Source organism: Pelophylax lessonae, assembly GCF_965119305.1.
Source record: "Pelophylax lessonae genome assembly, chromosome: 6".
Taxonomy (NCBI): domain Eukaryota; kingdom Metazoa; phylum Chordata; class Amphibia; order Anura; family Ranidae; genus Pelophylax; species Pelophylax lessonae.
Genome location: NC_138773.1, coordinates 108,832,202 through 109,120,559, shown reverse-complemented (window position 1 = coordinate 109,120,559; position 288,358 = coordinate 108,832,202). Strand labels below are relative to the sequence as shown.

The 288,358-nt window shown below is 44.2% G+C and overlaps 3 protein-coding genes across 5 annotated transcripts; 2 read left to right on the top strand and 1 right to left on the bottom strand.

Annotated features, from left to right (window-relative positions):
• Window positions 1–23,577: 23,577 nt before the first annotated feature.
• Window positions 23,578–123,796, top strand: POLR3E (RNA polymerase III subunit E). Of its 2 annotated transcripts, XM_082261288.1 has the most exons (21): window positions 23,578–23,689; window positions 27,216–27,316; window positions 30,814–30,864; window positions 33,463–33,540; window positions 33,674–33,789; window positions 36,415–36,497; window positions 45,209–45,316; window positions 45,507–45,556; window positions 65,256–65,375; window positions 67,892–67,977; window positions 70,668–70,712; window positions 70,985–71,076; window positions 74,360–74,480; window positions 76,791–76,872; window positions 80,994–81,053; window positions 84,622–84,779; window positions 90,733–90,797; window positions 93,607–94,097; window positions 118,294–118,371; window positions 121,673–121,798; window positions 123,506–123,796. In XM_082261288.1, the coding sequence occupies exons 2-21, from the start codon at window positions 27,281–27,283 to the stop codon at window positions 123,560–123,562; spliced, it is 2,103 nt and encodes a 700-aa protein (XP_082117414.1). In that variant the 5' UTR covers window positions 23,578–23,689; window positions 27,216–27,280; the 3' UTR covers window positions 123,563–123,796. The 2 variants fall into 2 exon arrangements, with proteins under 2 accessions (XP_082117414.1, XP_082117415.1); XM_082261289.1 differs by lacking the exons at window positions 23,578–23,689; window positions 27,216–27,316; window positions 30,814–30,864; window positions 33,463–33,540 and having other exon boundaries at window positions 33,735–33,789; window positions 45,507–45,530.
• Window positions 123,797–150,084: 26,288 nt separating this feature from the next.
• Window positions 150,085–187,828, bottom strand: CDR2 (cerebellar degeneration related protein 2). The gene is made up of 5 exons (XM_082261292.1): window positions 187,554–187,828; window positions 167,241–167,353; window positions 162,531–162,679; window positions 157,652–157,816; window positions 150,085–151,235 (listed from the first exon to the last, which is right to left on the bottom strand). The coding sequence occupies exons 1-5, from the start codon at window positions 187,630–187,632 to the stop codon at window positions 150,380–150,382; spliced, it is 1,362 nt and encodes a 453-aa protein (XP_082117418.1). The 5' UTR covers window positions 187,633–187,828; the 3' UTR covers window positions 150,085–150,379.
• A 93-nt stretch (window positions 187,829–187,921) lies between these two features.
• On the top strand, window positions 187,922–274,363 carry LOC309558248 (transmembrane protein 180-like). 2 transcript variants are annotated; one of them, XM_082261291.1, is made up of 7 exons: window positions 187,922–188,082; window positions 199,400–199,565; window positions 203,722–204,444; window positions 210,042–210,196; window positions 222,907–222,990; window positions 265,693–265,836; window positions 273,742–274,363. In XM_082261291.1, the coding sequence occupies exons 2-7, from the start codon at window positions 199,413–199,415 to the stop codon at window positions 273,869–273,871; spliced, it is 1,389 nt and encodes a 462-aa protein (XP_082117417.1). In that variant the 5' UTR covers window positions 187,922–188,082; window positions 199,400–199,412; the 3' UTR covers window positions 273,872–274,363. The 2 variants fall into 2 exon arrangements, with proteins under 2 accessions (XP_082117417.1, XP_082117416.1); XM_082261290.1 differs by having other exon boundaries at window positions 187,927–188,085.
• Window positions 274,364–288,358: the final 13,995 nt, after the last annotated feature.

Below are 288,358 nucleotides of genomic sequence, written 5' to 3'. Positions count from 1 at the left end.
CTAATATCTTTTAGGTGCTGATGAAAATTTAACAGAAAGTCTTTGGACTATTTAACTAATTATTATCGTGCATAGTTGATGTATTTTAACATTCATTAAAAAAAAGGCATAGTGATGTAATTTGACTTAAGAAAAGTATCTGCGGTCTATGCTAATACAAGAGATAATGATTTAAATTTTGGATATTTTGGGCTGTTCGCTTTGTATGCATGAAAGTCAGTGTGCTAATACATAATACGTCTATGGGACATGTTGTGCTTTTTGGTAACAACCTTTTCTGTCCCTTTTTTATATATTCTATATTTGCCTTATACTACAGACTTTTCTTGATTCTGGTTTTGGAGTAAGCTTAACAAAATGACTACTGGTAAATACAGCAAATATGTTCAGCAGCTTTTGTGAATAGCCATTTCTGTATATACAGACCTTCACTAAATCCCGTTAAGAGATTATAAAGCTATATTTTTATTTCAAATAAAAATAACATGTTATACAATGTTATACAATTATATTGCACAGAGCAGCCCCAAACCTACTCTTCTGGAGTCCTCCGCTGTCACCTTAAGGCTAATTCTCTTCTTTGAGTACCCCCATAGCAAGCCGAGAGTGGTGTCAGGTGTTTGGCAGGGGAGGCAAAGACAGTGGAAGTATTTTTGGTTACCTTAATGCATAGAATACATTTAACCACTTAAGCCCCGGAAGATTTTACCCCCATTCCGACCAGGGGGTATTTTGCGATTCGGCACTGCGAGACTTTAACGGACAATTGCGCGGTCGTGCGACGCTGTACCTAAACGAATTTGGCGTCCTTTTTTTCCCACAAACAGAGCTTTCTTTTGGTGGTATTTGATCACCTGTGCGATTTTTTGATCACGCGCTATAAACAAAAAAAGAGCGTCAATTTTGCAAAAATAACAATATTTTTCACATTTTTTTATATGAAATTCCCCCCCAAAAAAATGTAAAAATCAAAATTTTTTAACATTTTCGGCCAATTTGTTTTATGCTACCTATGTTTGGTAAAAAAAATCGCAAAAAGCGTATTTTGATTGGTTTGCGCAAAAGTTATCGCGTTTACTAACAAAGGGAAAGATTTTTGTCATTTTTGTTGTTTTTTTTTTTAACGCGTAATGGCGGCGATCTGCGATTTTTTTTTTGCGGTACTGCGACATTGCGGCGGACAGATCGGACCCTTGACTGACATTTTTGACACTTTTTGGGTTACCAGTGACATTTCTACAGTAATCAGTGCTATATATATGCACTGTTACTGTAAAAATACACTGGTAGTGAAGGGGTTAACTTTATTTGGGAGGGAGGGGCTGTGTGTGTCCCTAGGGGCGTGCTTTCTACTGTGATTGGCTGTGGCTTCAGCTGTAAGGACACTGATCAACGGATCTACATAGTAGATCCATGTGATCTGTGTCTTTGCAGCGAGGAGAATGACAGGCAGCTTGTTTACACAAGCTGCCTGACATTCCCCCTCTCCCCCGCCGATCGCCGAGTGACCGGCGGACATCGGGTCCGCTGGTCACACGCGCGGGGGGGTCCGTGACCACGCGGGAGCGGGAGCGCGCCTCCGGGGGCGCGCGCTCGCTCCCTAGACCCTCACAAGCAAGCAACGTAGCCCTACGTTAGTTTGCCTGTCAGGGGCTGACCGCCGACGTAGATAGTCGTGCGGCGGTCGGCAAGTGGTTAAAGTTCTTAAACCTTCTGCCACTTTAATACTATAGAACTGTGTAATTCCAGGAATATAACCAAATACACACGGGGATTAGAATAATGTAATTTTGGCACTTGCTAAACAATGGAAAACCAAGGATCCCAGGACACTGAAATGTTCCACCAATCTTTCATCCAGTACAATACTACATGGCAGTGAGGCTGTAATTGCATTGAAGGGGATTAGTGGGATTTTTTGTTTAATGCAAATACTCTTATATTGCAAGTTAAATCAATGAATGCACGCACAAGTAAAGCTAAGTGTTTTGTGTCTTTTCTAGGCCATACACTAGAAGAATTGCATTCAAAAACTTTAATTTCAGGAACTGTCATTCAGTTTTCATTAGTAGGGAAATATCAGTGTTTGCTTTTGGCCATAGAAATGAGAAAATTTGAAAGAGCAATTCTGGGAAACTTTTCTCCAACAAGCCCATTTTTAACTGTAAATGGAGTTTGCATTTGGGAAATTACATTTATTCCGAAAGCGAATGTTAAAGCAAACAAAATTTTAAAATACTTTTGAACAGCATTTAACAAGGCATTGAATGTACTCATGAGAATTTTCATACAAACATTGGCCCACTTTAGTATGTAATTACGCTCTGATATTTGCATACGGGCAGAAACTATTTCTGCACAGAAGAGTGTGGATCCTCCTAGTCCTGCCCTGTGTTCTCTCTTCTTTACTGCTGTATTTTTTAAACAATAAATTGCCAAGTAATGGCTTAAAAGAAGTAGGAGAGGAAGCATTGGGAAGGAGTCGCACTGCCCTATTATGTGCCCAGTTCTGGCAAAGTAGATGTACAAATTATTGCAATTTCATAGTGTTTGCATTAAAAAAAAAAAAAAAAACACGGTATTTTCACTTTTGCAGCCAACTTAATAACTTAATATCTGTGTTATATTTGTTACATGTCCCTATTCAAATAGCAAAAAAAAAAAAAAAAAAATGATGCTTACCTTTTAACATGCTCATCTGGAAGGTTAGGGAGGTTTAGATTGTATGTTAACAAGAACTGATCTCAGCCAGTCCCCAGCCAAGCTATAGGGACAGATCACGCAGAGCCAGCTGAGAAATGCTTGCAGTCAGTCATGACACCTTCAGCCGAGAAACAACTATATGGTAAGAGATATAAAAACAAATATATATATATATATATATATATATGTATATGCTGTGTAAATAGAACCACACAACAAACCTAAAGTTTTTTTTTTTTTTAATTTGTCTAAAAAAGTGGAAATATACTTTAAAGTGTGAGTTCACCTTTACAAAAAATCTGTAAAGTGAGCTTACATTGGACCCCCTTCCTCATATTCCCCCTGGTCCCATGACCTGGAGTCCCACAATCACCTGCTGTGGAACATTGGGTCGCCGCTTTACCAGTCCGGGGATTTGAAATCCCTTTGGCTTTCTCTCCTCTTCTATGGCGCTGACAGGACAGGCTAGGCGGGTTCTGATTGGTCATGTGAGAGGTACATGCAGAGAGGTACGTTTAGGAGATTAAGCCTTGAGGATTTAAAATCCCCGGACCGGTAAAGTGGTGATCCGATGTCTCACAGCGAGTGGACGCGGGACTCCAGGTTAGCGGGACGGGAGGGGGGGGGAAGGAGTCCAACGTAATTTCAGCTTACAGATTATCTGTAAAGGTGAACTTACCTTTAAGTAACTCTTGTGTGGATTTATTTCTTCTTGTGCCGCAGTTACTCTGCTCTGGTAAAAGAGTGGCTTTGAAATCTTGTGTTTTGACTTGTTCAGAAGGGTGTGATGCCCCATTCTTCAGATAGTTCTGACAAATGGATCTTGCACCTCTCAAATATCAAACTCTTGTTTCCTCTTAGTAAATGCTTGTGACTTTTAAAGCCCAAATCCAGGCAGAAAAAAATTATCTCTAGCAGTGGGGCTGAACCAACACTGCAAGGTTTAATTGCTTGCTTTGTCCAGGGGAGATAAGAAACCATTTTACTTACCTGATCCTTCATTCTCCCAGCAGACAGTGCCCCCCTCCCCCCCCCCCATGATCTGGCAGTGCACTGTTGCTCAGCATCATCATGTCCAGAGTAGGGCTTTGGATACTAACCTGGACTTGATGACATCAGGACCCTGGACCACTAGAGCACACAGGTGCAGGAACTGCGGGGAGGAACAGTTACGTTTATTTCCTTTTCCTGTTCCCCTAGACAGACATAACTGAGCAAATAACCCTTTCAGTATGGGCACAGCTTCACTGCAAACGATATAAATATATATATATTGTTTTTTTTTTTTTTTTGCCTTGAGTTGGCTAGGATCACTTGAACCAAGACTGTCCATAACTTTTACAAACTTAAACCTAGATTTAGGACTCTTGTTTTCCTGGACCCAACCCATACCCCGCCCAACATTTGGTCTAATGAAACCTAATGTGCTAAGCTCCATTCCTTCATGATCTGTTTAGAACTGGCCTACAAACAAAACTGAGATTTTCAGGAATTGTGCTTTTCTGTAGTTCAAATCTGTTTGTATGCATTTTTGCAGTTTATTGCTTGTTTTATTTCATATACTTAGAATTTAAGGTTGAATGTAATTGTCTACCTTTTAATTACACACACTTTATATTTTGTGCAGATGCTTAGTTTTTTATTATATCCAAGAGCACCTTTATTAATTGGTTTTGAAAATCCAAAATGTGATGGGTAGTTCCAAATGTAATGTTTACAATACAAAAAAAAACAAAAATATGCAATGTATTTGAAATCCTATAGGGATATTGCTAGCGATGCCTGTTTGGCAAAAACTGTGTTTGTTACAATGAGATGTATGTAAAAAATAAAATCAGAAAAACATGTCTACATTAAGTTTTAATGATAACAGAGCAGCTTGTTTGAGAGAATGTGCAAAATAACTTTTATGTGCAAAAAGCATGTAATATGAGTTTCTAACTCATTGTCTCAATGTTTTATTTTATTTTGTCAAATAAACAGTTATACTGTTTCATACTTGTACTTTTTGATGAACATGTGTGCTCCAGAATTTCCTTCTATGTGTAGCAAGGTTTCCAGGCCTGTGGCCTGATGTGGGTCTGCCATTGGTACCGGTACTTTCTCCAGCCCATGTGAGCCATGACCCTGGGTGTGACAACTGAAGCAGCGACAACTCCGGCATCTTTGTTTGTGGTTTTTATTTGGTTTAAAGGGGATGGTAGAAGGGAATGAGTGGGATACTCCTTGAGGCTTGAACTAATTACATATGGGACTTTGCTCTTGAAAAATGCCCGTTGGTGCTTCCTTGACGCCAGCCAATGCTCACTAACGCTGTATATAGCCTGTAGAACACGAAATTGCTGAATCCTCAACTATGAGTCCAAAAGATCCAGGCCTGAGAACTGTACAACTCCTGACACTATTGTGCTGTGGAAGTCACTGAATACTTTCCCCCGCTTTGGCTAGCTTGAGGTAGTATGAAATAGAACTCTGTATAGCTGTACTTGCAACTGACACACTCTGTACAATTCAGGGCCCAGATGCAGAGGCCCCCTTTCACTTGAACTCTTCAGGGTCCGCTAACTATGTACCCCCTCTGTAGCTTCAGGGTCCTCAACCTAGGTACCCCCTTTACAACTAGCTGGCACTGGATCCCAGAACCTCTTCCGGAGTGGTCCCCTCTAACTTCAGGCAGACCCCCAGGGGCAATCCGCAGTACTCACGACCTGTGTAGGCTTTCCTGGGACTGGACCCCTCTCTCTCTCTCCTCAGGCTCTCGGCACACCGGATCCCCCTCAGCTCACTCAGCATGCTCTGGACACTCAGGCGACACCCCGAGACATCCACCTTCCTCAGACAGGAGGAGAGACAGCCGCACTCTCCTTCCTGGGACTCTGCTCCCGCCAAAGACACCCTGTCACGCACTTCCCCCAAACGTATACCCACTCCCAGAATCCTTTGCAGCCTAATCTGCCTTCTGGGGTAGTTACAAGCCTGGATGTGTCCCCTGATTGGGCTTCCCACACTGCCCTAAGAGAAGCCACTCACAGGAGCCAGTGGGTATACTGCTCCCTTCAGCAGGCACATCTGGAAGCCCTGACACCCTACCTAACAAATCACAGCCCTGCTGTTAGGCAGACAAGGCCCACTATATCTTTACCTAGCACCTACCTGTAGGGTGCTACATATGTATTTACATTTACTATATTTTAGCAGCAATTGCAGTACATAAAACCAGTCATGCTTGTCTCTTCCCTACAGAAGCTAACAAGTTATTGTCCATAAGACTGTATACAAACCTATGCGAGTGTTAACACAGGTTTTATTTGATAGCTCATTAACTTTGAATGGGCCCTTAAAAACCCAATTCATTAAAAAAATGCGTACCTGGAATATTTTTGGTTGTCACAGAACACCCAAACATACAGTGCATTCTCACCTGTATATTGTGGTGTGCTTATACAGTATGTGCATCATAACACACCTAAATACATGCACATAGGTGTTAAATTGGTAGTAAAGACAGCAAAAAAAAGTTTAAAAATTAGCCCCCTACATATTTTAGTCTTAATGTACTAATAATCCCTGTATACAAGCACATTATGACAGACTTACCTGCAAACAGAGCCCTCCAGCCTAGCGTTGTCCCGGCTCCCTCGGCTCTTCCATCTTCACCCGGTCTTCCTTCCGGGTTACCTATCTTCAGCCGATTGAATGGCCGGGCCGTGGTGACGGCACTTCCGCGCATGTGCACAGGAGTTACATCGCCGTGGCACACAGAGTAGGCTTGCAAATATGTGAAAAGAAAGAAATTACTCCTGCGCTTTAGGGGTTGTCTTATGATTATTATGCTGAAAATGCGATTCAAAAAAAGACTCTAAAAAAGAACGAACAGAGGGCGCACCAGCCTAGCACATTATCTTTAAAACAATTTATTGTGAATAGAATAACATACACATTATACTCACAAAGCAAATGCGAAACACGGGCAAAAATGTACAATAAGGACCACCAAGAGTCTCCACTGGGCATCCTCCGCCGGTGCCATCGTGGTGGGATGTGGGCCTCCAAAAAAAGATATATATAAACAAACAAAAAGAGATCTCATGGTGCAGTTTATTCCAACTATTCAAAAGTTAAGAAAAGGTCCACCACCAAGAACCCCTGCTGTGACACACTATCCTATAATTAGATAGGCCGCTCACCAGAAATGTATAGATTTAGGTGGTGTATTCAAAAGGAGACCATCACCAGGATCCCTCGAAGATCAACACACACTGATAGTCAAACAAGCTGCTTACCAGACTCTGATGGGAAATACACAATTGTACGCAGGTAGTAACTCCCCTCCACGTCCGATAGCAGAAACACTCCAGAAATCAGGTCTCAAAGATGTAGAACAAACTCAAAACATAAAGGAATAAACATAGTGTGGTATGTTTGGACACCAGGATAACATCTAGTGAGAAACCACCACCAAGATCCCTGTGAGCTATAAGCAATCCTCTGTGGATGTGAATAAATGGGCTGCTTACCAGAGACACTTAATGTGTTAGCATGAATACAAGTCACAGGGGTCTCATATGAAGGGTGATCCAATATCCAGATGAACCAATCCACCAGAGGGGTTAACCACCGATAAATTTCAATACCCAAAAAGAGGAAAGAGGCTCATGGTGCAGTAAAAATAAAGTAACTCACATTTATTGTAGTCACTTACATATAAGACCAGTAAAAACAACAGGTGCACAAAGGAAAACCAAGGTGTAAAATAAAGACCAGGAACTGCAGGAAGGTCATCGACGCGTTTCGGCCAATCAGCTGTCGTCTAAGGTATCCTCCTACAGCATTGACACGCATTATATAATGCCAGCAATTAGGGACGCCTTAAACATATCCAACAGCTGTTAAGATCGTCTTCCCTCTGTGGTCACTGAAAATAGCTGCAGAGCAGAGACATAGCTCGTGTGTGAGGGGCGGGGGCCTTAACCTCAGCAGCCAATCAGGCAAAAGAAGGCAGAGGAATACACCACTATGGCCAGTCATGAGAGGGAGGGCGGGGTACTCGCTATCATCTATAATGTTATCAGAGAGGCGAAGGCATTGGCCGCAACAGCCAATCGTGCGAGAGGGGGGCAGAACTTCTCGCCGCAACCGCCAATCACAGCAAAAGAAGGCGGAGATGCTCACCATCAACTATGATGCTGTCAGTACGCCGCGCCCTGTCTCTCCGTGCGTGTCATCATCAGCCAATCTGCCACTACCAGTGAGGAAGAGAATGCGTACCACAGGCTGGAACCGATGGAGGCACACCCCTCTCTATATACATAACATCACCGGCCTTCCAGTGTCCCCAAGTGAGACGAAAGTGCACTTCCCGGGCTGGAACCGGTAGCAGCACATCCAACTCCACTCCAAAAGGGTACACCAGGGCCAATCGATGTACATATATGTATAGTGGCTACAAGAGCTAACGGTACCCTTAAAAGGCTGAACTGTACATATTTTTAAATCAAATTAATAAATAGTAATATGCTTTTAATAATGGTAATACGTTTTAAACATAAAAATCATAATTAAATAATATATAGGACCACAGAAAGAGGACACTAAAATGAAAATAATTACAGACAATTAAAAAAATTGAAATATAAAATAAATGGAAATAATGTAAAAAAAACCCTAGTGGTAAGAATATGAACCGCATGGCTTGATAATAGATCTAATTCATTCAATCAAGGGTATAATATGAAATGTAAAATAAAGTGTAAAATATAGTAATTCTAAAAATATCTACATAGATTCCAAAATCAAATAAATTCCAGAGAAACTCAAAAATACATCCCCCATCAGCCATTGTTAATGAAACCGTTTATGTCACAATCGATATTCAAATCGTAGGGGACATAGCTTTGAACATCAAAAATCCAACGGGTCTCCATTTTGGATATTTCACGTCGGATATTACTACCTCGCCATTGTGGAGTAAATCTGTCTATACCCACAAAAGATGTACCTGTAGGGTCTTTATCATGGCATTCTGCATAATGGCGGGACACACTGTGTTTCGGATATCCTTTTTTAATGTTGGCCACATGCTCCCCTAGTCTAACATGCAGAGCTCTTACAGTTCTCCCTATATATTGAAGTTAGCATGGACAGGTGAGCATGTAGACAATGTATTGGGATGTGCAGGTGATAAACAATCTAATCCCGAATTCCCTGGCCTTGGTGTTAGATTTAAAATAAGAGATTTTTCTGTCTCTAATCTTATTAATTTTGCAGATATTACAACGTCTACAGGGAAAGAAACTCTTTTGCTGCTGGAAATAAGAGCTCTTAGCCTTTGGGGCATCTAGAACATTAGGTGCGACAAAAAGTTGCAAAGGAGTGACTCCCCTAAAGATGACCTTGGGCTTAGATAGTAGATTAGGTCCCAATATTTTGTTGTTTCTAAGGACATCCCAGTGTTTAGAAATGATCTTTTTAACAGCGTTATGCTGACTAGAATAGGAAGTAACTAAGGAGAAATTATGATCCGAGGTGGTGTCGTTTTTAATCTTTGCAGTTAATAATTCACTCCTCTCCTTCATCCCAACTTCATTAATAACACACTCCAGGTTTTTAGCCTCATATCCTTTCTCCTCAAACTTGCTTTTCATAGTAACTACCTGTATTAAGAAATCCTCTCTGGAGGTACAGTTCCGTCTCAGCCTAAGAAACTGGCTCTTAGGTACCGACCTAAGCCAGGTAGGATGGTTGCAGCTATCTTTTCCAATAAACCTGTTACGATCTGTTGGTTTGAAGAAGGTTGAGGTGACAATAGAACCCTCTCTAATGTCGATGTTAAGATACAGAAAGTGGGGGCGTGGCTAGCCAGCAAGATGGCTGGCTGCATGTGATCGAAGCTCTGCAGGCCTCCACTCGAGCTCCATGCGGTGCACCTTGATACCCACCTTGATCCAGACATCCATGCGAGTATTGCGGCAGCTTGCGATACATACCGGGCAATATGAGTAAGGAGACAAGTAAGGAACGTCCTGCTACGGCAACAGAACGTTTGAAGGAGTTTGTGCGGACCGAGAAGCAGGAAGCAGGTCGGAGCCCACCAAACACACATAGTGGAGGAAGCAGCAGCAATACACAGAGCAACATGCCGGCGGAGAAACCAGCAAAACTCTCACTTGAACAGGTACATTCTCAACTTATGGCTGCTATAACTGCAAGTAATACTATGTTGACTGGTAAAATGGAGGAAATTAGAATGGATATTGGTTTAATACACCATGATCTGCAGGCTGTGAGAGAGCGGATGGCAGAGGCTGAAAAAAGATTATCCTCATTAGAGGATAATTACACTCCAGTGCCAAATCGTATATCAGCAGCTGAAAAGCAAGTAACATACCTTAATCAAAAAGTTGATGACTTAGAAAACCGATTAAGACGTAATAATATCAGATTTGTGGGCTTACCGGAGAGGGCTGAGGGGAAGAACCCTGGAGATTTTGTGGAGACATGGATTAAAACCCTATTTCCTGATACTACTTTCTCCACAGTATTTGCAGTAGAGAGAGCCCATAGAATTCCTGCAAAATCACCAGCCCCTGGAGCCCCTGCAAGACCTTTACTTGCACGATTTTTGAATTGTAAAGATCGGGATCTTATACTACGGAAAGCAAGACAAAAGGGCACCATTCAATATGAAAACGCACAAGTGTTTTTTTTTCCTGATTTTTCAATAGATCTACAAAAATTGAGAGCTACCTTTTTTGAAGTTAAAAAAAAATTAAGAGAACGACACATTAGCTACTCCATGGCATACCCTGCGAGGATGAGGGTGGAGGAAGATGGGAAAATATATTTCTTCAATACTCCAGAGAGTGTACAAGAATGGCTTTGTTTGAAAGTGAATGGAAAGAAGAATCTTGCTATTTTCCTTTTTGTTTTTCCTTGTAATGAAAACATTTTCTTTTTTCCTGGTGAAGGATACAAGAAAAAGGGGAATAAAAAAAAAAAAAAAGAAGCATGTGGATGATGAAATGACGAGGCAGGGGGGGGGGGGAGTGGGAGTTAAGGAACCATGCGTTTTTATTTTGTTTATATATTTTTTTTTTTTTTTTTGTGCTTTTTTTTTTTTTTTTTTGTGCGTTTTTTTTTTTTTTTTCCTTTTTGTTTTGTTTTTTTTTTTGTGCGTTTTTTTTTTTTTTTTTTTTCGGGGTTCCTCTTCCCCTATCTCCCTCCTCCCACCACTGATAATTCTTTGAGCCGTTTTTTTTTTTTTTTTTGATGGCTTAGCAAAATTCCTTTTTTATTTCTTAGAGAAAAACATGAAATTTTTCTGAGAGTAAGGTGGGAGCTTGAGTGGAGGATGCAGCTATATTGTCCTTGCATGCAAATGTTTGTATGCTCGGGCAATGTCCCATTGTTTTTTTTTTTTTTAGTAAGACCTATTGGTCAAAATCTTGCTATATGTGCATGATGATTTTTCTTTTTAAAAGAAAAATATATATTTTTTTTTTGGTAATTTTGTTTGTGATTTTTTTTTTCTTTTTCTCTTTTTTTTTCTTTTTCATATTTTTTCTTGTTACCTTTGAAGATCGCTGTGTCCTGGTGTGCCCAACTGACCTCAATAATTATATTGGTATAAAATATAAGGAGTACATTGCTATGGGGTATTATCATGATAAATGTCATAGATAGACGGTTAGATATATGGGATCCCTTTTGGGAAGTGAACCTACAGCTATATATAGAAAAAAAACCTCTAAGATGACTACAAAATGTGGGTTCCTATCATGGAATGTTAGGGGTCTAGGGACCCCCCAGAAGAGATCCCAGGTAATTACAAATATATTACAAACTAAAGCACAAATTATATGCCTGCAAGAGACACATCTGATCCCAGATACAACAAAACAATTGTGTAAACCCTGGATCCAATGGTCAATACACTTGAGCTATTCAACATATGCAAGGGGGGTTTCATTGCTTGTCCATAGGTCGGTACCATGGAAGTGCTTTCAAAAAAAGGTAGACCCTGAAGGGCAATATGTATTTGTACGAGCTCAAGTGTATGATATACCATTTGTTATTTTAGGTATATATAATCCACCACCTGCTACATTAAGTGTAATTAAAGAAGCCATGCTATTTGCAAGTTTATACCCAGAGGCATTAGTGCTATGCCTGGGAGACTTTAATCTTCTGTGGGACCCGCTGGTGGACAGGCATGGACCCCCCCTAAAAAGAACTTGAAGACCACTTATGTTTCGTGAGTTAGGGGAAGAATTTGGATGGAGAGATTTGTGGCGAATGCTTTATCCCCAGACCAGGGCTTATTCCTGGGCCATCCCAGGAAGGGGATGTCTGTTAAGAATAGATCTGGCGCTGGGAAATGATAAAATTATTTCTAGGGTTGTCTCTGTTGAATATTTGATTAGAGGAGTGTCTGATCACTCATCACTCCTGGTAAATATAGCAATAGAAATTGAGGGAATGAAGCAAAACTGGAAATTTCAGCCATATTGGTTATCACAGATTGGAACGCACGATCGTATACCTGAACAATTGCAGATATTTTTAGAAACGCATGGATCCCAAAGAGATTTGATCTTTTGGGATACCTTGAAAGCATATCTACGGTGGGGGGGCACTTAGATCAACAATATCATATATTAAAAGAGCCACCAGGCAGGAAACGGAAGATCTAGAAGAGCAATGTAGAGATATAGAAGCTGCGTTTTTGAAAACCCCAACTGAAATAAATAGGGAAAAATGGGAAATTACAGTAAGAAAATATACTACACATATAGCAGCAATAGCTAAATACAAACAATTTGAATATCAACAGAAGTACTTTGAACAAGGGAATACTTCAAGTCGTCTTTTAGCACATATGGCTAAGCAACAAAGTACAAGTTTAGTTATAACTAATATACAACGCCCTGACGGGGAATGCGTAAGGGATGTGGCTGGTATTATGTCATGCTTTCACTCGTTTTATACTGATATGTATGCCACCTCTCTTACGTATAATGCAGATGAAATTTCAACTTATCTGAGTGAAATACACTTTCCAGCCTTAACGACCGAGCAGGTTAAATCATTAGAGGAAAATCCAAGCGAGGAAGAAGTAAGAAGAGCAATAACAAGTCTAGCAATAGGAAAGGCTTCAGGACCAGACGGACTTCCGTTAGAAGTATATAGTAAATACGTGGATATTCTTGCCCCAGTGCTAGTTCAAGTATTTGATGCAGCTTTCAGGGTAAAAAGACTTCCTGAATCCATGTATTTAGCTACAGTAGTACTAATTCCAAAACCAGATAAAAATTTAACAGACTGTGCTTCATACCGACCCATATCATTATTAAATACAGACTACAAAATTCTTGCAAAAATTTTGGCCCATAGATTAAACAATGTAATACTTAATATACATCCAGATCAAACTGGATTTATGCCAGGAAAATCCACATCTATAAATCTTCGAAGAACACAACTTATAGCTCAGCTTAGAGATCAACTACCAGACTCAAGTGTCTTGGCCTCTCTTGATACAGCAAAGGCTTTTGATTCTATTGAATGGCCCTTTTTGCAGGCAGTGCTTAGGGCATTTGGATTTGGGGAGAAATTCTGTACTTGGGTGGAAATAATGTATCTAAATCCAACTTCTCAGCTGTTGGTAAATGGCTTTTTAACCAAGGCCATACAATTATATAGAGGCACCCGGCAGCGATGCCCTCTATCACCACTCTTATTTTCAGTAGCTATTGAATCTTTGGCACTTCGACTTCGGCAAACCCCTTCTGTACGGGGCATTACATTGGCAGAAAGGATAGATATAGTGGGATTATATGCTGATGATCTTGTTTTATATTTAAATGATGCACATGGATCATTGGAAGCAGCTATTCATATAATAGAACTATTTGGTTCTTATTCAGGCCTTAAAATTAATTGGCAAAAATCCTCTCTTATGCCATTGCAACCACAACTACTCACACTAAGCAAGGATTCAAGTTTATTAAAGGTAGTGTCCTCTTTCAAATACCTGGGAATAAATATTACAAGATTACCACAAGCAGCTTTACAGGCTAACCTTAATCCACTCATGACAACAATTAAAACTAAATTAGCTACTTGGGCTAAATTACCACTTTCAGTTGCAGGGAGAATAAATTTAATCAAGATGGTCTTATTACGGAAATGTTTATACATTTTTTCACATATGTCGGTTATAGTCCCTAAAACTATTTTTAAAAAAAATAGATGCCCTATTTACCACATTTATTTGGGGAAAGGGTAGAAATAGAATAAAGTTAACCACACTTCAGAGAGCTAAAACAGAAGCAGGTATGGCACTTCCTAATATATACAGATACTATCTCGCTGGACAACTTAAACATCTCACAGGATGGATAGTACCAGTAACACTACAGATGGTAGAATCACACCTGGCTCATGTTTTACAAATCGATAATTTACTTATAGCCCTAGAAGCACCTTTGAATAAATTAAAATATAAGCAAATACCAATGTTAACATTAGCTCGTACAATATGGAGAGAGGCAAAACGTATGGAGGGAAACACACAAATAAACATGGATCTCCCACTATGGCGAAACCCAATGTTTAATCAACTGAAACAATTGGTAGAGTATCAGTTCTGGGAACAAAAGGGGATATCAGTCCTTGCAGATGTATATGACATAACACATATGTACTCTTTTTCAGATATACAAATTAAATATGATATACCACATACCTCATTATATAGATACCTACAGTTGCGACATGCGTTACAAGCGCAATTTGGAGTTTTGGGACCTGGGATCTCTAGATATCCACAGTTAAGTGGATTCAAGTGAAGCCCCCTGTTGTTAAGAACTGGATAAGAGCGGTAAATCAGATTTTACCATTTGAAAAAGTATTGTATATGCATAGAGGATGCTCAACGAAATATAATAAAATTTGGGATAATTGGAGTCAATCAACATTAACCAATGGTTGAATATCAGGAGATAACTAAGAGGATATAGAGGGATGCACATAGTATGATGAGGAAATAAATCTATGAATGCAATGGAGCAAGGGGTTGGGGCACACCGGGACAACGGCGATCAATTAAGCTAAATGGGTATACCTTGGCATAAAGAGATTATGAATACTAAGTAAACAGATAATTATTTGGATATTGTATAATTTTTTTATTTTATATTGTTTTGTCCCTTTGTTGAAAGGACGTTTGGAATGTTCGTTTTTATGCACATATTGAAATAAAAAGAATTAAAAAAAATGATAGAGAAAGTGGATATGCGACTGTCTGGCCTCAAATTGGAGGTGCATCCCAAGGGTATTGTCATTAAGATATTACATAAAAGATGACAATGATGCCAAGTCACCATTCCAAAGGAGGAGGACGTCGTCTATGTACCTACCCCAGAAGATCAATTCAGATCTCCCGGCAGCATAGACAACGTCCTCCTCCCACTTGGCCTATAAATATGGTCTGAGTTGCGGCTCAGATCACATTACCTGCTGACAGGCGGGGGGGGGGCAATTATGACAGAGATGACCTCTGGGGTCTCTTCTGTTAAAAAAAAAACCCTGCCTGTCAGCGGATTTTAACAATTTGACTTCACTTCCACTTTAAGGGAATCAAACGGATCCCCCATCTGTCTGTTTTTAGTGGATCAGATGTAAGCAGGTGTAAACAGACACATATCCATTTGCATCCGCCACCCCATAGAGGCCAATGAATGGTCCAATCGGGTCTGCCTAAAAAACTGACAGGTGGACCAGATCAGTCTGCTCGTGTGAAAAGGGCCTAAGAGTTCAAGCTGAACTCCAGACAGATATGAAATACACAAATTGATGCAGCTCTGCATTTATTAAGCGATACAATTTTCTACTGTATATTTAATCATACCATACAAGACACAGAGGACTCACAGACCCTGGGTTATAGGCTGGTACATTTAGGTGATTGGGTCCTGGCAAGCTTTTGAGAAAAAGCCCCCTGGGCAACCCCACTATGAATCACCCATACCCCATTCTGTGAGTCCCACGTTTTTTTTTTTCCCACTTTCCTTTAGGTGATAAACCTCTTTTCCATTAAATAAAAAAATCACCCTTGGACTAAAGGCTAACCTCATCTTTTCCACAATATAGAAATTGTTGGCTAGAATAGTTTGCCACATCCCTAACATTCAATACAGCCATATGAATATTTTTGTGATGACTTGTTTATAAAAGGTTCAACCACTTCAGCCCCGGAAGGTTTTACCCCCTTAATGACCAGGCCATTTTTTGTGATTCGGCACTGCGTTATTTTAACGGAAATTTGCGCGGTCTTGCGACACTGTACCCAAAAAAATCAATGTCCTTTTTTTCCCCACAAATAGAGCTTTCTTTTGGTGGTATTTGACCACCTGTGCGATTTCTATTTTTTGCGCTATAAACAAAAAAAGAGCAACAATTCTGGAAGAAAAATAAATATTTTTCACTTTCTGCTATATAACATTCCCAAAAACAAAAATTTAAAAATCTAATTTTTTCATTATTTTAGGCCAATTTGTATTCTGCTACATATTTTTGGTAAACAAAATCCCAATAAGCATATTTTGATTGGTTTGCGCAAAAGTTATCGTGTCTACAAACTAGGGGGAAGATTTATGTCATTTTTTTTTTTAACTAGTAATGGTGGCGACTTGCTATTTTTAGCAGGACTGCGACATTGCGGCGGACAGAATTGAAATTTTTTACACTTTTAGGGTTGACCAGTGACATTACTACAGTAATCAGTGCTAAAAATACGCGCTGTTACTGTAATAATGACATTGGCAGGGAAGGGGTTAACCCAGGGGCGATCAAAGGGATAAGTGTGAGCCTAGGGGGTGTTTTCTAACTTTGGGGGAGATAGGCTTGTAAAATCAAAACAGAGACCTGTGATTCTATAAAGAAGGATCACAGGCGCTCTGTCCTCATTCCAGAGAGAACAACGGCCTGCTGTGTTTACAACAGCAGACTGCGGTTCTCTCTTCACGGGGACCGATTGCGGGTGCCCTGCAGCAATCACGACTGCTGGCTCTAAAGATCGGCTTCCCCACTGGCGATTGGGCATGTGTGCGCCCCCAGGATCGCTCCCATGGGAACCTGCCGACCTGCTGCCATGTAACTGCAGGCTACTGGTCGGCAATTGGTTAAAAACACTTGGCTGCATTTAGATCAGTAAAATAAGACACCTGAATGCCTTAACCACTTGCCGACCGCCGCAAGTACATATACTGTGGCGGTCAGCCCCTCACAGGCAAAGTGGCGTACCGGTACGTCACTAGCCTGTGAGGCTCTGGGGAGCGAGCGCGCGCCGCCGGATGTGGGCTCCTGCTCCTGCTCGGTCACGGACCCCCCCCCCCCCGCGCGTGTGCCCGGCGGATCCGATGTCTGCCGGGCACTCGCGATCGTCCGTTACACCGGGAGAAAGGCAGGCGGCTAATTTAAACAAGCCGCCTGTCATTCTCCCCTGTGTAAGAATAGTGATCATACGGTTCTGCTATGTAGGACCGTTGATCACTGTTCTTACACTTCAAGCCACAGCCAATCACAGTTAGAAGCACGCCCCTAGGGACACACTTAACCCCTCCCTCTCAATAAGTTAACCCCTTCACTGCCAGTGTCATTTTACAGTAACAATGCATATGTATAGCACTGATTACTGTAGTAATGTCACTGGTAACCCCAAAAGTGTCAAAAATGTCAGTCAAGGGTCCGATCTGTCCGCCGCAATGTCGCAGTCCCACAAAAAAAATCGCAGATCGCCGCCATTACGCGTTAAAAAAAAAACAACAAAAATGACAAAAATCTTTCCCTTAGTTAGTAAACGCAATAACTTTTGTGCAAACCAATCAAAATACGCTTATTGCGATTTTTTTTACCAAACATATGTAGCAGAAAACAAATTGGCCGAAAATGTTAAAAAATTTTGATTTTTACATTTTTTAGGGGGAATTTCATATAAAAAAATATTGTTATTTTTGCAAAATTGACGCTCTTTATTTGTTTATAGCGCATGATCAAAAAATCGCACAGGTGATCAAATACCACCAAAAGAAAGCTCTGTTTGTGGGAAAAAAAGGACGTCAAATTTGTTTAGGTACAGCGTCGCACGACCGCGCAATTGTCCGTTAAAATCACGCAGCGCCGAATCGCAAAATACCCCCTGGTCAGGAAGGGGGTAAAATCTTCTGGGGCTTAAGTGGTTAAAGACGTTGGTTTTAGGCGTCCCATGCAAGAGGTGATTGTATTAGCACAGATAGATATACACTCACCGGCCACTTTATTAGTTACATCTTGCTAGTACTGGGTTGGACCCCCTTTTGCCTTTAGAACTGCCTTAATTCTTTGTGGCATAGATTCAACAAGGTGTTTGGAGATTTTGGTCCATAGTGACATGATAGCATCACACAGTTGCTGCAGATTTGTCGGATGCACATCCATGATGCCAATCTCTCGTTCCACCACATCCCAAAGATGGTCTATTGGATTGAGATCTGGTGAGTGTGGAGGCCATTGAAGTACAGTGAACTCATTGTCATGTTCAAGAGACCAGTGGTGAGATGATTTGAGCTTTGTGACATGGTGCATTATCCTGCTGGAAGGAGCCATCAGAAGATGGGTACACTGTAGTCATAAAGGGATGGACATGGTCAGCAACAATACTCAGGTAAGCTGTGGCATATAAACGATGCCCAATTGGTACTAAGGGGCCCAAAGTGTGCCAAGAAAATATCCCCCACACCATTACACCACCAGCCGGAACTGTTGATACAAGGCAGGATGGATCTATGCTTTCATGTTGTTTACGCCGAATTCTGACCCTACCATCTAAATGTCACAGCTGAAATCGAGACTCATCAGACCAGGCAACATTTTTCCAATCTTCTATTGTCCAATTTTGGCAAGCCTGTGCAAATTGTAGCCTCAGTTTCCCGTTTTTAGCTGGAGTGGCACCCGATGTGGTCTTATGCTGCTGTAGCCCATCTGCTTCAAGGTTTGATGTGTTGTGTGTTCAAAGATGGTATTCTGCATACCTATTGCTGTTGCCTTTCTATCTTGAACCAGTTTGCCCATTCTTCTCTAACCTCTGACATCAACAAGGCATTTTCGTCCACACAACTGCCAATCACTGGATTTTTTCTCTTTTCGGACCATTCTCTGTAAACCCTAGGGATGGTTCTGCGTGAAAATGCCAGTAGATCAGCAGTTTTTTAAATACTCAGACCAGCTTGTCTGGCAACAACAACCATGCAACATTCAAAGTCACTTAAATCCCGTTTCTTCCCCATTCTGATGCTTGGTTTGAACTTCAGCAAGTCGTCTTCACCACGTCTAGATGCCTAAATGCATTGAGTTGCTGCCATGTGATTGGCTGGTTAGCAATTTCTTTTACCAAGCAATTTAAAGCGGTTGTAAACCGCTGGACGTTTTTTTTTTTCCTTTTTCTTACCCTGCAAGGCATTGTCATAATGTGCTAGTAAGCATCGCATACTAGCGCTTTATGTTAACGTACCTTAAAACGAAGCTCTTCCAGTGCCGAGATGTCAGAGCTGCAGATACTCCCATCTTCACCTGTCTTGCTTCCAGGTTTGCGGACTGCGGCTGTGACTTTCCGGAGCTGCAATGACATCATTTCTGCGCATCTGCACGGGAGCCATCATTTTCAGCACGGGGCTCTGAAGGAACGGCACGGGTGGCCAATCCTTCAGAGTGCATGCGCCAACGATGTCACTGGCTGCGTGTACAATAAAATCTCCTAAACGCTGCCCGTATACAAGATATTTACACTACCTATAGGTACGTCTTATCATAGGCTTACCTTTAGGTAAAAGTTAGCGATGGAAGTTTACTTCTTCTTTAACTACTTAACAACCGCCTGCCGCAGTTTTACTGTGGCAGGTAGCCCCTCCTGCGCGAACCTACGTAACTGTACATTGGTTGCGCGCCTGCAGCTAGGGGGCAAGTGTGCGCCCACGGCTGCGCGCTCCCGCCCCCACTCAGTAGCAGGGACTCCGATACACGGGGCACGCAGCTCCGACTGCCGCCTGACACCCGCGATCGCTCGCAGCTGCTGACCGTCCTTCTCTCTGGAATGATCACAGAGCTCCTGTGATCCTTCTATATAGAATCACAGGTCTCTGTGATCATTTCAAAAGCCCAACCCCCATACAGTTAGAATCACTCCCCTAGGCTCACATTTAACCCCTTGATCACCCACAGTATTAATCCCTTCCCTGCCAGTGTCATTATTACAGTAACAGTGCATATTGTTAGCACTGATTACTGTAGTAATGTCACTGGTCCCCCCAAAAGTGTAAATAATGTCAGTTAGGGGTCCGATCTGTCCGCCGCAATGTCGCAGTCCCGCTAAAATCCACAGATCGCCGCCATTACTAGTAAAAAAAAAAAAACAATAAAAATGACATAAATCTTTCCTGTAGTTAGTAGATGCGATAACCAATCAAAATACCCTTTTTGCGATTTGTTTAACCAAAAATATGTAGCAAACAACAAATTGGCCTAATACTGTATGTTAAAAAATGTAGATTTTTTATTTTTGGGGGGGAATGTTATATAGCAGAATGTGAAAAATATTGTTTTTTTTTTTTTTCAGAATTGTCGCTCTATTTTTGTTTATAGCGCAAAAAATAAAAACAGCAGAGGTGATCAAATACCACCAAAAGAAAGCTCTATTTGTGGGGAAAAAAGGACATCAATTTTATTTAGGTACAGTGTCGCACAAATGGGCAATTGTCAGTTAAAGTAATGCAGTGCCGAATCACAAAAAATGGCCTTGTCATTAACCACTTGCCGACCGCCGCAAGTACATATACTGCGGCGGTCAGCCCCTCACAGGCAAAGTGACGTATGGGTACGTCGCTAGCCTGTGAGGCTCTGGGAAGCGAGCGCGCGCCGCCGGAGGCGCGCTCCCGCGCGTCACGGACCCCCCGCGCGTGTGACCGGCGGACCCGATGTCCGCCGGTCACTCGGCGATCGTCGGTGGAGAGGGAGAAAGGCAGGTGGCTAGTGTAAACAAGTCGCCTGTCATTCTCCCCTGTGTAGGAATGGTGATCATACGGTTCTACTATGTAGGACCGTTGATCAGTGTTCCTACAGCTCAAGCCACAGCCAATCACAGTTAGAATCAAGTCCCTAGGGACACACATAGCCCCTCCCTCTCAAAAAAAGTTAACCCCTTCACTGCCAGTGCCATTTTACAGTAACGGTGCATATGTATAGCACTGATTACTGTAGAAATGTCACTGGTAACCCCAAAAGTGTCAAAAATGTCAGTTAAGGGTCCGATCTGTCCGCCGCAATGTCGCAGTCCCACAAAAAAAATCGCAGATCGCCGCCATTACGCGTTAAAAAAAAAAACAACAAAAATGACAAAAATCTTTCCCTTTGTTAGTAAACGAGATAACTCTTGCAATAAGTAAAATAAGAACTTCCGCGCTATGGATTAAGTGGATAGATAAGTGAATAATTAAGTGAAAAAAATGTGTGTATAAATAAATAAATAAAAAATATGTAATAAGTGTATGAAATATAAAATATATATATATATATAGATATATCTAAAAATAGGCTGCAGCCTCCCTGGATGATAGTCCGGAGACTATGCACTGGATATAAAAGGAATAGGGGTGATGGCGCTGCCTATATAATTTAGATATAATAAAAAGCTGTGATGCAAAGTGCCTTAAACTAAAAGCAATAATGTGTAATATTCAAACAATAATATATTTCATAAAAACTTCAATTAAGTGCAAGTGCAAGGTATAAAAGTGCCTGCAGAAAGATTGGAAAGTGACTGGTGCAATGATGTATGAGCAATAAATAATATTTAACATGCAATATTAATGTGCTAAAAAATATAATACTATATAAAGTGAGCTGTTCCACTAATACCACGTGTTGGTATGGGGAATAGAAAAGTGCCAACAGAGCAACAATAGAAAAAAGTTATTATTTTAAAAAATACAGCTTGCAATGTCCAATAAGAAAGATCCAGTAGAAAAGTCTATTTCATGTGCGGTGACTTCAAAAAGCAATAAAGTGACAACACTCGGAACAAACCGACACTCAGGTGGAAAGGTGACCCCGTGGTGGGTGGTAAGGTGCTGGGATTCCTTTGATAAAATTGCACACTTACCAGAGACACCCACCCCACACAGGGGTATAGAGCGGGTGTATTTATGGGTCTGGCGACCTAGCGGTATCCTCCTATCCCTGGTAGGAGGGCGTGTGCCGAGGATCAGGCTGGTCCTGGTGTGGATGTACCCTAGGATGGTCCCCTGTGTGTCTTCCTGCCTAGGTATATTCCGAGGGATCCACTCAGCTCCACTCCCGATATTTAAACCAGAGACACCCACCCCACACAGGGGTATAGAGCGGGTGTATTTATGGGTCTGGCGACCTAGCGGTATCCTCCTATCCCTGGGTGGAGGGCGTGTGCCGAGGATCAGGCTGGTCCTGGTGTGGATGTACCCTAGGATGGTCCCCTGTGTGCCTTCCTGCCTAGGTATATTCCGAGGGATCCACTCAGCTCCACTATTGCTAAACAATCCACTATTGCTCCACGATTTGCTGTAGGCCCGTCGCTGCTTACCCTTAGCCTGGCTGAAAATCTAAAATGGGGGAGTTCCGGCCTGTGATCTGGGCAACCTGTATACGGGAAAACGCTCCCAACCTGATAACTCTTGCGCAAACCAATCAAAATACGCTTTTTGCGATTTTTTTTACCAAACATATGTAGCATAAAACAAATTGGCCGAAAATGTTAAAAGATTTTGATTTTTACATTTTTTTGGGGAATTTCATATAAAAAAATGTGAAAAATATTATTTTTGCAAAATTGTCGCTCTTTTTTTGTTTATAGCGTATGATAAAAAAAATCGCACAGGTGATCAAATACCACCAAAAGAAAGCTCTGTTTGTGGGAAAAAATGGACGTCAAATTTGTTTAGGTACAGCGTCGCACGACCGCGCAATTGTCCGTTAAAGTCACGCAGCGCCAAATCGCAAAATACCCCCTGGTCAGGAAGGGGGTAAAATCTTCCGGGGCTTAAGTGGTTAAAGAGGAAGTAAGCCCTCCTCTGACACTTGTACCTATAGGTAAACCTATGATAAGACTTACCTATAGGTACTGTAAATATCTCCTAAACATGTACGGTTTAGGAGATATTTACCTTACATGCAGCCAGTGACATCACTGGCGAATGCGCTCTGAAGGAACGGCCGCTGGTGTCGTTCCTTCAGAGCCCCATGCTGTGACCGTCGGCGCGCGTGCACGGGAGTGACGTCACCGCGGCTCCGGCCAATCAGATGGCTGGATGCCGCGATCCTGGAAAACAGGCGACTGAACATGTCGCCCGTCATACAGGTAAGCGGGCGGCACGGCGGGGGCTCAGTCTAAGGTAAGTATTTCATAATGAGCTAGTATGTGATGCATACTAGCTCATTATGTGTTTCTATTTCAGGTTGAAAAAAAAATGTAATGGGTTTACAACCTCTTTAAGGGGGCAAATCCTTCCAGTCCAGAAGTGCTTAACAGGTATACCTAATAAAGTGGCAGGTGAGTGTATATACACACAGACACATTTAATGATCTATATAATGTATATATATACATACACACACATATCTAGATGCCCTATAACAAGGTAGCGTGGCCGAGCGGTCTAAGGCGCTGGATTAAGGCTCCAGTCTCTTCGGGGGCGTGGGTTCGAATCCCACCGCTGCCACAATTGTTTTTTAGTTTATTTTTCTTTCCTTACCACAAGGCAACAGCGCCATCTGCTGTTGCTGGCTTCAGTGAGCGCTGAGGATTGTGGGTAACAGCAGCCGCTCCCACGTGTCTGCATTACAAGCAGTATGGCTGCCGCCTGAACGCCGGAGAGGCCGCCGGTGACAGGAGCGGAGAGTTAGCGGGAGGACGGTGTGTCAGGTAGGTGCGGAGCGGTGAGGTGACCGGGGCAGTGATATACAGGTGGGGGGCTGAGGCGGTACGGTGCTGGCCGCTCCTGTGTGTAGGTGACAGCACCTATCTGTAGCAGGCCTGACAGTCAGCTTCCATCAGACGTGCTGGCAGTGTGCTCCCTCCGGTCTGTCAGTGTGGAATACACAGCGGGCATGTTGGGACCCTATGGAGATCTCAGGACACACACAGGCCGCAGAGGAACATAGGAGGCTCTGGGCACCACACACACCATACAATCAGCATTACATCTACCAACATGAGGACCTTCCTCTTCTATCCCATGGGAAGGCCTTTCCCTACATACAGGTGATTGTACAATCACATGGCGATGTGTGCTGAGGCTTACAGAGGAGGTTTAGCCCTCCGCTCACATATTGGCATCCAAGAACTTCTTGTGAGCGACAGGTGTACCGCCATTCTGTTACCGCGATTCTGTTTGCGCGATTTTACTGCGATTCGTCAGGCGAAAATCACAGCAAAATTGTGCCGCGCTTGGGGTTTAATTGAAAGTGACGGGAGTCCGGGATGCCAATATGTGAATAGAGCCTTAAAGCGGAGTTCCACCCAAAAATGAAACTTCCGCTTACTCCCCCAACCCCCCCTCAGGTGCTGCATTTGGCACTTTTCAGGGGGAGAGGGGGGAACGGTACCAGTTTTTTTGACAGGTACCCTTCCCCACTTCCAGGAGATGGTGCCGCGGTGCTGTTCCTCGGAAGTTTGGTCCCCTCCTCCCCCCGAGCCAATTTGAATGTGCAGCACGCTTTGCGCATTAGGGACCCGCCAGTAAAGCCGCAGGTTCCCTCACCGGCAATGGTGGCAGCACCCGACAGCCGATGGAAACATCGGCTACGGTGCCAACATCGCTGGACTCCAGGACAGGTAATGCCCCGTACACACGTTCCGATAATGGTACGATTAAAAACTCACTTTTGACTTGATCGCACGACAATCTGATCGTTAGTACGCAGCTTTCAACAGACGATCACGACAGTTCATCCAACAAAATCCGAAGGGACAAACAGGAAAACTTCTGTCATACGATAGCCCCACGAACGTCAGTCGTTTCATCAGTACACTATGCGTCCGCTAAAAATCGATCGACCATGACCGCGCATGATCAGAAACACTAAAATAGCGCGGAAAAAGCCTGGCTGCCATTGTTTTTGTTTCGCACCATCTGATACGTAACTAAGCAACCAGGGAGCTTTTCCCGAATCGTACAACAAAAATCATACGCTAAGTACGCATTGTTGAATTCGATGTTAGTATCATGCAACGAAATGCGAACGATAAGTCGTCCGATTATCTGAACGTGTGTACGGGGCATTAGTGTCCTAATATTAAAACTCAGCAGCTACAGTATTTGTACAGTATGTGTAGCTGCTGACTTTTAATTTTTGGAGGGGGAGGCTGGAACACCGCTTTAATATTAGGACACTTACCTGTCCAGGAATCCAGCAAAGTCTGCACCCCAGCCAATGTTTCCATCGGCTCCTGGGTTCCCTACTGCGCATGCGTGAAGCGTGCTGCGCTTTGTGAATGGCCCGGCAGCTGGGAAAGGAGGAGGGGATCTCACTGCAGCCAGGTCTCCCAAAAGTGGGGAAGGGTATCTGTCAAAAACAGGTGCCCCCCCACTACCAGGTGCCAAATGGCCCTGGAGGGGAGAGGAAGAAGATAAGCTTCCACTTTTAGGTGGAACTCTGCTTTATAGGAGTTGTAAAGACAGAAGATTTTTTTTATCCTAATGCATTTTATTCATTAAGATAAAAAGTCTTCTGTGTGTAGCAGCCTCCCCAGCACCCCCTAACACTTACCAGAGCCCCATCTCTGTCCATGATGTCCCTCAGCCATCCGGGACTCTACCTCTTGATTGGCTGAGACACAGCAGCAGCGCCATTGGCTCCCGCGGCTGTCAGCTAATCGGGAGACAGGGGGCGGGGCCGAACAGCAGCTCCATGTCTGAATGGACACACGGAGCTGCAACTGAGGTGCCCCCATAGCAGGCTGCTTGCTGTGGGGGCACTCATCAGGAGGGGCCAGGAGCGGGAACAAGGGACCTGAGAAGAGGATCCGGGCTGCCCTGTGCAAAAACCAACTGCAGAGGGAAGTATAACATTTTTGTTACTTTACAATCAATTTAACGTGTAAGTTCACCTTTACAGAAAATCTGTAAGGCGACCTTACACTGGACCCCCCTCAGCATCTACCCCCCTGGTCCCGCTGTACCAGACTGCCGCCACCCCCCCTGCTGTGGCACACCAAAAAGCCACTTTCCTCCTCTCCTTGTAGTTCTGACAGTATGGGATGGACAGATTCTGATTGGAAGTAGGGGGTGGAGAAGGAAAAGTGGAACTTCCGTTTAGAATTTTCCGGTGAAGTTGCACTATAAGGGCGGTTCACAATAGAACACAGTGCAGGAAGGCACTTTCCCGTGTATATGTCCCACATCATACATGAACATGGCTGCTATTAAATGTTATGGCACCCCAAACACATTTCACAAACGCAGCACCTTTGTGGCCACCAAGCCGCAGTAGTACTACAGTAGCATTGTGGTTTGGTGCTGCGTGGCTGGAAAAAGTATTGCTTGGAGCATAGTACTAATCAGGAAAAACGTATCGGTCACATATTAAAGAATCTAAATGAAAGGAACACTAATGCTGTGGGATTTTTAACTTCACATATTTATTGGATGAAATTACCTGTAGTACCTGTTTTTGGGGAAACAAAAAAATCCAAACCATAATAACACATGATAGACACATGATAGATAGATATATATATATATATATATATATAATCAACCAACCAACCCCCCCTCAGACCTATCAGTCATTAGTCTCTCCTGTATGGCTACATTCAGACGGCCGAATAGCAGCGTCCAGAGGCAGCTGCCAGCAAGAATCATTCGATTTTTAGCAGTGGTTGTAAACACTCCCTGTACACACTGTTTGCACACAGCTACAGCTGTCAGATTTGTTTACATGTTTATAGAGCTTCTTCCAAACCCTCCATACAGCAAATTTGCATCCAGGTTGGCATTTCTGCTGAGTTTTGGCTGCACATATTTTTCCACCTGAACGCAGCAACCTATCTGTGAGAGTGTAGCCTTAGATAAGTTGCACCAGTTGTTTGACCATAAAAAATAAAAAAAATCAGATAATGCTGGAGAATTGGCTGAAGATTTACTACCTCCACTAGATAAAATTGTATGTTCCAGTCAACTAGAACGTCTAACAATTGTGCCAATTCAGGTCTCTCAGGGGACATTGCGACTTGACAACTTTTTCCTGAGTTGTCACCTTTCTTATTTTACTTGGCATTGTGTGGGTTAACAGGATGAGCTTAGCAGTCCTAGGAACCTTTGTTGCTGGGTGTAGCCATTCATACAGCTGGTGATTGACAAGCACAGATCCTTGCCTTACAGCTTCTTATTACTGTAAGTCAAGACATTTGTGAACTTCTAATTGAATATTTTTGCTTTGTTCTATAGGAGATAAAACACATTTCTCCCTGGCACCCTGAAGAACGCAGGCTGTTGGTGTGTCCCCCTTTAGTATGGAAAATGAAGATGACGATCCAATTATACAAGAGGTAAAGTCAGTTATTGGAACTCTTAAGTTACTAGGTTAGAGGTTACTTTCATACGAAAATTCTTGTATGACAGAATTCAACTTCAGAAGTGATGTAATGTGTTGAATTGTTTTGTATGTGTTCTTTCGTTTCTGAGAATGCCTAGTCTTGTTCTTATGATTTTTTTCGAACGAAAACTGTACTAATTAAACGAAAATCGGACGTTGTGTTGACGTACGATAAAAATGTTATAGCTTGTACATCCAGTTTTTGTCGTCTGAAATTTGCGGCTGTTGAAAGCACTGTACTAACAATCAGATAATCGGCAGATCGTTTGTCAGACTAAATTTTACTTCCGAATTTCGTATCGTGTGTACGGGCCTTTAGTTACGAAGCCTGTCCTGCCTTCCAGCACCTGTAGCCAACCCACCTCTCTGACATTTATACACTAGCTCTCTTTCCTTGTCCCATCGATGGCAGTGGACTTGATTTACTAAAGAAGCCTGTGCACCTAAATGCCTACCCTCCTCCTCCTCTTGAGTCGCCAGATGCAGCAGACATGCACATAAAATCCAATGGGTTATCGATAATGTGTGTATTGGGGATGATGGTACATGAATTAGACTAAGGAGGTGGTCTAAAGGTGCATAGTCCTAGGACCATGGTGCACTAGTGCTCTTTTTTGCACACTGACTGTGCTGACCCTGGGCTAGATCTGTGAGTTTTCCATTGCTGTCATTGGACCCATGTGAAAGCCCTCACTTTGTCTGTTGTTACTGGGACAGGAATAATCGGCAAATCTCCAAAAATGGTGGTTAGTTCCACTTTGCTGCACATGCTGGTTAGGTGTGCTTTGGATGCATTGTGCAGCAGATTTGAATAGGAAAATGCAAGTTGGTAGACTAAAAATAGAGCGTGTAATGTTTTTTGTTAACACACAAGATCAAACCATAAAAACAGTTGTTTTGTGTTTGTAAATTGTATTTTTTGTTTGAGTGGGAAATGCAGGAATAGGTATGAATGAGCCATCCCTAATTTGTACAACTGAATTGAATTTATAATTTTTTATTTATATTTCAATAGGGTAATCTGATGGTACAATGCAATTAAATATTTCATGTGTAGTTGCACCCGAAGATGTCAATGACATCAATTTGGCATCCAACTGAAATATTTCTAAGATCATTAAGAATACATATATAGCGCTATCAATTTCCACAGCGCTTCACATATTATACAGTTACATCTGTTCCTACCCTCCAGGTGCTTACAGTCTAAGGTCCCTAACTTGCGTTCATATACTAGGGCCATTTTAGATAACCAAGGTAGTGTTTGACGTGTGTGAGAAAACCTGCACAGGTACAAGAACATGCAAACTTCGGACAGGTGGTGTCATGGTTGGGATTCAATGTCTCTAGGGCTGCTAGGTGGAACTGCTAACCACTCAGCCACTGTGCTGCCCTATTTGTTGACGGATTTGTTCGACCCACATTCAACCTGTTTCAGGCAGGTTTTGTACTCCTAGACTTATGGGAATACAGAACCTGCTTGGAGCAGACAAATGCCCCTTGACACAGGCCCTTATGCAGAGTGATGTAGGCCCCCTCACATGTACCCAGCAGATGGTTATTTCAGAGCAGCTTGAGAACACCTACAAAGCTGCCATATTCGAGGCCATAGTTGTACTGCTGTGGTTAAAATTGAGAAGCAGGTCAGGGTCTGCCATGGCATAGTCTGAAACCCCTAGTCAGCCTGGCACATTTGGAGTGCAAGAATACAGTTCTCCTGGTGCATGTGGAGTGCAATTAACAATAAATGGCACCACGAGTGCCAACAAGTTGTTGCCTGAATGCGTTATTTACCAGCACAGCCCACATGTAGGCCTTCATTGTCACTGAGCCCTTCTCCTCTGTTTGAAACAATGCTACTCATAGTCTCTTCAGTCTTCTGCTGTCAGAGTTTTGTTCCAGAGCAAATGGCTTGTTTGCAGAGGCAGTCAGTGGCAGAGATGGCCCTTGACACCCTCAATAAAACAGGATTGAAAGCAAAATGAAGCCAATTAAAGTCAGAGAGTTGAGTCATGTATAGTGAGCAGCACTATTCTAAACCCATTAATGGCTGGGGGATAGTAGGCTTTTAGTAGAGTCTCAGGTGACATGTTAGACCCTATTGTTATAGGATAATAGAATGGAGCAGCAATATAGTATGCAAATAATTTGCACAAGATGTAGAAACCTAAACATAGTTCATCAATTACATGTATAGTGGCTGTTTGTTTTTTTTTTTTTTTTCTTTCTAGCATTCGTAGGAAACCCTTTGCTTTTGGTCAGGACCTTTAATGGATACTTGTATTTGCATTCTAAAACCTGGTGCTGTCAGCTTTTACATCATTTGACATCAGTTTAGTCATAGTTTTGTGCATTTTCTAAATTTGGGACCGTTCCAGACATACAAAAAATAATTTGATCATCTAGCCCACACTGTTATTCCATTACCAGTATTGCATAAAGAAGTATTAGCAGCACTTAGAAGCAGTGTAGAGAGTGCCAATGTTCCGTTCCATAACACATAGCAGCCAAGGCTCGTAGATAAATGAAAGCTAATTCATTGCAATGGGTTACAGTGCTTATTAGTTTGCTTCCTAAAGTGGTTGTAAACCCTTACATGTACCCAATGAAGTGACTGGCCTCGGGTGATACACAGAGACAAAACAAATCCTATAAAAAATTGTACCTGTTTTATCTGCAGTCGTCACTTCCAGAATTTTTATAGCTTGTCTGAGCCTCCAGAAAGGAGAGGGTGGGGAGGGGGGCTGGGGTTACATTCTGCAGAGCTCAGTGACGTGAGCTCTGATTGCTGATTGAAGGGAAGGGACACCCCCCCCCCCCCTCCTTTCACACAACACACAGGAACAGACCTGGGTCTGTCGATCACATGCTGTGTGCTAGAGCTCCCTCTCCGTCACATTTTTTTTCTCTTGGTGTCAGGAAAACTTGTCAGAAGTGACTCATACTGATAGCAGAGGAACAAGACAGCAGACAGATTACACTTGGTGCTCTGGATTGAGTACACACTATAGAGCAGTGGTTCTCAGCTCCGGTCCTCAGGGCAAACTAACAGGCCAGATTTTAAGTATCACTTTGGGGAGATGCAGACTAGAATACTGCAATCACTGAGCAGCAAAATATATCATCTGTGATGTATTTCAGTTATCTTGCAAACCTGGCCTGTTGGTGGGTTCCGAGGCCCAGAGTTGAGAACCACTGTTATAGAGGGATATACTTTGTTCATATTTCATGTCTGATGTTTACAGCCACTTAAGGTACATGCACTTTTATCTCTTCCAACTGATAGATACAGCATATAAATGACATAGATCGTAAGCTGTTCGTACATGAATGTAAAATTGCATGGATTGAGGGTGTTTGCTTTTTATTTATGCATTTTGTTGTGGCATTGCTGAAGCAGTCCTTCCAGCACAATGCCTTTCTTCTAACTGATGCACTTCTTTTTTTAAGATTGATCTTTTCCTGGCCAAGAGCTTGGCAGAGAAGCTGTACTTATTCCAGGTATTGTAGTAAAATTGTCTTTTAAATTCTAAATTACTTTTATTATTTTGAACACACACAATCAGATTAAAGTTGTTTTTCTGCTGCCAGTTGTATAGTGTTTTTTCTGTCTCAGAAAAGCTGGTTGGGATGCTAAGGGCCAATTCGCACTATATGCGGTGACAGATGTTTTACCGCAGGGACACAGGAAACCATTGTTTCTTTTGTGTTTCATTCACACTGCAACACGGCCTAACTGCTGCATTTTATTTCAGTGAACCGGGCCGAATCGTGCAGTGTGACCGGACTTTGCCCGTGAATGAAGTATACCTCTTGTACACTTCAAATAAAGCTCGTACAAAACAAAGGAAGCCGTATGATGCGCTGAATTGCGCACCGCGCTGCCCCTAGCGCAGCTGGAAAAGCAGGGCGGCCGATGTGGTGAATCCCTCCTGCCACTCTGTGTTGCAGTGTGAATTGGCCCTAAATGTTCCACAGTTTGATATGTGGTGATTGCAGCTGTCTCGTTTATAAGAGAGATGTTGCTTGTGAAAAAGTTTCTAATCGATTTCCCCATCCACCATGAATGGAGGAAACTCCACTGCCTGCTTTTGTACTCGGGCAACCGAAAAGTGGTTACATCTGATTTCATACAGTCACTGCCCAGGGATTTTCCATCTGGCTCAGTCAATGTTTAAATTGACTTTTGTTGAGCTGAGTGATGCTGACAGGGCCACCCATGGCTCAGATTTCAGCTGATTCAGCAGGAATTGTCAAATTCTTAAGCCGTGTATGGGCAACTTTAGGCTGCTGACAAATAAGTTTGTGGACTAACTAAATTATAAAAAATCTAAAATTTTTCAACAGCATTTTCCTAGCATGCGCTCATTTATCATAATAGAGAAGTCTGAATTTCAAGTTATAGAAAAATGCTGCTTGTTACTATGTTATGCTGCATTTTAGTATGCATTTTGAACACTGCAAGGGTTAAAGTACTTTAAATTGCAAAATATAAACTGCTTCTGTATCTATCTATATCATTAGATATTATAATCTTTGGATATTTCACTTTCTGAAATGAGTTAATGCTAACTAGGAGGGTGTACTGTGATCACAAAATCAGCTCATGTTGTACTAGGAAACCATGCAATGTTCATTCGACAACCAAGGATATAGAAACCACCGCAATACCCTTAAGGACTTTGCAAAAGATGCCTGTACTATAACTGTAAAGTACTCATCTCATGAAAGAATTATGTATGCTTCCGTTGCTGACATTTTCTTTCAAAAATGGCGTTCCCTGACTAACATGCTTTGACTCCAGCTCTTACTGACCCGGAACAGGTGTAGAGATAAAGAATTCCAGACTTGTAGCACAAAGTATTTAAAGCCAGACACAGTCAGGCAACTAACTTTTTATTCAGTAATAGGTCAGCAGTTGGAGCAGCAGGAGTATTTCTCTCATGGCAAGGTGCATTTCAAAAGACAGCGACATCTATGTTTTAAAAATGTAAATATTGTAATAAACCTAGTACAATTATTAAATTGGCTATTTAAATTATATACCCCCCCCCCCATAAACTAGAACATGTTTAATATTAGGTCACTGACATCACGTGCGTCTCCTTCCCTTTTGAGAGTGTGCTGCTGTGGGGCAGTGATTGGTCCGGCTGCAGCTGATTGGACTGGCAGGGATGCGATCATGTAACCTCTTCTCATGGTTATGCTGAACTGGGTTTGGACAGAACATCTCATCCTTGTTGGTCAAGTGTGAAGCACCATGGCAGCACCATGGCAACTGCAGATCTAAAGAGAGGCTAAAGTGGCACTATCCTTGGGGGAGAGGAGTTACACTTTTAAAGGATAACCTCCCTTTTCGGGACATGTTTTCTGTTCCACCTGTGCTTAGGGTGGAACAGGTAGCATGTTTCAGCTTCTGTCTACTCTCCCTCTAATGCCCCTTCTACATGACAGTGCGCAGAAGTTCTTTTCCCTGCACCTGCTGTCACTTTTTGAACAGAATCTAGTTGTGCTTGGCTCTGCCCACATGTATGCATCGTTCATTCACAGTTTCCTGTGAATTAACAAACTACAAGTACTGTTTTCCACCGCGGCAGACAGAGTTGTAGTTTTAGTGGACTGCGGAGGCACGGATGAGTGCTCTTGTAGTCCACTGCCATGTCCTCCAGCTTTCAAACAGAAATCCCATACAGAGGTACGAACTGAAAGCCTGAGGACATTTCTGCAGGAGCCCACATGCACACATGATCTACTGATCGCGGGTGCAATGGTTCCCCAGGCTCCTACTGAGAAGAACAAATGGACTTTTTTCCTGCAAAAATATGGGCATCTATTAAGTTTTCCATAAAGGTGAGCTAATCCTTTAAGTTTTGTGCATAGTGTTTTGAAAAGTAGTGAGTCAAAGTGTGTGCAGGGAATCCTGTCTACAAATGCTATATTGTTCCTTTTAGTATCCGGTAAATGGTTTTCAAGTTTTTTGGAAAATCTTGACTGGCTAAAGGTTACATTTGAAAGATAATTTTTAACATAGCTCATGTTGCAGTAATATACATTTATATCTAGTTCAGATAAATCTGGAATTTATTCTTTTTTACTTAGTACCCAGTGCGGCCTGCGTCGATGACCTATGATGGCGTGCCACATCTGTCAGCAAGAATAAAGCCAAAGCAACAGAAGGTAGGACATATGTGATCTGTGAATCTATTTCTCAATACATCCTGCTGATTACTGCCATGCATGTATAGCCTTGTGAGAAATGCCATGTGCTGTAAAATAAAATATAACCAACTTTAAAAACATCACTTTACAGGTGGAGATGGATATGGCCATTAACACGATGAGTCCTAATTATTGCCGCAGCAAAGGAGAACAGATTGCCCTTAACGTTGATGGCACTAGCAATGATGAGACCAGTACCTATTCCTCGTAAGTGTTCAGCTGCCATATCTATGGGTTACCTCCTCCCCCCCCCCCCCCCCCAATGTTTCTGGTTTATAAATACTGCCACTATGTAAATTAAATTATTTTATAGAGACCATATTTCAGGAAATGTTATATTATGTAAATCTGCCAGTTTTTGGTGTCTTCTGTTAAAATTGCTGCTGCCCTGTTATGTTGCTGACTCAACACAAGACAGGAAAGTCTCTGTTTTTTTGTAACATTTATCAATTATTTACTTAGGGATGGGAGAAGGGAATGAGTAGGATACTCCTCTGGCTCAACTAGGTACAAATTGGGACACTTGAGAAAAAATGCAGCAAATTTCAGCACTGACCTGATGCCAGCTGTATGCCGACCAATGCTTGCTGGCGCTTGAAATCACTAACTTGCTTGCACTGTCCTGAAGACTGACTTCTGACACTCTGGTTGACACTGCTCCCTACAGTCCTTCCTGACTGAGGTAGCCTTTAGTAACACTGCTGCAATTTTCAACACTGTACACTGCATGCTTCCACTGGCACCCCCTTTCCTCTTCAGGGTCAACACTGGCACCCCCTTTCCTTTGCTCCTGCACCGGCTAACTAGCTCCCGGATCCCTCTGATCTTCTCCGGAGTGGTCCCCTCTCACTAGGCAGACCCCCAGGGGCAGTTTGCAGTACTCACGACCTGGAATGCTTTCCTGAAGCTCGTCTCCTCTCAGCTCCGCTGGTCCTCAGCACACCGGATCCTCTCTGCAGCTCAGCTCAGCCCTCTGTCCCCTCAGGCAAGCCGCCTGGGACACCCCATTCCTCTTGACAGGAGGAGAGACGGCCGCACTCTCCCTCCTGGGACTCTGCTTCCCGCCAAAGACGCTGCGTCACGTGCTCACCTCAAACTTATACCCACCCCCAGAATGCTGTGCGGCAGAATCTGCCTTTCCGGGGTAGATACAAGCCTGGGTGTGCCATTGGCTGGGTTTCCTCCACTGCTCAATGAGAACCCTCATTGAGCACAGTGGGGAAACTCCCCACTCTCAACAGCCACACCTTGGAACCATGACAGCCTAGCTGAAAATCATGGCCCTGCTGATAAGCAGACAAGGCCTACTACACTTTACCTAGCACCTACCTTGTAGGGTGCTACACACACACACACACACACACACACACACACATATATATATATATATATATACATTTTTTTTTTAGCAGAGACCCTAGAGAAAAAGATGGTGATCCTTGCTATTTTTTATGTCACACGGCATTTGCGTAGCGATTTTTTCAAATGCAAAAGTGAAAATGTCTTTGTCACTTCCTGTTCCTGGGGTCACAGAGCGAGGAACAATCTCTCTCTCTCATGCAGCTGGTCCCGCCAGTCGCATCGTTCCTGGGCTCCGGGAAGGGGAATGGGACCCCCCTTCTGCAGAAGTGATCAAATGGCTATTTAGCTACTCTAATGACTTCTACTACAAAGGGAATCACCGGCTGGGATGATGCCTGTAGGTGCAGACATCATCCCTATATAATGCAACCCAAGGACTTCCTCCTACATGCAGCAAGTAGTTAAAATAGTTTAAACGATGCAGCACTGAGTTGGAGCAGTCCTGTGGGGAAGCTGTGGGTGGGCAGCTGTGTCTGGCGGCGGCTGTATGAGACTCGTGTCCGTGCTCCGGGCCGGCATGGATGCTCCGAACGCGCACCCTTCCGGCTCCTCCTAACCGGATGCGTCATCATCGACTCGGAAGCCGGCCCGAAACACGGCCACGAGTCTCACACAGCCACCGCTGGACTGCGGGGGACAGCTGCCCACCACCAGCTTCCCCACAGGACTGCTCCAACTCCGTGCTGCATCGACTAGGATGGAAGCAGAAGAACCTTTTTCCCTCTCACACTGTTCTACTTTTACCTCAAAGTGAGTTCTTATGTTACCGCTATTTTAAGGAGTGCAGAACAAACTGTATTCCTGTGATCCACAGGAGATGTACAAACGAGCTTTGGCTGTACATCTCCTTTACAATTTTTTTACACCACATTTATTATGCACATACAGTTGTTAGAAACTCTGATTTATATGATTTTGTGTCATTTTGTTTCTCAGCTTTGAAGAACGGAGCCTTGAACCCTGGAAACGCTTAGGCTTTGTCTTCTGACTTTTTATTAAGATTAATAAACCCTTTCTGGAATTGCACTAACCTGTGATGCTCTCATCTTTTTTACACTTTGCTTTAAATCATTGGTTCTTAATGACTCATGTGTGGGATTCATTTGGGTATAAGGAGATGAGTTACTGCAATATTATAGGAAGCAGCAAAAAAAGATGGGCAGTTTTAAGCTGGACATAGATGATTCATTTTTTTTTTTTTTCACTCTGCCAGTATGTTGATAAAAAAAACAAACCAGATTCCTCCATCCACACAAACAATGTCAATGGAGGAAAGGTGACAGCCACACAAGGTTTAAAATTTTCCCTGCTGAACCAGTCGAACTTTGACCTGTCCATGGCTAGCTTTTGTCCTCAGTGTTCTGCAAGTAGTTAACTCTAAAACTGATGATGTAAAACTTCATTGATGTATTTTGTTTGAGTTTAGATTATAGTGTCCTAATGTGTGGGTTTTTTTTTTTTTTTCCCTAGGAAACTTATGGACAAACAAACATTCACATCCATACAAGCTGCAAGTAACGCAAATCGCTATGCAGCTGCATTCTATAGAAAAGGTAAATTATTGTCATGCTTAAAGTTTTTTTTATAGTTCTCTTCCAGCTTGAGGACAGCCATCCTTAACCACTTCCCATGAATCGACATAGCCCTACGTCTGCTCAGAGAAGTGGTTGTGCCGGGATGATGCCTGCAGCTTGAGGCCTCAACCCGGTACCAATTTTTTTGAGCTGGCACGTCCGCAGGCTGGATGGAGCCCCAAACAAAGCCGATTTCGGCTTTGATCGGGTCTCTGATGTAGTAACCCGGAAGCGCCGTGATGACGTCATAGCCGGGTTACTCAGCGGCTAAAGGCGCCGAATTTAAAAAAAACTGTCAGTATTCAAAAATGACGATTTCAGCATTCTGAATACATTAAAGTGCAGTGGAGGGGTCTGGGGTCTTTTAGACCCCCGAGCTTTCCATAAAGAGTACCTGTCACTGCCTATTACTGTCACAAGGGATGTTTACATTGCTTGTGACAGCAATAAAAAGTGATCAGATTTTTATTTTATTTTTTAAACTGTGCTGAAATGAAAAAAAAAAAATAGGAAAATTCTTTTCTCTTACGTCCTCCGACAGTCGCCGCCTCTTCATATTCGTCACTAATGGGGTTATTGACCTTTGCTCCGTAGGAGTAGCTAGGCAACAGAATATATTAATATCAAAGCTTTTAGCATATCCCACCCCCAGGGGGTGGTCCCCTCAGTCAATACCTCCCTGCTTCCTGCATACCAACTCAGTTTCAAATGCCTAGCTCAGGAGTATGCAGGCTGTTCCTGTGCTGGGGCTCTTAGTCTCAGACACTTTTCTCTTTTTTTGATTTTATTTGAAGTTTTTTTTTTCTCTTTCTTTTACTTAGCTGTTTATTTTCAGCGTTAGTTAGTTCTTCTGATGAAGATGATCGTGCGGCGCTGGGTCTCAGTCTGGCCACCCTGGATCCCAGGGCTCAGGGCCAGGGGCTTCCCAGCCTGCCATCGAGCGTTCAGCTTAGGTTTTGCCCTGGCACATTGAACGACCCATCCCTGTTCGCTGCAGGGATGCTATCGGTGAGGTGTCTACCTCACTGGACGCCATTGCGGTTTCGCACCGCAATTCCACTGCGTCAGGCTTGCGACACTCCCTGTCCTCAGTACTGCGGTTTGGTCGCTGGAGCAGGCTCCCCACGCCATCCGGACTGGTAAAGTGTAACTCTATGTGGGGACCTGTCTTTTTTGGGTGTCAGTCTGGGACTGTGTGACCCTGCATGTCTGTATGGCTGCTGTGTTCCCTGTCAGCTCCTGTGTGCACTTGCTGCCTGTGTGTGGGCTGTGAGGGGGGGGCTCTCCCGCTCTGCTGGGTGTCATATGCAGCAGTCAGATTTTCAGCATGCTGTGCGGCGATCGCTGCGGCGATCCGCCATTTTTCTGGGGCAAAAGTTATGGTGGCAGGTCCTGTGAGGTACTGCACAGCGTTTTTTGGCGCCAAACGCCGCCATTTTGAGCGGCCATCGATCACCACATGTCAGCGCCATGTTCTCTTTGCCCAGGGTTTTTTCCTCAGCCAGCGGCCATGTTTGTGTAGCCTTGCATAGGCTTCATAGGGGCGGTCAGTCTTGCATCACTTCCTTTTCCTCTGGGATAGCGATCGGTGCAGCAGCCTGTGTGAGCTCTCCAGGTTTTATATCTCCCTTTTTCATGTATTCCTTGCCCAGTTTCTTGTCCCTGTGGGGGTCAGTGTGTTCAGTGGGTGCGGTGGGCAGCGCTCGCCGCGATCTTAAAGGGGCAGTACCCTTTATTAATTACTTTGCTGGGGCATGGATTCTCAGGATTGCAAGTTTCCTCCCACCCTAGTGGGGGGCCAAGGGGCTGCTGCTTCCCCCGAGGGGGCTGATCTGGCTACTATTGTGGCTAACTTAGCTGCTCAGGTGCAGATGCTGGTGGCTGATCGATCCACAAAACGGCCCAGAGTGTCTATTTCCTCTGATTCAGAGGGCGATGGGGCTGCTATGGCTGGAGTGCCCTTCTCAGGGTCTCACTCATCCCTGGACCTTGTGGGGTCTGACGGGGAGGCTGAGGTGGAAGGGGTTGATGATTCTCCCCCTGGCTCGTCTGAAGAGCTTGCACTCATGGATGAGTTGGTTGCTTCTATCAAGCAAACGCTGCATTTGCAGGATGAACCATGTCCTCCTGCTTTGATGTCCTCTTATGGGGCGCAGAGGAAACGCAAAACATCGCAGGTTTTTCCTTGCTCTACGGAATTTCAGCGCGCGGTTGATGAGCAATGGCGCAATTTAAAAAAGCCTTTTGCTGTGCCGAGTAGGTTCAAGCTGCGTTATCCCTTTACACCGGCTACTGATGAGCGTTGGTGTGTACTGCCTCAGGTGGATCACGCGGTGGCGATTTTGAATAAATCAACTGCGATCCCTGCTGAGGATACCCCGGTGTTCCGGGACCCGACGGACAGGAGATTGGAATCTCTGGCCCGTCATGCCTATACGGTTGCTGGCTCTATGCTGAAGCCTATTTTTGCTTCCATTATGGCAGCCCAGGCTATTGTGGATTGGACGCAGGTGCTCAAGCGCACTCTGGTGGCTGACTCTGCCCCGCCGACAACTTTGGCTATGGTGGATCAGATTCATCAGGGTGTCATGTATTTGTGTGATGCGGACTTGGATTTAGTCCCTTTGGCTGCGCGTCTTTCTAGTGTGGCGGTCTTGAACCATCGCCTGATATGGCTGAAATGTTGGTCTGTTGACCAATCTTCTCGCAAGACTTTGGCTAATTTGCCCTACGCGGGATCTCGTCTTTTTGGCGAATCTTTGGATACTCTGATAAAGGGTATTTCTGGGGGTAAGAGCACTCTCTTGCCCCAATCTCACAAGAATAAGTTTGTTCGTGGTAAGAAGAATGCTTCGTTTAGGCCCTCTCAGGGGTCCTTTCGTGCCTTTCGGTCGGACTATAAGGGCAAGCCCTTCAAAGGCCATGGCTCCCAGAAGAAGCCGTGGGCGGGTAAGCAGAAGTCCGGCCAGTCCGGATCCGCTGCCCATAACAATGCGGCCTGAAGGGGCGCCCTCACCCTTTTCTGGGGTGGGGGGACGTTTGCTCGGTTTTCTTCAACCCTGGCTGGACCGCATTCGGGACAGGTGGGTTCAGGAAATCGTTCGATCTGGATACAAGATCGAGTTTCTCTCTCGGCCGGCGGGCAGATTTTTCCCCTCAAACCTTCAGCTGCCTCCGGAGCGCTTGCAGGATCTGCACCTGGCGGTGCGGGACCTGCGGGCCCAGGGAGTGGTGGTTCCGGTGCCTCATCGGGACAGATTTCGGGGGTTCTATTCCAATCTGTTCACTGTGCCCAGAAAGGAGGGCAAAGTACGTCCGATTCTGGACTTGAAAGCTCTGAACCGCTTTGTGCGGGTTCGCAAGTTTCGCATTGAATCCCTGCACTCGGTGGTGGCTGCCCTGGTTCCGGGGGAATTCATGGCCTCCATCGACTTGAAGGATGCGTACCTACACATCCACATTTTCGAGGGTCACCAGAGGTACCTTCGATTTGCCATTGCGGAGGATCATTATCAATTCGTGGCGTTACCCTTCGGTCTCGCTTCGGCTCCGCGGGTTTTCACCAAGGTGCTTGCGCCGGTTCTGGCCTTGTTGAGGGCCCTGGGCATTTCTGTCCTGGGGTATCTGGACGATATCCTGATTCGGTCCGCGACCAGTCAGGGCCTGGTGAACGACCTGTCCATCACGATGCAGACTCTGCAGGAATTCGGTTGGACGATAAATTTTCCAAAATCGACGTTGTGTCCGTCGGTTCGTCTTCCTTACCTGGGGATGATTCTGGACTCTGTTCAGGCGAAGGTCTTCCTGCCGGAAGACAAGCTTCGGACACTTCAGTGTGAAGTCAGGTCCCTCAGGGACAATCGGTGCTCGTCCCTCCGGACGTGTATGAGGTGTCTGGGGTTGATGGTTTCTGCCTTCGAGGCGATCCCCTTCGCCCAGTTTCACACGCGGGAGCTTCAAGCGGAGGTCCTGGCCAAGTGGGACGGGCGTCCGCAATCTCTGGATCTGCGGCTGTCGTTAAGCCATCTCACCCGAAGGGGTCTTTTGTGGTGGCTCCAGTCCCCGGTGGTGTCGGGGGGCAAGTACTTTCGTCCTTTGTCGTGGACGGTGATCACCACGGATGCCAGCCTGTCGGGCTGGGGTGGTGTTCTGGGTGTTCTGTCCGCACAGGGAACTTGGTCGGAGGAGGAATCCTCCCTTCCGATCAACATTCTGGAATTGCGAGCGATAAATCTGTCTTCTGCGTTGGACGGACAGGCTTCAGGGCCGTCCAGTTCGGGTGCAGACGGACAATGCCACAGCGGTGGCCTACATCAACCACCAAGGGGGCACCAGGAGTGCCCGGGCGGCTCGGGAAGTAGCCGAAATTCTATCGCACGTCCCGGCGATCTCTGCAGTTCACATTCCGCTGGTGGAAAACTGGCAGGCGGATTATCTGAGCCCCCAGACCCTGGACCAGGGGGAATGGTCCCTTCACCCGGATGTCTTCCAGATGTTGTGCGCGAAGTGGGGGTCCCCAGATGTGGACCTGTTCGCGTCTCATCTAAACCACAAGGTGGAAAGGTTCGTAGCAAGGACGCGCGATCCTCGGGCAGACGCCTCGGACGCGTTAGTGGCGCCCTGGCATCAGTATCGTCCGATGTATGCCTTTCCACCGATTCAGCTGCTGTCCAGGCACCTTCGCAGGTTGGCCTCGGAACCGCACACGGTGATTCTGGTGGCACCAGACTGGCCTCGCCGGTCTTGGTACGCAGACCTCGTGAATCTGGTGGTTGACGCTCCGTGGCGTCTGCCTCTTCGAGCAGACCTTCTGTCTCAAGGACCGATATTCCATCCTGCTTTACAGTCGCTGGCTTTAACGGCCTGGCTGTTGAAAGCCAGGTCCTGAAGGATAGAGGTCTCTCCCCTGAGGTCATTCCCACTTTGATCAAGGCCAGAAAGGCCTCTTCAGGGAAGATTTACTACCGTACTTGGAAGGCGTATTTTGCCTGGTGTGAGTCCAGGGGGTTTTCCCCTCGCTCATACTCGGTGTCGAGTGTTGGCTTTCCTTCAAACGGGCGTGGACCAGCGTTTGGCGTTGGCCACGATTAAGGGTCAGATTTCTGCGCTGGCCGTTCTTTTTCAACGTCCTGTGGTGTCTAACTCTTTGGTTAGCACCTTTGTTCAAGGGGTGCGACATTTGGTCCCTCCTAGGAGGGAGCCTTTACCTCCATGGGATTTGAACCTTGTTCTGTCCGTGTTGCAACATGCTCCTTTTGAAAATATCAGGGAGATCTCGTTGTCTTTGTTGTCCAAGAAGGTTGCCTTTTTAGTAGCGATCACTTCGGCTCGCAGGGTGTCGGAGCTGGCGGCCTTGTCCTGCAAGTCTCCGTATTTGGTGATTCACTTGGATAAGGTGGTCTTGCGACCTAACCCATCTTTTCTTCCGAAGAGAATCTCTGAATTTCACCTCAATGAGGACAAGGTCTTACCTTTGCTTTGCGTGAAGCCTAAGCATCCGAAGGAGGTGGCTTTACATTCCTTGGATGTTGTTAGGGCGATCAGGGTTTACCTGTCATCGACTAAATCCTTTCGCAAGTCGGATTCTCTCTTTGTCCTTCCTGAGGGACCTCGGAAGGGCATGGCGGCGTCGGCTTCTACCATCGCCAAATGGATCAGACAGACCATTGAGCAGGCCTATGCTTTGAGGGGGGAAGGTTCCTCCCGTGCCTGTGAAGGCGCACTCTACCAGATCTCTGAGTACGTCTTGGGCCTGTCATCATCGGGCTTCTGTGGCCCAGGTGTGTAAGGCGGCGACTTGGTCGTCCGTTCACACCTTCTCGAAATTTTACAAAGTGCATGTTCAGGCATCGGCAGATGCTTCTTTTGGCCGTAAAGTTCTTAGTGCGGCGGTGCCTTAGGGTCCCTTGTTTGGGCCCTTGGCTGTTGGGGTGTTTTTACCCCTGGGTTACTTGTTTTTTTCCTGGGTTGTTGCTCCTGTTGAGCACGTTTTCCTGTTGCCCAGTTGGTTCTCTTACTTTGGTAAGGTTCCTTTCTCTGATGTGGGTATTACGTTGCTTTAGGCGCGGCTGCTGTTTTCCCACCCCTCATGTCTACACTGCTTTGGGACGTCCCCATTAGTGACGAATATGAAGAGGCGGCGACTGTCGGAGGACGTAAGAGAAAACTGAATTTTTGTAAAATCTTACCTGTAAAATTCCTTTCTCGGAGTCCTCCGACAGTCGCCGCCCCCGCCCCTCTTTTGGGGTTTTGTTTATGTACTCTACTGCTATTCTACTGAAACTGAGTTGGTATGCAGGAAGGTATTGACTGAGGGGACCACCCCCTGGGGGTGGTATACGCTAAAAGCTTTGATATTAATATATTCTGTTGCCTAGCTACTCCTACGGAGCAAAGGTCAATAACCCCATTAGTGACGAATATGAAGAGGCAGCGACTGTCGGAGGACTCGGAGAAAGGAATTTTACAGGTAAGATTTTACAAAAATTCCGTTTTTTTTTTTTTTTTTTTTTTTTTTAAGCGCTCCTGTCGCCAATAGCTCGCGCACGAAAGAAAATGCATACATAAGTTGTGCCCACAAATGAAGCGCTGTTAAAACCACACATGTGAGGTATCGCCGCGATCGCCAGAGCGACAGCAGTAATCCTAAAAAAGAGCTACTCTGTAACTCTCTAAACTGGTAACCGTTAAAAAATGTTAAAGCCTCGCCTATGGAGATTTTTATGTACCGTAGTTTTCGCCATTTCGTGGGTGTGCGCATTTTTAAACCGTAACATGTTGGGTATCTGTTTACTCGGCGCGACATATTTCACAATATACAAAAAAAAAATGGGCTAACTTTACTGTTTAGTTTTTTAAATGCACTGAAATTTATTTTTATTTTTTTTAAATGGCCTTTGAAAGACCACTGCGCAAATACCGCGTGACAAAAATTATCGCAACAACCGCCATTTTATTTTCCAGAGTGTTTGCAAAAAAAAAAATGTATATTTTATCTTGTAAACAACGTGTCAGAAATGGGCTCGGTCCAGAAGTGGTTAAAGTGATTGTAAAGTCTTGTGGTTTTTTTTTTTTTTTTAAATAACAAACTTTGTATACTCGCCTCCTCTGTGCAGTTGGTTTTGCACAGAGCAGCCTAGATCCTCCTCTTCTCGGGTCCCACCCCAGCGCTCCTGGCTCCTCCCTCCTGTTGAGTGCCCCCACATGAAGCAGCTCTCTATGAGGGTCACCCGAGCCGAGTCACAGCTCCCTGTGTTCATTTAGACAAGGAGCCGCAACCCGGCCCCTCTCTCCCCTGATTGGCTGAATGATTTTGATTGACAGCATTGGGAGCCAATTGCGCCACGCTGCTGTCTCAGCCAATGAGGAGGGGACTCCCAGGCAGCTTAGACACTCCTGTAACATCACTGGATAAAGACGGGGTCAGGTAAGTATTAAGGGGGCTGATGGGACTGCTGCACACAGGTTTTTTTTTCTTAATGTATAGAATGCGTTAAGATAAACCTCCTGCCTTTAAAATCCCTTTAAAAACCCAGTTATAGGTAAAGAAACTGATATGCAGGTATTGCATTGCATTATCAAGCCTACATTTTCTGACTCTTTCTATATACTGCAGGTCTATTTGAGAACACTTGCTTAGAGGTGTGGCTGTTGCCTAGATATGCCAGCAATGCAACAAGGTCTAGAAAAGGTCTTGATGCAACATTTTTATTTAAAGAAAAAAGTATTTATTTTAGGAGAGCGGTATGGGCAAAGCCAAAGTGGGTCACAGGAGTATACATATTTGTGCTCTTCTGTGACTCAGAAACAGCTGACAGCATGTGCTGTAGTGTCCTCTGTGCCCTTTCACATCAACCGAAACTCCCTACTGTAGTGCCCTCTGCTCCTTTGTCCTCCCCCCCCCCCCCCCTAGCAGTGTCCTGTGCACCCGCCTCATATCACGCCCCCCCCCCCCGGCCAACACCCCTCCTGTAGTGTCTCTGCACCTCTGCTAGTGCAGTTAGTACAGCAATTAGTACAGTGTCAGTGTACAGTATTATCACTGGTCGCTAGCAACGTTAGTGTCCCTCCCAGCCAGTGTCTTTTAGCACCAGATTGCCTGCCACTCTATCACAGTTATACTATAAGTCGCTGATCACTGCCATTACAGTATAGTGTATACAGAATACATTTGGCCTAAGTTTATGAAGAATTTTTTATTTGTTTTTTGTATAACAGAAGGAATGCTGTGCTTTTTCTCAATTTCTGTCATTTTTCATTTATATAATAAAAAATAAAAAAACCCAGTGGTTATCAAATACCACCAAAAGAAAGCTCTATTTGTGTGAAATGATATAAATTTAATTTGCATCCATTGTTGCATGACTGCACAATTGACAGTGCTGAATAGCAAAAAAATGGCCTGGTCAGCAAGGGGGTAAAACCTTACAGAGGCCAAGTGTTTAAAAGCCTAGGATTTTGACTTATGATTAGCACCAGTCAATGTCTGGAACAGCATTTTCTTTGGGATGGGTAAATATTTCAGCTCTTATATTACTCTCTATCCATCCCAATAAGAGTGATAACCTAGTCTGTTAACATGTAGGTATAGTTCCACATTCAGGGTTTGATGAAAGACATGTTACAATAATGGATTAAGCTTTATTTTTGTCCATTTTTGATAGATTACATCTGTATGTTTCTCTGTGCAGGTGAAATTCACCTAACTCCTTTGTATGGGATTCTTCAATTACGTCCCAGTTTTACATATCTGGACAAAGCAGACACTAAATTCAAAGAGCGAGAAGCTGCAAATGATGGTAAGCTGTATTAATAATTGTGTGTTCTGCACTTAGGATTTTCTTAAATATGTGGAAATCTGGGGTCTGCCATAAATAAAACACTCCTGTCTGTAGTATGATTTCCCCTGGATTCATGGAACTTGCTAATTGCCATGGTATCCAAATCTAACATTGTTCTCATTGAAGCTCATATTTTTTTTTTCTTCAGCTGGAGATTCCTCACAAGATGAAGGTGAGGAGGACGTAAAGCAAGTTACTGTAAGTCTGGCATAGTGTTGGTCTTGTTGGTATTGGTCTCGTTTTGCACTATTCTTCATCTAATTGGTCTGACTTGCTAAGAGTACTGGTCACCATTAAGTTTACATACAGCATATCTTTGTTAAATGTATTTTTTTTATTGCTTTTCATTTTTTCACTCCTCATCATGTGGCATGTCTACTATGTAGTTATAAAGAGGGTTTGCGCTATCAGTTTGTACAATGCTGGAGTAAGATTATGGTTATTTCTTTTGTTCATTGACAGACACAGCTCCTGATCTTCATAACCTTTGGGTTATACTGCCCCTACAGGAGTAGGTCACTAGGCAGAAAAATCTATCTATGCCTATGGGCAGTTTCAGGGGATATAGTCTCTCTCCCTGCTATGGGTACTCAATTTTTTTCTGCCTAGTCAGGAGTAAGGACCTAGTTCCTTGCTGAGATCTTTGGTCCTGGCAAATTATTTTAGATAGATCTACATTCAACTGCTGGACTGGGCGACGGGCTGGATAACTAGATTCGGTGGTCACCCCAGTCTGGCCAGTGAGCATGCGCAGACCTCGGCTCCGCGCTAGGTCGGCTGCGAGAGAGCCCCACTGGACTGGGGCTGGCCTGCGAGTTAAAGCCTTGCGAGGATGCATATGACCAGATCTCGGCCTGAGTCGAAGCGTTCCTCCTGGCCGATAGACGCCCCCCCATTTTGATGGTGAAGGGGTTTTGTCTGGAGCAGTGCCCACCTGGTTCATGGTATGGTGAGTAGTTGTCCCCCCTTCTCCCCTTGGAGGGTTTTGGGGTGGACGTGGGCCCCTTCTTGGAACGGTCGGACCCCTGGGTTCCCCTCCTTCTTGTCAGGCACCCCCCTTTCATCGGTCTCCCATCCTACCCCCCCCCCCCCACTTATGCTGGGGCTGTTTGGGTGGTCTGGTCCACCACCTGGGTTGGGGACAGGGTGCGGTGCTGGCAATGGGGGCCGGGGGGGGGGGGGGGTGCACCGCCGGTGACCAGACGATTGGCTGTGCGGAAAGGGGGGCCTGGATCTGTCCTTGAGGCCTAGGGATCCCTCCTAGGTGCCGCGTGCGGCCGCCATTTTGCTGTAGCCTGTATGTTTCTATGCACGGTGGTCATATTTGTGTGGTCCGGCGGCCATTTTGCAGTGGTTTGCCATAGGAAATAGTAGCGGCCATGACAGTGGAGTCCTGCGGGCACCGATTTCAGCGGTGGGAGCCCCTTCTCATCCCCTGGTGCTAACCCCTGGATTTTTTCACTTCCCAATCGCAGTTTGTGGAGTGCAGACTATCCTGGTGGCTGCAGGTGCCTGTTTCTGTTCTGGGGAGTCTGGTGGGGTTCTCTCCCCCTCTGCTAAAGGATCCCTTAGTGTTTGTGCTTGGTGACCGGTTGGTGCTGCCAGCGCGGTGGGGGTTGTCCCTTTGCAGTGTTTTACGTTTTTGTGGGGTTCCCCTGGTGACTCATGGAGTCTTTAGAGAACATCTCCCCACCTGATCCCCTCTCTGAGGCTGCGGGGCCCTCCAGGTCCCAACCATCCATCAATGCACTGACGGCGGTCCTGAAGTCCTTTGTGTCCCGGGTGGAGGTGGTTTTTGGGCAATGGACTAACAAAAAGTGCCCCCGCCTTCCCCTGCCTCATCTGTTTCCCCCGATCCTGAATCTTATTCGGCCCCTGCAGACGTGGGTCACCCTGCTGGGTCTGCGACCACGCGCCCAGGAATCCTCAGATAGTGAGGATGATTCCTCCACATCTGCAACCGTGCACGAAAAGGGGCTGGTGAAACCACTGATTGTATGTGTGCGTGAGACCTTGAAGATAAGAGGACGCAGCTGCGACAGAGGCGCAGGTTCCCTTTTGCACTTAGAAGCCATCCAGAGCGGCAAAGGTGTTTCCTTTCCCCGCCTATTTTGACAAAATTGTCACTAAAGAGAGGGGGTGACCAAAGCGTCCCCTTGGGGTCCCTAAGCGATATACTAGGCATTACCCCTGTGAGGAGTCCCTTATTAAGAAGTGGATTATTCCACCTGTGGTGGTCCCTCCGGTTTCCAGATTGAACAAAGCAACCATGATTCTGGTTGAAGAGTCCCCGGCCTTTAAGGATTCGACTAACAGGAAGGCGGAGGCTGTTGCCCACAGTATGTACACTCTGGCTGGTTCGGCACTGAGACCGGTATTCACCATTGCCCTGGTGTCGCAAACTCTGACCGAGTGAGCTAAGCTTTTATGCCATGACCTGGAGAAAGAACAGCTCCCCCCAGCCTTTGCTGAGCTTGCAGACCGTCTGGTCCAGGGGCTGCAGTTTATCTGTGATGCCTCTTTGGATGCGGCTCCCCTAGTGGCTCAGCTCTGTTTCGGCAGTGGTCCTTTGGCGTGTCTTTTGGCATATAAGATCTATACTTTTAGTTAAGGTATATAAGTAATAAAACGCCGCAAACCTCCCCGCACTAATTTAACACAACTAGAGGATGATCAAATGAAATGGAATCAGTATACCAAGGTTTACTTCTTCTGAGAGATATTAACCACTTAAGCCCCGGAGGATTTGGCTGCTAAACGACCAGGGGGTATTTTGCGATTCGGCACTGCGTGACTTTAACGGACAATTGCACGGTCGTGCGACGCTGTACCTAAACTAATTTGACGTCCTTTTTTTCCCACAAATAGAGCTTTCTTTTGGTGGTATTTGATCACCTGTGCGCTTTTTTTCTTTTTGCGCTATAAACAAAAAAAGAGCGTAAATTTTGCAAAAATAACAATATTTCTCACATTTTTTTTATATGAAATTCCCCCCAAAAAAATGTAAAAATCAAAATTTTTTTAACATTTTCAGTCAATTTGTTTTATCCTACCTATGTTTGGTAAAAAAAATCGCAAAAAGCGTATTTTTATTGGTTTGCGCAAAAGTTATCGCGTTTACTAACAAAGGGAAAGATTTTTGTCATTTTTCTTGTTTTTTTTTTTAACGCGTAATGGCGGCGATCTGCGATTTTTTTTTTTTTTTTTTTTTTGCGGTACTGCGACATTGTGGCGGACAGATCGGACCCTTGACTGACATTTTTGACACTTTTGGGGTTACCAGTGACATTTCTACAGTAATCAGTGCTATACATATGCACTGTTAGTGTAAAAATACACTGGTAGTGAAGGGGTTAACTTTATTTGGGAGGGAGGGGCTGTGTGTGTCCCTAGGGGCGTGCTTTCTACTGTGATTGGCTGTGGCTTGAGCTGTAAGGACACTGATCAACAGTTCTACATAGTAGATCCGTCTGATCAGTGTTTTTACACCGAGGAGAATGACGGGTGGCTTGTTTACATAAGCCGCCTGACTTTCTCCCTCTCCCCCGACGATCGCTGAGTGACCGGCGGACATCGGGTCCGCCAGTCACACGCGCGCGGGGGGGGGGTCCGTGACCGCGCGGGCACGCGCTCGCTCCCCAGACCCTCCCAGGCTAGTGACGTTAATTAACGTCACTCTGCCTGGCCGGGGCTGACTGCCGCAGTAAATTTACTTGCGGCGCTCGGCAAGCGGTTAAAGGAACACTCTAACCACCATGACCACTTCAGTGATTTGAAGTGGTCATGGTGGTAGGAGTCAGAAACACTGCACATGCTGGGATATTTACAGTTGTGCTGGGGGCTAGTTGCACCCCTAGCACATATGACTTAGGCAGCCAGAAAATGTCATGTTCTTATTCATACATATATGAACAATGACATGACATATTATGACAAAACACAACTAGTTATTAAAAAACATATTGCAAAAATTTACACATGCTAATGCACATACCTTTTCTATTTATTTTGCAGACTACTGGCGGTTACTGCTGGCGCAGGTAATGCTGGTGGTTACTGCTGGCGGGTAATGCTGGTGGATATTGCTGGCCATGCGGGTACTGCTGGTCATGGCGTTGGGTACTGCTGGAGGAAGGAATCGACTGCAGTAGAGAACTGACCCTCTGCTTCCTGTATGGCTCCTGTCACAGGCGGAGTGCATTTCATATCGGCTGGATTCTGAATTTTCAAAGTCTGTTCTGGTTCCATCCACAAAACTGGACTATCTGGGTCTGACTCTGGACTCGGCCTTAGCCAGAGTGCTCCTTCCTTTGAACAAACTCCAGAAATTGCCTGCTGCAATTAATGTCCTGCTGTCATCCCTCCGGACTTGCATGCGGGTGCTGGGCCTAATGGTATCTACCTTCGAGGCGGTTCTGTTTTCACAAATCCATACGAGGTCCCTGCAAAGGGAGATTCTGACCAAATGGGACAAGACGCCACAGTCTCTGGACAAACAGATCCAGCTTAGTCGGGGAACGAAGGAGTCCCACCATGGCTCCGTTCTCTGGGGATTCGGCTTGGAAAATCCTTCCTCCCATTGTATTGGACAGTGGTCACCACGGATGCCAGCCTGTCTGGCTGGGGAGGCGTCCTCTGCAAAAATTCTGCTCAGGGATCTGGACACTGGAAGAGTCCAGACTACCAATCAATGTCTTGGAACTCTAAGCGATCAGATTGAATGCGCACTGGAAATCCCTAAAGACAATCCGTCCAATGGTCCAGGCACAGTCGAACAATGCCACAGCCGTGGCTTATGTCAATCTCCGGGGGGGACAGAAAAAGGGTCCTGGTGGCTCGGGTGGTAGCCGGCATTCTAAGGTGGGCAGAACGGTTTGTTCCAGCCCTCTCCGCCGTATACTTTCCTGGGGTGGAAAACTGGCGGGTGGATTTCCTCAGCCGGCAGGTGTTGGACCAAGGGGAGTGGTCCCTTCATCCGGAGTTGTTTCCTCAGTTGTGTCTCCGGTGGGGCATCCCCAAGGTGAATCTGTTGGCGTCTCAACAGAAAGGTACAGAGGTTTGTGGTTCGGTCACTGGATCCTCTGAAGGACGCCACAGATGCGCTGGTGGCCCCTTGGGGTCAGTATCATCTAATATACACCCTCCCTCCTCTCAAGCTTCTGCCAAGACTTCTACGCAGGATCAAGGCAGAAGGGAATCTGGTCATCTTAGTGGCCCCGGACTGGCCTTGCCGGGCTTGGTACGCCGATCTGGTGTGGCTGGTCGCCGATGTTCCTTGGAAGCTTCCTCTCAGGGAGGATCTGCTGTCCCAAGGACCGATCTATTGTGCTTTACAGTCGCTAGCTTCGACGGTTTGGCTGTTGGATAGAGGTGCTGTTGGATAGAGGTTTATCGGAGTCTGTGATTCCAACGCTGTTAAAAGCTAGAAAATCTACTTCTAGGAAGATCTACCATTGTACATGGAAGACGTTCATTGCGTGGTGTGAGTCTCTTGGGGTTCATCCTCGCTCCTTGTGGCTCGGATCTTGACCTTCCTTCAACAGGGGGTTGAACAGAAACAAGGGCCAGGTGTCAGCTTTGGCGGTGTTCTTCCAATTACCCTTGGCCACACACTCCCTGGTGCGTGCCTTTCTTCAGGGTGTCCGACATTTGGTTCCTCCAGTGCGGTCTCCGTTGTCGCCTTGGGACCTTAATTTGGTGCTTTCCGTCTTTCAGAAGCCCCCCTTTGAGAACCTTTGGGAGATTCCCTTACTTGCGCTGTCTGAAAAGGTGGCCTTTTTGGTTGCTATGACCTCTGCGCGCAGAGTGTCGGAACTGGCAGCGTTATCCTGTCATTCACCTTACTTGGTGATTCACAGAGATGAGTTGGTTCTTCACCCCTGTACATCGTTCCTTCCAAAGGTTGTCTAATTTTAATTTAAATGAAGACCTTTTGTTGCCTTCCCTGTGTCCCAGGCCGAAACTTCCAAAGGAAATTGCCTTGCATGCCTTGGATGTGGTCTGAGCAATTAGGGTGTACATGGCAGCTACGGAGTCTTTTAGGAAGTCAAGACTCCCTATTTGTGCTCACGGATAGGCCTCGGAAAGGGTTGTCCGCTTCCTCTTCGACCATTTCCAGATGGATCAGACAGCCAGTGATTCAGGCTTATTCCACCAAGGATCAGGTTCCTCTTTTCCCTGTCAAGGCGCTCTCTACTGGGAAGCTCAGTGCCTCATGGGCCTTCTGTCATCAGGAGTCAGTGACGCAGGTTTGCAAGGCGGCCACCTGGTCGTCGGTGCACACTTTCACAAAGTTCTATAAAGTGGATGTGTTGGCATCTGCAGATGCTTCTTTTGGCCACAAGGTTTTGCGGGCTGCTGTTTAGAGGACTTGATCCTCTTTGAGGGTGTTTTTTTCTTTCAGGTGGGCTTCAGTTGTTTTTGGTTGAGCTTTTGTTGCCTGGTTAGCTACTGTTTAGCCTTGGGAATTTTTTCTTTTCCCACCCTTCATGTTTAACACTGCTTTGGGACATCCCAATGGTTAAGAAGATCAGGAGCTGTGTCTGTCATTGAATGAAAGAGAAAATTGGATTTTTGACTTGCCATAAAATCTATTTCTCTGATGTTCATTGATGGACACAACACCCACCCCTCTGTGGAGTTGTAATTCTTTTGACACTGCTTGTAACAAAAACTGAGTACCTATAGCAGGGAGAGAGGGTATACCCCCTGGGACTGCCCATAGATGTAGACAGACTTTTTTTCAGCCTAGTGTCCTACTCCTGTAGGGGGCAGTATAACCCAATGGTTACTAAGATCAGGAGCTGTGTCCGTCAATGAACATAAGAGAAATGGATTTTACGGTAAGTCAAAAATCCCATTTTTACACTTACTGCTTGTTATTTTAGCTTATGTTCTGTGGAAAGGATATGAACAAGTGGAAATGTGTTTTGGTTAGTTTTTTTTTCTTTGTTTTTTATGCTTTAATGTAAAACACATTTGCTAATTTCCTTTTTTTTTAAACCCTAGTTGCTTGCCTGTAACACTCTTCCAAATGGCTTCAATAATATTGGGAGAATTGTAACTTTGGTGTAGCAAGTGGAGTCAGATTCCTGATCTGTATACTTGTTTGGGGTTAGTGACTCAAAAGTTATTGAAGTCATTGTAGCAGGTACACAGCCTGGCAGTTAGCATTTACAAAAAGGGTCTGCGTTGTATTTCTTTTAGTACATATTTTAGAACAGGAGGGCAATGTAACTTGGCACTGGAGAAATCTTTGAGGGCCAATTTACACTGACTTGCGCTAAAGTGTGTGGAAAATGCATGTTCATTTCCATCCATTTTAGTCGTGTTTTATAACACGCTGACATACATTTTGACATATGTTGACATGCATGTGCAGCGTTACTGCGCAAACTAAAAATAGTGTTCCTTTAATTTTTATCAGAATATAGCACCAATCAGTTAAACTGGGATATTGATCTAGTCAGTTAAGTAGTGGAGGGGGTTGTTATTCAGTTTTAGATGCTTTGGTGTTAATGAAATTAACGGGTGCACTGGATGGGCAACAATGAGACAACCCCCAAAACAGCAGTGGTGTTACAGGTGGTGGCCACTGAGAATTTTTTTCCCTACTGATTTAAACCATCAGCAGGACTGGTATCTGCTCCTTTTGTGAAAGGAGGAACAGGATGAGCACTGCCAGAGCCCTACAAAATGACCACCAGCAGGCCACTGGTGTGAATGTCTCCGACCTAACAATCAAACGGACTTCATGAGGGTGGCCTGAGGGCCCAACCTCCTCTAGTGGGCCCTGTGCTCCCTGACCAGCAACGTGGAGCTCGATTGGCATTTTACCATTGAACACCAGAATTGGCAGGTCCGCCACTGGTACCCTGTGCTTTTCACAGATAAGTGCAGGTTCACCCTGAGCGCATGTGACAGACGTAAAAAGGTCTGGAGAAGCCGTGAAAGTTATGCTGCCTGTAACATTGTTCAGCACGACTGGTTTGGGGGAGGATCAGAGATGGTCTGGGGAGGCATATCCGTGCAGGGACACACAGACCTCTACAGGCTAGACAATGGCACCCTGACTGCCATTAGAAATCGGGATGAAATCCTTGGACCAATTGCCAAACCGTACTCTGGTGCAGTGGGTCCTGGGTTCCTCCTGATGCACTATGTCCGGCCTTATGATGTGAGAGTATGCAGCCAGTTTCTGGAGGATGAAGGAATTGATACCATTGAATGGCCCACACGCTCACTTGACCTAAATCCAATAGAACACCTCTGGGACATTGTTTCGGTCCATCCGACGCTGCCAGGTTGCACCTCAGTCTCTTTAGGAGCTCAGTGATAACTTGGTCCAGGTCTGGGAGGAAATTCCTCAGGATACCATTCGTCTCATTAGGAGCATGCCCCGACGTCGTGCATGCATACAAGCACGTGGGGGGGGGGGGGGGGTAGATCATACAAACTACTAAGAACCATTTTGAGTTGCTGCAATGAAATTTCAGTAAAATTGACTAGCCTGCTGCATCATTTTTTCACTTTGATTTTCAGGGTGTCATTGAATACAACCCTCTGTAGGTTGATCATTTCCATCAAACAATGTGGCATCCTTTCCTTCCTAACACATTACCCGGTCCATATCAGTATAGATATCCAGCATGATATTTTTCCCTCATTGGGATCTGATGTGTTTTCAAAGTGTTCTTTTAATTTTTCTGAGCAGTGTATATACAGTATCTCACAAAAATGGGTACACAACATTTTTGTAAATATTTTAAATCTTGTGACAACAGTGAAGAAATTACGTTTTGCTACAATGTAAGGTAGTTATACAGTTTGTATAACAGTGTCAATTTGCTTTCCCCTTAAAATAACTCAATACACAGCCATTTATGTCTAAACTGCTGGCAACAAAAGTGAGTACACCTTTAAGTGAAAAATGTCCATGTTGGGCCCAATTAGCCATTTTCCCTCCCCGGTGTCATGTGACTCATTAGTGTTACAAGGTCTCAGGTGTGAATTGGGAAATTAGGTTTTATCGCTGTCTTACTGGTCACTGGAAGTTCAACATGGCACCTCATGGTAAAGAACTCTGAGGATCTGAAAAAAAAGAATTGTTGCTCTACATAAAGATGTCCTTTAGAAGATTGTCAAGACCCTGAAACTGAGCTGCAGTATGGTGGCCACGACCATATAGCGGTTTAATAGGACAGGTTCCACTCAGAACAGGCCTCGCTATGGTCGACCAAACTAGTTGAGTGCACGTGCTCAGCGTCATATCCAGAGGTTGTCCTGGCGAAATAGATGTATGAGTGCTGCTATCATTGCTGCAGAGGTTGAAGAGGTGAGGAGTCACCCTGTCAGTGCTCAGACCATACGCCACACACTACCTTTCTTCAGCAGGCTGCTAAGGGCAAGGAACCTCATTGTAGACGTGGGCCTTCCTTTTTGGCTCCTAATTTTTTTGTGTTTTTGTTTTTTTGTCCCTCAGGGTCGACTGACAAGGGCTCGAAGCCTTTCAGGGCCGCCTCTGGAGGATCCAAACGAACCTGGTCTGGCAAGCCGAGAGTGAGCTTCTCCAGACCCTGCAGCATGAAGGTGCAGTCTCACCCGTATCAGGGGTGGGGGAACGTCTTTACTGGTTTTCGGACCTGTGGACTTCCCTGGTACAAGACAAGTGGGCCTATAAAGTAGTGATCGACCAATATCGTTTTTTTATTGCTGATACCGATACAGATATTTTGGTCATCGCATATCGGTATCGGTCGATATCTGCCATTATTTTCGGACATTTAAAATTTTTTTTATTTAGCTATTTTTTTTACAGGTACTGTTGTGGAGGGATCTGTGGGTCTAAAAGACCTCCAAATCCCTTTTCTGCATTTAAAAACACTTAAAACGCCAAGTTTGGCTGTTTTGAATGCTGTCAGTTTTTTGAATGTGGCGCTGAGTACCTGGAAGGGATGTCATGAAATCCCTTCCTGGTTTTTACATGGAGACTCGATCAGAGCTGAATACGGCTTTGATCGGGTCTTCGGCGGCCGTGCAGGTAGAATGCCCGGGTCTCCCGGTGGGACGGGAGACCCAGGTGAGCCACGCGGGGGGGGGGGGGGGGGGCACACACACGTCCCCTCCCGCTCCTTGTAATGACAGCTGAGCGGCTTCTCCGCCACATCGGTTGTCATTACAAGACAGCCGACCGTCGCCTATGGACTTCGGTACCAGGGTGATGCCTCTCGCTGCAAGCATCACTCCGGTACAGCACTTTCCCGAAATATCGGCAATATCTGTACCCTCAGGGGCCGATTCCAATATATCAGGAAAAGTGCAGATCGGCCCTCGATATATCGGCTTTGCCGATAATCGGTTGATCCCTACCACAAAGTCATTCGGTCCGGCTACACGATCGAGTTTCGCTCTTGTCCCCCCGGCAACATTCTTTCCTTCTAACTTGCGCCTGTCCCTAAGACCTGTTACTTCAAGGGGTGATTGTCCCGGTTCCGACTTCGGAATGTTTTCAGGGTTTTTACTCAAACCTGTTTCCAGGAAGGAAGGCAAAGTGCGTCCAGCCCTGGACCTCAAGGCGCTGAACTGCTTTGTGTGGGTGCAGAAGTTCAGGATGGAGTCCATTCACACGGTGGTGGTGTCCCTGCGTCAGGGGGGTTTTCTCGCCTCAATCGACATCAAGTAAGCTTACCTGCACATTCCAATATGTGCCAGTCACCAGCCGATTTGCCTTCAGGGAGGAGCATTATCAGTTTGTGGCGTTACCCTTTGGTCTTGCCTCTGCTCCTCGGGTCTTCACAAAAGTGTTAGCCCTGGTGCTAGCTTTGCTATGCCAACCGGGGATCGCGATACTGGGCTACTTAGACAATCTCCTTCTGCTCTGGTGGAAAACCTGGAGATCCCATTATGACCTTTTGCGGGAGTTCGGCTGGATTCTGAATTTTTCAGAAGTCTACCCTGATTCCGTTCACAAAACTGGAATATCTGGGTCTGTCTCTGGACTCGGCCTTAGCCAGAGTGCTCCTTCTGGACAAACTCCAGAAATTGCAGCCGGCAATTCGTCTCCTGCTGTCCAACAGATGGTCATCCCTCTGGACTTGCATGCGGATGCTGGGCCTGATGGTGTCTACCTTTTGAGGTGGTTCCATTTGCACAGTTCCATACGAGGTCCCTGAAAAGGGAGATTCTGACCAAATGGGACAAGACTCCGCAGTCTCTGGAAAATCGGATCCTGCTGAGTCAGGGAACGAAGGAGTCCCTGATATGGTGGCTTCATTTCCTGGCGCTTCGGGTGGGCAAATCCTTCCTCCCCTTGTATTGGACAATGGTCACCATGGATGCCAGCCTGTCCGGCTGGGGAGGCGTCCTCGGCAAGCATTCTGCTCAGGAGATCTGGAAACTGGAAGAGTCCAGACTACCGATCAATGTCTTGGAACTCCGTGCGATCAGACTGTGTCTGAACCATTGGACGGATCATCTTCAGGGTTGTCCAGTGCGCATTCAGTCGGACAATGCTACAGTCGTGGCTTATGTCAGTCACCAAGGGGGCACAAAAAGTGTCCTGGCGGCTTTGGAGGTAGCCAGCATTCTAAGGTGGGCAGAACGGTTTGTTCCAGCCCGCTCCACCGTACACATTCCCGGGGTGGAAAACTGGTAGGCAGATTACCTCAGCCGGCAGACTTTGGACCAAGGGGATTGGTCCCTTCATCCGACAGCGTTTCATCAGTTGTCTCTCCATTGGAGCACCCCCGAGTTGGATCTGTTGGTGTCTCAGCTCAACAGAAAGGTGCAGAGGTTTGTGGCTCAGATCAAGGGATGCTGTGGTGGACGCCACAGACGCGCTGGTGGCCCCGTGGGCTCAGTATCGTCTGATTTACGCCTTCCCTTCTCTCAAGCTTCTGCCAAGACTTCTACGCAGGATCGAGGCAGAAGGGATTCTGGTCATCTTAGTGGCTCCTGACTGGCCTTGCTGGGCTTGGTACACCGATCTGGTGCGGCTGGTCGCCGACGTTCCTTGGAAGCTTCCTCTCAGGGAGGATCTGCTGTCCCAAGGACCGATCTATCCTGCTTTACAGTCGCTGGCTTTGACTGTTTGGCTGTTGAACGCCAGGTGCTGAAGGATATAGAATTATCTGAATCAGTGATTCCTACACTATTGAAAGCTAGAAAATCTACTTCTTGGAGGATCTACCATCGTATGTGGAAGACGTACATTGCGTGGTGTGAGTCTCTTGGGGTTCATCCTCACTCCTTTTTGATGGCTCGGATCTTGACCTCCTTTCAACGAGGGTGTTGAACAGAAATTTGGCCTTGAGTACCATCAAGGGCCAGGTGTCGGCTTTGTCTTCCAATGACCTTTGGCCACACACTCCCTGGTGCTTACCTTTCTTCAGGGTGTCAGAAATTTTGGTTCCTCCAGTGCGGTCTTCGTTGCCGCCTTGGGACCTCAATTTGGTGCTTTCGGTTCTCCAGAAGCCTCCCTTTGAGAACCTTCAGGAAATTTCCCCTGCTTACGCTGTCTCAGAAGGTGGCCTTTGTGGTGGCCATCACCTTTGCGCGCAGGGTGTCCGAACTGGCGAACTTATCCTGTCTTTCACTTTACCTGGTGATTCACAGAGATAAGGGGGTTCATCGCCCTGTCCGTCGTTCCTTCCAAAGATGTCTCTTATTTTTATTTGAATGAAGACATTGTGTTGCCTTCCCTGTTTCTCAGGCCTAAACATCCGAAGGAAATTGCCTTGCATGCTTTGGATGTGGTCAGGGAAATTAGGGTACCTGGCAGCTACGGAGTCTTTCAGGAAGTCCGACTCTTTGTGCTCATGGATGGGCCTCGTAAAGGGTTGTCCGCTTCCTCTGCGACCATTTCCAGATGGATCAGATACAGTGATTCAGGCCTATTCCATCAAGGGTCAGGTTCCTCCTTTCCCTGTTAAGGCACACTCTACTTGGGCGCTTAGTGCCTCCTGGTCTTTCCGTCATCAGGCATCAGTGACGCAGGTTTGCAAAGTGGCCACTTGGATGTCGGTGTACACTTTTTCAAGGTTTTATAAAGTGGATGTGTTTTAATCTGCGGATGCTTCTTTTGACCGCGAGGTTTTGCAGGCTGCTGTTGAGAGGACCTGATCCTCTTTGAGGGTGTATTTTTTCAGGTGGGCTCCAGTTGTTTTGGTTGAGCTCCTGTTGCCTGGTTGGCTACTTTTTAGCCTTGGGAATTGTTTTTGCTGTTCCAACCCCCCCATGTTTAACACTGCTTTAGAACATCCCAACAGTTATGAAGATCTGAAGCTGTGTCCATCAATGAACGAAAGAGAAAATGGGATTTTGTACTTACCATAAAATCCATTTCTCTGATGATCATTGACAGATACAGCACCCACCCCTCTGTGGAGTTGTAATTCTTCTGACACTGCTTGTAACTAAACTGAGTGCCTATAGCAGAGAGAGGGAATATACCCCCTGGGACTGCCTATGGGCGTAGCCAGACTTTTTTTTTTTCTGCCTAGTGTCCTACTCCTGTAGGGGGGCAGTATAAACCCAACGGGTATGAAGATCTGAAGCTGTGTCCATTAATGAACATTGGAGAAATGGATTTTAAGTCAAAAATCCATTTTTTTTTTTTTTTGTAGATTGGGCTCTTTAACCACTTTACCACCGGAGGATTTTCCTGCTAAAAGACCAGGGGTTATTTTGCGATTTTTTTACTGCGTGACTTTAACGGACAATCGCGCGGTCGTGCGACGCTGTACCTAAACGAATTTCACGTCCTTTTTTTCCCACAAACAGAGCTTTCTTTTGGTGGTATTTGATCACCTGTGCGATTTTTTTGATCACGCGCTATAAACAAAAAAAGAGCGTAATTTTTGCAAAAACAACAATATTTTTCACTTTTTTTTTATATGAAATTCCCCCAAAAAAAAATGTAAAAATCAAAATTTTTTAAAATTTTCGGCCAATTTGTTTTACGCTACCTATGTTTGGTAAAAAAAATCGCAAAAAGCGTATTTTGATTGGTTTGCGCAAAAGTTATCGCGTTTACTAACAAAGGGAAAGATTTTTGTCATTTTTGGTGTTTTTTTTTTTTAACGAGTAATGGCGGCGATCTGCGATTTTTTTTTTTGCGGTACTGCGACATTGCGGCGGACAGATCGGACCCTTGACTGACATTTTTGACACTTTTGGGGGTACCAGTGACATTACTGCAGTAATCAGTGCTATATATATATGCACTGTTACTGCAAAAATGACACTGGCAGGGAAGGGGTTAACAGTATTGGACAGGGAGGGGTTAAGTGTGTCCTAGGGGCGTGATTCTAACTGTGTAGGGACATGTCTACTAGTGTAAAAACAAAGATCAACAGTTCTACATAGTAGAACTGTTTGATCTTCACTTTTACACAGGGAGAACTGACAGGTGGCTTGTTTACACAAGCCGCTCTGTCTTTCTCCCGCTGTAGCGGCGATCGTAGTGTGACCGGCGGACATCGGGTCCGCCAGTCACACTCCCGCACTCCTCCGTGAACGAGCCGAGGCAGGCGCGCGCCTCGGCGGGCGCGCGCCCGCCCGCTATTGGCTCTGGAAGGAGTGACAGGCGAGCGACGTAGACCTACGTCACTCTGCCTGGCCGGGGCCGACTGCCGCAGTAAATATACTGTGCGCAGTCGGCAAGCGGTTAAAGTGTCAGTCCATACAACATTGATACTTCAATTTTTTGGTTAATTCTGTCAAATTACTGACTGTGATCTCACTGTTGGTCTGTATTGGCTGGCTTTTGATGGCATCGGACAGGTTTTGCAATCCCATATAAATTTATGGGAATGCAAAACCTGCTCAAAGCAGCTTAGGAGGCCAGCTGCAGGTCAAATGAACTATTCAAAATGATCTTAAACTGATGACATCAACACAAGCCATTAACCGTGAATACAGGACCCTGATTAGTATTGAGTATTTCACATAGCCCACCAATCATCTTCTAAAACTAAACATTACTTTCTCCATTGCCCTTTGAGGGACACAGGAAATTAGACGGTCACGGATATACTTTTGCCTATAGGAAGCTGGTACACTGGAAAACAGGAAGTGTAATCTGGGCCCCATGTAACCCTTCCTCTCCCCAGCTTGCCTCAGTTTTTTGCTAATGTCTTAGGAGGTTTGACCATTTTTCATCATCTCTGCAAAAAATAAAAAAAACTTTTTTGTTAGCCTTATACCTTTTTGTGGGTTTTTTCTCTTGGTGACTTCAAGATTCTTGTTAGACCAATAATATTTTTTCCTCCGTGTCTTCAAACAAGATTCTGACATCTCTGCCTTTTTTTAATCTCTACATAGCATATATCCAGATTGGTGTATCCTCAGCAAAAGCTTTGAATGCCATACCTGGACCTCTCTGTACTGGACAATTGCGAGGCTAGCCTGGAATGTGACCATCTTGAGTGTAGTGTGTTGGTTAGCTGCAGAGTGATGTATACATAAGTGTACATGTATGCAAACACACATATAATAAAACGTATACAGAGCAACAAGCTCTTCATGCATGATTATACTGTGGAGTCCTTCTTTAAAAAATGGATTACACCAAACCAACATATAAAAAGGAAAGAGGAGAGATAGAGATGCACAGCTCATTTATTGGAGAATTAAATAATAATGCATAAGAAGGAAAATGTGCAAGTGCATTACTGTCAATCATGCTGAAATATCGGAGTGGCACAGCTCCTTTATTGGAAGTACACAGCAGGCTAATCACACCAAGCAAGCAATACTGGGAGATGCTGAATGAAGGTAAGAAAGATCTGCTGCTCCAGGTGAGATGAGCGAGTCTGATGGAACCTCCACTTGAGTGCCAGCCCTGGAAAAAAAATAAGGAAAGCAGATGACTCCTAAGTATAAAAAACAAAACCATGATATAAAATATTTAAAATGTATAGCTACATAAAGGCCACAGTATAGACTCCTGGCCACACCATTTGTCCCATAGAAAAATGCCCCCTAAATGGGTGATGCCTGTAAAATTATGTCCATACAGATAAATTCACAGAATGTGCATGTAGGAAAAGTGGGGTCATGAGGACGATCGAAAACTTCATCACTTAATCGCCTCCCGCAATTACCCAAAATGCTTCATCTATGAAATCCATGCAAAGTAAAATGTAAAAAAGACCAAAGTGTAAAGATGGGGGGGAGGTTTCCCTAGACTCATAAAAGTGGCTAGCGTCCCACTCGAAATTGAGTCCTTGGGGAATACGGGTCTGGAGATGGACAGAACCTCCCTCTGGCATAATAGCCGAAAGGCATCACCGTCTCTTTTGGGGACCCTAACCTTGTCAATGACTTGAACCTGTTTTATCTCAACCATGGCATGTATTGAAATATTTTGCCACATTTGGTAGATAAACTCTTCTACACTATATAATAATTTTCCTGGAAGGGATTACAAAGACGCCTCGTTGTCCTGCCAACATATTGAATCCGGCATATGGCACAGGTAATTAGGTATACCACATAACTTGTACTGCAATTAAAGAATGAGCATATTTCAAATTCTTTGTTTTTTTATACTTGTGTCATCAGCTTTCCTTCATTATTTTTCTCCTCTTTCTTTTTTTATATGTTGGTTTGGTGTAATGCATCTTTTGAAGAAGGGATTCGCAGTATAATCATGCATGGAGAGCTTGTCACTCTGTATACGTTTTCTTTGTGTTTGCATACATGTACACATGTATACATCATTATTGTGTGTGTGTATGTATATGTATGTATATGTATGTGTGTGTGTGTATATATATATATATATATATATATATATATATATATATATATATATATATATATATATAATCTATCCCATTTTTTTGTTTTAATATGGATGCCCATCATTTGTACATGTACCTGGGTTTATTCTAGAACTTTATATTTACTGGAGGTTTTATTCAGAGAGGATTTGTTTTTATATGTTTGATTATTTGTTTGTCTTTCGTCCTGACATTGAATTAGTCACCTATTGTTAATTACCACCTCCTCAATATATGGGACTACTGGGGATGGGTCTATTTAAGATGTATCAGTGTGACATGTCTGTGTAATGATTAAGCACAGTTGCACTTTGTGAAACGCATCTACCTTGATTGGTTGTTGTGCCACCTTGGATATCTCAAAGGCATTTGGAACTCCAGTTATGTGCGGTGGTTTCTTCTTATCTTGATATTGTTTACGGAGTCGAATCGGGGATGGCACTCATATGGAGGTTCCATAAAACTCGCTCTTCTCACCTGGAGCAGCAGATCTTTCTTACCTCCACTTTGTCTTCAGGCCTATCATGCTAATGATATGGCCAAAGAACATCTAACTCAGTTACCCTTCAAGGGATGTGGTCTCTTTGGACCTTCTGTTGACAACCATTATTAGTAACACCACTGGTGTTCAGAGCATGCTGCTATCTCAACCCAGAAGATCTGTGGAAGGTGCAGAGTAACCCCAGTCTTCATCTACTTTAGCACTAGTATAGTGTAGACATTCAGACCCTGCCTCTCACTCAAGCTGTGGGACTTGAAGCTAGAGGTCATCCAACCTCTTCTCGTCCTTCATGAAGGTTGCCCCTCACATTTACATTTGGGCACTTTGTTCATTCTGCTGGGTCATTTGGTATTCTACCGTCCCCAGTAATTTGGGTGTTCAAGGTCCTCCCTGTAGCCTTCAGTCTAGAACTTTGAGTCAGGCATTTCCTTCAGCTGTCCTTCACTGTTGGTCAATGGGCCAATTCTGCTGTTACCCTGCCTAGTTAAGGACCTGACCCTTCAGTGTCCTCCAGCAGCACCAGTGCTTCTCACAGCACTGACCCTTATGTCCACCCTAGTGCTTTTTCTTGGCATCCCCACTGTGAAACACTCAGGAATTTCCTTGACTTCCTGTATTCTAAGCCCTTCTGTGGTCCTATCCTCTGCAGACCTTATCTGTATATGGCTTCCTATTTGTTCAGCTGTGGTCCCCTATGAGCTTAGGTTTTCAGCTTGGGCCCTCACTAAGTCTACTGCCTGTGGGCCTTTCAGACCTGTCAGATATTCCCCTGTCTACTCTTTGGGCTTTGTGGTGTGGTTGGGCTTATTTCCCGAAATATGATTTCTTCTCGTGAGAACTCTCAGCCCATTTCAGACTCTCCCTCTATGTATAAGAGCCTGTACTATGGATGAGGTTATTCAGATGCTCTCCTTGGTTCTAAACATCCAGAATGCAATCCTCAGGTCTTTGACCTAGTTCTATCCCCACACCCTGGGAGAGCTTCTCTCTGATGGGTCTATCCGGATGCATGGGACTTCATCGGATTCCCCAGATTCCTAAGCTCTGTTGGATATTGCCTGAGTGCTGCAAGACCTTGACCTCCAACAATGATTTTTTTCGAACTCTCCGTGTGACAGGTTGGTTGACCCGAGCCCTGTGCTGGATGGAGCAGTGTGTCCTCCTGACTGCGCCATCTCTTGCAGACAAGGCATTGCTTTCTGGATCCCCTCCAATGGTATCCACAAGGGTTAGAGCTTGGAACTTAAGTGCTTTCCTTTCCTGCTGCCAAGAAACTGTTAGTCTGGTGGGCTTCAAGGGACCTATTTACCAGGGAATATGTGCTACTTCTGCAGCTGAACTGCAGTCATTGGAGGAAGCCTCTTCAGATTCTTTCCTCATTCCTGTCCCCAATTAAGTGAACATTCTTAGTGGTGTGACTAAAGTTTCTCCCCGTGGTTTATCAGTGAGGATACTGTGCTGATCAGGGTAGAGTGGATGATTCTTAGAAAAATGCAACTGGAAGTGTTTAAGCCAGTTTGCAGTGTTTTCAGTCAAACATTGGAATACTCATGGGTGTTTTGGTTATAAGAAGTCCTGCTCATTCTGTTTCTGGTGTTCTTGTGCGCCAGTCTAGGGTTCCGTATACCTCATCACTATTTACCCTTTGTGTTGGAGCTGCCCTTTTTGTTTTTCTCCAGTCTTGGCGGTCACTTTTTCTACACTTTAAGATATTTTGTGGGGGCTCTAATAACTGTTATCTCACTGTGATTGGTAGTCTAAACAGATGTTCTTTTTCTCAGATCCTTCTTTTTGTTGTATTTGGCTGAGCCTTCTTTTGTTAAACAACTGGGCTTCACTTTTGAATTTGTCAAATTCTTTCTGTAAAACCTTTTTTCCTGGGGTTTGGCCCCGTACATTTTCCTGCTAACCACTACTTATCATTTGGGTAGTTTATTTTTTTTTTTTTCCACTTGTTTTTGGTGGATTGTTGGTCAGTTCCCCGGCCTCTTGTGGGTGGGGGCCCTTTGGTGCTTCAGGAAAAAAGCTCCCCTTGCCAGTGATTCTTTGTCCTGGCCTCGAGCACCAAGTTGATCCTCTGGCCTTCCCTTTGATCATGACAATTCCCCCTCTTGGAAGGGCTTCACCTCATCTAGATTTGATAAGGCATTGATCTTCAGATACCTCTGTAACACAGATGGTTTCCAGATTCCTTTGGGCTTGTCAGTAGCTGTTTCCCACCCCTCAGGTTGACTGCTGTTGGACATCCTGACTTTTTCTTAATTCAATGTACGATGGAGAAAATAAGATATTTTGTATTTTCTGAAAAAATGTTTGTTTTCTTCAAGTCAAATAATGGACACGGGTCCCACCTCTCAGGCATACTGTGTAGAGGATGTGTTATTTGGGGCTGGTTTTACAACTTTTTCTGTTTGCCAGCGTCCCAAACTTCTGAAGGCAGGAGTATAACTCTTGACTGTTGTAAATTACTGTCTCCCTCAATGGTCTTGGAGTAAAAATAATAGTAAGTAAATAAAAAAATCTTATTTTTGGTGCATTGAGCTTTTTAATGGTTGTTTTACAAGATAGGTCTTATTTAGCTTGTAAAATTCTGATCTATTCTAACACTTAGGTGCGGTTTTCACGTCCAGAGTCTGAGCAGGCAAAACAGAGGAGGGCACAGTCCTACGAGTTCTTGCAGAAAAAACAAGCTGAAGAATCCTGGGTGCATCTACATTACTGTGGAGTCAAGGTAGGTTAAGCCCTTACAGTATATGTAAAGTGAGCTGTGGCTGGGCAGTCTTTCAGTTTTACCAACAGGGCACATTGATTGCCATGAGACCGTATAATCATCAAGGTTATGATGAAAAAGAACTAAACCAATCAAAAAGTCTATACTGTAAACCATGCATAGCACAGGTAAAGCCTTCCTAAATCAACATATTCACGTTTCATTTCTCGACCTATCCAAAAAAAAGTAAGAGGATTATTCCTTTGGGCAGAACCATGCAAATCCATTCCTTCTAGCCCCTTTGGTCAAATGCACATCAAGAACCGCTATAGTGCAAATCCAAGCAAATGTATTATAGGGCCCTTTATTCCAAACTTCAGCTTTCTGGCTATTTCTCCTAAATCAGTACAGTGTCTAGAAGCCAAGGCTTCTATAGAGCAGGACTTTGGACCCAACAGGACAGTATAGGTATATGTTATAGTGAGAAGGGATTAAAGCAATGCAAAAGCCCCCACTCTAAACATAACAAACAGTAAAGCCTTCCAAGCTATTCCCATGTCTCATTCTGTTGCATAGCCAGTGAAAAATCAGGTTACTCTGAATAACAATATACTTTAGAAACCTAGGATTTAGTTGCACATGTTTGCAAAAGTGTGGAAGCTGCACTTCTTCAGCAGGGCCCTTGCGTGAAGTGAAGCCTTTTCTCTAACTCTAATGGACCTCTATCTTGGAGCATATATAGCAATGCATAATTTTAAGGGTGGTATGCCTGGGGGTAGCTCATTCCTCTTTAAAGGTTCAAGGGCACACCAAAAGCCCAGCACAGCTGAGACCCCTAGCGTGTCCCTGCAGCAAGTCCAGCAAACTAAACAAAAATGGCAAATGCTCCAATCAATTTGTAACTAGCTCTTAGTTGTACATGTAAGGCTTTTCACAAAACAAACACAATACAAAAATTTCCTGCACACTTCCCAAATACCCAGCAATGGAAAATACAATAGTTGCACACATTTGCAAATATGCTATATTACCAAAAGTATTGAAACGCCTACCTTTACAAGCACATGAACTTCAATGACATCCCAGTCTTAGTCCGTAGGGTTTAATATTAAGTTGGCCCACCTTTTGCAGCTAGAACAGCTTCAACTCTTCTAGGAAGGCTGTCCACAAGCTTTAGGAGTGTGTCTATGGGAATGTTTAACCATTCCTCCAGAAGCGCATTTGTGAGGTCAGGCACTGATGTTGAAAGAGAAGGCCTGGCTTGCAGTCTTCACTCTTAATTCATCCCAAAGGTGTTCTATCAGGTTGAGGTGAGGAACAGTTTGGGGATGGCCCCTTCCTGTTCCAACATGACTGCGCACCAGTGCACAAACCAAGGTCCATAAAGACCTGGATAAGCGAGTCTGGGGTGGAGGAACTTCACTGGTCTGAACAGAGTCCTGACCTCAACCTGATAGAACTCCTTTGGGATTAATTAGAGTGGAGACTGTGAGCCAGACCTTCTCGTCCAACATCAGTCCCTGACCTCACAAGTGCACTTCAGGAAGAAAGGTCAAACATTTCAAAAGACACACTCTTAAACCTTCTGGACAGTCTTCCCAGAAGAGTTGAAGCTGTTATAGCTGCAAAGAGTGGGCCAACCTAATATTGAACCCTATGGACTAAGACTGGGATGCCGTTAAAGTTCATGTGCGTGTAAAGGCAGACGTCCCAATACTTTTGGTAATATAGTGTTTGTTTAAGTCACACTGCCTCCTAAGGCCCCTCTATGTAGTGTGTTTCTTAACTCTAATTTCTAAGAGCTTCCATCTTGGAGCATATATAGCAATGAATAAATTGAGGGCTGCTCTAGAACCAGATAGAGGCTAGTCTCCGGTTTCAGTATATGTCATCAATCCTGCTGTATGGTTAGTTTACCTACATAGCATATCAGAAATGCCTTTGTTTTATCTATCTTTAGGATCTTATATACCATAAACGCCAATATTAGAGCAATGACAGTTATGCTCTCCACTGTCAGTGTTAAACTTCCCCATGTGAAGTGGAGCCTTTTCTGTGCACAAATTTCAGTACAGGGATGAGGGATGCTGCTGGCAGGGACAGGAGATTTTTTTTTTCTCCTCTCACTGCCCACAACACCTCCACTCCCAAAAGCCAGCCTACATTGTGTCCAGCAGACCCTCCTCACCTGACTGCCTCTGCTACATAGATTTTTATGGAGCTCTTTGACATCCCAGACCTAAAGAAAAGGAATTTCACTCTGCAGGAAAAAGGTAAATGACAAATTCCTGCTGGGCTATGCTTTTATAGGGGGATTTTTTGGGCTGTATTTAGAATGTACCTGGAGATCAGCATTAAAGTATAATTAAAGGCAGATGTGTTGCTACCAAGTTTAGCAAAACATACAATCATCAATATCTGCCATTTAAAGTAATTTATAAATTCTAAATGCATAGTAGATGCTTCTTAATTGATATCTGTATTTATGGCGTTCATGTAAAGTCTGACTTCAGTTTCTGTTTTTATGTTTTTAACAGGACAGTCGTTCTGAACATGAAAGGCAGTATTTGCTTTGCCAGAATCCAGGCATGACCGAAAACACTGAGCTGATAAAGTCCCCTAGGTAAATATCTATCTCTTTAAGAAAATAACAAAAAGAGGGGCGCACCGACCTAGTGCATTACCACTAAAAACATTTATTAAGATAGTAAAACGTATAAATTATACTCACAAAACAGGTGTGATTACACACATCAACATGATCAATAAGCAATCTCCAAGGTAGCCAAGGCACTGCGTGATGCTGGATGGCATGCAGTGTACCGCATGAAACTGCTATGGCTAGGTTGATGCGTTTTGAGGGCGAGCCCCCTTTCTAGGAGCCATGAAATGCTGCTGACAAATGTTTTTAGTGGTAATGCACTAGGTCGGGGCGCCCCTCTTTTTATTATTTTCTATTAGTTTGTTTTGGATACCCTTGATCCTGAGGTGGCAGCAAGACCACAAGCCATACCCATCCAAGTCCGTTGGAAGCATTTCTCTTCCTTCCATTATACTGCACTTGAGCGCAGGAGAATTGGTCTATACTTTGGAAATATTTCTTATTATCATATGTACAATGCAACACCCAATATTAACCTCCCCCCGTCCGCGCTACAGCCTATATACGGCTGCAGCGCGGACTCGAATTTTCGGGAGGCCGTTTTTAAACGGCCTCCCAGTGACACGCCCCCAGCGCGCTCCCGCGAGCGCGCTGCGGGGAAAATCTGTGTCGGCCGTGTCCCTTGGACACAGCCGATCACAGATCGTGGTGAATGGCCAATCACAGCGGCCATTCACCACGTGATCTGGCCGTCCAATGAGCGATGATCTCATATGTAAACATATGAGATCATCTCTCATCGCCGGCGCTCCTTCCTCACACGGAGCCTGCAGTGTGAGGAAGGAGGGGGAGCCGACAGCCGCTGGGGACACACAGCAATGTAATCAGGGCACCGATCACCAGTGCCCTGATTACTAAAAGGTAAAAACACACACACAGTGCCCACAGTGCCCGCCATCAGTGCCCCCCATCAATGCCCACAATCAGTGCCCATAGTGCTGCTAGTCAGTGCCCATCAGTGCCTGCTCATCTAGGCACTGATGAGCACTGACTGGCAGCACTATGGGCACTGAGTGTGGGCACTGATGGTGCTGCCCATCAGTGCCGCTCATCAGTGCCACCCGTCAGTGTCCAGTGCCATCCGCCAGTGCCCATCAGTGCCGCCTATCAGTGCCCATCAGTGCCGCCTCTCAGTGCCCAGCAGTGCCGCCTCTCAGTGCCCAGCAGTGCCGCCTCTCAGTGCCCAGCAGTGCCGCCTCTCAGTGCCCAGCAGTGCCGCCTATCAGTGCCCAGCAGTGCCGCCTATCAGTGCTCATCAGTGCCGCCTCTCAGTGCTCATCAGTGCGGCATATTAGTACCTCCTCATCAGTGCCCATAAGTGCCACCTCATCAGTGCCCATAAGTGCCACCTCATCAGTGCCCATCAGTGCAGCCTATCAGTGCCCATCAGTGCCGCCTCATCAGCGCACATCAGTGAAGGAGAAAAATTTATTTTCAAAATTTACTCGCAGAAAATAAGAAAAACTTTTTTTTTTTTTCAAAATTTTTTGTCTTTATTCTTTTTTTTTTGTAAAAAATAAAAAACCCAGAGATGATTAAATACCACCAAAAGAAAGCTCTATTTGTGTGAAAAAAATGATAAAAATTTCATTTGTGTACAGTGTAGCATGACCGCGCAATTGTCATTCAAAGTGTGACAGCGCTGAAAGCTGAAAATTGGCCTGGATGGGAAGGGTGTTTAAGTGCACAGAAGGCAAGTGGTTAAAGAGGGCCTGTTATGTTAAAATGATAAATTTGTTGTTGCATTGAAAATATATAGTTTAGTGCTTTTCTTCCTCCAAAAAATCAAACTGTGATCAAATAAGATGAAGACTAAAAATATTACACCCTGCAAATTCTACTTATACAATGCATCAATTACAAATCATTCACACATAAAAAATCGTGTGCATCAAACCTCAAAATATAGATATCAACTAAATGAAAAAATGTGGTGTGTAAATATACTGTAGGTGCTTAAAGTCCAACCACCTATGTGAATCTTCACAAAAATCATTCCTCCCTCCAGTGGGAAAATCACACCATCCCCGAGTGTCCCCTTTCAAACCCACCAAATGCTCACTAAGTGTGCCCTAGCCTTCTTAGATGGACCCCATACACACACGGTCAGTTTTTTCTTTTCACACCACAGTATATAGATGGAAAAGTCAGCCTCTCCTCCAGTAAAAGGTTAATAGGTAGGAAGTTGGCCTGCATCAAGCAGTTTTGGGTTTGGGAATGCAAATCCTGCTTGATGTGAACAAAAGCCTATGGACACACAGGCCCTTACAGTTGCTGACTTTCCAGCTGCCTAAAAGATAATTTGTGTTACCTGGTGGTGTGTAGCACTATCATATAACAGAGCCTTTTAGTTTAATGCTACAATGGTTACTGCAGAAGACAGCAGGCTATCAACATGAATACAGGCAGTTGACCAGAAAGCAACTGTCAAATCTCAGGGAGGCATCTTGGGTCTCGTAGTTATCCATATATTTCTATAATGCAATCTCCTAAAACGAGTTCACTATATCTATCAACAGTATGTCTGCAGAGTTAAAAAAAAAATGGGATAGTTGCAGTATGAAGGGGTTTAGTTACAGTGCCTGTATAAAAATGGTTATAAAGTATTTGCAAGGGAATGTAACCATGTCTTCATTTTTCCTTTGCTTTAGTGAATACCTTCAAATGTTGATGCCTCCCAGTGTGGAAGAAGAAACGTAAGCATTTTTTGTTTTTGCAAGATTTGTTGTTTTGCAATCATTTCAAACAATAGAAATAATTAAAAAAGGGCATTGCTTTATGTGCATTTACTAGGGATAATCTTCCTGTTCATTACAAAGACTTCAATGAAAACCTGGCTGGCTCTCTCTCTTTTTTTTTTTTTTTTTTTATGTTTTCATTTGTTGCATAACGGTAATGGCATCAGATATACACTAATGAAATGTAAATAACATTCTTGCTGAAAGTGATCATGTAATTTCCCCTACAGAGAGAAGCCTGTTGCACCTAGTAATGTCTTATCTATGGCTCAGCTGAGGACTCTGCCACTGGCTGACCAGATCAAGATTCTGATGAAAAACGGTACATACAGGGCGGGGATTTTACATATCAGAGATCGTTCTAAATGTAAAGCCGCAGAAAAGAGTATTGTACAGAGAAAGCGCTGTTCGTATTTTTTACTTTTTGTGTATGAATATTTTATTAAGTTTCATATTTCCATTTTTTTTTTTTATTGATAAAGATATAAAACTTTGACACAGTAAACAAAATGCTCAACATGAGCGTAGGGAACAATGAGGTACAGTACAAAAGTAAAATTCCAAGACAGCAAATGTGCAGCAATCTACATCATTACACACCTGATATACATGTTCCGTAATATATAGACTTAGGGCTCTTTCACACGGGCGATTCGATCAGATCCGCCTGTCAGTTTTTTAGGCAGATCTGATCGGATCCTCCATGCAGCTCTATGGGGCAGCGGATGTCAGCGGAGACACCTCCGCTGACACCCGCTGCCATCCGTATCCGATCCTGTCCATGAAATCTGGACGGATGGAAACCCTTTTTTTCCATCCGTTCGGGGATCGGATGAGAGCAGACAGGAGGTCCGCTCATCCGATCCCCCATAGAGAGCAGCGGGAGCTGTGACACCTCCCTCTCCGCACTGCAAGCGGAGACGGAGCTGTATTCCGCCGGCTCATCGGGGATCAGCGGATCGATCCCCGCTGAGCAGCACGTATCCGCCTACGGAGGCAGACTGTTTGAAAGAGCCCATAGAGTTATGAAGGCTAAGAAGAAACAGAACAAACATACATATTGACAATTGAGCAAGAACAGATTTGTGGCATTGTTACTCAATACCCTTAGCAATTTTTTTTTTCAGGTGTTAGTTACGGTAAGAGGAGAGAAACACCACGCATCCCAAACCTTATTCTACTTGGGCAATCACTATGTTCAAAAATGAGTTTTTCATAAGGCAACACTTGATTTACCAATTATAGCCACATATGTATGGAGGGAGGTGTGGGTTGGATACTTTTAAACGCTACAGCCTTACACGCTAAGAATAATGTTTTCATTAACATAATTTAAGTATGTCTCGGCCACTGTTCTTCATCTAAAACCCCCAAAAAACATAGTGGGGTGCACGGAACCATGACAGATAGGACTGCAGACAGTACATCCGTTACCCACTGCCATTACCTTGCTATGACCGGACACAGCCACATAACATGTGCAAAGTCCGCCCGCGAACAAGTACACAGAGTTGCATGTAGCGGTAGGCAAGCGATGGATTGTATGCAGTCTAACTGGGGTCAGATATGATTGATGCAACATATTTAGGTGAATTAATTTATTAACAGCCGGGGATACAAATAGATGAGAGGAGCGAGCCTCTTCCCAATCCACGTTGGACAAATTAGGGATGAGTTGTTGCCATAATGGGATATGTCGCTTACCCAGCACGGTCGTAGGTGCCTCCACTGCTACCAACACATGTTAAAGTACATAAGTGAGATAGGACTTGTCGGTACCAGCCAGTTGGTCAAATGGCACAGTTGCCCAGCCATTAGTAATATAAATTCAGCTGCGCCATTCCTGCTTCAACCCTAGATAGAAAATAGAAAGTTTGAGTTTTCGTCTGTTAGTAGCCCAAATAAAAGAAACAAATGTATCCAGGGTTTTAAAAAAGGATTTAGGCACTGAGATAGGCATATGAGATGTCACATATAAACATTTAGGTAAAAGAATCATATTTATGAGGTTAATTCTGCCTGCCACAGACAAGGGGAGCCATGGCCCAGACATTGTTTAGTTTTAATCATCTGGATTAAGGGGTCCAAATTTGCCTTTAAAGCGTCCAAGGGGGATAATGTAATAATAATCCCCAAGTATTTGAACGAGGACACTACCTGTAGGGGCTTGGCGAGTTACCACAGGGTAGGGCCTGAGAGGAAAAATGCATCAACGCCGATTTCTGCCAATTTTGAGGCCTGAATAGGTGCCAAATCCATCAATTATTTGCATTTCTGCTCCTAATGAGGTGGATGTGTCCCGCATATACAGAATAAGGTCATCTGCATATAGACCTATATCAGCCCTTTCACCCTTAGTGGTGATGCCCTTCAAGAGGAAGTAAACCCTCCTCAGGAAGTTGTACCTATAGGTAAGCCTATATTAAGGCTTACCTATAGGTACTGTAAATATCTCCTAAACATGCACCGTTTAGGAGATATTTACCTTTAATGCAGCCAGTGACGTCACTGGCGCATGCGCTCTGAAGGAACGGCAGATCGTGCCGTTCCTTCAGAGCCCCGTGCCGTGACCGTCGGCTCCCGCGCGCGTGCGCGGGACTGACGTCACCGCGGCTCCGGCCAATCAGATGGCCGGATGCCGCGATCCCGGAAGACGGGCGACTATACATGTCGCCCGTCATACAGGTAAGCGGACGGCACGGCGGGGGCTCGTTCTAAGGTAAGTATTTCATAATGAGCTACTATGCGATGCATACTAGCTCATTATGTGTTTCTCTTTCAGGATGTAAAGAAGAGAAAATTTTTTTTTCTCGGTTTACAACCTCTTTCAGGAGAGGAGATTGCTGAAATCTCAGTGCTAGGGTCTCAATAGCTACTGCAAATAATAAAGGGGACAGAGGACATTCTTGTCTGGTACCCCTGTAAAGTTGTATGATGGGGATAATAAACCATTGACTAAAAGATGGGACGTGGGATCCCTAATAAAGAATAGAGACCCATTTTTGAAAGTTAGTGCCAAAGCCAAAGGAACGCAAGCATAAGAAATGGCCACTCTATCGAGTCAAAGGCTTTTGTAGTGTCTAACGAAGCCAATGCCTAAGATTCGGGCAAAAGTTCTTTAAGCTGTACTATAATTTGTGTTCTACGGTTATTGATGTTGACTTTCCTGGCATAAAGCCAGTTTGGTCTGGATGAATTATACTAAGAATTACTGCATTAAGTCACTTAGCCAAGATTTTCACAAGAATTTTATAGTCTGTTCAATAGAGAAATTGGACGATAAGACGCACAGTCAGCTAGCTGGGTCCTTATCAGGTTTAGGTATAAGGACCACAGTGGCCGAGTATATGGTTGGTGGCAATCTCCTCCTCCTGGAAAGCGAAATTTGGAAAGGGCTAAGCAATTAGAGCAACCAATCAGAATGCATTTTGTAATAGTTTGGCATGAGGAAAGCGATGCGTGACTGGTTACTGCAATTAGCTCTTTGACAATGCACAAAATATTTAGTAAAGCCAAAAGGCTCTGTATTCTACATACAGGTAAAATATGTGGATGTATTTGAACAGCAATAACATGTTCCACTATTCTTTTTACTATCAATACAGTTAAGGTGATACCTTTTGCAAATCTTATGGGCCTAATGGCAGCAGGAACAGAATCCATTACAGTTCTTCGATGTATACAGCAGGTGGCGTTGTTGGTCCAAGGGAACTGGGTTGTTAAAAGGTAAATTGATTTTTTCTGTTTAATGGACTTTGCCTGAAAATGTTCTGGATATCTTCTTAGGGACTTGTTTACTAAAAATGGTGAATTGAACATTGTATGTCAGTCTTTGAACAGTAAATTACTTTGTGTGCGTACAGCTGTCCAAACAGGCTTACCTTTCTCAGCACAGAATGGCACACCTGTATCCCACTTGACATTGTGTATTTTTTTGTAGTGCAGTCCGTTTCCCAGTTTATGTGCTAGTTGTTGGTTTACTTGTACAAAATAGGGCACAAATGCTGAAAAACTGTTTCATAATTGTTGGACTCTGTCTGAGACTGTGAAGTAGCCACTACTCATGCAAGTGTGTTGAACCATGTTTTTTTGAATGGGGTGAATGAGACTAACTGTACATCAAGGACATCACAGTTCACATTGGGGAAAATGGGAACCTTAGTCTTTAATTGGCATTCTCTGTCTGCATCTTACTGCAAATATGATTTGTCCTAGAGCTAAAATACCAAAGCTAACTAAAACTACACGAAAAAAGCAAGGAATCAAGGATAGTTTTCCTGTGGCCTGTACACCTAAAGCACCCCTTTTTTTGTTATGTTTACAGAGACCGCTTCCAAATGTTACATAGTTACATAGTAGTTGAGGTTGAATAAAGACAATAGTCCATCCAGTTCAACCTGTGTAGGTGTGTGTGGACGTATTCATTTCCCATACCCCTGAATGTTTTGATCCTTGAGATCTACGGCCAAGAGTCTTTTAAACGTAGCCATACTCCCCGCAGTTACCACCATTTGTGGAAGAGAGTTCCACAATCTTATTGCCCTTACTGTAAAAAAAAACTAAATGCATTGAATGGCCTCGTGTTCTCATGCATTCCTTGCGACTGAATAGTTTTTTTTCTATGCTGAGATCACCATTGAGGTATTTGTAAATTGGTATCATGTCCCCTCTCAGGCGTCTCTTCTCCAGGGAGAATAAATCAAGCGCTTCTAAGCGCTCTTCGTAATTAGGGTCCTCTTATCCCCTAATAAGTTTAGTTGCCCTTCTCTGGACTCTCTCCAGCTCCAACGCATCCCTTCTGAGGACTGGCGACCAGAACTGGACAGAATACTCCAGATGCAGTCGGACCAGTGTTTTATAAAGTGGCATGATTATAGTTTTATCTCTGGAATACATCCCCTTCCTTATGCATGCCAATATTCTGCCGGTTTTGGCAGCTGCAGCTTGACATTGCATGCTATTGCTAAGTCTATCTTCTACTAAGACCCCCAGATCTTTCTACATTTTTAATACCCCCAGAGGTTCCCCCCTACCGTGTATTCTGCTTTTATGTTATTAGCCCCTAAGTGCAATACCTTGCACTTATCCACATTAGACCTCTTTTGCCATGTATTTGCCCACTCTGGTATTTTGTAAACTGTTCAGTGATTAAAACCCCACCGGTTCATAATCGTTAAGCAGATACCTCTCTGATTTGTCTTCTGAGACCCATTTACTGTTTGTTCACGTTCTGCAGACTTGCATCTTATACTTCCTTGAGAAAGTGAAGGCGATAGTGTCAATCACCGTGTGCATGTAAAAGACACCTGTCCTTAGTGTGACGGTAATGAGTTTTGGCGTACATCCCTGGACAGAGATGAGGGCCTTACTACTAACTTTTGACAAAAAAAATCTATATGTGCACATCAGTAACAGCCATGTTAGGCTGCACAATTTGGGATAAGAGTTGTGTATTTTTTTTTTTTTTACGGTCTTCCTTAAAGCGGAGTTCCACCCAAAAGTGAAACTAACGCTCATTAACCCCCCCCCCCCTCTGGTGCCACATTTGGCAACTTTCAGGGGGGGGGGGGAAACGGGTACCTGTTTTTGACAGGTACCCATTCCCCACTTCTGGGAGACTGCGCTGTCCCTCAGAAGTTTGGCCCCCCTCCTCTTTCCCCCCACTGCTGAGCTAATCCAAATGCACAGCGTGCTTTGCGCATTAGGGACCCTCCCGTGAAGCCGTAAGGCTTCACTGTCATGTTCCCTTACCGGCAATGGCGGCGGCAGCACCCGACAGCCGATGGAAACATCGGCTGCTGTGCCGACATCGCTGGACTCCAGGACAGGTAAGTGTCCTAATAATAAAAGTCAGCAGCTACAGTATGTGTAGCTGCTGACTTTTAATTTTTGGAGAGGGAGGCTGGAACACCGCTCTAATGTGTTCTCTTCACCTATTAAACAAAAGAAATGTATAATTTTTGGGTGTAGAACTGTTGTTGTATGAGCTGTGCCACAATGTGTTTAAAGAATTTTTCTTTTTCCTTTCCTGTCCAGTGATGTGTTGTATCCAAAGGAATCATCAAGCCCGCACAGTGGGGTTCCAGCAGAAGTTCTATGTCGGGGAAGAGATTATGTTGTAAGTGTTCATTATAAGCAGTGCCAGGCTTTACTATTATCAGTGTGCGCAGGACAAAAGCTTGTGTGTCCAGATTGCTGCTTATATTTTCAGGTTTGGAACTGATGCTACAGTTGCACTGCTGCTTTCCTTGTTGCTCTGCCAAGTGCAGCCATCATTTTTTGCTGTTGATATACAGGTCCGTCTCAAAAAATTAGCATATTGTGATAAAGTTCATTATTTTCTGTAATGTACTGATAAACATTAGACTTTCATATATTTTAGATTCATTACACACAACTGAAGTAGTGCAAGCCTTTTATTGTTTTAATATTGATGATTTTGGCATACAGCTCATGAAAAACCAAAATTCCTATCTCAAAAAATTAGCATATCATGAAAAGGTTCTCTAAACGAGCTATTAACCTAATCATCTGAATCAACTAATTAACTCTTAACACCTGCAAAAGATTCCTGAGGCTTTTAAAAACTCATTACTCAAAACCGCAATCATGGGTAAGACTGCCGACCTGACTGCTGTCCAGAAGGCCATCATTGACACCCTCAAGCAAGAGGGTAAGACACAGAAATTTCTGAACAAATAGGCTGTTCCCAGAGTGCTGTATCAAGGCACCTCAGTGGGAAGTCTGTGGGAAGGAAAAAGTGCGGCAGAAAACGCTGCACAATGAGAAGAGGTGACCGGACCCTGAGGAAGATTGTGGAGAAGGACTGATTCCAGACCTTGGGGGACCTGCGGAAGCAGTGGACTGAGTCTGGAGTAGAAACATCTAGAGCAGTGGTTCTTAACCTTGTTGGAGGTACTGAACCCCACCAGTTTCATATGCGCATTCACCGAACCCTTCTTAATTGGAAAAATAAAATGTGATTTTTTTCAAATTCAAAACATAGGTATATATTATTTTAGGTATATATTTATACATAGGTGCACAAAATGAACAAAACCATTGAGAACAAAGAACAAAACCATTAAAACATGATTTTCACACAAAAACAAAAACATAATAATGAATATTTACTGCAAATTAGTGTGACTTCTGCTGTTGTCTTTCAGAGACCAGTTCAGAAATGCGCAGCTTTATTATCTTGGCAAGTGCCACTCTCATGTCATTTTCGCAACAAAGTCTGTTCCTTTTCTTTGTTTTTATGTCCAGCATACCCCCTTGCAGCAGGCCAGGGTGAGGAGAGGTCCCCCATATAGATCCCCCCTTACAGCAGGCCAGGGTGAGGTCCCCCATATAGATCCCCCCTTACAGTAGGCCAGGGTGAGGTGAGGTCCGAGGTCCCCCATATAGATCCCCCTTACAGCAGGCCAGGGTGAGGTGAGGTCCGGACCCTGGCCTGCTGTAGGGGGGATCTATATGGGGGACCCCAGAGTGACCTAAACTCACCCTGGCCTGCTGTAGGGGGGATCTATATGGAGGGACCTCACCCTGGCCTACTGTAAGGGGGATCTATATGGGGGATCATGTCCCCCATATAGATCCCCCCTTACAGCAGGCCAAGGTGAGGTGAGGTCCCGTCCCCCATTTAGATCTCCCCCCCCCTTACAGCAGGCCAGGTTCCCCATAAAATAGATCCCCTTTACATAGTCTTCTCAGTGTTCTCACACAGTCAGTCAGACAGTCAGTCACTAGACTAGTACAGCCAGTACTAATCCAGTCCTATCTCTTTTTTCACCTGTGTCCCGACTCCCGATCACAGGCTAGGTTTTCCTCCTGCAGGCTGCAGCACCACTGTCACCACTGGCTCTCTGGCCTCTCTTCTGCGGCTGCCTGGCCTGGTGGTTCTCTCCCACGCTGCGCTGAGCGGCCGCTGCACGGGTTTGTCCCCCACCACTCCACAGCGAGCGACGCCGGCTCCGGCTGGATCGGATTCGGCCGGGAGCCGAGCTGCACAGCCAGCAGTGAGAGTGAGCCAGGGGCAGAGAGAGCTGCGAGTGCGAGCAGACTCAGTGGGTGGCGGCGGCCAGCCTATCATGACAGAGTGAGTGACATGACACTGCAGAGCAGATGCGCCCCCCCCCCCCCCCAAGATGTTGCGCCTGGTGCGGCCGCCCCCCCCTGCACCCCCCACGCTACGCCACTGGATGTTATGTATTTCCATGATGGCGCAGAGCGGGAGCGGAAGGATATGCCCGAAACTGCAGAAATAGTCCCTGACAGCGAAGTGGTACTAGCGGAGGGTGTGCCGAACCCTCGAGACTGACCCACCGAACCCCTGGGGTTCGATCGAACCCAGGTTAAGAACCACTGATCTAGAGCCACCATGTACAGGCGTGTGCAGGAAATGGGCTACAGGTGCCGCATTCCCCAGGTCAAGCCACTTTTGAACCAGAAACAGCGGCAGAAGCGCCTGACCTGGGCTACAGAGAAGCAGCACTGGACTGTTGCTCAGTGGTCCAAAGTACTTTTTTCGGATGAAAGCAAATTTTGCATGTTTTTCGGAAATCAAGGTGCCAGAGTCTGGAGGAAGACTGGGGAGAGGGAAATGCCAAAATGCCTGAAGTCCAGTGTCAAGTACCCACAGTCAGTGATGGTCTGGGGTGCCATGTCAGCTGCTGGTGTTGGTCCACTGTGTTTTATCAAGGGCAGAGTCAATGCAGCTAGCTATCAGGAGATTTTGGAGCACTTCATGCTTCCATCTGCTGAAAAGCTTTATGGAGATGAAGATTTCATTTTTCAGCATGACCTGGCACCTGCTCACAGTGCCAAAACCACTGGTAAATGGTTTACTGACCATGGTATTACTGTGCTCAATTGGCCTGCCAACTCTCCTGACCTGAACCCCATAGAGAATCTGTGGGATGTTGTGAAGAGAAAGTTGAGAGACGCAAGACCCAACACTCTGGATGAGCTCAAGGCCGCTATCGAAGCATCCTGGGCCTCCATAACACCTCAGCATTGCCACAGGCTGATTGCCTCCATGCCACGCCGCATTGAAGCAGTCATTTCTGCAAAAGGATTCCCGACCAAGTATTGAGTGCATAACTGAACATAATTATTTGAAGGTTGACTTTTTTTGTATTAACACTTTTTTTTTATTGGTCGGATTAAATATGCTAATTTTTTGAGATAGGAATTTTGGTTTTTCATGAGCTGTATGCCAAAATCATCAATAATAAAACAATAAAAGGCTTGCACTACTTCAGTTGTGTGTAATGAATCTAAAATATATGAAAGTCTAATGTTTATCAGTACATTACAGAAAATAATGAACTTTATCACAATATGCAAATTCTTTGAGAAGGACCTGTATGTGGTATGGGCTTAGACAAGCGTGTTTTTTTCCCCACTTAGGTACTGAAACCCCAGCACAGTCTATTCTAGTTTTTCTCAACTCCGGTCCTCAGGGCACACTAACAGGCCAGATTTTAAGTATTCCCTTGGGGAGATGCAGACTAGAATACTGCAATCATTGAGCAGAAAATTATATCGCCTGTGATGTATTTCAGTTTTCTTGCAAACCTGCCCTGTTAGTGTGCCCTGAGGACCGGAGTTGAGAAACACTGGTCTATTCAAAAGTTAGAGGAGGTTTACTAAAGGCTGAAAGCTCTTGGCTATCAATTTGATAGCTCAAACTTATGTTTTGATATGTCATTAGCATAGCATTGCATTTTATGGAACACTTCTGCGTTACAAAAATGTTACCTGTGTTACAAGGTAGTAATGCCTTGTACCTGAGTTTTGTAACTCAGAAATGTGTGTTGCAAGCAGACCTCATCCAGTGTTGGATTGCTGTTATAAATGTTGAAGTATCTCTGCAGTGCTCCAGAAACCTTAAGCAGTCCAACGTAATGTATGGACTTTTAAGAACAATGAGCATAAGAACAGTGGAAAGTTCAGATAGTCTCTGAGGCACCTTCATTACATTGTGGAGTGCTGTGCCTAGTGGAAAACCAGAGGCTGCTTGTAAACACAATGGAGCCACATTGAAGTCGGTAGTCACAATCCGCTATCCACCGCAAAGATTTCTAACATTTTATAAAAATGTGTGTAAAGTGTTGCTTTTGACGGGTGGAAGAACTATACCTTTTTTTAGTTTCAGAAACATCCTAAACAATATGTGTAACACATCCAGAAAGTATAACCAAAACTGTTTTTCATATTTATATTATTTTGTAGATGTGGAAGTTCACTCAGGACCGGTGGGTGGTAAGGAAAGAGGTGGCTGCTGTGACAAAGGTAAGAATTCACAATGCTCCTGTCCCTGTAAAAGCAGTCAAAAATCACCTAATGCAAGGAAGCAGTCAGTGCTAATGCCTTCTAAACGATAAAATGCTTTTCTTTCTTTCAGTAAAAAAAAAAAAAAAAAAAAAAAAAAAAAAACAGAAAAGATACATAAGCTGCTAAATTGTATATACACGTTTTTAAAAAAATAAAGCCAGCTTGGTTCGGTTCTCAGTGCGGTGTGCGGATTTTTGTCTGATTGTGAGAGGGACATTGGTTTAGGTGGATTTGTACACACTGTGGCAGTTTATAGGTTAAATTCGACTTTTGATTTTCGGGGGATGGGGGGGGGGTCTTGGAAGCTGGAGCCTTCGCTAAATCTAATTGCTAATTACCCACTCTTAATCTTATTCATAAAGTTTGGAACAAGGCTAAGCAGCTCCAGCAAGTTACTGGTTTTACAGTGTTGTTAAATGACTACATAACTTCATTCACTTTAAAGGAACACGAATGCTGGGAAAGGGATGTGGGCCTTTTGATTGAAGATCAGTGGTAAGAGGCCTTACAGGCAGTACCTCAATGCTTGCTTAATGTGTCTCAGTCCTAAGAGCTCATTTCACCCGTCAGGCTGCATAAAATGGGTATATTGGATTCCTCTACATGTGGTAAATGCCTTAGGGACAATAAGGACTTAATTCATTTAATCTGGAGATGTCTGAAATTGCATCGTTATTGGGTGGAAGTGGTGGGCACCATAAATAGGGTGTTCGAGATTTCCTTAACATTAGATCCTAGGCCTTGCCTTTTGGGCATCTTGGATAACCTCCAGTTACAGGCCCATACAAGAGAAGCAGTTGCTAATGCTCTTTTCCAGGCCTGTAGAGTTCTGCTCAGACACTGGAAGTCCAAGGATCCCCATTCCCATAAAGAATGGTTACAATGTATGGAAGAAACCCTGAGACTGGAGAAGTAGATCTACCAGCACAGTGGCAGACCCCACAGGTTTGATAGCTTGTGGGGCCCATGGCTGGACACACCATGTCTTGAACCCACTGGAGTTGGTGTTGGATAGATTACTAATTGGTCAAGGATAATTCATCTACTTAAATGCTTTCTTGAAATGGGTTTACTATTGTTTAAACCGCACTATGAGTGCTTCAACTGTTTTTAAGGTGACAACAGAGATACTTTTTTTTTTTTTTTTGTACATGACATATGTGATGCTATGTAATGGATGTTTTTGGCTATTGTGTATGTTGTCTTGGAAACTTTGTGTTTTATTCTACTGATATGTTTTCTGTTATTTCTTTTAGTTTTTGAATAAAATCTTTTTCTGATTTATAAAAAATAAAAAACATTTTTTGTAAAATATGCAATTATGTTTGTAAATCAGGGCAGAAATACTGCTTATGTATAATATATGGTGCCTCTGTTCTGTGCTTTGCAATGCTTTACACAATGGTTGTGCGTCCTTCTCACAATGCTAGACTGAGTTAGCAGACTCGTTGAAAAGAATGCACTCCCTGTGTGCTGAATATCTTTTTTCAGTAAAGTGATTGTCCTGAGCCCTCTAGTGACTAATCTACAAATCTTTAGACAGTATAACAACATTTTGGAAGAGCAAATTTTTAAAACTGAGTCAAATAATTAATTTTAAGGTAAACATATGTATTAACTCCAATGCACACATTAAAATACACTAAACTTTACATTAGTGTGATGGGATTTCTCGTTGACTAGTAGAAAGGCAGGCAAGGAACTTTTACTTCTGTTGGACAGGCATGCTGGAAAATCAGCATCTGGCAGCCAGTGTGTTCAGGGAGGAGGAGAAAGGGGGGGGGGTTTGTCCCCCTGTCAGAATACAAAGGCACAGCGAGGAAGATCACCCTAAGGGCTCTTCACACGGGCGTTCCGATCAGATCCGCCTGTCAGTTTTTTAGGCGTATCTGATCGGATGCCCCATTCAGCCCTATGGAGCAGCGGATGTCAGCGGTGACATGTCCGCTGCCATCCGCATCCGATCCTGTCCGTGAAATCCGGACGGATGGAAACCCTATTTTCCATCCGTCCTGGGGATCGGTTCGGATGAGAGTGGACAGGCGGTCCGCTCTCATCCGATTCCCCATAGAGAGCAGCGGGGCTCGACACCTCCCTCTCCGCACGGATCCGCCGGCTCAGCGGGGATCGGTGGATCGATCCCCGCTGAGCAGAGCAAGGTCCGCAACGGAATGCGGACCATGTTAAAGGGGCCTAACATTGCTTGTTGTTGTAGAATCTTTTTTTTTCTCAGGTACAGTTACCTGGCAACCTGTTAGTCAGTGATACCAAATTCAGAAAAACAATACATATGTAGCTACATAGGGAGACCAGTCAGTTTTAAGAAGTTTGAGCCAGAATGATCTGAATTTTATTTTTCCGCGTTTCAGATTAAATACACAACATGACGTATATAAGATAGGTTGTATCAAAAATATTGTTTGACCAATCAAAGGTTAGTAGAAACTACAGCAAGCTCAGAGTTAATAGTCTTGTGATTGTAGTTTTTTTTCAAGGGGTCGCCATCAAAGATATTTATGTCTTGCGCTTACTTTGCATACAGCCATATGGGTGCTTTTCAGACAGGTTCCCCAATTGTAGATCAAAATTTCAGCAGTCATCAGATTTATTTATGGCTTTTTGCACGTGTGCATGTAAAATAAATAGACTCAGATTAATACTCTCATTAAGAAATCCATTTTGTTCTAAGCAGCCATCTTGCCACCTCATTTGTGTTAGTATGGCAATCGTGTTTTTTTTTTTCCTTCAGCCCGCTGGGTTGATTGGAGAAAAAAAAAAAAAAACGTATTACCCTAAACACACTATTTGTCCTAGGGTTACAAGATTACATTCAGTCACTGTACTGTATTTATCTGTATTTATTGAAACCCTGTAACAAGATGTAAGTATGTTAGCACTGCAGAATACCCCCCTTCCACTTGCAAAAGATACCTTGATACCTTTAAGGTACTATACTTTAGTAAGCAGTCACATTTCAGATAACTGTAAAGGCCAGTTATACCTAGTTTTAGATTAGGTAGAGAGGGATTAGAACCTGTCAGATTTTATTGTTGTTTGTGCCTCTGTTTTGAGAGATTCGCTCTCTTTATTTGCCTTTTTACCACTTTTACTGAAAGAAGATCCCAAATTTTGGGTTGACACCACAAAAGGTATAGAGGGGAAATATTTAAATAGGGACACTACAGTGATCCTGGTGACAACCAAGGATTCCCTCATTTTGGGTGATTTTCTATTGTTTCCTGTTTTGACTGTGGGGCACAGGAAGTGAAAGAAAATTGCCACAGTGGAACGCAGATGGTAAAAAAAAAAAAAACCCTGACATCAAATATTACTCCCCTTACTCTATCCCAAAAAAAGTTTTTTGCCTTTAGTTCTACTGAAGGGGAAAGATTTTTGTTTGCTATACTAGAATAATTCAGTTCTCACAAGCTATTGGCTCTTTGGGGCATTAAGTGCTCAGAGCCCTGAAAAGCAAAACCGTTACACGAGTGTAAAAAAAAAAAAAAAAATTTAACTTTTTTTGCAGCTTTGCCAAGAAGATGTGAAGGAATTCCTGGATCATATGGCCAGCCCAAGAGTCAACAAAGGCTGGGAATTCATGTTGCCTTACGATGAGGATTTTATAAAGAAGCACCCAGATGTGGTTCAAAGGCAGACAATGCTGTGGAAGGGAATACAAGCCAAGTATGTACTACAGAAGCATTCTGCTTTAATAATAATTCACTGATACAAAGTGATGTATTGCTTGCAGATGTCCCTATGAAAATATCTTTTAGGAAAACATGTTTTGACAGACATTTGTAGGCTACAATGGCTAACTTGCTTATGAAAATGTTGCTTGACTTGCTGCTACGCTGATCTTCTGAATTACTAACTTGGAACAAGTATGCAGGGAAGTCAGAACGCTTATTCTGCGTGATCGATCTGGGTCAGTAACTCAATATTAAGGTCATTGAGATTAACATAGTCTGGAAAGAGCTGACCTTTCATTATACAGTAGGTTTCTTTATTAGACCAAAGCGGTTTCAAATATTAGTGTGTAGAATTTTTACAAGGGTTTCCACTTTACACCATATTTAAATATTGAATCCATGCTCTGAAAGACTAGTGTCATTTGTCCATGTTTCCCTTGCTGCTTAGTGGTGCTGTGACAATTTTTTTTCTTTTTTTTTTTTTTTTCACTGGTTGTTGGCGCTTGTCTGTACTAATATAATTATACTTTTCTGTGAATATGATCTTACTGGACAATCAGGCAGGACCATTTATAAGCAGTGTGTTCTTAAGTGTTCAGTAATAAGGTCAATGAAGCTAGCCATACATGTCTTTTTCACACTGTACTGATTTCCCCATCCATTTAAGCAAGGTGGATGGATGAATCCTCTTCGCTGTGTTATTGTATGCTAACGGGGGCACCTCTGCTGTCAGAAAACACTGATCAGTGATACAGCCAATTGGCTGCAGCACTGATCAAGCAAAAAGTTTCCAACAAGCCCATTTGTGAGAAGTTAATCATTAGATTGACTTCTCATGAACGGTAACAGCCACAAATGAATGAAAATGTTGCTGGTCCCTTCTAAACCAGATGAGTTTTGATCCATCTATGGCCAGGTTTAGATTCTTCCCTGCATGACATATCAGCACAATAGAAGAAAACTGAAAGCCATAATGTCTCTGTGCTTGATGATCATCCTAAAGCATTCTTGCCTCTTCTGTCTCTGATCCCAAGTGCTCCTCCTGAATGTGTGCGTATATGTATGTATATGTGTATATGTATGTATGTGTATGTATGTATGTATATATATATATATATATATATATATATATATATGTATATATATGTATGTGTGTGTGTGTGTATATGTAATGTGTATATATCTGTGTACAGTGCCTTGCGAAAGTATTCAGCCCCCTTGAACTTTGCAACCTTTTGCCACATTTCAGGCTTCAAACATAAAGATATAAAACTGTAATTGTTTGTGAAGAATCAACAAGTGGGACACAATCATGAAGTGGAACGAAATTTATTGGATATTTCAAACTTTGTTAACAAATAAAAAACTGAAAAATTGGGCGTGCAAAATTATTCAGCCCCTTTACTTTCAGTCCAGCAAACTCTCTCCAGAAGTTCAGTGAGGATCTCTGAATGATCCAATGTTGACCTAAATGACTAATGATGATAAATAGAATCCACCTGTGTGTAATCAAGTCTCCGTATAAATGCACCTGCACTGTGATAGTCTCAGAGGTCCGTTTAAAGTGCAGAAAGCCTCATGAAGAACAAGGAACACACCAGGCAGGTCTGAGATACTGTTGTGGAGAAGTTTAAAGCCAGGTTTGGATACAAAAAGATTTCCCAAGCTTTAAACATCCCAAGGAGCACTGTGCAAGTGATAATTATGAAATGGAAGGAGTATCAGACCACTGCAAATCTACGAAGACTTGGCCGTCTCTCTAAACTTTCAGCTCATACAAGGAGAAGACTGATCAAAGATGCAGCCAAGAGGCCCATGATCACTCTGGATGAACTGCAGGGATCTACAGCTGAGGTGGGAGACTCTGTCCATAGGACAACAATCAGTCGTACACTGCACAAATCTGGCCTTTATGGAAGAGTGGCAAGAAGAAAGCCATTTCTTAAAGATATCCATAAAAAGTGTCGTTTAAAGTTTGCCACAAGCCACCTGGGAGACGCACCAAACATGTGAAAGAAGGTGCTCTGGTCAGATGAAACCAAAATCAAACTTTTTTTCAACAATGCAAAATGTTATGTTTGGCGTAAAAGCAACACAACTCATCACCCTGAACACCCTGAACACACCATCCGCACTGTCAAACATGGTGGTGGCAGCATCATGGTTTGGGCCTGCTTTTCTTCAGCAGAGACAGGGAAGATGGTTAAAATTGATGGGAAGATGGATGGAGCCAAATACAGGACCATTCTGGAAGAAAACCTGATGGAGTCTGCAAAAGACCTGAGACTGGGACGGAGATTTGTCTTCCAACAAGACAATGATCCAAAACATAAAGCAAAATCTACAATGGAATGGTTCACAAATAAAACATATCCAGGTGTTAGAATGGCCAAGTCAAATTCCAGACCTGAATCCAATCGAGAATCTGTGGAAAGAACTGAAAACTGCTGTTCACAAACGCTCTCCATCCAACCTCACTGAGCTCGAGCTATTTTGCAGGGAGGAATGGGCAAAAATTTGTCTCTCGATGTGCAAAACTGATAGAGACATACCCCAAGTGACTTATAGCTGTAATCGCAGCAAAAGGTGGCGCTACAAAGTATTAAGGGGGCTGAATAATTTTGCACAGCCAATTTTTCAGTTTTTTATTTGTTAACAAAGTTTGAAATATCCAAAAAAATTTCATTCCACTTCATGATTGTGTCCCACTTGTTGATTCTTCACAAAAAATTACAGTTTCATATCTTTGAAGCCTGAAATGTGGCAAAAGGTCGCAAAGTTCAAGGGGGCCGAATACTTTCGCAAGGCACTGTATCTAGCACATTTTTCCCCATTGTGATCTGATGTGTTTTCAAAGTGTTCCTTTTTTTTTTTTTTTGAGGTGTGTGTGTGTATATGTATATATGTGTGTGTATATATATATATATATATATATATATATATATATATAATGTATGTATATGTGTGCGTGTGTGTGCATCTACAGTGCTCTGCATAAATGGGTACACCCCAACAGATATGTCAGAAGTCCTTTACGTTGCTTTCAGAATCAACATTTTCTACGGGGCACTATATTACAAAATACTCCCACAAATGCGGGCGATGCAACCAAGATTTGTTAACTTGCACACACAAAGTATTTTTCCTAACAAATTCATTCAAGACCATGTTGCAAAAATGAATACACCCCAATGAAAGTCATAGCAGCAAAGCTAAATTTTAGACATCAAAATCCTAATTACCAAGAATTAAACTACAGATGAGTCTAATTGAGTCTTGCAGACAGCTGATAATAAAAGGGTGTTACTTCTACTAACAAAAACCCCTTCCCATTTCATGATGTCAGAAATGGTACTACATGGAAGAGAAATGTCACAAGGCCTGAGAAGGAAAGTTTATTTCTTTACACAGGAAAGGTGAAGGCTACAACAGCAAAGCTTTACTTATCAGTCAGAATACTGTAGCAAAAGTGATACAAAAATTTTACAAAGATGGAACTAAAACCATCTCACTGAGACGTCCAGGCCGTCCACAGCCACCTCGACAGGAGCGTCTTCTGATAAGGATTGAAGAAAATCTCTATACAAGTTCACTGCAGTTAGCTAAAGAAGTAGAAAGCCAAACTGTGTTGATTGTTTCCCATAACACAATATGGCGTACTCTGCAGAGGAGTGGCATGCATTGATGTCGTCCATGAAGGAAGCCTCTCCTACAGCCCATACAAAAAAAATGGCCGTCTAGAATTTGCCAGGGCCCATGCTGAAAAATACGACCACTGGGACTCTGTACTCTGGAGTGATGAAACCAAGATACATTTTTTTTGGAAACTGGTGGCTTCAAAACTGTATGGCGTTGCCAAAGTGAGGAGTACAATGAAAATGCATGATGCCTACAGTGAAACATGGTGGTGGCAGTGTCCTGTGGGGCTGCATGAGTGCAGCTGGTGTAGGGGAGCTGCATTTTATTGATGGTATCATGAATTCACAGATGTACTGCTCTCTATTGGGCGGCACAGTGGTGTAGCGGTTAGCACTTTCACCTAGCAGCAAGAGGGTCGCTGATTCGAATCCCAACCACGCCATTACCTGCCTGGAGTTTGCATGTTCTCCCTGTGCCTGCGTGGGTTCCTCCGGGTACTCCGGTTTCCTCCCACACTCCAAAGACATGCTGGTAGGTTAATTGGATCCTGTATAAAAAAATTGGCCCTACTGTGTATGTATGTGAGTTAGGGACCTTAGATTGTAAGCTCCTCGAGGGCAGGGACTGGTGTGAATGTACAATGTATATGTAAAGCACTGCGTAAATTGACAGCGCTATACAAGTACCTGAAATAAATAATAAAATAAATATTGAAAGAGAAAATGCTACCATCACTCCGTAGCCTTGGTCACCTTCCACTTTTCTAACTTGACAATGATCTAAAACACACGTGTCCACGCATTTCTGAAGAACAGGGTGAAAGTGATTTAGTGGCCAAGTATGTCTCCTGATCTGAACCTAATCAAACACCTATGGGAAATTCTGAAAAGATGAGCGTCACTCCCCATCCAGCATCCAGGCTCTAAAAGAAGTTTGTTCATGAAGAATGGAAAAAGATAGATGTTGCAACATGTCGCCAACTTGTTCATTCCATGCCTAGACTTGCTGCTGTCCTTACAAATCATGGAGGTCATACAAAATACTAGATGGAGTAGTTTTTTTGTTGTGGGGTGTATTCATTTTTGCATCAACTAATTTGAGTAAAACTGAAGATTTTGTAATCGAAGTTATATTCTTAACCTTGTGTTCATGTAATGAGATTAACAAATGTTCTATAAAAATCAACTTTGTTAAAATTTTGGAAATCGTTGTTCTGTTTATTGAGATATTGATTAAAATCTTACATTTCAAAAGGGGTGTACTCATTTATGCTAAACACTGTACATTTGAACCTTAACATGGAAGTAAAGCTTCCTCTGTAACTTGTACCTATAGGTAAGCCTATGATCAGGCTTACCTAGAGGTACTGTAAATATCTCCTAAACATGCATTGTTTAGGAGATATTTACTTTGAATGCAGCCAGTGACATCACTGACACATGCGCTCTGAAGTAACGGCCGCCTGTGCCATTCCTTCAGAGCTCTGTGTGGTGAACAGGGGCTCCATCGCACTTGGAGTGATGTCATCGCGGCTCCAGCCAGTCAGATGGCCGGTGGACACAAACCCAGAAGGAAGACCGGTGAACATGTCGGCAGTGTTCGGGCGTCGCTGCGGGGGCCTCGTACTAATGTAAGTATTTCATAATGAGCTAGTATGCGATGCATACTAGCTCATTATGCCTTTGTCTTGGCTTTCAGGTTTTTTTTTATTTCATTTTTTGGAGGTTTACAACCTTTTAATGTGTTTGACATAGTGGAAGTATACAGGACTGCAAAATGTTCTTGCTGACCCAGCATATTCTTGAAAAACGTGAACTCTGAAGCAGAGTATTTCAAAGACTATGTATATGAAAGCCATGTTATATCCAACGTGGCTTTCAATTTAATGAGGTATTTGTTTTTATAAAGTTTTCTTTCTAACAATAACCAGCTTTTTTCCCCTCTAAAATCATGAATAAGCAATGAACTAAGATCTATTGACTGAATTCCTTGGCTTACACTTGCAGTGTTTATCAGATTAAAAAGGAATTTTTCTCAAATCCTACTAAAGCAGATTTGGCAAACTAAGTACCTGGTCAATGAAAAGCATTTGGTAATTTTTTGTTTAATTGGCCATTTTGTGTTTTAAAATATGTTTTTCTTCAAGAACACCATTGCTAGTGATAAACAGACCATGCTGAACTCCATACATTTTTTTGTAGCATAGTGAGCATCAACTGTTGTAACGTTTGCATTAAGGTTTCATCATTACAAACCAGGTAGGATATTACTTGCATGTTCTTATTGTTCAAAATTTCCTTTTATAGGCTTGAAAAGGTTTTCAACTTGTCAAAGGAAGGTACGATGCCTAAAAAGACAGATGCATCTTCAGGTAAATTTAGAAAAATTATTGACATATGACTCATGGCAGCCAAAATAACTGTTTTGGGTAATTTTGGCAGCTTGAGTTCTCCATTCAACCCACCTGCTTTGAACATGTTCTGTTTAATTATTCTTTTTGTTTACATTACTGTAAGTGGAAGGGGGGGGGGAGGCTGTCAAAAGGCAACAGTTCCTGAAACAATGAGTCGGTGGATTATTTAGTCCAGTGGTCTCCAAACTGCTACCTGGGGGCCAGATGCATCCTTTTGCTTAACGTTATCCAGGCCTTATGGCATTATTCCTGCCACAAACGTCAACAATGTGGCACAATTCCTCCCATTGACACCAACTATAGGGCATAATTCCTCCCATTGACACCAACTATTTCTCCCCGCAATACCAATGATGTTGAGTTTTCTACTCCCACTGGTTACAGTCCGGTCCCTATAAAGTCTGAAGGATAGTTAACTGGCCCTTTGTTTAGAAAGTTTGGAGACCCCTGATTTAGTCCATCAGTATCCACCCATAACTTAAAAGATCTGTTTTGAATTGACTGATTATAGTAAGGCATATGGAACTTATGATGACTGTCATACAAGATATTATTTTCCCCATGAACTGATATTCACGAGTCAAACGAACATGCTTTTTGGTGGCTGATTATTAAAGTATCACCAAAACTTTATCTGTGATCCACAATGTCCTGATAGATACACATATTTTATTATGGTCTATTATTGGCTTATTATTATTATTGGCTTCCCTTTATTTTTTGTTTGTGCCTCCATGTTATTCAGCTGAAAGCTGGAGAAAAAGATTTTTATAGGGTTGACTGTATATTTTATTTTTAATAAGTAATCGTATCTAAAGCATTACTACTGCCGATTCCTTTAAGTGCTGCTGCAGATTCCTTTCAATGCTTGCTATGTGTGGAATTTAAAGTAAACCTGTCCACCTCTGGAAATTTTATCTAGCAGCCAGATTGGTGCACTTGGCATAATGGTACGCCCAATCCACTCAAATACTCTAGCTTCTGTTTAAATATTACTCAATTGAGCCCTTCTACCTCCCTGGTTTTTCTGTGATCACGATCCATTCTCCCTAGAGATCTAGCCGCTTTGATTAGTCATTAGTCTTTTCGTTTGCGGTCTCTCTACAAAGATAAATTTGGATTGCTGCCCTCGTCCCCCCATTTAGGATCCTATTTGGGTATCCCATCGTTCCCACCTGCCAATACTTCTAAATTGGAGTTTGCTAGATGGGTGGAGCAGCTTGTTTTCTTTTCTCCAGCAACATTTTGCCCTTCCCCACTCAGAATTTTTTTAAATATGTACAAATAAGGCACTTTTATGCCACAAGGTACCCTTCTAGAACAGGGAGCCCTAGCCCAGTATTTGAGTGACTGCGAAGCTCGACCTCTAGGGATAAGGGTACTAGCTCCATGATTTGTAAGCTTCTTAATGAACAGGATCTCCCAGCTAAGTCTTCTGTGATGTTAAGTTGGGAATCAGAAACTGGTCAAAACTTTTCTGCGGAAGATTGGTTGGACATGCTATCAAACATGTACAAGTGCACATGTTCTATGGCTATAAAAGAAACAGTGGTTGAATAGAATACTAGATGGTATTATACTCTTGCCAAATAGCATACATTTTATCTGCTGGTCCCAGAGACCTGCTTTAGGAGCCATACTGTCAGGGGGATACATCTTCATTTATTTTGGAGCTGTAGAGCCCTTAGACCTTTTCGACAACAAGCTTCTTAAGTGGCTCAGATCACGGGTTTACAACTGACCCCAACTTATTGTGCAGTGTCATGCAATGGGCCATTGCCCTGAACTGGCGTCCCCCCCCCCCCCCCCCTTAGTCTCCTGGTCCCAGGTATTACAACATATGGAAACCATAAAATTAATGGAAAGGATTTGTCACGATCATGGATACCATGCATATTTTTGATTTGTTAATGGTAATCCTGGTCTACTTGCAAATATAGGAAGCAATTTAATATCAAGAACCAGCTGCCTCTTGGTTTCTTTCCTAAAACCTCTACATTTATTTGTTGATTTTTTTTCCTCTACGTTGTGTCAGAATATAAGGCTATTTGATTTGATGTCTTTCATACATTCGTGGAAGCAAAACCCTGTTAGGCTATGGTTTTGATTTTTCTATTCTGTTTTTCTCCTTTTATATATTATGGTAAAAGGCACTGTATTATGCTTTGATCTATTGGGCTCCTGATTGATTGAGTTTTTTTTTCCCAAGCTTTGTATTTTATGATTATCTTTAATAAAAAGTGTTGGTAATAAAAAAAAGTAAACCTGTCTCCAAGCAAAGTAAAGCACAGGTTTGCTTTATGGCCCATCTCCTCAGGAGCACAGAACCTTCCCTCACTTGCCCATCGCTCTGACCTTTAAGTGTCCCAAACAGTGAAAGTCCCTAGTACTTCTAGAGATGGAGAATCATGTGATTCACTCTTCCTCACATCTGAAAGTGTGTTTGTACCAGACATTAAAGCAAGCCTCTCTTGCCTTCCATAGGTAAAGTACAGCTATACTTTGAAATGTAGCTAGCTCCTGAAGCTAGGTAGGGGCAGATTTTTAATTTTTTTTTGCGAAGTATATCAATCTAATTTTCATTGTTTGTTCCACTACAAAATGATTAAAATTTCACTTTAATGAACTAACTTGCTTACCTACTATCTTTGGGCTTGATTACTCCTCTACATTGTGGGTTCTATGTCGAGTTAGGATGATTATGGTCACATTGCTAATTTTCCATTAATTTCTGTTACTGTTTTTGTGTGTTTTGTATCTTCAACAGCTCCTTATACAGTGATCTCTGGGGACCAGGTGGTGAACATGGCAAGAGTCAAGGCCAAGGAGAACCAAGACAGATTGGAGAAGGACATGCAGCGAAAGAGAGAACAGACCAAGCAGACCTCCCATGTGGCAGTTGTGGCTGATGTCCATATTAAAGAGGAACCAATGAGTGATGAGGAAAGTATGGACACCTCAACATATGACAATCTGAACAATGGCTTGGTTAATGGTGTCCATATGGATGAAAACTCACATGAATCACTAAACGGTCCTGTCTCTAAAGGAGACAAAGATTCAATCGCAAAAGAACTGAACGAGTTTGTGGCTTCTATATTCAGGAGGCAGTATGTGTTGACTATGAGTGAACTTAAACGTTTATTTAATCTTCATTTAGCCAGTCTTCCTCCTGGACACACACTCTTTAGTGGCATCTCAGACAAAATGCTTCAAGAAACGGTTTTAATCTCTGGCTGTAAACAGATCATGGTGCCTGTAAGTATACTCTATTTTCAAAGTAAACGTGGATGTCTTGATGCCATAATAACTGTCAGTTGTTTATCTGTATTTTATTAGTAGGTAAGATTCCCATTTAAAGTCTGCTCAGCTCACACTCTGATTGCACACTGGGAATACAGTTTCCAATAAATGTATTTCTAAGCATTAAAACATTGAGAAGATGGAACCTATTGCAGGAATGGTTGCAGACCCCTCTGCTCTGTTGACTTCATCCTAGATGAATTGATGATGCCATTTATTTGTTGGAAGGATACATTATTTTTAATGGCCTCGTTAACAGAGAAATCAGTGGCAAGTGGACATTGCCTTTGGACAGAACTGTTATTAGGGATGCACCAATACCATTTTATCAACACAGAGTACGAGTACCGATTTTAAGTACTCACTCACAAATACCAATTACCGATACCTATCACCAGTATACACCTATTGGATACACTTTCTACTCACCACACCAAACTGTAACCCCAGAGCCCACAGAACTCAGGTGGGGGCTGTGTCTGTGGAATGTGCTGGAAAGACCAATACTTGGAGGCCCCCCCTCGTTACAGGACTTAGTGTTTTTAAACTCACAACAGTAAAATCAGTCTCTATATGCAGTAAAGCATGCTAGTTGGTATACTCACTGTGGAATCCTCTGCATTGTGTAAAAAGCTTGTTTCTCTATCGTCTATTGACAGACGCCGCTCCACATCTTCTTAGACCATTGGGTTATGCTCCTCCCATCAGAAACAGGACACTAGGCAGGAAAAGCTTTTTCTCTAGCGCTCATTGACAGACGTAGTCCTTGGTGATACAGCACCTTCGGGTTATGTTGCCTCCACAGGAGCAGGACTAGACAGGAAATTAAAAAGCTCTGGCCACACCCTAGGGGCAGTCCCAGAGGGTATATCCTCTCTCTCTCTGCCTCAGCAAATCAGTTATTTTCTGTCTAGTTAGGAGTAAGGACCTAGATACCTTGCTGGGATCTTAGGTCCTAGCAAGATTTTTTTCTTAAAAGATTTTTTTTTCTCCAGTGTTCCTGTGAGATCTTCAAGCAAGAAAGCTGAACTGGGCGACGGGCTGGATGTTGAGATCCGGTGGTCACCCCAGTTCAGCCTACGAGCGCGTGCAGGCCATAGCTCCGCGCTGGGTCAGCCGCGACAAAGTCCCATTAAAGGACTGACCCCGCGAGTTAAACGTCTCGCTGAAACGCCAAAGACCATGAGTCACGGCGTCCATATCGGTCGACAGCCCTCCCGCCCCGGTGGAGAGGGGTACTGTCAGGAGTTGGTGCCCGCCTGGTTCCGGTATGGTGAGTAGTATGTTCCCCCTTTTCCCCTGACGGGTCTTGTGGTGAACGCGGGCCCCTCTCTGTATGGTAAGATAGTCCCTCTCTATCCTATAAATGACACAGATCCTCCTACTTTGAGTGTGATTTTATGTGCAAAAAGCCAGGAGGCTTGGTTTGGGAGCTAACAATCTAACTGTATACATGTTAAAAAGATTGTAATCAGTGGCATTCTGGGAATCTTACGGTGATAAGAATAAGCTACTTACCAGTCAGAAGCCACGGACATGTAGACTGCCTTCCTAATCAGATCTCCAGCTATTAGCAGGCCTCCCGAATGGCCATGCGGTCCGCCAGGGCCGGTACCGCCAACCATGCCAAATCCCCATGCAGAGAGAGTGTTGTGTGCCCTGCAGCACACCGCTATTCAGTACAGGCCGCCGCCATTTTTTTTGCTGGATCGCACGAGCCGCCATTTTTGCGTAGCCTCGTGTCTCCAGCATGGGGGCGGCCATGTTTGAGGTGATCCAAACGCCTCGTGGAGCTAGGGGAGGCGCCGGAAGGCGTGCAGAGGGGCGGAGCCGCCTCCTTTCTTCCTGGGCAGCCAGCCAAAAGACTTCCTGTTTGTCAAGACAGCGCTGTAACCTGTTGCAGTTAGACTCTGAGCATCAAGTGGTGAGCCTGGGGGTCTATCTCTCTCTCTCTCGATCGATAGGGATCCCTAGCAGGTAACACTAAGGGGCTTTTTGTGGCGCTGGGGGTCTGGAAAAAAAAAAAAAAAAAAAAAGTTTTTTATTTTTGAATTATATTATTCAGGAAGTGACTGGAATTATCATGGACCCTGCCACACATATTCCCCCACCTGTTTCCCTCGAGGGGGCCACGGGACCCGCCGGTGCACAGAGTGTAGAGTCATTTACAGCAATCTTGGAGTCTATGGTGGCTCGGGTGGAGGCGGCCTGTCAGGGACGGGGGTCAAGGAAGCGACCCCCGCCTACCCCTATACTATCTGACACCTCTGACTCAGATTCAGAGATGGTCACTGCAGTTGCAGGTTCCTCTGCAAGGGCTGTTGTCTCAGGTAAAGCCCCCTCAGACAGTGAGGAGGACGTTTCTTCTCCCGCTATAATTCAGGAAGAAGCATTGGTGGACGCACTAGTTGTGGCAGTGCAGGAAACCTTAAAACTTGAGGCTTTACCGGCAGAGGCAACTGAAACAGAGATTCCTTTTGGTACTAATAAGCCCATCAAAACGGTGAAGGTTTTTCCTGTACCCAAGTGTTTCGGTAATCGGATTAAAGGAGAATGGGAGCATTCTAAACGTACCTTTACTATTTCCAAGCGTATTGCTAGACGCTATCCGTTTGAGGAATCCATCATTAAGAAATGGACGGTACCACCAGTGGTGGATCCACCTATTTCCAGGCTGAATAAGGCCACGGTTATCCCAGTAGAGGACACTTCGTCCTTTAAGGATCCGGTGGATCGAAAGATGGAAGCAGAGTCCCGCACCATCTTCTCTCTGATAGGGTCAGCATTTAGACCAGTAATCGTTATTGGTCTAGTTTCCCAGACACTTACGGAATGGGCGAGAATGGTACGCCAAGACCTTAGGGGAAAAGATATTCCCCAGGAGACATCTGATTTGATGGAACAGATTATACAAGGGCTACAGTTTATCTGTGACGCAGCCTTGGACACTACTCCCTTATTAGGGCATGCATCTATGTCATCGGTCATCCTCAGACGTGTGCTGTGGTTAAAATGCTGGTCAGATGACCTAGGTTCCAAAAAGACCTTGACAAATCTCCCTTTTCAGGGGAATCGTCTATTTGGGGCCAACCTAGATGAAATCATTAAGGATGCCACTGGGGGCAAGAGCACTTTTTTGCCACAGGCTGCTAAAGCTAAGGGACCTCGCAACAAGCGAGGACCTTTCTTTACTGCCCATAAAGGGCGCCCGGCTGGTACAAGCGGGAAAGGCAAGACTCCTCCAGGAGGGTTCAAGAAGGGCTGGTCGGACAAGCAGAGGACCAACCCAGCCAAACCCGAAGCAAAGGAGTACACAGCCTGAAGGTGCGCCCCCACCCGGTTTCAGGGTGGGGGGACGTTTTCACCGGTATTCAGGACATTCGATCGAGCATCAACCACTACTACCGGTGCGATTCTTCCCTTCCAACATTTAAGTACTACAGGAAGCGGTAGTTACCGTTCCCTGAATAGATCTTTACCTTTTCCTAAGATTAGTCCCTATACCTCACAGGAATCGGATCTGGTTGACCAGATAGGCCAAGTAGCCTCTAGTCGGGTGACTTCGGTCCCTGAGGTTCAACCAGAAAAGATCACCCTTCCTGATAACTATCAGGTATCTGATAAATGTGTGGGAACAGAAAACGACCAGACTTCCTCGGATGGTCGGGGCCAGATACCTCTAGGGACGCCTGGTTCAGATTCTATCAGCGCCAGTGGTCCTAGAAATTCTAGGCTGGCCTCCTCAAGCCGGCCTGGCCGACTTGGACATGCTAGTCGCAGACGTTCCGTGGGAACTTCGTCTCAGGGAGTGTCTGTGGTCTCAAGGACCAATTTACCATCATGCTTTACAGTCGCTGGTTTTAATGGCCTGGCCATTGAGACCCAAGTACTGAAGGACAGAGGTTTGTCAGCTTCAGTCATTCCTACCCTTATTAAAGCAAGGAAAGCGACTTCCAGCAAGGTCTATTATCACACATGGAAGACTTATATTTAGGGATGCACCGAAATGAAAATTTTGGGCCGAAACCGAAACCGAAAATGCAGGATGCCTTTGGCCGAAAACCGAAACCGAAACCGAAAATGACTTTTTCCCCAAAAAAATTTTAACAGATAGAAGAGGGGCATACACCAAAAACAGGCAGCGACGTACACCTGTCGCTCCCACCCTGTCACAGTATATGTACTGTGATGGGTTGGCAAGAGGTTAATTTAATTACCAATGGTATTTGTATTATGCAGCATGAGGTAACGGTTAATGTATTGCCACTGCTGGTCACTGATGAATTAGTGACCGACCAGTGGCAGTTAATTAACCCCTTTATGCTGCATTAGTGCAACCAGTATCAGTGTTAATTACCACTGGTTGCACTAATGCAGCACAAAGGGGTTAATTAACTGCCACTGGTTGGTCACTAATGCAGTAGTGACAATACATTAACCCCTCATGCTGCATAATACTAATTCCATATGTAAGCTGCCTCAGCATAATGATCAAACAAATAAAAAAAAGCAGTCAATTTTTTATGGTTGCATAAGTGCTCAATGGAACTTGGAAGAACAGAAGGGGGGGGGGGCAGATAGGGGAGACAAGGGAGGGAGATGGGGACAGTGGACAGTGTAAAGTGTAAATGCAGTGCTCACTCATTCAAGGTCCGAGGACGAGGCAGAGGCTGCATGGCTCAGGTATCATGAGGCTTGGAATGTGTAGCTGCTTGCTGTTCTTCATATTTCCCGCCCACATCCCTCTCTCTGTCCTGCACATACGTCGAGATAGGAGAGTGGGCGGCCCCGGGCAGACACAGAAAACCTGGGGTGGGAGGGGGGAGGAGGATGAGCTGTGTGAGTCTTTCTCCTCTCCTGTCCGTGTCTGGGAGGGGTGAGAACTGCTCGCTGCTGGGCTGTGTGAGAGACGAGGTGTCACAGACGCTCCGCTCGGCTGCAGCCAAATTGAAAAGACTGATTCTCCTATCCTACGGACGGGAGAATCAGGGACTTTTCAAACCTGCGCTGCGCCCTCCTCCTTCCTCACGGCGGCCATTAATTTCGGCACTTTTAACCTATTTTCGGCCGAAATGGGATAGGCTCATTTTCGGCCGAAAATTTCGGTGGCCGAAATTTCGGTGCATCCCTACTTATATTGCGTGGTGCGAATCTTTAGGATTTCCTCCACGTACCTATTCGGTGACTCGAATATTGGCCTTTTTGCAACAAGGGGTTGAGCAGAAGCTAGCCTTGAGCACCATCAAGGGTCAAGTTTCAGCATTAGCAATCTTCTTTCAGAAGCCTTTAGCTACCAAGTCCTTGGTGCGGAATTTCATCCAGGGGGTGCGGCACCTGGCTCCACCAGTCCGCGCGCCCTTACCGCCCTGGGATCTTAATTTGGTTTTGTCGGTTCTACAGAAACCTCCCTTTGAAAACATCAGGGAGATTCCCTTGCTTACTTTATCCCAGAAGGTGGCCTTCTTGGTGGCTATCACTTCTGCTCGCAGGGTGTCAGAACTGGCTGCATTATCATGCCAGTCCCCATACCTAGTGATTCATAGGGATAAGGTAGTACTTCATCCTAAGCCATCTTTTCTTCCTAAGGTGGTTTCAGATTTTCATCTGAATGAAGATATTGTACTACCTTCCTTGTGTCCTCAGCCCAAGCATCATCGGGAACATGCGTTGCATTCCTTAGATGTGGTTCGGGCAATCGGGGTATACCTGAAAGCTACGGAATCATTCCGTAAGACGGATTCACTTTTTGTGATCACGGATGGCCCCAGAAAGGGTTTGCCTGCATCTGCCGCGACCATTGCTAAATGGATTAGACAAACGGTGGTACAGGCTTATTCTATTAAGGGTCAGAGTCCTCCGTTCCCTGTTAGGGCGCACTCCACTCGAGCGCTCAGTACTTCCTGGGCCTTTCGCCATCAGGCGTCAGTGGTCCAGGTATGTAAGGCGGCCACCTGGTCGTCGGTTCATACCTTTACAAAGTTCTATAAAATTGATGTGACGGCATCGGCGGATGCCTCATTTGGCCGCAAGGTTTTGCAGGCCGCAATTTGAGGAGACCGGTGGTCTACCTCGAGGGTTTTTTCTGTTTGAAAAAAAAAAATTTTTTTCTCTTTTTTGTTGAGTCTCATCATTAAGGATGAGCATTGTAAACTTCTAGTGGGCACCGGTTGGGCCTTCTAGATTGGGATTTGATTTTCATTTTCCCACCCCTCATTTGTGATACTGCTCTGGGACGTCCCGAAGGTGCTGTATCACCGAGGACTACGTCTGTCAATGAGCGCTAGAGAAAAATGGATTTTTGTAAAATCTTACCGTAAAATCCTTTTCTCTTAGCTCATTGACAGACGTAGTCCCCGCCCCTCTGTTTTTTGAGTTGGGTTGGGTTAAAATCTCTAAAGACTGCTTTTTCACATAACTGATTTGCTGAGGCAGAGAGAGAGAGGATATACCCTCTGGGACTGCCCCTAGGGTGTGGCCAGAGCTTTTTAATTTCCTGTCTAGTCCTGCTCCTGTGGAGGCAACATAACCCGAAGGTGCTGTATCACCGAGGACTACGTCTGTCAATGAGCTAAGAGAAAAGGATTTTACGGTAAGATTTTACAAAAATCCATTTTTCCACTCCTATGAGGCTGTTCCTGCAGGCATAACCACACGCACTCTGCTATAGTTTCCAGTTTTTCTGCCTAGTTTGCGTAGGACCTAGTTCCTGCTGGGACTTTGGTCTTCGCTACATACAAGGGAAATTTTTGTTATGTCATTTTTATTTACTAGTTAGAGTTCCTGGAGAACTACAAGCAACAGCCGGCTGAGGTTTCGGAATGGATAATCTAGATCCTTATGGTCTCCCAGCCTGGCCACCCAGCGTGAGCAGGTTATAGTTCAGCACTAGGCCTCGCCACGACAGAGCCCCGAGGGATGGGGACGAGCCTGCGAGTGGACCGTCTCACTGGGACGTGACGACCTGGAATGCCCTGATTTGCAACGTACCCCCTGGCTGGCAGTACCCCCACCCGGGGTGGGAGGTGGTCTGTTCGCAGTAGCGTCCACCTGATACCGTGGTATGGCGAGTAAGGCTGTCTCCCCATATCTCTGGCGGTCTCGGGGTGGACGTGGGCCCCCTCCTGGGAATGGTCAGACCCTCGGGAGATCCCTCGGTTCCCCTGGCCTCTCGGACATACCAGAACCCCCCCCCCCCCCCAGTTTTTCCCCTCCCTTCCCCTAGTAGGTTCCTACCTTGAGGGGTGGTAATATTATGGCTCCTGCGGGGGGGGGGGGGACTTTCCTGGTGGGGCCTTTTGTTAAGGACCTTCCGATGCCACTTGTCTGGGACTCCCCCAAAGGGGTCCGGGAGACCACATGGTGCGCCGTAGGGGGCCACCGTTTCTCTGTAGATTTGTGCTCATAGTTTTCCATCGACAATATGTGGGCAGTCATTTTCTGTTAGTTCCCCATAGGAATGCATGGGGCAGTCATTTTCTTGTAGTCCACATCGCTGGACAGGCATGGCACATTTGATCTAGTAATGACACAGGCATTTTTTTCTGTTTCCATTTCCTGTGTCAGAACATTTACTTTCTTTTTCACAGAACGTTCCAGCAAGCCTCCTCAGTGGTTGGGTAAGGTTTTTGGGGTCCCCTGTAGGTTTTCCTTACTCACTCTATCAGTTTGTACTGGATATAGATTTGTGATACTGCTGGTGCGGCGGTGGGATCATGATTTGCAATCTTTTTAAAGTGACACTGCATTATTTTTAATCGGTGAAAAATGAGTCCCAGGACAATGTTTCACGTACAGAGACCGCCTCTGTGTGGCTGCGGACCCTCTAGGTCACAGTCTGTCTGCTTTTACTGCAGTCCTGGAAAGCCTGGTGTCAAAGGAAGATTTTGCATTCAAAAGTATTGATAGCCACAAACGTCCGCTGCCTTCACCTCCATGGGTGGTATTCGAGGCTCAAGCCCCGTACACACGTACCGATTGTTGGCCATGAATTTTCGGCCGCTGCCCGATCATCCGCTTGTTAGTATGATGATTCCGACAACCGACTGCGACTTTTCGGCCGAACAAAATCTGGTGTGCATGTAGGCTTGTGACGGTATCAGATTTTCATGCTGCGATTAATTGATTAAGGTTTTGCCACGGTATACGGTATTATCACGGTATTCTATTATTAAATTTAAATTATTAAATTTCCACCTCACTTCAATTTCATTGCTGAATTTAGGGGCTTTGGTTCACTTATGCACATTATTATATAGTCAGTCAGTACAGACTCTGTGAACCAGGCCTAAAATAGGTCATCAAGCAGTGTCTGGCCTAACTGGTGATAACTGGTCCTGGCGCTCGGCTCCGATCCGATGGCCTGGTCATTAAGAGGGCAAATCCTTGTGGTCAAGAAGTGGTTAAACCTGAAGGAGGTGTTGTTTATAAATTACTTTACTAATGCTTTAGGCCTGGTTCACATGTATGCGGGTTGGTGGTTCACATGTATGCGGGTTGGCGGTTCACATGTATGCGGGTTGGCGGCCCACATTTGCACAGGCATAGCAGCCCATTGATTTGAACGGGCTGCTATGCCCTCATTTTCCGCAGAAAAAAGGTGCATGCAGCATTTTTTTAAAATTCAGTGGCCTTGAAATCCATCCTGCTTTTGCACCATGCGACTTACCTGCAGTTCCTGCTCTGGCAACCCGCATACATGTGAACCAGGCCTAAAGCAATAGTAAAGTAATTAATTGGTTAAACCTGCAGGAGGACCGGTGTTTTTATCTATTAATGACTTTACTATTGCTTTAGGCCTGGTTCATATGTATGCGGGTTGGGGGCCCACATTTGCACAGGCATAGCAGCCCATTGATGTGAATGGGCTTGAGCTGCTATGCCTGCGTTTTCAGCTGAAAAAAGGTGCATGCAGAATTTAAAAAAATGCAGTGGCCATGAAATCCATCCTCCTTTGCACCATGCGACTTACCTGCCGTTGCTGCACACGCAAACTGTTTTTAAATGCCGTGCCCACGTATACAAAAAATGCAGAAAGCTTGCCAGAGCAGGAACTGCAGGTTAGTCGCATGGTACAAAAGCAGGATGGATTTCAAGGCCACTGAATTTTAAAAAAATGTTGCATGCACCTTTTTTCTGCGGAAAATGAGGGCATAGCAGCCCGTTCAAATCAATGGGCTGCTATGCCTGTGCAAATGTGGGCCGCCAACCCGCATACATGTGAACCGCCAACCCGCATACATGTGAACCGCCAACCCGCATACATGTGAACCGCCAACCCGCATACATGTGAACCGCCAACCCGCATACATGTGAACCGCCAACCCGCATACATGTGAACCGCCAACCCGCATACATGTGAACCGCCAACCCGCATACATGTGAACCACCAACCCGCATACATGTGAACCACCAACCCGCATACATGTGAACCAGGCCTAAAGCAATAGTAAAGTCATTAATAGATAAAAACACCGGTCCTCCTGCAGGTTTAACCACTTCTGGATCGCAAGGATTTGCCCCTTTAAAGACCAGGCCATCGGATCGGAGCGCCAGGACCAGTCATCACCAGGTAGGCCAGACACTGCTTGATGGCTATATAATAATGTAATGTGGGCTGCTATGCGTGTGTGTGTGTGTGTGTGTGTGTGTGTGTGTGTGTGTGTGTGTATATATATATATATATATGTATATATATATATATATATATATATATATATATATATATATATATATATATATATATATATATATATATATATATATATATATATATATATATTAGAGCTGCACGATTCTGGCCAAAATGAGAATCACGATTTTTTAGCTTGGAATAAAGATCACGATTCTCTGTGTAACAAAAAAAAAAAAATTGGGATAACTTTACTGTTACGTTTTTTTTTTTTTTTATTCATTAAAGTCTATTAATTGCGTTTGAAAGACTGCTGCGCAAATACAGTGTGACATAAAATATTACAACAATCGCCATTTTTTTCTGTAGGGTCTCTGCTAAAAAAAATATATAAAATGTTTGGGGGTTCTAAGTACTTTTCTAGCAAAAAAAAAAACTGATTTTAACTTGCAAGCAACAAGTGTCAGAAAAAGATCCAGTCTTTAAGAGGTTAAACTTCCTTTCTCCCTGGCAGAGGGAAGGAAAAGATACAACTGTAATCATTTTGTTTATAGTTAATGCTGAAAGGCCTTAGCTGTGTGAGTGAATAAGTCATCCAGCTCACTGAAATGTATCAATTCACAAGTCAGACCCAGGAGCAGAGAAACTCGGTATTTTAAAAATGCCACAATAACAATACCGTGGCTATGCAATACCGCGATATATCGAATTACCGAAAACCGGCATATGTCTATGTGCATGCTATAAAATTTTTGTTGGCCGTCAGCAGAACGGCCGATTGTTCGCCAGTCAGTACAGATTTCAGCCGACAAAAGTCAGATGAGCAAGACTGGGCATGCTCAGAGAAGAAAAAACACACGAAAAGTAGACCAGAACATGACATCACTTCTGCAGTTGGTTGTTGTTGGCTGACAAAATTCGTGTGCAGTCTAGAGCACATTTCAACCAACACAACAACACTGGACAAAAGACGGCCGATCGGTCGGCCAACAATCGGTGCGTGTGTACGGGGCTTTAGGATACGCAGGATAGAGGTGGAAGGGATTCCTGTCATTCTGGTAGCCCCAGACTGGCCTCGCCAGTCTTGGTACGCAGACATGGTAAAGTTTGTCGCCGATGCTCCTTGGAGACTTAATCTCAGGGAGGATCTGCTGTCTCGAGGGCCGATCTTCCATCCTGCTTTACAGTCGCTGGCTTTAACGGCATGGCCTGTTGAGGGATAGAGGTCTTTCTGACTCTGTGATTCCTACACTATTGAAGGCCAGGAAGTTGACTTCCAGGAAAATCTATCATCGAACGTGGAAAACGTACGATTTATGGTGTGAATCACTGAAGGGGTGCACCCTCGCTTGTTCTCAGTAGCTAGGGTCTTGGCCTTTCAACAAAAAGGGGTTGAACAGCGTTGGCTTTGGCTATATATTTCCAATGCCCACTAGCTACGCTTGCCTTGTTTCGCACTTTCATTCAGGGAGTGCGCCATATGGCTCCCCTGAGACCATCTCCGCTACCTCCATGGGATCTGAAGTTGGTATTATCTGTTCTTTAGAAGCCTTCTTTTGAGAACAGGGATATTTCTCTGCTTTCTTTGTCTCAGAAGGTTGCCTTTTTCGTGGCTATCACTTCTGCCTGCAGAGTGTCTGAATTGGTGGCGTTGCCCTGATGCTCACCTTATTTGGTGGTCCACAAAGATAAGGTAGTACTCCAACCTAATCAGTCTTTTCTTCCTAAGGTGGTTTCATTTGAATGAAGACATCGTGCTGCCTTCACGCTGTCCAAAGCCCAAGCATCCCAAGGAAATTGCCTTGCATTCTTTGGATGTGGTTCGGGCGATCAGGGCTTACCTGGCGGCTACTGAGTCTTTCAGAAAATCAGATGCTCTTTTTGTCCTTACCAAGGGACCTTGTAAAGGATTGGCTGCGTCTTCTGCGACCATATCCAGGTGGATCAGGCAGACTGTTGTTCAGGTTTATTCATTGAAGGGTCAGGTTCCTCCTTTCCCTGTGGGGATGCCTTCTACTAGGTCGCAGAGTGCCTCTTGGGCTTTTCCCCATCAGGCATCAGTGATGCAAGTTGGCAACTGGGTCGTCTGTTGTGCATACGTTTACACAATTCTACAAAGTAGATGTGTTGGCATCCTCGGATGCCTCTTTTGGCTGCAAGGTCTTGCAGGCTGCTGTTTAAAAGAGAACCTTTTTTGTTTGTTTTCTTTGAGGGTGTATGTTTTTTCTAGGTGAGCTCCATTTGTTCCTGGTTGAGCTAAATGTTACCTGGTTGGCTAATTTTAGACTTTGGGGAATTGCGTTCTTCTTTGCATTGTTTTTCCCACCCCTCATGCCTATACTACTTTGGGACGTCCCAATGGTCTAAGAAGATATTGAGCTGTGTCTGTCAATGGACCATAGAGAAAACTGGATTTTTGTACTTACTGTAAAATCCTTTTCTCTGAAGTCCATTGACAGACGCCGCACCTGCCCATCTATTTATGAATGAAATGGGGTTTTCTTGCAACGAAACTGGAAGCTGTAGCAGAGTGTTTGGGGTTATGCCTGCAGGGACAGCCCCATAAGCATGGTAAAGCTTTTTCCTGGCTAGTGTCCTATTCCTGATGGGAGAAGCATAACCCAATGGTCTAAGACGATATGGAGTTGTCTTTCACGTCATTTTTATCCTGTCCTCTATGATCCTCCCCCTACTTTTATTGTCCACAATCCATCTGCTTATGGAACATAGTCTAAGAGGCACTCTGCACATGCTCACTTTGGTGTATATTGCTAGAGAATTCTTTTTTTTTTTGGGACGGTGCATGTGATCAGCACAGGGCCAATCAGCACTGTGCAGACAGAAAATCAGGGGTTATGCAGCCTCATTAAACAGTCAGAGGAGAATGAAAACTCCTACATGCTTTAATCGGTCAAAAGACTGCGATATACTGCTGGTGAGAAAAGGTATTTAGCAGTTTATATTTACTAAAGTAATTGCATTTCTGTGTACTGTGGGAGACCTGGGTTTAGTAACACTTTAAAGTATCTGCTACTGGCGGCATTGTGCCATATCCCACAGCATACCTGCAGAGGCCTCGTGGCATCCTTGCCGCAACAGGTCAGGACTGTTTTGGCAGCAAAAGGGGGACCTTATCAATATTAGCTGGGTCATCATAATGTTATGGTTGATCAGTGTATTTTGTGGTCTAGAAAAAACACTTAGGGCCAGAATAATACATTAGGTATTTTGTGGCATTCGCTATCACTTAGGGTTGTAGAACAACTGCACTCCTGAAAATCTTTTGTAACTAAGCGCTCTTTCACACATAACACACATCATGACCTGCTTTGTACTGTGCAACACAACAATGCACTGTAAATGCGTGTTGTGTTGCAATGGTATTTGCATCCAAGTGCTACTTATTTATGCACTTTACAGCACACAGATACAAATAACATGGGGGAGATTTACTAAAACTGGTGCACTATGCATAGTAACAAGTTAGTTTCTCACTTGTTCAATAAAGCTTTGACAATACAACCTAGAAGCTGATGGGTTATTATCCACAGCTGCACCAGATTCTGTGTGCACCAGTTTTAGTAAATATCTCTCCACGTTGCATTGCTCTGCACTTTAAAAAAAAAAAAAAAAAAAGGTCCTGCACAATTTTTTAGTGTTTGACAGCCCATTCATTTTTAATTGCACTGCCTGTCATAAATTAAATTGTGACAGTTGCAATACACTTTTAAGGTGTGAATGGACTATTAAAGTTGTGTGCACATCAATGTGTAGAAGGAGACTTGGCTGAAAGCTGTGCAGTGTCAGACGACTATTAAACTATGCTTTTATTCAAATGCTAAACGTTTTTCTGCGCTTTTAGAGTGCTCTATCAGCCACATAGAAAAAATGATTAATATATATTTCATATAAATTTTGCAGCAAACTATTTATTCCGGTGGAGTTCTTAGTGGATATTGCAGCTTTTCTTTACCCCATCCATGGGCTAGTTATTGGAAAACTATCGGTAATCGGTTCATGTGTGAACATTTTATTTTTTTTTTTCAAATGTATATTTTTAATCATACAGTAAATGACACTCGGAACGTATTCTGAGACGCATCTAGGCTCATAACCCCCTAGTGTTTGGACCATGGAAAGCTTTTTAGGACCCTATAACCCTACCCTACTCTATTCTGAGAGTCCTCGGTTTTGTTCTGGTGTACTAATGTGATGGTCATCTTCATGTTCACAGACCAATCACTTTTAGTTTACCTAGTTTAGCATTTTTCTTTTATCTTCAGATTTTTCTGTCAACTCCACACTGCCTTCTAATGCACAGGTAGAAGCAGTGCATCCAGATCTGCGCAACCTCTATAAAACCTTAGGACAACCTGTAATGTTGTTCTGGGCACTAGATCCTGCATAGGCACTCACCTTAAGCCGTCCATAGATGGATCGAAATTTGACCGTTTCAGCAGGGACCGGCCAAATTTCAATCCATTTATGCCAGGCTGGTTGTATATAAGTCGATCTCTCGATCAAATTCTGTACAACCAGCCTGTTGAAAAATGTTTGCACGATCTGTGCTGTGGGCTATAGCTGTCAGAATACAATAGCTCTGCAGGAGTTATTACTCCATCTGTATTGAGTGTATGGATGGGAGATTTGATTCATTTGTTCTACCATTCCGTTGGTTGAACAAAAAAAAATGAATCGTGTATGACCTGTCTTAGCGCAATGCGTGTAATCAGTCCCAGGGTGCTATACAGGTCCAGGGCTGTGGTCCATTCATATGCCCACTATGATGGGTGAAGCCTGGATTTTATATACGGTCCAGCGCCACTGGCAGATGAGACAGGGTCACTCTGAATTTGCCGACTGTTTACTGTAAAAGACTAGGATCAATTCAAATTGTATTCACCTCAAGTGTAAAAGTTTCAAATTTGGCACTAATACTTAGGCTCTCAGAGCTTAGTCTCAGCTGGATTACCAGGTATGACATCACACCACAGGTGTCGCATTTTACTACCACTTCTGCCTAGAGCCCTTTATATGGTATTTAGGCTTTTCCTTCTGCCCTTTTTTCATGAGGATTTGCTACAGGATGGTCTACACTCAGGTTGCTGTATTCTCCGTCTGGATACACTTACCCTAGTCCGTGAGTCCCCCACAGGGGAATACCTTCACCTGTAGCTATGGTGGAGACCAAGCAAAGGGGGAGCTATGGCAAAACCTCAAATGAACATTCGATCTGATGAAGACCTGCATAAAACTTGATCTCAGAGTGACAATGTAGCCTTTGTACAGGACCAGGTGCATATTCCAACACTGCTTTCTTTGTCGGGTTCTAGTTCAGGCACCCAAAAAAGCCACTGGTCTGACGAAAGCAGAATTTTCTACTTCTATATCATAATTCCATGGACAAATGATGGCTTTAATACAACCATCTCTGTCCAGGGCTCAATAACTCCACACCCCTTCGCCATACCTCCCATGTCTCTACCTGAGTCCGATCCTGATTTCCCCTGCCCTAGACCATACAGACATAGAAGAGAACACATGAAAGGAGGAAGAATGGGAGGAAGCTGTAGAAGATTTTTCTTCCCCAGACTTGTATAACGTAAGAAGAAGCTTCACGTAACCAGCTTGCTAATGTGTACAGCCCCTTTGTGTACAGGGACCTGTAAAACCCTCCAAGACATTCAAAAAACAAATGGAAGGAGAAATCTAGGACAATTGGATCACTCCAGAAAGGGTTCTCACAATTCCAAATTCTTGGCCAAACTCTATCCAATGGAAAAATATTTAATTAACCAGTGGTTTATTCCTGACGTTGATCCTGCCATCTTAGTCTTAAGCAAACATCTCACTATTCTTCTAACAACGAAATCATCGAAGCGCTCATTCCGATGGGAATGATAGGCGTGCCGCTCTGCTCAGGCAGGGAACTCCAAAAACTACACAGAGGAGGGGGAGGGACTTGTGTAAGTACATTTAGTATACATTTGGGCCTGGTGAAAGACCAGCTTTGAGTAAGGGAGAGTGCCTCCCAAAACACGTCAGCTGTCCAAATACACGGACATGTTCATTTCCACATGTGGTGGACTCATTCTATGAGATTTTTGCTCTTCATGTCTGTGAGTGTGTTTTTGGCATTTTAATAAACATTTTAAAGGTGTCCAAGGGTAATGCACTAAGTTCTTGGGCCACAAACATCTCACTATGCCTACTAAAGATGTTACTTCTTTCAAAGATTCTGCAAATAGAAAGTTTGAGATGTCTTTACTCTGGTAGGCCGGGCCCTGCAACCAGATCTTACTGCAATTTCAGTATTTCAAACTGCAGCTGACTGACAAGGACAATGAACAACCAACGTGACCCGGGATTCTTGAGTTCGGCTTCAACAGACCAGTTACAGAAGTTACCTTCTGCTCTGTTTGTTTTTTTTTTTTTTTTTTATTTTGGATGCTATAGAACATGTTATGAGACATATTTCCAGAATCTTAAATCTCCATACACATCTGCAGAGTCTTGCGGATAAAAGCCTGGACAGCTTAAGCCGCCTGTAGAAAAAAAAAAAGCTCACCCGTCTTTTCAAGAAAAATATGTTTCTCTATTGTTCATTGACAGACGCAGCTCCATATTCTTCTTAACCATTGGGTTATGCTGCCCCCTACAGGAGTAGGACACTAGGCAGGAAAAATCTTTAACACGCCCTTGGGGCAGTCCCTGCAGGCATACATCCAGTCACTCTGCTATAGGATTCAGTATTTCTGCCAAGTTTAGGAGTAGGACCTAGTTCCCGGCTGGGACTTCGGTCTTAGCACGTTTTTTATTTTAAAGGGAATCTTTGTTAAAAATTAAATTTTTTAGCTGGTTATGCTACTGAGAGAACTACAATCAACAGCTGGACTGGGTTTCGGACTGGATATCCTGGATTCTTAAGGTCCCCCAGTCCGGCCAGCGAGCGTGTTCAGGTTATAGCACCGCGCTAGGCCTCGCAATGGCAGAGCCCCGATGAACGTGGGATGGCCCGCAAGTGAAACACCTCACCAGGACACACACGACCTGGTTCGACCTGAGTTGCAGCATGCCCCTTGGCTGTCAGCACCCCCACCACGAGTAGAGAGGTAGTCTGTCCGGACTGGCGCCCACCCGATTGTCATTGGTGTGGTGAGAAGTGTCCCCCCCATAGCTCTGGCAGTCTCGGGGCAGACATGGGCCCCTCCCTGGGAAGGTCGGAACCCTAGGGTACCCCACATTCCCCCTGGCCTCTCTGTATGTACCAGGTTCCTCAGGGCCTGGCTCCTCAGGGCCTTCCTCCCCACCATCATAAAGATCCCTACTTCAGTCAACGACAGGGGGGAGGGGGGAAACGCGCCAATGCCGCTATAGTGGATCCGCTGGGGGGGTTATTCCTGGTGGGGGCCCCAGACCGTATGGCGCGCCAAGGGGGCCACCATTTTCCTGTAGAATCGTTCAACTCCATTTTTCAGAAGTTCCCATTGAAATGCATGGGCGGACATATTTTTGTGGTTTTCCCATACAAATGCATTGGGCGGCCATTTTCTCAGAGTCCGCACACGCTGGACAGCAGGGAGCAGCTAGGTCTTTACTCTAGTGATGACCCAGGTACTTCCTCTTCCTGTGAAGATAGTTTCTCTGCACAGCAGACCAATCCTATTCTCCTCCAAATCGGATGGTGGTATGTCTATTGGGGTCCCTGTAGGTCGCAACCCCTGTCTGCGTTAATGGTGGTTTTGGAAAACCTGGTGTCAAAAGTGGATTTGGTTTGAGGAAAAAAAAAATAGCACTAGTAAAAAGCACCCTATGCCTTCCCCTGCCTCTTCTGTATCCTCAAATTCTGAGGTAAATGTGGCCGCCACGGACGCAGGTTACCCTGAGGTCATCGCACCATCCTCTCTCCAGACTGAACTAAGTCTGCTCTGGTCTCAACCTCCAAGTTAGGTTATCTCTGGACTCTGCTTCGGCGAGGGTGTTTCTTCCCCCTGAAAAGCTGCAAAAGTTGCAAAGGGTGATTCGTTTGCTGTTTATCCAGCAACCTGTCCTCTCTTCGAACTTGCATGCGAGCCCTAGGTCTGATGGTTTCTACCTTTTTGAGGCGGTTCCGTTTGCTCAGTTCCACACAAGACCTTTGCAAAGGGTGCTCTTCTGTGGTGGCTTCGCTCGTTGGCCTTACGACAGGTCAAGTTCTTCCTCCCATTGTATTGGACCGTGGTACCCACGGATGCCAGCCTGTCCGGCTAGGGAGGAGTGCTTGGGAAGCTGTGTGTCCAGGGGGCCTGTACTGCGGAAGAGTCCTGACTACAGATCAATATTCTGGACAAATCGTCTGCCAGGTTGTCCAGTTCGGATTCAATCGGACAATGCCACAGCCGTAGCCTTTGTCAATCATCCAGGGGGGCACCAAGAGTGTCTTGGCAGCGCGGGAGGTGGCCGAGATCCTGAAATGGGCAGAAAATTTTGTTCCAGCCCTCTCCGCTGTGCATATCCCAGGAGTAGAGAACTGGCAGGTGGATTACTGGAGTCATCAGGTGTTGGATCAGGGGGAATGGTTCCTGCACCCGAAGGTGTTTTTACCTGCTTTTGTGTCCGGTGGGAGACACCAGATGTTAGCCTCTTGACTCAACAAGAAGGTACAGAGGTTTGTAGCCAGGTCTCGGGATCCTCTGGCCGATGCCACAGACTCACTAGTGGCTCCTTGGGGTCAGTATCGGCTGATCTATGCGTTCCCTTCGCTGAAACTCCTGCTGAAGCTTCTGCGCAGAATAGAAGTGGAAGGGATTTGGGTGATTCTGGTGACCCCAGACTGGCCTCGCTGGTCTTGGTACACAGATCTGATAAGGTTGGTTGCTGATGCTCCTTGGAGACTTCCTCTCCGGGAAAATCTGCTGTCTCAAGGGCCGATCTTCCATCCTGCTTTACAATCGCTGGCTTTTATGGCATGACTGTTAAAAGCCAGGTATTGAAGGAGAGGGGTCTCTCTGACTCTGTGATTCCTACACTGTTGAAGGCTAGAAAATCCTATCTTCAGGAAGATCGATCATCGTATGTGGAAATCGTACATCTCATGGTGTGAATCGCTGAAGATGCATTCGCGCTCCTTTTCGGTGGCTAGGATTTTGGCTTTTCTCCAAAGAGGGGTTGAGCATCGGTTGGCCTTGGGTACCATTAAAGGCCAAGTGTCGGCTGTGGCTGTGGTTTTCCAACACCTTTTATTTATGCATGTTTTGATTTGCACCTTTATTCAAGGGGTTCGCCATATGGCTCCTCCGATACGGTCTCCGTTACCTCCATGAGATCTTAACCTGGTACTGTCTGGTCTCCAAAAACCTCCCTTTGAGAACATTAGGGAGATTTCTCTGTCACTGTCACAGAAGGTAGCCTTTTTGGTGGCCATTACGTCTGCTCGCAGAGTATCTGAATTGGCGGCGCTATCCTGCTGTTCACCTTTCTCTGGTGGTCCACAGAAATAAAGTGGTACTTCGTCCTAATCAATCGTTTCTTCCTAAGGTGGTTTCTGATTTCCATTTGAATGAAGACATTGTGCTGCCTTCACTCTATCCTAAGCCCAAGCATCCCGAGAAAAAATTGCCTTGCATTCTTTGGATGTGCACCAAAATCAATAAGTGCAAAAAATCCACATTCACTCCACTGTAATACAGGAGTATAGTGATCGTTGGTGATCTAATCCCGTGCTGAGTACTGGGTCACCGTAAAATCCACCACCTTTGTGAACTCCTCACCCTTCAGCCAGACAACTCACCCCATATTTATGCCCCCCCACCTTAATGGTTAGGGCTCAATGTGCAGTGTAAATCAGTATGTTAAATCAGGGAATCCTCCTCAGATAGCTCTTATGGGTCACCTTCTTCCTCTCTGTATATAGAAGAAGAAAAAAGAGCCCCACTAGTGCAATACGGTCTAAATTTATTAATTGTAAAAAAGCCCGATATAATTGAACTTACACATTTCATAAAACAATAGCCCATATAAAGTAATAAGGGGTTCGGGGTACTCCCTCGGTCCTCACCACCTCCACAATGGTACGCTGGACCTCCGGGACATACAGCCGCTCACCCGATCGCTCCTTCCTGTGTGCCATGTCACCTCCATGTATGCATGCCTGCAGGGACTGCCCCATGGCAGGCGTGGTAAAGATTTTTCCTGCCTAGTGTCCTACTCCTTTAGGTGGCAGCATAACCCAATGGTTAAGAAGAATATGGAGCTGCGTCTGTCAATGAACTTCAGAGAAAAGGATTTTATGGTAAGTCAAAAATCCAGTTTTTCAGGAGGCTCTCGACTCCTTTCTAAAATATTTCACAGGAGGAAAGTTTTTTACCCCCCCCCACCTCTTCAAATTGCAGAACACCTAGTTCATCACCTCACTCGGACTTCAACTTCTAAACCAAAGTTCAGTCCTTCCTTTCAGCGCAAGACCTGGGCCACAAAGCGCAGCAAGGAGGAGTGCCCTCACTCCTAGGAGTGGGGGAGACGTTTGTTACAGTTTGACTCCCTCTGGGGCATAGATGTCCCAGACGTGGGTTCATTCTCAGAATTCAGGGCGATGAGGCGATAGGTTTTCCAGACTATTCTGAGGGACTCGCCTCCCTTCCGGTTGTCTGCAAACATCCACAGGATAAATCAGATGCTCCAAGATTTCAGTTTGGTGATCAATTTCCAAATATCTCTCTCCAGTCTTTCTTTTGCTTGGAATACTTGGGTCTGGTCCTGGATACATCCCAAGCAAAGGTTTTGCTTCCAGAAAAGAAAATTCTTTCTCTCAGAGCCCAAATTTGCGATTTGAGGTGAACGAGACATCCAACAAAAATTCTTGTTTTAGGACTCATGTAGCCTTCTTTGAGGCTGTTCCATTCACAAAACTATTACACCAGATTGGTGGAAAGTTCTTGGGCTTGGGCTTTGTAGCACCAAGCCTCTGTAGCCCATCTGTGTAAGGCCGCCACCTGGTCCTCTGTTCATACTTATTCAAAGTTGAACTGGGTGGATGTCCAGTCTTCTGCGGATGCATCTTTCGGCAGCAAGGTTCTTGCAGCAGAACTCTAAAGCATGTCTTTTGACCCTTACTGTTGGGTGTATTGCACAGTTCTGTTTGCCTAGTTGTTGCCTGCCCATCTCATTCATACTGTACGACTTTGGTTATGGTTACCATCCTTTCTATTCCTTGTTACTTTGCTTTGCTTGCCACAAAACTGAGGGGGTTAAGTTAAGGCACGCAAGGGGCTTCTCCTAAATAAGCTTGCCTATAAATACTTTGCTGGTGTCCTGTACTCTAAGATAGGGAATTTACAGGTAAGTCAAAATTCTTCTTTGTTACATATTTTATATGAAAGTAGTTTGATTCCTAATCCTAACTACAATTGACAAAATTGTTTAAAGGCTGAATTATATAATTTGCAGACTCAGTTTAAGATATATGATTGAAGATTCATTTTTATAAGGACTTTTCATTTCCCTGTGCTTACGTCGGTGGGGGGGGGGGGGGGGGGGTCCTTCATATAATTTTGCGGTAACTGTCCTCACAAGGGGAAAAAAGAAAATCTCAATAAAAAAATCTCCCCTGTGCTACAAAAAATGCAGTAACACTTTATCTGGCAAAATGAAGGATTGTAGGATCGGTATCGAAAGAGAAGCATTTAGCTAAAGAAATAAAACACGGTGAATGGTATTTTGACAATGACCTCAATACAGGCACTGAGACCCAAACAAAGTTCTCTAAGTAGCCAGGGTTATAAATCCCTGTGAAAAGGTACATTGTTCCAACTTTGTGAATAATGAAGTCTTCACATAAAAGGACATTCTTGCACTGCAATGAGTCTGGTGTGCCCTTTAATCCAGGCTTGTAGCCATTGTACTCATGAGATTTATAACTATGTAAAAGCACCTCTTCAGAAAATAATATACCAGATTGGTAAACTAAGCCTGGCCTAATAAGTATCTGAGGTAACAGCAGTACTAAAGCGCAAGTATCTGTGTTCAGTTATCTGTTATGGCAAAACATGATCCCTGTGAAGAATCTTGGACCCTAAGCCTAGGATATTCACATATAGTTTTACAGTGGAACTATGGTCAAAATTAAAAATTATCTGTATAATGCGGTCTGTCTCTATAACCATAACACAGCAGTTCTGTCTGCTCTAATATAGTTTTGTAACCTGTTGATCCTGCCAGTAGATCTGTAAATTTTCTTCCTGTAATAGGTCACCAACACTGTTCATTCTGCAGTGAAATCGCACAGTTACTTTTAAAGTGGAACTAAAAAGAAATTGGCAGGCTTTTTATTGTGTAATGATATATCTCTTTTGCAATAAGACAAACTACCTGCCGGTTTGCATTCTTATTTAGAATGGACACTGAGCAGCGCATGCGCAGGAGTTATGTCATTCAAGTACTTTTGAGTGACAGACCTGAAACCAGCATGCTGTAAATGCGTTTTTTCCTGCCTTCCTAACTATTTGCAAAGACAAATTTAATTCGTACGGTGCAAAATAGTTCTCACTGCCAGGGGGTCCATCCTCTTTTATGTGTTTCATCCAAACTGACTTAAGCCTGTTGAGTAAAACAAGCCAGAGATGGTGGGCTCCTGACAGAGATCCATTAGGCACAGTATGGGTTTAGGCACAGTATGGGTTTAATTTGCTTGTGGTGGGCGTGTGGCCATTTTATCTTTGTATGCTAAAGCCCCATACACACGTACCGAATGTCGGCTGAACGATCGGCCGTCTTTTGTCCAGTGCTGTCCTGTCGGTTGAAAAGTGCTAAAGACCGCACACGAATTTTGTCGGCCAACAACAGCCGACTGCAGAAGTGATATCATGTGATGGTTAACTTTCTGTGTGTTTTTTCTTCTCTGAGCATGCCCAGTCTTGCTCATCTGCTGTTTGTCGGCCGAATTCTGTACTGACTGGGGAACAATCGGCCGTTCTGGTGTTGGCCAACAAAAATTTTAAAGCCTGCACACCAGATTCTGTTCGGCCGAAAAGTCACAGTCGGTTGTCGGAAGCATCATACTAACAAGCCGATAATTGGCCGATCTGTCGGTGGCCGAATATTTACGGCCGACAATCGCTACGTGTGTACGGGCCTTAAGAGTGTCAGAAAAGTGCTTTATACCTCTTCTGGATCAGGAGTCTAAGTGATGGTCACAAAATGTTGCTCCGTCGCTCTGCAAGGAAATGCATGTTGGGTCTTTGGGCTTCCTCAGACCTCAGCAGTATTTGTATTTGGAAAAGTCTGTTTCAAGGTTGTAATTTTCTTCCAGCACCATGTTTTATAGGTACCCAAGTCAAGGTTGTCTGCTGTACATTGACCGAACAATAATACATGATAGTATTCATGATGGGAATGGGAAAAATTGCAGTCAGGTTGACTGCCATATTTTTTTCCCATGTATTTTTTTCCACAAAGGCGGCAGCTATAGGTTTGTAGTTTCAGGCAGTGGACTTTATAAATTGTATGTACCGGTAATGATAGAACTCAGGCATACAGTGTGTCTGATTATGGCCTTATGCACACTGGTTGGTTTGCCTTTCCTCCTGGCAGCAGCATTTTGGCAGGAATGCCTGACACTTGTAAAAGTGTGTAACGCATTTACAGGTGTCAAGCATTTGGGCATTCATTTCATTGCCCAGAATAACAACTTCTGGCCATTGAAAGGAAGTAACTTTCAAGCTCTAATCGCGCCTAGTGTTAACATGCGTTTGAAAGTTTACAAACGTTTTGTTCTTCCAAAACTGCGGCTACTGGGCATACTGGCAGTGGGTTTCTTTTTCTGCCTCAAAGCCTATGTGTTCATGGACACATGCAGGGCATTTTAGAGGCAGGAAAAAAATGCCTAACGCCTCTAGAAGCAGCTGCAAAAACGTCCAGTGTGCATGAGGCCTTAGGACTAAGCATTTGTAAGTTGTCCAATTTCAATGTGTTTTACAAGCGGATAAACCAGTGGTATGAAGAGATTAAAACCTTTCTATAGTGTATCCCTAATGGCGCTTTTCCACTGCATAGAACCGTACCGGCTCGGCACGCTTTTGTGCTTTTCCACTGCGGTACCGCATGGTATAGGGTCGGAACGGTTCGGTACGGTACGGTATAGGTTTGCTTTTCCACTGCATGGAACCGAACGGTACGGTACGGCTCTGAAAAAACAGTACCTACTCGATTGTGGTTCCAACAGGTACCAAACTGGTACCATATCCCACAATCCTTTGCATGCAGTCACTACTAGCCACTGATTGGTCAGAGAATCCCACCCACCCCGTTGTTATCCCACCCACTTAACTTTAGTACTACTTTAGTGGAAAAGCAAACCTATACCGTACCGTACCGAACCGTTCCGACACTATACCATGCGGTACCACAGTGGAAAAGCAAACCGGGCCAAGCAGGGCCGAGTAGAGCCGAGCCGGTACTAGTCGGTACTTGCAGTGGAAAAGTGCCATAAGATTAAGACTGAGTCTTGTGTTACACCTCATCTTTGTATTCACAAAACTGTCTTGTTAGTTTCCTCCTCAGAGCAATGCTGCCCCTGATGAACAGAAGGTGTTTGCCCTGTGGACCAATGGAGATGAATATGACAAGGTGAGAAGACTTGCACATTATCTTATGATGGTTAAACGATCATCTTTCATTACATGTACTGATCATGCAGCTATCAGACAGTATTTTAGTATGTGGTGCTTTCTTTCATTTTTTTTAACCTGTATGGACAGCAGAGGAAAAAGAAATTGGACAATAGACCGATTTTTCCAATGCTGTTTTTTGTGAGGTCCACATTGTTAGGTGACCCTGGCTTTATAGAGCTCACAGCTATCCTGATTGTGATCGGACACTCACTTCTTGTTCTTCTCACAAAGAGTAAGATGTATAGAGAAGAGATTGGTAAGGGTGAGGACATTTGTTACTAACATAAAGTATACTTGAAGCACTCCTATGATGGAAATGCCAGTATCTTTTTTCTCCCCGCCTCCGTTGCATCTTATAACTTATTTTTAAAGTGATTGTAGAGTCTGTTTTTTTTTTTTTTTTTTTTTTAACATGCTAAATTATGTTATACATGCCTGCTCTCTGCAATTTTATTGCACAGAGCAGACCCGATCCTACTCTTCTCAGGTCCCTCGCCAAGTACCCCCATAGCAAGCCGCTTGCTATGGGTGCACTCCTGCGTGGTCGCTCCTGAGCTCTGCTCTGTGTAAGACACACACAGCGGAGCTTGGCCCCGCCCTTACTCCCTCATCACTGGCTCTGAATGACAGCTTCAGCAGGAGCCAGTGTGGAGCGAGAGAGCCTCAGATTTTGTGTACTTTGCTGGAACGAGCTTGAGCTCAGGTTTGTATTCAGGGGGACTGTGGTGGGAGCTGCATGCAGAAGGTTTTTTACCTTACTGCATAGAAAAAAACCTTCTGCCTTACAACCACTTTAATCGTACAGTACAGGACACCAACAAAGTATTCTTTGAATCTGGGTTAAAGACTTGTACCTTCAGGTGATTGTACACCGGCAAAGCCTTCAAGGACATGCCCTGTCTGCGCCTCCCTTATAACCCCACCCCACTGTGAGTACGCAGTTTTTTGCTAGTGTTTTAAAGGTGATGGACCTCTTCTCCTCCTTTTTATAGAGAAATCCCTCTCAGCTTAACTAGTCTATTCTTTAGATTTATCTTTGAATCAGCTTTCACTTCCATCTAATACCATGGATAGCAGTACATCCAGATCGGCGCAATCTCTTGGAACACGTTGTAGACATCCACATAGTGCTATGCAGGTCCAGGGTCGTAGTACACTTCTATAGAACCCAGACACTGAAGACAGCTTACGGGGTATGCCCACAGTGATGGGCGGAGCCTGGAATTTATACAGTCCAGTATCTGGTCGTTACTGTAAAAATTGGGGCTATGTTTGGAATGTATTCACTTTACTGTATATACTTTTCAAACTTGAAAATTCGACCACTTAGAGCTTGGTCTCTGGTTGATAACCAGGTGTTACATCACACCACTGGTCACACACTTTACCGCCGCTTCCACCTAAAGCCTTTATAAAGTATGAGAATGTTCTACACCCAGGTTGTTGCGTGCTTGTTCCAGACACCTATACCCTGTATACGGCACCCTACTCTGTGAGTACCCCACAGTATACCCTCACCCATAGCTATGGCAGAAAGCAGCTGAAAGAGGGTCATGGTAAAGCTCCACATGTGCTCTGCTGAAGGCCCACACAAAACTCAAAGTGATGCTTACCTTGCACAGGAGCAGGAACCCATTTTTTAAAACTCTAGTAAAACATTGTGCACTTACAGGAGATATTCCAAGTCAAAATACAGATAATTTTAAAGCATTACTAGTACACGATACTGTCTCCGACATAGACGCACACAAGAGCAGTGTCTTCCCAAAACAGTAGGTTAATGAAAACAGTAGGAACACACAGAATAGTCAGAGAGAGACTAACTCGCAGTAGACTTTGTCCATGAAAACACTGAACCTTGGGGTACACCACTAATAACCCTAAACCATTCAAAGCATTAATCATTACTCTGTTCTAAGCATGTAGACTTTAACTTCCACATTGGCTGTATGTGGGGAACTGTGTCAATTGCTTTTGCAAAAGTATACCATGCCCATAGCCACTTCTGTATCTAAAAATAAAATAAAAAGAAGTCAGATTTGTTTGACAACTTCTTGTTTTCTTCTTCCCAACAGAGGGTAAACTAACCAATCTGTAGTTACTTGTTAGTTTTTTTGATCCCTTTTTAACTATAGGCATAAGTAAGGATAAGGATATTCCTTTAGATGGCCTCTCCTGCACAGTGGCCTGTTTGGTTACCATCACTTCTGTAAGACGTTGGCGGCTTGCTTGATGAGCCGTTCCCTCATCCTTCAAAATTACAAGGTTGGTAGTCTTACGCCCAAGACCATCCTTTCTTCCTAAGGTGGTATCAGTCTTTTTTTCAATGAAGACCTGGTCCCACCATCTTTATACCCTGTTCCAGAACATGAAAAGGATCATTGCCTGGACATAGTCGGAGCCATTAGTCTACCTCGTAGCAAAATCTTCATCAGGAAGATGCTTCCCTATTTGTTCTGTCCTCAGGACCTCACAAAGAGATACCCTGCTTCTAAGTCCACCAGTGCTCCATGGATTAAAAAAAAAAAAAGGATCACCATAATCTATACCCTAATGGACAAATCTGTGTTTTTACATGCCCATTCCACCAGATCAGTGGGAGTTTTCTTGGCCTTTGTGGCACCAGGCCTATGCTTTGCAGAGCAGTCACCTTAGTGACTTAGTTCAGTCTTATGTTCATGCTTTTTTTTTTTTTTTAAAGTTCTACCAGGTGAATGTGCAGTCTTCTGCAGATGCAGCTTTTGGCAACAAGGTTCTTGCAGCTGCAGTCCGTAGTTGGGTGGGGTGACCTTTTTTGTTTGCGCCTTTTGGCACAATTCTGTTTGCCTAGTTGTTGCCCACCCTTCTCATTCATTGTTTGGGTGTGTCCCATGGTCAATGCATACTTTGTGTCCCCTGTACTGTACATAGGAATTTTGACTTGTAAATTCCATACTTTGTAGTACAGTACAGGACACTCTTCCTTCCATATCTTGGGTACTCTGCATTGCTTTCTGCAAGACTGAGGACTCAGTCAAGTGCGATTTATTGGAGAGGCACCCAGGTGGCGTGTCCTCAAAAGCTTTGTCCGCGTCCAATCACCTGAAGGTATGAGCCTATAACCCAGGTTCTAAGAATGCTTTGCCTGTGTCTTGTACTGTACTCCAAGATATGGGATTTATAGGTAAGCCAACTTCCTTTTTTTGTGGGATCTCTTGAAAACCACTTCGCACTCACTACTGGCAACATGAAATAATTCCAGCGTTCTGTTCCTTTAGGAAAGGCAAGCTCTGTTGGCGCTTTACTCCAAAGTACATCGTCTGCGCAGGAATATGATCCAGACAAGGCTGAGCCAGGAATTTGGAGAGGATCTCACAAAGCAACAGCTGGACAAAGTGCTGAAGGTATGAGGTGTGAATGGAATTAAGTCCTTCAAAAGCACAATATGAATAAACTGCCTTAATTGGCTTAAAGGCTCAGCCATGTGTGATTAGAAGGTAAAATGTTTTAACCTTTTGCTGCCAGTCACTAGTGTCATTCACATACTATATTACCAGTATGCAGGGAATGCAGCATCTGCAGGTTGGAACAATGATCTTATGGTGTCTGCTGGACACGTTCGTGTAATATTCAGCGCATGATTGATTTGTTTTAAAATCCCATCTTCTTTATATAGTTTGTATTTTTATACCATTACATAGAGACTAGTATGCGTTTAGTATTTCAGTACTGTGATTGTACTTTGCTGCTTCTCTTATCTTCATGTAAGTCTGTGGTCAGCTTAGACTTATGTTAACTCACCAAACACCTTGGGTGCCTTATATTGTAATGTATTTGAGCTCTGCTGTCCATCAAAGAAGGATGCTAGTTATACTGTCAAATTTGTAGTGGCTCAAGAGGTCAGAATGTGAAATAATATCATGGCAGAGCTAGGAAGTAAAAAAAAAAAAAGGAAGTCAAAATATGTGCTCATTAAAAATACACAGTAGTTCCCGTCTAGGAAGTTTTTGACTTCCATTTACATCCTACTGTGATCAAGATGCAGCTGCTCCTGGGAGCCACCAGGGGGAGCTCTGGACAAACATAAAGCCTTGTACGCATGGGCCGAAAATCGTCTGAAATTGGCAAGTTCAGCAGGAACTGGCCGACTTTCAGCTTGTGTCTATCGGTGTCTGTTCTACAGAAGCTGGTCTCACGACTGGCCTCTACTTGGGTATGCAGGAAAACTAGTATCTGATCTGCATCCAATCAGAGCTGGAAATCGGCGCTGATTGGTATTGTTCTTGTGGGGTGGGGGGCACAGGTAATTTTTAGGGGAAACCCTTAATTTGTAAAGGAACTATAATTCCTGTTATCTCTAGCAGTCTTTTGTAATGTGTCTACTCTCACTGTCTCCTGAAGCATGTCCCCAGTCTCTAACTACTCCTATAGCATAAGATCAAAGAATGCTGTGCTTCACTGCAGATACTTGTGTCGGCCAACCAGTGGTTTGTTTTCAACCTTTAGGATTCAGTACTAGTAAAATAAAAGCTAGCCACCCTCCAAAGTAAAATACATTCTTAAATGTTAAATGAAGGGTCCAGTACAAGACAGACCACCTGAACTCCTTCCTCTGACCCTTTTCACTCATATTGAGTGTATTTGTAGGGACGAATAGGTTCAATATGAGTGAAACCCATCAGTGTGTGGAGATCAGGTAAGCCTGTCTTGCACTGAACCATTCATTAAACTCTTAAAAATGACTTTTAACTTATTGAAAGGAAAGGCAGCCACACTCACTCTTATGGCATGTTCAGTCTTTGACCATCTCCTGTTTCACGTATTCTGCCTCTGACAGCTTTCTGTAGCATTGCATTCACTTAACATTAAGTGCTTCTCTCTTGTTTATCTCAGGACCACAACTGAGGCCCCCTGTATTAAGTTGAGCACCACTCGTTATCTTTAAGCAAAAAAATCGTTGTTCTCATTTTATCCAGAATCGTGCAGCTCTAGTGACAGTGACGCTGAATGTGCTGTTATTTTGCATTTGTAAAAAAAAAAAAAAAAGTGCTAACTTTTTCTTTTATTTATGTGCTCCCTCCTAATTTGTCATTATATGTCTTATTTTCCAGGACTGTTGTGTGTGTTATGGAGGTATGTGGTATCTTAAGGGAACAGTGCAGTCCTGATGGCTCCGGAACCCTCGCAGTTGATGAACACAGTGGCCTGAGTATAGACTGTAGCTGTACTGCTCCAGCACCATCACGCAATTGTTACCAAAGGGACATGATGCAGTTAGCTGCATGGCCTGCAGGGAGCAGTGTTCAAGGAAGGATGCTGCTCTGTTGGAATATATAATTTTGGCCTTTAAATCTATTTTTTGTTCTGTAACCTCAATAAATAATCAGAAATATACCCACCAAGTGGAAAAGACGATGGATGAATTTTGGGTTTATAGTGCCAACAAACATAGGTATACTTTGGATAATGCAGATTCTTGTCTTTGAAAACAAACCAGTACCTGCAAATGCAGTACAGTAATTTTGTCTAAGGGGCCCATTCATACTATGCATTGTGTTAACACAGTGCATTTTCGTGTATTTAGGCAGCCAGTTTGCTGTAAATGGGTCTGAGCTGCACCTTAACACAAACAATGCATCAGCAGGATTTTTAGTTGGCAGTCATTGTACAGGTATGATGGGTTGCTATTCTTATTAAATGGCTCCACAAAACACCTTGGATTGTGTGTTGAGGTACATTGCACATTGCTGTGATGCTTTTAGTATTAAACAACCCTTAAAGATGATCTGTCCTAAAAAGCCTTCTCATCCAGTTTTTCACATCGGGTACAGATTGGCTGCACTAGTTTCCTCAAAGTGCTATGTCTTCATTCACGGTAGAGGCAGACCTTTTTTAATAAATGAATCTCAATGATTTATATCTTGTGAAAGCATTGGTGCCATAAGGCATAGTGATCCAGTGTAATGACTTATGTTCGTATATGTGCAAAGAAGATATTCAATTAAGAATACCTGTCGTAACGGAAATGGGGACCTGTCTTCCCTGACTCATTGACTCTAGACAAATATGCAGGTCAAGAAAATTAGAAGAAATTTAGGCCTCCCTACCCATATATTTGTTCAGGGTCACTGACTCTGTATTGAATCAGCATGGCAGCAGAGCAACTTGCTTTAAGAGAATGATAGGTCCACAAAGGCCCATGTTTTTCTCATGACAGGTTTCTTTGGGTCTGCGTCAAATTTTTTGATGGGCAAATGCCAGCATGCTTTCAACATCAATTTTAGAACCTGTTTAGAATTCATTGCAGGTGTATTTGACCTGCAGCTGCTGAAGCAAACAAAAGCCGTTGGCATAGGCCCATTTAAAGATGTATGAGAGAGTACACAGCCATTCTCAATTACACAATGCTCATTTAATTTTAAAAACTATTGCAATTTTTCTTAGATTCTGTTTCATTTACGCTAGCTATAGATGCATAACATTATTTGTTTTAAAAGCAGTCATGTTGTGAAAAGACTTTAGGGGTTGCTATTGCTGACCAGCTTCTGAAGTTTTTTGTATAGCTGTAATGCTGACTTTTGGCTTTAGTACTTTAGGTCACTAATTCAGAACAGGTAAGCAAATCGGATTCAAGGAAAATCAGTTGTCTATCTGCTTGCTTGTTCTGGGTCAGTGAATCAAATTTTTTTTTCAAAAAGAGGTCCGCCGTGGCTGCCATGTTTTCTCTTAACAGCAGTTTCTGAGGAAATTGGAAGTTACATCTGTTTTAGTTGCCAGATATTTTTTTTTTTATTTTTATTAATCTGGTTTGTTAAAAAAATTACAATAAATGAAATCTTATTGGTTTGCAAGGGACAACACATTTGCTTTGTTTCTCCAGTTTGCCATGTGTTATTGGGTAATGTGTGCCTGCAGGTACTGGGCACTTAATACTGGCAGATTGAACAGATTATTTAACTAGATTCCATTCAGTAAGACAATTTTCCTGTAAACTAATTAAAATAAAGATAATAGGACTATATTTTGTTGTTTCCTTTAAATTTCATTCCTGGTTGGGCTGTTCTTTCCATGAAGGAATGTGAGAATTTATCATCTGATCACACTTTTCCGTTGCAGACAGTATGATGTTTACACCTCTGTATGTGGAATTCAGCTAGGGGCTGTAGGATGAATTCTACAAATATATATTGGTAATATGTGTTAGGACAAATGTAGAGGAGTACCTCTAGAAGACATAATTATCTACAGATTCTATCATCTGATACATTAAATCACTTTAACCCAATCCTAAACTTGGGGCTGGTTCACACTATAGCGATATGTTGTGGTACGCTAGGGCAACTCCTTAATCATGACTGAGTTGCCAATGAACAACCCCAATTCCAAAAAAGAGTCAGGACGCTCTGTAAAATCTACAAAAAAAACTTCAGAAAAAAGGGTCATTTTGAAATTGATGGCCGCAGCACATTTAAAAAAAATTCGGGACAGGGCAACAAAAAGCTGGCAAAGTAGTGGTACTAACCAGGAAGAGCTGGAAGAACATTTTGCAACTAATTAGGTTAACTGACAACAGGTCAGTAACATGACTGGATATAAAAAGAGCATCTTAGAGAGTCAGAGTGTCTAAGAAATAAAGATAGGTAGAGCTTCACCAATCTTAATAGCTACATCTAAAGATTTTTTTACGCCTTCAGAATAATTTTCCTCAGCGTAAAAAGGCAAAGACTTTAAATATATCATCATCTACAGTACATAATATCAAAAGATTCCAAGAATCAGAAGAAATCTCTGTGCGCAAGGGACAAGGCCGAAACGCAATATTGAAAGCCTGTGATTATTTGGGCTCTTAGAGAGCCCTGCATTAAAAACGGGCCTCAGGAATGCTTCCAGAATTCACTGTGTGTGTGATCACTGTTCGCTGTGCCATCCAAAAATGCAAGATAAAGCTCCATCATGCAAAGAAGAAGCCATATCTGAACATGATTCAGGCTCGATGCCCTCTTCTCTGCAACAGATCATTTAAAGAGGTTGTAAACCCAAAAAGAAAAAAAAAAAAAAACCCTGTTAGACAAAGGCAAAATGAGCTTAGTAGTATGCATCGCATACTATCTCATTATGAAATACCTTAGAACGGAGCTCCCAAAGTGCCACCCGCTCAGCGGTGACACGGCCGACATGTTTGGCCATCCTGGCTCGCGTCCTCCGGCCATCCGATTGGCCGAAGGCGTGATGACATCGCTCCCACGCATGCACGCGGGAGCCGCCGTTTACGACACAATGACGTCATTGGCTGCATTAAAAGTAAATATCTCTTAAACCGTGCAAGTTTAGGAGATATTTACAGTACCTATAGGTAAGCCTTAGTAAAGGCTTACCTATAGGTACAAGTCATAAGCGAGGGTTTACAACCTCTTTAAATAAGCTTTGGCCCAAAGTGGAAACCTGTTCTGTGGTCAGACAAACTGAAATTTGACATTCTTTTTCACAACTATGGGCGCTGCATCTTTTGAGCTAAATAGAAAAGTGGCCTTCTGACTTTTCAGCACTCAGTTCCAAAGCCTGCATCTCTGATGGGTGTATTAGTGCGTAAGGAATGGACAGCTTGCACACCTGAAAAGGTACCATCAATGCTGGAGATATATCCAGGTTTTGAGAACAGCATGTGCTCCCATCCAGCCAATGTTTTTGCATGACTGCATCTATGACCACAGCATGGCTTCCTAGTTAGCAGAGGCTTGGTGCCTAACTGGCCTGCCTGCAGTCTAGACCTTTCACCAATTGAAAGATTGGCACATCTTGAAAGGAAATATTTGACAAAGAAGACCCATAACTTTTGAGCAGTGAGAATCCTATATGAGGCAAGAATGGGGACAACATTTTTCTCCCACTATGCTGCTTCTATTCACTTTAACCCTACCCCACTTCACGAGATCTCAGTTTTTTGCTAATGTCCTAAGGCAGTGATGGTGAATCTTGGCACCCCAGATGTTTTGGAACTTCATTTCTCATGCACTCTGCAGTGTATTGGAGCATCATGGAAAATGTAGTTCCAAAGCATCTGGGGTGCCAAGGTTTGCCATCATTGTCCTAAGGTAATGGTCCTCTTCTCCCTTGTGGAGAAATCCTGTATACTACAGTTTATTTTACTTTCGATACTTCAATCAACTTCACACTGTTTTTTAATTCAACAATAGAAGTCCATCCGGATCAGTACAATCTTGATAAAACCAGGGTAGCTGTATCTGGACCCCATGCTGTAAGAATGGCCTGCAATTTTGTTTTGTATACTGGATCATGCTTGGATGCTTACCTTGGCATTTAGTGCAATGCTTGCAGTTAGCCGAAGGGTGCTATATAGGTCCTGGGCCATGGTCTGTCCCTATGGAATTCAGACTCTGAAGACACCTCCAAGGGTATGTCTACCATGACAGCTGAAGCCTGGATCCTGATTAGGGACTAGCAACATAGACAGGACCGGGACTGCTACTGTAGCCTATCTTGCTACAGGTTTTCTAAATAGTTTTCATTCTACTTTAAGATCAGGAACCTGGGAATTGTATATTAATATGATGAATTGTACAGTATTAAACTTTTCAAACTTGGCAGTAAAATCCCATTCAGAGTGTAGTCTCAGGTGGATGACCAAGTATTATATCACACCACAGGTTGCACTTTAACCACCGCTTCTCCTAGAACCCTTTAATAAAGTGGTTGTAAACCCTAACATGTTCCCAGTGAAGCGAATAGCCTCAGATGATACACAGATAAAACAAATCCTCCTACATAGGTTTTACTTGTAGATCTGTTGTCTTCCCCTTTCTACACCTTGGAAAGTGCAGATCGTGTAAAAAAATCTTTCTTCATCTTTCAGCAATACATAGGGGTGGGTGGCAGGGGAGACTGGACTTACACTGTGTGAGAGCTGATTGGAAAGAACACCCCTTCCTCCACATAGGCAGAGGAATGAAGGTACATGCAGTGCTGTATTCTGAATAGACAATCTCCCTCTAAGCACCCTCCCTGGCACAAATTTTGAGCTCATGTTATCTCATGTGCCAGATAACTTGTCAGAAGTTACTCATGCTGAGAACAGAGGACTATAAGCACCAGAGAAAAACATGTAGAGCACTGGAGAGAGATGAGTAAACACTAAAGATATATGTGCTTAGTTCACATTTCACGAATGGGGTTTACAACTTTAAGGTACTCAGGTACTTCCTACTGCCTTTTTGCTACAGGATGGTTGACACCTGGGTTGCTGCATACTCCACGGACACACCCCAGCAGCAGTGTTAGATTAGGCAGTGGAAGGTTTCTTATCCCCAGCATCTCATTCACCTGAAGGTATGGCTTCATACAAGATGCTTGCCAGTGTAGATATGCTTCTTATGGTGCACACAAAAGCCTTGGCATTGTCGCACTCTATTCTCTCTCCACATGCCCCATTGAGACATGCTAAGTTTAAAAAAAAAAAACTATCACCCTAAATAAACCAAATGGGCAAATTATGATGATAGGGTTAACCCAGAAAAGATTTTCACCCTCTGTGAGACATTGCCAAACTATCCAGTGAAAAAGCTCACCAAAAAGTGACCCGCTCAAGTAGTAGATCCTGCCATCTGTCTTAACATTTCACTGTGCCAATAGAAGAGGTTCATTTAAAGATTCCACTGACAGAAAATGTGAGATGCTTGTAAAGGCTCCCTTTTATTTTTGCAGATCTAACTCTACAATTGGCTGTTGTTGCCGTTTTGGTTTGCAAGATTGCAGGTCATTGAACTGAGGCAATGGACAACTAGCAGGGTCCTGTCCTCTACAATTGGACCTTGGCAAAGCACTTGCAAACACACTTTACTCTGTTGTGTTTATATCAAAGAACAAATTATGACACAGATCTCCAGGATACCTAATTTCTATCTATTTGTGCAAAATTGTGTGTGTGCGTGAGTGGATATACAACCGCATCCATAAAGTATTCACAGCGCTTCACTTTTTCCACATTTTGTTTGATAGTCTTATTCCAAAATTGCAACATGAAAGAAGTTTGTTTTTTAAATCTTTCTAAATTTATTAAAACTAAAAAAAAAAATTCCATGTACATATGTAATCACAGCCTTTGCTCAATACTTTGTTGAAGCACCTTTGGCACCAATTACAGGCTTAAGTCTTTTTGATTATGATCCTACAAGCTTGGCACACCTAGTTTTGGGCAGTTTCTCCCATTCTTCTTTGCAGGACCTCTCAAGCTCTGTTAGGTTGGATGGGGAGCATCGGTGCACAGCCATTTTTAGATCTCTCCAGACATGTTTAATCGGTTTCAAGTTTGAGCTCCTACTGGGCCACCCAAGGACATTGAGTTGTCCCGTAGCTACTCCTTTATCTTGGATGAGTGCTTAGAGTAGTTGTCCTGTTGGAAGATGAACCTTCACCCCAGTCTGAGGTCCAGAGTGCCCTGGAACAGGTTTTCATCAAGGATGTCTCTGTACTTTGTTGCATTCATCTTTCCCTCGATCCTGAATAGTCTCCCAGTTCCTGCCGCTGAAAAACATCCCCACAGCATGATGCTGCCACCACCATGCTTCACTGTAAGGATGGTTTTGGCCAGGTGATGAGTGGTGCCTTGTTTCCTCCAGACATGATGCCTGCCATTTAGGTCAAAGATTAATCTTTGTTTTATCAGACCAGAGAATTTTGTTTCTCATGGTCTTCGAGTCCTTTGGGTGTCTTTTCTCAAACTCCAGGCGCGGTCATGTGCCTTTTTACTGAGGAGTGGCTTCTGTCTGGCCACTCTACCATACAGGCCTGATTGGTGGAGTGCTGCAGAGATGGTTGTTCTTCTGGAAGGTCCTCCTTCCTCCACAGAAAAATGCTGGAGCTCTGTCGGAGTGACCATCGCGTTCTTGGTCCCCTCCCTGACTAATTCCCTTCTCCCCCGATTCCTCAGTTTGGCCGGACGGCCCGCTCCTGGTGGTTCCAAACTTCTTCCATTTACGGAAGGTGGAGGCCACTGTGCTCATTGGGACCTTCAATCCTGCAGAAATTTGTCTTACCCTTCCCCAGATCTGTGCCTCAATACAATCCTGTCTTGCACGTCTACAGACAATTCCTTGGACTTCATGGCTTGGTTTGTGCTCTGACATGCACTGTTAATTGTGGGACCTTATATGGACAGGTGTGTGCCTTTCCAAATTATGTCCAGTAAATGGAATTTCTCTTACGTCCTCCGACAGTCGCCGCCTCTTCATATTCGTCACATATGGGGTATTAGACTTTGCTCCGAAGGAGTAGCTAGGCAACAGAATATGTTAACATTTAAGCTTTTAACATATCCCACCCTCAAGGGGTGGTCCCCTCAGTCAATACCCTCCTACTTCCTGCAACCATATCTCAGTTTTTAATGTCTAGCTTGTCAGCAGGACGCCGCAGGTTTTTCCCTGCAATGATGATTTTCAGCGCGCTGTTAAGGAACAATGGCGCAATCTACGCAAACCTTTTGCTGTACCAAGTAGGTTCAAGCTGCGTTATCCTTTCTCGCCTTCCACTGATGAAAGGTGGTGTGTGCCACCCCCGGTGGATCACGCTATTGCGGTTTTAAACAAATCCACTGCGATTCCTGCAGAGGATTCCCCTGTGTTCCGTGATGCCACGGATAGGAGATTGGAGTCTCTTGCCCGTCATACTTATTCTGTTACGGGTTCTATGCTTAAGGCTCTGTTTGCCTCTCTCATGGCGGCCCAGGCGGTCGCAAGTTGGACGCAGATGCTTAGGCGCGTCCTAGTGGCCGATTCGGCCTCGCCGGCGACCCTGGATATGGTGGATCAAATCCACCAGGGTGTCATGTATCTGTGTGATGCGGACTTGGACCTAGTCCCGTTGGCTGCACGTGTGCACAGCGTGGCGGTGTTGTCTCGCCGCCTGGTTTGGTTGAAATGTTGGTCGGTGGACCAGTCTTCACGTAAGACCTTAGCCAATCTGCCTTATGATGGGTCTCGCCTTTTTGGGGAGTCCTTGGATGTGTTGATTAAGGGGATCACCGGAGGTAAGAGCACTCTCTTGCCCCATTTCCCCAAGGCTAAGGGGGCTTCTGGGAAGAAGCATGCTAATTTTCGGCCCCCTCAGGGGTCCTTTCGTGCCTTTCGGTCGCACTACAAGGGCAAACCGTTCAAAGGTCAAGGCTCTCAGAAGAAGCCCTGGTCTGGAAAACAGAAGTCCGGTCAATCCGGATCCGCAGCCCATAACAGTGCGGCCTGAAGGGGCGCCCTCACCCAGTTTTGGGGTGGGGGGACGCTTGCTCGGTTTTCTTCAGCCCTGGTTGACCCGCGTGCGGGACAGATGGGTTCAGGAGATCGTTCGATCTGGTTACAAGATCGAGTTTCTCTCTCGGCCGGAGAGCAGATTTTTTTTCCCTCAAATCTTCAGCTGTCTCCAGAGCGTTTACGGGACCTGCACCTGGCGGTGCGGGACCTGAGGGCTCAGGGAGTGGTAGTTCCGGTGCCTCATCGGGACAGGTTTCGGGGGTTTTATTCCAATCTGTTCACCGTGCCTAGAAAGGAGGGCAAGGTTCGTCCAATTCTGGACTTGAAGGCTCTGAACCACTCTGTGCGGGTTCGCAAGTTCCGCATGGAATCCCTGCGGTCGGTGGTGGCTGCCCTGGTTCCGGGGGAATTCATGGCCTCCATCGATTTGAAGGATGCGTATCTTCACATCCCCATTTTCGAGGGTCACCAGAGGTTCCTTCGATTTGCCATTGCGGAGGATCACTACCAGTTCGTGGCGTTGCCTTTTGGTCTCGCCTCGGCTCCGCGGGTCTTCACCAAGGTGCTTGCACCGGTTCTGGCATTATTGAGGGCCCAGGGCATTTCTGTCCTGGGGTATCTGGACGACATTCTGGTTTTGTCCGCGACCAGCCAGGGTCTGGCGAAGGACCTGTCTGTCACGATGCAAACTCTGCAGGAGTTTGGTTGGACGATAAATTTTCCAAAGTTGACACTGAGTCCGTCGGTTCGTCTTCCCTACCTGGGAATGATTCTGGACTCGGTGCAGGCGAAGGTCTTCCTGCCGGAAGACAAACTCCGAACTCTTCAGGAGGAAGTCATGTCCCTCAGGGACGTTCCGCACTCGTCTCTGCGGACGTGCATGAGATGTCTGGGATTGATGGTCTCGGCCTTCGAGGCGATTCCCTTCGCCCAGTTTCACACGCGGGGTCTCCAAGCGGAGATCCTGTCCATGTGGGACGGGCGACCTCAATCTCTGGATCTTCAAATCTCGTTGAGTCATCGCACCAGAAGAGACCTTCTGTGGTGGCTCCAGTCCCCGATGGTGTCCGGGGGCAAGTCGTTTCGTCCTATCTCGTGGACGGTGATCACCACGGATGCCAGCCTGTCGGGCTGGGGTGGTGTTCTGGGCGTTCTGTCCGCCCAGGGAACTTGGTCGGAGGGGGAGTCTTCCCTTCCGATCAACATTCTGGAATTGCGTGCGATAAATCTCTGTCTTCATCGCTGGACGGACCGGCTGCAGGGCTACCCGGTTCGGGTGCAGACGGACAATGCCACGGCGGTGGCCTACATCAACCACCAAGGGGGCACCAGGAGTACCCGAGCGGCTCGAGAAGTGGCCGACATTCTGTCTTGGGCTGAGACTCATGTCCCGGCGATAACGGCGGTTCACATTCCGGGGGTGGAGAACTGGCAGGCGGACTATCTGAGTCGCCAGACCCTGGATCAGGGGGAATGGTCTCTCCACCCGGCTGTCTTCCAGATGTTGTGCGCGAAGTGGGGTCTTCCAGATGTGGACCTGTTCGCGTCTCGTCTCAACAACAAGGTGAGAAGGTTCGTGGCAAGGACGCGCGATCCTCGGGCAGACGCGTCGGACGCGTTAGTGGCCCCGTGGCATCAGTACAGGCTGATGTACGCGTTTCCACCGATTCAGTTGCTGTCCAGGTTCCTTCGCAGGTTACACTCGGAACGCAGCACGGTGATTCTTGTGGCACCGGACTGGCCTCGCCGGTCCTGGTACGCAGACCTCGTGAATCTGGCGGTCGACGCCCCGTGGCGTCTGCCTCTTCGGGACGATCTCCTGTCTCAAGGACCGATATACCATCCTGCTTTACAGTCTCTGGCTTTGACGGCCTGGCTGTTGAGACCGAGGTCCTGAAGGAGAAGGGTCTCTCCCCAGAGGTCGTTCATACTTTGATCAACGCGAGGAAGTCTTCCTCGGGGAAGGTTTATTACCGTACTTGGAAGGCCTATTTTGCCTGGTGTGAGTCCAGGGGGTTTTCACCCCGCACGTACTCGGTTTCCCGAGTGCTGTCCTTCCTTCAAACGGGTGTCGATCAGCGTTTGGCGCTGGCTACGATAAAGGGTCAGGTGTCTGCGCTGGCCGTTCTGTTTCAACGTCCCGTGGCTTCCGACTCCTTGGTTGGCACTTTTGTTCAGGGTGTGCGGCATCTGGTTCCTCCTAGGAGGGATCCTTTGCCCCCTTGGGACTTGAATCTCATTCTGTCTGTGTTGCAACGTGCTCCTTTTGAACAGATCAGGGAGATCTCGTTGTCTATGTTGTCCAAAAAGGTCGCCTTTTTGGTGGCGATCACTTCGGCTCGCAGAGTGTCGGAGCTGGCAGCTTTGTCCTGCAAGTCTCCGTATCTGGTTGTTCATTTGGATAAGGTGGTCTTGCGACCTAATCCTTCTTTTCTTCCGCAACGAGTTTCGGAATTCCATCTTAATGAGGATATTGTCTTGCCTTCGCTGTGCGCGAAGCCTAAACATCCAAAGGAGGTGAGATTACATTCTCTGGATGTTGTTCGGGCGATAAGGGTTTACCTTAAATCGACTGAGTCTTTTCGAAAGACGGACTCCTTGTTTGTTCTTCCAGAGGGTCCTCGGAAGGGCATGGCGGCGTCGGCCTCTACCATCGCCAAATGGATCAGGCAGACCATTGAACAGGCCTATGCCTTGCAGGGGAAGGTTCCCCCTGTGCCTGTGAAGGCGCACTCTACGAGATCTCTGAGTACGTCTTGGGCCTGTCGTCATAGGGCTTCTGTAGCCCAGGTGTGTAAGGCGGCGACTTGGTCGACCGTACACACTTTCACAAAATTCTACAAAGTAGATGTTCAGGCATCGGCGGATGCTTCCTTTGGCCGCAAGGTTCTTAGTGCGGCAATTCCCTAGGGTCCCTTATTGGGGACCTCTGGCTGTTGGGATAAGTTTTTTATCCCCTGGTTATTTGTCTTTTCCTGGGTTGTTGCTCCTGTTGAGCACTTGTTTTTCCTGTTGCCCAGCTGGTTTCCTTCCTTTGGTAAGGTTCCTTTCTTTGATGCGGAGACTGCGTTGCCTTTTCGGCGCGGATGCGTTTCCCACCCCTCATGTTTGCACTGCTTTGGGACGTCCCCATATGTGACGAATATGAAGAGGCGGCGACTGTCGGAGGACGTAAGAGAAAACGGAATTTTTGTAAAATCTTACCTGTAAAATTCCTTTCTCTGAGTCCTCCGACAGTCGCCGCCCCCGCCCCTCTTTTGGGGTTTGGTTGTATACTCTACTGCTATTCCACTAAAACTGAGATATGGTTGCAGGAAGTAGGAGGGTATTGACTGAGGGGACCACCCCTTGAGGGTGGGATATGTTAAAAGCTTTAATGTTAACATATTCTGTTGCCTAGCTACTCCTTCGGAGCAAAGTCTAATACCCCATATGTGACGAATATGAAGAGGCGGCGACTGTCGGAGGACTCAGAGAAAGGAATTTTACAGGTAAGATTTTACAAAAATTCTGTTTTACCACAGGTGGACTCCATCCTTGATGTTTCCACAACTTGATTGATAAGTGAAAATGGTATGCACCTGAGCTCAATTGAGTGCCATGGCAAAGCCTGTGAATACTTATGTACATGAGATTTTTATTTCCTTTTTTTATTTTATTATTAAATTTGCAGATTTCAAACAAACTTCTTTCACATTGTCATTATGGGGTATTGTTTGTAGAATTTTGAGAAAAATAATTTAATCCATTTTGGAATAACGCTGTAGCTTAAAATGTGAAAAAAGTGAAGCGCTGTGAATACTTTCTGGATGCACTGTATATACAGTTGGGTCCTTATATATTTGGACACAGGCACAATTTTAGTTTTCTCTATCGTTCATTGACAGACGCAATCTCTGATTTTCATATCAGTAGGCTTATGCTGCCCCCTACAGGAGTAGGACACTAGGCAGAAAAAAGTTCTGGCTACTCCTATGGGCAGTCCCAGGGGGTATGCCCTCTCTCCCTGCTATAGGATGTCAGTTTCAATCTGCCTAGCCAGGAGTAAGGACCTAGTTCCTTGCTGGTATCTCTGGTACTGGCAAAAGTTTTTTTTTTTTTTTCTAGTTAGCCTTTTCTCTGGATTTTTTTTTTCCTGTGTGATCTACAAGCAAGTAAGCCAGATCTGGGCGACGGGCTGCATTTATAGATCCAGTGGTCACCCCCAGCCGGCCAGCCATTGCATGCAGACCCCAGCTCCACGCTAGGTTGGTCACAACATAGTCCCATGGAACAAGGACTGGCCCCGCGAGCTAAACGTCGTGCCAGGTCGCATACGACCGGGTCTAGGCCCGAGTCGCAGCGTTCCTATTGGCTGACAGCCCCCCTACTTCGGCGGAGAGGGGTTCTGTCAGAAGATAGCGTCCGCCTGTTCCTGGTATGGTGAGTAAACGTTCCCCCCCCTCTTCCCCTGGTGGATTTTGGGGTGGATGTGGGCCCCTCCCTAAGACAGTCTGACCCTCACAACCCGAGTTCCCTCTCTGTCCTGTCACGCACCCCCCCCACCTATCTGTCCCCCCTCGCTACTGGGGCTATGGGACATTTGTAACTTCTCCCGGGGGCTGGGACTGAGCTTCAGGCCGACGGGGGTGCGCAGCCGGTGATGGAGGAACATTCGTGCAGGGGGGGGGGGGGTTACCTGTCATTACCAGGGCCCCCTTTCCTGTCAATCCCATCCAGGAGGCTGGGGGGTCCCCTTAAGGGCTCTCGGTAGCTCTGCAGGCACGCCGGGACGCCATTTTCTTGTAGCCTGTGTGCGCACTGCAAGTTTCGGCGGCCATATTGGTACACCCTGCTGGCATTTTGCGGTAGATTTCTATTGAGAATCACTGGCAGTCATGTTCGGGGAGTTCCTAGAGGCGTTTTTATTTTTGGTGGTGGAGTCCCTCCCTATACCCTAGTGCAAACACGTGCTGTGCAGACGTTCTGGGCCTTCCTGGTGGATCTTTGGTGAAGGGTGGGGGGGGGGGGTGTCTCGCTCTCTCTGCTGGGCGTCTTCAGTGCGCTCTGCCTGACCTCTTGGGGGTGCTGTAGCGTGCTGGGATGTTCTTTTTGCTGATGGGTTCCCCTGGTACAACATGGACCCAGCAGAACAAGTGTCCCCATCTGACCCCCTCAAGGAGGCCGCAGGGCCCTCCGGTTCCCAGCTGGCCATAGATGCGCTTTCGGTAGTCCTGGAATGCTTTGTGTCCTGGGAGGAGGTGACTTTAAAGGGCGAGGTGCCAAAAAAACGCCCTCCGCCTACTCCTGCCTCATCTGATCAGTCAGATTCTGAATCTGATTCAGCCACCGCAGGGAGGATGACATTTCTTCCTCCGCCACTGCGCAAGAAAAAGGTGCTGATGGACGCACTGGTTGTATCTGTGCGTGAGACCCTAAAAATGGAGGACGCAGCTGTGACTGCGAATGAGGCGCAGGTTACTTTTGGCACTCACAAGCTATCCAGAGTGGTAAAGGTTTTTCCCTTTTCTGCGTATTTTCACAACATGCTCAAAAAAGAATGGGACTGCCCAAAGCGTTCCCCTGGGGTGCCTAAGTGGATTGCTAGAGGCTACCTTTTTGAGGAGTCCCTTATAAAGAAGTGGACCCTCCAGTCTCAAGACTGAATAAAGCTACAATGATCCCAGTGGAGGATTCCCCGTCCTTTAAGGATCTGGCAGATCGAAAGGCAGAGTCTGTGGCCTGCAATATGTACTCCCTGGCGGAGTCTGCCCTAAGACTGGTGTTTATGGTTGCCCTTGTCTAACAAAAGTTGACTAAATGGGCTAAGTTTCTATACTGTGGCCTGGAGGGGCTGTCGGACCAGTTTGTGCAGGGGCTGCAATTTGTTTGTGAAGCCGTGCTGGATGCTACTGTCAGTTTCAGCAGTGGTCCTCTGGCTAAAGTGCTGGTCTGCTCATCAGACCTCAAAGAATGCCTTGACTGATCAGCCTTTTCAAGGAGATTGCCTGTTTGGGGCTACCCTGGATGACATTAGCAAAGGTTTCACAGGGGGTAAAGCCCGTACACACGTACCGATGGTCGGCTTACAAATGTTCCTCTTTTCTCCCCGGGATGTCGGTGTCTGCTGAAAAGTGCAAAGACAGCACAAGGACAGCACAAGAATTTTGTCCGCCGACTGCAGAAGTGATGTCATGTAATGGTTAACTTTCCCTGTGTTTTCTATTTTCTGAGCATGCCCAGTCTTGCAAATCTGCGGTCGGCCGAATTGTGTACTGACAGGCGAACAATCGTCCGTTCTGGTGTCGGCATACAAATATTTTCATGTTTGCAAGAAAGACTTTTGTCCGCGGATTGTGCGCAGACATCTGTCGGAGGCACCATACTAACACGCGTACAATCGGCAGATCCTTCGTCCACCGACGTTTGTATGCCGACGATCGGTACGTGTGTACGGGCCTTTAGAGTACCTTTTTCCCACAGGCTAACAAGAGTAAGGACCCGCGTTGCAGATGGGGCCCCTCCCTTTCAGCACATATGTTTTTTCGTCCCTCAGGGTCAGTCGATAAGGCAAAGTCGGTCAAGGCCTCCTCGGGTGGTTCCAAGCGACCCTGGTCTGGCAAACAAAAATTGAGCTTCTCCAGACCTGAGGACAAGGGCCCTTCAACCTGAAAGTGCACCCTCACCCGTATTTGGGGTGGGGGGGGGGGGGGGAGAAGATGTCTTTGCCGGTTCCTGGACCTGTGGTTATCCCGCATACAAGACAAATGGGTTTACAAGGTCTTAAGGTCCGGGTACAAGAACGAGTTTCGATATGTCCCACCGGTAAGGTTCTTCTCTACCAATGTGAGACAGTCCCCAGATCTTTGGGGCGGTACAGGACCTGTTACAACAGCGAGTAATAGTTCCGGTTCCGTGTGTGGAACGTCTTCAGGGCTTTTATTCAAACCGGTTTACGGTCCCCAGGAAGGAAGGCAAGGTACATCCAATCCTGGACCTGAAGCCACTGAATTGCTTCGTGCAAGTTCAAAAATTCAAGATGGAATCCATTTGCACGGTGGTGGCATCTCTACATCAGGAGGATTTCCTGGCCTCAATAGACATCAAAGATGCCTACCTTCACATCCCAATATGTGCAGGACATCAACAGTTTCTGTGCTTTGCCGTGGGAGAGGATCATTATCAGTTTGTGGTGTTACCCTTTGGTCTCGCCTCTGCTCCTTGGGTCTTCACAAAGGTGTTGGCCCCAGTCCTGGTGCTGTTACGACAGCGAGGATATCGGTCCTGGGTTACCTGGATGATCTGCTTCTCTGTGTGGAGCCTCCCACGGTGCTGATGACAAATTTGGAGATCACCATGAGAACTCTGGAGGAGTTTGGGTGGATTCTGAACCTTCAGAACTCGTCCCTGGTCCCTTCCATGAGACTACACTATCTGGGCCTGACTTTGGACTTGCCCTCAGCCAATGTGTTTCTTCCTCTGGAAAAACTCCAAACTGCGATTCAGCTGTTGCTGTCCATGAAATGGGCGTCTCTTTGGACCTGTATGAAAGTTCTGGGACTGATGGTGTCGTCCTTCGAGGCTGTCTCCTTTGCTCAATTACACATGAGAATCCTCCATAAGGAAATCCTTCTCAAATGGAACAATAATCCAAATTCCCTGGACAATCAGATCCAGCTGAGCCTGGTGACCAGGGAGTCCCTGATATAGTGGCTTCGATCCCCGAAGGAAAATCCTTGCCGTGACCTCCGAGATCGCATGCCGGACAGAGTGGTATCATCCGGGTCTCATTTACGGCAAGTGGGTGAGAGACAGAGCGGTATCGGGTGGGTGGGTGCTAGACGGAGCGGTATTGAGTGGAAGCCGAACGGAGCGGTATCACCCGGGTATCACTTACGGCAAGTGGGTGAGAGATACAGATCTGCTAATGTGGAATTGCTTATATATTTTGTACATATAGGAGTGGCATATTCAATAACATTTGTAAACGGAATTATGCTATGTGACATTTTACCCTTACATGAGCAATATTTGGAATATCGGCCAGTTCCAGGGCTGATACAGATATATCGGCAAAAGTGAATATCAGCTTTGCTGATAATCAGTTGATTCCCTAGTCTGCAGGTGTAAAAGGCCCCGTCAGCATACCAGACCAGGTCCTTGTGGAACCTCCGAAGGAGATCCTTCGAGGGAGGCTCCGAACAGATGATTCCCCACCAAGGGAAGATCACATAAGGCCATCTTCAAAGTCTGGTCCGCTGACCAGCATTTTAGCCATATCGTGTGCCGAAGGATCATTGCTGACACAGACAGCCCAGAGATTAAGGGAGCCGCATACGGAGAGGCATCACAGACTAACTGCAACCGCTGGACCAACTAGTCCACCAGCTCTGCAAAAGCAGGGGAAATCTGTTCCCCCTCCAGATCCTGGCGCAAAAGCTTTCCCACTCGGGAAAGTCAGAGACACCATGCACTGATGAACACTGGCCGACCCACAGAAGCGTCCACAGAAGACATGTGATGGACCACAGTCTCGGCTCTCCCATCAAACGGATCTTTTAAACCGGAGAATCCTCCACTGGAAATAGGACAGAATTATTCAGCCTGGAAACCTGAGAGTTCACTGCAGGTGGGACTGCCCACGTACTCAACAGAAACTCTTAAATGAATACCGTCTATCGAAACGCTTAGATACCTCCATATTGCATTTAGAACAACTCCACTCATTTACAACAATGTTGTCACAGTAGGCAGGAAAAGGAAATACCTTTGCCGCTTTAGGGGATCTGCTGGCCCCCAGGGGACCGGTGCTTCTGACGCAGCAGCATCCCCCATGTTTAAAGTTTCCTGCACCGATACAATCAGTGCATCCAGCAGCACCCTTGCATGCGCATGTGAAATAAAAAGAGAAATTATCCTCACCGCAGAGCACCTGAAGTGCGTGGAAGCAGACCCAGTAGAGTCGATATATGCTAATCTCACCCTGAGAACATAAGCAGGGGAGGTCACTGACCACAGTCCCGCAAGGAGACACGGACTAAAGGTCCATAAAAAGACCACCTATTAGACCTAAGGGTCGTCCGCCATAAAGAACATAAAAGGACATAGCTCCTAGAAAGGGGAAGGGGGGCCCCGCCGTGACGCAGGCAGAGTACCCCAACACAATATTGGTTGCTTCACTTCTCTAAAAAAAAATTGCAGCCCCTGCAGATCAAGGGGGGTGCCAGGCAGTCCACATGTCCCCCTGAGGGGTGGGCGGACACCCATCCACTCCTCTATCACCCTGGTCAGCAGTCGAGCAGCCTGGTCAACAGCTTGGCCAGCAGCTCGGACAGCCAGCCGCGAGTAGGCCACAAAGCTGCGGCCTAAATTTGGGGCACAATTCAGATGCAAGTCCGCTGGCACCTCTGTTAGTTTGATCACAGGAACTCACAGGAACCGAATTTGATTGTAGTTCTCACAGGAACAGAAAATAATAAAAGAAGAAAAAAATTCAGTTTAAAAGGAAAAAATGCCAGGACCAGAGATCCCAGCAAGGAGCTAGGTCCTTACTCCTGAGTAGGCAGAGAAAAAAAACGGAATCCTAGAGCAGGAATTGGGAGTATACCAACTCGGACTGCCTCATGGGTGTAGTTAAAGTTCTGTTAACTCTTTTCCGCCTAGTGTCCTACTCCTAGGAAGCGCAGTATAACCCATTAGACTAATCAAGATATGTCGACGTGTCCATCCATGCACAAAAGAGAAAAAAAAAAACTTTACGGGTTATAACCCTCCCTTATCTAATCCAAAATTAAAAAAAATGCCCTTAGCTCTACTTTAAAAGGACAAATTTCAGCATTAACCATTTTGTTACCAAAAACCTCTGCCCCTTTTTTCCCTTGTAATAACCTTTTATTCAAGGTGTTTCTCACATTAGATCACCCTTACCGCATCCTGTGCTTTCTTGGGACCATAATTTGGTTCTCTCCACTCTGCAGAAACCACCTTTGAACCCAACAACAAATTCGGTGTGCAGGAGGTTGAGTGGTCTGCACACTGACTTCAATCTTATTAGTTACCTTTGGGATGAATAGCAATACTCATTGCCATCCAACATCAGTCCTTAAACCAATAAGCACAAATTTCGGCAAAGGGCACGTATTTCCTTCCTCAGGCTATGAACTTACCTGGCTAAATTAAACCTAATTACGATACTGCTGTTATTATACTTTTAGAGATACCGGCCAATCTTTAAAGAACCCCTCAGTGCTTAGTGAGAGAACTAGGACAGGGTACCTTGTAAAGGAACAACTGGGGCTGCCCCTTGAGTATAAAGCACTGTTTGGAGCTAACTTCTAGCACCATTAGAGTTAAAGGTTTTCTTTACGGAAAACAATTCTCCTATGCTGTGATTCTTGGAACAAGAAAGGATCAACCTCACGAAAAGTAGGGAGGACTAAAGTCACCCAACCGAAAATAATATATCTTTAAACTTTAATTATGTCACACTATAAGAGTGTGCTATTTTGATTTTTTACCAGCAGCTGGTGGTGTATCCCCATGACTAAGCTCCGGGGGACGGAGCGAAACACATTGAGGGCATGGCCTGGTCAGAGTCCAGGCTGAGGTTGCCACTCCATCCATCTCGGTAGGGTTCCTTAGATGTGTGGCATCTAGGTGACATCCCTTTTCCTTTTGAGCTGGTGGTGTATGTAAGATCTCATCTGTCTGATGAGGAGAAAATATAATATCCTATGCACTCTTTTTGGTTCAGCTTATAGTAACAACACATAAGTTATTTGGGCTTATATTTTTTACACCAAAGTGAATGGATCATTGGCAAGCTTCTGTAGCATAGCATTGTATGAAAATGAAAGAAGTAGAGTTCCTGCCTTTTTTGGGAGCCACAGGACAATATCCTAGTTCCTGGCATGAATGGGAGAATAAACATTAAAATCTATTGGCTTCCATAGTTCCTGTAGTATTTCCAGGCCTTGTTGTTTTGAGTTCTGTCACATCCTCAGGCTCTTTGAACAATGTGCTAGGTTTATGGCTAGGGTTAGGATTTCCTGAGCTTGCTCATTATAATATAGACTTTACTCCTCACTGTCAATGAGCTCTCCAAATGGTTTTCTGATAAATACTGAACACTCCACAGCAGTGAAGATGGTTTGCACTCTCTACATGAAGACGTATTAAAAAAAAAAAAAAAAATTATATATATATATATATATATTTTTTTTTTTTCTAAGAACTGCAAGTCCAACTCTGAATATACAGTACTTCAAGTTCAGCCAGGTTTCATTTCTAGACTTTTTGCCCACCTCAATGGAAATTCCTAGGAAGCCACTTTACCTTTTTAAAATGGAAAATGCGTATATTGTGGGCATCATAGATAAACTAGCTCTTACACAGCGGTGTCTCGCATCTCTTTTCTCCAAATTAAAAAAAGCTTGCCCTCAGTCGCTCAGGAAACTAACATTATTTTTGGTACCGCTACAGATCACAATAAAAAAAAAAAAGCACCAGCTACATATTAAACGGATCCTTCATGTGTATAAAAACACAGAATTTCTACTGTTTCTGAGGGCAGAGCTGCTAAGAACTCTACATACTGCATACCGCGATCGCTCCCCGCTAAGAGAGAAGAACGGTCAGCTGTTGTTCTATATAGGATCACAGGTCTCTGTGATCATTTCACAAGCCCAACCCCCATACAGTTAGAAACACACCCCTAGGTACACATTTAACCCCTTGATCACCCACAGTGTTAACCCCTTCCCTGCCAGTGTCATTATTACAGTAACAGTGCATATTTTTAGCACTGATTACTGTAGTAATGTCTCTGGTCCCTCCAAAAGTGTCAAAAATGTCAGTTAGGGGTCCGATATGGCTGCCGCAATGTCACAGTCCCGCTAAAAATCACAGATCACCGCCATTACTAGTAAAAAATAAATAAATAAACAAACAATAAAAATTACAAATGTTTCCCGTAGTTAGTAGATGCGATAACTTTTGCATAAACCAATCAAAATACACTAATTGCGATTTTTTTTTACCAAAAATATGTAAGAAAAAAATTGGCCTAAAATAAACATTTTGATTTTTAACTTTTTTTTTTTTTTTTGGGAATGCTATATAGCAGAAAGTGAAAAATATTGGGGTTTTCTTTCAGAATTGTTGCTCTTTTTTTGATTATAACCCAAAAATAAAAAAATCACAGAGGTGATCAAATACCACCAAAAGAAAGCTCCATTTGTGGGGGAAAAAAAAGGACATCCATTTTATATGGGTACAGCATCGCACGACCATGCAATTGTCCGTTCCAGTAACACAGGGCCGAATCAAAAAATATGGCCTGGTCATTAAGGGGTAAAATCTTCTGGTCCAGACATGGTTAAAATCACGATTCTCAGCATATCATCATCTTCCACATTATACAAAAAAAAAAAAATTGGGCTAACTTTACCGTTTCTATTTTTTTTTTTATTCATTGAAGTGTATTTTTTCCCCAAAAAATTGCATTTGAAAGATCACTGCGCAAATCCAGTGTGATATTAAATATTGCAATGACCGCCATATTATTCTCTAGGGTCTCTGCTAAAAAAATTTTTTTTATATATATATATATATATATAAAAATGTTTGGGGGTTCTTGATAATTTTCAAGAAAAAAAATACTGATTTCTAACTTGTAAGCAACTAGTGTCAGAAAACGGCTTAGTCTTAAATCGCAACTCCACTTTTGTTGAGAAATAAACATTCCCTTCTGGGTGATCTCTACATTTTAACAAACTTTTTTGCAGATTCCTACCTTTTGGGATTCTAAAGAAAATCACTGTTTGTTCCTCTGTGCTAAGTGGGTCAAATGGGAGTGGTTTCATAATGATCTATCAGCTGTGGCAGCTGCAGGGCTCTAATGAGGAAATCTGCTGGGCCTGCATCCCTTTAGCCGTGTTCCTATTGGGAGTATCCCACCAAAAATGACATTTTTGTTTCAGGGGATGCCAGAAATCTGACTTGTACCTTAGGCAGACTTCTGGGAAAATTGGTGAGCCAATCACAGCCAAGCAAGAAAATGATGTTTCTGGGGGGTGTTCTGTATCCATTGCATTTTCAGAACATTACAACAGCTGCAGATTGAAAAGGAAAACTGGATTTTTGACTTACCGTAAAATACTTTTCTCTGAAGTTCATTGACAGCCGCAGCTCCATATTCTTCGGAATTTATCAGAAAGCGCACACCAGACGTGACGTACGGGACAAAGGAGTCCCGCGGCTGATTGTACGAGCCAAATGCTGAGATTTTAACTGTAAGTTGCTACTATTTTATAAATAAAAAAAAAATTTGAATTTACTACACCATGATGGCCGGATGTTTTCTGAGACCTTAGTAAAATTTACAAGGCAGATGCAAGGATAGTGCGATACAGGACACCTTGGCAGCACCCCAGAGGAGTGGAAAACTGTACCCAGAGTCCCGCAAAAAGTGGAGCAATCAGACTGGAAATAATACAAAAGCGCATTATTTACAGGAATAAGGTGAGCGGTTTGCACACCTAGAGGTGGTTATACACTGAAGAGCACCAGCACTCACCCAGTAAAGAGGCGTATTAGAGGATACAGGATTGTTTATTGGGACATCACCACGCGTCTTTAACACTGAAGCACTGTGAAAAATTGTTTTGTTTGAAAGCAGAAGATTATATGGACTTTCTTATCTATATGAGTTACACCATCTAATGCAGGGGTGGGGAACCTTTTTTCTACCAAGGGCCATTTGGATTTTTGTAACATCATTCGGGGGCCGTACAAAATGTATGCATAAACGTAATAGGCATTGCTTTGCGGCAAAAAACGCTGTAAAAAATTGCGTGACTTTGAGGTCACAAAAGTGTGAAAGGGGCCTTCAGTAATCAAGGTATAGTGTGCCCCCTTTCAATGCAGACTGAACACAGCATGCCCCCCTTTCAATGCAGAGTGACCACAGCGTGCCCCCCTTTCAATGCGGAGTGACCGCAGCGTGCCCCCTTTCAATGCGGAGTGCCCAGAGCGTGCCCCCCTTTCAATGCAGAGTGCCCAGAGTGTGCCCCCCTTTCAATGCAGAGTGCCCCCTTTCAATGTGGAGTGCCCAGAGCGTGCCCCTCTTTCAATGCGCAGTGCCCAGAGCGTGCCCCCCTTTCAATGCGGAGTGCCCAGAGCGTGCCCCCCTTTCAATGCGGAGTGACTGAAAACAATGCAGAGTGAACAGCGTGCCAAGCCCCAGTGCACTTGACTTACCTGTTCTAGCGGCGGGCGGCTTCCTCTCTTCGAGTCCTCCCGCGTCCCGCCTCCTCCTCGGCCAATGACATTGGCCGAGGAGGAGGCGGATCTGTGAGACAGTAGCGAATTTTCATTCGCTATTGTTACACAAATGGGCGGGCTCGAGGCGCGCTGCTCTGCGCTTCGGGTCCAGCCTTTTCGGAGAATTCAGTGTCAGAACGGAGCCATCGGCTCCTTCTGACACAGAGGCACGGGGGGCCGGACAGAAGGATCGTGCGGGCCGCATGCGGCCCGCGGGCCGGAGGTTCCCCACCCCTGATCTAATGGATTATTAATTTTGTAAAAGCACTGGCACTTTGATTTATTTATGCACTACTATTTAATGATTTATATATGCACTACTATTTAAAGAGTATATCTGTGCACGACACTTTCTGGCAGTTTATGCGTAACGGACTTGTTCTTTTGGTTGAGCCACAAGTTCTCTTTAAGCTGCCTACAAACATTATGGCCAGCGTTCTTCTGAGTCCTATTGCTAAACAGCTGCCCTGCTGTATAATGAGCATTGGGGGGGGGGGGGTCGCTTTTGCCATCATGGCGTACTTGACTAGAAAAGGCCACACTCTAGCGGTGATCTGCACAACCTGGGCTAAAAATCTTTCCTGCAGTATCCTTTTTGAAGTCTGTGTCTAACCCCCCCAAAAAGTAGCACATGAACAATAGGCCAAGTAAGCGGAGATTTAAAAAAGAAAAATAGACCTAAAATTTCCAGTCAAAGATGTTCAAGATGGTGCTGAACCCAACTGCATCATTCTCTAAATAAGAACATAAAAATATTTCAATCAGCATATTTTCATGGTGTAATACCGATATACCTCCTGAACATGCTTAACTAGTAACGTGTTGCCATAAGTTTAGGTACATTCTTTTCTTATCTCTACAGTTTTAGTTGAAACTATACTCCAAATATAGCTTCTTACGGCTTGTCAAATGCGGTTAATTAAAACTCAAATAAAAAAAAAAGAAAGAAAGAGATCAAGATTAGATTTATACAGAAAATATTTTAATGTGCACATCTCACCCACATGTTTATTCTGGAATGGCAAAAACATAATGCAGCATATCCATCGATTAGGAACCAATTCTTAGCAATTAGATAGAGCTTTGATAAATCAGTAAGCTGAAAAGTTCACATACTAAATGCCTTTTCTGGTAACAAGTTCTCTTTATTCATCACTTCATGGACAGGAATAATGAACATATGGACACCTTACCTTCCAAAACACTATCCGAAATTACCACAGGTTGTTTACAATAGTCATTACGTACAATCAATTCCCACCATTGGGTGCAGTCACTGATTGGGAAAAAATTTCCAGTAAGCCCATTAGACAAATTTCGATCATTAGATCAATTTCTGTCAAGCAGGAATGGCCACACATGGATTAAAATTCATCTAGTCTCTGCTGAACTTGCTGAATTTCAATCCATCTATGGCCAACTTAAAGCAGTAGTTAACTCTGCCATAAAATATTCTTTTTAGGGGCCCCCAGATGGGTTATGCCATAATGTGCTAGTAAGCACAGCATATTAGCACAATATAGCAAACTGATGCCCTCCAGAGCGGCAGTGGAATCAGTCCGGCGAGGCCCCAGCACTTTGCCCAATCTTCCTTCTGGGTTCCATGCCTTCAGCTGTTTGAATGGGCAGGCCACGATAACGGGAGTCGCATCGCTGCGGCACAGATCAGGGCTGCAAATATTCACTGAGCTGTGCGTCAGCAAAATTTAAAAAAAAAAAAAAAAAAATGATGTTTAATCCCAATTTAGGTTACACATACTACCACCATCTTTTTTTTTTTCTTTTTAGAAAAGGAAGAATATCCGATAGAAGCAGTGGATGTGTTGCCCTTTGCAACCCACTGTCAACTGTAATTTCCAGTTCTCACTTCCTTTCCCATCAGTACTATAACCTACCTTATAATCCTCTCTATCCTGACATAATTACGGGTATTTGCTGGCATATTCAAACCCCTTCCTCCCCCACCCTTCTCTCATGCTCAGGTATGGGAGATTTACCAGATGGGATTAAAGAGCTATGCCCACAATTTAGAAATACCTTTGTCACTTATTCTGAATACTATCTTATACAGCATGTTCTATTTCAGACTATGCTAGGCTAACCTACCATTTGCCATACTATAGGCTCCCCTTATAGTGGTTCATGCTTAAAGTATAAATAAAGGCAGTTTTTTTATTCTAGTTTTGGAGAGAGTGGAGAGGGATTAGAACACCTATTAGGTTTTTATTGTTGCCTGTGCCCCCATTGGGGAGATTAACCCTCTCTTTTTGTCTTGTTTACCATTATCATTGAAAGTGAAAGTAAAAGAAAATCCCAAATTTTGGGTTGTCCCAAAAAAGTAAGAGCGGGGATATCTTCCAATGGGCAAACGAGTTTTGGTGGCCCTGAGGGTCCCCAAGAGATTCACCTAACTTGTAGGGTTTCCTCTCACTTCCTGTTTTGGCTATGGGATAGTAAGTGAAGGTAAATCTCCCAAATGGGACACAGATGGCAAAAAAGAAGAAAACCCCAACAGGGTTAATAACCTTCCCTTACTCTATCTATAGTGAGAAAAAAAACTACTTTAAACTCCCCAAGTTACAAAGTCCATAAAATGAGACTCCCCAAGTTACAAAGTCCATAAGATGATACACATTCTAAACAATAGAGCAGGTATTTTAGTAGGTAAAAAATATATTAGTATTACAAAACTCACAAAATAAACTGTAAAATAGTTTTCTTTTGCCCATTATCAAGAAATGAACAGATTTCTACAGCAAAATTAAACTCTGTTCCAGTCACTACTCTGTCATTATCTACTTTAGTAGATTTAAAATAGCTATTTAGTCTAACTTTCTATAGATGAAAGGAATCATTAAGGAAAAATGCTTCTCAAAAAGATCACCTGTTACCTACACATTTAAGGTCCCCAGTTGTGAACGGGTCACCTTTCTCTGGAAGCCTGGTTCTTCCAACAAAATCATTGCTGCCCTTGTCAAATACGTTAGGACAACAGGTAAAGCAATAAATACTGTAATTAGAATTCCATTTAATGGATAAAAGGATTTGGTATAAATAATAATTACATTTTGTGGCATAAAACAAGTGGAAAATACTTGTCTCCAAGTTACTTCACAGTATTTTAAACTCTGTATTTAACAGAAATAGGCTAGCCCTATGCTTCCTTTAGCTGTATAGAGATGTACCATATCAACTCCATATATTTACACAGAATTTTCTTTGAAAACATTTCCGTTCCCACAGTTATTCTCCCAATCTGAATGCACATATATTTACTTAAAAAAAAAGAAGGAGGATTAGAAAAAGCAAGGTGGCACCAGAAGGGTCTACTGTATGGCATTTTCCAAGGAACAGACAAAACATACTAAAGTGGACCTTATTTTAAAGTCAAGATTTGTCATGTTGTAGCAAACGTCTAGAAATGTTATCTGTGCCTAGGTAGAACCATGAAACATCTAACACTTGAACTTTAAAAAAAAAAAAATGGCAGTGCTCTTCTTGATATGACTGTATTCCTGCAGAGTGAGGGACACTGCTGCTTGTGCCACCAGATTTGGTGATGTCATTATTGTGCTTCTTGCTGGAGAGGAAAGCTGTACCCGAGGACCTTCACTGCATTCATTCTGTAATCTGGGCTTCCTGCACCTCTCCTGCTACTTCTTGAATAATTCCTTCAACGTCACAATGGTAGGCTCGGACATGAAAAAGCATAACCCGGCATAACCCTGTTCTTTCTACTAAGATCGCAACCTCCTGAGACAGTGCAGAACAAAAAGGTATGGCAAGTAATAGGGGAAAAAAAAAAAAAATGGAGACCTCAGACAATACTCCTCTCTACAGTTCAGGTCAACTTTTCAACACTAGAAGCAAATTAGGCAGTAATCTTTAAAGCTTACCAGAGATCAGAAATGTATATACACATTAAAAATGGATGGACTACATATAGTAAAATCCAATGCCAATATGGAATTGCTCTACTGTGAATAGGCTAATGAGGTAGCCATGACAAATCTTAATGGTCAAGCTTTTTAAAAAACAGAAAAAAAAAAAAAACATTCACTATATTTAGACCTAAAGTTTAGCTCTACTTTCCCAACAAATTTGTTGTAAAGGAGGATCAAGATATGTTCTGTAGAGGGCTTGGTTTGTGTCGAACAACTGTTCCATTTGTGCTATGGTTTTCTACAATGGTCTACAGCCAAGATATGTGAATATAAACATGTATACAGTTTCTTCATGGCAACAGACAAAATCTGAGCCTTTCCCCATTCAGAACAATATTTACTTCAAGACTATTAAAGCATTTGCTTAGAAGGGCTTGGAAAGCTGTCTTTTTTGCCATCCCGCATTACAACAGCAACCTGTCAGAAAAGTGGACTTACACTTTAAGTAAAGAAAAAGTGGAAAAGTTCTGGAATACATTGAGCTCTAGCTGTCTTCAGAATGACAAATCTGTTTGTATTTTGTTCGATGCTCGTTAATTTCTTCTTTGGTTTTATTGATACAGCTAAATATTTCCTGAAAAAGAACTTTGTACTCCGGCTGGGTTCCAGGGGAACCAGCTTTGTGCTTGGTAGAGAAGGAATGTAGTGGAGAACCATCTTCAGGAGAAGATATATTGGAGAGGCCGGTGGACAGCTTAGAAGTCTGGACAGCCTTGTGGCTGCAGAAATCGTCCTCTAACTGGCATCGCTGAAGAAGCTCCTCATACTTGATTTTCAAAGCACTGTACTGAGAGTCCACCTCATTAAGCAGTGAAATCCCCCTTTGTTTTACAGCTTCTGTTCTCCTAATACAGGTCTCCTCATGGCCACTGCGGATGGCTTCTGCAGTAGAACTGGGCAGGATCATCTCACTGCTGCTTCGTTTTAAAGGCCTTTTGTCACCTTCGGTGGGCCGTATACTTGCCTCCTGCTCTATATCCTTGTCTGCATGGTCTTTGAAGGAGATGAAGATGGACTCTGGGATCAATTTCTCAACACTGCTTGCAAATACACTGTCAGCCCGACAGATCAGACGCATTTCTGCCACCTCTGCCTCCAGTTCTTCTGCCCGAGCATGGATGGAGTTTCTCTCATGTAGGATCTGCTCTAGCTCAGTATTTTCCTTTACAACCTGGTTGAATTCTTCCGCTAAGCTTTCTCTTTTTTTGCGTTCTGTACCGAGCTGTGCTTCCAGGATTGCCAAGGTCTTCTTCAAATTCTCATTTTCCTCCTCAATTGGTCCAGGCTGAGCGTTCATAGATGCAATTTTCTCAGCAAAAACATGATCGTATACAAAATACCTGCAGAAAATATTTTAAAATTTAATGCCCTGGAAAAACTCCATCCATAATATAAACCAGTAACACATATTCATGCAAGTAATAAAAGTAACAGGCAGGAAGAAAACGGAATTTTTGTAAAATCTTACCTGTAAAATTCCTTTCTCTGAGTCCTCCGACAGTCGCCGCCATCTTCATATTCGTCACAATGGGGTATTAGACTCTGCTCCGAAGGAGTAGCTAGGCAACAGAATATGTCAATATAAAGGCTTTTAACATATCCCACCCCCAGGAGGTGGTCCCCTCAGTCAATACCCTCCTACTTCCTGTATCCATACTTCAGTTTCAGTGGAATAGCAGTAGAGTATACAACCAAACCCCAAAAGAGGGGTGGGGGCGGCGACTGTCGGAGGACTCAGAGAAAGGAATTTTACAGGTAAGATTTTACAAAAATTCCGTTTTCTCTTACGTCCTCCGACAGTCGCCGCCTCTTCATATTCGTCACATATGGGGACGTCCCAAAGCAGTGCAAACATGAGGGGTGGGAAACGCATCCGCGCCGAAAAGGCAACGCAGTCTCCGCATCAAAGAAAGGAACCTTACCAAAGGAAGGAAACCAGCTGGGCAACAGGAGAAAAAAACTTGCTCAACAGAAGCAATAACCCAGGAAAACAAATAACCTAGGGATAACAACATGTATCCCAAACAGCCAAGGAGCCCATACAAGGAGCTCTAAGGAACTGCCGCACTAAGAACCTTGCGGCCAAAGGAAGCATCTGCCGATGCCTGAACATCCACTCTGTAGAATTTCGTGAAAGTGTGCACGGTCGACCATGTCGCCGCCTTACACACCTGGGCCACAGAAGCCCCATGCCGACAGGCCCAAGACGTACTCAGAGATCTGGTAGAGTGCGCCTTAACAGGCACAGGGGGAACTTTCCCCTTCAAAGCATAGGCCTGTTCAACAGTCTGTCTGATCCACTTGGCGATGGTAGAGGCCGACGCAACCATGCCCTTCCGAGGTCCCTCAGGAAGGACAAACAAGGAATCCGACTTGCGGAAAGATTCAGTCGATTTTAGGTAAACCCTAATCGCCCGAACAACATCCAAGGAATGCAGCTCCACCTCCTTCGGATGTTTGGGCTTCGCGCAGAGCGAAGGCAGGACAATGTCCTCATTGATGTGAAAATCCGAAACTCTCTTCGGAAGAAAAGAAGGGTTAGGTCGCAAGACCACCTTATTCAGATGAATGACCAGATACTGAGACTTGCAGGACAAAGCTGCCAGCTCCGAAACCCTGCAAGCCGAAGTGATCGCCACCAAAAAAGCGACTTTTTTGGACAACATGGACAACGAGATCTTCCTGACCTGTTCAAAGGGAGCATGTTGTAGCACGGACAGAACAAGATTCAATTCCCAAGGAGGTAAAGGTTCCCTCCTAGGAGGGACCAGATGTCGCACCCCTTGAACAAAGGTACTAACCAAAGAGTTAGACGCCACAGGACGTTGAAAGAGAACGGCCAGCGCAGACACCTGACCCTTGACCGTAGCCAGCGCCAGACACTGGTCGACACCCGTCTGAAGGAAGGACAACACCCTAGACACAGAGTATGTGCGAGGTGAAAACCCCCTGGACTCACACCAGGCAAAATAGGCCTTCCAAGTACGGTGATATACCTTCCCCGAGGAAGACTTCCTCGCGTTAATCAAAGTGTGAATGACCTCCGGAGAAAGACCCCTATCTTTCAGGACCTCAGTCTCAACAGCCAGGCCGTCAAAGCCAGCGACTGTAAAGCAGGATGGAATATCGGCCCTTGAGACAGGAGATCTTCTCGAAGAGGCAGACGCCGAGGAGCGTCGACCGCCAGGTTCACGAGGTCCGCGTACCAGGACCGGCGAGGCCAGTCCGGTGCCACAAGAATCACTTTGTGTGGTTCCGAGTTCAACCTGCGAAGGAACCTGGGCAACAATTGAATCGGCGGAAACGCATACAGCAGCCGATACTGATGCCACGAGGCTACTAACGCGTCTGACGCGTCTGCCCGAGGATCGCGCGTCCTTGCCACGAACCTTTTCACTTTGTTGTTCAGACAAGACGCGAACAGGTCCACATCCGGAAGACCCCACTTCGCGCACAACATCTGGAAGACAGCCGGGTGGAGAGACCATTCCCCCTGATCCAGGGTCTGGCGGCTCAGATAATCCGCCTGCCAGTTCTCCACCCCCGGAATGTGTACCGCCGATATTGCGGGACATGAGTCTCGGCCCAAGAAAGAATGTCGGCCACTTCCCGAGCCGCTCGGGCACTCCTGGTGCCCCCTTGGTGATTGACGTAAGCCACCACCGTGGCATTGTCCGTCTGCACCCGAACTGGACAGCCGCGCAGCCTGTCCATCCAACGTTGAAGGCAGAGATTTATCGCACGCAACTCCAGAATGTTGATCGGAAGGGAGGATTCCTCCTCCGACCAAGTCCCCTGGGCGGACAGAACGCCCAGAACACCACCCCAGCCCGACAGGCTGGCATCCGTGGTGATCACCGTCCATGAAAGAGGACGAAAAGACTTTCCCCCCCGACACCGCCGGGGACTGGAGCCACCACAGAAGATCCCTTCTGGTGCGATGGCTCAACGAAATCTGGATATCCAGAGATTGCGGACGCCCGTCCCACCTGGACAGGATCTGCGCTTGGAGACCCCTCGTGTGAAACTGGGCAAAGGGAATCGCCTCGAAAGCCGAGACCATCAGTCCCAGACACCGCATGCACTTCCGCAGGGATGAGCACGGAACGTCCCTGAGGGACTGGACTTCTCCCTGAAGAATCTTGAGTTTGTCGTCCGGTAGGAAGACCTTCGCCTGGACCGAGTCCAGGATCATTCCCAAATAGGGAAGACGAACCGACGGACACAGCGTCGATTTTGGATAATTTATCGTCCAAACTCCTGTAGAGTCTGCACCGTGACGGACAGATCCGTCTCCAGACCCTGGCTGGTCGCAGACCGAACCAGAATATCGTCCAGATACCCCAGGACAGAGAAGCCCTGGGCCCTTAACAAGGCCAGCAGTGGTGCAAGCACCTTGGTGAAAACCCGCGGAGCCGAAGCGAGGCCAAAAGGTAACGCCACGAATTGGTAGTGATCCTCCGCAATGGCGAATCGAAGGTACCTCTGGTGACCCTCAAAAATGGGGATGTGTAGGTACGCATCCTTCAAGTCGATGGAGGCCATGAATTCCCCCGGAACCAGGGCAGCCACCACCGACCGCAGAGATTCCATGCGGAACTTGCGAACCCGCACAAAGCGGTTCAGAGCCTTCAAGTCCAGAATTGGACGTACCTTGCCCTCCTTCCTGGGCACGGTGAACAGATTGGAATAGAACCCCCGAAATCTGTCCCGATGAGGCACCGGGACCACCACTCCCTGAGCCCTCAGGTCCCGCACCGCTAGGTGCAGATCCCGCAAACGCTCCGGAGACAGTTGAAGATTTGAGGGAAAAAATCTGCTCTCCGGCCGAGAGAGAAACTCGATCTTGTAACCAGATCGAACGATTTCCTGAACCCACCTGTCCCGAACACGGGTCAGCCATGGTTGTGGAAAACCGAGCAAGCGTCCCCCCACCCCAGAACCGGGTGAGGGCGCCCCTTCAGGCCGCACTGTTGTGGGCAGCGGATCCGGACTGGCCGGACTTCTGCTTACCTGTCCACGGCTTCTTTTGGGAGCCCTGACCTTTGAACGGCTTGCCCTTATAGTGCGGCCGAAAGGACCCCTGAGAGGGCCGAAAGGAAGCATGCTTCTTACCAGGAGCCGCCTTAGCCTTTTGGGATTGGGGCAAGAGCGTGCCCTTACCCCCTGTGATCCCCTTTATCAGAGTATCCAAGGATTCGCCAAAAAGGCGAGAACCGTCATAAGGTAGATTGGCTAAGGTCTTGCGCGAAGATTGGTCCACCGACCAACACTTTAACCAAACCAAACCAAACGGCGAGACAACACCGCCACACCGTGGACACGTGCGGCCAACGGGACCATATCCAAGTCCGCATCGCACAAATACATGACACCCTGATGGATTTGATCCACCATGTCCAATGTCGCCTGTGGGGCGGAATCAGCCACCAAAACGCGTCTAAGCACCTGCGTCCAACTCGCGACAGCCTGGGCCGCCATAAGGGAAGCAAACAGAGCTTTCAGCATAGAACCCATAATAGAATAGGTATGACGGGCAAGAGACTCCAGCCTCTTGTCTGTGGCATCCCGGAACACCGGGGTATCCTCAGCAGGAATCGCAGTGGACTTATTCAGAACCGCGATCGCGTGATCCACTGGAGGTGGTACACACCAACGCTCGTCAGTAGCGGGCGTGAAAGGATAATGCAGTTTGAACCTACTGGGTACAGCAAAAGGCTTGCGGATATTACGCCATTGTTCCTTAACAGCGCTCTGAAAATCATCAGTGCAGGGAAAAACCTGCGATGTTTTGCGTCTTCTCTTTGTCCCATAAGCTGCCAAGGCAGCAGGCGGACACGGTTCATCCTGCAAGCGCAGCGTTTGCTTGATGGAAGCAACCATTTCATCCATGAGTGCAAGCTCTTCAGACGAGCCAGGGGGAGAATCATCCACCCCTTCAACCTCAGCCTCCACCTCGGACCCCACAAGATCCAGGGAGGAAAGGGACCCTGATAAGGAGACCCCGGCCATATCAGCCCCCACACCATCACCCTCTGAACCAGAGGAAATTGAAGCTCTGGACCTTTTTGTGGATTGAGCAGCCACCAACATTTGCACCTGGGCAGCAAGATTAGCCACAATCGCAGCCAAATCCCCCCCTGGTGGGGGAAACAGCAGTCCCCTGGCTACCCACCAATGTGGCAGGAAATTTGCCCTCCTGAGAATCCATTGCCCCAAAAAAATATGCTGGCAAAGAAAGGGTTAACTGCCCCTTTAACAAGCGCGGCGAGCGCAGCCCACCGCCACACACACAAGCACAATGAGACCCCCACAGGGATAACACAGAACACAGGCAATGGATATAGGTAGACAGAAAGGTTAAAACCTGAGGAGACCCCTGCTGTAGCTGCCGCCTCGATCGGTGCACATCAGGAAAGAGGAAGTGATGCAATCAGGGCGCTCTGTTAAAGCCTATGGAAGGCTACAAGAAAATGGCCGCCCGCAGTGAAAACATGCGGCTGGGGCGAGTGCAGGCAAAATGGCGCCGTTAGGCGCCCAAAACGCCGCTTCCCCGCTCTGTGATGTACTACAAAACACCACCCATGTAAAAAACATGGCGGATCGCCGCAGCGACCGCTGTATAGTGCCCCAACATGACCAAAAGCATGCCCCACAGCACACAGCCCTTCACACAGTACACAGGCAGACACACAGTGCCACACAGCCCCCCCCCCCCTGCAGCCCACAGCGTGCAGGCAGAATGACAGGGAGCCAAACAGTGTGAACAGAGGCAGGTTACACAGTCCCAGACTGACACCCCCCGACAGACAGGTCCCCACATAAATACACTTACCTCCTAATGGCGTGGGGAACCCGCACAGGCGAACAAACCGCAGCACATGAGGCAGGGAGAGTCGCATCCAGGACGCACTAAACCGGGGTTAAGAAACCGCACAGCGTCCAGTGAGGTAGCCACCTCACCAAGCATCCCTGCACCGAACAGGGATGGGTCGTTCACTGTGCCAGGAGCGATACCTGGCTGAACGCTCGATGGCAGGCCGGGAAGCCACTGACCCACAACCTGCGACCAGGGGGATCAGCCCGAGACCCAGCCCGCACGAATCCTCTTCATCAGAAGAACTAACTAACGCTGAAAAAATAACAGCTAAGTAAAGCAAGAGAAAAAACTCAAAGAAAATCAAAAGAGAAAAGAAAAGCTGAGACAAAAAATGCCCCAGCATAGAGACATCCAGCTACTCCTGACAAGCTAGACATTGAAACTGAAGTATGGATACAGGAAGTAGGAGGGTATTGACTGAGGGGACCACCCCCTGGGGGTGGGATATGTTAAAAGCCTTTATATTGACATATTCTTTTGCCTAGCTACTCCTTCGGAGCAAAGTCTAATACCCCATTGTGACGAATATGAAGATGGCGGCGACTGTCGGAGGACGTAAGAGAAAAGTAACTCCTTTCTCCAATATAGTAAACATTTAATATATTGTGAGAAAGGAGCCTTTAGTTGTAAAGTGTATTTCATGCCAAAAAAGTGGTTGGAATCCTGCGTGGAAATTCATCCTCTGTATTTGTCCTAATGATCATTGTCACCAACAGTAGGTTCAGTAATTTTGTAGCATACAAGCTTTAAATACTACAGAATTTAAAAATGTCAGTGTTAACAGATAAAAGTCTAATAATTGCATCAGTAAGCATCCAAATGCAAAAGCAGTATGTGGGAACTCTTAGAAAAAGAGAAAAGACTTGTGGGACTTACTTGCGTAGATCATACAATTCCTTTAGACAGGAGAAGCTATGCGTTGACCTGGATTGCTCAAATCTCTCACGGCTGCGACACAACTGGCTGTTCTTTCTCAGTTCTTCCACTTGTTTCTGAAGGTCATCAATGTGGACCTGCAGTCCCTCAATGGTTTCCGTTAAACTAAACACAGAAAGATAATTACCACAAATTAATTACTAGCCAATTACCACCATCTAATTGCCAAATGCGAGTTGGTTGATAGTAGTAAGAAAAGATTATCTTTCAGAGATTGCAGCTCCCAGTTTCCCAAAAATAAAAGGGGCAATAATGGCAAAATCAAAAAAAAAAAAAATCCCTACTAAAGTGCTTTGAAAAGCCCAAGAGCTTTACCTCTCAAAGTGATGAAACAGGCATCTTTAAGGCAAGTTAAAGGCAAAAAAAACAACAGCAGATGTTCTCTTTGGCATGCAAAGTCCAAATTAAAATGGGAAGGTAGTTGTCTTCTCAGCAATTCACAGGCTTCATTAGTTGATTTGCTCTTTATTCTGAGCTTTCCATAATCCAAATCTGATCTATTGTCCACATGATGCCTGGGTAGGACTGCAGACAACAATTCTGTGCTATATAGACTCAACAAGATGCGGGTAACAGGAATACCCAGCCTGCAGGTTCACTTGGCTTGAGAATTGTTCCCACACCTACCAGCCATGGCAACAAAATTTCACCAGTGAGGTGGCCTGGTGTCCCCAATGGGAATTCTAAAGTTTAAATCAAGTTTTCTCTTTTGCTCGACTGACACAGCGCTCTATAAATCATAACTACTGCGTTACATTGCCTCCTCCAGGAGTAGGACTAGGCAGAACAAAAACACCTGGCTACGCCCATGGGCTGTCCTCAGTTTAGTATATAACCCCCTCTTTGGTCTAGGTCAGGGATCCTCAAACTACGGCCCTCCAGCTGTTGCAGAACTACACATCCCATGAGGCATTGTAAAACCCTGACATTCACAGACATGACTTGGCATGATGGGAATTGTAGTTCTTGAACAACTGGAGGGCCATAGTTTGAAGACCCCCTGGTCTAGGTAATCAGTTTTAATCTGTCTAGTCAGAAGTAAGGACCTAGGCTCCCGGCTGGAATTTCTGGTCCCAGCTATTTTTCTTTTCTTCTTCCTTACATTTTCTTTTTTTTTTTTCTCTCTCTCGGAGATCTACAAATCAACTGCCGAGCTGGGTGCCTGGCTGGATAATCTAGATCCAGTGGTACACATAGCCCAGCAAGTGAGCACATGCAGACCACAGCTATGTGCTAGGTTGGCGGCGACATAGCCTCACAGACAGAGGCTGGCCCGTTGGTAAACGTCTCGCAGGGTCGCATACAACTGGGCTTGGGTCACAGTGGTCCCTTGGCCGACAGCTCCCCTACTTCTGTGGCGACAAATCTGTCTGCGTTACCCACACCATGGAAGGTTAAGTACAGTCCCCCCTCTCCCCTTTTGGTGTTTTTTTTTTGGGGTGGATGTGGGTAACCTCTAGGGACGGTCGGACCTGCCTGCAGGTTCCCTCATCCCATCCTTAAAAATCCCTCAGTGAGCTGGACTTCCCCCCCCCCCCCACTCCCTTTACCCCCTGTCTGGACCTGGAGTCTGGTAGGGGTCCCAGGGCAGAGGATGCAGCAGAGACCCCTGGGGGTCTCCTCTGCTATCCCCACTCTATAAGGGTCCTGGGATAATGTTTCCTGCCCTGGTAGTCTGGAGGGGTCATAGTGTAGGTGACCCCCTAGGTGCATGCCCCACTCTTTGCAGTGTGGGTATAGTGAAGGGGGGTCCCAGTGCAGAGACGGGTGCACAGTGCACAGCAGAGTCTCCCCTAACATGTGTGCTACCTTCAGGAGGAGGTCGTCTTGCAGAGGGTGCAGCATTGCAGAGGGCACAGGGAATCCTGATCCTGGCAGCATGCTGTAGCCATTGGCGGCGATTTTCCCATAGTCTGGCTGGTCTCCGGTTAGCAGCCACGTTTGTGTAGCCCGATGAGGTCATAGGGCTATTTTCCTTTAGTCAGGGTGACGCTGGAGACAGCAGAAGCCTCGTGGGGATGCCGAAGCTCCTCCTCAGTTTCCTCTTCCTGTGCCCGGGATGGCGTCCATGGTGATGCTGGATCCGAATTCTCTGTGATCGGTAGAGTGAGTCCTTGGGGGTGATCCTTTAGCGGTGCCAAAAGATAATTTTTGTAATGCAAGGTCTTCCTTTCCTTATGGAGCCTCAGGGTCACATCTCCCCCACTGACTCTCTCATGGAGATGGCAGGTCCCTTGGAACCCCAGCTTCTAATGGTTGCACCGACAGTGATCCTGCAGTCCTTAGTGTCCCGGGTGAAAGTGGTATGTGGGCAAAAGCCCAGGAAGAAGCATCCCCCACCTTTCCCTGCTCAGTCTGTCTCATCTGATTCTAAGCCTAATGCCGCCATGGACGCGGCCTGTTCAGGGGGCCTAATATCACACCCCCAGATCCATCTCATAGTGAGGATGATTCCTACATGTTCGCGGCAGCGAATTAAAAAGCGCTGGTAGACGCACTTATCTCTGCAGTGCGTGAGACTTTAAAAATGGAGGATGCGGCTGATGTAGCCACAGACTTGGCTGTGTCGCTTGGTACGCATAAGTCACCTCGCACTCCAAAAGGGGTTTCCTTATGTGCCTTATTTTGACAGTTTTTTTCTGTAAGGAATGGGAACAGCCAAAATTACCATTATGGGTGATTTGACAGCCGGAGCAGAAAATAAGGGAAATAGATCTTTCAAATCTTCCCCGGGAGGTTTCAAGCATCCTTGATCTGGTAAGCCTAGAGCTAGCTTCTCCGGACCCGCAGACAAGACCCCTTCAGCATGAAGGTCTGCCCTCTCACCCATTATTGGGGTTGGGGGGGGACATCATTGCTAGTTTCCAGCCTCGTGGGCCTCCATGAGCATCAAGGGGATCCACAAAATGATTAATTTGGGGGTACCCAGAAAGGGGGGACAGCTTGTTCTTTTCAGGTTTTTTATGTCCCGAGTCTCCTTGTGCGGTTTTATTCCTGCAAAAGTTCAGGTGATGTCCAAACTACCCAAGGTTCCCCCTTTCCCTGTCCAGGAAATTGATTTACCTAGGTCCGATTCCAATTCTGACCAGGGTAGTCCTTCCTCTGGACAAACTTCAGGAACCACAGACCGCTGTCACACAGATAGTTCTCTCTACCATTTTGCATACAGGTTCTGAGTCTGGTGGGACCCACCTTCAAAAAAACAGTTCAGCTTGCACAGTCCTACATGCAGCTCCTTTAGCAGGTTCGGCTCCACAAAAGGATACCGAGGTTCGTGGTGAGATCACGGGTTCCTCTGGCGGATGCCGCAGGTGTCCAAGTGCCACGGTAAGGCCAGTATCATCCTCGGCTCAGGCTTCTTCCACAATTCCTGCAAGGAATCAAGAGCGAGGATCTTCCAATCAGTCTGGTGGCCATAAACATCCCTTGGGGGCTTCCTCTCAGAGAAGACCAGTTGTCCCAAGGGCTGATATACCATCCTGCTTTACAGTCGCTGGTTTTCACGTCTTCGCTATTGAAAGCTAGATACTGAGGGATAGAGGTCTGTCTGAATCAGTAATTCCTACTATGGTGAAGGTTAGGAAGTGGTTTTCCAGCAAGATATACCATCGTACATTTCTTGGTGTGAGTCGATTGGTGCTCATCTTCGATCCTTTTCTGTGGGTCAGATGTTAACCTTTCTTCAACAGAGCGTTGATCAGAAGTTGGCCTTGAGTACCATCAACCTACCCATCCCCTGGCCCGACACTGAGGGAGTTTTCACCTCCAGGAATTGAAGAGTGCCACGATATCTCACCTTAACTTATGGTTGAGAAGCTAGTCAAGTTTGATATTTATAAAATAAATAGGGAGTCCAGATTTTATAGTACTTTTTCCAGTACTCCATTAGCACCATGGTTAGGTTAGTCATCTCTGGGTAATTTTAGGTTTAGCTGGAATTTTCCATCCAACAGTTCATTCATCCCAGCCTGCACGCTAAAACTGCCAGTGTCTGTTCTGCAACGGTGGTGCTTCGCGTAGTTACAAAACCCAATTTCTTTTTTTTTTTTTTTTAAAAAGGTACTTTATTAAAGTCCTACTCTGGGAACTTTAGAAAGGCTCTCTTGCTCTGCAGCTGCACCAGCACTGCACAGGTCATTGGCTCATTTAGGTCTAGGGGCATAGTAAAGAAGATCTAGTTACCTGATCTATTCACCATGCTGCTAGACCAGTCCCCACAGTGTCTTTCTCCCATACTCCAGTGGTCTAAGGTCCTGATGTCATCAAGACCAGTGTCCATAACCCTGTATTAGACATTATGACCCCAAAGAAACAGTGCACAGTCCAAATTAACAGGAAGCCGAGGATCAGGCAAGTTAAAGTGCTTATGCTCTTCCCTAGACTAAATGAGTAGCTAACCCTTGCAGTGTTGGTGCCGACCCACAGCAAGGGCTTATCTGAAAGTTTCTCAGAGTTGGGCTTTAAATTTATTGAAATGTCACAAAATCATTCAAGTCTATGCATTGCAGCACATTGCGATTAGATGACCTATGGTCAGTTGAACTGCATACAATTGAACCATGTCTGCATTTTTGCGCAGCACACTGCAACCCACCTCAATATAGCACTGTGGTGTAAAAACGGCACATAGAAAACAATTGTTTTCTTGGTGTCCTTGCGTTAAGCCTGCATTGGCACAATCCAGCTTCGAGAAAGAGAAAAATATATAACAAAGAATAACATGTGAGATACATGGAGGTAGAAACTGGTTCTACTAGAAACTGGACTCTGTATTGTATTTGCATTGGAGAAAGGTGCGGAATGTAATAAGCATTCTTACCCAATAATCTTTTGTTGGGATGCCTTGCTCTCCAGCACCAGTTTCTGATTGGCATCTTCCAGCTCTCTGGCTGTGACATCCAGCTGCTCATAGACCTTGGCATGCTGCTCATTCATACGTCTCAGTAGGTCCACCTGCTTTGTCAGGTACTGCCATAAAAGTAAAAAAAAAAAAAACATAAAATAAATGGCAAGTGGTTTTGACTTATGGTTGATTTTAGAGTGCAGCAATGTTTTCTGCTATATCTGATGTATATAAATTTAATACAGGAAGAAGGTGGACAAACAACTGTAAGCATCTGTGTACAAGAGCTGCAGCTCTCAATCACAGGCCCAGAAAGGATGGCAATACAAGTGACTAAACCTCATAAGACTTAAGAACCTTCACTTCAATTTTTTTTTTTTTAAATTTGGTTCCCCGTGAGACAAAAGTACACATAGAACTTTGTTTCATTCATCTACGTGCTGTCTAAAGCTAGCCGTTCGGTTGGAGCTCCTGCCCTGGATGTCCAACAACGCCGCTAGCAAGACCATTGCTTTGACAGATGGCATTTTTTTCCTAGCATTTGCTAGAGACCAGCATCTCACAAGGATAGCAGGGGGAGGGGGGCTTGTCAGCTAAAATGTTCGAGGCAACCAGGCAAGTGCTTGTAGGAATTGAAAAGTGCCATCCTTTAAAGCAGTCATCTCCTTGCTAGATGCATTGTTGGGATGGCCATAAAGGGGAGCCCTGTTTAACCTCACAGCTAGCCTTAGACAATGCTTAGGAAGATATGACATATTAGTTTATGTACTTGGTCTCCTGGGAAACAGAACACACTAATATAAAATCAAAGTCAGACAACCTCTAACTTATTTTTGCACTTCAAATTTTCATTCACGCTTTGGCTGGAGGTCTGCTTTAAACAGGGTAATAATAAACCCAGAATATTCATTGCAGTGTTTAAAGGAAAGGCCTAGTAAATTTTCTCCTGCTTTGGTTAAGAGGCAAGATCTGGGATACTTTCTAGGCAAGACAGAACGCATACTATGGCTAGCATGTTTCTTTTTATCAGATTAGGAAGGTACTACCGAATCTCACAGCTAGTAGTTAAAATCTTTATGTGGCTTTTCATACAAAAACCTCTATTACACTGGACAAACCTTTTAGTATCATTGTCTTTGACATCTTCATACAAGGAGGATTTGTTGTAAAGTGTGGATTAACCTAAGGCAGGTCACCATGTCCCATTTCAGATTAACCCTTCTTACTGGGCTGACAGAAAGGTTATTTTTAGAGTGGTAGTCCTCATAGTGCCACGACAAAAAATAAAATTAAATCCATTGATGAGACCTAGAACAGCTTTTTCATTTTCACAGACACATTAGGATATTATCAAGAATTTAATGCAAACATAACATTTTTATTAATGCAAGTGAAATTACAAATTTGAAATCAACCAGCTACAAAATGACCTGGAGCAAGCATGTCAAAGTGGTCAGTAGCCCTTAAAGCGGAGCTCCACCCAAAAGGAAAAGCTTCTTGTTTGCTTCATCCCCCCCTGCCATATTTGGCACCTTTTTGGGGGGAGCGGGTACCTGTTCTTGCCGACATCACCGGATCCCAGGACAGGTAAGTGTCCTAATATTAAAAGTCAGCAGCTGGTAATTTTTGGAAGGGGGTAGGGGCTGGAGCTTCGCTTTAATATTATATATATTTATTATTTTTTTTTTAAGTGTTCCATGTCAGGGACTCAAACTGAATCAATAGGGTCAAGATGGCAACCAGTCAACCTGCATAAATAATCATAAGGAGGTGAACAATGACTGCTTCCATTTCATGACATTCATTCCTCTAAATAACCCACTGCCTCCAGATTTGACAGGCATAAAATAACTCCTGTATTTTGTCTATGTGTAAAAGTTTCCTGTAATATACTGTAGACCTGTTGCTCCTCTCTTCTTGTGCAGGGTGACTGGTCCTGTGTCCGCCTCCCTGCAGTTTTTTGCAGGCAGCCTGTAGTGGGAGGACCTGCTGGGACAACTCCTAATTCTGCTCCACGTACAAGTGATGCAGCACAGTGATGATATCGCTACTACTTTTATAAAAAGGTACCATCTGAATTTGCAAAGACATTTGCAAATAGGCGCCACCATCTTGCAAATGGGAGCCGGCTGTAGCTTCCTGAGGAATCACAACCGATGCCCCACTGTGCATGCACAAGCTCGAGCAGGGCTGTGTGGATGGTGCTGCAGCCTCCTGGGGCATGCAACATGTTCCAGGAGGCTACGAAAGAGGAGGCCCAGGGCAAGGGATGCTACCCTTTCCTAGGTCAGGTTTGCAGAATTGGGAGTGGGTACTTAAAATAATAATCAGAAATTTGCTCCCCCCTCCTCAGAAAAAAAACCCGTTTCTCAGAGGGAACCAGTAGAACATCACTTTTTGAGTGAAGTTCTGCTTTAAGATTAGAAAATGTTATACCATCCCAAAACCCTTGTTTTTTCTGCTATCTCCCATGGGAGAATTCCCTAAAATTCCTCCCAGGGAAACAGGAAGTGAGAGGAAATCTCTTTTAGACAAGTTTCCCAACTGAAGGATTTCCCCTAACCTCAAAAGACAACAGTAAAAAAAAAAAAAAAAAGAATTATTTTCTCTAACCCCCCTGCCCTTGTGATAATATTCTTTAGGACAAATAGTGGGATCATTTCCTCATTGGGCATTAAAATAAAAACTTGCCAAAGGTTTCAAAAGCATGCTCCATAATTCACTTTAAAGTGGTTCTAAAGGCTGCATTCATGCATTCTCCCCCAACCCCCTCAATCCTTACCTAAGCTCCCTTCGATCCTAGCCTCAGCTGCCCAGGAACTCTCCCTACTCACTGGCTGAGACAGCAGGGAAAACAGCTTTCTTTGGGGGCACTGCTCGAGAGTGAGGAGCCAGGAGTGCCAGCGGAGGCCGCCGAAAAAGGGAGGATCGTAGCTGGTCTGTGCAAAACCACTGCACAAAGCAGGTAAATATAACAGGTTTGTTATAAACTGTTATATTCTCCATGTTGTGAGAGACACAGGACTCTGATCTGGAACAACGTTTGTTTATTCAGGACTCATGGTACACTCCAACATGCATTACAGGACAGCTCTGTATATCAATGCATCCCTTACATGTCTCTAAGATGGCCACTCTGCCCCTTGACCCTTGTCATCACTCCTGGGTGGAGCCAGCCTTAAAGTGACAGTACATGTGAAACCCTTTTAGGTATAAACAAAAAAAAAAAAAAAACACAACACTGGATTTTTGTAAGAACGTACCGTAAAATCAGTTTCTCTGAAGTCCATTGACAGACACAGCCTTCTTATTTCTTATCCATTGGGTTATGCTGCCCACAATGGATAGGAAGTAAGAAGGCTGCGTCTGTCAATGAGCAATAGAGAAAACTGGATTTTTGTAAGAACTTAACGTAAAATCAGTTTTACTGAAGTTCATTGACAGACGCAGCCTTCCTACTTCTTATACATTGGGGGCAGCATGACCCAATGGATAAGTAGTAAGAAGGCTGCGTCTGCCAACGGACGATTGCGAAAGGAAGCTTTAATACCACTCTAAGAGCATGTGGTTACAATACAATGAACAGAAGAAACTTCTAAAAAAAAATCCCCCCAAAAAGCAGGGATTTTACTCTTCAGGATAGTGGATGGAGCTATGTGTATAGTTCCTTCTTTGGGGTCAATTAAACATCCAGAACCACTGATTTATTGTACAGATACAGCCTACTATAGAGCCATTTATGCATTCTGCACACAGATGTTTCAGACGTTGTCCAGTTTCAAGGTAGTGCAAGAAACTGTGGCTTGGGTCCAATGAAAACAATAAGGTTATAGCGAGGTAGACTAAAAGAGCCCTCCACTAAACCAGTCTAAGCACGGTACAGTTTTTTACAAAAGAATGGGGGGGGTAATTAAAGAAAACCATTTATGACACTTTTCTGGTGGTATAGCTCTTAAAAAATGGCCTGCACCAGATTCAGAAGTACTACCTGCTACTAATTATGGTAGCTGCGCCAACTCATGCAGAAGATTCAGATAGATTCTTAGTTGGAGCTTTAGGTGCACAAAATTTTAAAAAGGTTTACCTCCAGCTCGTAGCTCATAGATAACAAAACTAGAAGTTATTCAAGAGGGATTAAAGGTTGCTTTTTTTACTAAATTAAAATAATAAAAAAAAGAGGTTATTGACATTGACAATGTTGAGGAGGATATTGCACAGAGCAGTACCTTATCTCCTCTGAAGGAAGCTCAGCGGCACTGAATGGACAGCCTCAGTGCAGCTACAAGTGCGGTGCAGTGCTTGCCCCAAATTCTTCTACCAGTTTACCCATGATACATGAAACCATCACCCACATTGACATTTGTCATGTAGAGGCACTGTGTAATTCTAAAGATCATCACAGACTTGCTTTATAAATTCCCATAAATGGGTCTACTGTGCTTCGCACTATGAAGGGATTTTGGTTTCTTTTAGTTCATCTTACCATAGCCTTTCTAGTTCTACTGTTACAATAAAATGGCAATTTGCTGTCAGTGTCTTAGCAAGAAAATGGCTGATCAGTCGCCAGCTGCCTGGCCTGCATTCAACGCTGAATGCTCAACACAGACTGAAAAGACAGAAGAGAGCTCTATCTGTGCAGGAGTATGAATGTACAGCAGTGGGCAGCGTAATACAGAGGATACATACTTCAATTTCCTGGATCTGCTCCTGGTTGGTAGCATACATCTGTTGCAAAGATTCCTCCAGTTCAGTATTGCGATCCAATAAAGTCTTCCCCAGCTCAGCCGCAAGCTGCAAATCTATAAAAGAGCAAATTATTACAGTGGAAATATATATGCAACAGGAATTAGTTTATAATGACTAAAGATAGATTGCCGCAAGCAGATTCCCAATCCAAAGTCCTCCACTAAAGGCTCTGTGTGCTAAACAGAATGTATCCCCATTAAATCCCAATAGGTCTCCTAAAAGAAAATCTCATGGCTCCTGCTGAATGGAGAACTCCAGCTTTGACCCAGAAGACCTCTGCAGAGAGACCACTGCTTCCACGATAAAAAGCAAGGTTTCCTTCTCTGTATCAAATCCAGTGGATTTTCTTTAGAAAGCAGCCACAGCCAATGCAAAAACCAAGGAAGGAGCATCAGACCAAATTATCCTAGGATTATTGATCTAATCAATTATTTTATGGATTTATTTTTTTTTAAATCAGAAAAAAAAGTTTAAGCAGAACAAAAAAAAGTGCCAGAGTATCTGTGTCACTAAACAATATACATCAAAATATCTGCCATATGATTTTGCAAGCAAAGTAATCAGCAATAAAAGATAAAGATGTAACTTCAGCTCTATTATAAATTGACTAGTATATGAGTCAAGTATAGATCATCGTGCAATTAGACATTATATCCATTATAGGCATTATTATTGCTGTCTGTGTCCCTGTTAATGAGATTCACCCTCTCCATTTGTCCTGTTTACCATTATCATTGAAAGTGAAGGTAAAAAGAAAATCCCAAATTTTGGGTTGTTCCTAAAAAAGTAATTTAGGGGAAATATTCCAATGTGGACACTAGCTCTGGTGATCTGGGGGTCCCCTAGAAATTCCCAAATTTGCAGGTATAGCCAAACAGGAAGTGAAGGGAAATCTCCACAATGGTGAAAAAAAAAAATTGACAGGGGTATAACCTATAACCCTTATAACCCTCCCTTGCTCTATCCAAAATTAAAAAAACAAAAAAAAAAATTGCCTATAGTTTTACTTTAAGATACCTTAGAGAGTAGGCAATATTCCTAAAAGACTCAGCCATAGCTTAACAGTCGGGGTACGACTAGCTCTAGTGCTGGACACCAATGCCTTACAAAAGCGTCAGGAAAAATTGGATCCAAGTTACCAAGTATACAAGACAAGGGGTCCAAAGGTAAAATTTAATTTGTAAGCCTACCGATTGTGCGAAGGACAATGTCCCAGTATCTATGCAACATGGGACAATGCCATAACGTATAAATCAGGTCCCTTCAACACTTAGGACAAAGAGGGTCCACCAGTAAGATCTAATAATTTATTAATTATTTAGTAAAATGAAAGCGGTTTTGCACGCCTTTATTAATTTAGACTTTCCTTCTGTTGGTTTACCCTTTCCTATGCACCCATTGGAGGGTAGTCCCGTTTGGGAGTTGCCTAAAGTGAGCTCTCCGACTGTTTTTTTCCTTGTACTGCTGTGTATGAAGAAGACATTCATCCTTAAAAATAGCAGTTTGCTTCCTGGTTTGTGATGATCTAGGTACCTAAGCGGCACTCCTGTGTATCCTGCATATCTGCAGTATGTAATCTAAGGAGCTGTTGCCTCAGACTGCTAATCTCTTGAGATTTGGGGTGAGATTTGATTATATCACACAACTGTGCTGTTCAATGTTGATATTGCTGAAGGGCTCTGGCATGAGGAAGCAAAACCCTGCTTCTACCAAGATAGCTACCTCTAAACAGAGACACACTGCATAACATGGCATGGCAAGTCAGTATCAGCACAGTAGGTAAGTAAGCATTAGCTTCAGGAAGACCCCGCAATGATGGTAAATAGGAGAGGGAAGGGTAGAGGGGTGGGTATGCAACATCTCTTTGATTCACAAAATGCCTTGTAAGGGTTTTTGTGAATGGGCGAGGAGAGAGGAGGGGTTGGAGCTCTTTGCTGCCGCAGCTTCTGCAGCACCCAGAAATTCAGTACTCTGCATGGAAGTGGGCCTGCAGCAAGGTATGAATTGCACACCAAGCAGCGTCCATTCACATATTAGAGTTTTTTTTAGCTTGTGCAATATATAGAATTTTTTTTTTTTTTGGGTGACGTGCCATTTTCTATCTCAAGTACAAGAATCACAGTGGAGGGTGTACATAAAATAGGTTATACATGCAAACTTTAGGTTTAAAAAAAGTACAGGTATAGCAGGTACAGGAAAGCTGAAAAGGTCAGCAGGAAGTAGGGGTATATATGGGAAACCGTGTCATACTATCAGCTAAATAAACAGGGCCATTTATGTACAGTCTTGCATGAAGAACCACTTATTTTCACACTACCTGTGGTGGTTCAGCCTTCTTAGGGTTAATACAGGTGAGGAAGTGACATATTGACTCCTCATAACCTGTAAAGCAGGTAAGAGTGGTTGACAGGCGGTGAGGAGGCGACGTTGCTTCCTCACCCCCTGTTTTGACCCCAACAGGCTGAATACGGTTGCAGCATGGCTCTGTACACCTAAATCGGTCACGTTTGGTGGAAATACCGCCAAATATTTAATTTGGACTACAGCTGTGAGTAGATGAGACAGATTATTTGTGGTCAGCTGTTGAGATTTCCATATTCTACTTTCCAGGTTTTGGGTTCTTGGTGAATATGGGAAGCTGTATGGGGATACTTTTTGGTACCTGGCGTTCATTTGGGATGCCATTTTAGCTGCGTCCATGTGATGACATGAGGCTGACTTTAGGAAATTAGTTGAAAAATTGGAATTCTTTTGTTATACTGAGCAAGTTCTTGTGTCATACAGGATGTCCTATGTAAATGCACTCTGCATTCCAAGATGTCAAGTCCGACACAAACAAAGGCTTTCCACATTAAGGCGAGAACTAAAGCAACATCCATGACTAAAAAGATTGAGATCAGCACAGCTGGCCAGTGACACACAGGACTCCATTCACTGGTCTTGCTAGGGAAAAAACAGGCAGGCTATAAATTATAAAACAGCAAAATAATTTGTTTAGATAGCATACCAAAGGCAGAGACTCTTCAAATGATTTCATTAAAAGGTGGTATATTATGCATAAAGCAAAATTATTCTGCTCAACCTGATATAGCAAGCATGGAATTCTGTGCAAGGTTAAAGTGTTAGGCCCCTTTCACATGGGCAATCCGATCCGACTGTCAGTTTTTCAGGCAGACCTGATTGGATGCTCCATGTATCCCTACGGCGCAGCGGTTGTCAGCGGAGACATCTCCCCTGACACCCGCTGCTATCCGATCCGATCCTGTCCGTGAAATCCGGACGGATGGAAACCCTATTTTCCATCCGTCTTGAGGAGCGGATCGAGTGAGAACGGACAGGCGGTCCATTCTCATCCAATCTCCCCATAAAGGACAGCGGAGATCTGACAGCTCCGTCTCTGCACACAGAGCGGAGATGGAGCTGTCATCCGCCTGCTCAGGGGGAATCGGCGGATCGCTCCCCCGCTGAGCAGAACGAGCTCCATCGGGCAGTGCGCCCGTGTGAAAGGAGCCTTAGGAAAACGAAAAAGGTGAACACCTGCCCCACCCTCCTGGTCTCCCGCTGTACCTACCTCCTGTGGGTGCTGCAAGTCCTGGTGCAGACCAATCAGAAGTGCCCTGAGCTGTCCCAGAAGCCCTACAAAATAAAGAGGGAGAAGAGCGGGGATTTCAAATCACCAGACCGCTACATAGGCTGCCTGGGCACTGAGAGTACATCCATGGGAGGCAAATACAGCGAAGACCAGAGGGGTGGAGAGGGTGTCCGTTCACCTTTTCTGAAAAGGTGAAGTAACACTTTAAACTTTTTTTTTTTTTTGGTGATGCAGGTCTTCGCTGAGTAGATTCATCCAATTGGTCATGGAGACCATTGGGACTAAGGGAGAAAGGGATGGGAATCCAAATTTCAGGTCAACAGAACAAAATGTAGGGGGAAAACCTTCCATAGAGAATTTATGGCAGAAACAATATACAGAACCCCTTACCATCAATAAAAAACTGCTAGCAATTTCTTATTAACCAACTTTAGTTCCGCTTTAACCCCCTTACAACAGGGGTACACACAGATGCCGCCTCACTTAAGTGGGTCTAAGTCCCTGGGGCCAAATTTGTGCATACCTGTGTGTTCTGGGAGGGCGCTGCAAAGTGCCCTCCCAGCCCAGAGACTGAGCTGACACTTGACAGCTCAGGGGCGTCACACTTACGCTCGGGAGCTGGAAGAACTGGTACTCCATTACATTGTAATTGGCTATCTCAGTGATCAGTAACTATACAACCCGCCCCATTGCCCTTTCTCCTCTCAATTACATTGTGTAGAGGGTAGAGGGGGGGGGGCTTGTGAATGGAGTTGGGATTTAAACATGAAAATAGAACATATTCCGGATGCTGGTGGATTCAATTATTCAGTCTACTAGCAAATAATGGTGAATGCATACTTTTTCAGAAAATTTATAGAGAATCCTCATGAATCTTTCCCTTTATAAATAGCCCCCATATAACTAGCACTTGGAATTCTTTAAAAATGTAGATGTGGATGCTTGTACCAGTATTCTCTTGGAGAAGACACACAAATATGTGTAGCAGATTGCTTCACTTCCTGCCTTGGATAACAACCGAATATGTGGCTTGTGAAATAGTTCTGCAGAGACGCAGAAGCCTTTATCATGGAGAAACCTCCTGACTCAAGGTGAAATCTACGTCACAGTAATGATTATTCACAAAGGATATGTAACAAGTCTGCATGAGCTGTACTGACCAGTTACAATCCGATTATAAAAAATGGCCATCTTACACAGATCAGTAGTAGTACTAGGAGGTTCCCATGTAAATTTGATGCCTGTTGGCCAAAAACTACAGTGCAAAACACAATACCCAGGAGTATTTAAAGTCCTAGTCCAGCTACCGGTAGGTATAAAAAAATCCCCAACAGCTCCAAAAAAGTAGCTCCGGCTGAAATACTCACCTGTTCTCCATGATCCAGTGCTGGTCCTCTTCCCGGCGCTTAGCGGTTATCAGCAGCACAGATATAAGACAGGATAAAAAAAAAAAAGTAAATAGTATTTTAGAAAAAAAGTTAATAGTTTATGATAAAGAATGCTTAAAGTGTAAGTCCACCCTAAAACTAAAATCCCTGCATCTACAGACATCCACAATCTAAAGCCCCGTACACACGAGTCGAAATTCAGCCAGGAAATTTCGTCCCACGACCGATCTGCCGATTTTCGGCTTGTTAGTATGATGCTTCCGACAACCGACTGACTTTTCGGCCGAAAAAATCCTGGTGTGCAGGCTATATAAAATTTTTGTCGACCGTCAAAACACGTCCGATTTTCGTCTCATTAGTACAGATTTCGATAGGGAAAAATCTTATGAGCAAGACTAGGCATGCTCAGCGACGAAAGAACACAAAGAAAGCAACCCAACACATGACATCACTTCTGAAGTAGAATTCTGTCGTGCGGGAAAATTTGCGTGCAGTCTAGAGCACATTCCAACCAACAGACACCACTCTGGACAAAAGACGGACGACCGGTCGGTGGAAATTCGTTGCGTGTGTACAAGGCTTAACAGTAACTTATCTAGCCCTGTAGAGAAGAAATCCGTACAACACATACTTTTTTGAAGCCGAACCGATCCAGTCTTTAGCAGCTGAAGCTCTGCAGAGGACACAGCGGACAATGGGACGGGACGTCGCTCATAGAGTTACTATGGGGCTTCCATTGTCAGCTGCCTTCTCTGCACCCGCCTACACAGCGAAGCCGCCACTGACAGCTCAGCTTCAAAAAAGGTACACATACTGATTTCTTCTTTACATAGCTAGATAGGTTAGTGTTAGATCCTGGATATCTGTAGATGCAAGGCTTTTAGTGTTAAGGTGAACTTCTACTTTAAGCAAACTAAATGTCAAGAGTATAGATCTACTTTGGTTCCACTCTTGTTTAGCCATGTTGGATATATTTGCCGGGTCCAAGGTTAGCATTGTGGAGGTATAGAAAAATGTTAACAGTCTCAAGTGGTCCCCAGCATTCTGTTCCACAAGCACATACAGCAACTACACAAGCATGGAAGGTGGGGTCATGGATTGCTATCCAAAATATTTGCTTTTAGAAAAATCGGTCAATGAACCTCCATGCTTTACATCCCGTGCCAAGTGAACAGCGTGGAAGCAGTCAGCTCTAGAGTCCAACAACAGATACAAAGATTAGAACTTCCATTGCATAATCCATTCTTTGCTGAACAAAGAACTTCTGGCTGCAGGTGCAGCTTCAAGCACCAATGATCGACATACTTTCCTTTACAGCTCTCTGACTGCCAAATGTGTTCCCACAGGAGCGAGCAAAATAGATGCATTGATACAGTGCAGGAACGCACGGGGATAAGATTTCAGGTTCAGCGTTGGCTGCTTTTTTTTTTTTTTTTTTTTTTTTGTATACATACATTTTTACAAAAAGAATTTTGATGAAGAGAATGAAAAGAGAAAATTTTAAAAAGGGCAATTTTTACTAAAAGAGATGCTTCGTTATGGCTGGAGCCTGATCGATCGAATCAGTCCCTGGATTCTTAGAGGTTTTAGAATGAAAAGAGAAAATATTAAAAAGGGCAATTTTTACTAAAAGCAGGGTTCATACCCATTTTCACCAATAAAATTCCATGACTTTTCCATGACTTCACGTAAATATTCATGACCTAATGTTTCATAAAATGTCTATGTTTACATGTTAAATAAGAACAAAATCCATGTCACACTCAGCATATTTTTACTAAAATAAATGACAAATCTTTGTAGTGTACAGTACTGCAGTTAGGGTTTTGTTTCTGGATACAGCGTGACTCAAAATGGTCCCTTGTTTTACAGTGGATGAGATGGAAGCACCGCTGCCGCAGCTGGGAGGCGGTGTCCCTTCAGGCGCACGGGTGAAAAAGCCAGCGATCGGATTGGAAGCTGTCAAGCACGCAGCTGCAGACTGGTGCTTTGCACCTTTAGCGTGGCTAGACAGCGCTGCCTCTCCCATGTTCGAAATGTCAAACGTTTTACGACACACACTGTACATTTAGCGGACATGATACAGGAGGTGGTCAGAGGCTGCGGACATGATACAGGAGGTAGACAGAGGCTGCGGACAGGATGCAGGAGGTAGACAGAGGCTGCGGACAGGATACAGGAGGTAGTCAGAGGCTGCGGACATGATACAGGAGGTGGTCAGAGGCTGCGGACATGATACAGGAGGTAGTCAGAGGCTGCGGACATGATACAGGAGGTGGTCAGAGGCTGCGGACATGATACAGGAGGTGGTCAGAGGCTGCGGACATGATACAGGAGGTGGTCAGAGGCTGCGGACATGATACAGGAGGTGGTCAGAGGCTGCGGACATGATACAGGAGGTGGTCAGAGGCTGCGGACATGATACAGGAGGTGGTCAGAGGCTGCGGACATGATACAGGAGGTGGTCAGAGGCTGCGGACATGATACAGGAGGTGGTCAGAGGCTGCGGACATGATACAGGAGGTGGTCAGAGGCTGCAGACATGATACAGGAGGTGGTCAGAGGCTGCAGACATGATACAGGAGGTGGTCAGAGGCTGCGGACATGATACAGGAGGTAGTCAGAGGCTGCGGACATGATACAAGAGAAGGTCAGAGACTGCAGACATGATACAAGAGAAGGTCAGAGACTGCAGACATGATACAAGAGAAGGTCAGAGACTGCAGACATGATAGAAGATAAAAGAGCACAGGGGAAGCAGAGAGCACTGGAGGAGCTGAAGGGCACGGGGGGGGGGGGGAGACTGGAGAGAATTAAGGGAGGGTTTGGAAAGCATTGCAGGGGGGTTGGAAGGCACAGGGGGGGGCATGGAAAACCAGGGGGATGGAGAGCACAGGGGGAGAGGGGGGGGACTGGAGAGCACTGTCCGGGGGGGGACTGGAAATCACTGAGGGGGGAGCCAGGGAGCTGGAGAGCACTGGGGGAGCCAGAAAGCATGGGGGGGGGGGGGGGGGAGATGAAAAGCACTGTGGGGAGCTGAAGAGCACCGGGAGGGGGGGCTAAAGAACACTGGGGGGGCTAAAGAAAACTGGGGGGCCTAAAGAACACTGGGGGGGCCTAAATAACACTGGGGGGGGGGGCCTAAAGAACACCGGGGGGCTAAAGAGCACTGAGGGTGGGGGCATTTTTACATTCAGCGTATAGCACTGGTGTCCTTCCGGGTCCGCAGTTTGCCCTTACTGTCAGTCACTGGCCAGCAGCAGCCGAGGAGATGACCCAATCAGGCAGAGGGGAGGGCCGGCCGCGGTTTGCCTGGAGACACTGACTGGCTAGCAGCAGCAGTAACGTGATGACGTGGGGGTGCGATAACCGAAAAGGTTACCGCCCCCTTCCGCGTCATCATCACGTTCATGCGGCCGGCCAGCCCGCCCTCCAGTGACGCTTCCGCTGCCTCATTGGTTGATAATCTCCCGGCAGTTACTGCTTCTGCTAGCCAGTCACAGGGTCTCCAGACAAACCGTGGCCGGCCCTCCCCGCTGCCTGATTGGGTCATCTCTTTGGCTGCTGCTGGCCAATGACAGCACGCGCATACCCCGGACACGGAAGGACGCTAATACAGCGAAATGTAAATACAGTATGTGGCAATATAATTATCATAACATAATTCAAATAATTAAGCATCCGCTCCCCGTCGCTCCACAGTAATTTAATTCCAGGACTTTTCCAAAACCTAGTGTGTTTCCTAATTTTCCATGACCTTTCCAGGCCTGGAAAGTGTCATCTAAAAATTCAAAAACTTTTCCAGGATTTCCAGGACCGTATGAACCCTGTAAAAGAGATGCTTCGTTATGGCTGGAGCCTGATCGATCGAATCAGTCCCTGGATTCTTAGAGGTTTTGGATAATCCAACAGGAGGCTCTTCCTTCTATAATTCCGGACTCCTGTAACCTCCTGTTGCATTCTCCATAACAGAAAATAAATTAAACAAAAACAAAATGGCAGACTGGGATAACATGGCGTGCACAGCCTACAGTGGATATAAAAAGTCTACACAACCCTGTTAAAAAAAAAATGGGATTTTTAACTTACCGTAAAATCCATTTCTCTGATGTTCATTGATGCACACAGCTCCTGATCGTCATAACCATTGGGTTATACTGCCCTACAGGAGTAGGACACTAGGCAAAAAAAGAATCTGGCTATGCCTATGGGCAGCCCAGGGGGTATACTGCCTCTCTGCGATAGGTACTCAGTTTTGTTACAAGCAGTGTCAGAAGAGTTACAACTCCAGAGGGGTGGGTGCTGTGTCCATCAATAAAAAGCAGAGAAAAGGATTTTACGGTAAGTCGAAAATCCCATTTTCTCTTTCGTTCATTGATGGACACAGCTCCTGATCTTCATACCCATTTGGATGTCCCAAAGCAGTGTTAAACATGAGGGGTGGGAACGGCAAAAAAAATTCCCAAGGCTAAACAGTAGCCAGCCAGGCAACAGGAGCTTAACCAAAAACCACTGGAGCCCACCTGAAAAAAACAAATACACCCTCAAATAGGATCAAGTCCTTTTAAAAAAGCAGCGTGCAAAACCTTGCAGTCTAAAGAAGCATCCGCAGATGCCAACACATCCACTTATAGCGTAAGCAGGGGAATCTCCCGAAGAGTCTCAAAAAGAGGCTTCTGGAGGACAGAGCACCAAATTGAGGTTCCCAAGGCGGCAACAGGGACCGCACTGGGAGGTGTCAAGTGCCTAACTCCCTGAAAAAAAAAAAAAAGTACGCACCAGGCAGTATGTGGCCAAGGGCCGTTAAAATAAGACCGCTAAGGCCAACACCTGACCCATGACAGTACTCAAGACCAGTTTTTGCTCAACCTCCTTTGAAGGAAGGTAAAGATCCGAGCCACAGAACAAGAGCGAGGATGAACCCCAAGAGACTCACACCATGCAATGTACATTTTCCACGTATGATGGTAGATCTTCCTATAAGTAGGTTTCCTAGCTTTTAACATCGTTGAAAAACACAGACTCAGACAAACCCTCTATCTAAAGCCAGCGACTGTAAAGCAGGATGGAAGATTGGGACAGCAGATCCTCCCTGAGAGGAAGCTTCCAAGGAACGTCAGCGACCAGCCACACCAGATCAGCACACCAACCCCCGGGAGACCAGTTCGGGCCACTAAGATGACCGGAATCCCTTCTGCCTCGATCCTGCGTAGAAGTCATGGCAGAAGCTTGAGAGGAGGGAAGGCATAAATCTGACGATACTGACCCCACGTGGCCACCAGCATATTTGTGGCATCTGCCTGAGGATCCCGTGACAGAGCCACAAACCTCTGCACCTTTCCGTTGAGCCGGGAAGCCAACAGATTCACATCCGGGATGCCCCACCGGAGACACAACTGATGAAACTCCCCGGATGAAGGGACCACACTCCCCTTGGTCCAACGCCTGCCGACTGAGGTAATCTGCCTGCCAGTTTTCCACCCCAGGAATGTGTACAGCGGAGAGGGCCTGAACGAACTGTTCTGCCTACCTTAGAATGCAGGCTACCTCCAGAGCTGCCAGGGCACTTCTTGCTCCCCTCCCCCCCGGTGATTGACATAAGCCACGGCCGTGCCATTGTCTGATTGAATGCGCACTGAGTATCTCAGAAGACAATCCATCCAATGGTCCAGACACAGTCTGATCGCTCGGAGTTCCAAGACATTGATTGGTAGACTGGATTCCAGTGTCAGGCTGCTCTGAGCAGAATGTTTGCTGAGGATGCCTCCCCAGCCGGATAGGCTGGCATTCATGGTGACCACTGTCCAATACAAGGGGAGGAAGGATTTGCCCCGGCAAAGGGGCCGGAGAACAAAGCCACCATATCAGGAACTCCTTTGTTCCCCGACTCAGCCAGATCTGATTGTCCAGAGACTGCGGAGTCTTGTCCCATTTGGCCAGAACATCCCTTGCAGAGACCTAATATGGAACTGTGCGAATGGAACCGCCTCGAAGGTCAATACCATCAGGCCCAGTGCCCGCATGCAAGTCTGGAGGATGACCGTCTGCTGGACAGCAGGAGACAAATTGCAGCCTGCAATTTCTGGAGTTTGACCATAGGAAGGAGCACGCTGTCTAGGAGACTCCGCTCGCAGAACACTCCGCTCGGTGCTAACACTTTGGTGAAGACCCGAGGAGCAGAGGCAAGACCAAAGGGTAACGCCACAAACGGATAATGCTCCTCTCCCACGGCAAAGCAAAGCAGAGGAGGCGCTGGTGACCGGCACATATTGGAATGTGAAGGTAAGCATCCTTGATGTCGATAGAGGCAAGAAAATTCCTCTGATGCAGTAATGCCACCACCGTGCCAATGGACTTCATTCTGAACTTCTCCACCCGCACAAAGCAGTTCAAGTGCCTCGAGGTCCAGGATTGGATGCACCTTGCCTACCTTTCTAGGGACTGTGAACAGGTTCCAGTAAAAACCCTGAAAGGAAAGAACCTTGCCAGGGACAAGAGCGAAACTTGATCTTGTAGCCGGACCAAATTACTTTGTGGACCCACTTGTCTTGTACCAGGGAAGTCCACGGGTCTGGAAAACCACGAAAAAGTCCCTCTACTCCTGATATGGGTAAGGGCTGAAGGAGCCTTGTCCGCGGGTCTGGAGAAGCCCACTCTTGACTTGGCTAGACTAGGTTTATTTGGATCCTCCAGAGGAGGCCCCTGAAAGGCTGAGCCCTTATCAGTCGACCCTGTGGGACGAAAATAACTTCCCATGAGCCAAGAAGGAGGGCCCACGTCTTCAACGAGGTTCCTTGCCCTTAGTACCCCCCACCCTCTCTCTCCTGATTGGCTAGCTGACATGGATTAACAACAGTAGGAGCCAAAGGTGCCGCTGCTGTGTCTCAGCCAATCAGAAGGGAGGATCTCAGATGGCTGAGACACTCATGGACATCGCTGGACAAAGAGAGACCTCAGGTAAGTATTAGGTGGGCTGGGGGGGGGGGGGCTGCTGCACACAAAAGGCTTTTTCGTAATCCATAGAATGCATTAAGATAAAAACTTTCTGACTTTACAATCCCTTTAAAACTGTCAAATAGCATACTCAATTGTTATTTAAAAAAAATAAAATCCCCTCCGTAAAAACATTGTACCCCACTGTATCTAAATATAATGTGCATTTCTGTTCTTACACCTTCTCTTGAGCTGGCTTCTGCTGAGCCGGTCTAACCACAGGAAAAGATAAACTTTCATCACATATGGGTGATTTTTCTTGTTCTGCTTCTACATGAAGGGTGCTGTTTAGCAGAATATACTGGTGCAGACAAAGTATGTGAGGGTTCCAGAACAAGAAAAGTAATATAAATTCCATTTAATGGAGGAAAAGCCAAGATTCAAATTCTAGCACATGTGGCTTGGCAGGGGCACCACACATGTATATCTTCTCACAGAAAGGTTTGTAAACTCCCTTATACTATAATGGCATTGAATTATAGCTGTTGCATTGCGGCCCCAAACACCAAAATGAGTCACGTTCTGCGGCGGTACCACCCCCTAAATGTGATATGCAGTTTACTTCTTGCCGTGAAGCAAAGCACTGCAACAGCGTGTATAGCCCAGTGACTGTATGCCCTTTTATATGGGGTGCTCTTATATGGCTATTTAAATTTAAAAAAAAAATGTTGTTCAAAGATGTTGTCATTTTGATCTAAATGTGCAAACTCTGTCTGTGAAAAGTCAAAATGACCCCCCCCCCCCCCCCCCATCCTCAACCTAGTGTTACTCGCCTCTGCAGAGGTCCCTTGCTGTGCGATACCTCTGCTGAAGCCAATGTACCCGAAGTGTGACCTCCTCAGTGATGAGAGATCACTAAAAAAAAAAGCCAATTTATTGTCACGTTACCTTGACGCAACGCGTAGGGTGTGAGCCGAGGTAGACGCAGATCGGAAGTGACGCAAAAGGAAGTCCAGTAATTGATTTCCGCATGGCTAAAACATTTTTTTTTTAACCCATTTACTGTGCAAGTGTAATTCTAACAATAAATTGGCTGGTTTTACAGAATATACTATACTGTTTGGTACACACGATGAGATTATCGGAATGACCGTCCATATTTTTTTTTTTTTGCATGCTAGTCTTATCGAAAATGAAGAGTTTACTAAAGTTATGAAAATTATCGCTATATGGGAGGTCTCTATTTATGCTTCTTTGACTGTGACCAAAGTATATTGGCTGCATTAATACCTAGAGGTCTTAAAGGAACTGTACCCTTTAATTCCAGGAGGTACTGTGAAGTGTACCAAGGGAGACCCCAGTGGACAGGAGGCTAAAGTGGTCCTAACCTAAGGAGTAGAAAGGCTGTGGTGTCTGGCTAATACATGCTTATTTCTAAGTACTGGAGCTGGGAGTTCTGGGACCATAAAGGTGGCATTTGGGGTTCATATAGAACTATGGACTAAGTCAAACCAATATAAATTATTGCAAAAAAAAACACAAAAAAAAAAACAAAAAAAAAAAAAAAACTTCATTGCTTTTACCTGTACTTGTGAAAAAAAAAATCACTAAAAAATTATTGCAACTAAAAGCACGGTTAATGTTATGCAGAGATGTATAGTAACTAAGTAGAACTACTTCACTACTGTACTTAAGTACTGAAAGGCGGCAGGATATGTACTTTCCTAGAGTAGAATTTTTTTCTCCTACTTCCACTTTTAATTCACTACATTTTTTCGATGATTTCAATACTTCTACTCCGATTTTTTTTTAGTGCTGCATAGTTACTTGTTACCATTATAAAAATTACCACTGCCAGAACAGTAGATGGCAGGTTTCATGAAGCTCAAAACGTGTATTATCAGCGCATACGAAAATAAATGCTACTGTATGTATAAATAAAAGCTGCATTTGAAATAATAAAATACAATACTGTTTAAAGAAATGTGTTATTTGTATGCAACACAGGCCTTGTAATTGTTTCTTATGTTCAATAAAAATATATTTAAAAATAAAAAAAAATATGATGTTCAAACCTTTGACTTCTTTCTTTAATAACTACATAATACAGTACTTGTACTTTTACTTTCAGTACTTGAGTAGCAAAATTTAAAAAAAAAAATACTTAAGTACAAAAAATGTTGAATACTTTAGTACTTCTACTCAAGTCACTTTTTGATGGAGCACTTGTACTTTTACTCAAGTATGGGTTTCGAGTACTTTATACAACTCTGATGTTATGTGTGATATTTGTATAAGCACTGTTACAGATTGATTGTTTGTGGTCACTACACACTTTGATGCACATAATCTAAAACACGCAACATACAATTTTATGGTACTTCATTAATTTTTGTTATCAGCAGTGCAACCCCAACATTATTGATAATTTTTTTTTGGAAACACAAATCAGTGGTAGAAGCATCTGGCCGTTCTCAATTATTGATTTTGAATGCATTTCATTAACTATATCACTGGTAGCGAAGGGGTTCGCTTTACATACATTTTCCTTAAATACATTTCACTTGTTGAGGAAATGAGGAAAAGATATTGCCTGGAGAGAAATTGTTACACGCTACGAGAACTTTGGCAAACTTCTTTGCAATCTCTTACCAGATTCTGTTCTGAGGATACGAATGCTGGCTACATATAGCAATTTGGAGGAAATTTCAGATGCTTTTCTTCAAACCCATGAACCAAATGGACAAGGGCAACCTACTTGAAAACATTTAGTGATACAGTCGCAGAGGCGACAAGTGCTGTTGCGAATAACAGAGGCAGGAATCTATCACCTATGAGCGGCTAGCTGTGACCGCCAAGCCCTGTACACTTCAATGGAAGATTTGTAGCTACAGCTATCGGTGGCTGTCCAGCCAGCCAGCAATTACTTGTGGTGAACAGTAATGGTTAGCTGCAGCCACTGACAACCTGTCATGTATAGGGGCTCAGCGGCAGCAACTAGCTGCTCACAAGTGGCAGAAACCGCTACATGAATCAGCAAATTTGTGCCGCTGTCATTTGTGTAGAGTGCTAGCCACCTATGCGAATCTAACCTAAAAAATTTAGAGTGCACCTAAACCAAGCAACAAAACTCTGATATTTAGCAGCTTACCGGTCCTAAGATGAAGTGCCTGCATTAGTTTTATTTTTTCAGACTTTTTTTTTTATTTTCCTTTATCACTTGGTAATCCCGGGAATAAACACAGTCAGCCTTTGTTCATCTCCATTACCTAGTGGACTGATGAGACTAGTAGTTTAAACGATAAGGCTCCATTTGCACGGGTGATGGCGTGCGAAGTGTTTGCGGCATTCAGCGGAGGCTAAATGCCACCTTTGGATGTAGCAATAGGCTTCGCTTTGTCCCCATACCAAACTTGCTGATTAGCTGAGGCCAAAACTCTGCAGAAAACGCCAACCCTGGGCACACACTGTCTGCACCCAGGGTTAGTTGAAGGCGCTATTTGCATGAAACCATTGAGATAAATGGTTACACACAAACAGCGGTGATATCGGCCATTGATGTGTACAGAGTACAAATTCGACAGCCAACGCTGTTCATGCACAATGAATGTGTTCAGGTCTGGTTTACAACAGCCAGCAAAAAAAAAAAAAAATAAATCGACCGATTCCTCCTGCTGGAGGCTGCTGTTATTTGGCCGTCTGTACGTAGCCTGAACGATTTTGTGCTTTTAGCTCACAGGAAGAACATTGCTTTTTCAGGCAGATCAGGTATTTTCTGTACTTGCTGTAAAAAATGTTTTGGTCTGAAAAAGAAAATCGAATGCAGCCACCACATCCAAAGCCCGGTAATCTGCAATATATTACATTTGTTTTTAGGTTTGGATACACTCACAATGTTGATGAAAAGTTTTTAATGTCTGCTATTATTCTGTAATCTAAACCTGAATAAAAGCTGAAATTGCCCATAAACACTGTTGTGTGCGCTGTCAGCATGACACAACCCAAAATAGTAATTTCCCAAACTCAATAAGTGGGATGTCTGCATACTATAATTACTGGACAAGCCCCAGTGTTGATATAGGAGAAACACTCCATCGTCAGCCGCCCAGTAGAGGTCCAAATGATGACATAGGATGCAAGACTGACTGCAGGAGGGAGCTAGAGGTGCCTAAAATGTTCCATTACACTCCGGTGCCAACTGCAGTAAAAACAGGGAGTTTCTCTATGGAGTTCTTCTTCAAAGAATAATTTCACTGTAAAGCTTGTTGTGAAAGAATCATGCCGAGTCCTTGTCCCTCAATAGTAATAAAGGAAACGTGAGATTTTTTTCGGCGTGTGGTTACTCTTCTTTTACTGGTTCAAACGTGACAAGCTAAGTCAGTTTTAGTGTGCCCAGAGGGCACAGGAACAGCATCTGGCCCCACTGCCTGCAGACCTTATGTCCAGGGTACCGGGAAAAGCACTTCTACTTACTGATCCAAATACCTAACCCCCCCCCCACCCCTTAACCAACACAAGCTCCCTTCATGGTGCTAGAGTCCCAGGGATATGCAAATTGTGGCCCTCCAGCCATTGCAGAACTACAAGTCCCATGAGGCATAGCAAGACCAACAGCCACAAGCATGACACCCAGGGGTGTGATGGGACTTGTAGTTTTACAACAGCAAATCCCTGTGCTAGACGGATCCCCTGTGTACATGGAAATTCTAATGATCATTTTTGAGGGAGCACTTCAGCACAGGCTGAACTCAAAAATTATTTCCAAGGTACTGAAAGCTCCTGTATGGAAGGGTGGCACTCTTCCCCCCGATGTAAAAAAGGGCACTCTTCCCCCGATGTAAAAAAGGGCACTCTTCCCCCGATGTAAAAAAGGGCATTCCTCCCCGACCGCCAATGTAAGGGGCATTCCTTCCCCGACCGCCAATGTAAGGGGCATTCCTCCCCGACCGCCAATGTAAGGGGCATTCCTCCCCGACCGCCAATGTAAGGGGCATTCCTTCCCCGACCGCCAATGTAAGGGGCATTCCTTCCCCGACCGCCAATGTAAGGGGCATTCCTTCCCCGACCGCCAATGTAAGGGGCATTCCTTCCCCGACCGCCAATGTAAGGGGCATTCCTCCCCGACCGCCAATGTAAGGGGCATTCCTCCCCGACCGCCAAAGTAAGGGGCATTCCTCCCCGACCGCCAAAGTAAGGGGCATTCCTTCCTCGACCGCCAATGTAAGGGGCATTCCTTCCTCGACCGCCAATGTAAGGGGCATTCCTTCCTCGACCGCCAATGTAAGGGGCATTCCTTCCCCGACCGCCAATGTAAGGGGCATTCCTTCCCCGACCGCCAATGTAAGGGGCATTCCTTCCCCGACCGCCAATGTAAGGGGCATTCCTTCCCCGACCGCCAATGTAAGGGGCATTCCTTCCCCGACCGCCAATGTAAGGGGCATTCCTTCCCCGACCGCCAATGTAAGGGGCATTCCTCCCCGACCGCCAATGTAAGGGGCATTCCTCCCCGACCGCCAATGAACTGATTTTACGGGAGATCTCTGAAACAGTTAAATAGACGGTAAGAAGGTTGAGACAAACTGCTCTAATGTTTTGAGCTTCCCTTTGCTGGACAGTACTGTTACAGTGTATACATCCATCTCACATAACATCCCTGCCCTGGTAACATTTTTAAAGGGATTGCATCAATTACACCACATCCTCCCCACTGGGGTTACAGAATATTACACAGCAGCTATACATCTTGTATACATTATCTGAGCGAGTCATGAAGAGCCCTCCATTCACTACACCAAGAGGATCATTATTAAAGTACAGTCATCTTAGCAGCAAGATGTGACAGATCATCTGTTTGGAGTCAGATGGCCATCATCCATCTTGTATTAGTGGACAGTGATCACTGATAGATAATGGCCTTATGATGTGAAGGCTACAAAACTGTGTAGAATCAGGTCAGGCAATGATCACTGCTGATGTGACGTCTACAATCCGGGGATACAATAGGCTCCTGATCACAGACATTTCCTCATTATCTGACCTCCAATGTATTGTACACAACACACAGACTCACCTATCAGATTGCAGGCAAAGATATGATTGCGGATTTCACTTCTGATAGGCAAAGATCTGATTGGATTTTCCCTCTGCAGCATTACAATAAAGCAGCATGACACAGACTGATGACAATATAGACTTTTACATTTACACACGGGACGCCTAAAAAGGTCACGTTCAGGTATTTTTTTTGCTCTGATCTAAATATGTCCCATTGCTTTTTATTGGCCGATACACACATGGGCACGTAAATTTGTGCTGCGTATAGATCAGCAAAAAAGGCCACATTCACACGGATAAAAAAAAATGTTACCGATCTTCTTACACATTTTTATAGCATAAAAATTCCTAAATACTTGTGCAAAAAATGTCTTTTTTTTCTCCAATATCTGCAATTTCTGCCAGGAATATGTGATCTCCATACAAGCAGCATGAAGATGACATTAGAAGGGGTCAGTCTTCATGCAATGTCAGTGAAGGAATTCACATGCAGATACAGGGAATGACCCCATCCATCCCTGATCCACATAGATATAAAAGAATGACCCCCATCCATCCCTGATCCACAGCACCTTGTCCGGGGACGATGCCACCATATACTGGGCAGATGGCATGGTTCGAGTTGTGGATAAAAGGGTGGATGGAAATGTAAGGAATTCACATGCAGATACAAGGAATGACCCCCCTCCATCCATCCCTGAGCCACACAGATACAAGGAATGACCCCCTCCATCCATCTCTGATCCACACATATACAAGGAATGACCCCCTCCATCTATCCCTGATCTACACATGTACAAGGAATGACCCCCTCCATCTATCCCTGATCTACACATGTACAAGGAATGACCCCCTCCATCTATCCCTGATCTACACATATACAAGGAATGACCCCCTCCATCCATCTCTGATCCACACAGATACAAGGAATGACCCCCTCCATCTATCCCTGATCTACACATGTACAAGGAATGACCCCCTCCATCCATCCCTGATCTACACATATACAAGGAATGACCCCCTCCATCCATCTCTGATCCACACAGATACAAGGAATGACCCCCTCCATCTATCCCTGATCTACACATATACAAGGAATGACCCCCTCCATCCATCCCTGATCTACACATATACAAGGAATGACCCCCTCCATCCATCCCTGATCTACACAGATACAAGGAATGACCCCCTCCATCCATCTCTGATCTACACAGATACAAGGAATGACCCCCTCCATCCATCTCTGATCTACACAGATACAAGGAATGACCCCCTCCATCCATTCCTGATCTACACAGATACAAGGAATGACCCCCTCCATCTATCCCTGATCTACACATGTACAAGGAATGACCCCCTCCATCTATCCCTGATCTACACAGATACAAGGAATGACCCCCTCCATCCATCCATCCATCCCTGATCTACACAGATACAAGGAATGACCCCCTCCATCTATCCCTGATCTACACAGATACAAGGAATGACCCCCTCCATCTATCCCTGATCTACACATATACAAGGAATGACCCCCTCCATCCATCCCTGATCTACACATATACAAGGAATGACCCCCTCCATCCATCCCTGATCTACACAGATACAAGGAATGACCCCCCTCCATCCATCCCTGATCTACACATATACAAGGAATGACCCCCTCCATCCATCCCTGATCTACACAGATACAAGGAATGACCCCCCTCCATCCATCTCTGATCTACACAGATACAAGGAATGACCCCCTCCATCCATCCCTGATCTACACAGATACAAGGAATGACCCCCCTCCATCCATCTCTGATCTACACAGATACAAGGAATGACCCCCTCCATCCATTCCTGATCTACACAGATACAAGGAATGACCCCCTCCATCTATCCCTGATCTACACAGATACAAGGAATGACCCCCTCCATCCATCCATCCATCCCTGATCTACACAGATACAAGGAATGACCCCCTCCATCCATCTCTGATCCACACATATACAAGGAATGACCCCCTCCATCTATCCCTGATCTACACATGTACAAGGAATGACCCCCTCCATCTATCCCTGATCTACACATGTACAAGGAATGACCCCCATCTATCCATCTCTGATGACCCCCTCCATCCATCTCTGATCCACTGCACCTTGTTTAGGGACGATGCCACCATACACTGGGCAGATGGCAATGTTGAAGGATGAAGGGTGGATGGAAATGTTGGAGAATGGCAATATAAGGAATGGATACACATGGGAGCTCCTCATCTCTATGTGATCGCCCGCTCAGGCTCACCTTGCTGCAAGTCCTGATGGTCATACCACGGCTCATCTTCCTTGATCTCGAACTCCTCCACGTTACTATCCGTCAGCATGTTGGCAGCGTTGTCAGCCCCGAGTGTGCTCAGCTCTCCCGGGGATGGGAGCTGCTGATACTGACAGCTCGAAGAAGCCTCTCCCCGCCCGGCGGCCCCGCCTACAACCCCAGCGCCTCCGGAAAGAGCCGACAACTCCCGAACCCCGCCGCAACGTGGCAATCCGAGTCCGTGACGTCCAGTTTACAACGGGGAGGGGCTGTTTACAAATGAACGAATAGCGTATTGAGCAGACACAACAGGTGCCATGGGCGGACCAATGAATCGGTCAGGAGGGATGCGTGGTGTTTGTGATTGGTGGAGAAGGCAAAGCAAGCCCCCAGTGCCGCATTGACACTTCCGTGTTGTGCTGGAAGACGACAGAGGCGTTCAGGTTGCGAGGGGCAACAGGCTAGTAGGGGCTTCCCGAGCATTGTGTGCAGGAGCAGCCGCGTGCCCCATGAGTGGCTGGTAGTAATGTATTATGTGCACAGAGCATGCTTTCCATTGTGTCTGGTGATGGTGGTGACAGGTCCTCTCCATTCTCATGGCATGTCATACATAGATAGATATCTGTGACATCCTGGAGAATGGAGCCTGTAAACATTGTGTTGTGTTATAGATAATACCGAGGTCATAGACCATGATGATAAGAGTACATGAAGCATTGATTTTTGGATCTAGCTCTCTATGTATACTCCTATGGGAAATGTTTATTTACATGTCCATCAATCATAAGTGATTCCATAGGGCGCTGAAAATCACCACCAATCATTTCTCTGCACTTTTTTTTCCCCTGTCACAGCCAATCAAAACCACCACTATGTGTAACTCATCGCACCGTGGTGATGCGCTTTTTCTCTGCTTTTAAAGCAGAAATTTATCCTTAACAACTTGATAAAAAAAAATAATGTTCTTTAGGAACATGCATTCCACATTAATAATTATGCTACAAAAATTAGTGTGGGCTGTAAATTGCATCCAGCGTTGCTCCTGTTTCTTCTTGTTGCAGGCTGCCATTTTGCTGAAGCCCAGAGCCCCTGAGCAGCAGTAAATCACAAAGCAGAACTAAACCATCAATTTAACTGTTTAAAAAAATAACAGATACATTCCTGGAATGCCAGGATTGCTGTTACATGCTTGTGTCCTCAACCAAACTGTCAAACCATCAAATGGCTGGTGTCATAAGTGATCACATGTGCAGCACCATGGCAGTTGCAGATCAAACAGAAGCAGCTTCCTTGGCTGTAAAGTGTGAGAGGGTTTCATTCCACTTTGAGTGCTAGTTCACACCAGATGCAGTCCAGTGCGTTTTTTTTTTTTTTTCTGCATGAAAAATGCATGCACAATGTTTTCCATGTATTCTAATGGCCCTAGTTCACACCAGTGCAGTCAGTTCCCAGTGCAGAAACAAAACAGTAGAACATGCTGCATTTTTCTGCACATAAATGTACTGAAACATTGCAAAATGTATCAAAAACGCACCGGAACTGTGGTGTGAACTGTAAGCGAAAACTCACCCTGAACGTATCGGGAGTACATTTTTGGGGTGTCACCTGACCCAAGGCTGTCAGCAGATCGGCCTCTACAAACTCAACAAGACCTAAAAATAGAGAGCAACTGAGCATGTGCAGAACAGAGTGAGTGTATTGCTGGATATTAAACAGTATAGACACTTCTTTTTAATATTTTACACAGATATACCTGCGAAAGGGGCCAGCCTGAAGGGATCCAGCAGGACTTAATTTTCTGGCTAAGGCCCCTTTCACACTAATGCAATGCGATTTCACGGCGCGATTTCGCTGCGCGATTTCGCGGCGCGATTTTGACGTGATTTTGAAAGCAATGGCAAGGCTATATGCCTCAAAACGCATTAAAATCGTGGCAAAGTAGTGCAGGAACTACTTTGAAGTCGGTGCAACTTCAAAACGCACTGATATGAATGGGGCTCATTGAAAATAATGGAAAACGACTTGTCATGCGATTTTTTTTGTGGTCCAAAATCGCGGGACAAGTCGCACTAGTGTGAAAGGGGCCTAAAGTTCTACTTTAAACTCCTTTCAGAAGGCGCCTTTGGTGGGGTTTTTCTTTATTTATGTGTATAGATACATACAGTAGGTTAGCATAGAGGTACCTTTAGCCCTGGTTCATGTTGATGCTACTTTGAAATTGTGCTACTTCACATGAAGAAGCACGATTTCACAGGTCAGGGCGATTTCAGGTGCTACTTGAGCCTAGGTTCACACATATGCAATATCAGACATCACATGTGATTCACACCACATTGCTGCATAGATCACATGTGATGTCTGTGCAATGCAAATTCAGCCAAACACTTGTATGGCTGAACTCGCATTGGATTTGCATGAAAAAAGGTGCAGGAACCTTTTTTTCTCCCGCACTGGAATTGGATCGCATGGGAGCTCAAAGATTCACTGCGATCTGCAAACCAATCTGGGGGTGTCATTAACTTTGTATTGACGCCCTCAGCGATTCGCAGAGGGCAGTGTGAACTGCCTGCGGGGTAGATGAGATGCGGGAACCCGCACTAGAATCACACTGGTTCCCGCATCCCATATGTGTGAACCCAGGCTGAAAGACATTTGTGCAGCTTCATGCATAGATGTCTATTGAATTTGCTCCCGAAATCGGCAAAAGTAGTGCAGGGACTACTTTTGCAAATCTTTGACATTGCCGGCAATAGGCTGCGACTGGTCATGCTATTTGACCTGACAAATCGCATGACAAATTGCTCCAATGTGAACGAGGGCTTACATGCAGAAAAAAAAGAACGCTTGTATAAGCAGCATTTTTTTAATTTCCGTGTGCATTAGGCCTAAGGAGATTGTACAATCGGATAATAACGCATGGTGAGTTTTATGTGACAGATAATAAATATATTGTATACCAGCATTAGCGCCCATTCACACTGGCACGACACGACTTGCTGGGGCGACCTCTGAACTGCGACCTTGGCACGACTTGCAGGGACTTCATATAATTGAAGTCAATGCAAGTCGCCTCCAGGTCGCCCCAAAGTAGCACAGGACCCTTTTTCTAAGTTGGAGCGACTTGTGTCGCTCCTATTAGAACGGGTCCTGTACTACTCAATGGCGAGCGACCCACCGCGACTTGTCAGGTGACCAAGTCGCCTGACAAGTCGCGCTAGTGTGAATGGACCCTTAGACTAATACTACAAATACAATACACATTGATGTACAGATTTCGGTCTATACATATTCCTTAGGAAACAATCTATTGACTGTGTTCCGTTCCCTGCATGTCCTCCTTAACCACTTACCCTCAATTTTGACGTTTCTCTCATACGTGTTAAGTGCCGGTTCACATTAGTGCGATTGCGGAGATCACATGTAATTCGGATCGCACTGCTCCTAAATTACATGCGATCTCATGTGCGGTGCGAATTTCAGCCATACACTTTGTATGGCCGAATTCGCACCGCTTCCGCAATAAACACACACAAGGCTTTTTTTTATCCGCAGCAGAATTGGATCGCATAGTGGTTCACACTAGTGCGATCCGATTCTGTGCGAACTTGCAGATCGCACTGCGATATGCGATCGCAACTGGGGGTGTCGTTAACTTTTAATTGACACCCCCTGCATATCGCATATGGCAGTGTGAACTGCCAGAGGTGCGGATGCGATGCGGGATCACGCTGCATATTCACAGCGTTCCCGCATCGCACAAATGTGAACCAGCACTAAATCAGCATTTTTTTTTTTTTGCTAGAAAATTACTCAGAACCCCCAAACAATATATATATTTTTTTAAGCAGAGGCCCTGGAGAATAAACTATCAGCTGTTGCAATTTTTTAAATTGCACAGTATTTGCGCATTCGCTTCTCAAATGCTAATTTTCATTGAAAAATACACATGATGAATTTTAGTGCAGACAAACCTAATATAATACTCTTTTGTTTGGTAAAATATAATGATTTGTCAAGTAAATAGATACAAAACATGTCAAGATTTCAAATTGCACATACCTGTGAAATGGCAACAAATTACCGTACCTAGAATCAGTTTAGAATTCAATGTGAGCTCTGGTACTGGAACTATTGCTCTCACTCTGATACCTCACATCACCATTTACATATACGTGCCAGACCTATGTGTGCGTTTGCAATTGTGCGTGAGCATGAAGGGACAGGGACATTTTTTAGTTTTTTTTTTTTTTTTTTTTATTATATTTAATTTTTTTTTTTACTTTTTTCATTAACTTTAATGCTATCACAAAGGGGCGAAAAAGCTCCCTTGTGATAGCTTTGGGCAGTGACAGGTACTGTTTATGGAGACATCAGGGGTCTATTAGGATCCTGATGTCTCCCCTACCCTCAAAGAAAGACCGTGTTTGATCAGCTGCTTTCCTGGCTGTAACTGCCAGGGAAACACAGCTCTGAAACCAGAAGTGACTTAGTGCCGGTTCACATTTGTGCGATGCGGGAACGTTGCGAATATGCAGCGTGTTCCCGCATCGCATCTGCACCTCTGGCAGTTCACACTGCCATATGCGATATGCAGGGGGTGTCAATTAAATGTTAACGACACCACCATTTGCGATCGCATATCACAGTGCGATCTGCAAGTTCACTAGTGTGAACCACTATGCGATCCGATTCTGCTGCGTTTGAAAAAAAGCCTCATGTGCGAGTTTATTGCGGATGCGGTGTGAATTCAGCCATACAAAGTGTATGGCTGAAATTTGCACCGCACAGGAGATCACATGTAATTTAGGAGCAGTGCGCTCCGAATTACATGCAATCTCTGCAATCGCAAAAATGCGAACGGGGGCTAAATTCTATTTGCTTCTGGCTTCATTCATCACAGAGGAGATGGTGCGATGGATGTTCCCCAGCACTGTGAAAGTGATCACTTTTACTAATGAGTTGACCGCTGGCATTAAAAAATGATACCAGAATCATGGCTGCAGCTGATCCTGGTATAACCACAATTTAGCCAGGACATATACTGTATATACTGTACGTATGCTGAACAGCAAGTGGTTAATGACTGTTTTTACCATAGATGACTGATATCCTGGTAGAATTCTAGCAGAAAGTGTTTAGTTTTGTAGGTAGTTCGTAGATTAGAACCTGTGCTGTTTTTTTTTTTGTTTTTTTTTTATTGTCCTCTATGTCCCTTTTGGGGGAGTTTCACCTTACATCCTGTCCTAGTGACACCCAACTCTGGGACAGGAAGTGGGGAGAAATCTTCCCAGTTCAGACAGTAAAAATCTGAAAGCGGACCTTATACAGATTTCAGCTCACTTCTGCCTTTGTGTTACCGGGATATGCAGTGAGGGAAATTCTCCCTATATGGAAATATATTACTCACAATTTTTAATTACTATTATTCATATTAACAATAATAATCCCTGATGGGGAGGAATTCTCTCACTTCCTGTTCCAGTGACACCATAGCAGAAGCAAACTCAAATCTGACCACTGTCAGATTTTTTACTGCCTGAACTGGGGAGATTCACACTTCCTGTCCCAAAGTTGGGTGCAACAGGGACAGGAAGTGAGGGAAATCCTCCTCATCAGGGATAGAGACAGCTATAAAAGCCTGACTGTACTTGTAATACATATAATAAATGACCACTTTAGTTTATATATATATATATATATATATATATATATATATATATATATATATATATATATAAAATATATATACACAGGGCTTTTTTTCAGCGGGGAGAACGCAGTTCCGGCACCTCTAGTCTGAATGCATGCAATGGCAAAAGGGGTGCTGGGGCCAATGGGGTGAGCTGAAGGGCCTATTGATGCTGGCTGCTGGGGGATCTATTGTTGCAGGTGTGAATCTATTGTTGCTGGTGGGCATTTTGTTGTGGGAGGGACTTTTTTTTGCAGTGGAGGATTTATTGTTACTTGGGGGAACTATTGTTGTTGGGGGGGGCTATTGTTGGGGGGGGGGGGACCTACTGTTGCAGGGTAAGTTTTATTGGGGGGGCGATTGTTGCAGGGGAGGATTTATTGTTGCTGGGGGGCTAGTGTTGTTGGGAGTCTATTGTTGCTTATTGCAGGGGGATCTATGTTACTGTTTTTTCTATTGTTGCAGGGGAAGATTCATTGCTGCTGGGGGGATCTATTGTTTGGGGGGTCTATTGTTGCTGATTCCAGGGAATCTATTTTACTGCTTTTCTAGTTATCATTAACAAATTCCATACAAATTACCTAGAACCACAACATGATACTTGGTTCTGTATTCTCTAAAAGGGGGGTACTGGAGGTGGGTAGAGGGTGGAACCAAAGGACAGGGCTCGGAGGTGGGTAGGGGGTGGAGACAAGGGGTGACTCAGAATAGGGGAGTACCTGCACCTATTCTCGGAGAAAAAAAGCCCTGTGTATATATATATATATATATATATATATATATATATATATATACATATACACATACACACATACTAGGTATCGGCCGATATATCGGGGGCCGATATGCACTTTCCCTGATATATCGGATTTGGCCCCGGAGTTCAGCCCTCCCCCCCCCCCCCCCCGTCACCTTCCGCGACTCGCCCAGGTCTCCTGTCCCACTGGGAGACCTGGGCAACCATCCTGCACGGCCGCCGAAGAGAAGACCCGATCAAAGCTACATTCGGCTCTGATCGGGTCTCCATGCAAAAACCCGGAAGTGATGTCATGAGTGCCATCACTTCCGGGTACTGTCTGGCGCCAGATTAAAAAAAAATGACATAATTCAAAACAGCCAAACTTGGCGTTTTGAATGCTTTTAAGTGCAGAGGCGGGGTTTGGAGTCTTTTAGACCCCCAGATCCCTCCACAAGGGTACCTGTAAAAAAAAAAATGTTTTTTTTAATGTACGTAAATATCGGCCGATACCGATATGCGATGACCAAAATATCGGTATTGGCAATAAAAAAACGATATCGGTCGATCACTAATACATACCCCAAAAATAACAGAAAAAAACATAAACAAAATGAAATACATTATAATATTGGTATATTTCTGTATACTTGTTTACATCAGCGTGTTTTGTCTTGTTTTTTATTTTTTTTTAAATCACATAGACTGTGTTCTTTGTACTTATTTTCCCCTGAGCTTAGTGAAGGAGGTGAAGCTCTGCTGATTTCAATCATCTTATCATGTGCAAGAAAAAATGCTGTTTGTTTTTTTTATTTTCCTTGTACCTGATTGGGTGTTTATTACAAAGTAAAGCTTCACCACATTTACTAAGCTCTGGGGAAAATTAGTGTAACTCCACTTGCAAAGTGCACAGTATATTTGCCTTTGGGTCCTTTCACACGGAGTGGACCGTTTTTGGATCCGCTCTGGCACTTTTTTTTTTTACGGACACGATGACACTTCAATTCATATTATACATATTATGTGATGAGGGTTGCTTCTTCCTTTTTTTTTTTTTTAACTCTTAATTTGAGTGTGTCTTTTTTTTTTTCTTTTTTTTTTATAAGGGTTGCTTTTTGACAAACACCTAAAAATAATTTCAGACCATTTTCAGAAGCCACAGAAAGCCAGATTGTTGTATATTGAGTTTATTTTACCCGTCACTTTGCAGAGTCTCTGGGGAAGTTTACAGTGCTAGCTGGCCAAGTGACATTTTTTAGAACGCCCACAGAAGAGGAAGTGATGGGAAACCTGGCCAGTGGTGACACATACAAACACAAAACATATTTATTAGCGTTTGGAAGGGCTACAACTTGCTGCCTGTGTCTTGGGATAGCTTCAATCTGCATTTCTTCTACAGGCATCACATGGATGAGACGTGAGGGACGATCTGCCTAATGGGACCACATACAGAACTAAAAGTCTGATGGAGAATCTAACTCTTAGCCCCCGTTCACACCGGTTTGACAGTTTTAACATGACAAGTCGCACCTCATTGCTGGCAAGGGAACCGTTTTGATCGCCGCGACTCATGCCGCAGCGATTATGAAAAAGGTTCCTGCACTACTTTTTAGCGATTTTATTGTGACTTGCATAGTCTTCTCATAAAGTCGCAAGCTGCAATGAAATCGGCAGTGCAAATCGCACTGATGTGTGGCTTTGAAATTGTACTGAAGTAGCGCAATTTCAAAGCCGCACTGTTGTGAGCAGGGGCTTAGGGCAAGTTCACTCTAGCTTTCTTCTCTGAAGAGTATACTGCATTCAGGTCGCTCTTCAGAGAGCATTTGACAGGTGGTTAGGAGGTGTTGTATCTCCTCCTCACATGCTGCTTTAACCCCTTGAACCCTGCTCTAGCGCACTGCAACTTGCTGGTGCTTGCAGAGTGGCCCCATTCTTTTGAATGGGTCGGGTTCAGTGGGCTCTAGGCTCACTGAAAACAGGGGTATAAATCCTGCCACGGCATGTGTCCGCTGCTGGCTGCTGCCACTGCAGCTAGGGGGGGTGGTAAAAAATGCAACTTTGCCACTGGGTTTTACCACCCTAAACCATTAGTGTGAACAGGTCCTTACCCATGCTGTCTCGAGTGAGACTTTCTTCTCCACTGACACTTCTTTTCCGTCAGTTTCATTTAGAGCTCTTTCTCCAGTCGTCTGTCCAGGACAGCACAGGAAATATAGGCTCCACCTCCAGAGACGGAAACACAAAGGATCAGGTGAATAAAGGTGCGGACACCCACCGTCTTCCCCAGTCTTTTGTGTTTCCTCCCCGGAGGAGGAGGCAGGTGTGGAGCTCGGCTGTTACCTGTCCTGGTCAGAGGACCATGGAGGCGATTGGGGGTGGGGGGTCCCCCGGTGACCGGCGAGATCGTGACCGGCGCTTCTCCCCCTCGAACCCGGAGAGGGCTAAATTTGCTGTCCGTAGCGGTGGGGAGTCTTCCTCGCTGGTCCAGCTTCCAGATACAGGGACAGCAGGCGCATGCGCAGGTCCTGAGTCCAGTGTATTTGCTTGCCTGTATATCCCATATGGGCAAGCAGAAACAATCTGGCAGGAAGCATGAATGAATTACCACGGTTCTCCACAGTGCTGTGGTAGTTCATTGAAAACTACAAGCCAACAGTCGCAAAGGCTGCCGGACCTTGTGGTTTTCAATGCACAGAGCCTTGTCAATCAATGACGCGGGTGGAGCCCCACTCGGGCCAGGAGGAATTGTGAAGGTGTGGTGGCCTGTCCGTTCGTAACATGTTATTTCCTGAATATAGCTGTGACATGTAACATGTTATGAAAGGTGAACTTATCCTTTAAATAGTGCATCACCCCTGAATTTCAATGCATTTACAGGACATTTCTAAACAGAATGGGGTAGATTTACTAACACTGGAGCCCTCAGAATCTAGTGCAGCTGTGCATGGCAGCCAATCAGCTTCTAACCTCAGCTTGTTCAATTAAAGTGATACTAAATTCTATTTTTTTGGGGGTTTTTTTTTAGTTAAAAATAACAAAACATGTTATACTTACCTGCTCTTTGCAGTTGGTTTTGCACATAGTTGCCCAGATCCTCCTCTTCTTGGGTCCTTTGCTGGAGCTCCTGGCTGCTCCCACCTGTTGAGTGCCCCCACATCAAGCCGCTTGCTTTTGGGGCACCCGAGCCGAGCCACAGCTTCCTGTGTTCAGACACGGAGCCGCAACGCTGCCCTACCCTCCTTTTCTCATTGCTCATTGACTTTGATTGACAGCAGTGGGAGCCAATAGCACCGCGTTGCTGTCTCAGCCAATGAGGAGGGTAGTCCCGAACAGCCGAGTCTCTTGTGCAACATCGCTGGATCTAGATGTTTCTCAGAGCCAATGTCGCCACTCCTGTGTCTCACCCAATCAGGAAGGAGAGTCCTGGATGGCTGCTGGATAGAGATGGGGCTCAGGTAAGTATTAGGGGGGCTGCTGCACACAGAAGATTTTTTTTATCTTAATGCATAAAGATAAAAAACCTTCTGCCTTTAGAACCACTTTTAAGCTTTGGCAATAAAACTTGGAAGCTGAATGCAGACGCGAGCCTGATTTTGCACTCTCCAGCTTTAGTAAATAAACCCTTATAATTGCATGTAATGATTTTTCAATGGTTCCAATCAAACTCGGTATTTACCTGTGTTTAACCACTTTACCACCGGAGGATTTTGCTGTCTTACGTCCAGGCCACTTTTTGCGATTCGGCGCTGTGCGACTTTAACTGACAATTGCGCGGTTGTGCGACGCTGTACCCAAACAAAATTTACGTCCTTTTTTTCCCACAAACAGAGCTTTCTTTTGGTGGTATTTGATCACCTGTGCGATTTTTACTTTTTGCGCTATAAACAAAAAAAGAGCGTTTATTTTGAAAAAATAACAATATTTTTAACATTTTTTTATATGAAATTCCCCCCAAAAAATGTAAAAATCTAATTTTTTTTTAATTTTTGGCCAATTTGTTTTCTGCTACCTATGTTTGGTAAAAAAATCACAATAAGCGTATTTTGATTTGTTTGCGCAAAAGTTATTGCGTTTACTAACTAAGGGAAAGATTTTTGTCATTTTTGGGGGGGGGGGGGTTTTTAACGAGTAATGGTGGCGATCTGCGATTTTTTTTTTTTTTTTTTTTTTTTTGCGGGACTGCGACATTGCGGCGGACAGATCGGACCCTTGACTGACATTTTTGACACTTTTGGGGGTACCAGTGACATTACTGCAGTAATCAGTGCTATATATATGCACTGTTACTGTGAAAATTACACTGGCAGTGAAGGGGTTAATTTTATTGGAGAGGGAGGGGTTAATGTATGCCTGGTGCTTACTGACGTGTGGGGGGGGGGGGAGGTGACTGAGTGAGTCAGGGACAGATCGGATGTTCAGCTATGCTGAACACTGCGATCTGTCACTCCCTGTCACTTAGGAGATCCGCCCGCTCTGTTTACACAGGTGGGCGGATCTCCAAACTAGATTCCCCGACGATCGGGGAAGAGCAGCCGCCGCTCCTCCCCTGGCCCGACTCCCGCTGTGATTGAAAACAGCGGAAGCGCGCCTCTGGTGGCGCGCGCGCGAGCGCCGCCTACAGGGGGAGGAGTCCAGCGACGTAGTACTACGTCGCTGGACGATAACGAACCACTTTGCCGCAGTACGCTCAATGTGAGCGGTCGGCAAGTGGTTAAGTGTTGTCAGTTTAGCTGCATTTAGAGAAAACAGAATTCTGTGTGTCCAGGACCTGATTAAACATTGAAAGGGCCGGTTCACACTAGTGCGATGCCAGACATTGCATGCGATTCGCACCATATTGCTGTGCAGATCACATGCGATGTCTGTGCAATGCAAATTCAACCATACAAACTGTATGGCTGAATTTGCATCGCATTCAGACCAAACTCGTGTGGAACCCCTTTGTTGTCCGCACCGGAATCGGATTGCATGGGTGTTTACACCCACTTGATCTGATTCTGCAAATTGCGCTCCGTTTTGCAACCTGATTGCGGGGTTTCGTTAACCTAACATACACTCCGCAATCAGTTCCCATGAACGGGTTGCGATTTTGATGCGGTGCGAATCAAAATCTAGTGTAAACCAGGGCTAAATGCATGCAAACGCATCTAACCCCCGTTTTAGGAACATCTAAACACAGGAAAAAGTGATCTGGGAAACAGAAAAAACTAAACACAGAAATCCAAGTGTGAATGCAGGCAGCATAAACGTCAGAGAAAAGACTCAGAAATCCTAAAAGCTAGATACAGCCAGGAAATTCACATTTTCAGGAGACCCCAGCAGTATGTTTCTTTTCACAGTCTTTTTTCCTCTCGTAGTAACCACAAAGACCCTTTGGTAATGCTGCTTTTATTTCTGTTTATGTTTCCTTAGGTGAACTGTAAGCATGACGTTACCCTTCAGAATTAACAGGCCGGCTCTGGCCTACTCCATGACCACATTAGGAGCTGGAATGATGAACCATATATTTAACTTTTATTACGTGAAGCTGTTTCTTAACCGCTACAAAATATCAGAGGGAGCTTTTCATCAAGCTCAGGTATTATAAATATTTGTATGTCTGACCAATTGTACCCACATTAACATATAACTCTAAAACTATGCATTTAGTATTGTAAGCTCCATGAGCAGGGCCCTCCTATTCCTTTTGTATTGAACTGTAATGTAAATTGTGCTGTCCCCCATTTTTTTGTAAAGTGCTGCATACATTGTTGGCGGTAAATAAATCCTGTATAATAATAATAATAATAATAATAATAATAATTTAGTAGCTACAATACTATTCTAAGTCTTAAATGGGCGGACAGGGGTGGAAAAAACAGGTGGTTGAGCAGGGTCTTACAAAAGCGCTGGGCTGCAAGTTAACATGGCCAACAAACACATTAGTATATACTGCCACAGTTGTGGCATGACATAAGTTATACCATATGCCTCATTCAGCAGGCAGTACTGCCACCAATCGTGACCCATTCCCAGGAATGGGGCTGCCTTGTAACTGTGTATAACCGTGCGGCCCAAGCCTCCATCTCACTGCGGTTTCACCCTACTGTCCAAGCCTCCATCTCACTGCTGTGACACCCTCCACTTCCTGCTGGACAGGAAGAGGAAGAGAGGAGATGATTACAGACCCACAGTGATGACTCCAAGCCCCAGCCTCCACATGGACACCGGAAGGACCCATTTTGTCTGCTTATACTTACCTTGATGTCAGTTTTTATTACTTGTTTGCCATATTAAATTGCAGTCTTAACTCAGAGGCGCCTGTTTTCTCTTTTGTTTGTAACTGTGTATAATGCATGCGGATGCGGTTTGGTGGGAATTCAATGGTTGGCGAGGCCACATAATGTCTCCAAGCTGACTGTCAAAGTTATCTTGTATGGCAATGATGGTCGCACATGTAAACCAGATTATGCTCTACTCCTTGTCCAAGTGGAGGATGCTTTGCATTCATTTGAAAAATGCAAGGCATGCTCTGCATTGTGCCCGTGCTGAGAGCCAACCTCCTGTGTTTAGAATGCAGCAGGTCAGCTGCTCAGCACTGGACCCAGAAGCAAGTGGAGATCACTGGAGTAGAGGCAGAGGCGTAACTAGGACCTTCAGGGCCCCGGTGCAAGAAACCATGAAAGGCCCCCCAGACCCCTGGCCGGGGCCCTTCCCTTCAAGCCTGGGGCTCTTCCCACTGATCCTGGGGCCCTTTACCCTCGTTGTGGGACCCTTTCCCAAGTTCTGCAGTGGCTCCCTTTCTGCCATCTTGGGGCCTCCCCACGGTGGTGGAATGCCAGGCCGCGGTCACAAGTGTGACCTTTGCGATCCTGGAAGTTCACCCACCGGTGTCAGTAGTTTTTATTCTTTGGTAATTTAATTATTTTTTATCATTTTATTTAATTTTTTTGCAATGTCCATTCAGAAAAGGAAGGAGCTGGTAATTTACATATTTACTAACCCCTTCCTGGTTCTCTATGGTGACACATCCCCTGCAGCAGCCAGCAGGAGAGGGAAGGGAGCACAGTGGGGGGGACCAGGAGAGCACACAGGGGCCCAGAGACAGCAGAACACAAGTGAACTGGATAGGAGGAGTGGCAGGGGCAGCATACAGGAGGAAAAAGGAGGACAGTGATTTCTCTACATGCTGCCCCTGCCCCCCTTCCTATCCAGGTGTATGGGGTTGCCGCACAGGCCCCTCTGGAGTATGGGGCCCGGTTGCAATTGCAACCCCTATAGTTACGCCCCTGAGTAGTGGTGTCTACCTGAGGGATTTCCAGCTTCCAGAGGCATTGGCCAGGTATAGTATATGCACATTTACATTGGGCCAAGCTGGTCTGATGTAACTATGTATAAAATATCAATACTTAAAATTCATCTTTAACCACTTCCGGACCACCCTATAGCAGATTTACTGCTACAGGGGGCCCTCCTGTGCAGGATCATGTACATATATATGTGATTCTGCACTTCCGCCTACAGGGGGCGTGCACACACCGCCAATGGGCCGCTTCTGCTGTGAGTAATCATCCAGTGCCCAGCACCAACCGATCATTGGTAAAACACAGGCAAATCTCCGTTCTGACATAGGGGAAGGGATGGATTATGTGTCCCTGGAAAGCAGGGAATAAAATGAATCTCTTCCCCTAGTAAAAGCAACACATACAGTACACAAAAACACTAGCTAGGCACACAGTTATCCCTTTGATTGCCCTGGATGTTTAACCCCTTCCCAGCCAGTGTCATTAGTACAGTGACAGTGCATATTTTTTGGTGATCAAATACCACTAAAAGAAAGCTCTATTTGTGGCAAAAAAGGGCCATACATTTTATTTGGGTACAGCGTTGTTTGACCGCCCAATTGTCAGTTAAACGAATGCAGTTCAGTATTGCAAAAAATGGCCTGGTCATGAAGGACGGTAAATCTTCCGGAGGTCAAGTAGTTAAGGTGCTCAGACAGAGAGATGGTGGATGCAAGAGGCATAAATATGCATGAGTGTATAACCTGAATGCGCATTATATGCTGTGAGCGAATCCATTGTAAACCGGCATTATCTTGGGTGGGCAATAGAAGTCCAACCTGGATGACTGATGACCCGATGCACACAGAATCTGGTGCAGCTGTGCATAGTAACCAAACATCTTCCAGGTTTTATTGTTAAAGCTTAGTTGGACAAGCTATGCACAGCTGCACCAGATTCTGTGTGCACCAGTTTTAGTAAATCTTCCCCATTATTTCCAAAAATCAGTCAGCCAGACAATCATTGCCTACGTTTATTTCTTGATCCAGTGCAATAAACCCATTATCTCACATCTATAGGTACCTTTGGACAAGGTTAACTATGCATTTTAATACATTCCAAATTATAGGGTGGACCTGACTCGTCAGGCTTTTCTTTAATTTAGATGAGACATCATTAAACAAACATAAATGCTTGTTATGTGTAACCATTTGTTAGCCAGAAGGAAAGTAAGTCATAAAGTGGATCTAGGAAAACCAGCAGGGAAAAATGGAAGAGGCACATCTTGGAAGTCTGCATGTGTGTTTGTCTTTTTGTCAAACTGGCTGAATACCAAAAGACGTATTACTGCAGCGGTGGCAAGCACAGACATGTGTGTTAGAGCAGTGGCGGCAAGCACAGAGGCAGGTGTCAGTGTAGGGGTGAGTGAAGTGGTGGCATGCAAAGAAGGATGGGGTCAGGAGCAATGGTAAGAATGAGGGTTAATTTGCAGGGGAAGCAGGATGGAGGTGGTGAAAACAGAGGTGGGTTGAGTGGCATTAAGAAATGGTGGGGAAGGGCTTTCAAGTATGGTGGTGAGAAGCTGGGTCCAGGCACAGTGATGATGGATTGGGGGGGGGGGGTGTGGAGAAATGCAGGATCTGTGGTGAGTGGTGCTTCTGCTGCCAGCTGTAAATCCAGGTGCTAGCAGTAGACCTCCCAGCCAGCAGCAGAGGGATTGGTAGCGTGAGCTGCCTTGCCTTAAGCCCCGTACACACGCAACGATTATCGGCCGACCGATCGTCCGTTTTTTGTCCAGAGTGGTGTTTTGTTGGTTGGAATGTGCCTAGACTGCACACGAATTTTCTCGCCCAACAAAATTCTACTTCAGAAGTGATGTCATGTGTTGGATTGCTTTCTTTGTGTTCGTTCTTCTCTGAGCATGCCCAGACTTGCTCATTAGATTTTTCCCTGTCTAAATCTGTACTGAAAATCGGCCGTGTTTTGACGGCAGACAAAAATTTTATAGCCTGCACACCAGATTTTTTTGGCCGAAAAGTCGGAGTTGGTTGTCGAAAGCATCATACTAACAAGCCGAAAATCGGCAGATCGGTAGTTGGACGAAAATTCCCTGCCGATTTTCGATGCGTGTGTATGAGGCTTAAGATTACAGTGCCTGTCTGAACCTCAGCAGAATCTGGAAGTAGGGAGATAGTGTCAAAATGTGGATACAAATGTGACCCTTGGACCCTTTTAAGTAAGATACCACTCTTGTAGAATATTGGAACAGTCACCAGTGGGTTGTGACATAGAGAATGCGACACTGTTGCAATAGTTGCTGCAGGTGGATGATCTAAGAGGTAAAAGCCCAGCTACAGAGCACTTGTTATAGTCAAGAAGAGAGGAGGGCTGATTCAACCTTGCAGTGTCCACCCAAAAATGTTTTCTTTGAGAATACAATACACATGACCTATCTTTGATTTTATCTTTTAGGTTGTATTCATGATCTGGAATGCCATCAATGATCCTTTATTTGGGTACATACAAGACAATTCAAACTCAGGTTTCTGCTCTATACGTCGCAAATCCATCTTATTTGGAGCACCATTTTATGCTTTGGCCTTCCTAATACCTTGGTTTCCCTGGAAAGATTACTCAGAAGGTGAATGGCTTAGTGGCATCCATCTTGTTGTAGCTCTGTGTGTGTTTGATGGCATGCTTACCTTTGTTCTGCTTGCCCAGTGTGCCCTGTTTGCTGAGATTTCAACGAAGCATGAAAGCCGTCTTCAACTCATAAAATACAACCAGTTGGCTTCGCTGCTGGGCTCCTCAAGCATCCTCTTTTGCGGACTTGTCTCTGATAATATGGAGAACATTCCAAGATTTCAGACCTTCACCTTGGGCTTGGCGGTACTGTCCACTGCATGCATGTGTTATACTGGTATGTTTGGGGTGACCCAGTACGAGCAAAAGTTTCTGGAGGGCAACAGCCGCTCAGACACCACACTCTCCTGGTCCTCTGTTCTAGCTCTCACTAAGCAGATCCTCACTCAAAAAAACTTTCTTCTATTTGTGTCTATGAACTTTTTTCAAGTTTTCCATGCCACTTTTTGCAGTAACTTCATGATGATATTCGCTGATAACCTAATTCCCAAAGACGCTCTTCCTTCCTTTGTAAGAAGCATCATGTATGGAGCTGGATTTATATTTCCTCAGGTAAGTGCCCCTTTACATTTCGCAGTTGTTGAGCCATAAAAATAAATCCACAAACTGTTCTTTCAAAAACATTACTGAACATTTGCACTTGCATATATCTAAAACATACATTCTGAATAATTCATTCGGATTACTTACCTTTGCACTTTGCTTTCCCTAATTAATAAGACCATTGGTATACCACTTTATGTTTATTTAAACATACGGTAGATGATAAAGAATTTTCTTAATTTGAGGCTAGAAGAACTGAGAAGGAGCTTCCTTCTATTGGATCATAAGATAAAAATGTACCCTGATTACTATGTTACCTAAAATATCTTGAAGACTAACTTTTTCTGAAACACTTAAAGCCCAACTTCTTTAAGTTTTTTTTATTGCTGGCTCCTCTGAGGAGATGGGGATCTCTGGGACTGGAAGTTGCAGACAGTAATTAAACCCAACAGAGGTATTGACAGTTCTGAAAAACTGTTTTTGATACTATCTGTGTCCCCAGTGTCCTGTCTCTATGATGCCCTTATGGTGGGACAGGAAGAGAAAATTCCCCCAATGAGGAATCAGAAAACAATAAACACCTAACAGAGATTCTACCCCTTCCCAAATTTATAGGACACCAAAAAAAAGTTTCTCTGTCGTTCATTGACAGACACAGCTCCTTAGGATTCTTGACCATTGGGTTATACAGTACTGCCCCCTCCAGGAGTAGAACACTAGCCAGGAAAATAACTTGACTACGCATTTGGGCAGTCCCAGGAGGTATTCTCCCCCTCCCTGCTAAAGGTACTCAGTTTTTTTCTGACCTAGGAACTTGCTGGGATCTCTGGTCCTGGAATTTTTTTTTATTTTTAAATGGCTTTTATTTTGCTCCTTGTTTTTTTTTTTTCTGCGAAAGCTACAATCAACTGCCGGACTGAGCGACAGGATGGATAATCTAGATCCAGTGGTCATCCCAGTCTGGCCATCGAACCCATTTCGATGGCTAGGGGATTCTGTCTGGAGCTGTGCCTGCCTGGTTCCTGGTATTGTGAGTAGCTGTCCTCCCTTCTCCCCAGAAGGGTTTAGGGGTGGATGCAGGCCCCTCCTTGGGATGGTCGGATCCCGGGTTCCCCACCTCCCTGTTAGGCCCCCCCATCCACTCCCCTCTCATCTGGGGTAGTATGTTGGTCTGGGCTGTTTCTGGGGCTGGGGCATAGTGCTGTAATGATGGTGAGGGAGGGGGTACGCCGCCGGTGACTGGGCTATCGGTTGGGGGGGGACTGTACCTTTGTGGGGGCTCTGTGCCCGGTTTTTCCCTCAAGTGTCATTCCTGTGATCCCTGGTGGCCATTTTGGTGGAGCCTTTGTTAGCCTATGGCCAGTGGCCATGTTTGTGTAGTCTTGCAGCCATTTTTCGTTGGTTCGGCATACTACAGAGCGGTGGCGATTTTCGGCTGTGGGAGCCCCTCCTTTTTCCCTGGTGCTGATTCATGGGTCTTTTCTTTCCCTGGACGCCGCACATGGAGCAAATGTTCTCCTGGGGCAGCCGGTGCCTTTCTGGTGGGGTGGTGAGTCTGGTGGGGCCCTCCCTCTCTCTGCTGCAGGATTTTGGGTTGCTCTGTTGCTCGTGACCTGGTGGTGCTACCAGCACAGTGGGGGTGCCCCTTACCAGTGTTTGACATGTTTTGTTGGGTCCCCCTTTTTACTGATGGAGTCTTTGGAGTACGTTTCCCCACCTAACCCCCTCTCAGAGGCTTGGGGTCCCAACCATCCATTGATGCACTGACGTCGGTCCTAGAGTCCTTTTTGTGTCCTGGGTAGTGGTGGCTTTTGGGAGGTGGGCTAGCAAAAAGCACCCCCAGTCTTCCCCTGTCTCGCCTGTCTCCTCAAATCCTGAATCTGATTTGGTCCCCATGGATGTGGCCCAATCTGTGGGGTCTGCAGCCACATGTCCTGACTTTTCTGATAGTGAGGAGGATGATTCCTCCACACCTGTGGCTGCACACGAAAAGGCGCTGGTGGACGTACTGATTGTGTCTGTGTGTGAAACTTTTTAAAAATGGAGGATGCAGCTGAAGCTGCGGCAGAGGCGCCGGTCCTCTTTGTCACTCACAAGCTGTCTAGAATGGCAAAGGTGTTTCCTTTTCCTTCCTATTTGAACAGATTTGTCGCAAAAGAGTGGGAGCACCCTAAAGGTCCTTTTGTGGTTCCTAAACGCTTTGCAATGAGGTCTCACTTTGAGGAGTCTCTCCTTAAAAAGTGGACAGTTCCACCGGTGGTGGACCCCCCTGTTTCCAGGTTAAATAAGGTGACCATGATTCCGGTTGAGGAATCCCTGGCCTTTAAGGATCCGGCTGACAGAAAAGTGGAGGCAGTGGCCCGCAAATTGTTCACTGTTGCAGGTTCGGCACTTAGGCCGGTCTTCACCATTGCCCTGGTGTCGCAAACTCTGACCGAGTGGGCTAAACTTTTGCGCTGAACTGGCGGACAAGTTGGTCCAGGGGCTGCAGTTAATCTGTGATGCCTCTTTGGATGAGGCTCCGCTGGTATCTAGGCTGTCTGTTTCGGCAGTGGTACTTAGGCAGGTATTGTGGCTTAAGTGTTGGTCTGCGGACCAGACCTCTAAAAAAAAAAGCTTTAACTGAACTACCTTTTCAGGGGCTACCCTGGATGGCATCATTAAGAGTCTCACAGGGGGCCTTGGAACAGTTTTAGGGCTTTTTTTCAAACCTGTTTAAGGTCCCAAAGAAAGAGGGCAAGGTGCATCTGAGTCTGGATCTCAAAGCCCTGAACTGCTTTGTGCAGGTACAGAAGTTCAGTATGGAGTCCATTTGCACGGTAATGGCATCCCTACATCAGGGGGATTTTCTTACCTCTATGGAGATCAAGGATACTTACTTGCAGATTTACAATCTGTGCCATCACCAGTGCTTCCTCCACTTTGCTGTAGGAGAAAAGCATTATCAGTTTGTGGCGTTACCCTTTGGTCTCGCCTCCGCCCCTCGGGTCTTCACAAAAGCGTTGGTCCTGGTTCTGGCACGGCTACGTCAGCGGGGAGTTGCAATACTGGGTTACCTGGACAACCTCTTGTGAGCAGAGTCTTCTGCGGCTCTGATGGATGACGTGGAGATCACTATACAGACCTTGAGGGAGTTCTGCTGGCTTCTGAATTACTAGAAGTCTGCTCTGATTCCATCCAGAAAATTTGATTATCTGGGTCTGATTCTGGACTCCACTCTAGCCAGAGTGTTCCTTCCTCTGGAAAAACTACAGAAGTTGCATGCTGCGATTCATCTCCTGCTGTCCAGCAGATTGTCAAAGGACCGTGTGCTTTTTCTGCAACCATTTCCAGATGGCTCAGACAGACAGTGACTCAGGCCTATTCGATCAAGGGTCAGGTTCTTCTTTTCTCTGTCAAGGTGCATTCTACTCGGGTGATCAGTACTTCTTGTGCCTTCCGTCATCAGGCGTCAGTGACGCAGGTTTGCAAGGCAGCCACTTGGTCGTCGGTGTACACTTTCACAAAATTCTATAAAGTTCATGTGTTGGCATCTGTGGATGCTTGCTTTGGCCGCAAGGTTTTGCAGGCTGCTGTTTAGAGGTTCTGTTCCCTCTTTGGGGGTTTATTGTTTAGGTGGGCTCCAGTTTGTTGAGCTCCTGTTACCTGGTTGGCTAATGTTTAGCCTTGGGAATTTTTTGCTGTTGCTACCCCTCCAAGTTTGGCTTTGCTTTGGGAGGTCCCAATGGTCAAGAATCCTAAAGAGCTGTGTCTGTCAATAAAGGAAAGAGAAAATGTTTTTTTTGACTTACCGTAAAATTAATTTCTCTGCGTTCATTGATGGACACAGCACCCACCCCTCTATGGAGTTGTAATACTTCTGACACTGCTTGTAACAAAACTGAGTACCTATAGCAGAGAGGGGGGGTATACCTCCTGGGACTGCCCATAGGCGTAGTCAAGTTCTTTTTCTGACTAGTGTCCTACTCTTTTAGGGAGCAGTGTAATCCAATGGTCAAGAGTCCTAAGGAGCTGTGTCCGTCAATGAACGCAGAGAAATGGATTTTACGGTAAGTCAAAAATCCAATTTTTTTTTTTTTTTGTGTTGGTAGTCTTCCTTTTATTCGCTTTTGGTTACAGGCCCAATATGCTCTGTTGGCATGGCATTAAACTGGCTTTCTGCTAAGTACAGATGGGCACCTTATTCAGGCCAGCATCTAGAGCCTGTGTTACTCATGCAGCGTTTTACCTGCCCTCCTAAACGTTGTTGTTAAAGTATCTCTGAGGAAGAAGCAGTGCATGTTCTTGCACAGATTGGGTCCAAGTCCCCATTCACACTAGCGCGAGTACATGACCCGTTCTAATAGGAGTGACACAAGTCGCTCCGACTTAGAAAAAGGGTCCTGTACTACTTTGGGGCAACCTGGAGGCGACTTGCATTGACTTCAATGATATGAAGTCCGTGCATGTCGCGCCGAGGTCGCGGTGCACAGCCCCAGCAAGTAGCGTCGCCCCTGTGTGAACGGGGTCTAAATGTTGCTTTCAGTGTTTGAACCAAAACAATAGAAAGCCACACTCCTGAAATGCTAAATATACTAATCTTGTCACCTTAGTACACTATTTGAGATAGATTTTCTTTATAAGGTGCCTGGCAACGATCAAAACTGTGCCAAGCACCCTACTACAATGTCTGTCTATACAAGTCCTTGGACCTTAAAGGTGCTTTAGGGCAGTGATCTTTATCAGCCTCATGTAACATTTCCTCAGTTTCCAACAATCTCCTCCAGCATGTTCTCAGCCTTCAACCATGCCTATCTCATGTGCTTAGTCAGATCTTGTAAGTTGACCACTATTGGCTAAAGAGTCTCTTCAATGTTCACCTCCAGAACCACGTAAGCCAGCTAAACATGAATTGAAATTTGATCTGTTCAGCACAGACGGGCCAAATTGTGATCCATGTATGGGCTAGCTGGTTGCACACAAGTCAATCTCTTGATCAACTTGTTTACAACCAGCCTGGTGGGTTTTTCCAGAATGATCAATGCTGGGGGCTCTGGCAGACAGCCATGATCATTGTATTCTGCCAACCGAATACAGTAGCTCAGCAGAAGTGACTCCCCCATCCACATCAAATGTGTGGATAGAGTAATCAGTTAATGTTTTTTCATTCAACCTGCTGGTTGAATGAAAACAAATGAATTCAGTATGGCCTGCCTTAGACTCCCCCTCGCACTTTTTCATTTTTCTGTTGTCCCATCAGAATCAGAAGTCAAACCCTGTATAAGCTTCAAGTCCTATAATGTGGTGCAGTTTATACAGGGTCCTAGATGTCCTCCTCACATGTTTGCTGATAGGATTCAGTACTCAAACCTGATTGGCCAGGAGTTCTCCTAATAGGAAGCACCAGGTATTTTGCCAGGGCTCACAGGGACCATCAAAATGGTGGAAGAGGAGTAGCAAAGGTGAACATAAGTGGCCTGGGGGGGGGGGGGGGGATATTTAAAAACATTCAGTAACTTTGCCCTGAGTGAATAATTACATTTTTTTTTTTTTGTAGCATACAATCGGCTATTCTTTGACTTTCATTTATTATCCTTCTATTTCACATGTGCTCGTTTTCTTTTCAGTTTCTTGTGCTCATCAGTCACTCCTTACTGTTAAACATTGGTTACTACAAAGTAATCCTATGGGGATTCTATTTGGAAATCATTTCAGCAGTTCTGATGCTTTTAATAGGACCTCAGCATTACTATATTCTAGCTACATTCCTTGTCACTAACATGTAAGTAAACTTCTCTCACGTCTGGTTTCCGTCACTGTCCTGTTAAAGGTTTACAGTTCATAAGGGAAATTGTTTCTGTTTTTTATCTTATTACATTTTTGTTTTAAGCATTGACCGAAAGCTAAGTAGCATACAGTGACCTCCACATATACTGCAGAGGTAAATTAAATGGAAAGAAGCACATAAAGATAATGTCCAAATGCTATTTTGTATGACGCCCATGTACACAGGCTGTTTGGCTTGGACAGTATAAAAAAACGGGTGTATATTGGCCCCCAGGAGGCACAGGGGTGGTGTACAACCTGCTGCCAACAGTCTGTAAAAATCAATGTATTTACGCATTGGCTGTACACTGTTCCAAGCAGTATGTTGGTACAGGGCTGTGTGTATATAGGGACGTATACCCTGAACGCAGAGAATTTGTGCTTAGGGCATACGGATCTTATAAGCATTTGGCCCTCTACTGCTCAGAACAGCATAGAACTGACACATATTTGTCATTGCTTTTGACAGGCTGCTGGCAGCAGGCTTTATGCTGCATCCAAAATGTTTTCCCCACTGTACAGGGTGAACCACCCATTAAAGTAAAGGATTGGTACAAGTGATGTAAATCCCAAAAGCTGAGACTGTGACCAGGATTATACTCCTGAAATGTTATTTTATTTTTGGTTAGAGAAGTAAGAGTTTGGAAGCCTTTTCAGTAGTTCATTGCTGTGTCCCTGCTGGGAAGTTCATTCTATTTGTCTTGGTGACCATTGTCACTAGGACTGAAAGTAAGAGGAAAAACTAAAATTTGTCACTAAAACTGAGACATTTGTTTCAGTGACATCTGTCCAAGAGGGGTTTAGTTTGGTAAGATATCCTCTAACTTTCTGTTGTGTCCACAGGACAAAAAGTGAAGTGAAACATCTTAAAAAGGACACAGATGGCAAAGAAAACATACTCTAAAATAAAATGAAGAATCTGTTTTGGCTTTAGATCTAATTTAACATGCAAAACTCTTTTTTTCCCCCAGTTTTCGATATAATAGTGAGAGGTTAGAACCACTGTCAGGTTTTTATTGGGGTGTTTGTGTGTTTTTTTTTTTTTTCCGTGATTCTTTCTCACAAATTGTCCTGATCACCATTGTCACCAGGAGTGAAAGTGAAGATTATTCCACAATTTTGACTTGCCACTAGAACAGGAACATGGTTCCGGGTCAACTGTCTAAGACGTGATATCCCCCACATTGGAAAGAGTTCCACTCACTTCCTGATGAGGTTACTATAAAGGAAGTGAAGGGAAATCTCTTATCAAAAATGGAAAAAAATGTTTTGGCTTTAAAGTGGAGTTCCACCCTCTAAATTAATTTTTCCCCATGAGATTTATTTTTTGTACCTGGAAAAAAAATTGGATAATTAAATTTACTTACTTTGTTTTTGACGAAAATCTACTTACCTTACTTCCTCTTTCTCCCTCTGCGGCTGCGGCCCGCGCCGTCACTTCCTGCTTGCGTTGACTCCTGGGAGCTGAACATCATCGCTCCCAGGAGTCAATGCGCCTGCACCAGCCCTGCTCGTCAGTTCTGGTGCAGGTGCATCATTCCCTGCTAAACGGCTTCTGGGCATGCCCAGAAACTGTGCACGGATGACTCGTCTGCACCGGAAGTGACGGTGGGGCCGGTGCAGGGCATTCTGGGATTCCGACGTCACCGAAGGGGACGCTCTGGCTTCATCTGCCCACACCTGAGATGGCAGCGCTGGACAAGACATTTTCAAGGTAAGTATTTCTTCTAAAAGGTAAGTGAACCCGGGGACAGTTCAGAGGCTATCATTGCTGAAATGCACTAGCCCTGATTGTCCCGGGGGTATTTTTATCTAAAAAAAGGTTTTCAGGGTGGAACTCCGATTTAAACATACTTTCTTTTTGTTTATTTTACTGTGAGAATGTGATTAAGAAACAGAATGGTCACAGCATTTGGCCAATAAGATGATACAAATATGGTATTGTACAGTTTGTTAGGATAGTTGAAGATAATACTAACAGTACTTGTTCTGAGGATAAACTTTATTGAGCTTTTGGATGTAAGGATGGTGGTTGTTCTCGCAGTTAGTGTGTAGAGGAAAAAGAGGTGGCCTCAAGTCGTTAGATTAGGAAATATAATACAATTTAAATGGAGGTTTGAGTGTCCATTGGTGGGTCATTGATTAATATTCTGGTTTGGTACCAATGGGTATAATGGAAACGTTGTGCTATGGATTGTTCTATAAAAAAAACACACAGGGCGGCGCAAACGTCTAGCGCATTATCAACCATAACTATTTATTAAACATAATAAACAATATTATACTCCCAAACATGAATAAAAACAGGCTTCTTAGACAAACAACTCCAGCTGTAAGACGCATCTTCTGTTCCAATGAAAGGGATACCAATGCACAATCCCAACGCACATGTTACTGGATAATGTCTGTATATATAGACATGTGCTATAGCGACCATCGGCAGGAATGGAAGATAGTCGAATTAGAAGAATGTCTCAAGCACACCATGGATATCAAGTGTGGTTTCAAAGCTTTATTCAGCAATCACATTGTTGTATTATGAAAAGCAATGTTTTGGAGCCTTGCAGGACCCCTTCATGCCTGATGATGGGGTCCTGTGAGGCTCTGAAACATTGCTTTTTCTATAACAATGTGATCACTAAATAAAGCTTTGAACCCACATTGAAGATCCATGGTGTGCTGGTGACGTTCTTCTGTCTTTTCTGTTCCAATGCCACGCAGTTGAGAAGCTTGCGTGTTTCGGAGGACAAGCCCCCTTCCTCAGAGCTCTGAGGAAGGGGGCAAGTCCCCCGAAATGCTTAAGACTCTTAACCATGTGACATTGAAACTGAGGACTTGGTCAATATTGGAGTTATCAGATAAACCTGTTTCTCTTCATGTTTGTGAGTATAATATTGCTTTTGAATTTTAATAAATGATTGTGTGGTAATGCGCTAGGGATTTGCACCTTGCTCAGTGTGTTTTTTACAGTGTTTTAAAAATTAACCAGTCTGAGGAGGGCTGCATTGAGCAAATTATTACTTGCCAAGATATTATGTTAAGTACCTTGGTCTAAATGCTGGATGGTTTGGATCTTTTTTTATAGGCTGTTGCTATCTACAGGCAAAGTTTGAAAGCCTCCCAAACATCAGAGATGTTTTGGACCCTCTACCCATTTCATGTGGAAAGCATACAATAATTTGTTCATAAACAAAGAAACAGTGGAGGGTTCGGGGTAAATCCTCTTTATATAAGATTACTTTTCATGCTACAAAGGATATAACAATGGGGAGTTGTTTACAACCCCTTGAAATTTTGATACCTGGGAAGTTGAGTAGGCTCCAAACTTGCCCATTCAAGGGTTAAAGATAAATAATTTACTAGGTATGTGATTGCATAATGTGCCAAAAAATGTTTAATCTTGAGACACACCCAAAAGCATGAAACAAGTCTGCGTTTAATTGTTAAGGCCAGCCCTTGAAGAGGCGCAGTCCAGTGGCCACCAGAGAAAGTTGTATAGATTAGAGATTTTTAAATCTACTTTAAGCAGAGGCTGACACCCCAAATATTGTGTTTCCTGTATTCTGACAGAATGCCAACCTGTTCAAGCTAGGCCAACTGCCATTTCCGAAGCTTGATTCTGTTGCACACACATAGTTGTTTCCATTTACTGGGGGTGCCATCGGTATATGCATTGGGTTTTATGACAGGTAAAGCTGACCCTCTTTTAGTCCACTCAAAGCTGATTTTTTATATTATTTTAACAGCTTTAATTATCTACACAGTCAATGCCATGCTGAATCTTACAATTTCTTTATATTAGGGTGGGAAATAGTTAGACTTTGTAGAGCAAAACTAGATATTTAAAAGATGAGTTCTCATTGTTTAAGTTCCAAAAATATATCAGAAGCTCATGGATAATTTGGCAAACCAGCTGAACTCCATAGACTCCTGTAATGTATTATGATAATTCTCTTCTTGCAGTGCTGACTTTTTCCTTGCTTAACGCTTTAAAGTTTTATTCATAATGTAAGGCAGGCACTCTCAGGTTGCTGGACATACATTTGCACAACCTTTCTCCAGTTAATGTATATACACTGCTCTGAAAAATGAAAGCAACCCTTTTTAATCAGTAATAGTATAAAGTCAGTTAAACACCTGGGATATTGATCTGGTCAGTTAAGTAGTAGAGGGGCTTTATCCCGTTTCAGCTGCTTTAGTGTTAATGAAATTTACAACAATTGCACTAGATGGGCAACAATGAGACAACCTCCAAAGCAGGAATGGTTTTTGCAGCCACTGACATTTGTTTTCCCTACTTATCTTTTCTGACTGTTTCACTAGTTTTGCATTTGGCTAGGGTCAGCGTCACTACTGATTGCATGAGGCAATACCTGGACCCTATAGAGGTTGCACAGTCAGTCCAACTCCTCCAGGATGGCACATCAATATACGTACCATTTTCAGAAGGTTTTCTGTGTCTCCCAGAACAGTCTCAAGTGCATGGAGGAGATTCCAGGAGACAGGCAGTTACTCTTGAAGAGCTGGACAGGGCCGTAGAAGGTCCTTAACCCATCAGCAGGACCGGTATCTGCTCCTATGTACAAGGTGAACAGGATGAGCACTGCCAGAGCCCTACAAAATGACCTCCAGCAGGCCACTGGTGTGAATGTCTCTGACCAGACAATCAGAAACAGACTAAATGAGGGTGGCCTGAGGGCCTGACATCCTCTAGTGGGCCCTGTGCTCACTGCCTGGCACCGTGGAGCTTGATTGGCATTTGCCATTGAACACCAGAATTTGCAGGTTTACTACTGGAGCCCTGTGCTTTTCACAGATGAGAGCAGGTTCACCCTGAGCACATGTGACAGACATGAAAGGGTCTGGAGAAGCATTGGAGAATGTTATGTTGCCTGTAACATCGTTCAGCATGTCCGGTTTGGTGGTGGGTCAGTGATGGTCTGGGGAGGCATATCCATGGAGGGACGCACAGACCTCTAGAGGCTAGACATTGGCACCCTGACTGCCATTAGGTATCGGGATAATATCCTGGGACCCATTGTCAGACCCTACGCTGGTGCAGCGGGTCCTGGGTTCCTCCTGGTGCACAACAATGCCCGGCCTCATGTGCAGCCAGTTCCTGGAGGATGAAGGAATTGATACCATTGAATGTCCCCCATGCTCGGCTGACCTAAATCCAATAGAACATCATGGGACATTATGTTTCGGTCCATCCGATGCCGCCAGGTTACACCTCCATCTGTTCAGGAGCTCAGTGATGCCCTGTTCCAGATCTGGGAGGAAAAACCCCAGGACAGCCATCTGTCGTCTCATTAGGAGCATGCCCTGACGTGGTCAGGCATGCATTCAAGCACGTGGGGGCCATACACACTACTGAGTACCATTTTGAGTTACTGCAATGAAATTTCAGCAAAATGGACTAGCCTGCTGCAACATTTTTTCACTTTGGTTTTCGGGGTGTCTTTATTCAGTCCTCTGTAGGTTGATAATTCATTTCCATCAAACAATGTGGCATCCTTTCAGTCCTAACACATTCTATATCAGTATAGATATCCAGCATGATTTTTCATCATTGAGATCTGATGTGTTTTCAAAGTGTTCCTTTCATTTTTTTGAGCACTGTATCTTGCCCTTTGCTGAGAAAGATAATGGCTGCCATGCCTTCTGCCAGCTACAGCCTCCATAATGGGAAGCTGTATGTCCAGTAAGGAGTTGTTAGAGAAAATGGTTCTGTCCTAAGCTGTTTGCTAAAGCCAAAATTTGTATATTACAGCATCCTGGGTGCAGGGGTTCCCAGGACACTCAAAATAGACTTTACAAAGGCACCTGTAGACACACAAGGGAGTATTTTTAGACTGCTGCTTTATTGCATTTTAAGAAAAGAATGGTAACTTGAAGACTGTTCACATGTAAGTAATTGTATTGTGTACCTGACATGCAAAGAGTAAATCATATGACCCGTAATATTTGTCACATATTCGCTAGAGCATGTGATGAAAAGTGAGATCTTTCTTATTGCTACTGGTGTTCCAGAGCTGTCAGATGTTTGTGCAGCAAACAACTGGTATAGAGAAGAGGCAGGGTGTTATGAATATTCTGTCAGTTGTATGATGTCTGCTGTATTTTTTTTACTGCCTTGCTTGACTGGTTTTGCAGTGCATTGTAACCACTGTGCTCTAAATCAAGGGAACCTGCAGTACATTGTGGGACAGTATTAAAGGACATCCATCACATTTGTATCCCTAGACACATATGTGGATGTGAGGAACTCAAAGCAAACCTGTACATTCTGCACAGTGGTCAGATTGTGAGAATACATTAACATCAGATACCAAAAGTACTCATATGTCAAAGCTCTGCCATGCTCCCTTCAAACGCTGCACCCCGCCACTGTTTTTTTGCCTTTTTGTGGGGGGGGGGTTAATATTATAAAAGGTATAGATGCTGTTTTTTTTTTTTTTTTTCTTTCAAAAGATATAGAGAATTCCCTCCAGCTATAGGCACATCACTTAGCTGTAATGAAGTATGTTCCGTGTTGGGCGAGCAACTTAATGCTGGAGAAATGATCACTGCATGGATGTCCCGTCTTCTTCTTCTGCAGTAATTAACAATTTTGATCAGTGCAGGAGGAGGAAGGAAGGAAGGAAGGGGCTTTTATACCCCTTGAACCATCTCTAATTCATCGACAGGAAGAGGACATACATTCCTGCCTTGAAGATTCCCACAAGATCCAGCTGCAGGACTTCATTACATTGAAGTCACAATGCTATTAATGAAGCTCAGAAGCTCTGGAAAGGCAGTTCTCTTATACCAGGTGCCCTATAGAAGCACTTTAGTTGGAATCAAGGTGAAGGAGCACACGTGTGGGGGTTTTTTTTTCTATTTTTGTAGCCATGATGAGGGGGACTTTTCTTTTACCCCTGAAGCATATTGGCTGTTTCATTCTTTGTCATCACATTTAGTGAATAAACAGACTTAAAACAATTTAAAGGTAAAACACTTTACCAATGGTCTAATGGTCTTCACTACCCAGTAATGAGGAGCGGAGGGTAAGAACTGATGGGCAAGAGTCGCAGCTTTCCAGTTGAAATGATCATTTGTGTAATTGCGCACCCTGACTTTTGGGCTTCTGTGGTGCATAATCGCGTGTATCATGCAACACTGGATGATTACTGTTAAGATCTATGGATAGGTTGAACATTTTGCTGGAAGCACAATTTTACTTTAATGTATATATTATTAAGGTGTGTTAAAGGAAATAACATTAATACAGTTTCAAGAAAACAATTCTTTTTGTTCTCTAAAGGCCATACATAAGAAAAGTAAAAACCTTTGTCATCATTCCCTCTCATTAGCGTGTGTTAGTGAGCTTGTCTAAATCAGCACTTAAAGTGTAAAGCCGGCCATAGACGGTTTGAATTTCAGCTGGTTCAGCAGGAACAGGCCAAGATTCGAACCATGCATGGGCAGGCTGAATGTACCCAAGTTGATCAATCAATTTAGGTACAACCAACCTCTCGAATTTTACATGTGATTGCTAGCAGCTGTTATAGTGCTGTGTTCTCCTGGCGGGGATGGCTTCCCCCGCTGGGATGGGAGAACACCATTGCTCCACGGGAATGGTATCCTTGTCAATACTGACTGTAGAACTATGGTTGCAGGAAAATAATTTGCTCCGTCTATGGACAGCCTTAGGCAGGCCAGTTCGAATACACAGTTCAAATCTCGGTCAGCTCAGCAGGAGCCAGCCAAAATTCGAACCATGTATGGGCAGGCTGAATGTACCAAGTTGATTGATCAACTTGGGTTCAACCAGCATGCTGGGTTTTACCTGCTATTATCACTAGTGGCTGTGGTAGCCGCTAGAAATAATCACTGTCTTCTCCTATTGTCGATGTAATAGAGGGGTCAAGATCCAACACATTAGGGTTTTTTTACTAAAGCTAGGGAGTGCAAAATTGGTCACATTTCTGCATAGAAACCAATCGGCTTCCAGATTTTATTGCCAAAGCTTAATTGAACAAACTGAGGTTAGAAGCTGATTGGTTTCTATGCAGAAATGTGACTCATTTTGCACTCTCTAGCTTTAGTAAATAAACACCACTATGATTCCCACTGAATCTCAGAGGTGTTATAGTGGACCCTGAGAAAGTATAGAAGCCATCAGTACTGATTTCCCATTTGTGCAGGCTCTGGGGGCAGATACTCAGATTGAAATGGAACACCTGATACATACAGTACCAAAAGTGTCCCTATAAAGCTAAATTCCAGAAATTATCTGTATTGTATACTTTGGTTCAGCTTGGCACATTCTAAGTATGCATATATCATACCTGATAGAACACTGGGTTAGCTGAAAATCACTGTAGTAGTTGGTGCTACTATGGGGATAGCCGCAATCTTCCAGGTCTTGCTCAGGGTCTGTGCAAACTGCTTCCCCTCTGCACAAGGAACCTGGTGGGGGAGATTGACTAAAACTAGTGCACACAGAATTTTTATTTCATCGTCAAAGCTTAGTTAAACAAGCTGAAGTTAGAAGCTGATTGGTTACTATACACAGCTACATGGGGTTCTGTGTGCACCAGTTTTAATAAATCTCACCACCACCACTAGCTCACCACCACCACTATTTATAGAGTGCCTTGCATTTTTTTTAATGAACATAAGGTGTTCTCTGATTAGACGAGCTGGAGATTATGACCCCCTCCTCTTTGCTTAATTAGAGAATGACTTGTATTCATAAAACAAAATGCAAGAAGTTCTATGTATGGCGGTGGTCCTGAATGAGCAAACTCTTGTGGTCAATGTGCACTGGAGCAATTTCTCACACAGAACCCCAGCAGGACCTGAAAGATTGCTGGGATGCCTGTAGTGGTGCCAACTACAACACAAATGTACAGCTTTTCAAGCAGCCCACAAGATATGCATTTATAAGATATGCATTTGTTGCACACTTGCATTGTGCCACGCTGGACCAATGAGTATGCAATAAAGACAATTCCTGGAGTTCAGCTTTAAATTGTTGATCTATCTCATTTAAAAATGTCAACGTTTCTCTGATACTGTGCACTCACACAAGCCATGGTGGCATGGTTTTGGTCAATAATTTATTACTTGTTGATCCTGCTGGAATGTATTAAAGTTTTTTCCCTTGTCCAAAATAAACTGGCTGACCACAAGGTAAACGGGAGAAGAATCTGAAACGTGGCTGGAGTTTGGACTGCAGAAACACATAAGCTGTGCATTCCAACTTTTACCACTGTTGACTACATAAACAATTTCTGCCATTTTCTAAAGTGAAATAATTCTCAGCAGTGTGGGTGCTTGACAGTCCATGAACTGCTGTTCATTTATAAAATTAGGAGTAGGATAAACTAAAACACGAAAGAACCCCACTCACCCAGCGCTCAAAGGAAACAAAACAAATGATCCTACTGCCAATAAAATTGAAAGAGGACCGTGAGCTGCTGCTATAAAAACACTAAAATGGAAAAAAAGGTGTATTCAAAAGGTGATTGTAAAGATGCACATAACCACCCTAAATAATACACTAGCAGCGCTGGTATTTCATAAACATATACAAATCAAAATAAATATCATAATATCATGAATATAAAAGCAGAGGTAAAGAGTCTTTGATGTTGATAATAACAATGTAGAAGATATCATGCATACAGTCCAACAAAAACCGGGTAAGGATCCAAGGATAAAAAGATAATCAGATCATCCACAATAGTGCATCCAACTAGCAAAAAGCCTCCACCTCACCGCTGTGCACGCCTTATGGTAATAAACTTACCAGAGGCCACTTAATTATAAGCCTGTATTGCTCAAAAAGGGGATGACCATATCTTCAAAGCATTGGAACCGTGGCCTGGACACTCTCCTCACAATAATGGACAGGACTCACTCAGCATATACCGTTGTGCATGAAAATAGATTGACAAAAGCCACATAGTGTCATCCTGTATAACTCCAATTTTATTAAAATATCCCAAACAAAAGACCCTTCAAATATTGCACTCACATAATAAGCATGTATCAAAGCGTATATAATGTGGTTAACCTGCGTCTGGTACTCGTTCCCCGTTTGCGATCCGCTCGCCGCCTGGTACCTGGTCAGCAAGCTTCCGGGTATGACGTACAGGGTAACCTTGGTGACCGCGTTACCACGCCCTTACATGTTTCATCATCAAGGACTTCAACTGAGGGCGTCACCCTCAGTTGAAGTCCTTGATGACGAAACGCGTAAGCGAGTGATCACACGGTCACCAAGGTTACCCTGTACGTCCTACGTCATACCCGGAAGCTTGCTGACCAGGTACCAGGCGGCGAGCGGATCGCAAACGGGGAACGAGTACCAGACGCAGGTTAACCACATTATATACGCTTTGATACATGCTTATTATGTGAGTGCAATATTTGAAGGGTCTTTTGTTTGGGATATTTTAATAAAATTGGAGTTATACAGGATGACACTATGTGGCTTTTGTCAATCTATTTTCATGCACAACGGTATATGCTGAGTGAGTCCTGTCCATTATTGTGAGGAGAGTGTCCAGGCCACGGTTCCAATGCTTTGAAGATATGGTCATCCCCTTTTTGAGCAATACAGGCTTGTAATTAAGTGGCCTCTGGTAAGTTTATTACCATAAGGCGTGCACAGCGGTGAGGTGGAGGCTTTCTGCTAGTTGAATGCACTATTGTGGATGATCTGATTATCTTTTTATCCTTGGATCCTTACCCTCTTTTTATTGGACTGTATGCATGAACTCTTCTACATTGTTATTATCAACATCAAAGACTCTTTACCTCTGCTTTTATATTCATGATATTATGATATTTATTTTGATTTGTATATGTTTATGATATACCAGCGCTGCTAGTGTATTATTTAGGGTGGTTATGCTGTTCATTTATGCTCCCTCCCTAATAATTATTTAAAGTGAACCTGTTCTTTTGCTGACTCCCTAAAACAAACCTAAAGAACAGTGCCTGCAGTAAGTCACTTCCGGGTTACAACAATAGTAGAGCTAAGGAATTTCCTCAGTGCATCTGACAATTTACTGCTGGAAATCAATTTAATATTAAGGCCTTGCACCTTTCAGAGGTATAGCTACTGGTAGCACCATCTGCAGCTCTTTAAATGAGAACAAATGTTCGATGGAAGAAATCGCACAAAAGGAATCAGAGGTTAAAGTGTAACTAAAGGCAAAACATTATTTTTTTTTGTTTTAGATAGAGTGGAGAGGGATTAGAACACCTGTCAGTTTTTATTGCTGCCTGTGCTCCATTAGGGAGATTCTCTCTCTTTTTTGTTATGTTTATCCTTATCACCAAGAACAAAAGTGAGAGAAAATCATACATTTTGGGTTGTCTTGAGAACAGGAATAGAGAGAAAAACTCTAATGGCAATGCTAGTTCTGGTGACCCTGGTGACAACCAAGAATTCCCTCACTTTGGAGGGATTTCCTCACACTTCTGGTTTTGGTTATGGGACAGGAAGTGAAGGAAAACCTCCCCAATGAACAAATATTGTCTAAACAAACAGTAGGTGTTCCAACACTCCAGTATAAAAGTTTTGCCTTTAGTTCTATTTTTATTTTAGGTGATTACTGTTAAAGTGGTTGTTAAGCCACTGGGATCTTTATACCATCACCACTGTTAGATAAGAATGTGTTCTAGTGTCTGTGCTTTTAAAAAAAACAAAAAAAGCCGATTTCTACCTGATTTCACAGCGCCTCCCGACTCTCTCCTCTCTCCATCTGACAGCTCCAGTGGGCAGGCCGGGGAACTCCCACTGACAACAGCCAGGGAGGAGAGGAGGAGAGAGCCGAGAAGTCACGTGAGCACCTGGAGGCGCTGTGAAATCAGGCAGAAATTGGCTTTTCTTTAAAAAAAAAAAAAAAAAAAAAGCACCGACACTAGGACACACGTTCTTTTCTAACAATGGGGATGGTATAAAGATCACATTGCTTTGTAGCAGTGGGGAGGGGAGCAGTGCGGCACTAGTGGGAGCTGACAGGCAGGGAGAGGAGGGGGAGGAGGACAGATGAAAGCTGAAAGCTGCAGATAGCAGCGGATGACAGGGGCACATACACTGACCACGGTGTCAGGGCTCAGCAGACATTATAAACCGTGGTCAGTTTACATGGGGGAGGGCAGAACCAGGCAGGATCAGCCAGGTATTGCAGATGATACAAGGGGCCAAATGACAAAGCACAAGCACTGTGCTGTACAACATGCTTGAAGGTAACAGGATCCATATTTTTTTTTTTTTTTTTATTTTAGTGTAACAAATACTTTAAACTATTATTCTAGCTATAACCTTGTATTTACCACATTTAGCCGCAAAGACTAAGGACTGCTTCTGAAAAATTACTATTTGACAGTTCACACAGATCGCTGTTTTTGTGGAATCACTATTTTATGCAAAATTACAGACCCCGATGAAGGGAGTAAGGGAACACATGATCCTCAAAATGCACTGGCACCTAGTGCATTACTATTTCATGGAAAAATTCCTTTTTTATAGTTTGTGGTAACACAAAGTACAACAAAAACCTGAAAAAGCTTTTAACACTTTTGACTGGGGTTTTGCTATTTAATTTTGTTTGTCATTTTTTGTCTAATATTAAATGAAGTTTTCTTTCCTTTCTCTTTTAGGGTGTTAGTGTATGCCTCATTTAGTTTATTCAATCTGCCTCTTGCTGATATTGTGGATTCTGATTTTGCTAACTACAAGCGCAAGTAAGTGATAAAGCTGGGGTGAAATGTCATACATAAATTGCATTATAGAGAGCTGGAGTCATTTATCAGTAATCAAGTAAATGAGGGCATAAAAAAACTCATTTACTTTCATTACCTGCTCTAGATTTATGATATAAGTGGCTACTTATGTCTGTCCTTATTACTAAAGTGCAGCCTATGTAGATAACAATAGAATAATTCTTGTTAAGGACCGATTCAAAAAAGTATTAGGCTAGTCGAAGATGTTCAATAAATCATAAGGACTAAAATAGGCCCTGGGGACAATAAACTAATAATGTATGAAAACTATCCCTAACACATTTACCTGTTCACACAATGACAAGTGGCTAATGTAAACGTCTCTACTCAGATTGTTGTACCTACTGTATATACATTATATAAAATCATGGACAAATCCATTTTACCTAATTTTTTTTCATATATGAAATCATTATGAGGCGATAAAGTGGAACCTTGTTCATTAATATGCAGACACTGAGGAGGGATAAATTAACCGCTTGCCGCCCGCCCGCCGTCATATGACGGCGGAGCGACCATTATCCTGGGCCGCCGTCATATGACAGCGGCACTTTAAGCAGGGCAGGCGCGCGATCGCGTGCGCGCCGCCCTGCACTGCCGGTGTCGGGGTGTCCCGGGACACCCCCCGTCACCGGCAGGGGGGAAACAGCCAATGGGCGTGGCTGTTTCCCACGTGATCGGCTGTGTTCCAATGACACAGCCGATCACAATGAAGGCGCCCACAAGATGACCGCGCATGCGCGATCGGGAGCGCACAGCGCGGTCATGTCGGTGGCACTGTGTTCCGTAGGAACACAGCTATCACCGGCGGTAGTAAACAGTCACTGACAGTGACTGTTTACTATGTGATCGGCTGTGAATCCATTCACAGCCGATCACAAAATGTAAACAAAGAGCAGTAACTGACTGTTACTAGCTCTTCTCCCCTCATACAGCTTCCAGTGTGAGGAGAGCAGAGCTAGAAATAGTGAGTTACTGCTCTGTGCACCTGTAAAAAGTAAAAGCACAGAAATAAATGTCCCCACACAGTCCTCAGCCCCCCCCCCAATGTCACATCGTGCAAACAACGCATGATGCCCAAAAAAGGTACAAGAGTTTCTTTGGGGCGTCATGTGTTGTTTGCGCGATGTTACCGCGATTCGGCAGGCGGAAATCGCAGCAACATCGCACAGCGTTTGGGGTGCTATTGCAAATCACGGGCAACGCACAGGCGCCCCGCGATTTGCAATGATTTCTGGATCGCGGGCAGAATCGCAATGATTCTGCCCGCGATCGCTATGCTCACATGTGAACATAGCCTAAAGTTCACCGGTCACCAGAGACTGCCATCAGTACCGCCGTGCACCATCGCCCATCACCTGTCACCCATCAGTGACCATCACCTGTCACCCCATCAGTGACCATCACCTGTCACCCCATCAATCACCGTCACCTGTCACCCCATCAGTCATCGTCATCTGTCACCCTATCAATCATCGTCACTTGTCACCCCATCAGTGATCGTCACTTGTCACCCCATCAATCATCGTCACATGTCACCCTGTCAGTGATTGTCATCTGTCACCCCATCAATCATCCTCACTTGTCACCTCATCAATCATCGTCACCTGTCACCTCATCAATCATCATCACCTGTCACCCCATCAGTCATCGTCACCTGTCACCCCATCAGTCATCGTCACCTGTCACCCCATCAGTCATCGTCACCTGTTTGCCATATGCATGCAATCACTTACTGACCGCCTAACGACTATATGCGTCGGCCATTAAAAGCTAAATACTGGGGTTATGGCAGCAGATAGCCCCCATAACCCCGGTATTTTTTGAAACGGCGGGCGGTCGGCTTTCAGATAAGGGTGGTCCCAGTGGCGGATTCGCCGCGGAATTACCCTTATGGCGCAGGGGAAGAGGTGCCCCCCCCCCTCCTGCCGCATCCCAGACGTTTTCCCAGCTTACCGGACCCGCCGGAAGCGGGGGAAAACTATCCGGTCCCGGATCCCCAGAGACAGGAAGTCGAGTGAGGGCAAGATGGCCCTCACTCGACTCTATGGTCTTGGAGGACCGGAGCTACGTCAAAAGACGTTGCCTAGCAACCGGTTTAAAGGGCCGCTTTTTTTTTTTTTTTCTTTTTTTTTTTTTTTCCTCTTTCAACAATTTTTTCTTTTCTTTTTTAGTGTAGTTGTGAGGTGTGAGGTCTTTTTGACCCCAGATCTCACAATAAAGAGGACCTGTCATGCCTATTTCTATTACAAGGGATGTTTACATTCCTTGTAATAGGAATAAAAATGATCAAAACATTTTTTTTTAAACTGTGTAAAAATAAAAAAATAATAAATAAAATAAATAGGAAAAAAAAAAAACTTAAAGCGCCCTGTCCCCGTTAGCTCGCTCGCTGAAGCAAACGCATACGCAAGTCCCGCCCACATATGTAAACGGTGTTCAAACCATACATGTGAGGTATCGCCGCGATCGTTAGAGCGAGAGCAATAATTTGAGCCCTAGACCTCCTCTGTAACTCTAAGCTAGTAACCTGCAGAAATTTTTAAAATGTTGCCTATGGTGATTTTTAAGTACCAATGTTTGGCGCCATTCTGTGAGCATGTGCAATTTTGAAGCATGACATGTTGGGTATCTAATTACTCGGCGTAACATTATCTTTCACATTATGGAAAAAAATTGGGCTAAATTTACTGTTTTCTTATTTTTTAGTTCAAAAAAGTGAATTTTTTCAAAAAAATCGCATTTGGAAGACTGCTGCGCAAATATGTTGTGATAAAAAATATTGCAACAATCTCCATTTTATTCTCTAGGGTCTCTGCTAAAAAAAAAATATATAATGTTTGGGGGTTCCAAGTAGTTTTCTAGCAAAAAAAATGATTTTAGCTTGTAAACACCAAGTGTCAAAAATAGGCCCAGTCTTAAAGTGGATAAATGGACAACTTTGTGTAAAGCGCTACTTGGATGTTAGGCCTATGTATGTGGCCAGGCTGTGAAAAAGTGTTACACATGTGGTATCGCCATACTCAGGAGGAATAGCAGAATGTATTTTGGTGTGCAATTTTTGCTATGTACATGCTATGTGTTAGAAATATTGCATAAATGGACAGCTTTGTGTAAAAAAAAATGTGTTTTCATTTTCTTTCCACATTTTCCAAAAACTTGTGGAAAAAAATGACATATTCAAAAGACTCCTTATGCCTCAAAAATTATACGTTGGGCTGTTTGCTTTCCAAAATGGGGTCATTTTATGGGGGTTTCCATTGTCCTGGTGCTCCAGGGCCTTTAAAAATGCGATAGGTTGTCAGGAAATTATATGTGTAATTTGTGCTCCTAGAATGCCGGACGCTGCTACTTGGATGTTAGGCCTCTGTATGTGGCCAGGCTGTGAAAAAGTCTCACACATGTGGTATCGCCATACTCAGGAGGAGTAGTAGAATGTGTTTTGGGGTGTAGTTGCAAGTATACATGTGCTGTGTGAGAGAAATAACCTGTTAATACGGCAATTTGTAAAAAAAAAAAAAAAAAATCTTCATTTTGCAAAGCATTGTGGGAAAAAATTACAACTTCAAATAACTCACCATGCCCCTTATTAAATACCTTGGAATGTCTACTTTCCAAAAAGGGGTCATTTGGGGGGGTATTTGTACTTTCCTGACTTTTTAGTGTCTTAAGAAATGAGATAGGCCTTCAGTACATCAGGTGTGATCAAGTGTGATCAATTTTCAATGATTCGCACCATAGCTTGTGGACTCTATAACTTTCACAAAGACCAAATAATATACACTTACTTGGGTTATTTTTACCAAAGATAAGTAGCAGTATAAATTTTGGCCAAAATTTGTGAAGAAAAATTATTAATTTGCAAAATTTTATGACAGAAACAAAGAAAAATGCGTTTTTTCACGATATTTTCAGTCTTTTTTTATTCATAGCACAAAAAATAAAAAACCCAGTATTGATCAAATACCATCAAAAGAAAGCTCTATTTGTGTGGAAAAAAAGGACACAATTTTTGTATGGGTACAGTGTTGCATGACTGAGTAATTCTCAGTCAAAGTGTGAGAGCGCTGAAAGCTGAAAATCGGTCTGGGCAGGAAGGGGGTGAAAGTGCACTGTAGGCAAGTGGTTAAAGTGTCTGAGACCAATTCTGTCCCAACCGGTGCCATTGCTGGAATGACCAATCTGCTTCTATGTTTAATTGTTTTCCACACAGCTTAGAAAAATAAATGTAAAAGCTGATTGGCTGCGCCACAGTTGCGAAGTTTGTCTCAGACTCTTTTTAATAAATTCCCCCAGTCTATAATTCAGCTACATTTTGTCTCTAAACAAAGACTTCAGCTAAATGTCACGCAATAAATACTTCCTTCCCTATTCCCAGTGCAAAACGGGAAAGATCCACGCCTGCTGCACAAAGGTTTTTTTAACAAATATGGTTGACAATTATTTTACTACTCCTTAGGGAAGCCCAATGAGGCCCAATTCCTTTCCATGACTGCAACAGGAAATGGAGTTGGCGTGGAACCTGGCCGCATGTGTTCACCTTAAAGCTGGCCATACACAGAGTAAATTTTATTCAATTCATAATGAATCAGCCAAACATTTCTCAGTGGGTGGCCCTGTCAACCCCCTCTGGCCCAACACCCCTCAACTAATGTTGCACAGCCAACTGTCAAAATACAATAGCTGCAGTAGGAGATTTGCCTTTTAGTGCTGTGCAGCCCTGCAGGCTGAATTGAAAAAAATCTTTGTGCATGGCCAGCTATAGACTGGCTTCTGACCATCTACTCATCTGATTCGTCTGGATCTGGTAAAAATCCTTTGACAATTCCTAGGCACTGTCTGTCTGGACTCATTGGAAGGAGTTGTGATTAAATAGGTGTGAAATCTTGTCCAATCGGCACTGTTTTCATGCAAATTAGCTGGAGACAGAGGGATCTGCAGTGCATCCCTCTACCCTACAAGACATATGGATGCCTGATAGTTGTGGAGTCATGCCTGCAAGTCTGACCTCCCTCTAGTATTTATTGCCTGCTCAACAGAATTGTAGCCATTTTGTTTAATCTAAAACAGTTTAGTACAAAAGATTTACGAAAAGATCGAGGTTGTTGAACAAATATACTTTCTGGGTACTAGGGGCAATGTAATGCACAAGTTACATCGTCAGTGACATCCTAAAGCTGAAAGGGATCATCATGGAGTCTCTGGGGGAGATGGTGTTGGATGGTGCAGAAATTGCAATCCTGACCTATCACTACTGGAAGAGGGCACACTAATGAGTAGGTGTGCCAAAATTTGCTAAATCAAATCCGCAGCAAAATTTAGTTTGTATTATTGTTCAATTAGGACTGTTGTCCTTGTTTTGCATGTTCAAATTTGCAGGGCATGCTCTTCCCACAAAACTATTATACAGCCTATTGATAATTACCTGGCTTATTATATTTGCGTTATTAGCATGGCTGTTTCCAAATCTTGCTGCATGCTTCATTATTTTATTATTATTATTTTTATCTTGGGATCTGTCCCATATTCATGTTGACCTATTTCATAATAATAGATCAGCTGTCCCATTATTTTCTTTTTTTTTCTGAAGTTTTATTTTAGAGACAAGCTGAAATGTTCACAGACTAGTAATGGTAGCCATTTATTGTCATATATATATTTTTTTTCCGTGCATAAAGGGACAGTCTCATAAGCTTAAAAGGAACTGCAGATAAACACAGGACATGGTTTGAAACAAAGATCCCTTTTATAAAAACCCATTTGTATCTTTTGTATAAGCTTACTGATAAGTGCATTCTATAAATAATTGACCAGCTTGATGTGCCTCGAATAAACGAAGGCCTTCAGCTCTGACAACCACAGTCAGAACTAAATCTCTTATTCAACCAATACAAAGATAGAGACAGCTCTGTGTAAGCAAAACAAACACATTATATTTGGTCATTCATTTTCTATAATTTTTCAGTAACCAAGATTTTGTTTTTCTATCAATTTAAGGCAATGTCAGAATATTTATACTGCTTTGATATAACAGTGTCTATTTATGTAAATAAGCAAAGATCTGTAAGTTAGGAGAATCTCAACCTATTTCCATAAATCAATATGTAACGAGTTCTTTTCAATCAATTCATTTCTTTTTAACAGCATATACCAAACTTAGTGAATACAGTCTACAGTAGGGAATACATAAGTGTATTTATTCACAAGACATGTATTCACAATAAATAGTTAGACTTGAGGTGACACAAAGAGATAACTCTGACATAAAATACAAACTTAAAACAATCAATGCAATGTGATATGTAGCTCTATGATAAAATTAAAAAGAAAGCAAGATTAAGTTTTTCCCAGGTATAGTAGAAACCATAGATAAGTGTTCTATATAATCAGACCACAATTGTCTGTGAATTGCGCAGCCAACAGTCACTCTGCTGCAGTTGGAGTGAGAAAAGGCTATGCAAAACGGGAGACTAAATTGCTAATATTGCGCTAAATCTGATATTAATAAAAACGTATAAAAACAAAAATCAGTTTTTAGAGAAAAATCTAGTATGGCTCATACGGCTGGGACTGTAATCTCGTTACCCTTAAATATGAAATATAAAACATATAAGGAAGGAAATAAACAATAGTAAATAATAATCGTATAAACAGCAAGGTATATTTACCACATTTAAAATGGCTGCTAGCTTAAAATGGTCGTTACCAGAGTCCTTAAGATGGCTGGCTTCCCAAAATGGTGGCCAGTTAGGGAGGAGTTTCATCTGGCTTCCTTCAAATTTTCAGATAAGGGATGGAGCAAGATGGAGTATGTTTAGGTGAGTATATGTATGGATGTGAGTAGCGTGTGTGTTGAAAGTGTAATGAATGTTGTCGTAATATGTGTGTGTCCTATTACATCTGGGTTTCCCTTTTTATATTGTGTTGAACAAATGGCCAGTAAAATTACCATAAGCCGAACCCAGGAGGGGGAACTTTATCCCCATTCTTTGGGATTACTTATCCATTAACTGGTGAGGTCATTGGGCGACACCTCTACTAGTCATCCAGTGTATTGGATATTAGAACTATATGATAAGTTCTTCATTTAAGAATAATCCTAAAAACAATATGAAAATCTGTCCATACTCTCATGGTACATACGTGTCCGTCTAATATCTCCATCCTGTATCTAGGTAAGGATTGGACCTAGGTAACGCCATTTAATAAGAATATATTATTAATACAAGATATATATATTGTATTGGAAATAACTGATTTACCCACATACTATACCCAGATACCAAATCTTTACATTTAGTAGCAGTCACCAAAGTGGGCAGTATTGTATTACTTATTAGATTCAGTATATAGAATACAATAGCATTATTATTACACTGATAACCTTATGACCTGGCTGGGCAAAATAAATTAAATCCCTTGGCCATGTCATATGCTGCCAAGAAAAGCGTCTGGCTTGTAGTATTTATGATGATCATAAAACTTAAGGAACCTTAAAATGTTTCTAAAAAGAAGTAATTCGTTTCACCTAAGTAAAATTATTATGTGCAAAAATATAAAACCAAAATGTGGTATACAAAGCATTCTTAAATATGCATATGCTACACACACGTATAATTATTGCTAATATTTTCTCACACATGATTATAATGTATCTTTAAAACTTAGTTTAAATGAATCTAATAGAATACACTAAACTATTGTTCATTGTTATACACAGATAAGATTATAAGCTGGACTGGCCATCAGTGACTGGTATGGTGTCTGGCTAATTTACTCTTATCTGATGAGATGTAAAAAGGGCCTCATTATTTACGACCAAAGAAAGACAGAAATATCTGTTGAAAATATAAGACCTTTTTGTAAGAGACATTTTGTTTAAAAAGGATATATGAACTTTCAAACACCCCATACAAGATGGAAGCTGTGCTGTTCAAAATTTCTCTGTATAGAACTGAATATACATGGCTTATAAATAATTAAATTTTTCTTTTATTTAATCTCTCCAATAATTCTCACAGTAAGGTTAACAGGCCCATAGATTATGTAAATTTCATTCCTTCTACCATGGATGGAAGGAAAGAACATTGCTCATTTTCCCCATGAACAGAGTCCGTGTTGATGGGGAATCTCTTCCGTAGCCCTATTGTATTTTGCCAGCATGGGGTAGTGGGGGCACGGGGTGCCTTCTCAGGGGGCAGAATACAATAATTACTGCTAGCGGCTTTTGAAAAATTCGACAGGCTGGTTGTTCCAAGGCGATTGATGGATTGACTTTGGTACAATCAGATTGCCCATATATAGATCAAAATTCATACAGTCACTGCTGAACTGGACCAGTTTCAGTCCATCTATGGTTGGCTTAAGACTCCAGAATCTAACTCATTTTAGTACCTGCTGACATTTCCCTGAACCCTGAATACGTCAATGAGTTCCCTAGAAAACTTAACTCATACAATATTTAGTTGTAAGTATAGGACTTTCTGCAGTTAAACCCTGTACATTTCCAGAAAATATAAAAAAGCAACACCAATAGCAGATGACCTTGAGGGGTTGATATACTAAAGGCAAATAAGCATGTTCACTTTGCAAGGGGATTTGCCCCAGAGTAAAGTGAATGTGAGTTTCACTTTGCAAAGAGTATCCAATCACGTGCAAGGAAAATAAAAAAAAAAGACTATTTTTTTACTTGCACGTGATTGGATGATGGAAATCAGCAGAGCTTTACTTCATTTTAAGTTCTGGGACAAATTTACTTGCAAAGCGAACATTCTATTTGTGTTCAGTAAATCAATCCCATAGATATTATGAATATAAGTTGACATATACAGTGGGGAAAATAATTATTTGATCCCCTGCAGATTTTGTAAGTTTACACTTACAAAGAAATGAAGGGTCTATCATTTTTATCATAGGTGTATTTTAAACCGAATATCAACCAAAAATCAAGAAAAAAAAACGCATGATAGAAATGTTATAAATTAAGTTGCAGTTCAGTGAGTAAAATAAGTATTTGATTCCCTACCAACTAACAATAATTCTGGCTACAGTATGTGCTCTTGTGGTACACAGATTAGTCCTATCAATTTAAGAAGGTGCTCCTAACGACAACTCATTATGTGTATAAAAGACACTTGTCCACAGAATCTCTTTCTTCCATTCAAACTCGCCATCATGGGCAGGATCAAACAGCTGTCAAAGGACGTCAGGTACAAGATTGTAGAAATGCACAAAGCTGGAATGGGCTACAAGACCATCAGCAGGAAGCTTGGTGAGAAGGAGACCGCAATTGGAGCAATTATTCGCAAACGGAAGAAATACTAATCCATTGATCACCCTTGGTCTGGAGCTCCATGCAAGATTTCGCCCCATGAGGTAAGGATGATCATAAAAAGTGACCCATGTTAATTTATCACTTCCAAAAGTGAGGAATCAACCCAAACTACACGGGAGGAGATTGTGAATGATCTCAAGGCAGTTGGGACCACAGTCTCCAAACAAACCATTTTACACAATAGGCTGCAATGGATTGAAATCCTGCAGCACCCGCAAGGTCCCCCTCCTCAAGAAAGCACATATACTGGCCTGTCTGAAGTTTCTCAATGAGCATCTAAATGATTCAGAGAAGGATTGGGAGAAAGTGCTGTGGTCAGATGAGAACAAATTCGAGCTCTTTGGCATTGACTTGACTGGCTGTGTTTGGAGGAAGAAAAAAAATGCTGACTATGACCCTAAGAACACCATCCCTACCGTCAAGCACGGGGGGTGGAAACATTATGCTTTGGGACTGTTTCCCTTCTAAAAGTACAGGCCGACTTTAGCAGGAAAACAGGGGTCAATAGATGGGGCCATGTATTGAAAAATCTTGGATGAGAACCTTTTTGCAGAACACTGAAAATGGCTCGTGGATGGGTCTTCAGCAGGACAATGACGCAAAACATACTGCCAAGGCAACAAAGGAGTGTCTCAAGAAGAAGCTCATTAAGGTCATGGAGTGGCCTAGCCAGTCTCCAGATCTTAATCCAATAGAATATTTATGGAGGGAGCTAAAACTTTGAGTTGTCAAGCGAAAGCCAAGAACCCTTTAGGATTTAGAGAAGATCTGAAAAGAAGAGTGAACCAAAATCCCTTCTGAGGTGAAAACCTGGTAACCGACTACAAGAAAAGTCTTGCCTCCTTGCCAACAAGGGTTTCGTTACTAAGTCATGTTTTGCTTGGGGATCAAATATTTATTTTACTCACTGAACTGCAACTTAATTTATAACATTTGTATTATATTGTTTTTTGGATTTTTGGTTGATATTCTGTCTCTATCACTTAACCACTTGCCGACCGCTCACAGTATATTTACTGCGGCAGTCAGCCCCTCCTGGGCAAAGCGACGTAGTACTACATCGCTCGCCCAGGAGCCTGCAGGGGGCGAGCATGCGCAGACGGAGGCACGCTCCCGCCCCCGCTCATTCACTGAGGTCCCCGCGCGAGTGACCGGCGGCTCCGTTGTCCGCTGGCCACTCGCGATCTTCCGCTGGAGAGGGAGAAAGGCAGGCGGCTTTGATGTAAACAAAGCCGCCTGTCATTCTCCCTGGTGTAACTGCAGAGATCATACGATCCTGTATTCATCACAAGCCACGCCCCTTTACAGTTATAATCACGCCCCTAGGGACACACTTAACCCCTTGATCACTAATAAAGTCAACCCCTTCCCTGCCAGTGTCATTTTCACAGTAACAGTGCATATGTATAGCACTGATTACTATAGTAATGTCACTGGTATCCCCAAAAGTGTCAAAAATGTTAGTCAGGGGTCCGATCTGTCCGCCACAATATCGCAGTCCCGCAAAAAAAATCGCAGATCGCCGCTATTACTAGTTAAAAAAAAAAAACAATAAAAATGACATAAATCTTTCCCTTAGTTAGTAAACGCAATAACTTTTGCGCAAACCAATCAAAATACGCTTATTGTGATTTTTTATCACAAATATGTAGCAGAAAAAAAAATTGGCCTAAAATGTTAAAAAAATTTGATTTTTACATTTTTTTGGGGGAATTTCATATAAAAAAATGTGAAAAATATTGTTATTTTTTCAAAATTGACGCTATTTTTTTGTTTATAGCGCGAAAAATAAAAATCGCACAGGTGATCAAATACCACCAGAAGAAAGCTCTGTTTGTGGGAAAAAAGGACCTCAATTTAATTTGGGTACAGCGTCGCACGACCATGCAATTGTCCGTTAAACTCACGCAGTGCCGAATCTCAAAATAGGCCCTGGTCTTTGAGCAGGAAAATCCTCCGGGGCTAAAGTGGTTAAAATACACTTAATATTATAGACCATTCATTTCTTTGCAAGTCGGCAAACTTACAAAATCTGCAGGGGATCAAATAACTATTTTCCCCACTGTATACTGTATACTGAATAACATTTTTTTTCATATAGTGTAGTGGTTAGCACTTTCACCTAGCAGCAAGAGGGTTGCTGGTTCGAATCCCAACCACGACACTACCTGCCTGGAGTTTGCATGTTCTCTCTGTGCCTGCGTGGGTTTCCTCCGGGTACTCCGGTTTCCTCCCACACTCCAAAGACATGCTGGTAGGTTAATTGTATCCTGTATAAAAAATTGGCCCTACTATGTATGTATGAATGTGAGTTAGGGACCTTAGATTGTACGCTCCTTGAGGGCAAGGACTGATGTGAATGTGCAATGTATATGTAAAGCGCTGCGTAAATTGACAGCGCTATATAAGAACCTGAAATAAATAAAAAATAAATATAGTGGGAAAGGGTTACCGACAATGTTGTAGTGGGTTTTTTTTAAGGGAAAGTTCATCTATAAGCAGTGGTTTCTGGAGTTCTGCTTGAAGCGGATCTTCACTGCATCTGAGCACCAGAAGCCAAAAATACAGAAAAAAAACTGAGAAGGTGACTAAAGACAAAATGCCAGAGTTTGCTCGGGTAGACACTTCAGTTTTTTAGGGGAGAAGGAACAAGAACAGAGATACTAAAGGATGCCCATGGGCGCAGAAAAAAGGAAAAGAGAAGAGAAAGGGAAAAAAAAAGGGGGGGGGGGGAAACCAGGTTGTGCATTAGTAAGAAGGGCAGGAGGACCTCGGTCTTCAGAGCAGCTGTCCAGGAGTGACTTCCCCTCATCTGAGAATACAAACCTGTCCCAATATGACAATGATTTGGTATATTGTTCTCTTCTGTCTAGGGTGGTAAGCACTAGGTTTTCCATGGCACTGATACTCCTGACCTTATTAACCAGTTTAAGACCGGAAGATTTTGCTGCTCAATGACAAGGCGACTTTTTTTAACCTGGCACTGCGCGACTTTACCTGACAATTGCGTGGTCATGCAATGCTGTACCCAAACTAAATTTACGTCCTTTTTTTCCCACAAACAGAACTTTTCTTTTAGTGGTATTTGATCACCTGTGCGCTTTTTATTTTTTGCGATATTAATAAAAAAAAGAGCTAACATTTTGCGAAAAATTTACATTTTCAACTTTGACTGTTAAAAAATATCCAATATATTCAATTTTTGTCATATATTTAGGCCAACATGTATTTAGCTGCATGTCTTTGACAAAAAAATTCTCAATGAGCGTATTTTATCCACTTTAAGACCGGAAGATTTTACCCCTTTCCTGACCAGGCCATATTTTGCAATTCAGCACTGTGTTACTTTAACAGACAATTGTGTGGTCGTGCGACGCTGTACCCAAACGAAATTTACGTCCTTTTTTCCCACAAATAGAACTTTCTTTTGGTGGTATTTGATCACCTGTGTGATTTTTAATTTTTTAAAAAAAGAGCGACAATTTTGAAAAAAAAAAAGAAAACATTTTTCACATTCTGATATATAACATTCCCCAAAAAAAATGTAAAAATAAACTTTTTTTAACATTTTAGGCCAATTTGTTTTCTGCTACATATACATACAATAAGTGTATTTTGATTGGTTTGCGCAAAATGTATCGCGTTTACTAACTACGGGAAAGATTTTGTTTATGTAGTTTTTTTTTTTTTTTACTAGTAATGGCGGCGATCTGCGATTTTTTTTTTTTTTTTTTTTTGCTGGACTGTGACATTGCGGCAGACAGATCGGACCCCTAACTGACATTTTTGACACTTTTGGGGGGACCAGTGACATTACTACAGTAATCAGTGCTATAAATATGCACTGTTATTGTAATAATGACACTGGCAGGGAAGGGGTTAACACTGTTGGTGATCAAGGGGTTAAATGTATGCCTCATGCTTACTGATCGCCGCCTCTCCTCCTCCGGCCCGACTCTCGCTGTGTCTAAACACTGCGGGAGCGAGCCTCCGGCGGCGCGCACGCACTGCCGAGACCATTAGGAGTCCAGTGACGTAGGTCTACGTCGCTGGACCCAGGGGAGCCGACCTGCCGCAGTAATATTACTGTGAGCGGTCCACAAGTGGTTAAACGACTTGGCAATGGAGGAAGAATTAGGGTCCTTCCAACACAGGGTAATACAGGCTTTGGTGGCATTACATTAAGTGACGGACCACCAATTTCCTGTATGTCTGAAGTGGGATTTGTGAGCAGTGGAGCAGGAAGAAGGCAGGATCCTCTGGTATTGGGAAGTTAGTTATTTAATTTTTAATATTCAAAGCAAACTCCCCCATCCATCCACGTCGCCATGCTTTAATCACTTTGAAAATTACCCTACAGTTGTGGCTATCTTGAGTTAGGGCAAATAATTAATGTGGCATTTACTTCCTGGAATCCATCTTCCCTAAGCTCAGGCATGCGTGCAGGAGGGTGTGCTTAGTTAAAAAAAAAACTCCTCCCCTCCTGAAACTCCTGGGATGTATGACATCATTTGTCTAGGCAAGAAACCAGGAAGTAACTGAAGAAACGTAAAAAAAAAGTTTAAAACAAGTAATTTGATATACTTTCCTATCTGTTTACTAATGCTAGAAGTATGCAGATAAAAGATAATCAATGTTCGGGACTGAGAGTGAACCATACCAAATCCCGGGCATTGAATCTCAGTCTAGATGACTCCACGGTATCAGCTCTTACACTTAATTTTCCTTTTAAATGGCAGGTGGGATCTCTACCGTATTTGGGCATTCACTTGACTCCATCGCTTGGCACACTATATGCATGTAATTATCCCCTCCTATACAAAACTCTGGGGGCGGACCTCTCAAGATGGGCGACTAACCCCCCCCCGTCGTGGTTCGGCAGGTTGCACTCTGTAAAGATGAATGTTTTACCAGGTTTGCTATATTTGTTTCGTACCTTAGCGATATCTATCAATATGATGGATCTTAAAACATTTCAGAACAAGCTTGTGAAGTATATTTGGGGGGATAAGAGGCCCAGAGTTAACAGACGCACCCTATTTACACACAAACTGCGGGGGGGTTTGGGGGTCCCCGATCTCCTTAATTATTACTATGCAGCCCAACTCACCCATTTGGTCAGATTCCATTCTAAGGAACCCCGCCCCATTTGGATGCAGCTTGAAGCCCACCATGTACCTAATGTACCGATTGCACCACCATGTACCTAATGTGCCGATTGCACACCTAATGTGGCTGCGGCCCAAGGACCGCCCAGCAATCTTGTGCCCTACTTTGTCCCTCTCACTTGGAGTATGGAACAGACTGGAGAAACACCATGGCTTCAAGTCTCCCCATACTCCATTAGCGCCCCTTTTGGGCAACCCTCGGTTTCCTCCGGGCCTCGATCCCCTCGCCTTTACGTGGTGGACCAACAAGGGATTTCTCCGTTTTTAGCTGATTTTTCTGCCGGAGAGCGAGATCTTTCACTAGATCTCCCACTATGCTTCCTCTCTAAAGAGTGTCTGTGATTTGACGCCCTTGACTCCCATGGAGTACCTTTGTAATAATATAGACAAACAGAAGGGTTATATTTCTACGATATATATATACTGTATTGCTTGATAATGACACTAAATTGCCTTATATGACCCGGTGGGAAGCAGACCTGGGGGAGGAATTGGATAGGGCGGAGTGGAACAAGCTGGCACTCTTGAATTCTAAGTCCCTGATAAATACTTCCCTGATAGAGGCTAACTATAAAGTCTTCCTAAGGTGGTATATGGTCCCTGTCCGGTTGGTGGCAGCAGTCCGGGGGGCATCTCCGTTGTGCTTCAGGGGCTGCGGCCAGTCGGGCACGGTCCTACATATTTGGTGGGCCTGCCCTAAAGTCCGCCGTTTCTGGATCCGGGTGTATAATTTTATCTACTCGTTCACAAACATCAATTTGGTTAAATCCCCTACCCAGGCGCTGTTGGGCAAACCGATTGACCAAGCCCCCAAACATAGCAATCGCTTGGTCACTTTTATATTTACGGCGGCCAAGATCGCTATAGCTCGTTCTTGGTAGTATTGTTGGAATTGCTTAAAGCTAAGCTGACCTGGATTATGGTGAATGAGCGAATGGTGGCCATCCTCCAGGATAAGCTACTCCTCTTTGAGAAGACCTGGGACCCCTGGATGAGATATCTGGCGGGACCTCGGTGACGTGTAGATATTCCCTTGATAATTTATGCTTGAGTAGCCTACCGCGACTGCTCTGCCCCCCTGCGACGGACCTGGACACCAATCCCCCCTACTGATCCTGGACCCCATCTTCTCCCTACCTTCCCCTTCCCCTTTTCCGCTTCTTTATACTTTCTTTTCCTTCCTTTCCTATTTCTTCCTATACCCCTCTTTTCCTTTGTTGCTCTGTCACCCGACAGACCTGGTCCCCTGGGGACCTTTCTAAAACTTGTTAGCACCGCTTACTGCGGCCTCATTGTTATTCATTGTTATATTTTGCATTTGACATGTCCCTGAGGTCGCTTTGATGTCCCAAGGCCGGTCGTGTGGCGGTGGGTTGGGGCCTGGGCAGTCGCCCCCCTTCCCGCTCGGCGCAGTGTGTTCCCTTTTTGGGGTGCCGGGGGGGGGGGGGGGGCGGGCCCTGGCCTGACTCGGGTCGCCTCGGTATGGGACATAGTTGGCTATATGTTGCTTAGCGGGATGTGCTCTTGTTATGTGTTCCCTCGGGGGCTGCGTCCCTTGATCTCTTTCTCACACTATGTTGTTATGTTTCATGACAGATGCTATTCCATTGTTTTCTTATGTATGTTTAACTTGCACTTAAACCAAATAAAAATCTATAGAAATCTAAAAAATAATCAATGTTGATTGGGAGAGTGAAGTTCCACTTTACATCAAAAATATTCTTGTACACAATACAGGCTTAGTTATTTCGAAGTAATAAAATGATTTAAGCCTAAAGCTAATAAATACCGAATTATCCTGCTGCAACATGATTTAATCCAGTAAAGGTTTAGAAGCTATTTAAAATAAAATATAAGCTCCCTGGAAAGACTTGCCTGTAACTGCAGACAGTTTGTCTATAAATTCTTTATTTACAAGTAAACCACCTTGTGCTTGTTGTAAAGAAATTCAGTGAAAAATTCACTGAATGATGAACTAAGGCAGTGGTCTCCAAACTATGGCCCTCCAGTTGTTAAGGAACTACAATTCCCATCATGCCTAGTCATGTCTGTGAATGTCAGAGTTTTAAAATGCCTCATGGTGCGTGTAGTTCCACAACCGCTGAAAGGGCCTGTAGTTTGGGATCCCTGAACTAAGGGGTCTCAAGATACCAGAACACTAATACAGCTAAAAGCAAAATGACAACCACAAATAAAATAACACATTAGTCAGTGATATAAGTGCTCAAACACAAATGTGATAATGAAAATCAAAATACAAATTAATATTGTGAACAATCCATACTATAGGTGAACTACAAGTGCTAGTAATATTTTAAAAAGTTAATATATTGGTGAATTACAAGTCCTGAAATTCATGATGCATGTTCGGAGCTCCACTGCAACTTAGAGTGGAACTAAACCCATCCATTTTAACAGTTTTAATAAAATTACATCCACAGCATGTGCCAGGAATGTACTGTCACATTGGTTGTGCTCTCAACCAAACTGTCAAACCATCAAATGGCTGGTGTCCTTTATTGATCACATGTGTAGCATCATGGCAATTGAAGATCAGACAGAGCCCAAGATGGCAGCTTCCTTGGCTGAAAACAACAGGAGGGTTTAGTTCCATTTTAGGAGATCTACAGCACCTGAATGCAGGACAAAACTTGTCAATAGCTGGCTTCTTTTAGGATGGGAACCATCAAATCTTCCGCTTTCAGCCTCAAGCCCAGTAATGGTGGCCCCAAATAATGAATGCCTCACAGCAGCAACAAATTCATTCTCAAAATGGCTCCAAAAAAATTCCAACCTGTCATGAGGAAGGATAGAAAAAAAGGACCATTACCACTTTAATATGTACTTTTTTTTTAAATAGAAAATGTACTTGCAAAGGATTCACAGGGTTACAGCATATAGTAAAAGCATGCCGCCCAACTGAGCGCATGTGCAATGTCAGCATCAAAACTCCACCCCTACACGTGTTGACGCAGCATGTATCAATGTGGTAGAATTATGTTTGTTTGGGTATTGTGTTTTGGGTTAAAGTACTTTTTGTGTCTGTCAAAAGTAAGAGTGTACTTTTAGAGCCGGTTCACATTGCAGCGACCCGACTTGCCGGGGCGACCTGTGAAGTCGCGGTGCACAGCTCGCACCACGACCTCGGAGCTGCCGGCATGGACTTCATATCATTGAAGTCAATGCAGGTCGCTCCAGGTCGCCCCAAAGAAGCTCAGGACCCTTTTTCTAAGTCGGAGCGACTTGTGTCGCTCCTATTAGAACGGGTCCTGTGCTAATCTATGGCAGGCGACTTGTCAGGCGACCAGGTCGCCTGACAAGTCGCCCCAGTGTGAACCGGCTCTTAAATTTACCAAGAACCAAAATCAAGATGTTTGTGTACACAACCACAACAATGCAGTACCATGCCCTTCCAGGGCTTGTAAAGCATGTACTGTATTAGAAATAAAGGGAACTATGCTTGCTGCTGATGGGACACTTAGGGGTTGATTTACTAAAGGAATAGACACTGGTAGACCCTTGTTGCACCGCTCTCATAAGTTATCACTTTACACTTGGAGGTAAAAGAAAAAAAAAATAGCAGTTTTGTGTACCTTTTTTTTATTTATTTTTTCCCCTTTTGCCTAAATTTTACATTTACACATTTGTTAATTTTGAATACGTTTTTTTTTTACAGTAAAATTGTTTGTGTGCAGTAATACGTTTTAGTTTAATTCTATGGAAATATAATCTTGGTAAACATTTACACAGCTGTCATAAATTATACAAATTATTTATACAAATTAATGCAGTCTAATTCTACGGGTTCTACACTTCCACAAAAAATATATGGTTGGGAGATGGGAGGTCTTTGCACAATTTTGAGTATGTAATGTGGAAAATGGCAACAGTTTGTTCAGCCATCTGAAGTAAAAAATGGGAGTGTCTGGCAGCAATAGGGATTATGTCCTATTTTTAGATATTATGCATGAGATTGCATTTCGATATTTGTATGAGATTAAGTTGATGGTAAAAGTAAAAGCATATCTGTCTTTTCATACGTACAACAAAATTTACCTTAGCAACATACGTATTATGAGCAAACTGGTAGCAGAGCAGGACATGGGATGTGCAAACCCTATTCTAAAAAAGTTGGGACACTGTACAAATTGTGAATAAAAACAGAATGCAATGATGTGGAAGTTTCAAATTTCAATATTTTATTCAGAATACAACATAGATGACATATCAAATGTTTAAACTGAGAAAATGTATCATTTTAAGGCAAAAATAAGTTGATTTTAACTTTTCATAGCATCAACACATCTCAAAAAAGTTGGGACAAGGCCATGTTTACCACTGTGTGGCATCCCCTCTCCTTTTTTAACAGTCTGCAAACGTCTGGGGACTGAGGAGACAAGTTGCTCAAGTTTAGGAATAGGAATGTTGTCCCATTCTTGTCTAATACAGGCTTCTAGTTGCTCAACTGTCTTAGGTCTTCTTTGTCGCATCTTCCTCTTAATGATGCGCCAAATGTTTTCTATGGGTGAAAGATCTGGACTGTGAGCTGGCCATTTCAGTACCTGGGTCCTTCTTCTGGTCGCCATGATGTTTTAATTGATGCAGTATGTGGTCTGGCATTGTCATGTTGGAAAATGCAAGGTCTTCCCTGAAAGAGATGACGTCTGGATGGGAGCATATGTTGTTCTATAACTTGGATATACCTTTCAGCATTGATGGTGCCTTTCCAGATGTGTAAGCTGCCCATGCCACACACATTTATGCAACCCCATACCATCAGAGATGCAGGCTTCTGAACTGAGCGCTGATAACAACTTGGGTTGTCCTTGTCCTCTTTCGTCCAGATGACATGGCGTCCCAGTTTTCCAAAAAGAACTTCAAATTTTGATTTGTCTGACCACAGAACAGTTTTCCACTTTGCCACAGTCCATTTTAAATGAGCCTTGGCCCAGAGAAAACGCCTGTGCTTCTGGATCATGTTTAGTTATGGCTTTAGTTTATGGTTTTAGCCAGTAACAGCCAATGGCACGGTGGATTGTGGACGGTGGATTGTGTTCACCGAAAATGTTTTCTGGAAGTATTCCTGAGCCCATGTTGTGATTTCCATTACAGTAGCATTCCTGTATGTGATGCAGTGCCGTCTAAGAGCCCGAAGATCACGGGCATCCAGTATGGTTTTCCGGCCTTGACCCTTGTGCACAGAGATTGTTCCAGATTCTCTAAATCTTTGGATGATGATATGCACTGTAGATGATGATGACTTCAAACTCTTTACAATTTTTCTCTGAGAAACTCCTTTCTGATATTGCTCCACTATTTTTCCGCCGCAGCATTGGGGGAATTGGTGATCCTCTGCCCATCTTGACTTCTGAGAGACACTGCCACTCTGAGAGGCTCTTTTTTACCCGATCATGTTGCCAATTGACCTAATAAGTTGCAAATTGGTCCTCCAGCTGTTCCTTATATGTACATTTAAAGTGGAGTTCCACCCTGGTTATATTTTTTTTTAATAAAAATACCCCCGGGACAGTCAGGGCTAGTACATTCCACAATGGCTAGCCTCTGATCTGTCCCGGGTTGCACTTACCTTTTAGGAGAAATACTTACCTTGAAAAAGTATTGTCCAACGCTGCCATCTCAGGTGTGGGCAGCTTGAAGCCAGCGCAATCCTCTTCTGCGTCCTCTTCCTTCTTCGGTCCCACGATGCACTGCACCGGCCCCGCCGTCACTTCCGGTGCGCGCGTATCATCCCTCCACAGCTTCTGGACATGCCCAGAAGCTGTTTAGAAGGGAATGACGCACGCGCACCGGAACTGACGTCGGGGCCAGTGCAGGCGCATTGATTCCTGGGAGCGATGACATTCAGCTCCCAGGAATCATTGCAAAAGCCAGGAAGTGACGAATCGCCGTGGCCGCCAAGGGGAGGAAGAAGGAAGTAAGGTAAGTATATTTTCTCTACAAGGCAAGTAAAAAAAAAAAATTGCGATTATCCATTTCTTTTTCAGGTGACCCGGAGCGAGAAGATGGAGGTAAGTATAAATTTAGGGTGGAACTCCGCTTTAACTTTTTCGGACTCTTATTGCTACCTGTCCCAACTTTTTTGGAATGTGTAACTCATGAAATCCAAAATGAGCCAATGTTTGGCATGACATTTCAAAATGTCTCACTTTTAACATTTGATATGTTATCTATATTATATTGTGAATAAAATATCAGGTTAAGAGATTTGTAAATTAGTCCATTCCTTTTTTACTCACAATTTGTACAGTGTCCCAACTTTTTTGGAATTGGATTTGTAGGTATCAGGCCTTAACCACTTCTGGACCGAAAGGTTTTCCCCCTTATTGACCAGACCATTTTTTGCAATTCGGCCCTTCGTTACTTTAACTGACAATTGTGCGGTCATGCAACGCTATACCCAAATAAAATTCATGTCCTTTTTTCCCACAAATTGAGCTTTCTTTTGGTGGTATTTGATTACCTGTGCGATGTTTTATTTTTTGCGCTATACAAAAAAAGAGCGACAATTCTGAAAAAAACAATATTTTCACTTTCTGCTATATAACATTCCCAATAAAAAAAAAATTTAAAATCAAAATTTTTCATAATTTTAGGCCAATTTGTATTCTGCTACATATTTTTGGTAAAAAAAATCCAGATAAGCGTATTTTGATTGGTTTGGGCAAAAGTTATCGTGTCTACAATCTAGGGGAAAGATTTGTCATTTTTATTATTTTCATTTTTTTACTAGTTATGGCGGCGATCAGCGGTTTTTAGCGGGACTGTAACATTGCAGCGGACAGATCGGACACCTAACTGACATTTTATGACACTTTTGGGAGGACCGAGACATTACTACAGTATTCAGTGCTAAAAATATGCACTGTTACTGTACTAATGACACTGGCAGGGAATGGGCTTAACACCAGGGGTGATCAAAGGGCTAAATGTGTCCCTAGGGGGTGCTTTCTAACTGTGATGAAAGAACTTATGGAATGAACACAGGGACCTGTGTTTCTAAATAGGAGGAACACAGGAGCCCTGTGTCCATTGCTGACAGAACAGAACAGCTGTTCTGTCTCCATGGGGAGCTATCGCGGTACCCGGCGGCAATCAAGGCAGCCTCCTCTCTGGCGAAATGGGCACGGGCACACCCCCACGAGTGCTAATGCAAAGCGACGTACGGGTACATTGTTTTGCGAGAACCTGCCACAGTATATGTACGCTACAGCGGGAAGGGGCCAAGATCTCCCTCTGACGTCAGCTGGCAGGTCACGTGACCACAGTGCTGGCCACTCGGCCCCTCCTGCTGTAGCCCTGGATAAAAGGTGCAGAGTGGCTGGTCGGCAAGTGATTAAGCAATCAACTTCTTTATAAATATTGAATATACATGCATGTTCATATCTAAATTGACATTTGTCACCATTCTGATTAATGCAATAAACTTTCATCTCTTTTTTCAGCTCCGCATTGTACTGTAAATATTGCCAGCTTGGTCATTATTGGTTCAAAGTCCTTCCATCATGTTATCTGCATTTCCACTTAACAGATGTCTCCTGTGTAAATGTTTTTTTTTTACAACCAGATCAAGTAAAAAGGGAAAAGATTAACCTTTTCCTTTTACATATATTACTGTACTTAATCGTCTGTAAAATAGAAATTCTATTTTTAGAAGATGGTAAAAGTGAAACCGTTTTTATGGGTCAAAGCTATCTAAAGTGACTTATTGTCACTGACAGCCCCTCTTTTGTATCCAGCCATAATGCACAGTGTAAGTATTTTTTTTAAAACCAATGCTTCTAAATCCCTTTCTTCCAGAGATCTTTAGGCCAGTCACCTGACTCCCGACCGCTCTCCTCCACCGATCTAGGGCTACAGCGGGAAGGGGTCAAGATCTCCCTCTGACATCAGCTGACAGGTCACGTGACTGCAGTGCTGGCCACTCAGCCCCTCCTGCTGTAGCCCTGGAGCAGAGGTGCAGAGCGGCTGGGAGTCACATGACCGGCGTGAAGCTATCTGAAAAACGTATTTGGAGGCTTTGTTTAAAAATACTAATGGTGCATTATGGCTGGATACATGGGAGGTGCTGGCAGTGACATTATTGAAAGTTACATTTTCTACTGATAGCAGCAGGAGAGCGGGGGGGGGGGGCATAGAGCTGACAGATGGGGGGGGGGGGGGTGTAAACAAATGGACCACTGTAATCAGGGCTCAGCAACCATGATTATCGTGGTCAGTGCAGAGAGGGGGACACAGGAAGTGGCAGGATCAGCCAGGTTCCTTACAGTTTAGGAAGGGACAGATTAGACAGCATGAGCACTGTGCTGTTTAAACCTGCTATAAGAGAACAGGATCTTCTCCTTCTTTTTTTTTTTTTTTTTTTTTTTTTAGGGTTACAAACACTTTATAAAATATTTAGATAAGTACATGCTCCCTCGTTTGATGAAGCTTAGATATATTGTTTAAAGGGATCTTCCACCTTAATTTTGCCTGTTTGACAAACTGGCCTGGAAAATGCAGTAGCAAATAGATCAGGTGATACCTATGTATCTGCTGTAAGCAGGGCTTTTTTTCTCAGACAATAGGTGCAGGAACTCCTCTTTCCAAGTCACCCCTTTTCTCCACCCCCTACCCACCTCCTGCACCATTCCTTGGTTTGACCCCCTACCCACCTCCCAGTACTGCCCCTTTTAGAGAATACAGAACCAAGTAACAATTGCGGTACGAAGTAATAAATATGAAATGTGTTAACGATAACAAGCAAAGCAATAAAATAGATCCCATGCAACCAGCAACCATAGATCCCCCCCAGCAACAATAGACCACTGGCAACAAAATATACCCTCCCCCCAGCAACAAAACAGCCTCAGCAGCAATAACCGATCTCCTTGCAGCCAGCACCAATAGACTCTCCAGCAGCCAGCAACAATAGAACACCCGCAACAAAATACTCCTCTCCCAGCAACAATAGACCCCTCAGCATTAACAACAGACTTTCCTGCAGCCAGTGTAACTACATTCCTCCCAGAAACAATAGAACTCAGCCCCCCGCGCAAAACTAGATCCTCTCCAGCAACAATAGATCCCCCAACACCTACCATCAATAGACCCTGAACCCCTTGCCATTACATACATTCAGTGCTGGGGGTGCAGAAACTGCGTTCCCCTGAGGTGAAAAACTGAAAAGTTACCGAAATGTATACACTTTACTCATCTTACCATTGCTCTATTTTAAAAATACATTTATGTCAGAAAATATACGTGCTAGCAGAAAAGAGTTGCAATGTTTCTTATAAGGTGTGTGAGCGGGGTTTAACAGTCTACAACAAGAGTTCTAAAAAGTTACATTAATAAAAGCTGTAATTACATCTTGGTTTCTATCATCTTGTAATTACATCACTCTTTTATAGTAGTATATCCTTATTCACTGTTTAGAATGTGACCAGGCGTAGACTCCTCCACTGAATAATATGAGTAGAACTATTTAAACTATGCAGAGAAGTCTTGTAGATACACCCCCCTCTCTCCACCCAGCTGGCTTTTGTTAGAATTATAATGGAGTCAATCGTTTAACAGTGTATTTGGGCTTATTCACCTATTCTTGGGTTTCAGTGGAAAGCCTTTTTCATAGCTTTAGCTCAGTTTCTCAAAGAGAGAAATTACTAAACTGAAAAAATTACTAAACTTAAAAAAGCATTTAGTGCAGACATCAGTGTGCAATGACTTCCATGTTGGCCACACACCTATGGTCTGCTAATTTCAAATCTGGTAAATAACGATTCTATCTTTACTTAAGCCAATTTATCTGCAATGAGTCGAGGATAGAAACAATTGGAAGCTTTGGAAAATTCCAATTGTTATGGTGAATGGTATCATTGTTTCGATGTCTCAGTAACCTTTCAATTGATACTCACTTAGAGAAAGAGCTATTTGTGAAATTCTGGCTGAATAAACCTGTTGATCAAGGCAGCAAATTATCACAGCACCAATCAGTTGCTTTTAGTTGACTTTTCCTCCTAAAGTGATTAGCTTAATGCTGTCAACTTTTCTGTTGATGGAACTGAAATATCAATTTTAATATCCAAACATTGAAATGACTACATCAAGTGGTTGAAAAAACTGATGTAAGGATGGTCAGCATTAGGGGTTATCATAGGGTGCCTTATACAAGAAGAAAATCTAATATTATTATTATTATTATACAGGATTTATGAAGCGCAAACAGTTTGCGCAGCGCTTTACAATATGAGGGAAGACATTACAGTTACAATAAAATTCAATACAGGAGGAATTGGACGGCCCTGCTCATTAGAGCTTACAATCTAGAAGGGATGGTCAAGTGAACCAAAAGGCAATAACTGTGGGGGATGAGCTGATGGAGAAAATGGAAGTATAGTTGTTAGGTGTGGGTAGGATAGGCTTCTCTGAAGAGGAATGTTTTCAGGGATCGTCTACAAGCTAATCGAGTATTAGATAATCGGACAGATTGGGGTAGGGAGTTCCATAGGATTGGAGAGGCTCTGGAAAAGTCCTGGAGGCGAGCATGGGAGGAGGTGACGAGGGAGCTAGAGAGCAAGAGGTTTTGATAGGAATGAAGAGAGCAATTAGGTTGGTATTTTGAGATTAGGCTAGTGATGTAGCTGGGGGCTAAACTGTGGATGGCTTTGTAAGATGTTGTTAGTATTTTGAATTCGTTGGGTAAGCGGAAGCCAGTGGAGGACTTGACAGAGAGGAGTAGCGGACACTAAGCGATTGGTAAGTATGGCAGCATTCATGATGGATTGAAGGGGGGATAGCCTATGTAGAGGTAGGTCAATGAGAAGGGAATTGCAGTAGTCGAGGCGCGAGATGACATCATGATGTCATTGGTTAGAAAGGGGCGTATTTTGGAGATGTTGCGGAGGTTGAGGCGGCAAAATTTGGACAGTGATTGCATGTGGGGCTTGAAGGAGAGTTCAGAGTCCAGGACAACACCTAGGACCTTGGCATGCGGTGATAGGCTGATAGTTGTGCCATCGATATTGACAGAGAGATCGGGGGAAGGGGCATGTGGTGGAGGAAAAATTATAAGTTTTTGGATAGATTGAGTTTGAGGAAGTTGTGTGACATCCAGACTAATATATCTTATTGTAAATTAGTGATACGTGAGGAGACTGAGGGAGTGAGCTGAGGGGTGGATAAATAGATTTGGGTATCGTCAGCGTAGAGAGGAGGTGTAGATTGAAAATAGGAGAGGTTCAAGAACAGAACCTTGGGGGACCCCAACAGTGAAATGAAGAGGAGAGGAGGAAGTAGAATTGTAAGTAACGCTAAAGGTGCGGTTGGATAAGTAGGGAGAGAACCAGTCATGAAGAGAACAAATCATGGAGACCAAAGGCGTGGAGTTTTTTGAGGAGGAGGGGGTGGTCAACCGTATCAAAGGCAGCAGAAAGGTCCAGGAATAGGAGAAAAGAATAATGTCCATTGGTTTTGGCCATTAGTAGATCGTTTGTTAGTTTTAGGAGAGCAGTTTCTGTGGAGTGTTGAGGCCAAAATCCAGACTGAAGGGGATCAAGAAGGCTATTCTCAGCAAGGTGGTCACACAGTCTGTTGTAGATCAAACGTCCAAGGAGTTTGGACAAACAGGAGAGCAGGGAAATAGGGATTAGGTTGTTAAGATTTGTTGGGTCCAGTGAGGGCTTTTTAAGTGTGGGGCTGACTAGTGCATGTTTTAGAGAGTTGGGGGAGATGCCAAAAGAGAGGGAGAGATTGAAGATATGGGTTAGAGAGTGTAGGATAGGGCCAGAGGGTGAACATAGCATTTGCGAGGGAACAGAATCCAGAGGGCAGGTGGTTAAGTGGACGTTAGCAAGTAGTTTAGCAACCTCGTCTATAGTGGCGGGGTTGAATGAGGGAAGTAGTGATTGCACCTGTGGGCATGAAGCGTAAAGCATGGAAGGTATCTGAACAGCAGTGATCTCCTCACGAATTGTATCAATCTTCTGTTTGAAGTGGTTGGCCATCTCCTGGGCAGTGAGTGAGTCAGTGGGTGGAGGCAGTGGAGGACAAAGTAGAGAATTAAAGGTAGCGAAGAGTTGCCGGGGCGGGATGACAAGTTGTTAATGAAGTGATAAAATAGGTCTGCTTGGCAGTGTGGAGACTGGAATTGTATTTTTGGAGGGCAGATTTATATTGGTTGAAATCTTTCTGAGACCTAGCCTTACGCCATAGGGGCTCAAGAGCACGGCTATGCTTTTTCAGACTTCTAGTGTTACTCGTGTTTCCCCCAAAAATAAGACCGGGTCTTATATTAATTTTGGCTACAAAAAAAAAAACTAGGGCTTATTTTCAGGGGATGTCTTATTTATTTACGGTACGTACAATAATTTACATTTATTCAAAAACAGTCATTTTGTCAAATTTCCTGTGTTCCCTGTCTTCTCTCCCCCTGTTAGCTCAAGAATCCGCATTAGAACATTCTGTAATCACAAAAATAAATCTTGGTCAAAATTTGTATTGTAAAAAGATCATAGAATGTGCAGTGGGTCTCCTTTTGTAAGTTTATAGTGGAAAATACCCTATTTACAGCACCATTGGGTGCTCACATGACCCACCAGAGCTCTTCTTCCCAGCTTTGAGCACTGCAGAGTAAGGGGCCGCTGACGTCAACCAGGAGGAGAGCAGAAGATCTACGGCGGGTCATGTGAGCACCCAGCGGCACTGTAAATAAGGTATATTTCACAATAAAGTTACAAAAGGAGACGCACTGCACATTATATAATCTTTTTACAAAACGGATTGCATGTTTTTACAACTACTTTAGCTAGGGCTTATTTTCGGAGTAGGGCTTATATTGCAGCCATCCCCAAAATTAAAGCTAGGTCTTATTTTCAGGGTAGGGCTTATTTTCAATGAAACAGGGTATCTGTTTGCCAATGTTGAAGGGGTTGGGGCCTGATTCGATGTGTAGTGAGGGGGGGGGGCAGTGTGTCCAGGGAGGCTAAAAGTGAAGCATTGTAGACAGAAGTGGCTAGGTTGGTTAAGGACAGGGGTGCGATTTTGTCATAGAGGTGGTTGGTAGCAGAGTAGAGAAGAGAAGGGTTGAGATGGCGTAGGTTTCTATGGGTAACTGTAAGGTAGTTGGAGAAGAGGGAGAGAGCGAAACTAATAAGGTAGTGATCATAGAGAGGGAAAGGATAGTTTGAAAGGTTGTATGGAGTGCATAGGTGGGAGAAAACAAGGTCAAGGATATTGCCTTCAGAGTGAGTAGAAGCATGTATCCATTGCTTCAGGTCAAAGGAGGAGGTTAGACTGAGAAGTTTGGAAGTGGCAGAAGTGTTAGTATTAATAGGGATGTTGAAGTCGCCGAGAATGATTGTGGGGATTTTGGAAGAGAGAAAGTAGGGTAGCCAGGCAGAGAAGTCATCAAGAAAGGTCAATACTGGTCCAGGGGGGCGGTAGATCACAGCTATCCTTATAGAAACAGGAGAGAACAGACGAATGCAATGTGCCTCAAATGAGGAGAGTAACAGAGAGGGAGGTGGGTGAAGTACCTGAAAGGTGCTATGTGTGGCTAGAAGGATCCCGACACCCCCTCCCTTGCCTCCACTGGGTCTGGGGGAGTGAGTCCTGAGAAGACCACCTTGGGATAGGGCAGCAGAAGACGCAGTGTCGGATTCATGAAGCCAGGTTTTGGTAATGGCGAGTAGATTAAATGAGTTAATTAAATGAGTTAGCGATAAAAAGGTAATAGAGAGCTGTGAGTTTATTACAGACAGAGCGGGCATTCCAAAGGGCGCAAGAGAGAGAGTCTGGTCTTGGGAAGAAGAGAGATGAAAATAGTGCTGATTGCGGCTGCAGCCAGAGGGTGCAGGGTAATGTGTGAGTTGAGTACAGGTAAATGATGGAGGCCCAGGGTTTGGGGATAGGTCTCCAGAGGTTAGGATAAGCAAAAAGGTGAGGGAGGTAATATGAGAGTGTGATTTTTATCAAGGGACATGCCCCAGTGTCCTGGAGATTTTGTGTGCATGTGGATTTAGAAGTCGCAGGAGATGGTGAGTGCAGTAATAAGGAGAGGACAGACGTGAGGGTGATATATATACAGTGGGTACGGAAAGTATTCAGACCCCCTTAAATTTTTCACTCTTTGTTATATTGCAGCCATTTGCTAAAATCATTTAGGTTCATTTTTCTTCCTCATGAATGTACACATAGCACATACTGACAGAAAAACACAGAATTGTTGACATTGTTGCAGATTTATTAAAAAAGAAAAACTGAAATATCACATGGTCCTAAGTATTCAGACCCTTTGCTGTGACACTCATATATTTAACTCAGGTGCTTTCCATTTCTTCTGATAATCCTGGAGATGGTTCTACACCTTCATTTGAGTCCAGCTGTGTTTGATTATACTGACTGGACTTGATTAGGAAAGCCACACACCTGTCTATATAAGACCTTCCAGATCACAATGCATTTCAGAGCAAATGAGAATCATGAGGTCAAAGGAACTGCCTGAAGAGCTCAGAGACAGAATTGTGGCAAGGCACAGATCTGGCCAAGGTTACAAAAAGATTTCTGCTGCACTTAAGGTTCCTAAGAGCACAGTGGCCTCCATAATCCTCAAATGGAAGACGTTTGGGACGACCAGAACCCTTCCTAGAGCTGGCCGTCCGGCCAAACTGAGCTATCGGGGGAGAAGAGCCTTGGTGAGAGAGGTAAAGAAGAACCCAAAGATCACTGTGGCTGAGCTCCAGAGATGCAGTCAGGAGATGGGAGAAAGTTGTAGAAAGTCAACCATCACTGCAGCCCTCCACCAGTCTGGGCTTTATGGCAGAGTGGCCCGACGGAAGCCTCTCCTCAGTGTAAGACACATGAAAGCCCGCATGGAGTTTGCTAAAAAAACACCTGAAGGACTCCAAGATGGTGAGAAATAAGATTCTCTGGTCTGATGAGACCAAAATAGAACTTTTTGGCCTTAATTCTAAGCGGTATGTGTGGAGAAAACCAGGCACTGCTCATCACCTGTCCAATACAGTCCCAACAGTGAAGCATGGTGGTGGCAGCATCATGGTGTGGGGGTGTTTTTCAGCTGCAGGGACAGGACGACTGGTTGCAATCGAGGGAAAGATGAATGCGGCCAAGTACAGGGATATCCTGGACAAAAACCTTCTCCAGAGTGCTCTGGACCTCAGACTGGGCCGAAGGTTTACCTTCCAACAAGACAATGACCCTAAGCACACAGCTAAAATAACGAAGGAGTGGCTTCACAACAACTCCGTGACTGTTCTTGAATGGCCCAGCCAGAGCCCTGACTTAAACCCAATTGAGCATCTCTGGAGAGACCTAAAAATGGCTGTCCACCAACGTTTACCATCCAACCTGACAGAACTGGAGAGGATCTGCAAGGAGGAATGGCAGAGGATCCCCAAATCCAGGTGTGAAAGACTTGTTGCATCTTTCCCAAAAAGACTCCTGGCTGTATTAGATCAAAAGGGGGCTTCTACTAAATACTGAGCAAAGGGTCTGAATACTTAGGACCATGTGATATTTCAGTTTTTCTTTTTTAATAAATCTGCAACAATGTCAACAATTCTGTGTTTTTCTGTCAGTATGGGGTGCTATGTGTACATTCATGAGGAAGAAGAATGAACCTAAATGATTTTAGCAAATGGCTGCAATATAACAAAGAGTGAAAAATTTAAGGGGGTCTGAATAGTTTCCGTACCCACTGTATGTATATATATATATATATATATAAAAGCTGTGGGGTGGAGAAGAGGGGTGAAGGAGAGAGAGTTTAGGGATAGAGGACAAGGCTGTCAGAAGGAGTGGTAGAGAGTGCATGTTACAAGGAGAAAGAGCTGAAGGGGTAAACAAGGTCACCTGTAGTCTGTGTGTTGTTTAGCTCAGCCTTTCCTGTGTTCATTCACTTTGTGCATTCGCTGAAGTGCAGAGTCAGAAGTGCTCCCTGTTCTGTCCGCGAATGAAGGTATAACTTATAATAGCTGTGTGACTTCCTACCTTCGTATACAAGCAGTGGGGCAGACCAGACCGGCAGATGCTCAGGTTAGATGAATCCAGACTTAGGCATGAGGATGAAATCAAACGTGGGTTTTATTCAATCCAGATACAGCAATAGACGGTGATACAATACTGTTCAGTAGTAATGGTATAAATACTATCCTGTTGGTGTCTATCCTGAGGCTAACTGCTGGTCAAAAACTGATGCCTTCACAAGTCCAAAAATGTGGAGTTTCCAGTCACACAGCCATAAAGAACTGAAGATGGCTGCTGGATGTGATAAGACACACAGTCTGAAAAACCACGCCCATAATATCAAAAACTTTACTAACAGGAACAAAGGCGTGCGGCATGCAAATTCTGGCCAGCAGATGGCAGCAGTACAACAATGCATAGAAACAAAATGGTGAAAGAAAGATTGATAATGCAATGTACAAAATAACTATGAGGAGAACAGCACACTCCCACTTATAGAAATACCCCCACTTTAAAAAAAAAAAAAACCCAACAGCAAACGTGCCTTCCCCAAGTGATGCTTAGTTATATACTATTAGAGGTGGGGGTGGGTGCTTTCCAATCAACTAATCAGGAGTTAATAAAGTATGACTTGCTAAACAAAGCAACATTTTCACTTCAGAAACAGATTTACAAGAGGACAGCTAACAGATAAGAACAGGCTATAAGTTAAATGGTGAGACAATAAAGGATTGCAATGACAACAGTCTACAGATGGTTAAGCAAAATAAACATTCCACATTTAAAGACAGAACATAGGAGAGCAGTTTTCAGTATTACAGCTTTGGGTGGAGTTGCAATACTATGAACATACCAAAAATCACAGATACACAGAGAGAGTAAACGGGTTCCAGTTGCAGTATTATAACAAGAAATAAGTGCAGCACAACTCAAAATAATCACATATCTATTACATATACTGTACATCCTCATATCATTCATATATTGTAAAGCTCGTGTGCAATTCTCAAAAAAATCTCAATGATATGTACACCGCTATGCATACAGTGCAAGTGACAGTCTTCTGTCTCGTGACACATTCAGTGACCACCACCAGGTGAAAAACCTGCTCACCTTAGCTTTAGACCCCATAACAGAGTCTAACAAAACACCAACAATTGTCATCCTCTCTGTGCCTGGAACAGCGAACCTCCTTTTCCGTATCCTCTCATGAGCAGGAACTCCAAGGTCATCATATCCGCATGATAGGAAACATAAGAAGGAGACCCATAGTGCTCTCTATTTCCATATTTATTATTTAAAAAAACATAGGTAAAAAAAAAAAAAAACATAAAAACTTCTTTAGAAATGCATGCAAAGGTACAGTATTTCCTGGATGATGATGTCACAGGCTCTGCTTCTCCTATCTATACGCGTTGTGCCCGTGATTGGGCTTCCTCCGTAGGCCTTATACAAGAAGTATTTACTGTAGATTAATCTTTTTTTCTAATTCATATTGCATCATCATATACTACAACACTTTACAAAGGACACTGACCCATTTATATCAGGTCTTGACTCTAAAAAGAACTTACATTCTTACCGCATTTATACTTGAGGTGATTGTAGCCATATTACTGCACTTGCAACAGAAACAATTGAGTACTGTTTTATATGCACTAACAAACAATTTTTCATGAAAAGCTTTCAGGGTATGTCCCTTATTTCAAGGGACCTTTTGGAGCCTTGAACCTTGAAGAAGGGGACATACCCTAAAAGCTTGTCCTGAAAAATTGTATGTTGGTGCAAATAAAAAAAGTATCACGGACAGTACGAAGTTGTTTCTACCACGTTCATACAAACCCAAACCACACTGCGACAAGAGAACTCAGCCCATCAAGGCGAGGTAAGAGTGAAATCCACTTCTACAAATAGAACTTGTGAAAGCAGGAGCTTCTACAAGCTGTTATCTAATCAGCACTGAATCAATACTTGAGGTGTATATTTTGCCTTTAAGGCTAAATTTAATGGATTATTTATGATCCTATGACTGAACAGTTTAGTCTCGTATTTTTGTATCACTGATTTCAAACCACTGACTGGTTTAAATCCCGCTGTCAGGCCCAGCCTCCCATTCCTTACTTTAAGTGGCCAAAACTTTTAGCTACGTTTAATTTTTTTTTATTATTATTTTTTTTTAAATACAGCTTTGAAAGTTAGTAAAAGATGCCCCCCCCCCCCCCCCAAACAATTTTTTTCCTGAAAGCATCTGACCTGGTGCTTATTGATTTTTTATATCACATGATAGTTGCATAAATGTTTGCCAGAAGTATATTTTCAGTACAAACATTATTATTTGCACACAGAAGAACAAAATAACTACTAAATCTAAAGGAAAAAAACTAAATATTAAAAAATGGAAGGAATGCAAAGCTGTAAATCATCTTCAAGTGTATGTATAGTCAAAACCCCCTTTTTTAAGGGAGAGGGTTAAACCCCTGGCAGTTTATTTTTTCTATCTACTTACTGATTTCCCTTCACCTCCTGTCTTAAGGATTCAACACTAACTAAAGAGGAAATCTCCCTGATTTGAAAGGAGATACCATCTTACACAGTTGTCAACTTAACATTGGTCCCTAGTTGGAAATTTTCATTACCTCTTGCTCTCATATCAACTCTAAAATTTTGGATTTCTTCTTCCTTTATGAGATCGTACAATTAGAGATGTGATTGATCCCAGTGGGGAAACCCAGGAGTATAGACCTGACAGAAGACCTTTTCCATCCTGCCCATATTAAAAAAAAAAAAAAAAAAAAAAAAAAAAAGTTTATCCCTTACATAAACTTTAAGCTAAAACATTTAGGCTGGATTCAGACTTATGCATGGTAAAGCCTAGTACACACGATAAGATTATCAGACAAATGATCGTTTGTTTTTTTTGGATGCTAGTCTGTATATCGAAAACTACTAGGTTACTAAAGTATGAAAATTCTCGTTCTACAGAATAAAAATTGGGAAGTAATGTAATTATTTGTATTGTATTTTTGGTTGTAAACTGTAATGATTAAGCGCAAATCGTACAATTTGGTATCTTACGAGAAAAATTTTCAAGTTTGTCCCTTCAGAAAATTTTGGACAAAAGCTGTGTTTTAACGATCAGAAAATTGTACGACTGCTTCGAAAGTGGTATTTTTTTGTACAATATTCTGATCGTTTGTATTGGGCTTAATTCATCATCCACAGTGCGGAGAGATGCAGTTCTGTTCATTTTAAATGGCACCCTAAATAACCTTGGCAGTGCATTCCAATGCATATGCATATCTGTACTGAGATAAATATGTAGGTTGGCATTGCTTACCTTTTTCTGAAAATGCTAGTTGGTGTGCTTCAGTACTTTGTGTTACTGATATGCACTGCGTATGAAGTCTGTCAAGTCATAGTGATATCATACTTCTGATTTACTTACTTGTTCTGGCTATATCTCTCAGAAAGTGTTGAAGCCACTGGATTAGCATGACAATGGGGTCCAGACGAGAAATATTTAAACTGCCTTTATTAATCAGAAAAAGGATGAGAGCTAAACTGAGCGTGCCATAATCCTAGTAACAGAAAAAAATTGGAAATACAGGTGTCTGGGATACAGTGGCGTAGCGTGGGGGGTGCGGAGGGGACCACTGGCACCGGGCGCAATATTTTGGGGGGCGCATCCCACGCCCACCATCCGCAAGATCATAGTGTCCCGCATCCCTTTATTGTGACAATGCCCTGTCCGGCGGCCCGGCCGCTCTTTCCTGCACTTGGCTCCTTTACTGCCTCTTTGTGCAGGACGAGCGGTGGACGCTGAAGGTGTCATGTGCGGCCAGGGGGCGGGGCGACTGGTTGGTGAAGATGGCAGCCGGCGGCTCGGTGCATGTGCAGCACCGCTCTTGGAGTCTCTTCCTGCTGTCCGGACCAGCTGCCTCCACGCTGGCTGCTGCTGCTGACACGCTGTGTCTCTCCTCCGCTCCGGATCGCCTCCTCAAGTCCCCAGTGTCTGGACACAGAAAGAGGTGAGTGATGTACTGCCTGCCCCCGGAGCCCAGGGAAGTGGATATAGGAGGGGGAGATAGGTCCGTGTAGGGGGGTGTCAGTGTACGGGATGTCAGTGTATGGGGGGGGGGTCAGTGTAGGTGTCAGTGTATGGGGGATCAGTGTATAGGGGGGTCAGTGTAGGGGTCAATTTAGGTGTCAGTGTATGGGGGGTCAGTGTAGGTGTCATGTATAGGGGGTCAGCGTAGGGGTCAGTGTAAGTGTCAGTGTATGGGGGGGGGGTCAGTGTAGGTGTCAGTGTGTGTGTGGGGGGGGGGTCAGTGTAGGTGTCAGTGTAAGGGGGGTCAGTGTAGGGGGGGTCAGTGACGTTGTCAGTGAAGTCGTCAGTGTAAGGGGGGTCAGTGTAGTGGTCAGTGAAGTTGTCAGTGTAAGGGGGGTCAGTGTAGGGGTGTCAGTGTAGGTGTCAGTGTATGGGGGGGTCAGTGTAGTTGTCAGTGAAGGTGTCAGTGTGGGAGGGGGGGGTCAGTGTAGGTGTCAGTGTATGGGGGGTGTCAGTGTAGGTATAAGGTAGGTCTCTGTAGTGGTCAGGTAGGTCTGTGTAGGTGTCAGTATAGTAATCAGGTACAGTAGGTCTCTGTAGTGGTCAGGTAGGTCAGTGTAAATATAAGGTAGGTCTCTGTAGTGGTCAGATAGGTCTGTGTAGGTGTCAGTATAGTAATCAGGTAGGTCAGTGTAGGTGTCAGTGTTGTGGTCTAGTAGATTTGTGTAGGGGGCGCAAATTACTTACCTTGCCCCGGGCGCTGACAACCCACGCTACGCCACTGCTGGGATAGACCCCTGTATAGAATAGACTTTAGAGGCACATTCATGAGACAGATGTAACATATCAATGTAGAATAAAATCACATTTTAATATACGGTACATTAAAACCAATGCATGTTAAAATAAGGGACTGCCCCAAAGTGTAAGGAGACATTGTAGGGGTGATTGCTGGTGAAAGCAAATAATCTCTACTAGCAGTCTTCGTAGTTCAGTGAGAGGTGTTATGAAAGATCTCCGAGGTACAGGAACTAGATGTTTCTTGGAGCAACTTTGATACCACCCAGTTTAGAGATCTATCTAAAGCACAATATGACATTAAAGTGATATTTAGATAACTGCATCTTTCAGGTGCTAAAAATCAGTTTCTACATATTGCTGTAAACCAAGAGTTGTTATATGATAACATCGTGGAACTTATAATGCCTAAATATTGTAGAAGGATGGTGTTGGACATAGTCAATAAAAAAATCTAGGTCTCGAAAAAAAACAGAAAACCAGGGTTTTTTGGCCAGTGTTAATGCAGATGTAAAGTATGATTGTAAGTCTTACCTGGAGTGCCAGATTTTGTCCCCTGAGTCCCACTGTCTCATTTAAATGGTTTCATTGCTCATGATCAAATTCCCTTTCCAAAGGATAATCAGCATGGACTAAAAGATTGTAAAGTCTCTTTTTTTTTTTTTTTTTTTAATAAACATGTGCAGAGCAGCCTGGATCCTCCTCTTCTCGGGTCCCTCGTTTCTGCTCCTGGCCCCTCCCTCCTATCGAGTGCTCCCACAGCGAAAAGCTTGCTATGGGGGCACCCGAGCCGAGCTGCAGCCTTGTGTGTCCATTCAGACACGGAGCTGCAGCTCGGCCCCCTGCCCTCTCTCTCCTGATTGGCCCACTGACTTTGACAGCCGCGGGAGCCAATGGTGCCGTGGCTGTATCTCAGCCAATCAGGAGGGAGAGCCCCAGAAGGCTGACATTGCTGGACAGAGAAGGGACACAGGTACGTATCAGGGGGTGCTGGGGAGGCTGCTTCACACAGAAGGCGGCTTTTTATCTTAATGCAAAACTTCCTGCCTTTACAACTCCTTTAAGAATAGGCTGGCTAAAGGGCACAGTATATCCTTGTGGTAATTGATTATGCTGCTTGCTATCTCAAGGTCATAAATGAGGTGAGAAAAATCAATTAATCAAGAAACTAAGAGAAGTAAATTACAAGGTATGCCAGCCTGACAAATGAAAAAGAAGCAGTTTTCTCATATAAATGTAAAGCGTAACATCGCCCAAAAGGGTAAGTTCCACTTGTTTGCTCCCCCCCCCCTCTTTAACATTTGGCACTATTTTTTTTTGGGGGGGGGGCGTACCTGGCAATCCGAGCGAGAGAGCGTTCACCCCCCCTCCTTTGACCATAGCCTTCTGGGACACATAATCGGTCTCAGAAGGCTTTGGGATGATTCACAAGGCACAGTGCAGATCTTGCATGCGGGATCAGCACTCCTGCATTGTACAGGAAGATGCTGAGGGCATGCCAATAAACTAGGGCAGTGGTCTCCAAACAACGGCCCGGGGGCCAGATGCGGCCCTTTGCTTGCCTTTATCTGATGCTTGGGGCATTATCCCTTCCAATAATACGACACACAATTCTGCCATCTGACACCAGTAATGGAGCACCTTTTTTTCCACTGACATCAATAATGGGGCACTCCCATGGTCTCTATGATGCCAACAATAGGGCACTATTCCCCCACCCTAATACCAAATGTGGCGATGTTTATTCCCACTGATACCAGGAAAATGTCTACTTCAGCTGGCCACAGTCCGGCCCCCCTAAAGTCTGAGGGACAATAAACTGGCCCTTTGTTTAGAAAGTTTGGAGACCCCGAAACTTAGGCCATCAAACAGTAGAGGAGAGTGGTGGCTGCTGGGGAAGCAAGGAATAAGAAAAGTATAGCACCTTATTCATCAGCTCATATGCAAAACTGGCAGTCAATGCTTGCAGTGGGAAAGGGAGACCCACTACAAGGGTGAATTTTTTTTCTCCCTTCTCCCCTGGAGTTCTTCTTTAGATTTCAATATGTTTATTAATTTTTGTAAGAGAAAAACACAAAGATGGGTACAGTCAACAACCATAGTATAAGATGACATGGAATAGTGCTAAACAGTCGACATGGCCTACAAAGAAGCTTAAAGCAGTGGCATACACATCTGAAAAACACATTGTTGGCTTTCTCAATAGTCTAGAGCGGTGCCATCTGGCCCAGGCCCCCGCCACACCCCCTCCGGCGCCCCCAGGGGAACACACTGCGCCCCGAGAGGGGGAAGCGGCCACCCAGCCTCCAGTCCACTGTACCATAACTAGTATTTGAGGTCTGCACCTCCGGCAATGCTACAAAGGAGCCACTGACATGTCAAATATCTATAATAGCCGCAACAGGCGGCAGCAGAGGGTCCACAATGGCCCTAAGATGACCACGTCTTCATAAATAATTTGTGGTAGAGAAAGGCAGAAGGCATAAGGAAGAGAGAAATGAGAAAAAGAAAAGAAAGATGAGGAAATAGAAAAAGGAAAGGATAAGGAATAGAAGCAGCAGAAGGTTGGTGTCCAGGTCTGCAGGGTAGAGGACCAGGTGACTCAAGCAAGCCGCCTGATCCCGTTATATAGGGTATTTCCCCCCTGTTCACAGGGAGCCCGCCAGGAATCTCACCCAGGGGTCCCAAGTCTTCTCAAAGAGGTGCATTTTATCTTGAAGGATGGCCACCATCCTTTCGTTGATCATGATCCAGGTCAGCTTAGCCTTAAGCAGCTCAATTGGTACCAACGGAGATCTCCAGGAATGGGCTATTGCTATTTTGGCTGCTGTGAAGATAAACGTTACGAGGTGTTTTGGTATGTTTCGAAGCCCTCTCAATAGGTTTATCCAAAATCACCTGTAGAGGAGACTTAACCAAGTTAATATGTGTGAGGGAATATATGAAATTATATATACGGATCCAGAACTGTCGGACCTTAGTGCAGGTCCATCAGATGTGCAGAACTGTGCCCATTTGGCCACATCCCCTAAAGCAGCTTGGAGAGGCTTCTCGAACTGCCGCAGCCAATCTGACCGGGACCATGTACCATCGCAAAAACACTTTATAATTAGCTTCTATCAGAGATGTGTTAATCAAAGATTTTGAGTTGAGCTGTGCCAACGCATTCCACTCAGTCCTGTACAATTCCTCATCCAAATCCGCCTCCCAACGTTTCATGTTAGGCAATTTAGTTTTGTCATCGTTCAATATATTGTAGATCATAGATATAAAGCCTCTCTGTTTATCGATCGTATTGCATATATGCTCCATGGGGGTCGAAGTAGTTATATCACAAATACGTTTCATAGAGTTCACATAGTGAGAAATCTGGGTGTAGCGGAAATATTCCCTTACTGGAAAAGAGTGTTTTTCTTGTAATGTAGCTCTAGGGAGCAGACCCTTCCTATCACAAAGGTCTGCCAACCGGAGAAATCCCTTGTTCGTCCACCACTCAAATGCAGGAGGACAGAGGCCCGGAGGGAACAATGGATTGCCCAATAAGGGAGCTAATGGAATGCGGGGGGACTTGAATTCATGTCTTTTTGACGATCTGTCACATATTCCCAATGACAGAGACAAGGTGGGGCACAGAACCCCAGGGCGATCCCTGGGCCGCAGCCACAAGTGACTAATCGGAGCAGTGGGTAAATGTGTGGCTTCAAGCTGCATCCATATTGGGTGAAGTCTCTTGGAATGGAATCTAATCAGGTGGGTGAGTTGAGCAGCATGATTGTATTTTAGCAGATTAGGGACCCCCAGACCTCCTCGCAGTTTAGGCATAAAGAGAGTCCGCTTGTTCACTCTAGGCCTCTTGTCCCCCCATATAAATTGCACAATCTTGCTTTGAAACGCTTTAAGATCCGACATATTGATCGATATCGCTAGAGTTCGAAATAGATATAACAACCTAGGCAGAACATTCATTTCCACTGAATGCAATCTGCCGAACCACGACGGACGGCTAACCGCCCATCGAGTAAGATCTGCCCGCAGAGTTTTGTACAAGGGTGGGTAGTTAGACGTGTAGAGTATGTCCACAGAGGCAGTGAGGTGAATGCCAATGTACGGTAGCGACTTGTCCTGCCACTTGAAAGGGAAATTAGTTTTAAGTGTGGATACCATGGTGCCATCCAGTGTCAGATTCAGGGCCTGAGATTTGGATTGGTTCACACGCAATCCAGAGAGCGCGGTGAATGACTCCAGCTCCCTAGGCAAATTAGGGACAGAGACCAATAGTGTCGACAGATGTAGCAGGATATCATCGGCGAAGAGTGTGCACTTAAGCACCCTGTCGCCACAGGTGATACCTTGGATATTGGGGTTTTGCCGTATTTTAATAGCCAGTGGTTCCAGGGCTAGAATAAATAGGAGGGGGGACAATGGGCACCCCTGGCACGTTCCCCTGCGAATGGCAAGGTACTCAGAACTATACCCTTTGATAGATAATCTCACTATAGGTCCCCTGTACAGGGTTTTTATTAGCGTAAGGAAGTTATTCCCAAAGCCATATCTCTCGAGCATGTGCAAGAAGTATTCCCGTGATAAGGAGTCAAATGCCTTATGTAAGTTAAGGGACAGCAGCATGCCTCGTCTCTGTCCTCCCCCATCCCAGTTCGATTTCAGGGCAGAAATAATGTCGATGGCCCTTCGGGTCTGGTCAGGAGCCTGTCTGTGCTAAATGTGCTAAATACTAAATACTAAAAGTATGCACATTTTCGAGGCACCCCATTCTAAACTGTAAAAAAACTAAACTTTAATAGTTTTACATAACACAGCAGCTTTCTCGCACAACGCAAATGTACCTTTGCACACTGGTACTGACTAGTGCTCCAGCGTTGGGTCTCCTCTCCACCATTTATTTCACTCAGTGCCCAAGGTTGTAATTCTGCACTATAAAAACCCATGCCTTTGTGTAGCAAAAAAGGCAGGTTTGATCCTCCTGTTAGCTTGTGGATACACTTTGGGCAATTTTTAGGCATTTTGCCACAGTACTCCGATTGAAAAAGGCTGGTGTAGCATCATAGTTCGCTTCCCTTGATAGATGGTACATTAAGATTCTTCCTAACTTCTGGAAATTAAAAAAAGTATCAAAGTTTGACACCTACCCCACTTCAAGGGTGGATGTACTGATTGTGCCTTGTGAGGGGTGTAACCACGCTTGACATCACCACAGGATTGTGAGGTTCCTTTTAGGACCTGTTTAGGTCTACTGCCCTGTGAAAAGTGATCTGCTGTGAATTGCTCTTCAGAGGGTAGTAGATCAGTGACTGGCAGGCATTTAGGAGGTGACCCTGCTGCTTCCTGAGTTTTTTTTATTGGGCGGGGGTGCTTTTTTTTTTTTTAATTCTAATTGGGGTTCTGTATTGAAATACCATGCCGCGTGTCAAGTTTTGGCTTGCAGTTACAATGCAATCCCATTGACTCAAAGTCCTGTGTGTCAAACTCTGAAACCAGAGTTAAATTGGCTGCAAAGCATCGTGGCTGTGGCATGTTTACCACCCTCATTTGGCTGAAATGTAAGGATTTAACCGAGCAGTCATCAGGCGGTAGAAACACGGATCAATTGCCTGTTTTTTACTTCTCCTTTGCTGCCCATGTGAAATGGCCGTTAACTAGGAGGCAAAATAGACCAGCATTTGGGTAATGGCAAGCCCAAAGCAAAGTGCCATAGACCTTGTTACCTTATGTACACCATAGGGGCGAGGTGTAGTAAAACCCCAAATTTACAAGGTAAAGAGAAATCGGGGACTGGCCTCAACCAGTCCTGCAAACACAGATTAGTGCTTTCTTGGCTATATTGGTATGTTATTGGGTACCATTGTAGCAGCATCATTATTAACCACTTTACAACCGGAGGATTTTGCTGTCTTCCGTCCAGGCCACTTTTTGCGATTCGGCGCTGTGCGACTTCAACTGACAATTGCGCGGTCGTGCGACGCCGTACCCAAACGAAATTTACGTCCTTTTTCTCCCACAAACAGAGCTTTCTTTTGGTGGTATTTGATCACCTGTGCGATTTTTACTTTTTGCGCTATAAACAAAAAAAGAGCGTTTATTTTGAAAAAATAACAATATTTTTCACATTTTTTTATATGAAATTACCCCCAAAAAAGATGTAAAAACCAATTTTTTTAAAAGTTTTTGGCCAATTTGTTTTATGCTACATATGTTTGGTAAAAAAAATCGCAATAAGCGTATTTTGATTGGTTTGCGCAAAAGTTATTGCGTTTACTAACAAAGGGAAAGATTTCTGTCATTTTTGGTGTTTTTTTTTTAACGCGTAATGGCGGCGATCTGCGATTTTTTTTTTGCGGGACTGCGACATTGCGGCGGACAGACCGGACCCCTGACTGACATTTTTGACACTTTTGGGGGTACCAGTGACATTACTGCAGTAATCAGTGCTATATATATGCACTGTTACTGTAAAAATGACACTGGCAGGGAAGGGGTTAATTTTATTGGAGAGGGAGGGGTTAATGTATGCCTGGTGCTTACTGACGTGTAGGGGGGGAGGTGACTATGTGATTCATGGACAGATCGGATGTCCAGCTATGCTGAACAGTCCGATCTGTCACTCCCTGTCACTATGGAGATCCGCCCGCTGTGTTTACACACAGCGGGCGGATCTCCAGACTCGATCCCCGACGATCGGGTAAGAGCAGCGGCGATCGCCGCTGCTCCTCCCCTGGCCCGACTCCCGCTGTGAATGAAAACAGCGGGAGCGAGCCTCCGGCGGCGCGCAAGCGCCGCCCAGAAGGGGAGGAGTCCAGTCACGTTAATACTACGTGACTGGACGGGAACGAGCCACTCTGCCGCAGTACTATTACCGTGAGCGGTAGTAGAGTGGTTAAAGGGAAAAAACAACACAGTTACTGATTTCCAAAATATCAATTAAATATTTTCGTTTTTATTACACGGCAGAATGAAATGTTTGAAAATGTAGGTTACTGTACATCATATAACGTATATATTATACATTATATACGTTTAGGTTTAATCATATCTTTGTCTATTTCTATCAGACATCTGTGTTTAGCATTATAAATTATTGCTATCATGGCTTCTCACTGAGTAAAGTACAGAATTATCTGAACATAGTAGTGACATAACAATGGCCTGTGACTCTGAGAAAACTTCCATGATATTCTTAAATAATATTTGAACAAGTAATTTCTCAGACATGGGAGTACCATTGCTTGGCACTATAAGAAATACAATTCAGACACTGTTTCAAGATAAATTATTCTGAATTGTGTACATTTTACCCTTTTTTCTGTTACACTATGTAGGTCTCCTTTGTCTTCAATGGTCTTTGGAACAAATGCTCTATTCACAAAGCCTGCTCAGTCGCTGGCACCCATGTTTGTTGTCAGTATACTTAATCAGTATGGATATGAACATCTAACCAGCAAAGCTGACCAGCCAGATCCCAAGTAAGTCCTTATAAAACCTTGTATCATGGGCACTAAGAGTTCTTAATTAATGTATTGTTTTACTTTACAAGTTTTTAGCAATTCAAACCAATATTCAGCTTAAAAATTGCATCAGGTAAGATATGATCACATAAGTTTTTGAGTTAAGAGAAGAATGGGGTGGGTTTTTAGAAGGTGTCTGCTGACCCAAAATGGACAATTGACAGCAGTGTGGTTGGACAATACGCAGTGGCGTACTTAGAGCATTTGGCACCCGGGGCGGATCCTATATCTGGCACCCCCCCCTGACTTTAAAATGTAAAAACACCCACAAAAAAATGTAATGTTTTCAAGAATATTTTTTACACAAATTTCACAGCCCCCCATCACAGTGCCCCTTGCAGTCTGCCCCCCGTCTCTCTAATCACAGTTTCCCCTTTTGTACTCTCTGCCTCCCCTGCACAGTCCTACCTTCAGCATAGATAGATAGCTAATATTAGCAATGTGTTTAAGTTTGAGTAAGAGAGTGGAGACTTGCTAAGGGAGATGGTCAGAGACTACAGACATGATACAGGAGATGGTCAGAGACTGAGGACATGATACAGGAGATGGTCAGAGACTGCAGACATGATACAGGAGATGCTCAGAGACTGCAGACATTATACCGGAGATGCTCAGAGACTGCAGACATGATACAGGAGATGCTCAGAGATTGCAGACATGATACAGGAGATGCTCAGAGACTGCAGACATGATACATGAGATGCTCAGAGATTGCAGACATGATACAGGAGATGCTCAGAGATTGCAGACATGATACAGGAGATGCTCAGAGATTGCAGACATGATACAGGAGATGGTCAGAGACTACAGACGTGATACAGAAGATGGTCAGAGATTGCAGACATGATACAGGAGATGGTCAGAGACTGCAGACATGATACAGGAGATGGTCAGAGACTGCAGACACGATACAGGAGATGGTCAGAGACTGCAGACATTATACAGGAGAGGGTCAGAGACTGCGGACATGATACAGGAGATGGTCAGAGACTGAGGACATGATACAGGAGATGCTCAGAGACTGAGGACATGATAGAAGATAGATGAGCACTAGGGGGGCCGGAGAGCACAGATGAAGCAGAGAACACTGGAGGAGCTGAAGGGCACGGTGGGGGGGGGGGGACAGGAGAGAATTAAGAGGGGGTTTGGAAAGCATTGTAGGGGGGTTGGAAGGTGCAGGGGGTGGAGTGCACTGGGGGGGGACAGGGAGCACTTGGGGGGCGAGCAGGGAAAACCAGGGGGGTACAGAGCACTGGGGGGGACAGGGAGCACTTGGGGGGTGAGCAGGGAAAACCAGGGGGGTGGAGACTACTGGGGGGACAGGGAGCACTTGGGGGCGGGCAAGGAAAACCAGGGGGGTGGAGAGCACTGGGGGGGGACAGGGAGAACTTGGGGGGCGAGCAAGGAAAACCAGGGGGTGGAGAGCACAGGGGGGGGGGACAGGGAGCACTTGGGGGGAGAGAGAAAGCACTGTGGGGAGCTGAAGAGCATGGGGGGGGGGCTAAAGAACAGGGGGGGTCTAGTGCACTGGGGGGGGCTAAAAGCACTGATTAGGAGCACTGGAGGAGGTTAAGAACTTTGGGGGGCCAGCAAAAGAAGTTGTATAGGAGGGGGAGGGGGCAGCTGCATATAGATGAATTGATCTTTCCCTATTCTTCCTGTAGGAGGGAGAGGAGGAGAATCAGTTATTCAGCAGGAAGCTCAAGAATAGAGAAAGATGAATCCCTCTATATGCAGCAGCCCCATCCCCCTCCTATCCAGCACACACACTTTTGCAATGGGCACTCACCTTCTTCCCGCCGAGGCTCCGCCCCTTCTCCCCGCCGAGGCCCCGCCCCCTTATTCCCGCCGCGGCTCCGCCCCCTTATTCCCGCCGTGGCTCCGCCCCCCGCTAGTAGCACGGACTGAAGGAGCTGCCACTGCAGCTGCCTTCACACTGCGGGATCTGTCTGAACACCGGGCAGGACACCGGCTGACACCCCCCAGTGAGTGGCACCCGGTGCGGGCCGCCCCCCCGCCCCCCCCATTGGTACGCCACTGACAATACGGACATTCTTCTTTCCTCCACAGGCAAAACACAGTGTTTAGTGGTATAAAATCTTTGTTAAAATTGCTCTTTTAAAGGGTAATCATTTTTTTCTTCTGGTAAAAATTGTGTGCTTGAAAAAAATATACATGCAATCAAGTTGGATATCAAATTGATGCTTCCTGGTACTGGAAATGTGTTTTTATTGATTTATTCCATCTAAGACCTCTTGCACACTGCTGCTTGAAAACACTCAGGTTTCAGGCAGACAGGTGTTTTTTTTTTTTTTTTTTTTTTTTTTTTACTCATCTAAATGCAGCCCAATGGGGTTGATTTACTAAAGGCAAATCCACTCTGCACTACAAGTGAACTGCAAGTGCACTTGGAAGTACAGTCACTGTAGATCTAAGGGGAAGCTCTGCTGATTTCTATCATCTAATCATGTGCAAGAAAAACATTTTTTTTTTCCTTGCATGCCCCCTCAGATCTACAGCTACTGCACTTCCAAGTGCACTTGTAGTGCAGAGTGGATTTGCCTTTAGTAAATAAACCTGGTTGTTTTTAATGGGCCTGTAAACATGCTCAGTGTAATAAAAAGTAAAAAAAAAAATACAGAAATTTGAGTTGCCGATCAGTATTTTTGTGTGCATACTTGCAAGTACACTCAAATTTGCGCAAATGCCACCCTTCCTGCTTGTGTGTGCATTCTCACAAATATGTGCAAATACCTGTAGATGATGCACAGCCCATCCTCACGTTTTTTCTGCCAGGAATATCTAAAGCTCATACATGAGTACAGTGTGCAAGAGGCTTTAAGATGGAAAGATATGCAAAAGATTGACTGCAAAACGTATCCTTTTTAAGGGCCGGTTCACACTCTTGCGAGTGCGGCGATCGCATGTAATATCGGAGCGCACTGCTCCTTCATTACATGCGATCGGATGTGCGGTGCAAATTCAGCCATACGCTTTGTATGGCTGAAATTCGCACTGCACCCGCACAAAAGACGCACAGGACCCTTTTTTCCAGCCGCATCAGGATCGGATCGCACAGTGGTTCACACTTGTGCGATCCGATCCTGTGCGAACTGTCAGATCGCACTGCGATATGCAGACTTGTATAAAGTACTCGAAATTTCTACTTGAGTAAAAGTACAAGTGCTCGATCAAAAAATTACTTGAGTAGAAGTGGAAGTGCTCGCAGAAAAAGTTACTTAAGTAGAAGTACTAAAGTATTCAACATTTTTTTTACTTAAGTATTGCAAGTAGTTTTTTCAAAAAATTTGCTACTTAAGTACTAAAAGTAAAAAGTACCAGTAGTTTTGAAAAAAAATTTCTACTCAAGTACTGAAAGTAGAAGTACAAGTACTGTGTTATGTAGTTATTAAAGAAATAAGTCAAAAGTTTGAACATCATATTGTTTTTATTATTTCAAATGATTTATTTAAATGATTAACCTGTGTTTGTTAGTAGTTTCTTGATGCACTTTAAGTGCTGTAGCACCATTTATTTGTTTGTTTCATATTTTCTTTTTATTGGAAAGATTTGGTATAGCAGCTTTTATTATACACAGCCTTTATTTTCGTATGCGCTGATTTACAAATGACATTATACACATTTTTTTGAGCTTTATGCAACCTGCCATCTACTGTTCTGGCAGTGGTAATTTTTTTAAAAGTAACGAGTAACTATGCAGCACAAAAAAAAAATACTTGAGTAGAAGTATCGAAATCATCGAAAAAATGTAGTGAAGTAAAAGTAGAAGTAGGAGAAAAAAATTCTACTCTAGGAAAGTACAGATACCGCATTTCGGTACTTAAGTACAGTACTTAAGTAGTTCTACTTCGTTACTATACATCTCTGGCGATATGCGATCAAACTGGGGGTGTCGTTAAGTTCCGGTTCACACTTGTGCAATGCGGAAAGGCTGCGAATTCGCAGCCTGTTCCCGCATTGCAAACGCACATCTGGCAGTTCACACTGCCATATGCGATACGCAGGGGGTGTCAATTAAATGTTAACGACACCCCCAGTTTGATCGCATATCGCAGTGCGATCTGACAGTTCGCACAGGATCGGATCGCACAAGTGTGAACCACTGTGCGATCCGATCCTGATGCGGCTGGAAAAAAGGGTCCTGTACGTCTTTTGTGCGGGTGCAGTGTGAATTTCAGCCATACAAAGTGTATGGCTGAATTCGCACCGCACATCCGATCTCATGTAATGAAGGAGCAGTGCGCTCCGATATTATATGCGATCGCCGCACTCGCAAGAGTGTGAACCGGCTCTAACATTTAATTGACACCCCCTGCGTATCGCATATGGCAGTGTGAACTGCCAGATATGCGTTTGCGATGCGGGAATAGGCTTCCCGCATCGCACAAGTGTGAACCGGGACTAAAAAGATTTATTCAGGTTTTTAATATTGTGTACATAAATACAATATTAGGTGTATTTATATTCATTATTTCTGGGTAATATCATGTATATTACCTCATTTTATAAGAACATTATATGTGTAGCTTGAGTCTATCAATATTTCTTTTCACAAACATTTAGGAAAAGTTCTGTATGTCAACATAGTACAGAAGTCAGAAGTGTAACCGGTACATAAAATCAAATTAAAAAGGCTACAAGACTCCTCTTCTTATGACAACCTGATCTAATTTTGTGAAACTATTGTATACTATTAATAGAACATGTTGATGCCTGGAGTTACTAATATCACCTTTTTGTTTTGAAAGCCAAGTCCTCCCAGACAATGTTTCATGTAACACCTATATTTAGAGTGTAAAATGAAACATGGTCGGTGTGCACAGCCCCGACTTCTTTTCGTTGATCCTCCAATTGCAGGTTCTCTGATGTCATCACATGTCAGCAGTCCTGCATTGTACATGAGGACAGGAAGGGCCACCTACATACCTGGAGGATAGAGAGCGGAGAACAGCATTTAACCCTTGCAGTTCCTTCCCTAGCACTGCCCCCTATCAGCTTGCGGGTCATAGCCCTCAGTCTACTGGAAGTGTCTAATTATCGTCTGTGCTGGTCCAGCATCTCCTCCCCTCCCTTCATATCCTTTTATGTAGCTGTCAGGGTAGAAGTGAAGGAGAATACTAAGGAGTGCCACTTGAGTGACAGCTTGGAGTCTTGCTGGGGCTGCTGACATCACATTTAAGATGGGGGAGTCCAGCAACAATCTCAGGGCTTTTGGTTGTCTGCACAAGAGGCATTTGCAGATAAATTGCATGCATAAAAAGGTTAAATGCAAATATAATCGTATGGGAAATATGATATTGGAGCCTGAGATCATTAGCTAAGCATTCTGGTAAAAGCAGTTGGTCTTTAATCCTTCAAAAACAAGTAATTAAAAATAGCTTCCTGCATCACAGACAAGAAAACAAATATGAACCATGAAAAGATATCGCTCACCGCCCACATAAACCATGCAGGTTTAAAGTCCCTGACTGATTCAGGGGACGCAAAGGCCAGATCATCAACAGCTTAGCGTCTCATTTACAAGCAGCCAACCACTCCTGTTGCCAAGGGTGTACTGCTTCAACACTCCCTGATAGACAGGGGCTGAGTGTTTCCTGTTCCTTTCCTGGATTCACACACAGACAGGTTACCCCTTTAGGACCAGAATCCCTGTAGTCAGGGTTTGGAGGTTCTTTCTCACCTGAACATCTCTACAAACCTCCAAATTCTGGATCCCTAATTAGGACTTACTGTACCAATCCAGAGAGTACTGAAAAGCAGTCCACTCCTCTCCAGCTAAACTACCCCAGAACCCCTCGCCACTGCATGGGTGAGAACCCTTGAGTACTCAACCGTGACTTCAAACCATCCACCTTAAAGAGACAAGAACCTAAATAATGGGGAAATATGCTGTATCTACCAGCCAGGACCCATCCCTGGCTTCCTGTACAGAAGATTCTTGTAAAATGAATAGTTCAGCAACAGGGCCTTCTTATTGGCTGTGGCACAGGAGCGCCAAATACTGATCTGAATGCAGCACATTCCTTTCAGTTCGCCCTGTATGCACAGACTAGTGCTGCATTAAAAAAAAAAAAAAAGCACATTGTGCATTCATACATCAGTACCATGTACAAGGACCCGAAGATGCATGCATTTGTCTTTTTGGTCTCTATATAGCAGCCTTTTTAACCCAGATGAACCCCTGAAATAATTTCATCAATTTTTAGAGAACCCTTACTAAAATCAATTCATCTGGGTCAATGGCAAAAATGCTTTTACATTGGTGGTCAGTAGAAATAACGCAACCTCGGTGGTCAGTATGCCACCTATACAGAGAGCTACAACTTTTATTGGCGTCATGGTGCTGGCTCTGCCAAGTGGCATCGGTCCTGATATTATGCAACCACCATGAATTGGAAGGTCAATCAGCCACAGCATAAGGAACACCTAGCAACCTCTGGAGGAACCCTGACTGGAAATGGCTGTTCTATAGTAACTGTTATCTCATACAAATGTTTGGTTGGTGCCATCTAGTGGAAGTAAATTCTACTGTAGGAAGAATGATAGCGATAGCAGGCGTTTGCCATTATCCAGTGCAGCAATTTTGGATTTTAGGTGATACCCTTTATTAGCCCACTATATAATAAACATGCAAACTTTGTAAACATGCTATGTTTCTTCATCAGGCAGTATACCTGATGATGTCTCAGTTATAAACTCCGAGAGATGTATGCTGGATAGCTAACTGCCATGCAGGAGCTTGACTTGACTCAGTAAAAGAGCTCCAACCTCAAAAGTCCATTCTTAGTAAAGGTGGCAAAAGTTGTAATAGCCAAGCATCACACCACTGTAGCTATACACAAAAGTAGTAAATTGGAAAATAACATTTAGAAAAAAAACTAAGGGTTTGCAAGAATGCGAAGGTCTTTTTGCTTAAGGCAGAGACATAACTTGTCTTAAATACTTGCACTAAGGCCCCTTTCACACCGGACATGTCTAGTCTGACCAGCATAGGATTTCTGAACAGATCATCTGCTAAACAGGATCAAAACTGAACAGATGACCTAGCTTTCCAGCCCCATATTAGATCTTTGGGTGGCCGGATGTAAATGGACTTGCATACATAAAACTACCGTACTTTAGGCCTGTCATATTTAGGTAAAAAAAAAAATGGAAAAATGCTGAACCTTTCCATCTTTTTTCAGACCTGCATGGAGTCCAGACTTAGAGGTAAACAGACGCAAATCCATTTACATTCAGCTGCACAAAGACTAAGGCTTTGGACCTGATTGGACTGCCCGTGTGAAAGAGGCCTAAGGCCCCTTTCACACGGTCCGCATTCTGTTGCGGACCGTGCTCTGCTCAGCGGGGATCGATCCGCCGATCCCCGCTGAGCCTGCGGATGACAGCTCTGTCTCCGCACTGTGTGCGGAGAGGGAGGTGTCAGAGCCCCGCTGCTCTCTATGGGGAATCGCCTGTCCGTTCTCATCCGATCCGATCCCCAAGGACAGGATCGGATGCGGATGGCAGCGGGTGTCAGCGGACATGTCACCACTGACATCCGCTGCTCTATAGGGCTGAATGGGGCATCCGATCAGATCCGCCTTAAAAAACTGACAGGCGGATCTGATTGGAACGCCCGTGTGAAAGAGCCCTAATACTGTAAAATACCTAATATGTTACAATGTATATTTGTCCGCCTTTTTTAAGCCATAGCCTGTCCACTCCTACTATATAACACAAGCACCTGCAACAGAGGTACGTTTTGCAATTCATAATATGTTGCATTGATCTGTTTGAGATAGTAATGAAATGTGTGATTCTCTGTTTACACACCAGTCTTATTAACTTTCTTTTATTTAGTCTGTTTTTAGGTCTCCATGATGCCATGTTCTATCTGACGTGTTTGGTCCCTCTCTGTATAGCGGCTGTACAGATCATCATATGGACCCCGTACTCCATCCGGAGCAGTCATGTTACAGATTCATACTGAGAGATTGAAGCAATAATTTATGAAACTCTAAGTACAATAGGATGAGAATAGCTTGGTGCCTTTTTATTATGTTTATTTCTAATAACTGCCTGGTAAGCAGTTTTTGATGGTTTATTCTATATTTTCCTCTGCCTGCCAAGTCTTAGAGAAAATCTGCTAAACACTATTTACATTGAAACTAGCTTTATGGCATAAACCCTGGGCAGTTTAAAAAATACCACATCATTTTCTGAAAAAACCAACACTTACTGGTTATGAGTTGAGCATTCCTCTAGCTGTAACAACATGCGAAAGCATTCAAACAAGCCGAGTACAGAAGCTTACATTTTATCATGGTCCTTATGCTAGAATAGTTCCTCCTTCTGTAGTCTTAGGGAATTAAAGTGACACTAAACAATACAATTATTCTCCAAAAATAATTCATACACATCCACTACTTATTGGCCCTATAATCTATATTGTATTTTTTCATACCCCAAACTGCCCCCCCCCCCCCCTCGCATCAGATTTACACACCGTATCAGTGTGAACCTAGCCTAATCGATTCTGGGAACTGCTGGCATGTATGGGAAAAGAGTGTTTTTGTGTATGTCCCCATCACTAGGTAAATCCATAACATGAATGTATTTTGTATATTTTGTTCTAAAATATACCATTACCTTACACTACTAGAGAAAGTATAGTGATTGCTTTCATAGGGTCCGAACACATATATGCAGTAAATATTATAAACGCTCACAGTAAATATGCGATTTAAAGCTGAACTACAGGCAAAAACATTATAGAAAAAAAAATAATTCAGCTCTGCATGCGTTAATAGATCTTTAAATGTAGTTTTTAAAACCACGCAGTGTAAGTACCTGAATTCAACCTGGTATTGGCCCCTTGCAGTCCTTGTACAGCAGCCCTCAGACTGGGAGAGGGAGATGCACCACAAGGAGGCAATCAGTTGGACTGCAGAGCTAACAAGGAACATGCTAATAGGAGAAGAGTGACACAGATCTCATCTGTCTTCTGTGGGGTTGATTTACTAAAACTGGAGAGTGCAAAATCCGGTGCAGAAACCAATCCGCTTCCATTTTGTGTTGTCAAAGCTTGATTAAACAAGCTGAAGTTAGAAGCTAAATGGCCATCATGCACAGCTATACCAGATTTTGCACTCTTAAGTTATAGTAAATCAACTCCTGTGTCTCCTTTCACTCTTTATTCATTAGGTGGGAGAAGACCTGTAGGCGTTACTGAACCAGCAAAAAAAAATCAGGTCTCCCCTGCCCCCCCCCCCTTACCTCTTCTGCCAGACAGAGCTGTGTGGTGTGGCAGAGTTATATAAATCTTAGGGTTGGTGCCAGAAATGAAAATGATCTGGCAGATAAAACTGCTTTCTTCTATGTATTTTGTCTGTATATTTAGTTGTCTGCCTGGAGTTCAGCTTGCTTCACAAAGCCCCCCTCCTTCTCAGGTGTCACCATTATGGTGCATGTGCAGATGTACCCATGGGTTCTGCCCAGGGGCGGATCCAGAGTCTAGTCGTGGGAGGGGCTCTAGGTTTTTCACTGGCAATTTGTCTGGGCAATGGCTGGTGTTAGCACTTCAATCATCACGGCACCATATTTGATATGGTGTCAGGATGATTGAAGTGCATTATTTTTGTTATTACATTATAATATTAAATGAAATAGTTCAACTCACCATAATGCAGAATCAGAATCAGTGGGAGCCCTGAGCATTTCACTTGCCACGTCGCTTGCCACCAGATGTAGCTTGTCACTTGCCACGTTACTTGCCACCAGATGCGGATTGTCACATGCCACCAGATGCAGCTTGTCACTTGCCACAGCACCTGACACCAGATGCAGCTTGCCACGTCGCCTGACACCAGATGCAAATTGACACTTGCCACGTTGCCTGTCACTAGATGCAGCTTGTCACTTGCCACGTCGCGTGACACCAGATGCAGCTTGTCACTTGCCACGTTGTCTGACACCAGATGCAGCTTGTCACTTGCCACGTCGCCTGTCACCAGATGCAGCTTGTCATTTGTCATGTCACCTGCCTCCAGATGCAGATCGTCACTTGCCACGTTGCCTGTCACCAGATGCAGCTTGTCACTTGCCACCTCGCGTGACACCAGATGCAGCTTGTCACTTGCCACCTAGAGCGGATTGTCACCTGCCAGTGGCTGTGTCAACGAGGGAGGGCTGTGAGAGATAAAGTAATGTCACTGTCAATGTGCACTTCATGCACAAAGAGAGGGATGTTTTCCCTGGTACAGAGCCTTGCGAAAGTATTCGCCCCCCTTGAACTTTGCAACCTTTTGCCACATTTCAGGCTTCAAACATAAAGATATAAAACTGTAATTTTTTGTGAAGAATCAACAACAAGTGGGACACAATCATGAAGTGGAACAAAATTTATTGGATATTTCAAACTTTTTTAACAAATAAAAAACTGAAAAATTGGGCGTGCAAAATTATTCAGCCCCCTTAAGTTAATACTTTGTAGCGCCACCTTTTGCTGCAATTACAGCTGTAAGTCGCTTGGGGTATGTCTCTATCAGTTTTGCACATCGAGAGACTGAAATTTTTGCCCATTCCTCCTTGCAAAACAGCTTGAGCTCAGTGAGGTTGAATGGAGAGCGTTTGTGAACAGCAGTTTTCAGTTCTTTCCACAGATTCTCGATTGGATTCAGGTCTGGACTTTGACTTGGCCATGCTAACACCTGGATATGTTTATTTGTGAACAATTCCATTGTAGATTTTGCTTTATATTTTGGATCATTGTCTTGTTGGAAGACAAATCTCCGTCCCAGTCTCAGGTATTTTGCAGACTCCATCAGGTTTTCTTCCATAATGGCCCTGTATTTGGCACCATCCATCTTCCCATCAATTTTAACCATCTTCCCTGTCCCTGCTGAACAAAAGCAGGCCCAAACCATGATGCTGCCACCACCATGTTTGACAGTGGGTATGGTGTGTCCAGGGTGATAAGCTGTGTTGCTTTTACGCCAAACATAACGTTTTGCATTGTTGCCAAAATGTTCGATTTTGGTTTCATCTGACCAGAGCACCTTCTTCCACATGTTTGGTGCGTCTCCCAGGTGGCTTGTGGCAAACTTTTAACAACATTATTTATGGATATCTTTAAGAAATGTCTTTCTTCTTGCCACTCTTCCATAAAGGCCAGATTTGTGCAGTATACGACTGATTGTTGTCCTATGGACAGAGTCTCCCACCTCAGCTGTAGATCCCTGCAGTTCATCCAGAGTCATCATGGGCCTCTTGGCTGCATCTCTGATCAGTCTTCTCCTTGTATGAGCTGAAAGTTTAGAGGGAAGGCCAGGTCTTCGTAGATTTGCAGTGGTCTGATACTCCTTCAGTTTAAATATTACTTGCACAGTGCTCCTTGGGATGTTTAAAGCTTGGGAAATCTTTTTGTATCCAAATCCGGCTTTAAACTTCTCCACAACAGTATCTGGGACCTGCCTGGTGTGTTCCTCGTTCTTCATGATGCTCTCTGCGCTTTAAACAGACCTCTGAGACTATCACAGTGCAGGTGCATTTATACGGAGACTTGATTACACACAGGTGGATTCTATTTATCATCATTAGTCATTTAGGTCAACATTGGGTCTTTCAGAGATCCTCACTGAACTTCTGGAGAGAGTTTGCTGCACTGAAAGTAAAGGGGCTGAATAATTTTGCACGCCCAATTTTTCTTTTTTATTTGTTAACATGTTGAAATATCCAATAAATTTCGTTCCACTTCAGGATTGTGTCCCACTTGTTGTTGATTCTTCACAAAAAATTACAGTTTTATATCTTTATGTTTGAAGCCTGAAATGTGGCAAAAGGTTGCAAAGTTCAAGGGGGCCAAATACTTTCGCAAGGCACTGTAGCAGTCTTTGCGCATGCGTGTGGAAACCCTATGCGTGTACAATATCCCAGGGGACCCGACGTGTGCAGATGTGCTACAAAGCTCTCACGGTACCAGAGCCTGGCAGCGGCTTCAAGAAGCGCTCCATGGTGTGGTGGAAGGCTGTGGGAGATGGACCATGCTTTCTGGGTTCCAGAGGGACTAGCAGACACTGTCCGGTAGCTGTAGTTGTATTGCTGCAAGAGAGCCACAAACTGGGAGCTATATAAAAAAAAAGCCTCCTCATGCTGCCATGCCAAGACCCAGCCCCAATATGGTCGCGTCTCCTCTTGGCCAATCGGGTCTCAGGACCCGCTTCCTGATTGGCCGGGAGGAGAAGCAGGAAGACAATGGGGAATAGTAACTCGCTATTGTCACACAACTGGGTGGGCTCGGGGCGCACTGCTCTGCGCCCTAAGCCCCCCCTTTTTTTAAGCCAATGTGAGCCTAAGGCACCCTGCATGTAGATTAGGGGCCGGGCGCATGGGTTAGGGAGGCTGCGTCCCTAATGGAGCGGCCGCCACTGGGAAGGAGGCTGGGCAGCACAACATGCCCTTTAGGGTGATGGTCCATTTTAAGTCAGTGAATTCAGACACACTCCGATATGATACTATGTTTCTTTGTGTTATTAGTTGATGCACTGATTTAAAATTGTTTAAAATATTAGATTATATTTAGTATATTCTGTATTGGGGGTTCATTATATGTGCATTGTTGGTTTTATTTAAGGCAAAGGGCAGTGTGTCAAGTACTTTAACTTGAAGCGGCAAAATGTTCTTCCAGATCCAGTCTAAATGAACAAATCTGGCTGTGGTTGCTGTGGGTTAATATCTGCTGACTATCATCTGTGCTCTTCGCATTACCTTATTGCAATAGTGTTAAATGTTTGCTTATATGTGATTTTTATTAGTATGTTATAGTAGAAGACCTTTAGTAGGATTTATTAAATATGTATAATTTGCAGACATTACTGACTTGACTAAGGGCTCGTTTAAACTAGATCCGGTTGCAGTACATTTTTAAAAGTAGGGCATGCACTACTTTTGACGCGAGCTAGTGCAATTTCAGCCTATTCAAATGAATGGGCTAAAAACTGCACCAAACTGAATCGCACAGGAACACGGACTGCATTCCTGTTCAATTCGGTATGCAGTTAGGTGTAAATTGGTGCATAAAGGTGAATCCTAAGCAAATATAATAAAACACCACATCTCCTAACAATGTATGCATTATAAATAATACAATATATGTTAGATACAACTAGCATAAGTTTGCACATAATTGCACAGTGCTGTAAATCTAAAGCTGGCGATACACCTACAGATTTTTTTTTTGTTCAGCCCATGCAAAATAGAAATCTGGCATGTTTTAGTGTGGATGGAGGAATCTTCAGAAGCTTTCGGGCCACACCGCCCCTGCACTCCCGTCAAACTTGGATGTGCAGCCACTGCATCTCCATTTACTAACAAAGGCTGACTGCACACAACTCCGTGTGCATAAACAAAAGCCTGATTCACACTGAAAGGGTCTCTGTGCCCATGTGGATGAATGGATGAGGGCCATTAGGTACTGTGTTTGCTTACTGCTGTCTGCAATGCTTACTACCGAACTGTTAACAGTGCAACTCTGACAAAGTGCCAGTGTACTAGGTGTAAACTAAATACAGAGGGCAGGCTTTTAAAATGTAACTTTTAGTGGCGGGTCCACTTTGAAATGAATCTGTAATACGTAGCGTGTGCAGTAACACTGATCTGAAGTGTTTTATGTAAATGTAAACGCTACAATTTTACATTATGGACTATATACTGTAGCTATATGCAGATGAATATAATATTACTGTAAAGAGCAGTGGTGTCAAAGCAGCCAATGAGACGCTGACTTCTAGAAGTTTAAGATTATCATCTCATTTTTGATTAGTTAAAGCATAAGTTCACCTTAAGTAACATGTTACATGTTGCGCCTGAATTGAGGGTGCAACATTTAACATGCTACTATTCAGCAGCCCCCCTGTAACAGCAGATAGGGGTTCCTCTCCCCTTCAGCAGCTGTCAAATTTTAAAAGTGTCTGCCTGCACAGCCGCGTCATTCATTCACAGAGATCTGGAGAACAGTAGAGAGCAGGAGAGGAGTTTTTTGGGCAGAAAAACGCATATAAACACGCCTAAACGCTAGGCACATTTAACATTTAAACGTTCATTCATTCCAATGGTCAGAATAAATAAAACGCATCTAAACGTGGGCAAAACCAGTCATTAGGCACATTAGTTGAGCTGATTTTTTCCAGCCAGAAGCAAAGGTGTCCAGGGAAGAAAAAAAAAAACAATATCCTGAGTGCATGAGGCTTTAAAATTGTCATGACAGGGCTCCACCCAATCAGCTGTGACATTTCACAGAAATCTGTGAATGAATGAGGCTCCATTCACACCTGGGCGTTTTTGAGCGTTTTTCAGCTCCAAAAACGCTAAAAAAAAACGTTCCAAAACGCCCAACAAGTAAAACCCCATTCATTTAAATGGCCCCTGTTCACATCTGAGCATTTTAACGCCTAAAGCAAAATGCCTGGAGCTGAAAAAAGTACATGAGCTTCTTTTTGGGCTGATTACCAGCGTTTTTGATAGATGTCAATGCCTGCCTCCAAAAACGCCTGAAAAAAACGTCTGAAAATGGCGGTAAAATCGCGGTTAAAAAAACGCGTGAAAACGCTACGTTCAAGTGTGAATGCAGCCTAAATGAACTACAAGTCCTGTCTTCCACTGCGGCAGATGGCTTGTAGATTTCAATGGACTACGAGGGTGCTGATGAGCAGCCTCGTTACCCAGTCACTCTTTCTGCAGCTCTGAAACTGATAGCCTGTATGGAAATGCGGGCACAAAGCTGTAGGAAGGAAATGCAGGAGCCTGGCATTGTTCCTGCAATCCACTGATCGCTGCTGCAATGCTCTGCAGACTCCTGGAAAAAAAAATATAAATACACATTTTTTGTTACCTCCAAAAATATATGCATTTATTATTGCGGAGGGAAGTACAGAGAGATAATGAACATGAATATTATTTTGCAGTAGTCACTGACATTCTTGAGAACATTGATGTGTCTATTTTGTATGTATTTGGAAATGTTAAAAACAATGTGAACTTATTTTGTGGTTTAAAAAAAAAAAATTCTATTTACTTTTTTATTTGCTGTTACTTTTGGTGAAATAAAAGTTATAAAATTTTAAATTTGTGATGTGATCTTTGAGCCATTGTAAAGGTGATTCAGTGTGTAATATTATATATTATACTGTGTATAGATGAACTTGTGTCTTTTTTCAACCTGACTAACTATGTATACTGAGTATTTTTTTTTTAGGTCTCATGCACACAGGACATACACTGAACAAAATTATAAATGCAACACTTTTGTTTTTGCCCCCATTTTTCATGAGCTGAACTCAAAGATCTAAGACTTTTTCTATGTACACAAAAGGCTTATTTCTCTCAAATATTGTTCACAAATCTGTCTAAATCTGTGTTAGTGAGCACTTCTCCTTTGCCGAGATAATCCACCACCTCACAGGTGTGGCATATCAAGATGCTGATTAGACAGCATTATTATTGCACTGGTGTGCCTTAAGCTAGATACACACTATACAACTTTTGTGTTCAGATTTCCTTTAGATTTACCTTCAACTATGTAGTGCAGGGGCCCGCCTGATTGCATACAAATTAAAAGTGCTTAGATTTGACCTCCTATTATATGGTTTTGGTAAATCTGAAGGAAAAAATCTAAAGACAATTGTATAGTGTGTATGGCCCATTAGGCTGGCCACAATAAAAGGCCACTCTAAAATGTGCAGTTTTATCACACAGCACAATGACACGGATGTTGCAAGTTTTGAGGGAGTGTGCAATTGGCATGCTGACTGCAGGAATGTCCACCAGAGCTGTTGCCCATGAATTGAATGTTCATTTCTCTACCATAAGTCGTTTCTAAAGGAGTTTCAGAGAATTTGGCAGTACATCCAACCGGCCTCACAACCTCAGACCACGTATAACCACACCAGCCCAGGACCTCCACATCCAGCATCTTCATCTCCAAGATCATCTGAGACAAGCCACCCTGACAGGCGCTGCAACAATCGGTTTGCATAACCAAAGAATTTCTGCACAAACTCTCAAACTGTCTCAGTGAAGCTCCTCTGCATGCTCGTCATCCTCATCGGGCTCTCGACCTGACTGCAGTTCATCAGCGTAACCGACTTGAGTGGGCAAATGCTCACATTTGTTGGCGCCTGGCACTTTGGAGAGGTGTTCTCTTTACGGATGAATCTCGGTTTTCACAGTACAGAGCAGATGGCAGACAGAGTGCATGGCATTGTGTGGGTGAGCAGTTTGCTGATGTCAACGTTGTGGATCGAGTGGCCCATGGTGGCAGAGGGGTTATGGTATGGGCAGGCGTATGTTATGGACAAGGAACACAGGTGCATTTTATTGATGGCATTTTTAATGTACAGAGATACCATGATGAGATCCTGAGGCCCATTGTTGTGCCATTCATCCACGATCATCACCTCATGTTGCAGCATGATAATACATGGCCCCATGTTGCAAGGATCTGTACAGAATTCCTGGAAGCTGAAAACATTCCAGTTCTTGTATGGCCAGCATACTCACCAGACATGTCACCCATTGAGCATGTTTGGGATGCTCTGGATCGGCTTATAGGACAGCGTGCTCCAGGTCCTGCCATTTTCCAACAATATACTGGTGCAAAGAGGACAGAATAGAGGACCCACTGATTCCCCAGAGAATAATAATAATATTGATAATGCTATCAAATAAAAGGGACTATTGGCAAAGTCCATAGGTGACCTTAAATAAAAAGTCCATACAATGAACATCCATGTAAAAAACAGTCCATGCATAGTCACTGGAAAGGCAGCTCTTGTGGCAAGCAAGAAGAAAGCACTTGTAATGGACTGTAGAGAGAACACAGGCGCCAATCTTAAGTGCAGCATGTAAAGTTTATTAGGCTTTAACACAAGCTATGTACCCACAAGCATGAATAGTATAGAGCATGATCCATAATATAAATCTCGTCCATAGATGTGGGCAGTCAATCCAGTGGTGTGTTTAGGACGGCCTCCAGCGGTCACGGCTCCTGATGTCCTTGCTGATGGTTGGCAACACTTCCTGTGTCCCAGAACGCACTGTGGCATCTTCCTGACGTCACCTCCCGGATGTGACGCAATGGTGCAGGGGACGCGTTTGCGGAGCATGCGCTCCTTCCTCAGGCCTATACGGCGCCATATTGAGTGAGGTATGTACCTATGGATACCAAGTTTCTTAAAGAAAAAAAAAAGCATTTATTTTATAAAAGAGACTTAATTAAAAGGTAGATTAGACCAAACATTGGAATTGAAAATAAAAAATAGAAAATAATGCATTGTTTTTAAGAAACTTAACTGGTATCTGTGGACACATGGAAGTTGTTGTATAGGAATGTATATCATAGCGTTTTTATTTAGAGAAACCGCGGGTACCTAGGATCCAGTGGCTTCTGGTCAGTTCTATTTAAATCCCTCACTCAATATGGCGCTGTATAGGCCTGAGGAAGGAGTGCATGCTCCGCAAACGCGTCGCCTGCCCCATTGCGTCACATCCTGGCGGTGACGTCAGGGAGAGGCCATTTGTGTATGGTCAACACTTGGCCAACACTGGATGAAGACTGGCTGCGGCCAAGGTCCACCGGACACAGCAGCGCCTCTGCCTGGGCCCACGTGGGATGCCAAACCCCACCCCCCCATAGCCAGCAATAAGTCCGGCGCCCCATAGTGGACTACATGGTAATTTTTTCCCACCATATTCAAAATAAACTAAGTGTGCGATCTACTGCAGGTGTCAGTTTATTTCGAACGACACCCGAAATGAAGATCACAAATGAAGTGTGATTGCCTGCATCGGATCACATGGTATCCCAATACCATGAGATCCGGTTGCAGTACATTTTTAAAAGTAGGGCATGCACTACTTTTGACGCGAGCTAGTGCAATTTCAGCCTATTCAAATGAATGGGCTAAAAACTGCACCAAACTGAATCGCACAGGAACACGGACTGCATTCCTGTTCAATTCGGTATGCAGTTAGGTGTAAATTGGTGCATAAAGGTGAATCCTAAGCAAATATAATAAAACACCACATCTCCTAACAATGTATGCATTATAAATAATACAATATATGTTAGATACAACTAGCATAAGTTTGCACATAATTGCACAGTGCTGTAAATCTAAAGCTGGCGATACACCTACAGATTTTTTTTTTGTTCAGCCCATGCAAAATAGAAATCTGGCATGTTTTAGTGTGGATGGAGGAATCTTCAGAAGCTTTCGGGCCACACCGCCCCTGCACTCCCGTCAAACTTGGATGTGCAGCCACTGCATCTCCATTTACTAACAAAGGCTGACTGCACACAACTCCGTGTGCATAAACAAAAGCCTGATTCACACTGAAAGGGTCTCTGTGCCCATGTGGATGAATGGATGAGGGCCATTAGGTACTGTGTTTGCTTACTGCTGTCTGCAATGCTTACTACCGAACTGTTAACAGTGCAACTCTGACAAAGTGCCAGTGTACTAGGTGTAAACTAAATACAGAGGGCAGGCTTTTAAAATGTAACTTTTAGTGGCGGGTCCACTTTGAAATTAATCTGTAATACGTAGCGTGTGCAGTAACACTGATCTGAAGTGTTTTATGTAAATGTAAACGCTACAATTTTACATTATGGACTATATACTGTAGCTATATGCAGATGAATATAATATTACTGTAAAGAGCAGTGGTGTCAAAGCAGCCAATGAGACGCTGACTTCTAGAAGTTTAAGATTATCATCTCATTTTTGATTAGTTAAAGCATAAGTTCACCTTAAGTAACATGTTACATGTTGCGCCTGAATTGAGGGTGCAACATTTAACATGCTACTATTCAGCAGCCCCCCTGTAACAGCAGATAGAGGTTCCTCTCCCCTTCAGCAGCTGTCAAATGTTAAAAGTGTCTGCCTGCACAGCCGCGTCATTCATTCACAGAGATCTGGAGAACAGTAGAGAGCAGGAGAGGAGTTTTTTGGGCAGAAAACGCATGTAAACACGCCTAAACGCTAGGCACATTTAACATTTAAACGTTCATTCATTCCAATGGTCAGAATAAATAAAACGCATCTAAACGTGGGCAAAACCAGTCATTAGGCACATTAGTTGAGCTGATTTTTTCCAGCCAGAAGCAAAGGTGTCCAGGGAAGAAAAAAAAAAACAATATCCTGAGTGCATGAGGCTTTAAAATTGTCATGACAGGGCTCCACCCAATCAGCTGTGACATTTCACAGAAATCTGTGAATGAATGAGGCTCCATTCACACCTGGGCGTTTTTGAGCGTTTTTCAGCTCCAAAAACGCTAAAAAAAAACGTTCCAAAACGCCCAACAAGTAAAACCCCATTCATTTAAATGGCCCCTGTTCACATCTGAGCATTTTAACGCCTAAAGCAAAATGCCTGGAGCTGAAAAAAGTACATGAGCTTCTTTTTGGGCTGATTACCAGCGTTTTTGATAGATGTCAATGCCTGCCTCCAAAAACGCCTGAAAAAAACGCCTGAAAATGGCGGTAAAATCGCGGTTAAAAAAACGCGTGAAAACGCTACGTTCAAGTGTGAATGCAGCCTAAATGAACTACAAGTCCTGTCTTCCACTGCGGCAGATGGCTTGTAGATTTCAATGGACTACGAGGGTGCTGATGAGCAGCCTCGTTACCCAGTCACTCTTTCTGCAGCTCTGAAACTGATAGCCTGTATGGAAATGCGGGCACAAAGCTGTAGGAAGGAAATGCAGGAGCCTGGCATTGTTCCTGCAATCCACTGATCGCTGCTGCAATGCTCTGCAGACTCCTGGAAAAAAAAATATAAATACACATTTTTTGTTACCTCCAAAAATATATGCATTTATTATTGCGGAGGGAAGTACAGAGAGATAATGAACATGAATATTATTTTGCAGTAGTCACTGACATTCTTGAGAACATTGATGTGTCTATTTTGTATGTATTTGGAAATGTTAAAAACAATGTGAACTTATTTTGTGGTTTAAAAAAAAAAAATTCTATTTACTTTTTTATTTGCTGTTACTTTTGGTGAAATAAAAGTTATAAAATTTTAAATTTGTGATGTGATCTTTGAGCCATTGTAAAGGTGATTCAGTGTGTAATATTATATATTATACTGTGTATAGATGAACTTGTGTCTTTTTTCAACCTGACTAACTATGTATACTGAGTATTTTTTTTTTAGGTCTCATGCACACAGGACATACACTGAACAAAATTATAAATGCAACACTTTTGTTTTTGCCCCCATTTTTCATGAGCTGAACTCAAAGATCTAAGACTTTTTCTATGTACACAAAAGGCTTATTTCTCTCAAATATTGTTCACAAATCTGTCTAAATCTGTGTTAGTGAGCACTTCTCCTTTGCCGAGATAATCCACCACCTCACAGGTGTGGCATATCAAGATGCTGATTAGACAGCATTATTATTGCACTGGTGTGCCTTAAGCTAGATACACACTATACAACTTTTGTGTTCAGATTTCCTTTAGATTTACCTTCAACTATGTAGTGCAGGGGCCCGCCTGATTGCATACAAATTAAAAGTGCTTAGATTTGACCTCCTATTATATGGTTTTGGTAAATCTGAAGGAAAAAATCTAAAGACAATTGTATAGTGTGTATGGCCCATTAGGCTGGCCACAATAAAAGGCCACTCTAAAATGTGCAGTTTTATCACACAGCACAATGACACGGATGTTGCAAGTTTTGAGGGAGTGTGCAATTGGCATGCTGACTGCAGGAATGTCCACCAGAGCTGTTGCCCATGAATTGAATGTTCATTTCTCTACCATAAGTCGTTTCTAAAGGAGTTTCAGAGAATTTGGCAGTACATCCAACCGGCCTCACAACCTCAGACCACGTATAACCACACCAGCCCAGGACCTCCACATCCAGCATCTTCATCTCCAAGATCATCTGAGACAAGCCACCCTGACAGGCGCTGCAACAATCGGTTTGCATAACCAAAGAATTTCTGCACAAACTCTCAAACTGTCTCAGTGAAGCTCCTCTGCATGCTCGTCATCCTCATCGGGCTCTCGACCTGACTGCAGTTCATCAGCGTAACCGACTTGAGTGGGCAAATGCTCACATTTGTTGGCGCCTGGCACTTTGGAGAGGTGTTCTCTTTACGGATGAATCTCGGTTTTCACTGTACAGAGCAGATGGCAGACAGAGTGCATGGCATTGTGTGGGTGAGCAGTTTGCTGATGTCAACGTTGTGGATCGAGTGGCCCATGGTGGCAGAGGGGTTATGGTATGGGCAGGCGTATGTTATGGACAAGGAACACAGGTGCATTTTATTGATGGCATTTTTAATGTACAGAGATACCATGATGAGATCCTGAGGCCCATTGTTGTGCCATTCATCCACGATCATCACCTCATGTTGCAGCATGATAATACATGGCCCCATGTTGCAAGGATCTGTACAGAATTCCTGGAAGCTGAAAACATTCCAGTTCTTGTATGGCCAGCATACTCACCAGACATGTCACCCATTGAGCATGTTTGGGATGCTCTGGATCGGCTTATAGGACAGCGTGTTCCAGGTCCTGCCATTTTCCAACAATATACTGGTGCAAAGAGGACAGAATAGAGGACCCACTGATTCCCCAGAGAATAATAATAATATTGATAATGCTATCAAATAAAAGGGACTATTGGCAAAGTCCATAGGTGACCTTAAATAAAAAGTCCATACAATGAACATCCATGTAAAAAACAGTCCATGCATAGTCACTGGAAAGGCAGCTCTTGTGGCAAGCAAGAAGAAAGCACTTGTAATGGACTGTAGAGAGAACACAGGCGCCAATCTTAAGTGCAGCATGTAAAGTTTATTAGGCTTTAACACAAGCTATGTACCCACAAGCATGAATAGTATAGAGCATGATCCATAATATAAATCTCGTCCATAGATGTGGGCAGTCAATCCAGTGGTGTGTTTAGGACGGCCTCCAGCGGTCACGGCTCCTGATGTCCTTGCTGATGGTTGGCAACACTTCCTGTGTCCCAGAACGCACTGTGGCATCTTCCTGACGTCACCTCCCGGATGTGACGCAATGGTGCAGGGGACGCGTTTGCGGAGCATGCGCTCCTTCCTCAGGCCTATACGGCGCCATATTGAGTGAGGTATGTACCTATGGATACCAAAGTTTCTTAAAGAAAAAAAAAAGCATTTATTTTATAAAAGAGACTTAATTAAAAGGTAGATTAGACCAAACATTGGAATTGAAAATAAAAAATAGAAAATAATGCATTGTTTTTAAGAAACTTAACTGGTATCTGTGGACACATGGAAGTTGTTGTATAGGAATGTATATCATAGCGTTTTTATTTAGAGAAACCGCGGGTACCTAGGATCCAGTGGCTTCTGGTCAGTTCTATTTAAATCCCTCACTCAATATGGCGCTGTATAGGCCTGAGGAAGGAGTGCATGCTC

Excerpts from the sequence above, each read along its gene's own strand:
- LOC309558248 (XM_082261291.1), top strand. The coding sequence starts at position 199,413 with ATGACGTTACCCTTCAGAATTAACAGGCCGGCTCTGGCCTACTCCATG. Across the intron at positions 204,445-210,041 it reads CTGGATTTATATTTCCTCAG|TTTCTTGTGCTCATCAGTCA; the intron begins GTAAGTGCCCCT and ends TTTTCTTTTCAG. Across the intron at positions 210,197-222,906 it reads ACATTCCTTGTCACTAACAT|GGTGTTAGTGTATGCCTCAT; the intron begins GTAAGTAAACTT and ends TTTCTCTTTTAG.
- POLR3E (XM_082261288.1), top strand. The coding sequence starts at position 27,281 with ATGGAAAATGAAGATGACGATCCAATTATACAAGAG. Across the intron at positions 33,541-33,673 it reads TAAAGCCAAAGCAACAGAAG|GTGGAGATGGATATGGCCAT; the intron begins GTAGGACATATG and ends ATCACTTTACAG. Across the intron at positions 71,077-74,359 it reads CAAGATTCTGATGAAAAACG|TTAAGGTGATACCTTTTGCA; the intron begins GTACATACAGGG and ends CTATCAATACAG.
- CDR2 (XM_082261292.1), bottom strand. The coding sequence starts at position 187,632 with ATGCTGACGGATAGTAACGTGGAGGAGTTCGAGATCAAGGAAGATGAG. Across the intron at positions 167,354-187,553 it reads CCATCAGGACTTGCAGCAAG|ATTTGCAGCTTGCGGCTGAG; the intron begins GTGAGCCTGAGC and ends GCTCTTTTATAG. Across the intron at positions 162,680-167,240 it reads AGCAGATCCAGGAAATTGAA|TACCTGACAAAGCAGGTGGA; the intron begins GTATGTATCCTC and ends CTTTTATGGCAG.